The sequence below is a fragment of the Motacilla alba genome, chromosome 20 (assembly GCF_015832195.1).
Source record: "Motacilla alba alba isolate MOTALB_02 chromosome 20, Motacilla_alba_V1.0_pri, whole genome shotgun sequence".
Taxonomy (NCBI): Eukaryota; Metazoa; Chordata; class Aves; order Passeriformes; family Motacillidae; genus Motacilla; species Motacilla alba.
The window spans coordinates 9414013-9696777 of record NC_052035.1 but is presented as its reverse complement, the minus strand read 5'-3'; the positions used below and the strand labels follow the sequence as shown (position 1 = coordinate 9696777).

The 282765-nt window shown below is 46.5% G+C and overlaps 7 protein-coding genes and 2 long non-coding RNA genes across 21 annotated transcripts; 5 read left to right on the top strand and 4 right to left on the bottom strand.

Annotated features, from left to right (window-relative positions):
* Window positions 1-12411: 12411 nt before the first annotated feature.
* LOC119710343 lies at window positions 12412-15478 on the top strand. Its single transcript, XR_005259539.1, has 2 exons — window positions 12412-13258; window positions 14515-15478. It is a non-coding gene; the product is annotated as an uncharacterized LOC119710343 (long non-coding RNA).
* Window positions 15479-30661: 15183 nt separating this feature from the next.
* Window positions 30662-45839, bottom strand: YTHDF1 (YTH N6-methyladenosine RNA binding protein 1). Of its 2 annotated transcripts, XM_038159077.1 has the most exons (5): window positions 45435-45839; window positions 45022-45046; window positions 43469-43548; window positions 38185-39711; window positions 30662-32170 (listed from the first exon to the last, which is right to left on the bottom strand). In XM_038159077.1, the coding sequence occupies exons 1-5, from the start codon at window positions 45459-45461 to the stop codon at window positions 32144-32146; spliced, it is 1686 nt and encodes a 561-aa protein (XP_038015005.1). In that variant the 5' UTR covers window positions 45462-45839; the 3' UTR covers window positions 30662-32143. The 2 variants fall into 2 exon arrangements, with proteins under 2 accessions (XP_038015005.1, XP_038015004.1); XM_038159076.1 differs by lacking the exon at window positions 30662-32170 and having other exon boundaries at window positions 32177-39711.
* A 2774-nt stretch (window positions 45840-48613) lies between these two features.
* BIRC7 (baculoviral IAP repeat containing 7) lies at window positions 48614-61937 on the top strand. Of its 2 annotated transcripts, XM_038158918.1 has the most exons (8): window positions 48614-48660; window positions 55861-56389; window positions 57364-57463; window positions 58099-58180; window positions 58270-58315; window positions 59227-59445; window positions 60309-60374; window positions 60863-61937. In XM_038158918.1, the coding sequence occupies exons 2-8, from the start codon at window positions 55870-55872 to the stop codon at window positions 61063-61065; spliced, it is 1236 nt and encodes a 411-aa protein (XP_038014846.1). In that variant the 5' UTR covers window positions 48614-48660; window positions 55861-55869; the 3' UTR covers window positions 61066-61937. The 2 variants fall into 2 exon arrangements, with proteins under 2 accessions (XP_038014846.1, XP_038014847.1); XM_038158919.1 differs by lacking the exon at window positions 59227-59445.
* Window positions 61938-64509: 2572 nt separating this feature from the next.
* NKAIN4 (sodium/potassium transporting ATPase interacting 4) lies at window positions 64510-114168 on the bottom strand. Of its 3 annotated transcripts, XR_005259529.1 has the most exons (8): window positions 113791-114164; window positions 89670-89807; window positions 89078-89158; window positions 80358-80555; window positions 72666-72726; window positions 69546-69630; window positions 66239-66311; window positions 64510-65794 (listed from the first exon to the last, which is right to left on the bottom strand). XR_005259529.1 is itself a non-coding variant. In XM_038159119.1 (7 exons), the coding sequence occupies exons 1-7, from the start codon at window positions 113842-113844 to the stop codon at window positions 65785-65787; spliced, it is 627 nt and encodes a 208-aa protein (XP_038015047.1). In that variant the 5' UTR covers window positions 113845-114161; the 3' UTR covers window positions 64510-65784. The 3 variants fall into 3 exon arrangements, 2 of the variants coding, with proteins under 2 accessions (XP_038015047.1, XP_038015049.1); XM_038159119.1 differs by lacking the exon at window positions 66239-66311 and having other exon boundaries at window positions 113791-114161; XM_038159121.1 differs by lacking the exons at window positions 66239-66311; window positions 69546-69630 and having other exon boundaries at window positions 113791-114168.
* Window positions 114169-124270: 10102 nt separating this feature from the next.
* Window positions 124271-144676, top strand: ARFGAP1 (ADP ribosylation factor GTPase activating protein 1). 8 transcript variants are annotated; one of them, XM_038158989.1, is made up of 15 exons: window positions 124271-124408; window positions 124627-124747; window positions 128195-128258; window positions 129124-129233; window positions 130214-130385; window positions 131308-131408; window positions 132080-132166; window positions 132668-132764; window positions 134121-134177; window positions 134330-134362; window positions 135542-135571; window positions 137353-137409; window positions 138697-138756; window positions 139842-139918; window positions 140392-144676. In XM_038158989.1, exons 3-15 carry the CDS (start codon window positions 128199-128201, stop codon window positions 140717-140719), a joined length of 1269 nt encoding a protein of 422 aa, XP_038014917.1. In that variant the 5' UTR covers window positions 124271-124408; window positions 124627-124747; window positions 128195-128198; the 3' UTR covers window positions 140720-144676. The 8 variants fall into 8 exon arrangements, with proteins under 8 accessions (XP_038014917.1, XP_038014918.1, XP_038014919.1 ...); XM_038158990.1 differs by lacking the exon at window positions 135542-135571; XM_038158991.1 differs by lacking the exon at window positions 138697-138756 and having other exon boundaries at window positions 139848-139918.
* A 7445-nt stretch (window positions 144677-152121) lies between these two features.
* Window positions 152122-152888, bottom strand: LOC119710325. The gene is made up of 2 exons (XR_005259537.1): window positions 152756-152888; window positions 152122-152657 (listed from the first exon to the last, which is right to left on the bottom strand). It is a non-coding gene; the product is annotated as an uncharacterized LOC119710325 (long non-coding RNA).
* LOC119710324 (DEP domain-containing mTOR-interacting protein-like) lies at window positions 152770-169704 on the top strand. Of its 2 annotated transcripts, none has more exons than XM_038159276.1 (9): window positions 152770-153181; window positions 159614-159792; window positions 163375-163498; window positions 164692-164870; window positions 165478-165663; window positions 166028-166168; window positions 166459-166529; window positions 168166-168270; window positions 169426-169704. In XM_038159276.1, the coding sequence occupies exons 1-9, from the start codon at window positions 153096-153098 to the stop codon at window positions 169549-169551; spliced, it is 1197 nt and encodes a 398-aa protein (XP_038015204.1). In that variant the 5' UTR covers window positions 152770-153095; the 3' UTR covers window positions 169552-169704. The 2 variants fall into 2 exon arrangements, with proteins under 2 accessions (XP_038015204.1, XP_038015203.1); XM_038159275.1 differs by having other exon boundaries at window positions 153019-153155.
* Window positions 169705-171990: 2286 nt separating this feature from the next.
* On the top strand, window positions 171991-224678 carry COL20A1 (collagen type XX alpha 1 chain). Its single transcript, XM_038159363.1, has 40 exons — window positions 171991-172445; window positions 176069-176153; window positions 178907-179017; window positions 180951-181094; window positions 181322-181471; window positions 182365-182565; window positions 183771-183926; window positions 184885-185004; window positions 185167-185331; window positions 186541-186705; window positions 187644-187816; window positions 188383-188512; window positions 189002-189147; window positions 190769-190892; window positions 191821-191960; window positions 192568-192697; window positions 193224-193366; window positions 194411-194543; window positions 199492-199634; window positions 200223-200352; window positions 200857-200913; window positions 203873-203911; window positions 205667-205805; window positions 208285-208427; window positions 208778-208887; window positions 209576-209734; window positions 211685-211762; window positions 212392-212478; window positions 214637-214690; window positions 215495-215590; window positions 216099-216152; window positions 216474-216527; window positions 216852-216905; window positions 218286-218357; window positions 219063-219098; window positions 220374-220440; window positions 221282-221470; window positions 222787-222864; window positions 223678-223833; window positions 224329-224678. Exons 2-40 carry the CDS (start codon window positions 176081-176083, stop codon window positions 224340-224342), a joined length of 4413 nt encoding a protein of 1470 aa, XP_038015291.1. The 5' UTR covers window positions 171991-172445; window positions 176069-176080; the 3' UTR covers window positions 224343-224678.
* Window positions 224679-230561: 5883 nt separating this feature from the next.
* CHRNA4 (cholinergic receptor nicotinic alpha 4 subunit) lies at window positions 230562-251910 on the bottom strand. The gene is made up of 6 exons (XM_038159332.1): window positions 251288-251910; window positions 249963-250114; window positions 246424-246468; window positions 246224-246333; window positions 236279-237659; window positions 230562-231154 (listed from the first exon to the last, which is right to left on the bottom strand). The coding sequence occupies exons 1-6, from the start codon at window positions 251346-251348 to the stop codon at window positions 231029-231031; spliced, it is 1875 nt and encodes a 624-aa protein (XP_038015260.1). The 5' UTR covers window positions 251349-251910; the 3' UTR covers window positions 230562-231028.
* Window positions 251911-282765: the final 30855 nt, after the last annotated feature.

Genomic DNA, 282765 nt, shown 5'->3' with positions numbered 1-282765 from the left:
GCGCAGGAGCAGAGACCAGTGCAAGGGGAAGAGAGAAAGAAAAGAAATAGGCAGGACAAGGTGTCTGCTCATCTTTTTAGGAGGGACAATGGAAATGGTTGAGGGGGACAGGGTGGGAGAAGCCAAGCAGGGTAAGAGGCAGGGCTGGAAGTGATAAAGAAAGGTTTCACTGCCAGGGAGGGTGACATTCAACTAATCTTTCCCTGCTGGCAGTGAGCCGAGCCTGGACCTGACATCTCCACAGGCAGGTCCTGCAAGGGCTCCCTGCCACAGCCACCTCCCCAGCTCTCCCTTCCTCTCATGTCTGTGCAGAGCAAGAGAAGGGACAATATTTACTGTGCTTTTTTTATGTAAAAAACCACTCAATATCACTTAACCTCCCACCCCATCTCCTCTCCTAGAAAAATTCTTGCTTTTTACTTTTTACTTCCTCCATCAAATGAGAAGCAGAATTTCCCTCAGTGCTGGAGAGCCTGGTGTGGATTCCCATTCCTCTGCCCCCTCACCCTGCCCCTTCCAGCTCTGGAGGCTCCAGCCCACATCTCTGGCAGCAAAGCCAAGGAAAGTGCTTTAACCCTGAGGATTTTCCCTGAGTACCTTGGGAGAGGCTGGGAATTTTGACAATGAGGATGTAAAGAAGAGGAGATAATAATAAGAGGAATAAGAATATCCAAGCACAGAACTCCACATGAATGAACTGCTCCAAGGTCACCTGATAAATAGCATGGAGACAGGTGGGACAGATTTCCTCCCTGCTCCCTGTCCTCTAATGATAGATGCACTTTAATGTGCTGATTTCATTTGCACCAACTTCTTTTAAGTGCAAAGCAAATGCAGAAACTCCAGAGATTTGCTGCACTGCTAAAAAAAAATCTTTAGTAAATAATTAGCTAAATCATGCATTTATGTATGTAAGTTTTGTGGAGTTTACAGATTAATAATAGTAACAGACTTTGTGTGGTAAGGTCAGGCCAGCGGGTTTACACCTCATCCCCAATTTCATCAGAATTGTCCAGCAAAATATGTACGTTTTTATTCTAGGGTGTTGGTGATGACACAAGCAGAGAGAAGAAATAAATCTCACTGGGACAGTGTGGACAGGAGCGCCTGTTTGCTCTGGAAAGAATTGGAAGAAGAAGAAAAGAAGTGGATTGCTGCAGTACATTAATTGTACAAGAACAGCAAAATGGCTGAAAACAGAGGGATGATATTTATAAAGCTGTCTAGTTTTGAAGAGATCAAAGGCAGAGGTAGAGAAATAATCCATTGGACATGTGTAATTGCAAAGCGTGCATTGTGAAAAAAAAAAAAATTAAAAAAATTAAAGAAACGTCCCTGGCTGATTGCTTTGGCTCCTGCCTCTGCCCGGGGCTCGGTCCGCACGGCTGGGCAGGCGCTCCCGGCAGCCGAGGCTGCGGCGCTCCCTGCACCGCGCTGCCCTGCCCGCTGCGACAGCGCGGGGACCGCGGCGAGGACAAACCCCGAGCCCTGCGGAGGACAGAGCCTGGAGCAGGTCACTGGCTGTGACACCCAGGGCTGCCGCTCTGGGGCCACACCAGCCACATCCACTCGGGGCTCGATTTGGGGAAAAAGCCAAGCGTCCTTTGATGGCTGCTGGGCAGAGGCCGGGTCCCCTCGAAAGCCACCCCCGAGCGCTCGGTGCCTGCGTGGGCTCCGCGGTTTATCCATCCCGAAGCGCAGCCGATCTCCTTCCAAAGCCAGCCACGGCTGTCCCCGCCGCCCCGGGGGCCCGGACAGTGGCCACTGCCCGGAGGGGAGCCCCGAGGCTCGGGGAGAGGACAGGGCCCGGCAGGGCAGGAGCAGGCTGGGACAGCCAGGGCAGGCACGGGCAGGACAAGGACACAGGCAGGACAGGGCCAGGCAGGGCAAGGGCAGGGCAGGGACAGCAAGGCAGGGAGAGCAGGGACAGGCGCGGGGGAGGCGGAGGGTCTCTGTCCCCGCATTTTGGGTCAAGCACGGTGTCCGGGGCCGGCTGTGCGAGCGGAGGGGCAGGGCAGAGACTCCCCTGTGCCCGCAGGCGGCTGCGGAGGGCAGGGAGGGATGCCCGCAGCCCCCGGGCACCGCGGGGACAGGAGAACGCCCTGTGCCACCCAGCGCCGCTGTTCCCCAGCTGCAAAGGGGTGAAAGCCGCTTCCATGGGCCCTCCCTGAGCCCTCCCCGAGCCGGCAGCGGGGAGGGTCCCCCCGAGGGTCCCCCCGGCCCCGGGGCTCCCGTGGCCGCCGCCCCCTCACCCCGGCGCGGAGCTGAGGCAGGGACTCAAAAGAGCAATTTCACAATCGCCCATTAAAATGAGGCTGGGCGGAATTGCATTTCCCCGTCCCTTTAATCCAATAAGTCAGAACTTCTTAACTGATTAATTACAAAATTAATGAGTAAAATAGCAGCGTTTGGGTGAGGCGGGATGGTGGGGGATTTTATTTTTTTTTTAATGTTGTGCTCTTTAAAAAGACTGATGGAAATAAAGTTACCTCAAAGCATCAGGGTGCTTTGATGCCTATAACAGCAATTTAGTTATTACATTAATAGATTTCCTCTTTATTTTTAACAAGGCATTGTTAAATATGGTCTTGTTTTGTCTGAAGGAGGAACATTGGCGTTTGCATTTCCCATTATACGAATTCTCCCCTTGCAAAGAATTATTTTGCATTATTTCTCTGCCTTAGATCTCGGCATTAATGTGAGATTATCAGCCCATTTCACGGGGGGGGAGTAGGACTGGCAAACCCCCACAGCCGAGCATCCCCCGGCGTCCCAGCACCCCTCCCGCAGCACCAGGGCTTGTGCTCACACGAACCCTTTCCCCTCTGGAAACTACAGCACCCAACTCAGCACAGCCACCCCCCGAGACGAACCCCTCTACCCACAATTCCAGTTAGACTGGGCTGATGGTTGGAGGCAGCACCAAAGCAGCAGTTCAATGCGCACAAAATGTTTTCCCCCCGCTAAAACTCCGCTGGAAAAAAATACCGAGGTGACTCTGCAGCAGCAGAGATGAAGGAGTTCTACTCTGTCGTAATCAACTCCGGGGTGCCTTCCTTTCACTCAGATTGTCACTCCTGTCACAGAGGAACGCAAGGCAGAGATGTCTGCGGGGTGGTACCCGCAGGTACCTGCGCTGCCTTTTCCCCACCGCGGCCCCAGCTCGGGATGCTACGGCTCGGGATGCTGCAGCGGCTCGGAGCAGCGCCGGGAGCCGCTGCCGGGCTGCTCACACCGGCTGAAGGTCTTTGGGAAGCTCTCTTGGATCAAACAGGCTCCTACCTCCATTAGGGGCTCGTATTTTTAGGGTAAATGTATAAGGAGAGGTGAAACTCCCTCCTACCCAGGGAGATCTTTTTTCCCTGCCTAAGCGCTTTTGGTAAATAAAGGAAGGGGGAAAGGGGAAGACAGGGATGCTCAGGAAAGCACTAGTGGGTATTTGTTGCTTGGAGAGTGACATCAGACACAGGAATGTGCCTGGTCCCTTTACTGGGACCTTTGCTAGAGATGGGCTGATTCAGTAAGCGAGGAGGGAAACCCACAACACCAACCCCGTTTTCACCCCATTCCTTAGGATAAAACAGTCTCCCCAAAGCCCTCATGGCCAGGACCACATTCCTTGGGATGGCTCAGGATAAACACATTTCCTGAGAGCAAAACACCAATTAGAAATTTGGTGCTTTTTCTTTTTTTTTTTTTTTCCCTTTCTTCCTTGGAAAAAGCTTTTCCCATAGCCTACCTGGGGGCACTCCCTAATGTCAGGCTGCTCTCCTGCACCCTGAGTATTGAAGATACCTGCAGGAAGGGATGTGGGGTTAGAGGAAGGGGGCACAGGGCTGATCCAGCCCCACTGAGTGGGGGTCTCCAGCTCAGCCTTGGCTCAGACCCTGCTCAGTCACCGCTCCCAAGTGGAGGAATGACCGAGCTGCTCAACTTCTGCAGGGGAAGCTGAGGGAACAACAGCAGAATTCACACATGAAATGGGGAAAGGACACTTCTGAGGGCAAAATGTGTCCTTGTGTCTGGACAGATGGACAGCAGCACAGCCAGCCCAGCTCAGAGCCCACGGGAGCTGCAGGATTTTACAGATCCATTCTGCAAAACACCTCCATGAAGTGGATGTGTCCTACAGGCTCTGAGGGAGCCATGCAGGCTGCACCAACAGAGCTGGGGGATGTGGAGCACGCAGGGTGTTACAGCATGAACTCACACACAGCCTGGCCATGCAGGGAGATGTGCCACCCCACTATCTATGTGTTATATCAATACATAAATAAACTCCAGTTCACTCAGCTCATCCACGAGGAAGGAGCTGTAAAGCTGCCCCAATACCTGGGCAGTGTCACCTGCATGGGAGAGGGGCTGTGGCTGTGCCCAGCAGAGCCATGGGGGAATTTGTTCCCATTTTCCCCCCCAAGGCAGATCCGTGCTCAGCTGTGGGATGCCCTGAGCAGACAGTGGGGACTAGGGCAGGGGCACCAGGCCTGGAAGGTCAAAGGCTGTGCCAAGGGGTGGGGGGAGCCCTGAACATCCCCTCCTGCACATCCCCACCCTGAATGAACATCCACAGCTGGGCTGAGTTTGGGGGGGTGCAGGGGAAAGCAAAAGTCAGAGGGATGGCGATGGGGAGGATGGGGAGAGGGGGTAAGGAGTTGTGAAGGTCTTTGAGTGAGGGGCCAGCATCAGCCAGGGATGTCTCCAGCCCTTGCACCCCCTTTCCAAGCATTCAGGGCCCGTTCACAGCCAGATCCCCCTCCCACAGCCCTCAGTGCAAGCAGAGCCTTCACCCGCTTTCCCAGAGCCATTTCCCAACATTTTGCAGAAACCCTGTTAAATACGGGGCGAGCAGCATTTAAACACAGCACTGTAAGCATCAATTCCCCCCACATCCCCCCCTCAAACGTGAGGGTTTAATTGGCTCCAAGATGAGGGAGCCACAAGCAGTGTTATAAAACGAACTGACCCGGCGAAATGATGCAACATCTGGAGGCAGGGCAGGCGGGGAGGCAGGAGCCTCTCAGCGGAGCATCCCGACGTGCAGCCTTCCCTGCGCCGATGGGAAGGGCCCCGCGGAGCTGCAGCCCAGCTCCAGCCTCGGCAGCCCCGTGCTAAGAAAGAGAAGCCCCTCGGTGCTTACCTGCCCGCAGCCAGGCGCGTCCCCGCGGCACCTGCAGAACAGGAGCCCTCTCCTTTCAAACAGCCCTCAAAAATTTCCCCCAAGTCCACCCGGGTGATTATTTTTTTAGAGCTAATCAAGGAAACAAAGTTAAAGAGGAGGAGAGTTCCTCTTGTTTGGGGTCTGATTTGGGAGAAGGAGGGGGTGGGGGGAGTTAAAGAGACCAGTTGCTGCCCACTGCTTTGACCAGTGAGGGATTCAACCCTTATTACCATTTTGTTTTTGTCCAGATTTGCAAGTAGGGCCCCCTGCATTCAAATCATCTCCCTCCATCCTTATTGTAAAGGACAGGCCTTAGTGGGCCCCCTTTGGATTGTCCTCCATTAACAATCCCTTCTTTTGTGGAGGTGTTTCTTTTTCTATTCACACACATCGCTGATGGTACTTCAGGCCCAGCTCTTAAAGAAACTGTTTGCAAAATTATACCTTTCCACACACTACTCCACAAGGAAGCGGGGAACTGTAGTTAGGAAAACATTATTGAAGCTTGTAATTTAATTAAAAATGTTAAAGCTGGCAAAGGGGAAGGGAGAGAGGGGAAAAGAGCATAAGGGTGCAAAAGCAGGAACCAGGTTTATTTTCTTTTTGAGCCCTGAACAGGCAGGGCTGGGGGTGTGGGGCGGTGCACACCCAGCGTGTGACAGCCTGCACAGGGACACGGGCTGCCCAGGGCTGTCTGTGTGCCACGCTCCCGGGCCAGGCACAGATGAGGCAGCCAGACACCCTTAAGCAAATGATGTTTCTAAAATGTGAATGCCAGCTCGGACATGCGTGGACAGAGCCCCAGGGGCACGGCTGTGCGGCGGGCGCCTGCAGCTGCCGGGTGCTTGGGGCAAAGCCCTGGCCCGTGCTGGCTGGGGGGGTTTGCACATTGCACCCTGCCAGCCTCCTCCTGAAAACCTCTCTCTTTAGGAGTTTAGGCTGAAAGCACGCTGGAGGAGCTGCATCCCGCTCAGCATCCTCGCTCTCAGAAAGGCTCAGAAGCACGTCTGCAGCGAGGACGCCCTTCCTTTGGTTATTGTTGTTATCCCCGTCGCCAACAGATCTGTAAATGTTCAAAGAACAACACGACTTTAAAAAAAAAATCATAATAATTCAGCTGGCGAAGCAGGGCAGAGCCTGACCTCCGGCTCCATGGATGAGTGCTTCGCTGGGACCCCTGCTGAGCCAATGTGGACCTTCAACATCAACTCAGAAATTGGTGTGATTTGCCTGGGAAACCAGCAGTCATAGAGCAACTGGCCTTGACAAGATGAAGAGGAAATGTATAGAAGACGTTTAATGGGTCGCAAAAGGAGGAGGGGGGAGAAACTCAGCCTGGAGTGCTGCATTTTAGATGTCTGGAGGGGCCCTTCTGCAGGAAGGGAAGGAGCAGGGCTGGGGAGGGGAGACTTTTTCAGGTCGGGCTTCATTTCCCAGCCATCAGAAGCCATCCAGGAACGCTCTGCCCTGCAAAAGGTTATTTCCCTGTCCGTGGCTGGGACTCAGGCCCGGGCTGGGCTTGCAATCAACCCGGTGATTTCTTTAATGTCAGTGAATAGCTGAAGGCAGCCCGGCTGGCGAGGCTTTGTACGTAGACGCACTGGGCTCGGATTATGCACGCCTAATCGCCTAATTTTCTTCGAGTGATCTGGATGCCGTACTCTTGGGCTGTGGAACATTTTATAAATAGCTGTGCTTGGAGTTAATATGATTTACTGGAGAAAGACCAGTTAAGCAATTCCCCACCTAAGTAGAGCAGTAATGAACAGGCTCTGGAGAAGATGCCTTCCCCACCGGCTCCAAGAGGGGGTGGGCAGGGAGGCAGGGATGCAGAGAGGTGATGTTTATTTGTGTGCGTGCACAGAGTGCCATTGATTTTTAATTGTATTACAAGAATTGCAGTAGCCACAGGCTGCCTCTAGGACTGGACTTTTCCCTTAAATATGTGCAGTGAAGCTGTGGCCTCCCCCTCCTGCTAATGCTTGTACTACTGCAAAATCCCACTGTGGGAGTGAGCGGGGACAGCAGAGCCCTGCCCCACATCCCTTCCCCTTCCCCTTCCCCTCTCCTTTCCCTTCCCTCATCCCTTTCTCATTCCCTTTCGGAAGCCAAACCAAACCAGGAGGTCTCTCTGCTGCCCTGCTCCCCATTCTGAAACTCCATTATCAGGAGGTGCCAGCAGAGCCAGGGTGAGCCCTGAGGGACAGGAGCACCACCTGGCCTGTCCCCTCCACCAGGGAGGGGACAGTGGCTGCAGCCTTGGCCAGGAGAGTCAGCAGTGCCTGGAAACCCAGTGAGGCCCCTGCTGAGCACAGTGACCCCCTGGCACCACCACTGAAGTGCTGAACCTAAACCGCGAGGATTTCAGTGGGGTCTCATGCAGGGACCTCTCTCCTCCCCATTCCTGGGAAAAATACACCCTGGGACAATGTCCCAGAGCTTGGGAGAGCATTGCTGGGATCAGGGGTGCTCCTTGGGGAAGAAGGGGAGATCAGCAGGTTGAGATGATGAAAACAACACTCTTCTGTCAGAAAATGCAGAGAAGAAATACACAGGCTTCAAACCTTGGTGGTGTTGGTGTGAGGAAACTGCCCAAGGCTGCTCCTGGCTCTGTGCAGCGGCAGCAGTGGCTGGAGATGGGGACAAAGTGGCCAGGCCTGAGCTCCCCAGCCCAGGCTGGCAGCGGCTGGGAAGGGGCAGCACTGGTTAGTGGCTCATTGGTCACATCCCACCTGAGAGGCAGGAGACACCTCCCCGTGGTGGGGCAGGAGAGAGCTCCCCATCCCTGCCAGAACATCCCCCACACCCCAGTTGTGCCGCCTCAGCAGGGAAGGAGCTGTGCACCCCCTGACACCAGCACGGGGGTGACCCCAGGCACGGGGGAGCCCCCCAGGGCAGCCCCTGGTCCCTCCACACCGAGGGATGTCAGAGCCCACTCCCAGCCCCACACAAGCACAGCACACAACCACCAGGACCCCACCACGCCCCCAGCACCTCCCCGCCCTCGGCTGTGCCTTCTCGAGATGACCAGGAAAAATTAGGCTGGAAACTGTCCTGGTGATTGATCCGACCAAATAAACATCTCTGGGGAAAGGGGGGGAAGGAAGAAAAAAGCCTTTCTGCAGCGTGGAGCCCGAGAGGGGAAGCAGGTAATTAGCTATGTGATGGAGCAATCCTCTCCTGCCGAGGAAATTCTTGACACCAGAATTCTGCCCTGAGAAACCAAGTGTGACCCAAGTGAGGACTTTTTTTCCCCCCCTTCCCCTTTTTAAAATTAAGATCATTATATGTTTTTTAAATGTCAAGCTCAGGAAGAAGTGGCGGGGGTGGGGGTTGGGGAGCTGCGGGCATTCTTCACTTCAGAAGCTTGAATGTTTCAAAGTTGCTGCTGTGCTGTTAGCTGACGGCTATTGTGTGTGTTTAAGGCTGGGGGGGGGCCTGGGGAGGGGGCTCGGACCCCCCGTTGGTGTGGATTTGCTGTCCAAAGACCGTTAGAAAGAGGCAAGAATGAATGAGATTGAATGGAATTGTAATGCACAAGGCCCTCCTCCTTTCTCAAGGAGCTGGGAGGCCAGGAAAGCGAGTCGTGGGGAGAGCAGGCAGCTTTCCTCCACATAGCAAGAGGCTTTGCAAATCAGCAAATTGTATATTTCTAGGGGAAGAGGGGAGGGAGGGGGGGGTTATTTTTTTTTTTTTTATTACAGATCTGGAAAAAAAATTTTTAAAAGCCCTGCAGCAGCTAAGAAGACCAAAAGGAGACAGAGAGAGAAAAGAGGGAGAGGAGACTTGATAGAAAAATCTGATTCCCAAACCTCTTGTAAGTGTAATTACTTTCTAAGAAAATGAATTGCTTTCTAAGAAAGATAAAAAAAAATTGTAGAAGAATGTCTGAAATTGTATCAGGGACCAAACTCTGCTGATGCCTTTCCTACACAGAGAGATTTCTGGGGCAAGAACCAGAGGCCTAGAACCCGCGAAACCTTTGTCTGAGACTTGAAAGAGATCTGGGCTTCATTTTAAAGAGATTTTGCTTTCTCCTCCAGGCTGTGGGTCAGCTCCGAGGCGATGCTCGGGCTGGCGACGGGGCAGCGGCCGCTCGGCGCTGCTCCGGTGCCTGGGCCGCGTCCCGGTGGCTCCAGACAGACAAAGGCTGGCTATTATTGACTTATTCAGCAGAAATGAGGAAGGGGATGAGATTTTGGGGTGTTTTTTAGCGCTCTGCAATGTGTGTGTGTGTGTGTGAGAGCACGTGTGTGGTGGCTGTGTGTGCGTGCGTGTCACGTTGGCCAGGACGGGGCCGAGCGCACGTTTTCCTCCGTTTGTTGTGCCGCAGTTGATTCGGGGTTCAGTCTTGTATATTTTTCTAATGTGGTCATCTATGCATGGTGGAGCAGGGGCTTGGAAATGGAAGGAAAGTGGAGGCATGTTGCTTGTCTCTGGGATTTCTTTGTTCGGGGAACAGTAGGTGGTAGGTTTAAAAAGGCAGAGAGCGACAGAGGAGGAGAAGAAGAAAGAAACGAAAAAAGGGGGAAAAAAATGGCCCTTTACGAATCATCTGACTATTTTCTTCTGGGATGGAGAAATGCTGCATTAGAGATTAAGGAAGGGCTGTGCTGAAGACAAAATGTCTCACTGGAAGTGTTGGTAAAATAGCAGCCAAACCCAGCCTGCCTCTATAGCCTGGGATCAGGAAAAGGCTGCAGGGCCGCACGAGCGGGGGACGAGCCGGTGAGGGTATTTAATGGCAAACTTTAGAGGGGCTGAGCCGATGGTGGGTTCGTTTGAAAGGAGAAATAAACCCTGCAGCCAGCCTGCCGAGCAGCAGCGCTCCCCCCCCCCCCCGCCATATGACACCGCTCAGTCACTGCCACGGGGGCTCGCGTTGACAGGAGGCTCAAAATACCCCAACCCCGCTCCACCGGGGGAGGGGAGAGCAAAATCAGCCCCTCGGGTTTTCGGGGAGGATTCGCGGGGGGACGGGGCAGGTGGGGGAGCGAGCGCTCGGGGACAGACAGACCGACAGAGCCAGCTCCGGCAGGGCCCTCCGGCCGGGTGCGAAGCTGCGGGGAAGGGCACGGAGCGGAACGTCGCCTCATTTTGGGCGACAAACAACCCGGGGCTGTCCCGTGTGTCCCCCCGGGGCTGACCCGGGCGCCCCCGCGCCGCTGCTGCGGCTCCGCGCCTTCAACACCATGGACAGCGAAGCGGGGCCGGGCCGGGCCGGGCCGGGGGAGGACGGGGACCCGCGGGCTGGCACCGGGGGCACAGGGCAGGGAGCCGGTGACAGAGGGACCGGGGGTCTCGGGGAGGCCGGGCCAGGGCCGGATTGGAGGCCGGGGGCCGGGGCGGGGCAGGGGGGAGGCTGCCCGGCCGCCCCCGCATCCCGAGCATCCCTAGAGCCCCTCGGCATCCCCCGTCCTCGGCCCGGAGCAGCACTCTCGGGGCTGGGTGTGGATACCGGGTCCGAGCCTCCCCCGGGGACAGGCCCCGTGCAAACGGTAAACCTGAGCGTTTTCCTCCGCGTTAATTTGTTTAGGTTGTTTTCTTTTAAATCGATAAAAGATTGAGAGCCTCGGTCTGGCGGAGTAAATAGGTCAATATGGAACAGGCTCTAAATAAGCAGATTTTTTTTTTTTTTAAAGTTTCAGAAGATGAAAAGCGAAGGTAAAATTCCCTTTGCTGTGTAATGTCAAACGCTGATTGTCCCTGGTTTGTGCTTGTCATGAACCGCAGCATTATAAAAGAGGAAGGGGAAAAGGCACACAAACAGGGACAGGGGCTCCCAATGCTGCTGCTGCCTTGTAAATATGGCTCTTGAGTTTGGGAGCTGATATTTCACCTCCCTGCAGAGTATTTCAGTAGGCAACGAGGCCCACCAGCTTTTTACGAGCTGCTATTTGGAGGCGGCTTCCCCTTCGGAGCCTGGCCTGGCATGGCACGGCCATCAGCGAGGGAGAGACGGCCTCAAAACAATTGTTTTGCTCCAGCGGGGAAGGGAATAAATAGATCCCTCTTCCAGCGGTGGTTGTCCAGCTGTCCTGGAAATGCCCAGAGTGCTGTGGCAGAGAGAGATTTCCAGCACTGGAGCAAGATACCTTCCATCAAAACAATTGTTTCCTGCCTTCCCCCACCTTACACCCTTCCTACCATGAAGGAAAATACCACAGTGTATAGAAACACACCCAGGCAAATAAATCCTCACCTGAAAGCTCTGCCAGCGAACACACACAGCACTGCTGGCCATAAAAGTTACTCTAGGCAGGGAATAAGGGCATGTAGAAAGCCACGGACCTGCACGTCCTGTCACAAAAATGGGTGTGAGTGTGCCTGTGTACAGTTTTTTGGGAGATGTGTGTGTTCGGAGTGGGAGGGATGGATAACTAGCACTGAAGAAGCAGGGTCCTTACCAAAAAATTAAACACATGTAAGGCTTCTGAGCAAGACCTCTGCTAACTGGACATAGTCCACTTGTTATTAAACATGATTTCTTTTCCCAGAGATTGAATTTGGTGGCCTGAGATAAATAAATAAATCTCAGAGCCTACTCCCATTGTAGCAGCTGCCCTGTGATCAGGTCTGTAAGTTTAACCAACAAGAGCTGCAGCAAACCCATCCCTGCTTCCCAGCTTGCAAAATGGATGTGGTGGAAGGATGCAGTGAGGCACCAGCTAAACTGCAAGTGCAGGATGCCTGAGAGGGACAGGGAGAGACGCCTGGATGCCACGGCATAGGTTAGAGCAGGTTGAGGGCAGCAAATCTATACTTGCTTTCAGTGTTTTCCAGGGTGGAAGTTTTAGCTTAAAGGGAAAAAAAAAAATACTCTCTCCGTTTGTCACTTGGAAGTCAAACCCATTTCCTTCCAGGTCCTCGCTCCTGTGAATCTGAGCTCATGCAGCGTTAAGAAAAATCTAGCATTAAACCCCAAAATATAAAATTCGTATTGTATATTTAAAGGGAGCCTCTTACTTTATATAACTCAGGACACATTGTCTCTTCTCGGAGAGAACGGGGGTGAAATCCTACACATTACTTGAAAAAAAAAAAAAAGAAATAAAGAAAACACGTTTTAAAATTACATCCATGTCAGCTCTAAAGAAAATTATTGCTGATGTCTTTTTGAGCTTGGAAATATAACTGTAGGATTCAGCTTTCCCCTCCCCCTCTGCCCCTCCACCCCCTCCCTTCCCAACAAAAAAAAAAAAAAAAAAAAAAAAGAAGGAAAAAAAAAAAAAAAGAAAAAGCAACAGAATATATAAAGCTCCTCTGATTAACAGTTTAGGTGCAGAACCCTATTTATAGGGTACGCATTCTCCTGTGCCGCCTCGATCCTCCAGCCCGGAGTGGAGCATTATTGATGCAGCTGCAAGTGCTCAAAGCTTAAACAATATTTTTTCCGAAAGCCCCAGCAGCCCGCCCGGGAGGAAGGTGGGGACGGGCTGGCGATGGAGTCCTGAATGTTACTCCTCCAGTTTCAAGGACATCTTGCTGATGAGGATTTGGTTAATGGAGGAGAACTTATGTCCTAGCGGTGACGTCATTGGGTCCCAATGTAATCCTCTTGTGCTGAACCCAATCAGCAGATGTGCTGAGAGCCGGGATGCGGAGAAGAAGCTCTAATCCCTTAGACTGGATGAGATCAGCTGAAACAGCCAGGACTAGACCCCAAACCCCTCTGCTAGGAAGATCAAGAGAAAAGGGATAAATTGAGAGAGACGCCTCATAACCCCTTTAAAGAGCTTCGGAGAAGAGAAGAGAAAGATGGGTGGTGCACCAAGTTCATCTTGCTTTTAAAGCCTAGCGGGAGCCTGGTTTTCACTCTGATGAGGTCCTTCTGCATTGTTCCAGGGCAGGAGGAGAAAAGAGAAAAAAAAAAAAAAAAAAAAAAAAAAAGAGAGAGAGAGAAAAGGGGGGAAAAAAAGAGAGAGAGAAAAGAAAAGTCTGAAATTCAAAGATAATGAGAGACTAGGCGCCTTTCTTATTCATCTCCAGCTTGCCTACACAAAAACAAGCGTCCTGAGCCACGGGAGGGCGTTTGCACTGGATCTGAGCGAGGAGCGGAGTTTGTGCCGCCGGAGCCGCCGGGCGCTGCGTCCACGATGGGTAAATCCGCTACAGCGGGGCTCCGGCTGTGAGCGCGGGGTGCGGGCGACAGTGGCGGGGAGCGACGGCTTTATCTATCGCTGACTTGGAACAGCATCAGGATTTTTTTCCTCCCCTTGTGCAAGCGACCTTAATGGGCTTGTGATATTTTTTTTGTTGTTCTTTCTTTCTTTCCTTTTTTTTCCTTTTTTTTTTTTTTTTTTTTTTTTTTTTTTTTTTGCTTTTGGACAAAAAAGAGGGGAGCAAGGGGAGGGGGTGAGAATTTTTCAGACGCGATATCTAGAGAGAGAAATCGTCCTAAATTCATATGGCGACTCTAAGTCTGACGGCGATCAACGAAACCGGTTTAATTGCTTTACCCCTTTTCAATCCCTCTCAATTTTTAATTTTTTTTTTCCTTTTTGCATTGCTATTCATTTTTTAAATGAAGCCATTATTATGCCAACCGCGGCGGAGCGGAGAGATGGGAAACGCATGTTTAACCTCCGCCGGTTTCCCTTCAAGAGGAGAGAAATCGGCTCCTTTGCCTGGCCAGCAAAGACAAACACACGAGCGGGATTTTCATTTCGCTCTGGGGAGGGAGCGGGGGTCCCCCGCATCCCCCGCATCCCCCGCCGGCTGCCCGGGGCTCGGACGGCGGCGGCCCGGCGTGGAGGGGAGAGCCGCTCCCGCAGCCCCGGCACCGGGAGGGCTGTGAAGCATCTCCGGGCGCTTTGCCGCCGCTCCTGCCTCCGTGCCGGGACGCGCCGCACGGCACCGGCAGCCAAAGGCTTGCTGCGAGATGTCCTCGGCGCTACCGGCTCCGTTGTTATTATTATTATTAATATTATTACCATTATTATAACTATTATATTATTATCACTACCGGCCACATTTTTCTCGCTGGTAGGGCCGGAGCTCGGGATGTGTCCGTCTGTCCGCCCCTCCGCCCCCGGGGGCTGCTCCGCGCCCGGCGCTCCGCATCAGCCCGGGCGCGCCGCAGCGGTGCGGCTGGGAGGAGGTCCGGGGGACGCTGCCGACCCCGGCAGGGCGAGGAGCGGGGGAAAAAGGACGCCGGCGGCTCCCGGCCGCAAGGCAGCCCCTCCTCGCCGCCCTCCTCCGCTCCCCGCCGCCCCCGGCCCCGCCGCGCCCCCGCGGCCGCCCCGGCGGAGGGGGGCCCCGGGCGGCGGGGAGGGCGGCCGGCGGTCCCGGCGGGGTGGACCCTGCACTGACAGCCTCTCTCTCTCTTTCTCTCCCCCCCCGCTCTCTCCCGCAAGCCCCGCTCGCCGCCTGCCCTGCTCCGAGCGGGGACAGCCCGAGCCCCTCTCTGCGTGTTCACAGCGGACCTTGATTTAATGTCCATACAATTAAGGCACGCGGTGAATGCCAAGAGAGGAGCCTCACAGCTTCATTTTCATGGAAATTGGGGACATAAACCCTCTAATTACACTTAACAACAGCCACGGAGCGATCTATGGAGCATCCTCGGCCTTTTGACAAATAGGAGTAACAATGCGCCAGCGCCCGGCGGGGCAGCTGTCTCCTCGCATTAACGGGGGCACGGGGGGAGGCGGGGGGAGGCCCCGCTCCGGCCCCGCCGGGGCTTGCGGGGGCTCCCGGCGTACAAAGGGCAGGAGGAGCGGCAGGACAATGCGGGCAGAGCTGGGGGGGCCGCGGGCAGGGAGCGCTCCGAGGAGCGGGGCGTGGGCGGGGGGTGACGAGCGGCCCCTCGTTGCAGAGCGAGGGACCCCCCCTCCCCTGCAAAGAGACACCCCCCTCTTCTCAGCCTCCACAATGCCGTTCAGAAGGTCCCTGAAAAAAACACCCTTCTGGGGGATTTTAGGAAGTGGGGCGCTTTTTGCTTCGTTTTTTTCAGTAGCTCTATTTTTGGTTTTATTTTTGCCGTTGCCCCTGCAATGCTCCTCGGTCGCATGCTCGGCCATGTGGCTCCTGCTGCTCTGCGGTGCCACAAGACAGGTCCAGGGTCCTGTCCTGCCCCTCTGAGCCCCTCTGCAACTCAACTATTCACAGAACTAAATGATGAGCCTGCTTTTTTTCCAAAAGCAGGGCTGGCAAGGTGAGGGGCTGCAGCACTGCAGCCTCCCCAGTGCCACCTCTGGCCCTGTCACCGCAGCCTGCAAGGTGGCACACGTCCCCTTTCGCAGTCTCCAGCGAGACTGCAGCAGCCCACACCAGTTCTCAGGTTAGGCTTTAGACCTCAATAAATCTCTGTTGTAAGACTCGTGTATTCAACTTCCTAAAGATGTAGCAAGCCCTAAGTTGGAGCTCCCTGAGGACTGTGCTCGGGCAAGGGAGGATTTGATTATCTGGCAGCAAAAAGCCACAGAGCCGGAGTGAGCCGCATACACCCAACTCTCTGTGCCCCCTCCCTGCTCCACTTTTGTCAGCATTGTGTCTGTCCAAGGAACCGAGGCCATGGATGGCCCCATCCTCCATCCCTGCAGTGCTGGTGTGGGACACACGACCTTGTCTGCAGTGGAAATGTCAGTGGCACAGCACCCGCCTTGCCTAGGAGGGGGGGAAAGGAAAACCTTCCCGTACTTTGTGGGATTACTTGACTTCAAGCTGGTCTGTGAAAAGCAGGGTCTTTCAGCTTTGTCTCCTGGGGGCAGCGGGAAGAGGGAAGAGGCAGAGGACACGGGAGTGGAGGACAGGAGCGTGGTGTTGAGGCTGCTCTGCTGCAGGGGCATTGCACAACCGAGCAGCTGTCGAGGGGTCATGGCTCCAAACCTGTCAGGAGACAGGAGTGAGGAAGCACCCAGTGCCCACAGGGCTCCATCCCTCTCCTGGACCCGATCCTGAGCGCTGCTCCAGCAAGGCCAGGTACCCTGTACCTGCAGCAGCTCATGGGGAAAGAGGCTGCAAGGTGCAGGATGGCCCAGCTTCATCAGGAAGGCTCTAGGGGCACAGAGATTCTTAAAAGAAGCTGGATTGTTCCCCTCCCTCTTTCCCAAAAGATCAGCACAGGTACTGAGGTGTTGGAGACCTGCTTGCTGTCACATCCATCATGTGCTGCAATGTCACGGGACACATTTTGACCTCATTTGCCCCCAGCATAAGCCGGGCTCTGCGGTGAATGGATTCACTGATGTGGGATGGAAACACCCCATAATCTCTTCCGTGCAGCCCTGTGGGGGCAAGGCTGCAGCCACAGGGCAGTTCTGCTCTTGAACAAGTTCTTTGCAAAGCTGCTAGGGAGGAATAAGAACCCAAATGCAGGGAGACAGATCCTGATAAACCTAAAGTTGACATTGAGAGAAGGGAGAGAGCCTTTCCAAGGTAATCTGCAGTGCAGCAGGAAAGCTGCTGGCTTCCTCCAGGGGCCACCAAGAGGCCAAGGACAGCTCTGAAGGAATGCAGGTAACTGGTGGAGCGATGTGGGGCCTAACGGAGGAGACTGGGCCTGGTCCCCAGATTGGCATTGAAAATCAAGACTGGCTGTGCCAAGCTGGTGCAAGCCAGATGTTTATCCTGGACCAGATCTCTCTCCAGGTTTGCTGGGGAGGGTTTTGCAGAGACTCCTCAGCAAACAGGACTGCCTCAATTCCCAAATGTTCTCCCTCAGGCTTGCTGTGTGCACCCTTCTTAGACAAGAGGGGATTTATTAAATTTGATCGCTTAGATGATCACTTAGATTTGATCACTCTTCCCTCACACAAAGCCCCCTCCTGTGCTACCACACCTACTGCTCCAGAGTGCCTGGCAGCTGCCATCCCCATCCCTGCTCTGTGCAGAGCCAGAGGCTGCAGCACGGCTTGGGGAGGGGCACACAAACCCCACCAAGCTCTGGGGCCAGCACGGCGCACGGAGCCCTGCCCGTGTCACCGATGTGACACCCAGGGAGGCAGCGGGAGCCACATCGGCTGCAGGAGCGGGGAGGGCTGGCGGCGCAGCCAGCCAGTTTTGTGTTGCACATTCCCTGCTCCTACCCTGACCCTCTCTAGGTAAGTCAAGGCTCAGGCAGCGGGGAGCAGAGAGCTCCTGCTCGGAGAGCTCCGTGTGCCATGAGCTGCTCTCCCCAGCCTTCTCCATCGTCCTTGCTGCTCCGTGTGGATTCGCAGGTCCCTCGAGGATATGGTCCCACTCCAGTGCCAGCTCCTCAGCCGTGGTTGGTGGTGATCCTGCAGTGATTCCTGGTTGGCTCAGAGCCTCAGCCCTGCTGTGGTTCAGCTGGAGGCACCTCCTCCAGGAAGTCACACATCCCACAGGCTGCTCAGCTGAAAAAAGCCCCCAGAGCAGCACCATTAGTCACACAGCAAGGACAGCACTGCCACCAAGTCACCTCCAGTCACAGGCACCACCTCCTTGACATTCAGAAGGAGGATTTATCCAAGATCAGACATACTCCTGTGCCAGTCACAGCTTTAGTCCAGTTTCCTGGTGGGAAAGCCTTGGGGAAAATATGAGCTGCAACAACGGGTCTGGATCAGGCCATTCTATGACAGAGTCACCACGGAGGAGAAATCATCATCCTGTTTCCCCTGAACAGTTCCCCACACTCAGGAGTGACACAGTTTGCTCCCCACAGGGAAAAGCACAGCTGGAGCCGAGTTGGGGTGAGAAGGAAGCGTCACCTTCCACCCTCTAAGCACCTCTTGGTCGTAGATGTACACAAAGCACCAGTCCCCACATCCACATGACGACTGCTCAGGGAATGGCTTTGCACATGACAGGCTCATCCTGTACAAGTCCTGACATCAGGATAGGTTAAAAAATAGGTGTCTTTTCTCCCAAATCACCGCAGGGCAGATGGAGCTGCCTCGTCAGCCCCGTGTCTGCCAGGGAGGCCTTGGCTTTGAGCTGCATTAAGAAATACAGGCACCACTTGCAAATAGGATACAGAGAAACAAACCTGGGCAGAGGCCTGACTTTTGATGACATGAGGGTAAACCTAAGAAAGAAGGAGGGTAAGAGCGAAGTGCATAAAAGGCTGCTGCAAGGAGTGGGAACCAGACAATGTCCATGGCTGTACAAGTGGGAACAGGCCCAACTCACAGCAAAAATGAACCAGATAACAAGAAAATTCCTTCTGATGGAAAGGGCAGAGAAGCAATAGAACAGCCTGAGAAGAAGGAGCATTTCCTGCCCAGGGAAGATACTGGGAAAGCACCTAGGAGGGGTCCCAAGGTAGCACTGGTCCCTTCAGCCTTAAAGTGCCACAAGCAGTAGGTGACATCACACATCTGTTCCTCCTGAAAATATGGCATAAAACATCTGTCTTTTCCTAAACCCAGAGGGCTCATCTGTGTCTCCACAGAGACCAGAAAGGTACCACTGCTCAAGTGACAATAAAAGAGTGCAGTGTCTTGTCCTCATACAAACAATGCTGAGGCATTACAACAGAAGTGGTCAAATTCAAGCATCATTTTTTCCTAAAAAGATAGGAATGGGATGTATCTTCATCAGTCCTATGTAAATAATCCTATTTGGGATTACTTCCTCACATGGTTTGTCCGAAGCCAGCTCAAAACCAATTGAGAGCATTACCAAGGTATAATACCCTCAGGTGACATCCCAGAGGGATGGGCATTTTTCTGTCACCTCCTAATAGATCCCTTGCAGTTGACTGCACACCTTCCTGGGTACATTTGCAGAAACAGAGGAAAACATTGATAATCTGATGTGTGTAGGATTATATCTCTATTATACAGGTGCATCTGAAAATAGATATATATATATAATTTTTTTTCATATACATTATATATATATATATATATATATATATATATATACTATGCATCTGTCTCTCTGTCCAGAGGACTTGCAAAGGGATTCAAAGCACTCTCTCAAGGACCCTGACCCATGCCCTACCCTCAAGGGAAGGGAGAGGTGATTTCTTTAGGCTGTCAGGACAATTCACCTGCAGCGCAGCTTTCCCAGCCTGGGCTGCCCGAGTTTTGCCACCAGAAGGTGAGGGACCCTCAGCACAGCATCCTCCCTCCCTGCAGAGCTTGCCTGTATTTTACAGCTTTCCTGTGTTGTTCGTGGAGCCTCTCTGGGCCGGGGAGAGTGCAGGGATCGCTTTCCCAGCCCGCTCTCATAACCCCCTCGGTAACCCCGCAGGCAGCGCCTCTTTTTTATCACCTGTAGCACAAAGGGACAGCCGAGACTGAAGCAGGACAAAGGCGGGACAAAGCCCCCGTGCCTCCTGCAAAGGGCCAGGTGGCCGCAGGATGGCACCACTGTCGCTTCTCCTCCGGGACAGCCGGGACACCGTGCCCGGGCCGGCAGAGCTCCCGCTGGCAGTCCCCGGCCCTCCCGGGTGGCGTTTGTGTCCCCGAACCGCCGAGGAATGATTCAGTGTCCTGCGCCTACACACGCCCTGAGCCGCCAGTTTGGTTTCATGACTGTGGCTTGAGCTAAATTTCATTCTGAGTGGAGGAGGCGACTCTGCCTCCTCCCGCCAGCCCAGCCCCGCGTCCTGCGGGGCCAGAGCCAGCCCTCTGCCCTGGCATTTATGGCAACGACCAAAAGGGATCTTCTGCTATATTAAAGGGATCTTCTGCATTCTGTCACCCTCAACAGTTTAGCCCTTTGCCTCTGGCTTCGCCGCTCTGACCCCTCTGTGCCTGGAAGCCCAGCCCGGTCCCACCCCTCCTGTCCCCGGGGCTGCTGGCCCCTCTGCCCGGGCAGGAGGCGGCTGGGGAGGGACAGGGACCCGTGCTCCGGGTGGGAGCCGTGGCTGCCGCTGGGCACACGGTGGCACTCGCTCTCCATCCCAGCAGAGGCTGCGGGAGGCGGCGGCCGATGCAGGATGCGAGGCAGGCGTTGAGTTGCTCTGGCAGAAGATGCGCGCTCGGCTCCTTCCCCGCATCCCCGGCCCCTCTCTGGACCTTCCAGACACGGCCGGTCTGCTCCTGCCCCGGTCCTTCCTCTCACACGCTGCAGTTCCGGATGCCAGGGCTGCCCTGACACGGGATGTTGGCCAAGAGCTCGTGTCTGAAATGACAAGGCAGGGAGCAAAAGAGCAAAGCCTTTCCTGCTGGTCTGCAAATAAAACAGACCCCATTAAAAAACATTTAAAACAAACAAACAAACAAAAACAACAACAAAAAACACTTTCTGCCCATAAGGATGGGAGAAGGTTACAGTCTTCACCTAAAAACTAGTTCTCCCCTCTTTCCCTTGTTCCCATCCCAGCTGAGATCCACCCAAACACGCTCCTTCTCCATCCCCGGGGCAGCACAAGCCTCCTCTTCCCCAGCCTTGCCCCTCACAAGTGAACACAGCCTCCAGGGAGAATGGATGTGCTGCTCCTCAGCACTTCACTGCGCAGCGGTAGCACCCAGCCTTCCCCCACCTCGTTCCATACAATCTTGTGTGCCTTCCCATATGGAAATGCCAGCTGATTCAGAGAGGTTCATGTTTTGTGCAAAGCAGTGATCAAAGGCTTGCTTGCAGCTGCTGAGCCTGATTTGAGCTATTGCACAACACAAGGAGCTGCCTCCGAGCCCACCTTATCCCCAACAGCATCTCCAAACCAGGAGTGGGATTTAAATGAGCCCTACAAAAATCACCTAATATGATGTGTCAAATCTCTTGCATTCAGATGGGGGGAAAGAAAAGGCAGAAACAAAGGAGAGGAGGAGGTGATATGTGCACATGAGAGAATTTGTCAGGAGCTTGTATGTGAGCTCAAAGAGGGAGGACTTTTATCCCAGGCTTGGAAATGGGCAATTTCCATTTTAGAGGGGTTACTTGTAGGGTGGCACCCTCATAAATGACATGCCACGGGGTCCTGCAGCAGGAGAGGTTGTGCAGTGCTCGTGCCAAGGCACAGGGATGCCAGATCCAGGGACAGCCAAGCTGTGGGCTTGGAGCAAAAGGCACGAGGAGCTGACACCCGAGTGTCTGCAAATAAATGAAAGCAGGGAGGAGGGAGGTGGAGCTGGGATGGAGCAAAGCAGCACTGCAAACTGGCCAGTGAAAGCAGGAGGACGTGGGGGCTGTTTTCCTGGGCTGCCTGGCAGTTTTCTGCTCTAAACTCTGCTGGCAGCACAAACCCTTCCACCCGAGGCTCCCCCTTTACCCAGTGCAAGCAACAGCCAGCAAAGTCAGACATCTACACTGTCAAATCCTGGTGCAAAGCCTCAGCACTGGAAGCCTGTCATTCCACAGCTACACTCAGGTGCAGGCCCCAGAGACAGCAAAGCTTTTGGCACCGTTACAGGAAAAGATCTGGAAGTGCTGTAGGAAGTTACATCCCAATTAGCTTCACGTAAAGGTGGGGTAAGCATTACAAAGCATTTAAAAGATCAAATGCAAAAGCACAGCTTGAGTAATAGGGACCAAGGTGATTTCAGCAAGGAACAGTTGTGGTTAATCAGGTGGAGCTCTTTGAGGCTGGAACTGCTGCAGCAGCCAAAGGGGAGGGAACAGCACAGCACAATTAGGATTGCTGCATGCAGTGGACAGGGCTTTGCAAAAGAAGCTAATGACTGAGATGTGGAGTCCCAGAATAAGTGGATGTGCTGTAGCTTAATGCTCTGGAAATTGCCCAGAAACAAAGATGCAAGCAGAAAGGTATTAATGGAAGCCTTCTGTGTCAGAAGGAAATGATTCCAGGGATGCAGCAGTGGAGGCTTGTCTGGAGCAGAACAAAAGGCAGTGAGGGAGGACAGAGCTTCCTAGGGCCCTCTGGCTGCATTTCAGTCCTGAACATCATATTCTGTGACCCCTCATACTCCAAATAAAAAAATTCCCCTTTTTTTTTTTTTTTTTAACAGAGCTGCTGGGACTTTGCTTGTTTCTATTTTTCCATCTTTTTTCTGCTCTAAGAGTGTTTGGATTTTAGGATTATTTTTGTTTGGCTGTTTTTTTATTTTGTTTTTTTAAACAAAATTAGGAACTTCTTTCAGAACAAAATGTGCCAGCAGCACCCACAGGCCCCATCAATGTGGGGATGGAACAGTTGCATGGCTGTGATCACATCCTATACTTGGAAGGCCAAGCATGAGCTATGCCAGATGGTGCCAACTGGGAGTTACATTCCCCATATCCTTCCCTGCATTCTGCAGAGAAATAGGAATGGCAGGTGAGGAACAGAAAAGCCTCATTTTGTACCCTTAACTTTGCTAAGAGCCTTGCAATGCAATAATCTGACACATGTGAAAACAAATTCCAAGCAAATGGCACCTAAGAACCATCTCATCTCCCAGGACTCAGTAACCCAGAGCAGGACTTAAGAGAATATCCAACATGACTAAGACTGGAGCTGAGTTTTTAGCTCTGGTCCTTAATTCACTGCTTGGTTGTAATTCTCACGAGCCAGGCTGACTCTCAGCTCGAGCTACATCCCTGCAAAGACCCCAGTCTGAGAGGTTCCCACCTTGTGGGAGCCACATCTGGAAGTTAGAATTGAGAATGGCATAAGCTCAGGAAGAGAAAACAAAGGGTAAAATATTCTTGGCTCCTGAAGCACTCAGCCCACAGGGCTGAGACCCAGCCTGCCCTGAGAGCATCAGAGCACACACAGGTTAAGGAATCTGTTTGCCAGAGGAGGATGCAAAGCACTCTGAGGGGTCAGCAACTCACACAACTTACCACAAACCAGTTTATTTCCACTTCTCCACTCCACAGAACTCTGGGAAGAATTTGCCAACTACATCACACGACCTCAGAGTGACCCACATATACCTATACACTTAAACTAACTCAAAGGCATCCTAAATATGCAGCTGGACCTATGGAAAGAGCCAATGCCCTCTTAGGCTCACCTAACAGAGCTCTGCTGAAATGGCAATGCTGTGAACTACAGCAGCAACACCAAATTAGCACCATGGAGATGATCAGGATCTCTGCAGTTGGCTTCTTGGCATGAATTTGCTATTACATTTCCTCCAGCTTTGCTAATTCTGATCCTTTACCCTCCACTAGCTGTGCTAACTGTGCAGCCTGGGGTGAAGAGCCAATCACAGAAATAAGGTATTTTGGGTTTTATAGTCAGAGTTCAATTAAAAAACAAAGTGTGGGCAGGATTTTAATGGGGAAGGGAGCAGCACTCTGTGACAGAGAGCCCGTGCTGTCAGCCAGTGCTGCTTAGAGAAAAGGTAACACTGAATAAAACCCTTTTCTTCCCAGGACTTTTACACTGTAAAAGAACTGTAGAGCTCCCCAAACCCATTGCTTTTTTATTTATTGGCAAGTTCTTGCAGGAAGGAGAACCCACCCTTGCAGAATCCCTTTGTCGGGCTGGAACCACCCAACGTGGGATGCGGGCAACTGGGCAGGCATCACACCAGACCAACTGTCTGCCAAAAGCTGTGAAAAAGGGGTTGCTTTCCCTGGTTTGCATCTCTGAGAACAGTCTCTGATGTACACTGAGCCTTCCAGACCTCCTCCCTCCTCTGCTATTTCATTTCATTGTTAATCATCCCACTTTCCTCTTTGTTAGCATCATTAATACCTTTAATGCATTCTTATAAAAAGCACAATGAGATTGCCAGCTAGTGGAAATCAGCAGCATCTGGGGCTGTGCCAATTCCCTTCAGCTCAGACACACAGTGATAGTTACCACCTTCCCATTTGTGTGAAGAAAAAGCCATCCCTGTTTGTCCACGCACATCTCCTCTTGCAAGCAAATGCAGGTATTTGTGTACATAAATGTAATATACACACTGGTACACATAAAGCAGAAAAATCCCAGTGTTTTTTTTTCCAGAGTGTGATCTATTTGAGAAACTAATGGCTTATTACATTCTGCTGAGGATGAGAAGTGCCTTGGAGAATGAAGTCTGAGAAAGCTGCAAAAGTAACTGCATTGGAAAGGATGGCATTAGATCACAAAGAAAATCCATTTTAACTGTCCAGGACTCTGGGCCTGTGTTTGTACAACATTTCCTGTGGGCAGAGGTGTCAGAGTGGCACTGCCTGTAAACCTCCTTTTGTCTGTGCTGTGACAGCTCCTGTAACTACTCTTTCAAACAGACTGAATGCTTGCTGCAGTCACCAGGCTAGAGATGCTCTGTGCCTCTGGACAAACCTCACCAGGCTGACTAATAGCACAGCTGGGATCCCGGGAATGATTCAAACACCACCTTTACTGCTCCATGAGCCACAACTGAGGGACGCTGCAGCAGCCACAAGCCTCTCAGGAAAGCCCATGTGGGCTTCTCACTGCAGGTGTGCTGGGGAAGCTGATGACAGCACATACCGTGCACCACTTGTTTTCCCTCCCCTCCTCCTGCCTTTGCATTTATCTCTAAGATAACCACACCTTCACACTTCAAAAAACAAACAAGATCAAAAACCACAGGGCTGCTTTCACATTTGCCACCTTCCCCCCTCCTTTCTCTTTTCTTTTCTCCTCTGTCCCTGCAGAACTGAGCAGGGCTCTCTCATGCCCCGCTTGCAGCGCAGGCTTTTGACTGCTGCTGACCTCCATGCTCGGGGTATTTCTGAGGGAAAATCTGCATCTGTTCCCTGACTGAAAAGCACAGCTTCACAAATGCCTGGTATGCTTTTACTCACCCTCAGTGGGCCACTCACTTTGTGGAGCATCAGCCCATCAGGAGGAGGTGAGAGGGAAAGGGGCTGTGGGTTCTCTGGAGTCCCAACACAGGTCACAGTGCCCAGAGAAGATAACAATTTTGAATGTTTCTAAGGATGGCTGTGCCTCACAACCCACTCTCATGTCACCAGGAGGCTTTTGGGATTGAACAAGAGGAACCTCTGTGCAATTTGTGATCTGCAGGTTCACACCCTTGCTTGTATTTATTATTTAAAATAAACTCTGATGGATAAATAATTTTTAAAAATCTGTCTAAAGATCACCCCATCTGCTGGTCTTTTATTAATACCCTCCTTTTCATCTTCCACTATCATGTTCTTTGAAATAACTGAATTAGCAACTTGCAGTGTTTTCCCCTCCTCAGCAAGGTCAGTAAGTTCAGGAAAAATCTGAAATTATACCTGGCTCATAAAATTACTTCTCTTCCTCACCTACCATTTTACTCACTACAGGGAGATTACATTTCCCACGGGGGCTCATTAGTGTTGCTCTTTCCTCAGCATCAGGAAATCTTTTGGAGTTGTCTTTACTCCCAGTTGATAAAAATTGCTTTTTATTTCTTCTCCCAGCTCATTGACCACGACTCCCTGGTTCTGAAGTGGCTTTTTCAGAAAGACAAAGATTTTGGACCAAAAAACCCCACCATGCTTCTAACCTTGATTCTGCTGCTGAGTGAATGAACGAGCTGTCAATTTTTGCAAATCAAGCATTTGGTCAAGGCACACTGAAAGATTGTTCTTTAAGAGACTAACAGATTAAAACTAGGAATTCTTGTTCCTTGTCAGAGCAAACGAGGAATTGCTGCAGTTATAATGTTTTAGTTGCAATTTCTCTTTAACAGAAGTCAAATACATAAAACTGGAGGACACAAAGCAGCATCCTTTGCTTTCATTTCTGAAGTGCTGCACACCAGTGATACAACATGCAGCTACACCTCTGTAATTGCTTCTTTTGTTCCAAATTCCTGGTGGCTGATCTAGCATTAGTGAAAAAAAAAGCATAGATCCCTGAACACTGTGAAATAAGCTAGCTCAGTTAAGCAGGTACTACATATAAAGAACAGAATTTGGTGTGATTAAGTGTCTGACCATCCAACTGCTGCCAACAGCTCAATTTCAGTACACAACTGAGCATTTTGATTCAAAGAGAGATCTCAAAGTGACACAGCATGAGGACTGAAAAGAATAAAATATGAGGAAAATCTCAACGATTTGCCAGTGGCTTAAGAAATAAAACCTGCTTTGATACCTCAGAATCTAATACTGTCCCAGAAATGGGGTCCTTACCAGTAACTGCTCCTTCCTGACACCTCCAGAGCCTCCACGCTCAGCCTTTTTGGCTCCTACCCCTGCTTTCTGCTCTGCCTGTGGGAAAGCACAAAAGAGCTCCTTTAAGGATTAAACCTGCACTCTTTAAACAAATGGTTCAAAATCCTCTGCAATGGCACAGTTTTGTTGTCAGCCCTACCCTGCACCCCCTTCCAGCCTTTGTCCTACCCCAGTCCTGAGCAGCAGAGCTGGGAAGGATCTCAGGTTTTGTGTATCTCAGAGCACCTTTCAGAGGGGCCTAGCACGAGTTAAAGATTGGAACAGAGGCCTAGAAACTTTACAGACAGTTGTACTTAACAAATGTGAATTTTCATGCCAGGTAAGAAATGTCACCGATGCATTTATGGAATACAGGCCAAAACATCAAAGCACTTTGTCATTTCACCAAAGTGCTTTCAAGGGCTCTGGGTAATCAGTGTTTTAAAAGTGGCCAAAAGCCTCTGCTGACAGTTTTTCATGTTACAAGCAGGAGCTTTTTGCAGACCTCTGAGGAGTTCTTCCCCCAGCAAATCAGGCTATTTGTGCTCACATAAATGTATACTGTCAATATTTTACAAATTTGTATGAAACATTTCTATCAGAAAAGGATTTTCATACATACCAACGGACTAAGAAAGCTGAACAGTCTCCATAAATCCCCAGACATTCCAAAATTCATTATTTCCTGAATGGGCTGATTATCCACAAAGGAGGTGAAGAAGAAGACACTCTCCACCTGGAGTTTAACTCCAAACTTGCCAAATCTGGGCCCACTGCAGGGAATGTGCAGTCTTGAATTAAAAAGTAACTCTCCCTCTAGGTGTAGACAATGATCTGATTTGCTGCTTCTGGGAGCCTAATGGCTCCCAGCTCCCCAAAGTTTTATCAGAACTGACTAAATAGTATTTCAGCAAAGTGCCTTCAGCTGCAAGAACCTGAACATTCCATTTCTGTGCCCTCGAGTGCTTTCAGCTGAAATGTGTTGTCACAAGAGAGCAGCAGCAGCAGCAGGAACAGTTCCTATCACATCAGTGGTTTCTAACTCAGGAGGGTTTGCAGAACAAAACTTGCAGGGAGATGTTGAGCTATTCTAGAGACTGAAATGTTATCAGTCATCAAATTGCTCAAGTTACAATTTGCAGGCCCACAGAGCAAAGCAAAGCAATCAAAGCAGATATAAATAATGAAAAAAGCTCCCTAATAATATCTATATAAATCAATGTATCCTCTACTGATAAAAATTATTTTCTTCCTATTCTCACATCCAGATGGTGAGGGGAAAAAAATATTTAAGGATGTTGCTTGCAATATGTATTACTGCCCAAGGCACTGCATTAATAATCTAAAAATACCTGGAGAATGTATATTTGGTAAAACAAGTATTTACACCTCTTTCCCACTGTCTTCATTATTGAAACCACAGCAAAACACCAGAGCCTACTGATTTAGCAGCAGTTGGACATTAGAAATGCATTTGGTGAAGACTTTGCTGTCTGTCTGTTGTCATGGTAACATCCCAGGTAAAAATAATTTCTTGAATAACTTATAAACAGACAGATGGCATAAAACCTCCCACGCTCTCCAAACTGAAGGATATTCAGTAAAAGATAGTGATGATATCAGTTCCATGAAGTCCTGCATGTTGAAGAAGGCATATCTCCAAGGTCCTGCTTGTGCTGGCAGAAACTCATCTCAGACTGTGAACAAAAGGGAGATCAGGGATGCTACAGGAAGCAGAATGAGGAGACACAAGTCAAGTCAGCACTCTTAGCATTTCCCAAGGGATTACAAAGGTGCCCTGAAATGATGGTCCTGCATAAAACAAGGAAATTAATCCCATATTGTACCAGGGAACAAAAGCTGTTCTTGGAATTGCTAAAGCCCTGCCCTGCTCATGCTCTGACAGGGAAATGAGAAACGTCCCACACTGCACATGCAAAGCAGTTCTGCATCTGCAATAGGCAATTTGGAAGCTTTTTTTAATCAACACAAGCTTTCTGAAGACAGGAAAGCTGTGAAATTGATAATGTTCATACCAAGACATTTCCCTTCACCCTCACATGAGGTCAAAGCACCAAGAGATGTGAACTGGGAAGATGCACTGTGGGAATGATGTCAGCTATGGAACAGTCCATCAGCCTGAACCACGTTTCTTGTGAAATCCAAAATCTCCCTTTGCCAAGTCACACCCCAATTAAGTCATTTCAACATTCTGAGTCAACTCTCCTAATTCTAAAAATAGGCTGAACAAGAGCTGTTCCTTCTCAAAGGAGCTGTGGACAGGGCAGGCTACAGCCAAGGCAGAGATCACAGCCCCAGCCCCAGCTACACTTGCTCCGTTCTTGGGCAGGATCACAAATTCCAATTAAAACCTGCACTTTCCCAAAAATAGCCAACAGCTTTCTCCTGAAATGAGCAGATGCTGAGCGCTGCTGTCAGCAAGAGCCAGAGCTTTTTCCAAGGGAAACAGATTGTTCAACATAAAGAATTCAAAGTAGCTGAGAGACCAGGAAAAGGAGCATTACATCAAAACACACTTCCCTCCATCAGATGTTTGTGCTTTGTTTTGCATTTATCTGCTGTTTTAACTAAATTTCCCTTACTCCTCTCAGCCTCTTTTCTCAAGAGGTGCAGAAACCAGAGAAGGGCAGTAACATTACATCAGTTAGTTTTCTTTTGATAGTCTTGCACTATCTCTGCCTACAAGGTTTTTTATGGCCACATTTATTGGAATTTCCATCCTCTGTGGCCAAATAAAATCCCACAGTTTTAAAGAGGAAAAGCAAAACACTTACCCATGCTCTGTAGTGCACTGTGGTCAGTCTAATGCTCAGAAATAAATACTGCTCTCTTCTTCACTGAGATCTCACTAATACCCTTTGAGCAACTTCATAAATACCTTTAAGTTCTTCAAAGAAATATCAAGTATTTCATGAAGAAACACATCTTTGAATATCAACAGCAGTGTAAATGGTGAAAGAAAAAAAAAAAGTAGTATTTTTAATTTTACATCCTCTATTTCCATCTCCCAAAAATGAGAAGTAAAAAAATCAGTCTGACCTCATGAGCACGACATGTTATGGAAAAGAAAGAATCTTGAATTTCTGCCCTCACATCTCAGTGTAGGTTTAACTTCATAGTTCTCTCTACAAGCTCAAGTCACTCCCAGTGACAAACATAATCTCCATAAAGATTTAATTATTCTGTACTATTAGTTTTGGTGTGACTACCTGCAAACAAATAGGTTTTTTCCCCTCATGATGCATATTCACAGCTTCAGAGCAGTGTAACGTGCTGCCATCACCAACCAGTAATTGAACCAGAGACATAATTTAACTTTTTAATCAGCATTTGATGATACCACTTCCATTTGGCTTAAAAGTGAAAGGCTGCAGAGTTACTGTCACACCCAAACTCCAGAAACACCAAGCAAAGCAACTCATTTAAGGAGTGAGTTTAAGCAGCAATTCCAAAAGCACACAGGAACATTCCTTCAGAACTATTACTTGGACTAAATAAAGAATAAGCAAGACTTGTGACATGAAGTTATTCTTCAAGAGACACTGGAAGAATGTTTCTTCCCCCTCACAGTGAAATGTGAACTCTGTGAAACACAAAAAGTGAGTCATCCCTTGGAACTGCAGCGGCAGGGGATTGAAAATGAGGACCAGCAGCCAGCACTGCAGTTATCTGAGCACCCAACGTGCTTGTGATGAACAGGATTCTTTTAGCCACTGTTAAATCTTCTCCCACCTCTCTGATAGGGCTGAACAACACTGCAGTGTCAATAACAAATCTCTTCTTACTGAAGCTGTTTTCTGTTGCCCACAAAGCCAGACAGCTGAAACACATCACCACCATAATATCATCACACCAGTTTCAGCTGAAGGCTCCTAATTTTTTTTTTTTTAGAGAACATTTACCTGAAGTCTATTGGTATATCACAGCAAAGAGTGTTTAGATCTGAAAAAAAAATACTGAAGTCGTGTAATTAACTTTTCTCTTGAGGGTCCAGATGCAGCAGTTCTTTCTGGCTCTAGAATCACCAGTGGAAGTGTTCTGACATAACAACTGAAACTAAGAGCATCACTTTTATTGGATGGCAACACTTTCATTAAATGCACAATCGCTTCAATAAGTCAGTTAAAAAAAGATACCAAAGTAAATTACTGCAGGTAACAGCTGGGAAACACAGCCAAGTGCTGGGAACAAAACTGGTCAGAGCACTACTGGATTTGGGACGTTCTTTTCTCACCCTGGTGACCCAAGGCTGTGCTGCTGCCTCCTCAAGGATACAGCACCACTTCCAGTCCTCTCCTCAGCTTCTCCACCGTAGCAGGGGAAAGGGAAGCACAAGTGACAGCACTGCACATGGATGCAGGTCCTCTGAGGAATGGGAACAGTCAAAACTGCTTAAATGTGCTCTGTAGAGTCCTGTGAAACCATTCAGGTGTGCTGAGAGCAAACATCTGAGTTACTCAATCAAACCACTTCTCAAGTTAGATTTAATTGAGGCATCAGCATAAAGTGTGATTCGAACAGAGGAAGACAACTGAATGTAGGGAAAAAAAGAAAATGACATCAAGCTTGCTAAATATGTATTGTTTATTAAGGCTTGTATTCTCCTAGAGGAAAAAGTTAATCTGATGCTGTCCATTACTCCTTACAGGCAGTAACAGTCCAGAGACAGAGTTATACGTTCTAAATACAAGTCTAAATGATACAGATTAAACTTTATTTAAATTGGAGGTCCTTTTGGAGTAAATAGTATTCAGAAGATACTTGCTTTCTAATATAGTAAAAGATCCTCTACAATAAACACGTGCAGATTCAGTGTGCTAGAGCAGCGGACATGAGCACCATTTCCATGCTTAACTGGAACTCCAGTTGGTGACAGGTTCTCCGACGGTCCCCTCACTCCACAAAAACATGACAGCAAATTCAATTTCTTAAAACAGGTTTTTTTACTCATCCAACAGAAAAAAAAAATTAGACAAACACACTGTCAATTTAAAACATCTGAGGCATAATCCATCATATTATCCGTACTATTAGTTCCTACGTTAAAGCTCAGCATTATTGGTATAAAAACTTTAAATGGCATTAGGATTTGGGGAGGGTTGGGAGAGAGTAATGAAGGGAAGGATTAAAAATGATCTGCAATTAACTAATAACACCTGAAAGCTGAAACAGGTTTAAACACATTGTTTAAAACCCCTGCAATGTCGATAGCATCACATTATTATTTAATTAAGCTACAAAAACCGTAAAGCAGAATTATGGCTGAGAGAAAGCGTCTTGCTCACCCTCGGCAGGATATGGAGTAACAGATGCACACTGAAGCACTGGTTAACAGAATGTGAAAGGGAAATATTTTCCAGAGAAACAATTCCACTGACAATTTGATTTTCTACTAGACAGAAAAAACCAACATGGCGCATCAGCAGTTTTTTAAAAGAGTAATTGTACAGATAAATAAAGAGGCAGAGCAGCTGCACAAAGTGATCAGAAATTTAGGGGTTTTTTTCATTTTAAAATTCTGAAGTGCAGTATCTTAGGAGTTTTTTATTTTTTAATGACAAAAAAAGAATCAATGCATGGTTTCTTACTTCTGCCATGAAGAAAAAGGGATTGGGAGGAGGATAAAGGAAGATTTGTCATGTATTCTCCATAATCTCCATATCTGGCTAGGAACATAATTTGTGCCAAAATAAAGTCTTTGGGAAGCACTGACACTTTAGTATGCTCATGTATAGGTCCACATTAGGTTAATATAACTGTTTACCAACTTAAAAAAATAAAAACAGACACACCTTTATTAATGATTTCTACAGAATTTTACATAGAAAAAAAGATACAAATTAATGCAGATCCACTTGGGCAAAAATAAACTACAATGTACTTAAAGATGCAACAACTTAATTTCCCCTGCACGAGAAGATATATTGGAACTGAAAGCTTTAGTTTGTCCTGATGCCAGGATACAGCACCAGTTATACTTAATTTTGTTTCTCATAGTCGAATCTATTATCAGTTCTAGTATATATATCAAACTGTTTATGTTTATTCTTATTGTTTGTTTCGATTCTGACGTTCCTGCAAAGAGAAAAAAGTTAAGATTTTAGTCAAAGGAACAAACAGAGTTTTTAGTAGTTTAACAGAACTAATGAGATCCCAGATAATTACACACTTAAAACAATGCTGCTACATTTTATAAATATACTGTTCATACCCAACATACCCAAGGACTAGATAATTTAATGTTTTGCAGTCTCAGGTGGAACTCTGGATGAATACCAGCAGACACTCCAAACCAAGGTCACACAGAGACAAAGGTATGAAACATCAACACTCCTAAGGAGAACCAGGATCTGCAATATTCTACTTTCTGGATTATTTTAGCTACTGCAGTAGTAGCACAACCAATACACGAGCAGAAAGCAGATGGCAGATTAGTGAACCCCACAGAACTGGTCTAATTTTGAAGCACTCAAATGACTTTGGAGTTTAGTCACATTCAGTAAAAGCAGGGATTTGAGCTGCTGAGAAACTCTGTCCCTAATTCTTCCTATGGGTTCAACTATTCTGGGAAGCACTGGGAAATACCTGGGGGTAAGAGACAGAAACAATATCAGGTACAAGGAAAGTTTTGTGCTTCTACATGGTCTGAGACAACCCAGCACAGCTGGACTGACCAAGCCAAGGGTGTCCCAAAGTGCTGCTGGGAGAGTCTTTGAGCCTTTTCCCCAAGTTTCTGCTAACCACAAATACTGAAGCCAGTAAAGGTCACCTAAAGGATACAGCTGGGGGCTGCCTGCAGGTGAGCACCACATCAGTGACCCTGTGCTCTCCCACCAGCACAGGGCTCCAGGGACACCTGAGCAGTGCCTGGCAGCACAGGGCTCCAGGGACACCTGAGCAGTGCCTGGCAGCACAGGGCTCCAGGGACACCTGAGCAGTGCCCGGCAGCACAGGGCACTTCACTCAGGGTTCCAGGAGCCCCACAAGGGCAGAACATGCAATGACAGCAGGACAGAACCAGGCTGCTGTGTCTTAGTCCTGTGCATCCTCCAGCCAGGGCAGCACTGCACATTGAACAGAAAAGGCTAAGCCTTCCCATTTTTGCTGCTTCCAGTGCAGAACTAGCATGGAAAGACTCAATTCTGTACTCAAACACATCAACATGGCTCCAAATCCTACACCAAAGGAAATTGTGAACTAGCCTAAGCACCACCACCAGCCAGCTCCTGAACTAACACCTTCATATTTTGTTTTGTGGACTCATTCTGTATAAAATTCATCTCAGAATTGTTTCTGTTGTGATGTAAAGCTTACTTGCTAATATACCAACCATTGTAAATGTAACAGACTGCATTTGCTGCTTCAGCTGGTCACAGCATAAAAATCAGAAGAGATTTTTAAAAACTGAATATATTGATTTTTGCCTCCAGGCAGAATGTTACTATTTTAATTTTCATAATAAAATTAAGTCAACAAAGTCCAGAATGAATTACTAATATATAATTTAAGACAGAATTAAGAGATAGCAAAGTTGTTTTATCAAAGCAACAAAACAAGCTGTGTAAAGTGGTAGAATTTATTATAAAAATCTATTCCTCCTGTCTTTCAACTCTCAACTATGATGAATTATCAGCAAAAGCCATTTCCTAATGGCAGAGTATCAGAACATTACATGTTGTTCTTAATAAAAAGAGCTTATGTCTGCCTGACATTTCAAACAAAAGGTGGTTACAAAGTATCTAGAACTGAATCATATCAACTCTGTTTTCAGGCTTCCAAAAAGAGTAATTGTTTCATCCTGTTTCCAACTTCCATTCCCAAGGTGGCACATCCCCTGTACAGCCCTACCATGTTCATGGGCCCACTCTTTCCCACTGCCACCTCATGTCACTTATTTACCTTATTTTTAGTTTTCTGTGTGGTCATCCACTGACCTCCCTAATTCCGCTTTCTTTAGAAACAGAAGCTTTCCATTCTCATGGACTAGCCCCACATAAAAAAGGCAGGCTAGCACCCGAGACCTCCACCTGAAGTGCTGATGGTATTCAGAAACAGCTCAGACTCTAATTCAGTAAAAAGTGCTCTTTACTGAGCAAGTTCCCAAGCAGTTCCTCCTACCTTGCTTTTTGCTTTCTCTCTTGGGGGCTAATCTGAGTCTTCCTCTTTACAAATGTCTGAAAGCACATAAACTGATGTAACAATTCTTCGTGCTCTCGAGCATGGCTGCTTTTTAGAAGCTCTAACTCTCAAATTCTCTTCCTTACTGCTATTTAGCACTACTGCAAGCAAGCACAAACAGTTTTGTAAGCAGCTAACAAAGCTGTGCTCATTTTGGTTCTGAAGATCCGGAGCCTTCAGCTTCTCTTCTCCAGTGGAACACTCTTGATATCTCACAGGAGAGCTCCAGCTGCACACTTCTCCTTCAGGACACTAATCTGTATGGTCTTCAGACACAGGGAAAATAGATTTCCACAAAACTTGCAGAGATTTCCACCTTGGAGACACTCATCCCTGTCAAACTTCTTTTCTCTTCACCTCAGGCTAAAGTAGCTTCAACTTTCCTACTAAACTTGGTTAAAGTCAGTGGGATCAAAGCATTTATCTTCAGACACAAAAACAGAAATGTTTTCTTTATCTCAGGAACACGCTATTAATCTTAAAATATGTGTTTTAACTAGAGCTTTGGTGGAAGGACAATATTCCATCCTTTTAAGCTCTGTGACTGTGTTCACAGAAAGCTCATCACCAAAAGTGCTAGGAGAAAATGAGTATTTCCAAGTACCAACACACACCAGCCAACACTTTCCAGTATTTAATCACCTAAAGCAGAACTGGTAATCTTGGTGATTCAGGAGCTTGCTGAGACTATGCAGCAATGCCAACACAACACCAAGGTGTAGAGCTGAGTGCCTTGCCTGAATCAGAGGTGCCAGCACAGCAGCCCAGTACAGCAACTGGCACCATCTGCTGTGCTGCAGATCTGGGAGCACAAGCTGCTGACAGCTCAGCTGTCACCTGTGAAGTACCAAGATCTGCAACAAGTTTGTCTTCACAAGCTTTTAAACTTTGGAAGACAACTTTTAAGGCTCTGATGGCATGCTTTTAGGAAATATTAGTAACTAATGCCACATTATACTCTTTTATTTTTTTTTAAAGAAGCTCTCTCACACATCACAACTTTTTTACAGTTTTCAGAGCACAAGCTTGGATGACAGAAGGAGCTCTTTGTGGGCACTGTAGCAGCTCTGAAACTGACAGAAAAAAGCTGTGAGGGTCAGGTGAGAATTCATGCCACTCACTGTTTTGCTATTTCATTCCAGACCCCGATGCCCTCCCAGGTTCTGGGTCACCAGACTGGGTTGAAGTATTTCAGTGTGGCGAATCAAAAGCTGGACTTATATCCCAGCATGACCAAATCCTCTCTCAGTTCTGGAGGGATACCTTCTTTCAGTAATGCTGCAAAACGATCAATCTTTGGCACTTGGAAGAATTTAATCCAGCACTGTACCTGCCAAAGCCTCACTGGATGATTTGGCACTGACACCGAGGCTCCTACATCAGTTAAACTGAGCAGCACGAGCTGGAGCTGGCTCTGCACACAGCAGCCACGGAAATGCTGGTTAGCAACAAACTGGAACCATCTAAAGAGCTAAAATGCCAGTGGCTTGCCCTGCACAGATTACATTATTATTCTCGAATAAATATTTGTGTATAAAGGAAATTGTATCGTTTAAGCTCTCCATGTACAGCTTTTTAAGAATTGTGTCCCTTTGTAATCACAACAGCAGTGAGATGGAAGCACAAAATTTCAATGATTTTACAGCTAAACAAGAGTATAATGAGTTAAACCCGGCAATCTGAAAATCATTGAAGATGGCACATATACAAACAACTACCTGAAAATGTCAATTAGATCATAAGATACTTTAACTGGCAATAAGATTCTTCAAAAATTACTGTCATAGGAAGATTAACTTTGTTACTAGGAAGGTCTGAACTTCAACTGAACAAACTTCTTAACGATAAGAACTTTAGGTGTGTGTATATCCTGTAAAAAAACAACCCTTCTAGTAATCAGCTGGACTTCTAAAATTCGTTTTATCAAAGAAGGGGAAAAAACAGTGACTTTCCAATCAAGTTTTATAGAGTGCAACCTGGCAAGCAGCATCTTATTTTTCATTCCTTCACTGCTGCTCTGCTTTAGCTCTCTAGCATTATTACCTTCCTCAGTGTACTTTGGTGTCCCATTTTCTAAGCTATTCAGAGGAATCTAAGAAATATTAAATTAAACTTCATAGTTTATTTTGTGAATGTGTAATACAAGCCATAGCCTCTGTTTTAAATGAGGAAGGAAAATGCATTATTTTGAAAAACTGATTGTGTTACAAATAAAGCAGTGACCTGGGTAAGAATATTTTTGCAGATAGTGGGGATTAGTTGTGTTTATTAAATCAACCCAAAATGAGATCAGCTCAACAGTCAAACACCCTTCAGCCCTCTGAAATCCTACAAAGCAGAGGGATTCTGCTGTTTGTGTCACCACTGGGATCCTGCTCAGGCCAGGGAGTTATCTGTGCAGGAGCAGATCTGTTATCACTGATCCTGTGCTCTCACTTTTTCAACACCCACAGCTCTCCCCTCCAGCCTTGGCAGCAGAGCACAGGGAGACAGAATTAAAAACCCAAACCAATCACACCCCACTACACCACAAGCACTGGGCAGAGGAACCCAGGCTGCCTCACTTTGTCAGGACTCTCTCTTGCATAAGGGAACGCCTCTCCAAGACACAGGCCACATTAAATATTGAATTGTTAATTATCTACTGGAGGAATGAAGTGTTCAAGTAAAGCCCTTTAGGTTTTACCTCGTGGAACCCCACAGGGAGTACGCAAGAAAAACTTGCAATTTTAAGCTGTCCTTCCCTGCTGTGCTGAGGTCAGCTGTGCACATCTATCATGGCCAGGAAAGATTCAGCCACAAAGTTTTAAAGACACTGAACACTCCTTTTCTCGCATAATTTAAGGGTACAATCTATGAAGATAGTTTAAATAATTTTATCTACACTTTAAAATGGCAATAAAAACTTTAAAATGGCAATTTTAGAATTTAAGTTGCAGGAACATGCATTAAGTCTCTGCTTTAAAAAACATCTTAAAACAAGTGTGAGCTACCCTAAACTAAACCAGCCTGTCAAACAAATGCTGTATTTGCAATGCTATACAAGAAAGGTCACTATCAACACCAAGCAAATTTAAGTGTTACTTCAGTAGCAACTACACATCCTGACACCTATTATTTTGCCAGGTCATTACCTCTAGACTGCCTAGTTAGAGAAAGGCATTCTTGAAACTGAGGTAGTGGGATGGAGAGGGACAGAAATCCCTGTGACAGACTTAGAGCCAAAGTGTACAGGAAGTTTTACTACACTCTCCCAATTACTGCCCAGACTTCTCTCACTACATCTTCACTCAAAACTTCAAGAATTAGTAGACAGATTAAACCTGGGAACTGAAAACCTTTATTTATCCAAATAATACACGTGACTTTGGCAGCATAAATGCACTCTTTCTAGCACTATTCCAGCAATATTATGCAACTCTTTTCCAGAGAGATAAACTGAATAAACAAAATCAGGAGTCTTATTCTTAAAGGTGATGTACAAATTTCAAATACCAGTACAGGTATCAATTTTGATAGCCCAGTTCCAGTCAAACAGCGTTTAAACACCTCATATTTAAGGCAAAAAACTTAAGTGACAATCACTGGCAATCAGAACCCAATTCTGAAACAGAAACTATTTTCTATAAACCATTTTAAGATTAAAAAAAAAAAAAAACAAACTCCAATAAACTGGACATAAAGTCCTTTACCCGCATTACTGCTTAGCTTTCTGCTTTGAAATGCATTGACTTGTGAAACTTTCACAAAGAAATATGCATCAGATTTGTGTTGTTAAACACTCAAGAAACCATCAAGCTGAGATGTATTAAAAACATTTTGAATTCCTACTTACATTTTTCCACCATAGCAGCCTCCACATTTCATTTTCCCCATATCTGTGTATAAAATAAATTTTTTAATAAGTTTACCTTCCGCACCACCTCCTCCTCTTCCTGGCGCTTTTCATAATGAGAAAAGTCATCAAAGATGGAGGTCGTGTGCTTGTAAGTAGCAATAATTTTAAGCACTTGTTTTGCTTTTTCTAAGGGCACCTCCTGTGTATCACGGGAGTTTGTAACGGGTTTGTTGTCATTGTTCTCCAGCCTGATGTGTCTCAGTTGGTTGTTGGGCACATCCTTCACAAAGATCCACTTGACATCAAATTTCCCCTTCCACTTGTCCTGAGACCAGACACCTGCACTGGTGCCGTAGTCCACAGGTGATTTCATCTCTGCTACTCCACAGAAGTGTCCACTGCCATTGACACTGAACAGCAAGTACACGGGGCCCTTGCTGTTCATGGAGCGAAAAGCGCTGTCCAGGCGTTTGTTGCCGTGTTCCGTACTACACCAAATGGAATATTTAATGGAACGATGAATATCATCCTCGGAATAGCTCTTTATTATGAACACACGTCCATTTTTAAGGTTCCATTCGAAATCTTTAGGGTTATAGCTGTGAGCAGCTTTCAGTTTTTCAAGGACGGGATGGGACTCAGCGCTCGGAACGGGGTTGGGCTGGGTGCTGCCAGCTGAGTTGGTGTCGTTCCCAGTTCCTCCACTTTGGCCAAAAGCTGCGTTTCTGTTGCGAGGAGCTACCCAGCGGTTTTGGGGTGGCTGCTGAGGGGTCTGATACTGTGGCTGAGTCAATGGAGGAGGCTGAGTTGGAACAGGCTGAACAATTGGTTGCTGTGGCTGTGGAACAGACTGAGGAGAAGGTATCTGTTGGGGGGCAGGAACTTTTGCCACAGGACCCTTATTGTCCCAAGTACCTATGTCCATATTATGCTTTATAGGGGGAGGAGGCAACGCTCCTCCGATTACAGGTCCAGTTTTTGATTTCATTTTAGGCTGTGGTTTTGCAGGCTTGCTGGCAATAGCAGCCCAAGAGGTTGGTTTAGATACTGGCAAGTTTACATTAGATCCACCATTCCCAGAGAGGGCGCCTGTCATGCCGGCACTGTTAACAACAGAACCTACTGTTTTCACTGCAGAAGTTGTAACATCTCCACCAATCTTAAGTCCAACCATTCCCTGTTCAATACTGTTCATTCCAGGAGCTTTATTTAATGTGTCATTATGAAATCCTGTTTGTCCATCCACAATGGTACCCCCCAGGGAACTGGGTGGGTAGCTGTAACTGCTCCCATATGCTGAGCTTTGTGTCTGCTGTCCTTGGGATCCGCTTGTTCCCCAAGCTGAGAAGGCAGGATTTTCAGGGAAAAAGTTAAAGCGGTGTTGATAGATATTATTTCCCAGACCCCCAGGCTGTCCAAAAACGGCATCATGCATAAAATGATGATCCCCATTACTGAGCTGTCCATAGGTGGTGAGATAAGGGATAGGAGGATCTCCTCCTGTAGACCATGGTGCTTCACTGAGAGAATAGGGGAACCCAATAGATGGTGGATAATAACTGGACAGATAAGGATCAGTCATTGATGGATAGCTACTGTTCTGTTAAAGAGAAAAAACAGTCACCAGATAAATAAACCCTTCATTTTTAAACAGCCACAGCACTAAACAGAAAACAACACTAGAGACAAAGTAATGCAATTTCTAATGACAGATCTTAGTTCACATTCCAAGAAGGATTCAGGGCTGAAATGAAGCATCTGGGCATCCCTAACACCCCAGGACTAGGGGCTCACATTGAGGTTAGTACTTGAGATGTTGAAACCATGTAATCTCACACTACTAAGGTTATTTAGTAGCCAACACCCCAAATTATTGCAAGGAACATTTCTAACTATATTTTGTAGCTCACAGAACTAAGGATGTTTAGCATTTCCAGACTGCTACATGGAAGAAGCTTTAGACTAATCACCTCAATATGACAACACATATAACATACTGTTACAATCCTCATTATGGAGCTGTTTTGAGGGGCCAAAAGTTTCCAATAAAAAACCCACACCTTAAGCAGTTGAACATACACAGGCTACTTCTGACACACATGCCAAGTTTGCCACAGGTTTGAGATACAAGCTGACTTTACAGGGCCCGGTGCACCAGAGACAAATCCATGACCAGATGGCACATGACACAGGCCATCCCAAATCTTGGAGAAAGACCCTTTCCAGCCTGTTGCATAAATCTTTTCCTCCCTCAGTAGCAAAGTTACAACCGTGCAGGAGTGTTCCTGACTGTCCTTCTAAACAGGACATCTCACCCACTCATGAAATAGGAGACCAAACATTTATAAGCCAGCAGACCCTCCTAAGTCTTAGACCAAGCTGAGAAGCTTTTCCTCTCACTAACACTTTGCTGGCACCTGATTTTGAAGCATTCCATATGATTCTTCCATTCAGCCTTGCAAAAGAACAAAGCCAGGATGTTCTAAAGTGGGCTTTATTCCTCTTCAAATCAACTTGAAGCACATATATTGGAGACCTTCCAAAGTGACACTCCAACTGTAATTACCAGAGAGGGGGTGGGAAGGTCAACATCTCCTGTTAATGAGTCAAACAGTAGCTCGCCTTTCCTTACTCATAAAGACTATTTTAAGAAGAGGAACTCTTCTTTCAAACTGCTGGATTTCAAACTTGAAAAATGTATCTGCAAAATTAGGAAAACAGCACCAGAACTTCAGCCAATCCCTCCTTGCTGAAGATAAGCCTAATATCCAATTGATACAGAATCATTTCTACTGTTCATTTTTCAATGACCTCTTTTCCAGGACACCTCAAAGCCAGAGTAATTCAATAACCTTATGTTTCATACACAGAATGATACCACAATATGCCTCCAAGACTTCCATGCAGTACTGCAAACACTTCAGAGACTGAAACAGCCTAAATTCAATGTTATTGATTCAAAAGAAATGATCTCTGCCACTGTTCAAGCTGCCTTTATTTACACACAAATTTTATCACTAACAAGAGGTAAAGAAATCATCTTCCTATGAGATGATCTTCTAAAATACACTGAGTTTTTGAGCCTCCCAAGCTAAATTAATTATATTTAGCATAAAAACCCATTTTTCTGAAAGACTTTGACACTGCTGAGTGTTATAAAGTGTCAATTTAAGAAAAAAATTAAAAACAAAAGCAGATAAAAGGGAGGAGATGTAAGTAGTTCTCTGAGATACTTATGCTCATAAATTCTACAAGTTTAGCATTTAAGACCAAAAAGAGTAAGCCTAGAGAAAAGCAAATGTTTTGTTTCAGAAATATTTAGGCTAAAGGATTTTAGACAATTCCTGCAGCTGTCATCTCGTCACACAGCCTGTGAAGTCTCCACAAGGATTCTAACAAAATTCAAGGAAAGCTTCAGCAGCCATCCTTCCCAAACATTCAATCTATTTTGACTGGCTTTGTGCCAGAGTGTGTAAAAGAAACCCTGACAGAAGTTCTTCCCTTCAACAGCAGAACCTTTCAATAAACTTATCCTTGACCTTTCTGCAACTTTCTGTATCTTTTTTATTAAAACTCCTCAAACAAAACCAACTCAACTGTTGTGTTAATTAGGAAAGAATCTCCTTTCCCCCAAAATATGCTCCTTGCTGGTGATTCCCTGTTCCATGGGAATAATCTCGTGGTTCTCACTGACTTTACAGGAGGATGCTTTTCTTGCTGAGTGTAAATCTGTATATGAAGAGTCTACTTGACTCAGTTCCCTGTGCTCTTAAAAGTACTTTTAAAACAATATTACTCGCCTACATTTGATTTTTGATGTTAAATATATTACCGTGTCAGCTGGGGCTTTAATTTCTTAAGTTTATTTTAAATATCCAGTTAGCTTCAAATCTTTTTTTTAAGTCATCTGTACTTTACAGTACTTTTCCAGGGCTGAATAAATCTGACTGGATAACTGGATAATAAGGCTTTGTTCAGCAACACGGGTGTCTTGAGTACAAAATCTCACAGTCCTAATTAATGCTACTGTCACTTTCCACTTAAAATTGTGAGAGGACCTACACAATTGTTTCTTGTGCCATGCCAATTTTTCACTGCAGCATAAATAAATTGGTCAATGGAGCTACACTTTCATAAAGAAAACTTTTATTATAATTATGGAAATTCTAACAGCCATAGCAATTTTTCTATTTAATCCTAATAATTTGGCTTGTTGACAGCAAAGACAAACTTCCCAGAATAAAACTATAATAGATGGATATATTTTTCTATGTGAACATTCAGTATATTTCAAGTTTAGTTTTAAGTCATTAAAAACCACATACAAATGTGATGAAGCACAATTTTAAAAAATCAGAGGGAGGTGAAAACCTCAATTTCTTTTATAATTAATTCTATATTAAAAATTAAGATTTTGCTTTCTTTTTTTCCACACAAAGGCTTTTCTACCTTCCACAGCACATTAACTCCAAAAGAAGGAATGCCTCCCATTAAATTATTTGAAGTCTGGAGAACATGTCTATCCTGCAAGCAAGTTCAGTGATGTCATCAATATTAACACTGGCATCTGACAGCTTCAGGCTGAATTATAAATTCCATTTTTAAAATGCAACACTTTGCCATCCCATCATTTACCTCTGGTAAATGTTTCGCTCTGAAATGGTGTTTGATACTTGTGAATGAAAACTTTTTGCTTCTCCAGTTTCTAAACATTTTGTTCCCTTTAAAGATTTGAATGCAAAGTCAAAAATTACTTCAGAGAATACTTTCAATTAAAATATTATTTTAGTCATGAATCTTGATTTAATGCACATTATAATGAGAGTTTACATTACAGTTCCTTACTCTTAAGTAACACATCTTTAATTCTTAAAATATATCAGAGGACATGAAAGAACAACATTTGCTGAAGTGTAAAAAAAATGGGACAACTCTACAAAGTGCCTAGAGAGCATCCAACCCAAATCTCAACTACATTAATTTCTATGATTAAATAAATAACAGAAATCAGCAGAGCCCAAAGGCAGAACTTTTAGACTCCTACAAGCAACTGGCCTATCAAAGAACTGTAAGAGCAGGCTGTCCCAGTCCAGCCACACCAACAGCCTGCAAGGGGAGAGGAATCAGCTCCAGCTCCTTGGAGCATCAACTTCATTTTCACTTGTGGCCATCTGGAGATGCAGAGTAATATTAGCTTTGGGAACACAAATGCTGGTTGTATCACCAAGTAACACAATATGCTGTCATTTCTTTTTCCATTTCTATTTAAGGCATTTGCTCCCTCCACACAATTCTATGAATGGAGTGCCAACAGCATGCCTAAGGAAAAAAAAAAACTAAGTTAAAAATACACTAACCTGATTTGACTGCCCAGAAAGGTAAGGTTCAAAATCGTTGTCGTGAACTGTGTCCTTCTGATGTAAGGAACCATTTTGTACTACAAAAAAAGGGTTACAGCACATTATAACAGCAGCAGCAGCATTGCAGGAGTGATGTTCCACCCTAAGCTACTTTAGGAAAAGCCTTATTTCTTCTGCAAACCAGAAACACTCATAAAAAGACCAAGGGATGACATTTCCCACCCCCCCAGACAGTTCCTCTTTATATTACTGCTTATAAAACAAAGCTTGAGTAAATTAAAAAAAATAGTAATGAGAAATTCTACAGCTGAGGGTGAGTAAACAACTCATGTGAATTAACTCCCAATAAAAAAAAATCATTATTGAGAACAATTTTGTGAAAAAAGATTGGGAAACAACATCTATTGTTCTGGCCCATAATTAGAACACACAAACTCACAGTTCTCCCAGCGTGTGTTTTTCACTGCTTAAGCTGGCTAAAATAAGATGAGGTGAGGTTACATTTAATTATGAAATGAAGACTGCTAAGAGCTTTGGTATCCTGATATTTTCAGGAAAACTTAAGTTTCAACATTCTCATCTGTAAAAAAAGAGATATCTGCCATAAAGTCTCCTACTTCAGCATAAAAGAATGTCTGATAAGCATTTGAAACCCATTACTGAATGATATACTAACCCAAAACAGCTATTAGGTCCCTTCAAATAATTTCCTGCTTGCTTTAAATTTGAAAATAAAGGTCAAATACACAGTGTGGCAGTTGCTGTATTTACTATTTCATAGAACAGCTGAACTAAATATAACACTACACCAAATAAAGTGTTTAGCAAACAAGTTTGGGAATTTAGCAGAGTATTTCTGCAAAGTTGATCAAGGTGAGTGGAGGTAAAAGAGTGTTTACAAACACAGGGAAATGTGTTTCTTCAACTAGGAGGAGCTGGATTTTCAAGGCAGGTTAAGATGTATTAAAAAGCATTTATGAATTGGATATTACAACTTTGTAAGTCTTAAGAGATACATGCTTATTAGCAATCAAAGTAAGAATTAAGATTTTTTTAGATTACTTATTACTAAGTTTAATTTCAATTGGAGCAGAACAGTTATAAAAATTATCTATTATCTCATCAGAAGTTAACCATTCTTTAAGTTCCCAAAATTTTTAAGTTTATGGGCTTAAGTAAATATCTCAGCCAACAGCAGAGCAGGAACACAACTGCATTCACAGAGCATGCAAAAGTAGGCAAAAATACATAAATTGTACAGGGATATCCTTGTGACTTAACATAGCAACCTGCTTCATGTTAAATGGGGAGAATTATTTCATACCAACAGAGTCCTTCCCACTGCAAATCCAGCAGCATTAAGTGGGATGCAGGCAAGCTCAGATGAATGGCAGTCGATGTTATTTTTGAAACAAAGCACACATTCCCTCACTCCCAGATGTTTTCCATACAGAGTAACAGCGATACATTTCTGCTCACCTACAGGTACCTGTGTAACTGATCTCTTACAGTAACAATTTAAGCGACCAGATCACAGCACGATTTCTCACCTTTATTATCCTGTCCTTTCGGTCTCTGCGCAGCCACAGCACGTGATTACGGGAAAAAGAGAAAAGGGAAATAAAAAAAGTTAATTTTAGAAAAACGCTTATATTGTCGTAGGCACTGCAAACCCCACAGCTTCTGAGGACGAGGAAGAGACTTCTAAAAATGGCCAGCAGCATCTCAAGGTTTGTTTGGAACGCGGCTGGAGCAGCGTGTTCCACGTATCACTCAGCACCGGCCTTCCTGAGAAATGGCCCCGGCTCCGGGGAGGAGGCGGGAACGCGCTGTGCCCACGGGGGAAGTTAGGGAGAACGATGGAGGTCTAAAGCAGCCGAGGGGGAGAAGAAAAGCCTCGCGGGGCCTGCAGCCGCAGGCCCGGGAATCCCCCCGCCCACGGGCCGCCTCGCCGCTCACTCACCTGAGGGTCAACGCTTGTGGCAGACATAATTCATGCACAGGGCCCCGTGGTTCAGCAGAGAGCGCCGGGGGACGAGGCAGGGCCGCTCGGCGCGGCGCGGAGCTCCGGGGCCTGGCGGAGGGGCGGCGGCGGCGCCTCCTCTCCCCTCAGGCGGCGGCCGGGCGGGGAAGGGGCCGGGGCCGAGGGGGAGGGAAAGGGGCCGCCTGGCGCCTCCTCGGGGCGCCTCCTCAGGGGACGGCGGTGCGGGCGGCGGTGGCGCGGCTCAGGCGCGGCGCTGCCGGTGCCGGTGCCGGTGCGGGCCCGGTCTCTCACATGCCCGCGGGCCGGGCCTGGGGCCGCAGCGAGCGGGGCAGCGGCGGCCGCCGACTCCAATGGCGGCGGGCGCCGGGCTGCGGTGACGTCAGCGGCGAGCGCGCGCGGGGCGCGCCGGGAGCGCACGGGGCGGGGCGCGGGGGAAAGGCGCGCGGGGCGGTGGCGCCTCGTGCGCGTGCGCGGGAGCGCTGAGGGGACTGAGGGGGATGAGGGGACTGAGGGGGACGAGGGGCCGCATGGCGGACACGGCTCCGCACCTCCGGCCGCCACAGCGGGCTCGGGCTGCCCGGCCTGGGGAGCCGGGAGGCTGAGGGCACGGCTCGTCGATGGCCGTGCGCGACTTCCGCGGGAGGAAAGGGTTCTTCGCCCAGAGGGTGGTCGGGCAATAGAACGGGCTCCTCAGGGATTCGCAGCGCCGAGCTTGGTTGCTCGAGATATGTGTGGATAACGGCACATGGAGGGGTTCTTGGGTGTCCTGTGCAGGCCCAGCATTGGACTCGATGACCCTTGTGGGTCTCTCCCAACTCCGAATATTCTCTGATTCTGTTCCTCCCTCAGTCGTTGTGAGGACTCTTTGCCGACATGTTCACAGGGTCACTGAGATAGAATCACTGAGCTTCCCGAGCTGGAAGGGACCCAGGATCCCCGAATGACTTAGGCTGGAAAAGACCTCTGAGACCATCAAGTCTAACCCATCCCCATCACCTCTGGTCAGCTACATCAAGGCACTGAGTGCCATGGCCACTCACCACCTCCCTGGGGCCACCCGTTCCAATGTCTACTCACTCTGTGAAGGAATTCCTCCTGATACCCAGCCTAAACTTCCCCAGGTGCAGCTTAAGACTGTCAAGGATCATCAAAGCCCAACTCCTCTCCTGGCACAGGACTCCCCCTCCAGCCATCCCACCATGTGTCTGAGAGCATTGTCCAGTTCTCCTTGAGCTCCATCAGGCTCAGTGCCATGATCACTTTCCTGGGGAGCCTGTTCTGGCTCACCCAAGAGCTTTGGGAGACCCACTTTCCCTCACACAGCCAGTCTGACCACTGGCAGCAGCCACCCTCAACATATTTGTTTTTTTGTTTTTTATTTAAATAATTATTGTTTTTCTCTTCCAGCTGTTTTGTAGAACCTGGGTGGAATTTGGGCCCCTTAGCCCAGTTTACGTAGATTTCAGCAGGATCAAGGTCTAAGTGCCGCTAGTTACAAAGTCTTGTAACATCTCCATGCTTAATTTTAGGGGTAAAAGTGACAAATTCTGCTCCTTGTGGAATACACTGAACAACACAATCATGCTTTCCTTTAGACGCAGTTAAAACCAGAATCTCCTCTGTGTTCACATGTTCGGAAACTGTGAATTTGAGTTTGTACTTACCATTCTAATAAAATACCTGAAATGAAGGGTCCACTTTTATCCTTTTTCTGATCAGACATCCAGAGATAAGGAGAAAAGAGGGGTGCTTTAATCCTCAGCACCTTGACATGCTTTGGGTTCTCCGTTTGACTTGGGTAGCGAGTAATAATTGGTATTTTCCTGGGATACCAGACTGGTTTGGGTTCGAAGACACCTCAGAAATCATCTTCCAATCCCTGCTGTGGGCAAGGACAGCTCCCACCAGACCAGGTTGCTCCAAGCCCTGTCCAAGCTGGCCTGTTCCAATTCTGTTTGCCTTTGGTGTAATTTTGGAGCAAGTCAGTCAATCCCTGCCGTGGGCACTCCCTGAGAGTGCTGGAAAGTCTGTCCAAAGAACAGAGCTTCAAGAAACAGGACAAAAAGAAGTGATCAGCGTGGCTGGAGAGAGGAACATGTGTGCAGAAGGAGAAGGGAAAGGATGGGTGCCTGGGTGATGGGCACTGCTCTGAAGTCCATGTGATTGTGTATGTTCACATCTCGATATAGAAACGATGTGACTGTGAATCATCCTCGCCAGGAGAGCATGTGGGCAGGATGTTAGAGCTCTCTGCTTCAGCATCCCAACACACAGGGGGCTCTTAGGCTGTACCTGTTAGGTTACACCCAAAGGCACATCTGTACGTGAATGTGCACATCTAGGTCTTTGTGGGAATATTTTTTTCTGATGCATTTGGAAAATCTGACTTTTTTTTTTCTTCCTGGTAATGCTAAGAATGATCTTGTCTATCCACTGAGAAGTGCATAGTCTTTTAGAAATAAAAACAGTAAGATTGAAAGTCTTAGTTGAAGGATATGGATAAGGCAATATTCATATTTTTATATGTATTACATAACTTAGGATACTCTTGGAATTTAACACTGTAACCCGGGGAAAACATGGGGTTTGGTTCTGTCTTACTTGAATGAAATGTCTTCTTCTAGTTTAAGAAAAAGTTGTACCTATCTTTTTCTTCCTTTGCTAACACTTTCTGAAATCTCAGAAGAGTTCATGTGTAAGCTGCAGCATATTTTTGTCAGTGTTTTTATTATTTGTTTTTAATTCAGGTTTTACAGGAATTTTTTGCAGCCCTCTCTGTTATCAGTATGGAAGAAAATCAAATATTGCCATAATGGGATAATCTCCCTTCTGCACCCTACACCCCTGCAGAATGTTCCCAAACCAAGGATCCAGCATTCACTTCCATCATTTTAGGGTGAAAAACGAAAGCAGACACACAGAGAAATTGTATCTGTTCTCCTCTCCTGTTTCTCATGTCACTGACACATTGTTTGTGAAAACATGAGGAGGGAAATCATATGCAGAGAGTGTGGCCTGTGAACAGATCCCATCTGACATCAGCATCGCACATGCTGTTCCCTGCAAGACAAATTCCTTGGAAAGCTGTGGCAAGGAGCTCATCAGAGCAATGACTGAGCACAGGGATTCTCCCCTGTCTCTCTCTTGATCTTCATCATTGGGAACTCCTTCTTGCTGCTGTCTGGGGTTTCCATGAAATTGTAAGGTCGGTCTGTCTTTGGTTATTTTGTTGTGCATTTTTCTCTTCAGCTCTTTGCAGTGACTGCAGGTTGCTCTGTTGTCTTTCTTCCTCGTCTTTCAGTCTTGCTATTGATTATTGATACAGGGACAAAATAAACTCATTCCAAGCCAATTTGCAAGGAGAAAAGCAGATGATTGTAGTGTGAATAGCTCAAGAATAGATCTTTCTGCCTGTTGCCCAAGCAATATTCAGGCAGCCAGGCACATTCTCTGCGATAAAAACAAAGTCCAAACTATAAGAGGATTTAATTGGAAAATCAGATGTTCTGTGATTCTTGATGGCTGATTTTCTGCCAATTATAAAGTAGGATGAGCTCCATTAGAATCACAACAAAGCCTGACAAATCCTTCTTTACAGGTAATTTAATGGCTGAATGGTGGAACTGTGGCCACAAGTGGATAAGAATCTCTTCTGAGGATCTGTTAGTTTTATATGTGAATAATTTGGAGTTTCAATGCCACTCATTTTACTGAGGCTCCAGGTCTTCTGCTCCGCTACCTCCTGCCTTGGAGGAGGTAAAGGGAATAGAGCCCAGATGTGAAGCTCCTCCATGTCAGAACCAGAAGGAATTGGGAAATTATCAAAGTCAGTCAGAGGGAGAGGAAGAGGTGCAATTCATCTTTGGGAAACCTACCAGGTGCTACTTAGGAAGGAAAAAAGCAAGGGGATATAATTTATATTTTCCATACTCACTGTGGGAAGGTACTTAGCCCTACAGTTTTCTCCTACGTATTTAATTTAAAATTAAAAATTTTCATTTTTATTCCCAATCCCTGTGCTGCTGCTCAGGCCTCTAAGCACTCTGCATGCTTTTTGGATCACTGGATTGTTGATCTGCTGAGAACTGAAAATAGTTCATTCAATTTGCAGCAGCAGTGAATTTTTACAGATTTTTTTCAAGTATTCAGAATGTTATGGGAAACAATAAGAGGCAACAAATAATGGATGGGGTTTGGGGTTGCTCCTAATTTCTTTTTTTTTCCCCCTCATGATTATTGGGTTCACCAGCAAAGGCAAGAAGTGCTAGATGACTGAATGAAGAGAAAAAATGACCCTTGAAAAAGAAACTCACATTTTTCAGCTCCCAAAGACATTTAGAAAAATAAAAGAGAAGCTATTTTCTACAAACATTTTCCTTTGAAAAATAAGTGAACAGTGTTCAACCCACTCTTCAATAGCAGAAATATTTTTAATAATAGGCTGGACACTGAAACCATGAAGTTTTTAAGATTTTAAAGCCAGTTCCTCTACTGATTTTTTGAGTATCTGCTGTGCTTTGCAGATTTTCCTTTTCATATGTACTGTGTTCTGTTCTGTGGGCTGGGATATTAATAGGATTTGATTTGAAGCACTTTCATGAATCACGTTGCAAGCTACATTTAGCTATTCCTAGCTATTACAATGCCTAAAGTTTTTAGGTAATCAAATGCCACAGTAGTGGGGGCCAGGGGAAAGAATTAGGGCAGGAGATGAAAAGATTTGAATTCCTAGGAAATCACAAAACAGGTTTTTGTTACTCACCTCTGCATTCATTCCAGCAGTCTCTATATATAGAATGTGTACTTCTTACAAGAGCATGCAGTGATAGGATAAGGGAGAATGGCTTTAAACTAAAAGAGGAGAGGTTTAGGTTTGATATTAGGAAGAAGTTCTTTACTCAGATGGTGCTGAGGCCCTGGCACAGGGTGCTCAGAGAAGCTGTGGCTGCCTCATCCCTGCAGGTGTCCAAGGCCAGGTTGGATGGGGATTGGAGCAGCCTGGGACAGTGGAAGGTGTCCCTGCCCATGGCAGGGGTTGCAATGAGATGAACTTTAAGGTCTCTTCCAACCCAAACCATTCTGGGATTCCATGATTTACTTCATAGCAACATTTTCCAGGCTTCCTGAATGAAAAATTATTAATGTATGGAGAAACAAACCATTTATTAATGTGTTCTTTTTTTTTTTTGTTATTATTAAAATAGTGGGAAGTGAGGGAAGTGCAGCGAGGAAGCTGTTGATAGGCAGAGAAGATCACTATAGATGTACAGCAGAACTTGTTATGGGAAAAGAAAAACTGGAGCTGCATGAAACAGCAAAGTGAGGCTTCTGAGCTTTGCCCTGCCCTGAGGAAATGGCTCTGTGTTTGTCCCAGGGGTGACCAGTCACTTTTCAGTGTGCTTTGTCACTGTTCACTGAGTTGGACCCTGTTTCCTGTCCGCAGTGGATTTGTTGTAGGGATGCTGTGGAGCTGTGTGTCAGCACCAGCACTGTGCTTTGGTCCCTCAGGGCTGCCCTGTGAGGCAGCTGAGCAGATGGGCTCTTCCCGGGTGTTCCTGTGGCAGGAGCTCCCCAGAGAGCAGCAGTGCAGGCGCTGCTCTGCAGGAGCAGACCAGCAGGAGCACAACATGCAGGGAAGAGGCAGCCAGAAGAGGAAAAGAGAGGCCCTAAATGGAGGAACAGCAGCAGTCATCTGTGTCTAGGGCTTCAGGTATAAGGATTTTGTCTACTCTGCTTCAGGCTGCAAAGCAGTTACATCACAGGGTCTGAATGGTTTATTCTGAAAAATGGATCCACATCTTAATAGGGGCTAGCATCTGAGCAAGTGGGAATGGGAATGATGCCATAAATTTGCTCGATACCCAGTCCCTTTACACATCACTGCTGTAGCAAGCTATGGTGTCTCCTTTTGTGTTCCAGCCTCTGCATTTCTTCACCTTTGCCAACTGATACCTTTTTTTCCTCCTGTTATAAAAGCCTCTTTCCTCAGTAAACTCCTTATTTATTGATGAAAGCACTACCGCTATTGATGAAATCGTCTACCTCGAGCTGAGCCACACAGAACAGCTTCAGCCCCTTACAGATGTGCAGCACCTCGAGGGTGGAGGTGCTGAATTGTGCTGGAGTTTTTCCAGGGGTTCCAGTCACTTCAGTGCTTTCAAGCTCTTCATTATGCTGTCTCCAGATATACTCTGGCCCTTGTATTTATTGATTGTTTTCCTTCCGAATCAGGCTGATAATAGCAAGCAGATTTTTGATTAATTATGTTTATATTACTTTCTTCATCAAGTGTTTCCAATCACTGTCTAGTGATGGCAGTGTTGATCATTATCACTGATCTGTCCTGGACTCCTGATTGATGTTTACTGATTCCCACATTTGTTCATCACTAACTCATGACACTCCTCATTTTAAGAAGCATTCAGAAGTTCAGTAGGACATCTTAATGCTCTGACAAGAAACTGAAAATGTATGACTTGCTAAAAAAATTAGTATAAGTTGCGTACAACAGATTACCGAATATGGTATTTGCTTTCCAAATTTTGATGTGCTAAAATAAAACCCTATCATTTATAACATGGTGACTTGTTTTTACTTGCTCCCAGCACCACACTTGGAGTCGTTTCATCCTCTTCTGCTACAGTCTCTCACTGGTCCCTCTCAGCTCTCCTCTGTAGGTGAAATGTTCCCCCCAAAACCACATGAGTGTATCCCCACAGATAATCAATCTTAGACCTGCCCTGAAGTTTTTATGATGGAAGAATGTTATGTGTGCAAGAAAAAAACCTAAACCAAAGAACCACTGCCAGAAACAGACCAATGTCTCCATTAACTTAGAAGCTGTTTTTGAGCTCCTCTGGGATTTATACAGCTTTTTTCTCTTTAACAATCAGGCTGGGGCTTCCCCAAAAACAGGTGGAATTGTGCACGCCTTGGAGAAGCCAGGTGGTTATAAGCAGTAGAAAATGAGGTCATTGCTTGTAAAATGCTTGTAAAATTCAGAATTATCAATCACTCTTATTGATTAGCAGGTGATTTGCTAGAACCCATCAGCAGACCCCAAACAGCCTCTGCAGGAGGGATTTTGTTAACTCTGTCCCTTGGATTTTTAGGATGCATTTTTCAAAAATCAGCGTAGACTTAGAAAGGACAGGACCCATGGAGTGGAAGATAATGTGCAATTATCTTTATGTGTATTTTATTACAGAGAAATCCACTGAGGACAAACCTCCCCAGCACATTCTCTTGTTACAGCATTCTGTAAATGTCATATAAAAGCACTGCCCTCTACTGCTCAGGGGCTTTCATTAACGAGTATTTAATTAGCAAAAAACCCAACACTTCTTTTTAATGAGAATGATTGTATGGGCTTGCCTGTAAAAAAAAAGGCTCTGGATCTTTTTATCAAAAGAAAAATGCTAATTTATGATTTCTGAGAAACAGAAGCCACCCATGTTCTTATGTTTACACTGAGAACTGATATTTTGTCTTGAGTTTAGAAGAAGCTTTATGCATCTTCTCAGGCAGCGTTAAAGGAAAACACATTTTCAAGTAATTGCACCTTTCAAAACTATTATTAAAATCCTCCATTTTGTGGAATTGTGACCACATGAAGGCAATGGAATAGGAGGATTTCAAGTTGTAAAGATGCAATTGTAGAAAAAGACTTGATTCCCAAAGTAAAGGCAATTGAATCTGTCCAAGCTGTCTGGAGAAAATTCCTGTTGCTATTTATCTGCTAATTTTACAGTATATTTTCTTAAGAAACTTAAGGTGCAAAACATGTGAAAACAAGCTGGAAAAGATGCAGAAATACTGTTAATAGAGTCACAGCAAAATAGGGATGTGACAGCCATTAAATCATAGGAGGCAGGATGTCACACCTGGCGCTAGACTAGGTTTTAACAAGATCTGGTATTTTCTGGAGAAAATTTAAGCTTAACATTATACCTTTGCCTTGTGACTCCTTTTTATTAAGATGAAATTTGGACTCATTAGCCAATAGAGAACTTCAGCCCATCCCAACCAATTGGGGGCAACTGAGCATTATAAGTGGCCTCTGAGGCAGGTGGCCTCACTTATTCCTTGGTTGTGTTTCTGCTTTGGGAGAGACATCTGAGGGGAGAAGATTTTTGTGTGAAGCTTGTGATATTGAGAGAGTTGTAAATTATGGAAGCTTTCTGGGGTTTAGTTAACATGTTTCAGGTAAAGTTGGGGTTTTTTTTTAAGGAATATTTTTATTGTGCTGGTTGTTGGTATGAGCTGTAATGTTATTTTGGCTTTGTATTCCTATGTAAGTAGTGGGTTTTGGTAGAATATTGGTTTTTAGTGGTGTTGTAGCTATTTAAAATTTTAATTTGGTTTGGGGAGTCTCATTAGCAGAGTTAATGTATCTTCTGCACAGTATATGAATATGCAGGTAAACCATAATGGGCCTCTTAATAAGCAAAAGGTGTATATATTTGTTCTCCTATGTTGCGCCTCTTATTAAAAAAAAGTCTTTTGTGGAAGAAATAATTTTATTTGTGAAAACACAAAGCAAAATCTGTGAAGCTTGCTCTTAAATGCTTTCTAGGGGGAGGAAGGCTAAAATATCCTGGCTGTCATCTCTGTGCAACCCAAAATTTGTTGTGGCTTAAGAGTTATAGCTTTTGCTTTGTTAAGGCTCAAGATGAGAGCAGCCCTGCTTGTGGAGCTGTGCCTGATGAACAAGCTTCTGTGTTCTGGGAGCAAAATCTGCTGTGAAGGCAAACAATCTGCCTCTCCTCAGTCTGCTTGGCTTGCAGATTCTGCTGGGCATCAGTGACTAATGGCCTCAGAGCTTGCTCTCTCTGTGGACTACTCCTTACACCAGTGACATAGTTCTTGAGTAGCTTCTTTATTGTATTAAATAAAGCACAGTTTCTGAAAGAGACTTTTAGAGCCTTTTCTTCCAGCCCTGGTTTCTGTCCCTGTCATTATAGAGGGGAATTCTGGTTGCTAATGAACTTTCTCTTCCTTGCTGCCTTTTATTATGAGAGGTGTGTGGTTGAGTAAGTTTGATTCTGCTTTTGAAATCTCACTAAAAGTGTAATACCTATGGAGGACAGCTGTGAGTTTCATGACTAAAATGACCTGTAAGCTTTTTTTCCTCCCTAAATGTGCTGCAGCCCTTAATTAAGAGGAACAGTTCTTCAGAGATGCTTCAGGCCTGAGTGTTTTCTAAGCCTCCTCAGAGTCTCTGTGATGGTGTTTGCTGCAGAGTAGCTGCTGTATGGTCTCCACTTGTTTGTATTTTACTGTGCACTGCTGTTATCTATTATTTTAATGTGCTGTACCAGCCTCAAAAAATTGTACCTTTTAAAAGTGTGTATTTATATTTTCTTTTCCTGTGATGTGATGTCTTGGGGTCAGTGCTCTAATAATGCTTAGCCCTGATAACCAGTAAATAAGAAATTGCACTTCCTTGAGTTGAACTCACCTATTGAGTTGGGAAGGGGTTTGGAGGGCCCTTAATTTAAAAAAAGGGGTGGATTGCACCTTTCACTTAGTCACATTGCGTAGGGACTTCTCCCCAAAGGAATTAAATTGTTCCTAGTCCTCAGTTGTGTCACTATAGGGCCTTGTGAAAGTGTTGGAAGCAGTGGCTGAGTTGCAGTTCAGCTCAATCACCCAGGGAAGGGCTGTTACCTTAAAGCAGGGTGAGAGCTTGGAGAATCAAGCACTAGGTAACTTCTTTAATTTCACTCTTCCTCTTGCACAGAAGTAGCACAGGCAGAATATGACAAAAACTAGAAAATCCTTGATTTAAGGACACCACTTCATAGAAACTGTTCCTAATTATTTTAGGCCATGGCTTGGAAAAGTTCTCTTTTATAGAGCTATTTCTAGATAATCACTGCTTAATAATCATGGCAATAACAACATGAGAAATGTGATGTTTTGTGTGATGTTTGGCTGTAAATGGGAGATTGAGACATTATTGGTTTGGGTGTGGCTGTTTTCTGTTTTGTTATGACACGCCTGGTTTAGGGAATAAAAAGCAGAGCCTTTTCCATGCTAGTTTAAAGGCTTAGCAAAATGGCTGGGGATTTATCTTGCAGATCAGATGCCAAATGCTGGCTTGGTTCAGCCTGGGAGGCAGCGCAGGTTTTGCCCTCCCCTCTCTGTTCCATCTTTCCTGTGAATTGGCAGAGGGCCTTGGAAAGCACTGGACTCTTCCTGTCAGACACCAGTGAAGGCTCAGCAAAAGCTCCCCAGCAAAGCACAGAAACACCAGATCTGTGACTGGGCTGCCATTCCCAAACAAGCTGGGCTTTATTGCGAGCAGGAGCTTTCTGGAACGGGGAATAATAACATGGGGTGAGTGCTGCCTGGGGCTGGGAATGCAGCTGACTGCTCCGGGCTCTCCCATCCTCTCTTGCAGAGCGCGGCCATGGGGGATGCAGCACCAGCAGCGCCGCCGGAGCCCAGGGCTGCTCGAGGCCACCTCTTCAATTCCAGCATGAGGAGCGTGGCCAGGAGGCTCAGGACTTTCCAGCAGTGGCCCCGCACTGCCCCTGTGTCTGCCCGGGACCTGGTGGATGCTGGATTTTTCTACGTGGGCCCCGGGGATGAAGTGCAGTGTTTCTGCTGTGGTGGTGTCCTTAAGGACTGGAGACCTGGGGATTGCCCCTTAATAGAGCACGTGCATTTCTTCCCTTCCTGTAAATACATCCGTGGTGAGAATGTTGGGAACCAGGAGATGCTGTCCCTGCAGGAGATCTTTGACACTGTGGATGGGCAGTTCCTGAGTGTCTTGCAGGGGATAGTCAGTGAGGAGACAGCCCTGCCCAACGAGCCGGAGTACCCCGAGATGGTGACAGAGGAGATGCGACTGTCTACATTTGAGAACTGGCCACAAAATTCCAACATGCATCCAGAGCAACTGGCTAGAGCAGGGTTCTTTTACACAGGTAGGTACTCTGGGGAAACATCCTTAACTCTAATTCGAGTTAACTTTTGAAAGTTTCACTGTTGCTTTTACAAATACCTGTGTGCACATGTATTGTAGTTAAAAACCACATCCTTCCTTCTGCCTCTGCTGTTCCTCTTGCTGCTTGTGCAGAATTTGTTTCAACGTTTAACTCCTGTTTGGGTACTGAGGGTACTAGTAAATACCTCCTTGCCAGCAGGAGAGGAAAAGGTGATGTATTTTAAACAGATGTTTTACAGACAGAAAATCTGTGCTTTGAGATCCATGGAGTGTATTTATTCCTTGCATTTTTAAAAGGACTTGAGGAGCTTGCTTGGTGTGTCATGTTTTGGATAGGATGTGTCTTGCGCTGAAGCCTCTTCTCAAAACCCCAAACCTGAGTGACAGCTGTATGGAGTCAGCCCCTCAGGCTGTGGCTTGTTCCTCTAAGGACTCTTAATTTGAAAGACAGAAATCAGATACTTTTTTTTTGTTGCGGAAAATTTGCAATATTTATTGCAAACACATGCATGTGAATATTAATATAATGTTATTCTTTCCTTTTGAGAATGCTTTGCTGGTTAGGTAACAGGTTTGAAGAAATGCTCCTCTCTGAATTGACCAACCAGAGGAAATATTTGCACTGTGGCAGATTGTGGTTAGTGAGCAAAGTGTGTTCACAGGCGTAACTAATCACAGCTCTGCTCCAAAGGCAGGCTGGGGGGTTGTGCATGGGAGCTTAGCTGCTCCCATGGATGCTGCCTGTTAGCTTGTGATCCCCTTCTGGAATCCTCTCAGCCAGCTCTGGGAGCCCAGTCTGAGTTCCTGCCCCTGTACAATGTGCACTGTGTCAGTAAATTGTCATGTGTTCCTCTCTTCTGTCCAAAGCCTGTGTTTTGTGCTGAGTCTCACCCAGGGTTAGTGTAGGGCATGTGGTGTCTCAGGTATCAAATAATCTCTTGCTCTCCCTTTCAGGACGAGGAGATGTAGTGAGGTGTTTTTACTGTGATGGAGGCGTGAGGAGCTGGTCCTTTGGAGATGATCCTTGGAGGGAACATGCCAAATGGTACCCAGAGTAAGTCAGTCTTGGTTAACAAGTGCCAAAAAAATAGGTCATGCATTTCACACTGATACTTTCTTTCATAGGATAGAAATGTTTATATCCTCTCACCTTAAAGCAAAATAAAATGTTCAGGCTCAGGTGGAATGGCACAGTTCAGACCTGAGATTCTCTAATTTGACCTAGAGTTCACCATCTAAGAGTTCAATTAAAATAACTTTCTTTGGCACCAAAGAAGAGCTTTCATTACTCCTATTTTGAGGTATGAGAAGAAATGTACTGTAAGCCTTGGGTTTCTGCAGCAGTTCTTGTTTCTTTCCTGTGAACTGCTCTCTCATCACAGTTCCTGTGGTCTACTCTAAAGCATGTTACAACTGAGCTCATCTTGGGCCAAAATGAAGATTGAATTAAGGGGGAGGGATCATGATCCTCTTACTGTCAGCCTTTGTGCAAGAGGTGGGCAGATGAAACACCTAATACCCTGTCTTTATTGGATATTTAGAGGATGGATATATATAATGGATACCCTGTCTTTAATGGATATATGGAGGTTTGCTCATTGCCCATAACACCCTTTGCTTCTACATTTCAAACTGCTACTTGCACTTGGGGGAGCCTGTACTAATGTATTTTAACTTTTCTGCTCCTAGGTGTGAATTTTTACTGCACTCAAAGGGGAGAGAATTTGTTAACAGCATTCAGACAACCTTTTCTGGCACCCTGCTGGCTCCTGTGAGTCATGAACATTTTGTGTGTAGTGGGTTAGGTTTGGTAGATGGGGCAGTCTTGAACATCTGCTTCTCTTTTTGTGTCATTTTCAGAGACATTCCTGGGATCAGACTGAGCAAGACTCCTCTCCCTCCCAAGGTCAGTGCTGTAATTCTGTGGTGTTTTATCTTCTGGTGAACATGGTGTGGTCTGAGTTCCACCAGCCCACCTCAGCTGCTCTGCCCTCTGTAGACATGGTGCTTGTGAGGTGTTTTTATATGAAACAGAAGCTGTTTCACTTTGGTTTTAGGAAATGGTCTCTAGCACAGGAAACAAAATTATTTGCTCTTGTGAGACCTCTTAGTCAAAGGCCAGAGACACTTAGCTAGTCTGGACAATCATGTGAATTGTGAGTGCTTCCCTAACTTACCTTTGGCTTTTGATGCTCTTGCTGTTGATGTCTGTCTGTAAAGCCCTTCACTACAACACTTTAAACATGCTTGATAAGAAACCAGAGAACAGTAGAGGGTCTAGATGTTCATGACAATGTTGTTCCTGGGACTTATTCCCGTTTATCAGTTGCTCCCAGAAATGTAAGTAGGTGAAGTTTGGCTCCCAGAAGCTTAAGCAAGACTTGAGCCTTTGAAGAGACTGCCAGCTGAATTTCCTACTTCTGTTGTTACTGATGAATGGTTGAGGTAGGAGAGGCTTCAGTTGGGATGTTCCACTTGATGCTCATGAAAGCAGTTCTGAGGCTTTGTTGTGGGATGTGAAAACAGAGATAAGGATTCTGGACTGATGCCAAACACAGGAGACTGTTCACTGATAAAGGGAAATAAACCATCCAAAATAAGAGTCTGGGCTCTTATGAAAATGGCTTTGATTAACTTCCTTATGAATTATGATTTGAAGTAAAAAAATAAATGTGGAAGTTAATCTAGCTAAATGGAGAGCTTGAGGAGCCTTCTAGGGTATATTAATGCCATTTTATGTAGAACACCTTCAAGGAATGGCCCATTTTTTCTCAAAGCTCTGCCTTTTTGGTAAAGTACCTGTTCACTGCTTTACAGATCCTCTGAGGGACTGGAACTTGCTGGCTCATCCTTCTGAGGATCAGAGTCTCATAGTGCAGAATGTCCTGCAGATGGGCTTTGACCCCACCTGGGTGGCAAACCTGGTAGAGAATAAATTTGTGCTGACTGGGACTTTCTACCTGTGTGAGTCTGAGCTGATTTCAGACCTGCTGCAGTCAGGCTGGGGGGCCAGCAGCAGTGCAGGAGGGAGGAGAGGTAGGCCTGACTCACCTCTGGGCTGGGGGGGTGTTTAACCTCTTCCTCACTGCACCTGGAGCACTGCTGGGAGTGTCCTGAGGGTCTGCCTTCACTCTGCCCAGGCTGGAATTGGGGGGTAATGTCCCCAAGCCTGCCTTTCCTTGGGAGCCTGAGCAATGAGGCTCTGATTTAGAGAAACCTGGAGAAGCTGTGGTTGCTGGGATGTCAGTGGCTGTATCTACCTGCACTGGGCTGTGGTGGGGATATCCTTGGTGTTTCCTGCTGCCCTCAGACCTGCAGTAACTGGCAGCTCCATGATGTGGAGGCTCGTGCACAAATTCACAGCTAATCCAGGCAGAGGCAATTGTCTGAAGCAAGCTCCTAGGATGGATAATCACTCCAAGCCTATTTAAAACTGGAATCAATAGCCTGTTTAGAAATGGCCATAGTTCTTGTCTAGATAATATATATTTTCCTTAACTTCTGTTTTGTGAAGTCTCTCTGCCAAGTGAAGTTTACTTGAAGGTGCAGTTCCAAAGCTCCTGCCCCCACATCATGGTCTGCCACTTCTGTAGCTAACATGGAAAAAATTCCACAAAACTGAAATTTTGATTAAATAGTAGCACAGGAGCTGGAATGTCCAGCTGATGTAATAGATAAACCACCTTTGTGGAGAGAATGTCATGTGGACAGACAAGCCTTGGCAAGGAGGTGACCTTAAATAGAAGCACCACGGAGAACATCAGCAATGCCAGGCTGAGATAAGAAATTTTTAACCAAATGCTTCTGAGGTCCAGGGTATTTCTTCTTTTCACACAGCACTGTCAGGAGAGGGATAAAGGAGGTAGCATTGAATACCATCTTCTTTTATGGTTGTACAGGTGCTGTTCAGAGAGAGACTGGAACATCAAGACAAGAAATGCGATCAGTGCAGCAAAAGGAATCAGGTGCTCTGGGATGGCAGTGTGGGGAATTGAGTTTAATCATAATTGGGAGGTGTTATAGAATAACAGTATCAGTAGTCATTATACTGACTCATTTTTTAAATTTTGAAGGGGACTGATTGCTAGTTTGAGTGGTACCTGAGCACAGGAACCCTTTTTCAGAGATTGGAGTGCCCCTGTGAAGCAGCTGTTACAAAAAAAAATCCAGTTTATGGGGATAATTCATGTACCACAGTAAATGCTGTTGATCTGTGTCCCTGCTCAGTCCAGTGAGTGTAGATAAGCTGAATCTTGTGCAGATAAACCAGTCTACAATAGCTGCAGCTGAAATAAAACTTGCCTGAGAGGTACTTTTGCCATCTTCACAGTCTCTGAACGAAACAATGGGCAAGTTGCAGTGTGACTCCCTAAGCTGTCACAACTGGCACTCTGGAGCTATGACAAAACACTAACAGTTGGGGCTTTTGGTTTTTTTTCTTTTTTTGCTCAAGATGGGTCTCAGCTGAGCACAGAAGAACAGCTCCGCCGCCTGCAAGAGGAGAGGATGTGCAAAGTGTGCATGGACAAAGATGTGTCTGTTGTGTTTGTTCCCTGTGGCCACCTGGTAGCTTGTGAAGAATGTGCCCTCAATTTGAGGCTGTGTCCCATCTGCAGAGCTGTCATCCGGGGCAGTGTGAGAGCCTTCATGTCCTGATGCACCCAAGGGGAAAGATAAGTCCATACAACTCACTGGTAACTCAGCAGAGGGACAAAATAAGTAAATAGTTTGCTGGAGCACTCTTATTTGCAGGGTGGCTTGGCAGAAGTGTAAAAACTCACTGAACGTGTCTCCCATGCACAGTGTTTCTAGGAAGAACTGCTGGTTTGATCTGCTCCTGCTTTAGGACTGCTCCAGGAAAACTCTGCTGGGTTCTTTCTTCCTCCAAAATGAGGCTTTTATTGACTGAGATTCTCCTTCTCGACATTTTTGTGTTCTCAAGTGAATCTTTGCTCTGTGTTGAAATCAAAGACTGTTTTCAGCAGACTCTGTTTTTTTTCTCATTTACTTAGCAGTTGTCTAGAGATGATTCTCTTAGGGATTCCTTCAGGAAGTTTGATTGAAAATGGGAGTATTTTTTGTACAAAATGCATTCCATTGGGACTAGAATACTCAGCAACAATGTGTTGTGGGGGAGGGACAATCTACCTTTTTCTCCCCTTTTTTTTTTCCAACAACTGATGAAATGTTTCAGTAATACTCAAATTTGCATAACTAAGTGGAAAAGTCTGGCCTAACTCTCCAAGCTCTCTGCTCTCAGCTGACCTCCCCTGATGGAAGGCTCTGTGCTCAGGATCACTGGATGGTCTCCTGGAAGCTTCTTATGGAGCTCTTCCCTGGCTGTTGGGTATTATCCTGGTAGAAAACAGCTCTGGAAACATACCTTTTTAGAACATCTCTGCTGGCTAAACTGGTGATTCTTATTTAAAATGGAATATTCTGTCATGTAGCCAAAGAGAGTAAGTTTCATCCACACTATCCCTTGTTAAGTGAAGGGAAAGGAAATAAGTTTTTAAAAAGAAACTGTTCTTTTTCATGGAATAAAATTTTTCCTTTATTTAATTTAGTCTGAGTATCTGATTCTAGTACAATTCCCTACTGGGGGAGGGGTGTGGTGGTGTCCTAAGATGTTGGAGTGACATCAGGTTGTAAACAACATCTGTCCTTCAGTGCTACATGGGCATGAGTAAGAAAAACAGCTGTTCTTGCCATCCTTTAGTGTCCTTTGGGATTCACCAAACAGCATGTGGCTCATAGAGCCTTAGAATGGTTTGGTTGGAAAGGACCTTGAAACTCATCTCATTCTGACCCCCTGCCATGGGCAGGGACACCTTCCACTGTCCCAGGTTGCTCCATGCCCTGTCCAACCTGGCCTTGGACACTTCCAGGGATGGGGCAGCCACAGCTTCTCTGGGAACCCTGTGCCAGGCCCTCCCCACCCTCACAGGGGAGAATTTGGCTCCTCAAGATACTCTTCAACTGCAAAAGAAGGGATAAGGATCTGCTACATGAAACTGCAAATGCAGAATAATTCTGATCTGAACTCTGTAGAGTTTTGGTAGGTGGCTCTTTTTAGTGTATTTGTGGTTCTGGAACTGCTTCTCTTTGGTTGCTGCTCTGGTTACTAAACAGCTTAGGGGCTTGCCTGTGAGTCACTTGAAGGTGTCAGTTATCTGTGGATCCCATGGGAGGGCAGCTCTCTTCATCCCTGCCTTCACAAGAAGGGAATATCAGCACACTTCTTGGCAAAGATGAGAGAAATTAAGACTTGAGTGGTTTAAACTCTGCAGCTCTTGGAGGAATTGGTTGGGTCTCTGCCAGACAGCAGCTTTCCTAGGGACCAGAATGTCACCACCATGCCAAATTAGGTCTTGTCTGGGTTCAGAATATCATTGGCTTTGTTTTGCCTCTATAAATACAGCATAAATGTACAGCTTAAATAGATGTGCTAATCTGAGAAAGGAAGACACCAGCTCAGTGCTGGAACAGTGTTATTTCCTCCCAAACTCACCTGAGTGAGGCTGGAACTGCACCAGCTCTTTCTGGGGCTCACCCTATTGAACAGTGTGAAAATGGTGACTGGCTTTTCCACCCCAGGGAAAGGGAGGAGCTGCTTTGTTTTCCTGCAGGGAAATGTCCCTTCAGAACCAGGCCCCACGTTGTTCTTTGAGAAGCATCTCCAGCGATGCCTGTCCCCAACAGAGGGCACTCCGAAACTGGAGATAAGGGAACCCACCGCTGCTCCTGGATCGCACTGGGGATGGGATGGGGTGGGGTGGAACGGACTGGCAGTCCCTGCCCTCGCAGACCCCGAGAGGGGTTCTCAGGAGGAATGGCTCTGCTAATGAAACCCGGAGGAGATAATTAAGTGTGAATATGACCCTTGGTAGCTTTGTCTCTTCTCAGATCCATTTTTTTTCTTATGATTAATGGCAGTCATTGATACTGCATATTATAGGCTTACCTGAACATGGGCTTGGTGTTTATTTTACTTCTGTTAATTGGTGCTTTATGCTACAATGAGTACAGGCCATTGAGTGGTAGTTCTGAAGTGACTCAGTCATCACGCTTTTATTTCATTGATCTTTATCAGTGTGTATTAAAGCCAAGGGGCAATGCTGTTAAGTGCAGAGTTTGATGCTTTATCTCTTTAGAGTGCTTGGCAAGTGGTTTTCATCGGTTTAATTGGTGAAAGTGGCATCAGAGCTTGGGCAGTTGGAGAGGTGTAGTGTTAAAAACACGCAGACCTCAATTCCCAAAGTTCCCTCCTCTTACCATCTAGAGGAATTGCTTCCTGAAACTACCAGTAAAAGGTTTCAGGTCTTCAGAGCTGAAACTGTCCTTTTTCCACCACCTGTGCTGAATTTTTATTGCTCCCAAACAAGGCAGACAAAGACTGCTGGTATCTGATTGATAATACTCTCTCTGAGGAAAAGAAATCATATTAAACCCAAAATGTGTGAAGTCAGTGCTTAATGAGAAAAGGAAAGATTAATTTGAAATGCCCCAAACAAATGGAAACTTTCCTGGGAAAATCTCACTGAATAGAGGATGTGTATTCTTCTTCTCCTTTTTGTTTTTCTCCCTCTCCAGGGAATGTCAGGCGGGCAGACAGGAATGAGTGTGATCCATAAGGAAAGTGAATAAAGGAGAGGTGGAGAAAGTGTTAATGTTGTGCACACACTGCTGTGTGGGATCTCGAAATGGAGAGCAGCTTGTGTTTCACTGGTATTTGTTAATTTGGTAGTGACACAATGTTAATAATAAGGGAGATACTTGTCTTTTGTCGTGCAGAGCTGTCAGGGTTGAGCTTTTTTCTTTGAGGTATTAAACAAGGATGAAACTAGTTGTCTGTTTTGCTCAGTCAGAAGCTGTGGGTTTTGGTGCCTAAAAGAAAGGAAAAAAGCACCATACAGAAAACAACATTTTTACTTGCAGCTGCACCCAAGCAGAATTCAGGATGTTTGGGTATCTGGAATAGAAGTTGCACAGAAGCAAAAAATACTCCCTCAGTGCTTATGCATTTAGGTTTATAAATGAGGATTTTGCTTCCTGGGCCCTGTGGAATGAGACCAAAAAAAAAGCTGCATCATTCTGTCGTTGATTTAGCACTTAATGTTTTTATTTTTGTTTTTAATTCTTCCCTCACACTTCCCCCTAGCATGGCTTCAAGCTTCACCCTTCTGAAAAACATTTCTCAAAAAATGCCAAGTAATCCCAAACAAATTAGGCAAGACAATAATGAATTACAACAGCACTTGAAGTATCAGCCCAAAAATGCCAGGGCTGGCTGACAACTGCTCCTCCTCTGCTTTTGACACTTAACATGCTGGGAGACACAGCTAACAAAACTGACTTGGTTCTGTTCTTTTTAATCAACTGCTGCAGCTCATTAATGCAACTTAATTACACTTGCATTCCCCCTTCAGCCCTTTCCCTACCCTCAAAAAGCCCGTCACAAATGAAACTCTTCCACCAGGCTGTTACCATGGAATAGGTGTGGCTCTAGGTGCAGAAGGCAGGTGCAAGCCCACCTCTGCTCCATGAGGAACCGGACCTTTTCCAGGGCCTGCAGCAGGATTCAGCTACACCAGGGTTAATTGAATGTAGCTGGGCAGACCCAGAGTAAGCTACAGCTGCTCCAAGAATGGCTGGGCTGGCTGGAACGGGGTGAAGCTGCATGCTGAGTGAGGAGCTGATGGCTGCAGGAGTTTTCAGCTGTTCAGCATTACAGGAGTCAGGCCACAGAACGCTGAGCTCCAGGACAAAGCCTACTGCCATGTCTACAGAGAACGAGCAAGGGGATCCTGGCTGGGTGGGGACAAAGGAGGGAAAAGTTCTCACCTATAACTTAGAACCCAACAATGCCTAAGCAACTCAAGTGTAAAGAGCCCCCACCTCATTTTATACAGGCAGGGTGGAGATGAAGTTGTGTTAGGGGATTTAGGCTCCGTTCAGAAAAAGGGGAGGAAACTAACTACAGAAAATATGCAATGTCCCAAGGTGTGTCGCAGTGCTTCCTTCTTTCTGGATCCATGGCACAAGGAAGCAGCTCCAACTTCAACTGTAGCTCTTGAGAGAGGCTCTTGGTGAACTTGTTCTGCCAGAGATCTTTCGGCCTGTGCCATTTCTGGGCCAGGACCAGCAGACTGCAGTAGGAAAGGTTCGTCAGGGCACTTGGAGGATTAAAAACCAACTGTGTGGCCGTTCTTTGATGTACATTCATTGCGTTTGAAAAGAAGACAAGGAATGAAAAAATGGAGTGGAGTTCACCATCCTGCATTTCCTCTGCCAAAGATCCAGGCCCCAGGGGACTGTTTCCTGCAGCACCTTTGGTGGAGTGCAAGGTTCATCCATCCTCTGGCTCCTCTTCACTTACGCAGGCCTATAAAAGGGGAAAAAAGGGGAAGGCAGGCTGTGAGTGTGGAGCAAGTACTCAATGGCTTTCTTTACGTGACAGAAATGGTGTGGCAATAATGAGGACAAATTTTTCTTTACTCTTCTGGACTAAAAGTCCTACAGGTGAGGAATAGGATTGAGAGCTCACAAGTAACGTGGTTAAGTAGTCTTCAAGCCTGGAAAGAATGCAATGGATATGTCAGACCTGAATATGCTGCAGTTAGGCTCAAGTGTTAGATCTATGTATCCTCAGCATTTGGAGCTGCATAAAGTGTGGTTAGAAACTTAAAAAGCTAAGGGTCATCTCTAGGATAAAGGAGCTGCTTGAAATTGCAGTGATGTGCTTTTTTGTGTAGGTGCAGCAGCATAAGCAGATCTACTTTTGGAGCCAGCAGTAAAGGTGAGTGAATGCTTTTGGCTGAAACATCACCTCTTACACATGCAGCTTCAGGATGATCAAAAGAGTTTGCAAATTCATGTTGTTTGTTTGGGAAAATGTCTACCTAGAAAGAGAAGCAGAATTGTTTTGTTTTGTGTTTTTTTTCTCCCCTCAGAACAAAGTGGATTTTTTTCCTGTTTAAGTTCCCCTTGTAAATTATTTTGCTTGTTAAAGTTTGGAGAAGATAAGTGGGAAAACAATTCTGAAGGAGTTTTCCTCCCCCTCCTTCTTATTCCAGTGTTTCAGTCTTGGACTTTGACTATTTGACTCGGTGTTCTTTGTGTGCTTGTACATATTGGTGTATTGAAGAACCCACTTTAGGCCAGTAAGGGATGATGGTTGTATGGGGACAAGCCCTTTAATGCTCACAGCTGCTTCGTGCCTCTGGCCAGCAGACAGTGGCCCACAAAAGATTGATCAGGGACCATTAAGGTGAGCAATTGCCAACTGGAGCCTCAGATCCCTCAATTAACCAATACCTCCTGTTGCTGCCCTGTCAATACTGAGGTTTCCATCTGATAAAAGTCACACCCTGTGTTAACACAGGGCCCTTTCCACTGCTGGATCTGAGGAAAGGAAAGTCAATAAAATCTGGCTCCACAACTCCAAATTAAAGCTCTGAAGCCCCTAAAGTGATGCAGTACTTTTAGGGGCTGGAGCCTCACAAAGGTGCAGTTCACTGCCTGGCCTTGCAAACCCAGTTTTAAAAGGCAGGAAGATCTAGTGCTGGTCCCTGTACCTTTTAAATAAACAGAGAGCACCTCCTGCCATCCAGCAGGTTCTTGATTTAAAACTACCCTGTGTACAAAATCACACTTTGAGGCTATTCTGCTTTATAATTAAGATTGCACAGTGCTGCTTTCCAAAATAAATCGGGAGAGTGATGTCAGGAAACTGAAAGGATTCAGCAGGCAGGAGGGGCTGACAAATGCTCAGGATGCTCTGGGTACTTGGCAGGTAGTGCAGGGGCTTGGAGAGAACAGCTTGAGTGAGAAATGTCAAAGCTGGCTTGGCCAGCACTTCCAGTTATTGGTGCAAAAATGCTTTTTTTTTGCCTCAAGTGATGAGAATTCTGTTACTACAAATGAACAAACAAGAAAAAAAGCAACCCAGAGCTGAGGTCCTGAGCTGTGCAGCACAAGGGGGGGCAGTGGTGCCAGCAGGCACAACCTGAACTTGTGCTTCAGTTCAGGGAGGACAAGGAGTTCAACCCTTCCTAAAAACTCACTGGAAATACTCTCTTTTAGCCTCAGGTGGGCAACTTTGTCTTTCCAGAAGTGATTTACTATTCTTTGGATAAGTACTTTGACAGAGAAACTCAGGCACTGTCTTCTATCAAGAGTGCTAATATATTATTATTAAATAATTAGTGTGGTGCCTTGATTGGCAAAATCAATTGATTGGCACACAGTTTGAATACTGAATTTAGCAGCTCATGTCATTGTTCTGTGGAGTCTCAGATCTCTAAAAACTCATAAAGTCAGAGATATGAAGAGGAGAGACTTGAGAAAAATGCAGGAAAGGGCACAGTGGGAAGAAAGAATGGGATCTCATCAGAAAAGGATAAATAAAACTAGAGTGAATAGGATAATTCTATTAGGAAATGAAGGAAAATGATCCTGTTAGAGAAGTGTGGCACCCCAGAAAATGCATCTGACTGCAGCCAAGGGGATGATGCCATCCTAAAATGAAAGTTCCTGCTTGCAGTCAGCTCTAAGTGATCAGTTGTAGAATAAATTTGGTTTCATTCAGCATTTCTATCAACAAAAAGGAGTTCAAACCAGAAACCCCATGTTCCTTATCCTCAGCCCTTGTTAAATTTTAAGTAAGTTGGATGTATTTGTTGTTTCACATCTTCTTGAAGAGGATATAAAAAAACCCCACCACCTGCCTTCAAGTTATCACTAAATGATTTCCACAGCAGAACAAGAGCATCTGGCAGTCAGTGCCCCAGCCTGCAACATTCCATGGCACCATAACCTGGGAATGAATTACCCCTTCCTCCCCTCACTCCCATTCACACACATGGAAAAGAGGCAACAGGCTGCAATAAATAAACAAAAATTGCTATTTGATGGCTGCTGAAATTTATAGAGGGTCACATTATCTACAGCTCAGCAGCTGTTTTCACCTTCTGTTAGCCTGAAAGAAATATTATTTTGTGCTGGCAGAAAATATCAGCAGAGAAGTGATGGGCTAAAGAAAGGGAGGGAGGAACAACAAAATTATCTGTGGACTTGAGCAGCAGCTTCCCCTCTTACTGAGGCCCTGGAAGAAAGTTTTACATTGCTAACTTCTCTTCATATTACAATCTCCCCATACAGGAATCTTCATTTAGAAGTGATAGCTTCTTTCACAGAATTGGTCATTTTAAGAAAAAAGCAGCCCAAACCCTGTACTGTAAAAATGTGATGCTTCTTCAGCACACTGCTGCACCCAGCTAGTAAATCAGGGAGCTGCTTAGAGCTGCACAGCTTCTGCAGACTACGAAAAATTCCACCCCACTGTGACAAAATGAGAGAGAAATCAATATTTAATCTCCTGTAGCATCCCTTGTAATCACACTAGAAAACCCCCAAAGTTACAGGGGATTCAGTGGCTATGCAGAAATTACTTGTATTCCTGATCTTGTGCTGCAGTGACAAAGTGGGCAGTAAGTCCTTATGAAATCAGAGGGGCACATCTACCACTCTACCTCAGGGAAGTTTTTCTTCCCTCAGCCCCACTCTTTTCCCCATCCTCACATCCCTCTTTTTGGCAGGATTCTGGTAACTTTGTTCCTGAAAAACAGCCTCCCTCAGCAGCTGCTGTAAAAAACTTCCATGTGTTGAACTGCCTCTTGCAGATCAATTTAAAGACTGTAAAATCAGATCTCACTGCTGCTTTAAACAGACAGAACTGGCCTTTGTGTTTGAGAATCTCATTAAGAACCAGCTTTTAAGTGGACAGAGTGAAACTGTGATCTTGTGCCTCAGAGTAGAAATGGGAATTCAACAGTGGCCATTCATTATTGGCATGAGAGAAGCTGCTGTAGACAACTCCCCTTTCTGCTCTCAGCTGAACTCTTGGGCTGCCCCACACGTGGAAGGCTCAGTTCTTGGAGGCAACAGAATTTAAAATTATTTTGGAGCTGAGAAAGGGCAGCTTCACCCCTTGTGGTGTCCATTTGTTCATTCCTTCCATGCCTGAAAAGCCTGTTGGAGAAATCAACCTACAAGGAGGAAAAAACCCAAACCTGTGGTACCCTTGCCATGAAACCAAGAAGCACATGGAGTCTCTTAGCACAGGTGATACTTACAGGTATGTCTGCTTGAACAAAAGGTTGGTGGGTTTTTCATTGACATGGTAGAGAGGAAATGGATCAAATCCACCAATGAAATCAACTGAAAAAAAATCAAAACTCAAATAAACAAACAAACATGGCCAGAAAGTTGAAAGGAAATGAAAGGAAGGCTTGGTGAATGTCATGGCATAAACACAAAAATTAGTGACAGAACAGAAAAGTGATTTTTTTTTTTCAGGTATGGATTTCTGGGATCTCCTGGGATGGACAAGCATGCCAAAGAGGAGATTTCAGCCAACACAAAACTTAAAGCAGAGCTACCAAAGACTCTAGAACAGCCTCCTTGGGTATTGCCACCACGCTGTGACTGCACGTGAGAGGAGCAGACAGAGGCAGAGCCGAGGGGAGGAAGCTGGGGAACGGCTCCTGAGGGAATGCCAGAGAGAGCTTGGCAGCACAGCCCTCCCCGTGAGGGTTACACAGTGAAGTGGGAATTTTCTTGCCCCACTTGTCTTTCCTGCAAGACAACAGCAGCTTTGGAAAACTGCTCATTATCTCCAGCTCTGGCATTTTTTGCATCCCCTGTGCCAAGCGAATTTCTTTCAATTGTGCACAAACGGGAACAATGCCTCCCTTCTCCAGGGCTCACGGAGGGCAGCGTAACCCAGCGGGGAGAGCTCCAAGGGACAATTCCCTCGGTAACCAGGGGAGAATTTGCCAGGGCTGTCTCAGTTCCCTGGACTTCAGACCAAGGCTGCAGCACAGAGCTGGCCAGCACAGGCAGGGCAGGAGGGTGTCAGGTGCTGTGATTTGTCACTGACCTCGCAGGCCGTGCAAAACCCTTTAAAACTGACCCAGTTTGGATCATTTTCTGGTGCCAAGTTAGTACATTTTGTATGGAAGTGTGAAAACCATCCTGTCCAACTGCCATTTAAAAATAACTGGAGAGTTTTATTAACTATTTAAGTGCCTGTTTATTTTTCTTTCCTCAAGGTGGCACTATTATTTTAAATTTAAGCTGAAGAGGTTTGAGGGTTTTTTTGCTGATCAAATAATAGAAAAAGTATTTCCTAATATACTGGATGTGAAAAGACCCAAACTTCTTAAAATATATTTAGAAACCTAAGGACAACAGATTCTGCCAAATTCCATCTTGATGGAGAGCTTCAGGCTGATACTGCAATTTTGGGACAACTGACAGGAAATGGGTGAAATCTACAGAGATTCCAAGTTAATTGTGGGGATAATTCCCAAATAGTTTCAGTGAAACTTTACCTTTTCTCAGCCACTTTTGAAAGTGGTTGAGTATTCTAAAATCAAAACGGGCAGCCATTTTAAACAAAACCAAGATATTAACTTTATTACCTCAGTTGTGGAATGCCTGAATTGGGAAACTTTAAAACCTGCAGTTTTCAGTAACTACTGAGTACCTTGAACAAACACAAGTCTTATCATCTGAACACACAAGCATGAGGGCACTCAAAATCCAAGACACTTAAAAAAATAAATCTTAAGTGTGGTTCCTTGTGATTCAATACATTGCATTAGCACATCTAAAATATTCTTGCCCACAATTCAGCATTAGTAGGCCCCTACTGCTGTGTTTTCTCATGAAAATCACGTTAGCATGAGCTTCCTGATTAATGTGCCTCTGCACTTATAATTACTTCATGCTGCATATCAAAGCAACATTTAAAGGAAACCACAAATGGAAGAGAAAATTAAAACGCAGCTCAAATTTATTCAGGTCACTGGAAGGATCTACCCCTGTGAGTGTGAAATATTGATGGTTTGTCATTGTTAATTATTCAAGCTGGCATTTTAACTCCAAGCTGGGAAACTGGGAGGGAAAGTGAATTTGTTAGTGGGGAAAAAAATACATATCCTGAAATTACCAGCTCTGTGTTTCCTAGATAAAGCTTCCTTCCATGTTGTTGCCTCTCCTAACAGATCCCCACTATAAAAATTAGTTCTGTCAAGTTATTGCTTTACAATATTCAGCAGGGGCTCAGAACTGGAGCTATTTAGCTAATACAAGAGCTATAGCCTAATTTAAAAAATATTACTATAATGTAGCACCTTCTCTAAGTGCACTGCCAAGCTCTAAAGAAATGATCAATAAAGCCAGGAGAATGAGTTCAGCCAGGAAGGAAGGAAGAAAAAAGCATGAGGACAAGGCAGATAAGTAATGCATCTCCTCTCGCTCCTATGAAAACACATTCTTCATGTACTTTCAAATATTCAGTTCAAAGCTGTTGTTTTCCAGCTCTCCTCCATGCCAGCTGCTCTTTAAAATAACAAAGCTACTTGCACAAACCTAATCAATGCCTTAAAAGAATTGATACTTGGATGCAAACCCCTTGGATGAGATCCTTTGCTGGTGTAAACTGGCCTCGACCCAACACGTTGCCAGACAAATCTAACTTCGCATTTACTTTATGCATCCATTTTTTGTTTGTAAAATCATTGCTCTCAAAGTGCTTTTTAGAGGGACAAAGCAATCCAGGAGCAGTGGGATACCTGCACAGGTCCCACAGACCTGTGGGACTTTACCCTGACAGGTGTCACAGTGACTGACTGTCACTGAGGAGATTTGTGTACCCGACACGAGGGAGCTGGCTCCTTCCTCCTCGTAATTCAAACACAGTACTTCCTCTGCTCTTAAATTAAGTGGTCAGATTGCTTCTTGGCAAGAACTCTCATGATCTGCTTCATCCTCAGCTTGTGGCACATGAGACTCTGCAGGTCTCCCACTTGAGCCCTGGGCTGAGAGCTTTGTTGTAGGTGCTTTTAATCGCAGCAGTAATATTTCAGAGCCATTATTCTCAGGCTACATGAGCTCGAGAACAGAAGCAGCTGCCCAGTTTCTCTAAGGCTTAGTGCAGCTGAGAAGCCAAAACCAAGCTCTTTTTGTGCTCTAAGTGTAGCAGAATTACAGCATCTAACACAGAGTGACATGGGGGAAAAACCGTCACAGTAAAAATAGCTGATCCTCGAGGGTTAGTTAGTGCCATAACACACAGAGGCAGAGATGGAAAGAAGTCTGATGGCAGCCCAGTCCTGACAGACAAACATCTGAGAGAGAAATAAAATTTACTAAAACCTTTGCCAAGGGATCTGTTGATAAATACTTACAGCTGTCTTCTTCTTCTGTAAAAACACTAACCACGTAACAGGCGTACACAAAGCCCACCAGCTGGAAAAGAGAGAGAACAAATCATTTTAGCATCAGCCAGTGTGAGCCTGGTCAGAACCCACTGGGCACAACTTCAACAGGCACTATTTACACTCAGCTTGGCAGCATTTCTGTAACTGTGGAGCCAAGCCATATCTGCTGTAGGGAGGGAGGCAGGTGTGGGTGTCAGGGAAGGCACTGATGGAGCACACCCAAAGCTCCAGAAGGAAAACTTGTAAGAGCCATCCTCGCCTTCAGAGTAGCACCTTCAGCTGCTTGAATAATTGGCAAGAACATGGGTTGGCTTTGTTGAAACTGAAACTACTGTGCTAAGTCTCTGTCAGAGGTGATGGGGATACAGGAGAGGGCCTTGGGGGACAGACAACAATGTACAGGAGACAGGGTTTCAATGACAAGGACTCATCAGCTCAGCACTCCTTCATACGGGGTAAATTACCAATTAGAGGTGAGTAGTTTTCATGCCGATGAGATAGAAAATTAGTTAACCATAAGAATGTTGCTGTACTGGCAGAAATGTTCAGACACCAAAATCTTTAGTCACTTGGTAGTTTCTAGAAGCTCTAAAGCACCAGAGCTGCCTCCTTCAGGCTCACTTCAAGGTGTTCCTCAGCCTAAACAGAAAAACAAACTCCTGCTACTATAAGCATTCCAGATGCAGCAGGGTCTTATTTTGCTTTGCCTTCTTCCTGTTAATCGAATATCCTCTCCATCCTTCATTTCACATCTTTACATAACACCCCACTTAGCGAGATCTTGGTTGACAGTAACTGCATTAGTAAAGTTATTGTGAGGCATAATTGTTTTCCACTGTGAACTCAATTCCTGGGAACAAGAGTCAGCCTGTAACACACAGTGACTCACTCCAAGTGGAGACAGAATGATGCATGGGAGGGCTTGAAAAGCAGAGTCCATTCATTTCTAATATGACAGAAAAATACATCACACCCAAAAACAAAAGGCAGGATAATGAGATTTATGCTGGGGAGTTTTACAATGTTTGTGGCTTCTCTAGCTCTCCCTGACAAAACATGCCTTGTTGGGAGGAAATGGAATGTTTCTGTAGCATCACTAAACCCTGTTTTTCCTTTGAAGATTTCTCTATAATCATCTGAAAGAGAAGGCAGCTCACTCATTTCCTCTTGGGTGAGCCTTATGGGAGCACATCCCAGAACCTCAGTGGAGGAAGGGCAGCTCTGGGGACTCCCTCATTCCTCTGCTGGCCATTTCTGAAACCAAGGCTGCTTCAGAATAAGCTCCTGTGAGCTACAGGGTAACAAAAATCCTCTGGCCACATGCAATGGCCAATCTAATTGTACCTGCTGCATTTTAGAATTGTCTCAGAATGGAACTATCACTGTTTAAGGCAGACAAATCAAAAACAAACAGGATATCAGAGATTCTTCCTCTCTCCTATGGCTTGTACTGTAGTACCATAAAACCTGGATTTTTGTTGGTTTGTTGTTTTGGTTTTTTTGTGGTTTTTGTTTTTGTTGTTGTTGTTTTTTCCCTGAAGTTTGTGGCAGTTTTTTGGGCAGGTCAGAGCAGAAAAGCTGGGGAGGGGTCTGGAGCACAAGTTTGATGAGGAATGGCTGAGGGGGCTCAGGAGGAAAGCAGGCTGAGGAAGGACCTTAATGCTCCCTGTGACTCCCTGGAAGGAGGCTGTAGCCAGGTAAGGGCTTTCTTCTCCCAAGAAACAAGCAGAAAAATAGGAAATGGCCTCAAGTTGAGCCAAGGGAGGTTTAGATTGGATATTGGGAAACATTTCATAATTAAAAGGGTTATGCAGCCCTGGCACAGGCTGTCCAGGGCAGTGGTGGAGTCCCCATACCTGGAGGCATTTAAAAGACAAGTGGATTTGGCACTTGGGGACGGGTTTAGTGGCGGGCTCGGCAGTGCTGGGGCAGCTTTCCCGAGCCCAAGGATCGCAGGGCTCCCGGCCGGGCTCTGGCCGTGGTGCTGAAGCCCCGGGGCCGCTCCCCGGAGCCTCCCGCTCCTCCCTGGGCTGCTGGACCTGGCCCAGGTGCTCTTGGAAAAACAAGAGGGCGTCCTGCACGTCCCAGCACTCCAAGAGATGTCCAACCAGCCTTCTGATCTCCAGCATAAAGGCATTTGAACCCAAGAAACAAATTCAGAGTGTGCTCACACACATCCTTTGTTCTGCTCGAGCATTTTTATAGTTGCAAGATCCAGCCTCTTACATCAAGTCAAACAACACAATTTCCACACACACAAATATCCAGGCAGGAAAGATGCACCCTGAATACACACCCTGATTCCAAGGGAGCTCTAGGACCGTTTTCTCCCTCCCCAGATTTCCCATCATCTCTCAGAGGAGGAACTTTGGCTCAACAGCCATGCAAAGCGGCAGCCCTAAATCCACTCACTGCAATTATACTCTATAACACGTAGACACAAATCTTATGTGGTACCTGTGTCAGGAAACCCCGGATAGAATTACCAATGAAAATGATTTACCTGCCCAGTTTATGAGCAGAGTCAGGAGCCATTATCAGCTGTACTGTCACAGCAAACCTGATAAAGCTCTGGGCATTTTTCACGGTTCAGAAGCACCAAGCAATGTGATTGACTTGGGAAGTTTGTTTTGGACAGAAATTAATGCTCCATAACCCTCAACCATCATTCTGCTCAGGCCATACATTTTTCACTTTATGACTAAGGTGACTTTTTTTGCATTCAGAAAAAACCAACCAATCAAAAACCAGTGAATTAAGTGAACTTGCCTAAATCTCTAATTCCAGCTTCGTTGGAGTGGAAGGTTTTCTTTTATGATTCCTTCCATCTCCTGGCTTTGTTTCAAAATCATCTGCTTAGTGTTTAAAATTTACTTTTTATTGACTTTATAATCCATTCCTTCTTTAGATGCATTTCATCAATAAAAAAGCTTGTTAATTTAGTGGAACTTTTTATTCAAAGAAGCTTTGTCTTGTGATTTGGCCAGAACAGGAGAGTCTCAATGGCAAGGGGGATGTACACCATAAATATGAATTCCAGTTTTTTATGTGCTGACCTTGTTAAATACTCTAAAGAATTAATATGCAATTAAATAACCTCAAATTAAATAATCTCAAGGATTAACTGAACTCACAGGAATCCCCGTATCTCACCTTCAGAATAAATCATGAATGAAAAACAGCTAAGGAGGAGAAATGCTGCTCCTATTGTCCAGTCTTTCCCTGGAAGAGTCTGCTGGAGTGTGGAATGAGCAGTCTCCAAGAAACACCTGAAATTCCCTTCTGGCTGCATCTTTGATACTGATGTGTCAAACCCCCAAACATCGCCCAGTTTATCAGCAATTAACACACCACAGGAAGCTTCACAGAAGCCAACAATTTGGAATAATTTCACCCTTGCTCCAAGTGCCATCCCGACTGCTGATTTCAATACCAAGGAGGGGTTTAAGATCTGTATCCCAGGGAAATACCAATAATTCCTGGATCTTTGCAAATTACATCGGGGAGGTGGAAGAGGAGGGAAAACGTCAGCGATGTAAAATGACACTAAGCCACTGCTCTAATTCCCCAAAGAATGTTCTAGTGCTTTAGCCTCTGCTGCTGTTTCTCTGCTTGTTCTGCATGTGCAGTACCAGCTTCTCCAAGCTGCAGAAGGATCTGATTAAGCCTTTTATGAGGAACACATGTTGAGGGCAGGTGTGTTGTGTCAGCCTGGGAACGCACACGCTGCCCCACAGGACAGGAGGGAGCTGGGCTGCCCCAAGCACTCTGCAGGCAAACAGAGTGGGAAAGACAGGAAGAGACAAGCGTGCCCCAAGGGAACAGGGGAAACATACGTCTGAGCATCCCCCTGCCCCTCAGCCCTCTGAAGTGAACTTCTTAATAGAGAGTTGAAAACTGTTCATCAAACAGCAGTGTTGAATGAAGGCAGTGGAGCCAGAAAGAGTAAATTAGAGAAAAACCTGGAGAAAGTTTTTTTTTTTTTGGGGCAGGTTACACCAGCTGGCTGCAAGTGTGCAAAATACACAAAGGATAGGAAGGCAAATTTCAGGAGGTGTTACTGTTACTTGTGTAAGATCTTGGCTTCAGTCTACCTCTGTCCTAGTGAAGATTCCCCAACTCTTCTCTCAATAGACAAACTTGCCACTGCTTTTTCCACCACAGAGAATAGGTGTAAAGACTCTTCTTTCAGGCAGATGCATTCTAGGTTTCACTTCTAATCAGAGCGAATCAAAGATGCACACTGACATCAGTGCAAGAGGGGGAAATGAAGGGAAGTCTGCTATGAGAAAGCAAAAATCCAGCTTGTGAAAGAGCTATTGTGACCAGATAGCCAAAGAGAAGCAATCAAAATCCTTTAATTCCTTGACCTTCTTTACTCTTTGGATGCAATTACAACCACTGAAAATCTACCTTCTGCCAAGAGCAAGGCATCTCTTGCACACTGGTTCTCACATAACATCTGCTGTCAAGGCTTGCCTTGCTGCCTCCCTGGGAACCTTCCAACCTGTCAGTCTGAGTGAAAACAACAGACAGGCAGGCAGCGAGTTCTGGCGCCTGGGAAGACATTTCCAATTTCTACCCCTTTCACTGGAGCCTCAGGAAAAGCCCAAGCCTCCCCACTCCCAGAAGTACCATATGGAGAGCCCAGAGCTATGCCAGGTATTTCAGAACTGGGAATCACTCCTCTCCCTGCTGGCTGGCGAGCTGGGGATGTGCAGGATGAATCCTTGCTAAGGAAAAAGCAAAGCAGATTCTTATCTTGACAAAGAAGTTGCTGCTGCATTTCCTACCTGGGTTGGGAGGATTATCTCTACAGTTCATTTCTACACCAGGACAGACTTTTAGATGTTGCTCCAATGAGCTTTTGTCTCTGATGTGTTTTGTGCTAAAGCATTGAGGAAGATTTTCATATTGGGCCCTACAGCAACCTGTATCACGTCTGGTGACTAATATGCCCAAGTTTGATTGCATTCCAGATTAAAGGAATTGCTTTTGCCTTCAAGGAGTACAGACAAGCTCTGAGCAGAAGCAGACTGAGACCTTATGTATCCTCAAATGTATGCCCAGGAGCAGGATGATATAATCAGCAGGAGTCAAGCTGACAGCCAACACTGTGCTCACCAGATGGGTCCAGGTTTGTTTTCCTGCTCCTTTGGCATGCAAGACTGAGTTCAGGGAGCCTTGCCCCAGGTACACTACACTGCAGTCCCTCAGTAGTCTCAAGGAACTGGAACTTCCAGGAAAAAAAAAAAAAAAAGTGCTCACAGCTGGGCACTGCATATTCAAACAGTGAGGATTTCACAGTGCTGTATCTGGGGTGAAAACCAAACCAAGCAGAACACACCCCCACCCCACAACTCCTAAAAAACATTAGACAAAGCAAAACCAAACCACTGAAAACACAATTTTGCCTGTCCCTTGCCCTTCCTAACAGGGAACCGACTATTCTGGTCTCAGACAAGGGGGGAACGAGGTCATGTCTCTTGCTGCATCCCCTGAGCCTTCAAGTTGCTGGTTGTGTTTTTGTGCTATTGATCTGAGTCCCTGCCTGTCTGCAGCACTGTACCTGCCAGCACTCTGGGGACAGCTGCCCGTAATAAAACCTGCCTCAGAGCGAGATAAAGAGAACAGAAAAAGATACTGGCAGGGATCAAAGAGTTTGACCCTCAGAGAGTAAAAAGGGAGAGAATTGGCTGACTGCTTTCAGGCAAGGTCTGAAGGAGAAAGACTTGCTTTTTGCCTGACCTCAAAGAAGAGGGGAAAACTCCATTCCTTCCACTACATGGCAAAATTACATGAGCATTTCACAACCAGCAGCAGTTACAGACCTGAGGCTTCAATATTCTACTTTTATTACAGGACAAGTAAAAATTTAGTTCACTGCATAGCTCAGCCCATATGGGTTTCTTGCCTACAAGTATTTTAACCCCATTTCCAGGGTTTAGGACTCAAAAATTTATTGCTCCTCAAATCTCAGGGAGAAAGAGAGAGACAGAAAGTATTTCCCTAAATCCTATTTTGTCTTATATTTCCCTCCTGTCTCCCCATCTGGCCCTTGGTGATGTTTTGCAGATGCACAGAGAATATTGTCATGTGCCTTTGGGAAGAAGCAAAGGAAAAGCCACTGCCAGAGACAGAGTTCCATATATCAGAGTGATCACTTAGCCCAGGGCCACGTGCCTAAGTCAGTAAGCTGCCAAAAAAACAAAGATCTACCCCAAACAAACTCAGGACCATTTGTTGGCTCAGCCTCTGGCCCAGGGCACAGGGGCTGTGCCAGCTCAGGAGTTCAGGAAGGATGCTGAGAGTGAGAAACCTCTGTGCTTTAAGAGGAGATGTTATGACTGCAAAGTCTGCCCTTGTTTCACCAAACTCAGGTACGGCTCTGTTCCACCTAAAAGCCCCCTCTACAAGACACCAGGCTGCATTCTGCTGGGCACACAGGACTGCCTTTCTCACACAGGGGCATGGCAGCAGCTCTCAGACAGATTCATGCAGATCGTTTGGCCCGAAGGAGAACTGAGGGAATATTAACAGCCAGCACACGTGCCAGGGAGCTCATCCAAGTCAGGAAACAGGAGCTTCTGCCTCTGCCTCTTCTCTGTGACATGGCAAGAAAGGGGCCTGAGCCTTCCCCCCTCCCTGCAGTTCCCTGGGGCACACAGACCAGCCCAGCTAACAGGAAATGCAGGATCAGGACGGTACCAAAAACGTGCAGAGAAGTACTTGGCACTCCAGAAACTTGAAAAATCTCTGCTATCCCTCAGCATTTAAACAGGGCAAGGTGCCTTTCTTTGTTAAGCCAAAACTGAAAGCCAAACTGTGAATAGTTCCCCAGTTCACTGCATTTTTGCAGAGTACTTTCAAAAGCCTGAGGAAGACTGTGATGAGGAAAGAGTGAATGAAAACATTCAGGGAATATATCTTGGGTATCAGCAAAGGAAAATAAGCTGCTTACTGCCTCCTGAAAGTTGATTTCATTTTCTGGAGATTGTTCACAACAAATGTGCAGCATGTGCTCCACCACCCATCACTGAGCCATGGGGAGTAAGAGCAATCCTTCACAGAAACATGGAATTAAGGTTGGAAGAAGCCTTTTAAGGTCAAGTCAATCATCAACCCAGCATCACCACCACATTCATCACTAAACCGTGTCCTCAAGTGCTATATCCACACATTTTTTGAACACTTCCAGGTGTGGTGGCTCCACCTCTTCCCTGAGCAGTCTGTTCCAGTGCTTTACAACCCTTCATGTGCAGAAATTGTCCCCAGTATCCAAACTAAACCTCCCTGGTGCAATTTGATGCCAGTTCCTCTTGTCCTGTCAAAACTTTTTCTTTGGACCCTCCTCCAGAAAGGTCTCTGCCCTTGTCAAAACGTGAGTTGCCACAGCCCAACAGGGATTCAGAACCCTTTGTTACTGTATGGTTGCACAGATCCCTTACTTCAGGCTGCTGATACCTGTTTCCAGCTGTTTCAAGCAGTATTTTTCATAAGAGAGAACAGGAGAACAATCCAACCACACAAATTTACAGCAGCTTTTGCAATCAGGCAGTACAAAAAGCGGTGGAGAACACAAGCTAACCTCTGTGCCTGGAAAAGAACAAAACCAAAGCAGCACGTCCCGGGGAACTGCTCCCCTCGTGAGGCACTCACCGCGATGAGGATCTGGAAGGAGCTGTGCATGACCTCGATGTAGCGGTACTCCAGGGCACAGCCGATGACAGAGATGTAGGAATGGTTGTCCAGCCCCTTGATGCCAGACATTGAAGCCTCCTTCCTCACGCAGCCAGGGCCATTTTCACTCCACCAGGACTGGTGCCGGGAGATGTTGAATGTCAGGAGCTCGCTGTCCTAAAGGGGAAAGTTGCAAAGAGAGCTCTGTTTGCTCTGAGAGTGTCAACCTCACAGGGCAGCTCCTTTGGGTCAGCTCCCCGTAGAGTCAAAAGAAAAAACAGATTCAGAGCAGCTTATCCAAAAAAAAAAGTTCCTACTTTAAGTTATTAATACAAAGAAAAAACAGAAAAATGTTGGGGCGAATGTATACCTCCTCTCTAAGTCTTGGGTGATGTAATATTCTAATGTCTTTCAATCAATCATATAAAAGTACAATAATCCCATGATTATTAAAAATTATTATTATTAAAAACCACTTCTATGGACTCTGAGACATGCTGGACACCTACTACATATATCCAGCCTGCGCTACATCCTGCTTGGAACCACATGCTGTCAGATGGAGGGTGTATTAAACCAATGGGAAACTTTGTTTCTGAGATCCCCACTCTCCAAAAATGCTAGCACAGATCAAAGCATGTTGGCTTGATATTCATTCACAGAATTACGGAATGGGTTGGTTTGGAAGGGACCTTAAAGAACCTTCCACCACCCCAGGGTGCTCCAAGCCCTGTCCAGCCTGGCCTTGAACACTTCCAGGCACAGAGCAGCCACAGCTTCTCTGGGCACCCTGTGCCAGGGCCTCCCCAGCCCCACAGGGAAGAATTTCCTCCTGTTATCTAATGTAAACATATTTCCCAGCCAGGCTGCTGTGGTGAGAACCATTCCTGAGGCAGCCCTGCCACAAATCCATTTCACCATCCTGTAGCAGCACAGCTTGGATGCAGGCTGCAGACCCAAGAACATTTTGCCTAGTGGTTTCTTCATCCAGAAAGGAACCCTCAGGTTTTGGGTTTGGGAGATCAACCCTGCAATTCTAGAGGAAAAAGGTAAACAAGGCAGCACTCAGTGTCCTGCCAGGCTTTTCCCAGCACAGGAATCAACACAAGCACCTGGAAAACATGAACTCATAACCCCAAAGTGAGTTTCAAAGCCCAACAGATGTCTGTTCCTAGCTTTTAAAACATCTGACACGATCCTGTACCATTTTTACCTGATTTCCTTCCACACTCCTCACATCTGGTGCTTCTACATCTCCTGTCAGCCTACCCAGCCCAGCTGACCTCACAGAAGTGACTGCAGCTTCTTGTGAACTCCTCCAATTTCTTATCAACTTTACCTTGAGAGGCTTTTTGTTTTGCTCCCTTGTCTTTCCTGGGTAAATACTTTAAACCCGTTGAGGGGGTTACAGAGTGAAATGCCACACAAGGAGTGCAGGGCTTTGGTGTGCAGCCAGGTGTTTATTTAAAAATGACCACACTTTCCTCACACTTGAGAAAAGCTCAGTATTTATAGGAACACTCAGAAGAGCTTTGGGATTTTGAGCTTGCAGGGCATGGCAAAGGTAAAAACAAACTCAGGACTGGCTGAACAGCTGCAACCCTTCATGGATGAGTGCCAAGTGCTGGCTGCCCCTGGGGGCCTCTCAGGGCACTTTGATGCAGAATCAACAATTCCTTTTGACCATAAAACGAGGCAAGGGGTTGGAAGTTTTATTCTGAAGAACAGATTAAAAAATTTGAAGGCAGAGAATGTATATCTCTACGGAAAGGGATGAATGCTGGATATGCACACATCACCCACCCATTAGTAAAGGTTTTAGCACCTATCCATAAATTATTTCACGCTGCTCGTGCCAGGGTCCTACACAGTCCCAGGAGGAAAGCTGTGGCTCCCAGAACAGCAGCAGTCAGAGCTTGGGGTATTCACACTCCCCAACATGGAAAACCTCACATGGCAGCTTCTTTGTGTCAGCTCCCTGCAGAGTCAAAAGGAAAAACAGATTCAGAGCAGCTTATCCAAGCCCCTGCTCCAAATTACCCTCCAGAGAGAGGGCCTGTCTCCACAGCCAACACAGGAGCCAAGCCAGGCAGTCCTGCAGATATAAAACAGGCACTGAAAAGCATGTCCAGGGCCAAACTCGAGTCACAGGGGCAGCAACCTGAATGCCAGCCAGAGAACCAGCGAACAGTCCCCAACTGCCCCGCTCTGCACCTTGTGTGGGGACCCTCTGTCCACCACAGGCACCCCAAACCAGCCTGCAGAGCCCTTATTCCAGTCTGCTGCAGGAAGCACTGCTGAGAAATGTGGGCAATTTAGTGAGAAGACAGCTGCCAAGCTCCTGACATAATCACCACAGCAGATGGCATGTGCTGGGCAGGAGATGGAGGAGGGCACAGAGATGGAGAGTGGCACTGGGGCAGCAGAGACAACGGGCAAAACTCCATGAACACTTGGGAGTTTAGCCCTCTCCTGGGCTTCACCCTTCAGTGGTCCAGACACAGCTCAGGAAGACACCAAATCACAGCTTTTCTGCAAAGCTTGCCCTTCTTCCCCCACGTTTGGGTGCTTTGAGGCTGATGGATTTTCCCCAGCCAAAGCCAGGCCTCCAGGCTGGGCTCTTCTCCCTCTCACAGGGCACTCGCTGCTTTGGCTGGGCAAAGAAGCAAACATCTTTCTCAAAAAAACCAAAACAAACTCCCACAACCAAACAAACAAACAGAAAGAAACCTCCAGAACAACCAAGAAACCCCCCAAGTGAATTCCTGTGTCTTTGCCTGGGGCTCCCCCATTAGCACTGAAGCAAAGCTGCTCCCCAGGGCACCACAGGATCTTCTCTCAACCTCAGTCCCCAGGGCTTCCCTCTCCCAGCTCACAGATGGTGCCTTCCCAAACCTTCTGCCTGACTGCTGCAGGGAGCCCTCAGCGTCCTCTCTGCTCCTTGCAGAGGCATCAGTGTGTGTTTGGCAGAGCAAGAAACAGGCTGCTTTCCTTCTAGAGCCTCCCTTTTGTCAGCCTTCAGAGATTTGGCTCTGCCTTAGCTTTGCTGCTGAGCTCTGCTTGTAAATTCAGCCTGAAAAAGCAGAACAGGTGTGGCTGGAGGTGGGCAGGTGGAGGAACAGGAGGTCCTAACCAGCACTCACTGCTTTTTGTCTGCAATCACGCTCCAGCTCTGAGCAAAAAAAAAATAAAAAAGGAGGAAAAAAATTAAAAAGTCCTACATCAGTGAAGAGCAGATTGGCAAAACAGAGCACATCGGGATTCCAAAAGCACCACAATGCCTCGAGCTCATCCATCCCACAGATGTAAAGTGAATACTGATTGCATACTGGGATCAAGGAATGTCTCTGTGCTCAAAGCCACCTTCCTGAGCCAGCACCTGTCTGGAGCAAGGGCAGCATGAGAGGGTCTCAACATGCAAAGCAGAGCTGTTTCTCTGCCCGTGTCCCTGGCTGGATGCCCTCGGGGGATACCTGTGTGATGGGGCACAATAAAAAGAGCACTCAAGAAAATCCCTTAATTGACCTCCCCGTTGCTCAGAGCTTGCTGGGAGACTACATAAACAACTCCAGGATGTCTCCTGTGGTTAGCCAGCTCCGTTTGTGAGAATACAGTTGGAGAGAAGCGAGACCATGAACAGAACAGCACACAAAAATCAGGAGAAAAGAGCCAGTTTTACGAAGGTTTAGGGAACAGCTGTTTCCCAAAAGCTTTCTGCGATGCATCTGAAATCCAAACACGCTGAAATGCTCCCAGAAGTGGAATGTGGGTTGGGAGATGTTAATCGGCCCCAGCAGTGAGCCAGCCCTGCTGCAGGGAGAGGGATCTGTGTGTGCCTGGCCCCTCCTCGTCCCCTGCCAGGGCTACCACTGCCTCCTTAACCTCCAGCCTGGGGGAAACACGAGCCGGGAGCGACCCAAGCACCTTGAAAGCCAGCTAAAAAATCACATCTCACTCTGAACCGCAGCACCTGGCTGCCACCCCTTTGCCACCAGGGTGAGAGGGGAGACAAGAGCACTGAAACTGCAGCACCTACATTTCCCAGAGCCTGTTTTCCCCACGGGAAACTCACACCTACCTCCAACACCCACAGAGCCAGCTGCGTTCCTTTGCTAAAATAGCTGCCTGAAAGCTGTTCTGAAATTGTTTTCTAAGGGACACTATCAGAGATGGTTTTATTTCTTGTTGTTAACAGCCTTCTGAACTGCCTCCCCCAAATTTCCTTAATTATCAGGCAAAACCACACTAGGACAGCTCTGGAATAAACTGAACCTCTTTTGGGAGCCACCAGAGCTTGGCAGCAGAATAATTTTGAATCTTTTTAGATGGAAACATTTCTTATTAAAACAAGAAATATAATGTTCATCTTTCAGTCCTGCATCACCTTTGAGACACAGAGAAACAGTCCCATTGTCTCTCAGTGGGCTTGATGACAATGCCACAGCATTTAAAGCCAAATCCCAGGCTTCCAAGTTCTAAATTTAGAAGGAGTTGAGGGACAGTTTTACATACACACAAATTTATCCATCCTCCTGGTATTTTAACCAGGTACAAAGTCATCCCAAGCTGCCACCCAGATTCTCTGAAATACAAATAACCCCGTTAGACTCACAGGGGCTGCTTCCATTTCAACGGGAGATTTAGACCACCACGACTCTGGATTCAGATCAAAGCAGTGCACAGACAAGAGAGAATATAAAGGAGGGATAAAAAAAAAAATTAGGAATCACCATTCAAGAAGAATAATTCCAGAGGGAAAAGACAAAGGAATACATTGAAATACAGGACTCCAGTTCCTCAAATCTCTCTGAATATTTCTCAAGCACAGGATGAAGAGTCAGTCAGCATGGCAGCTGGACAGACATATGCTCATATGTCTTAACAGCAGGATTTTAATAATTAACTCAGACTGAGGGGTTGCAGGAGGGATGTGTTTCACGCTCGAGTAGACAGGGAGAAGCTTAACATATTATTGCAAACCCAGCCTGGAAACTGCAGAGCTAGCTCCCAGCAATTCACCTGCCCAAACGGCCAGATGGACATGGGAAAAGAGGGAGATGGGACAGGAGGAGGAACAGCAACCTGGAAATTGGGCTGTGAGCCCCACACGGAGCAGTGGCACAGCACTAGGAGCTGCAAGGGTGCTCAGGAGTATGGGCAGAGCGAGGCAAGGCTGCCAGAAGCTGCTCGGAGCGCATCACCACCTCCTGCCAGTGCTGAGAAGCAGCCCTGCAAATCCAAGCTGCTCCAGCACTTGCCTGCTCACTGGCAGAGCACTTCCAGGAAAGCTGGCATGGGCTGTGTGCTTGGGGAGGCCCTTCCAGCAGCAAGGGAAGTGCTTCCTCAGACACTTGTGCTGATCCACCTGTGTCTGGCCACCCAAGGCAGTTCTGCTGGGCCACATTTCACACTCTTACTCCTGCTAAGAAGAGATTCCAAGATAAAAAACCCTGGCAGGATAGAAAGACAGAAATCAAGTCAGTTTAGCTCTTCCAAGAAATAGGGAATAGATTCAGTGATCAGCAGAATTTTCCTTTCCAATAAAAATTCAGTATAACTAGTGATTGGTAGCTGGCTAGTAATTAGTTACAACTCCCCTGAGCAAGGCTGACCAGAACAGCATCCTCAGCAATTCCATGGCCAGGAGACATGGAATGGACATGCTGGAACAACCTGGAGGAGAAAGGAGCACTTCAAGAAATGTGAAAGACAGGAGGAAAGAGAGGGTGAGAACTGGAGGAAAGAGAGGGTGAGAACTGGAGGAAAGAGAGGGTGAGAACTGGAGGAAAGATGCAGCAGAGAACAATTCCTTGGTAAGGGGAAGCCAACACCCAAACTGCACCTACCAGCCCTTATTCTACTGATGACCTGGAATTTATAACTGAGAGATTGTCCCAACCCCTTTGCCAAATCACTCATGGGCTGACAGAGGATCGTGGGGTCCCTGGTTTCTGTTCATTAGATCAGCCAGGCACCCAAAGCAAGGGGGGCACAAGAACAACGTCCCTGTTCTTGTGAACAGCACTTCCCTGCTCCCATCCTGTGTCCCTTCACCACTGTGAAATCAGTCCTAGGCAGCAGAGCACAAGGAATTGTTTGCAACGAGTGCACATAACTGTTTCCTCATCTTTTCAATGCCCTGGGCTTTCCTAAATCTGTTAAATCAGAAACACTTGAATCCTTTCTCTCCTTTCTCACCTCACCTGAGTTATCACCTGTCTCAGCTGCACTGGGCTGTCATTACCAGGCACCAAGTTAACAAACTCCATTCTCTGGAGTTCCCTGCCCTTTCTGCATTCTCTCACTGTCAATAAGCTGCTGACAGAGCCTGCCCTTGTCAGAGCACAGCAGGGTCAGTGCAGGGCTGGCAGGAATGCCACTCTCCCACTCCCCCAGGCTCACCAGCAATCACACAGCACCCCGAGGACCTCCAGAGCTCTCAGCCCCTTAAGGGACTTGCACAGCCCTGTCCAAGCACTCCCCAGTGTGTCCATGCTTGGAATGAGTTTGTGTTTATCAGACCAGCCCCATCAGCCTCCCTCCACCAAAGCTCCTCCTCCAATATTTGCAGTTTCCCTGCCCGCTGCCAGGCTCGGGATGAGCTTTGACTTCTGGTCAGGACTGGAGGGCAGCCTCCTCCTGAGGGCCCTGGGGGCACAGAGAGCTACCTGCAGCCCTGCTGCCATCTACTCCCAGCTGGCACTGCCCTGCCCTTGCCCAACACTTGCACAGCCAAGCCCAGATGTCTTTCTGGGGTTCTGATCCCACCACAGGCATCAATAAAACACCAGCTGCCCTTGGATCAGGTTTCCAGAGATGCAGCAGGAGAGCCCAGCCTGTGAAGTGTCCTACAGAAACCTCAGCTTCTGCTTCAGGTGTATCTTTTGGTCTCTTGTGGAAGCAAAGATTTGTTTTGCCACTACAAAGACCCAAATTACCTCAGTGAAAGTGGAGGAGGATGGAAAGCAGCATCATTAGTTTTCCTTACAAAACAGCTTTTTAAAGTGAGAACAACTCATTAAGAACAGAGGCAATGCTGTCAACTGCTTTACAGCCAAACAAGCACAAATTATCTCTTGGTTTTGCTGGTTGCCATTAAATGAACTAATTTGTCATTGCAGCCTGAGAGGAAAGTCCACTGAGTCAGTAACAGCTTACACTGCAGCCCAACTCTACAAAAAATGTCCCCAGTCACAAGTGTCATCCTGTAGGCTAAATAAAGCCTCTCTGTGTGCTGGCTTGGCTAAAATGAGCCCCAGCACAGAGCAAGGTTACCAGGTGAAGCTCCTCTGTGGCACAAAAAAAGGAGTTTGTGGTGCTGTTTGAACTGCAGAACAGTGCAGGTTGGGATTAGCAAACACGAGTATCCAGCTGGCTGGAAGCAAACACTGGCTCTGAGAAGCTCCCAGAGCAGTTTATCAAGCCAACATTTTCTCTGCAGAAGGGAGTATTTAAACAGTTACAGGAAATTCTTTTTTTTTTTTTAGTTGGTCACAGCCAAAATCGAGATCATCTCAGGCTGAGATTTCAGACTATGAATAATCACTGTTTTGGGCAGAACTCCCTCAAAGTTTATGGAGTTAATTGAGAGGGGGAATGAAGATGAATCGAGACATTAGGAAGTCACATTTTCTTATCTGCAAAGGATTTAGGCTGCCACTCCTGACGGCCTGATAAAACCACAGGGCAATTCCAATTATGACTGCAACTCCGACGCATGACCTGGAATTTAGGCCAGATGTGGAGTGCTCTGAAATGAACCTGCACCCACAACCTGAGTCTGCTGTGCTACAGCAACACTCAGGATTCACTGCTTACAGCCCAGGCTTAATTTAGGGTCTGCCTCCCATTTTTATTATTTCTGACTCACCCCTCATTAGGCAGACAGCAATACTCAGCTAATCTAGTCTTCAAAGAGCTTTGCATATTAACTCACAACAGTCTGGCCAGCAGCCATGAGTAACTACCAGTGTACTTAAAAAGGAAGAAATAAGGCAGGGAAGCCATCCCGAGGAGATGAGCCAGATCCCTCTGGGGAGGGATGTTCTCTGTTCAGCACAGGAGCCTCTCCCCAAAGGTACAACAGGGAATATTTTGCCTGCTGTGGCAACAACCAGGTATTTATCCCTGCTGCTGAAATGCAGCAAGTCTTCAGCAGGACTGGGAGGCACAAAAATATCAAGACAGGGTCAGGTGTAGAGTTCCAGCAAAGTCCTTGGGTCAGGCCAGCCCAGCCAGCCCCTGCTTCAGCCCTTCCTTGGGACACACTCAGGGCTGCACGAGGGCCCTCCCCTCCACCACACACCTTCTCACCAAGGTGGGCTCAGATCCCAAGAGGATCAGCTGCAACTGGTGATCTCCTGGCCCTCCTCAGCCTCACTGCTGGGAACTGGCCCTCAAACCCCCTCTCCCCTCAGCACGGCTCTGCTGCCAGGCCTGCTCCCACCTCTGGAAAGCAAATGCACTCCACCTGCCATGAGGGCAGCGTTTGTTCCAGCCACCCCCTGCACCTACCAACCAAGAGCTCCAGAAATGAACAGCGGCTCCTCAGTTTCCCACACAAACAGCAGCATTGCCCATCCTTGATAAAGCAGCCCCTTCCCCAGGCAGGAGCTGCTCCCATCCCTGCCAGCCCTCCCTCTCCTCCCTTCCCCTCCCCACTCAGCTGCACCCCCCTTGCTGCAGAGCCTGGCACTCACCTTTGAGAGCCCTCCCACTTCTAAGTAAAAGCAGATGATGAAGATGTTCCAGGTGACCCAGACTGCAGTCCAGATGGCATACTGGGGAGGAGTGGGGTTGGGGAGAGAGAAGCAATAAACATTAGGAAGTCACTGGAATTAGTGTGTGTATATATATTTATTTATTTTTATATTTTTATTTATATATTTATATTGATGTATGTGTGCTCTAGCTGAGGGCAGTGGAATGCCCTGAGTCAGCACTGAAATCCTTTTTCTCTCCCTCTGTTTGTTTTCCATATTCACACGCTCTCTTGCCTGAAAAGCCACACAGGGGCAGCAGGCTGGAGGGATGGAAGAGTTTCTGTGCTGCACTTGTCCAGCCCCTCACCCTCCCTCTGTGCTGGGCAGCGTTTGGGCAGGACTCAGCACAGAAAGAACAATCTAAAACCTCCCCAGCTTGGCACAAGCGGATTCCTGAGCACAGCCAGGCACTCCTGCCAGAACAGCGTGCAGGGCCTACTGTCCCAGGGGCTTTGCTCTGCCCCTCATCTCGTGCCACATCCCCCCAGGGCACAGGCTGTGGGTGCTGGGAGCCCGGGGTGCCACTCACCACCACGATGTAGCGAGGTCGGTACTGGATGGTGCCGAAGAGCCCCAGGATGACGATGATGATGTGCAGGAAGTTGGCCAGGATTGGGGCCCACTGGTAGCCCAGGAAGTCGAACACTTGCCTCTCTAGTGCAGCGAGCTGGGAGGGAGAAGGACAAGCAGAGTCACAGTTCTGCACCCACAGCGTTTGTGCTCCAGGTTTTCACACGCTCCCTGAGCAAAGCCCTGCAGCAGCTGAAGGTGGGGCTCCGTTCCCAAAGCAATCTGCTGCCTCTGAACCAGGTCAGTAGGACACAAGGCTTGTGCCCACATCCCCCTTCCCCTCTGCCCCCATGCCAGCCCCTCTGAGGGCTGAGCTCCAGTGCTGTGTGGGACATTCCCCTGTGGGGCTCGGGCAGAGGACAGAGGGGAGCGGAGGGATGGTAACATCTTAAATCCTGAATGTGAAATACGTCCACAAAGATGTCAGTGTAACTTTCTAGTGCTCATTTGTCAGAGCTTTCAGCATCACTCCATCATTCCTGACACCCCCTGTGTCTCTGCTCTCCAGCACACATCCATCAAAGTGAGGGAGAGGAGGAAACTCGCTCCTCCACCTTCGCCCCTCAGAAAATGCTGCCCCAGTAAGGAAATTCTGCCAACACATCAGTTTTCCAGGAGAGACTGTGCTCCTCTCCAGCACTAATAACATGGTTCAAGGCTAGTACTGTGTTCTAGACATTACTCCATTACTGTTGCAGTGCTGGGGCTGATTTTCAAACCATATCTGCATAAAGATGTGGTTTTCACCTGTAGCCATCATCTGTGTATCAGACAACATCTGGTCCCCTGGCCCCGAGCCTCTGTGCAGCTGAAAAAGCACAGGGGACATGCCATTGCCTGCTGGCCTTTGCATGCCCACTGCCTTTAAATGGAGAAATATAGTGCGTGTAGGGGGAAAAACTGCTAATGCAGGGTTTTGTGCTGTGCCCAGCCTTGCATGGAGAGATCTTCTCTTTTTTTGTCTTCATTAACACAGTGCAAGCCCCTCCATGGACCCGTGTCTTCCCTGTCAGTACAAGATTTGAAAGTATGTTTAATTACCACAGTAGGCCACTGGGATTGCATTATGACATTTCATATTTATTACTGGCCAAATAAATAATTACAATTTACTATCGACAGTCAATATTAATTTAACTCCTAATCAGGCATTAACCATGAGTAATCCTGGTCTGCTGTGTGTAATCAGCTATGTGACACCTTTTCCTGGCTGGGATCTAAGCAGCAGCGCTTCTGTGATGGCTTAAAGCCTTTAAGGATGTGAGTGGCTGCAGGTTCCTCTCAAGCCCCAGGATGAGAGAAGCCACATCTATTAAATGGCCATTATTCCTCCTTCTTCCTGGCTCAGTGGGGAAATTGCCTTCACACCTCTCTTGGGCTAGGAAGGTATTGCAGTGCCCAACACTTCTTTGAAAGTTCAATAAAAATCTGTATTTCAAAGACATCTGTGTTAAGGGCAATCAGTCAGGGAGGGGGTAGGCATTTCCCTCTAATATCTTATTCCCAAATAAAGAAGGAGAGAGTGGGGAAGGAATGGAGGCAGTCACCAACTCTCTCTCTTCTGCCTAACAATCTTCCCTTAGAAGCAACACCCTCTGCTCCCTCTGAAGCACTTGAAGATGCTGTGGCCACACAGGGGCTGTGGGGTGAGTGCTGCTCCCCCAGCACAGCAGCTTTGCCACACCAGCCATAGGTTAAACACTTAATCCTTCAGGAGGGATTAACACACATACCTCAACGGCATTGGGACATTTGGGATCCTGACTGGCTGGCAGTGGGCCCCTTGACTGTGCCTGCTTCATCCAATCAGGCATTTAATTGGCTTTGTGTGCTGCAGGAGGAGTGGCAGAGCCTCACCCGGCCCGGGGACACAATGAGGTGTGCACCGAGGTACCTGCCCAGCCTCCCCTCCTGCCTGCAGGCTCTGAAAATCAGGGTGAGCACAGATCCCTCCCAGCCAGCCTCCTGCCATGAGCACTCTGCTCCAGAATCAGGGCAGGAGGAGTGTTGTCTTCTCCATTCTCCTCCATGAGTGTTTGTCATCAGAGCTGTATAAAAGTTTATCCTGCCACAGCCTGGTGATGTTTCCTGGTTTGTCTGCACCAGGAAGAGACTGGGCTGTGAAGTGACAGGTAAATGACCACCCTGGAGATGGACCTGCCAATCTACACAACTTCAGATTTGGGCACATCTCTTTGAGAAGCCCCTGGATTTTTCCCCATAACCCCGAAAATTATCTTCACGCCATACTTCCTTCTCCCTCACCTCCCTTGCCTCCAGTTTTTTTTCATCCTGATTTACTTTCTTCTGCCACCTTCCCAGCATTATTAAACTGGTTTTGTGTACCTGGGAGCTGCAGGCAAGACTCAGCTGCTCCAGAGACGGGCTGTGCCCATCTGCTGGCTCAGGGAAGGAGAGGGGATGTGGGATGTGTGAGCTCACACAAGCTGTTTTCTCATCTATAAAAAAAAAATTCTGATTTTCTGTAAAACATGTTGGTGACAAGCAAATGCTGCTGATGAAACTCCAGTACTTGTGTTAGTGACAGGCAGGGAGTGAGTCTGCTGCTGTCCAGCCATTGGAAATGCAGCCTGGAATGCAGCTTCCCCCTGCTCCCTCAGGAACTTACCATAATGAAGGAAATATTTGCTGAAAGCAAGTGGATGAACAGCCACTTCACTCATTACCCTGCAGGTCTGTGTGCTCAGCTTCCCCCAAAAATGCTGCTGAGATTTGCAGGCACACGGGGCTGATGCTGGGGCTAAGTTGGCCTTGGTTTGGGGTTGGCATGTGAAGAATGTCACAGTGTCCTTCAGTCCTGGTCCCTCCAGTCCTGCTCAGAGATGGCAGGGTCAGGGTTTGCCCTGATCTATCTGTCCCCTCTCTGGGTACCTCTTCTGAGCAGGGAAATGCCATCTTTCTATGTGCTGCCAGGTTTGTGCACAGCAATATCCTCACTGTGGTGCTCCTTACAATGATTCACAGTGTCCTAGTGAGAAAGCCTATTATATTCCAGAGATACTGGTTGTAAAGAGAAATGTCACAGATTGTGGCACAGGTTTCAACCCACTCAAAGCTGACAGGACCTTTCCATCAGGGAGGACAAATTTTTCTTCTTTATGACTGTTCTTATTAAAACCAGGATTCCTTCTGCTCCTTTTGCTTCTCTAACCCATAGTATACTTTTACCTTTCTTTCTTTAAATTAAATGATTTATTGCAGCACTAAAATCAGAAGAGTTGTGGCAGAATTTTCTCTCCTGAAATAAACCCCATTTCTGCTGATCTGAGTGAAACTGGAGTAGCAAATAACCACGTGAAGCAATTGTTAGCCAGGCAAACAACACAAGCCAAAGCTCTCTCTTGGGCCATCATTCATTTATACAGCTGGGGAAGAGCTGAAAGGCACAGGGATGTTCTGCAGCTCATGGAGCCCATCCCATAGCCCACACAGAGGGAACACTGACAGCTCTGGATGTGCTCAGGGGCATCACAACATAAAACTTCTCCAGAGGGGGAAGCTGTACCCGGGCTGGAAGGGTGCCCACAGCAAAATAGGTAAAAAGTCCTAGAAAACGTCACAAAACATGGCACAGTTCCTTATTGGAGGTTCAAACCTTTCCAGTGGCTCTGGCAGGACAGTGTCACTGGCGGGTGTCATTGCCAGCAGGACACTCCAAGCTGGTTCAGCATGGCCTGGGGGTGCTTGTTTAAATTCCAGTCCCTCAAATCTTTTCTATCCCCTCAACTTTGCCTTCTGGTGCTCCTCTCCTGCTGATAAGCTGGAGAGTCCAACCTGCTCCCCTGTGCCCCCATACTGCTGAGGAGGAAGGGATGCTGCTGAACAGCCAGGTACCTGTAATTCCTTAACTCCCTGTCTTTATAGCCTACTATCAAAGTCATGCTATCAGCTAGATTTGCTCTTCTTAATTTATTAAGCTTTTAAAGCCTTTAATCTTATTTGGTTTGTGTCTTCCACTGCATTTCTGAAATCAATTGGGACACAAAAGAAAAAATATCAGTCTCAAGACATGTTGATGTGACTCAGACACAGGAAAGGTGCTCAGAAAACCCCACAACAGGTTCAGTCACACATCCATTTGTATCTGTTTCTGTAAGCAAACCTGCTTTTAACCTTTCCAAGTCAAGCTCCAAAATGAAATGTTAGAAATAAATATCCAAGCAGGCAATAAAGGGAACAAATAGGAAAGGCTGGTCCTACTGCTGCTGCAAAAAAAAAAACCCAAACAAACAAAAAAAACCAACAAAACCCAAAAAAACAACAAAAAAGAGAAGAAAAAATGTTTACCCAGAAACCCAGGCAATTTTCCACTTGACCTATAAGAAAACAACCTGAAAACTCCTTTGCTACTCCTTGTCTCTGAGGAAGGACACAGCAGCTCCAGCTCTTGCTCCTCCTCCATCTTCAACTGGGACTAAATTTGCCACTTAACCCCCTGTCTGTCCTTTCTCTCCAGCCAGAGCCTCAGCTGCAGCCCTGGCTGCCTCCTGCACTGCTGGGCTGCTGTTCTGGCTCCCGGCTGATCCCAATGCCCTGATCCAGGGTTTGATTTCCTGCCAAGTGGCTTCACTTTTTAAGATGCTCTTTCTTTGTCTGCTGTGCAAACACCATCACAGCTTTCACTGGAAAAGGCCTTTCCTTGAGGAAAAACCTGCACTGGTTTCCTGAGGTATTCTGGCCATGGGATGTGATGGCTCGAGCTCAGGGCAAAGTCTCAGTGCTATGACCCCTATGATAGAAATTGGCATCCTGCTACCTGGAACAGCAGGAAGAAATTAAAAAGTCTCAGATTGTATAATTTGAAAAATATATCTATTTAGGTTTTGAACGCAAATATCTTTTTTTTGTTTCCTCCACATGGTTGAAGTCTGGCAATACTAAAGACCCATCTGCTGTTTATTATTATTAATATATTGGTATTATTCTGATATAATGTTTAATTCTACACAGCCTTCTATATTATTCCTTTGACTTGTAAATGCTGGGGCAATGCTAGAACTAAAGAATCCTAAACCCAAGTTGCTGTGTACTGAGATTATCAGAAGTGAGCAAAAAAAATCCCTTCTGTGCCAGTGCTTATTCAAGGTAGAGAAGATTCTGTGAGGAGAAAAACAAATTAAACAATGTCTGCTTTTACCACAGTGGCTGCACTTCTAAATAAATATGAATGGTTGCAATAGCTCTTTAATTAAGTTTATCTGAAAAAGCAGCTCAGTGAGCCATTACTTCCCATCCCCAAACGGAGGGGCTGGTTCTGTGAGGTGCCACGTCCTTGTCTCTCCCAAAGTCAGCCTCTCACGTGCTCACACCCGCTGCATTCATGAAATCTCATTTTTCTCCAGTAAGTGTTGTCAAGGAAACCTTCCTTGGGGCCTTGTGATCCACAGCTCCTTTCCCAGCATCCCTCTCCCCACCACAGAGGTCAAGAGACTAATTGCACAGGAGGTCTCTGTTTGTCACTTGGTCTCTCAGGCAGCTTTGGTCACCCTGGCCACTGTGTACAATGTGCCCCATTCTCTGCTCCTCTGGCCTGTTTTCTCCCCAGAAGCTGCTGAAACCTCTTCTGCTCACACAGACATTAAAGAGGCCTCCAACAGCAGGGCTGATACTTTGAGGTCATTTATATTTCAGAGAAAAACTGGTCACTGTGCTGGCCCTGCCACAGGGCCCCACGGGGCAACAGGGGAAGTCCCCATCATGGTCCCACACCAGGTCACTCCCTGCAGCTCTCCAGCAAGCACAACTTTTAGGCTGCCTTGTGCCACATCCAAGGATCAGGACTTCCCCCAGCCCAGAACCATCCAGTGCAGAGCCAGGGCAGGTGTAAAGCCCTCCCTGTGTCAATCACAATGTCTCTGCTGAAGCCTGGAGCATGCTGCTGCTAACCATGCCAGTGCTGAGCCCTCACCTGCTCATTCCCCCTGGCCTGGCACCTCTGAGCTCTGAGTTCTGCCCTCCCAGCATCACTCTGTGCGTGAGCAGTGACAATCCCAGGAGTGCCACTGCTGTGACCCTGAGCCCCGAGCTTTCTGCTGCCAAAGCCTCCCAGAAACATCTGAGCTGCAAAGATATGTCATTACTCAGTCCCACATGCCCAAATGCTGCTTAGCATTCCAGGGAAGGCACAATCCTGCTGAACAGAAGGGATGAGACTGGCACTGAGCAGTGCACAGGGCTGTTTGTGTCTGGAGCTGAGGCTCTGGCTTAGAGGGACTGAGGTTTCCTGAGTGCATCTTACAACCACCAGCTCTGCTCAGCTGAAGACATGGGCCACGCACAACAATTCACAGAATCATGGGACCCTTTGGGCTGGAAAAGCCCTCTGAGATCACTGAGTCCCACTGTTCCCTCAGCACTGCCAAGCCCACCACTAACCCATGTCCCCAAGTGCCACATTTGAATATCTTTTAAATCCCCCCATGAACAGTGACTCCAACACTGCCCTGGGCAGCCTGTTCCAATGCTTGAGAACCCTCTTGGTGAAGAAATTGTTCCTCATATCCACTCTAAGCCTTCCCTGGAACAATTTGAGGCACACATCCAAGCAAACCTCTTAAGCCTTTTTACTCCAAGTGTTGGATTGTGCCACGGAACTGGCAAAACATCAGGAGCTGGCAGTACTTTTTCTAGCAAGGCACCACAGCCCATGGTCCCTGCCACATGGCACATCCACAGGCGCTCTCTCCTGATCCACAACCTTCTCAGCAGGACAGTGAATTAACTGAGGTTCTGCATGGTGCTCAGAATCCAGCTCCTGGGAAAAAGACTGCTTCCTAGTAGGAATGCTTCAGGAAAATTATTGCTCTGGATTGCCTAAACTTCTCCCAAATCAGGGTCAGTCACATGTCTGATGAGGCTTGTGCTCTGTACCCCTCGCAGCCTCTGGCCTGTTTGGTTTCATGGATCCCATCTCCCCTTGGGGCTCCGAGCCCAGGGGTGCAGGCAGCACTGGATATGGGAGCTGCTGTTCCCTGGGCTCCTGCCTGTGTCTCCTGGGGGCTCCTCAGCTCTGCACACTGCTGTGATTGCTGATTGCTGAGAGCAGCAATCAGGCTAAATTAATAACCAGGTGCCTTTGTGATCCAGGCAGAAAAGCACTCTGACAGGAATGACAAACTTTTTCTATTTGCAACCCACGTCAACACTCCAACCTAAGTTGCCCAAACAAAATTAAATCAAATCTGTTGTGCCCACAATGTTCTCCCCTAAGCCCCCGCAGCGTTCTTCTCCTCCCTCAGTTTCATGGCTCAGCTTTGAGTCTCCAGCTTTGGGGCAGAGAGAGGAGGCACTGGGGTGAAGGGGATGTGACTGCATTTGCAACAGATATAAAACCCAGGGAGTTTCTTCAACAAGTGCCTGATATTTTTGTCACCCAGAGGCTCAGGCTCCACGCTGCCGGCTTTCCCTCACCTGTTGAAAACTTGCTGAGCTATCTTATCCCACCTCATGCTGCTGATCCTGGGCAAACATCCCAGCTCCTCCCCTGAACAGCATCCTGGCATTGCTGACAGCTTCAGCTCTGGGGGAAACCTCTCCCACCAGGAGCACGAATTTCCCTGTTGCATGAAATAATATTTATTAAATGTGTGCCATTAACTCAGCAGCCATTTCCCTCTGGAGATCTGCTAGCAGTTATGAACCCATCTAAACACTCCCAAGTTTAGAGGCAGAGCAGTGCTGGAGATCAGCAGGAATTTAATTTTCTAATAGAGAGATTTATTCCCTACCAACAGGGCTTTATATTGTGTGATCCCTGCCTCAGCTCAGCCATGAAGGCTATCTGAAATTTGGGCTTGTTCCATGAAAGGGATGCAGGGAAAAAAGTGAAAGTGCTTGAAAATTAGCCTAGGGCTTGTTGTGTTTAGGGAACATAACCTACATCCTTTTGACCTGTTATCCTAGGCATCATCTGCTTAGCTAACAGAGAAGGGAAACCACGGACAGGGCTGGCACAGAAGGCACAAGGCTGCCCTGAAGCACTGCTTGGGCCAGCACTGCCCAGCCTGTCTTCTGATTCAGCCCTCCGGAGTGTCCTGCGTGTGGGAGCAGCAGAGTGCAAGAGCTCAGAGATCCCATGAACTCTCAAGTGTACTAGAAAGACTTTAAATTATTCAGGGGTCTGACCAAAACTCTCAGTGTGTATAAAGCCCATAAGACACCAGCTGGACTCACCCAGTTTAGAAAAAAAAAAATCTGTCTCTCTTTGCTATTTTATAGGCACTTACTGCAAACTGCAATTTTATTTCACTGCTGTTTACCCCAAAGCAGAATTGTGGTTGTAAATACACCACTGGCAGTTTCCCCAGGGGAGCAGTAACTCTTGCTTCAGGCTCAAAAAGCTCAAAAAGCCAAGCTCAGTTTTCCCTCTGTCCCGTCCACACACAGCCTAAGACTAAAGACTGACTGTGACCAAGTGACACTGAGACCACCCCCTGCTTTTGGCTTTCTGAACAGAAATGTTCACTGGTGTCCCCTGCCAGTCTAAACCATGGCTGGCACCTGCAGCACCTCCTCTCCAGGAAAAGTCAGCTTGTGGCCTGAGTGACAAAAAGGCAAAACACCTGCAGAAGGCAAAACACCTGCAGAAAGCCACCTGAAGCCCTTTTTTCTCATCCAGCAGAAGATGAGGGTGAGAGTTTTTTGGTGGCCGTGGAGCACAGCCAGCAAAGCCCCACTCTCTGCACAGGTCTGTGTCACAGCAGCCCTCAGGATGCTCCCAGCACACGGGGCGAATGGTTCCTGCGCTGCTGGACTTTTGTAGGAGCCCCTGTGAGCCCGAGGTCCCTGTTCTGTCCCCTCCCTGCACCCACAGCTCTGGCCAGCTCAGCTCCCCCAGCTCCTTCCTGCACATGGCACTGGGAGCTCCAGCAGCTGATCCCCTTAATTAGGTCACAAATGGATCACGTGTAAAACACTTGCACCAGCCAGATCTTCGGGAGGAGAAACACGCAAACCCTGCAACTGGGGTAAAAGCTTGGGAGAGGAAAGATGCCAAAGCTGAAATAACTCTTCAAAACTTGGTCTGGAGGAGCCTCGCTTCAGTTTCTGCTCGACAGCTGGGCCCTGCTCCCTGACACTGGAGCTAAGTGGTAGCTTTGCTTTAATTTCCTCTTGGTTCTGCTGCAGTGCCAGATTGCTTGGATATTCGTAAACAGAAGGAATTTAATGAAAATTATAATTAGAGCCCTGCGGTGCTCTTGCAGGTCGCCTTTACACTGGGCTGCCTATTTACATTACAAATCAGGCTGGTGTCACTGCAGAGTCTACAGCAAGAGAGGAGAATTCATTAAAAGGGAAGCACAGGATGGGTGAGAAATAGGGGAGAGAGAGAGAGAGAAAATGATATTGTTATTATTAATAATCTAGGAAATTGGGATCTGCCACCGTCTTGCTGCAGCTTTGCTCCTCGAAGGAAAGCTCATCCTAATCAGCCTGAAGCAGGAGGGGACACAGCACAGTCACCCAGAGACTTCCATGGCAATTACTGTACAAATGGACCCTCTCTTCACAGAGCAAGGCTTTCTCACCTCACCATGACACACAGAAGTGCTCTTAGCACCTAGCTGTCAATTTGGGGGTGTTAGGAAGAGACAACATGAAGCCAAAGGGATGCAATTCCCATTATTTTGCAGCTTTCCCTTTCCACCTACCAGCAGCTCCTTATGATGCTTTTTGCCCCCTGTAATGCCACGGGCAGCAGCTCCTGCTCTTGCTCCTTCCTCCAAAGCCCTCCAGCACAGCTGGGGACTCTCTGTCTTCCCATCTATGCAGTGAAATTAGGAATAACAACCTCGTTTCACACAGAGGATGGCTGGAGACTTGTAAAAAGCTTCTGTAGCATTCCACACCAATAGCTCTGCCCCAGCACTAACAGCATCTTCACTGCCATTGTGATTTTTTGGACACCTACCTGCAAAAAGAGATGGCTTGGGAACTTCCCGTAGTGACAGCAGTACCAACCCTAGCCCCTCACCTTTCCCTTCGCTGTCACATTCTCAGCACAGAGAGGTGAACTCCCCCTGTTCCCATGCCTGCCTCCCCCAGATGAGAAGCTGGAGGTATTGTAGGAGTTGAGCTGCAAACAGGCCAAGTGGTTTGTTTGCATTTCATCCACACTACCATCATATAAAGTGACCCATACTGTGACAGCTGGGTTTTAATCATCACCAGTAACACTGATGTTTGTGCTTTGCCCCGAAAAAAACCCAACCAAAACACAAAATATCAATTTATATCAGTTTAAAAAAAAAAAAGGACAACATGAAAAATTATAGTTGAAAAAACATGTAGCCATTCTTTCAGATGAAAAATAGATATCAGTGAAGAAATACTGACCGATTCTCCCCAAATGAATGTACCAGCAAATTTCCAGGCCTGTCATCAGAGCATAAAATGAAGAAAGAACTGGGAAGAAAATAGTATTTTGGACAAGAAAAACATGTAGCAGTTCAGTTTCTGGTTCCAGTAAAATGCTACTGACAGGAAGAGTTTTAAATTGGAACAAACAGGAAAACAACGATTTTGTTCAAAACAGGGACTGTCAGAGGCTTTCGGGGTATTGCAGGAATTTTCCAATAACCACAATCCCCACAAAGAACTTCCCTCTAAGAAGTGGATAGAAAATGAATCAATCACTATTGATTTTCATCATCTGATTGCTCCTCTGGAAGAAAATCAGTCCTACTTAAGCAATTGATTCGTTACCTTAGCAATTACAGGTAAAAACCCTGGCTTTCCTTGCCTCCTTCAGGGCATGCCAACTAGGGATATTCCAGTTTTCCAGCCATTTCAGGAGGCAGAGCCAATTTTATGTGATCAAAGATGAGTTCTGAGCTGTCACCAGCACCCCCAGCATGGTCACTCAGAGGTGAGGAAGGCTCAGCACCTCCTGGGCTTCTTCCTCAGCTGCTGCTCCCCACAAGCAGTGCAGGCTGCAGAGCAGAACCCCAGCTCTATTTTCCTCTAATAAAAGCAAGAAAACAGAGACACACAAAGTGCTCAAACAGATTAATCAAGTAAATACCTGAAGAGGGAGCTGGCAAAAAGTTTAGACACGATTTGAGGCTGAAGATGTGCCTCCCTCTTTCATGGGTGATGGAGCAGTTTGGCAGCTGCAATCTGCTCTGGGCAGTCACGGGAGGGTGAGAGCACAGCTCTGCTGCAAAGCACAGACTGAGTGCTGGGAATCAGGGCTCCAGGGTGGATTTTCTGGGATTCACAGCGTGAGAGTGGCTGTGGGGGAAGTGACTGTGGTTTTCTCATGCCCACTGTGCCCTGCACCGTTGTGTTTCCTGCTAGACTTGAGAGGAGCTCAGCAAAACCAAAGATTCTCATCAGGGATTTATCAGCAATACAGAATCATGCTGAAAACCCACTTAGGTTTACCAAATTCTCCCACTGGCACTGACAGCATTGACCACCTCACTTTCTGGTGCTGCATGCCCTTTGTTTTTTCTCCTCAGCCCAAGTGGATGATGAAATGAGAGACATGACATTCACTTTGATGGAGGCGAGCTGCTGGCTCTCCAACAGGGTAAATAGGGATTCAGTGCCTTTTAAAAAGCATTATTTTTAAAGGAAAGCCCTTTTGAGTGAGGGCTAGAATGGGGTTATTTTCCACATGACCAAACACCAAAAAGGAAAGCAGCAGCCCAGTCCATGCTCTTATCACCCTCCCTGAGTCACCCACTGGATAGATTTGTCACAAGGTGAAATAAGAGCAAGTTCTCAATTTATTATCATTTTCTACTCGTCCTCCTTAATGCAGTTCCTGCCAGGATGAGTTTGCTGTGGGAACGTGGAATGAAACCAGGCCTTTCAGTTTGCTGCTAAATGGAACTGGGGGGAGGAGGCTTCAGGGGGGAGGGAAAATCTTCCTCATTAGAAGGGGAAAATGTGCAACGCAGAGTTTTCATCAGATGCTGCCCAGCCTCCCAATTAGGGTGGCTGGGACAAACAGTGGTGTTATTATATGTAACTGTTTATCCAGTGTCACTCAGCCATTGTTTGTTTTATGAGCATAATTTATCTCCTCCGTTGTGCTACCCAATTTGTTTGCATTTTCAGTCCACTCGAGTGTCTCTCTTTCATTGTACACATCTTTTGGCTTCCCACCAACCAACTCTCCAAGTTTCCAGGAGTGTCACACAATAGCCAGGCCCCTCCTGTGCTTCATTTTTCGCATGACATTTTTGTCCCCTTATTTCTGTGCTGCCCCTGCCCCTCCCCTGCTGCAGACTCGCAGCTCCTCAATGGCTCATGATTTATTCAATAGCAAAGCTGAATTTCTCTTTTCCTTCTCTTTTTCCACTTTCCCCTCCTTTTGGAAACAGAGGCTGGTCAATAGATGCCACTCTGGCAGCTCTGGAGAACAAAGTTCACTTGCAGCAAATCTTTGTGATCGTGTCTCCACAGGGCAAGAGTTTGGTGACCCTGGGGGGGCTGAGTCCCAACCAGGAGCTCACCCATGGGGCCCCCACAGACTCTTGTGTCTCCTTCAGCCATGGGAAGGGACAAAGACTTGTCCTCTATTAGTTTGTGACACCAAAGCTTCATCCACACCTCTGCTTGGAGGTGTGAGATGATTCCTCATCCCTGGAGCAATGGCACCTTTGGTTTGCTCCTACTCCACACTTCCTGGCCATTTATTTCCCCCCAAGTCCTCTGATCTTGCTTGTGGGTCTGGCTGCAAGGGTTAGCCAAAATAGAAAAGTGCTAATCCTCCACATAATGGGAATTCAGATCCTTGCTGCTGCTACATTAAGTAATTTCAAAGAGGTTTAATCTGGCAGGACTCAGAGGTGACTCCAGACAGTGACAACAACACCTGTGCATCACCTCTTCCTCCAGCCTGGTGACACTGCAGCAGGAAGATGCAGCATTTTCCTCCTGGGGTTTCCTGCTTCATCCCCACTGAGTGTGCCAGGATTGGGATTCTGGGATTTCTGATGGAAAATCTGGACAGTGTCTCAGCACCAAACCCTGGAGCTCCATCTGAAATACCCTTTGTTTAGAGGTTAGTGGCCAAAACTGGGAGTGAGGAACTTTACATGGCCAAGGGAGGCTTCATGAGGAAAAAAAGTTGGCAGCCATGAAACCTGGGCTACTTCTCATGCAAGGAAAGCATCCTGCAGGAAACTGCCCTGCCACCTCCTGTCACTGTGAGCTGCTCCAGAAATTCATCGTACTCGAAATGATTCACTCAAGTATCCATTCAGTCTCAGTTCATGGATTGCACAGCCTTTATTGCACACCCATATATTTAGCACTGGGATAGTTCTCAGCAGTTCTAACAGCCCTGTCATCTAAGGAATAAAACAAAGAGCCATTATTCATCACAAGGGAGACACAGTCTTTATTGTCTGAAGCCATGGCAGAGTTTTCTATCACCCTATCTATTCTTTCTCACTGTCACACAACTCAGCTTTAAGCTCTCAGTGGCAGCCTGGAGGCCCAAATGTTTTGCAGCTTCTCCCAGTGAAGTGCCCAGCTAATGCTGTGTTGGACTGACCACAGGACTGACCCTGAGCTTGCAGGAGCAGGAGGGGGAACCTTTCCAGAAAAGCCTGAGGTGGACACTCATCTCTGCTAGTTCAAAAGTAAAAGCCAGGCAGGGTTATTTAAAGACATGGGGAAGCACAGCTACAAGGAGAGATGGACGAATGTGAATTTTGGGCATTGATTACACCCAGAAGATCTGAGTTTGGCCCTGGCCTGATGGCAGAGCTGCGTTGGCTGTATGACGCACCAAGATGTGCACATCACCTATCCCAGCTTCCCTGCAGCCCTCCCAAACAGCCTCGGGGTCTCCTTGGTGGATCTGTGTCCAGCATGCAGCTGGAGGAGCCAGCCTGGTTCTCTGGATCTGGATATGTGGGGATTAACACCTCGGGACCTAAGCATGAACCACCCTCCATCCTGCTTAGCATCTGCCTGACTTGCTCTGTGCCTCTGGAAAAAGCAGGCCAGATTTGGGGCCACAAGATACCCTCAGGGCCAGATTTGGGGCCACAAGATACCCTCAGTGATGCAGATGAGCCCATTAAATGCAAACCAAGCAGCACCATTCAGAGAACCAACTACATCATGGTCTCCTCAGGCTTCAGGAGCATTTGAGGCTGTGCCTGTGTCAGCACAAGGCAGGACAAGGAGCAGAACCCTCTGAGAAGAGGCTGTGTGGGGGCTCTCACCAGCTGTTTGCAGTAAAGCAAATTCTTCCTTCCCTTGGATGTCTCTGCTCAAAATAATGAGATGGGAAACTTGGAGACCCACAATCCTAAAAAGTGTCAGACATCTGAAAAAAAAAAAATTGCACTTTCCCAGCTTTTAAATTTGTTTTAAGGTTGGCAATCACATCTCCAAGCATCCGAGCTCACTTTTCTCCACATGCTCAGACAGCAAAGGGCACAAAACAGCCCGTGAACTCCCATCACACTTCTCCCAGCACCCGCTCTGCTCCCCGCTGAACAGCCAGCAATCTCCCAGGCTAATTAGCCAAACGGTACTCTGCACATATTTAGCATTTCTGAGTAATTAGGATAATCAGATTTCTCCCCTAATTCTGTACATCCACAATACAAGCAGGTGTGTTGCCTTTCCCACAATGCTATCACAGAAGAGTGTTGTCTGCCGGAGCCGGGGGTGCCAGCAGCCGGGCAGAGCCATCCCCATCTCCCACACGGAATCTGCTAACGGATTACCAGCAGCCATGGGGAATTGGGAACTGGCTTTGTGTTGGCTGAGCAGCCAGTAGTTCAGATATCCATGCAAGTTATCTAAATGCACAGTCCTCCAATCTGGCCAGAGATCTGGACGTTCCCTGCACCATCCTCAGGGATCGGCTGCGGGAGGTGTTTTGTGCTGCAGCTGAACAGCAGCAGGTGTTTGGCCCGGAACCTCTGAGGTGTTTTGGGTTCTGGGGAGGTTCTGGGAGTCTGCCCAACACTCAGCACTCAGGTCTTGGTCATTCTCCACGAGGTTCATCAGCCCAGGGCCTGGTGCTTATCTCTGTGAGCTGGCAACCACTTATCTGTGGTCTGTGCCGCTTCTAAGGTCTCCTGAAATGAATGACCTTAAATGAAGCTCCAAGACAGTCAGGCCAGGCCAGCTCTTTCTTGTCCTGCTGAGGTGGGTCTTTGATTCAAGAGGAGATTTTCCTCTAGCCAGCTTCACTCAGTAATCCCTTCTCAGAGAAGCAGAAAAATTTTGTTTGTTTTGTAAGTGCCCATGAATATATCCTGGTTCAAGGAGCATTCAGATGTGGTGCTTCCATCAAAGTGGGAGTTCTTAAAGGAGTATCAATGATCCAGCATCTCTCAAAGAAGGAAAGGTTGCTCCCAAGCCCACAGCATTACACTCTCCCAAGTATCTGCACCATAGCAATAATATTAAGCAATGACCCTGCCACATTCCCTCCACAAAAACACCATCCATCTGCTGAGCTTCAGGTAGGGAAGAAGTTTGCTTGGAGACCTTAAAGTAGAACCCAGTGTACCCTCAACTCAAAGAAGTTTCTAACATGCAGGACAATGCTCTTGTTGTAGTACTTTACAATAACATCCAAACTTTCTAAATATGAACAAACCTGAGCAAGGCCAGGACTTAAGATTCCTCCTGATCTCCAAGCAGGTCAACCATGCTGGTATTGAGATTGAGCTTTGGTAACTACAGAGCTAATTTTCTGGTGGAGCTGAAGATAGACAGAGAAAAACTGTTAATTGTGGGGAGCCTGTTTATCCATGATGGATGACCACAGCACTCAGAGCACGCCATGCAAGGCTACACTCAATATTTTATAAGTTGTGTGTGGGTAATAAAATGCTCCATCCCCTTCTTTAGTGTCCTCTATCTCACCTTCCTGTTCAGATGAAATGGTGCTCACAGATGAACTATCCTCACAGAACAGCATTCAGAAAATATAAATCAGCACCAAATGCTTCACTGGGTCCCAGGCTGTTGTCAGGGTCACCACAGACACAAGACAGGTCCCTGGTCCCCTGAGAGGTGTCACAGGAGGCATCTTCCCAGGTTTTTTTATATTTGTTGTAGCTGTGTATTCATCTGAGCACCAGAATCCATTTTTAATAAGGTTTTAAGACTTCAGGAGAAGTGGAACTGAACTATCCCCAGTACTGTTCAATTCTTGTTCTTTCCTCTTAGCCCAGGTGACCAGCTGACCAAGTGCTCACCAAGGAAGGACAGAGTGTGTTTTGAATCATTCTCACTCAGGTCAGTGATGTGCAAGGTCACAGGGGTGGCACAATGACAGAGCACAGCACATCCAGCCCTCCCACCCCACTGCTGGGCACCGGGATGGCTCTGCTGCTGAAACGGGGGGGCAAGCTGTGCTCCCACACCCCTGAACATCAGGGCTGGGCACACATCTGTGTGCTTGCTCCACTGGTTCAAAAGAACACAGTGAGGATCCTGGTTTTCTTGAGTTTTGAGCATTGGACTGAAAAAAATGGAGGGTTTAAAAAAAAAAAAAAAAAGGAAAGAGGGAAAAATGAGATATTTTGCTGGCCAGAAAGAGCCTGGGGAGCAGGTGGGATGCTGCCTGCAGGGCTGGCCAGGAGCTGAGAGGTGGCAAAGGAAGCTGGCACAGCAAGTCCTGACGTCTGCCCGCCTCGAGCAGGTGATGAAGACAAGCTGCTGCCTCAATTCCCACAGTATATTTTCATTAGGCCCAGGCAGATGGCAGCTGAGGTCACTGCTTCCACACCATCATCCTTTCAGCCCAAAGGTGTCAGGGAATCTGACATCTCAATTACTAAACCTGGAATCACCCAAGCAGCACCTGATGGACGATGGGGGAGAGAGGATCAGAAAAGCTGTGCTCCTGATTTCCATGAGTTCTCACCTTTGAGAGAAAATCTGGGACAGGCACTTCCCTGATAAACAACATATTTGTGTCCAACGTTCTGACACAAAAGCAGCTGTGCTAAGAGCAAGCCACAGACACCAGGAAAACGGCAATTAAGCCCTTGTGGAAAATAGACCAAAAAGCACCCCTTGGAAAAGACATTTGAAGTTAATGAGCTACAGCAAAGTCAAGTGGAGGAGATATTGATCTTGCCCCAGCAGAGATCTGCTGCTCGCTCCTCCATAGTCTGTGAAGACTCAGAACACAGAGCAAAACAAAACTTCAGTTCTTCACAAGGACTCTCAGATGTGGGGCCAGGGCTTGGCTAAGGCAGGAGGAGCCAGAGCAACATCACCATTGACTTTTCTGTGCTCAAGGTGAGACACAATTCTGACACGCTGGTGAGAAGCAGCAACTCTGCTGAAGCATCATCTCAGAGATTTCAGCCAGATACTTCAATCATTTCATTTCTTCTCCTCCCTATTATTACCACCTACTCTTCTATCATTACTTTACTACTACTGATTCTTGACTTTTTACTCCTGTTAATCCATACTTTGTAATCCCTACTATTACCCCTGGCAAGAAGAAGGTGAAATAGGAGTCTGACTCTTACCAAAGATCAATAAGCAAACGAAGCAGAAGTTGTTTATTCTTAGTCTGAAATCTCATGAACTTTAAGGTAATATTATGACTCTGGGATGATTACAAAATATCTCAGATTCCAATTTCCACAGGGCGTTTATTCATTGAGTTTCCTTCTGCAACAAAAATACCCCAAACCACTGTGAGCAGATGAGTCACTGCAGCAAAGCACCACCCTGAGCAACACCCAAACCTGTGCTTTCCCTTTGAGGATTTTTCTCCTTAAATCCCACCAGGAGCTGGGTTTGGGGGAGACATGATGTCAGAGATATCTAAAAGGTGAGAACATCCAGGGTGCACAACCCCAATGAAAAAAACAACAAACCAACTTCTTTTGGGGGGAGACTTTTCAACTCTTTTCAGAAGTGTTTTCAAGCTTCTGCAAAACTTCAAAATATTTGGGGTTTGGCATAATGAACACCCCCATCATTTTCAGCAAACATTGCTAAATGCCAGGGTATTTTCTTCCTTTTTTGTCCAGAAATGTCATTTTTTCCCTCCTCGTGTTCTTTACACAGGGAAGGGGCAAAGAATGTGCTGCTTTTGAGACAAAAGTTTCCACTTGGCTAAAAACTCTCTTTCTACCAAACTGAAACACAGAGACACAACCTGTGCAATTGGATGTGCTCATCACATCTACTGCAGGAGGAGCGGGGACAAAGGGAGCATTAAATCACAAATTATCCCTGGTTTTGGGGGTGTTTAAACAAGAAAGAAAGGTTCAGTTCTACTGACCTCAGACCCAACGTTTTGTTAATGGGAAAGGCAATGCTACAGCTGGGGCACTTGCTGCTCACTGGATAATAATGCATTTTCTTAAGTGCTCAAAAAGCAATGGGCTAGTCCAGGGTTTTCCTGGAGGAAAAGAGATCACAATCTGGCCTTTGTTATCCAGTTTGTTCTCCAAGAGTTCATACTTGAGGGCCCCTGGAGCGGATTCTTGGAAGAGCTCCACTTTGCACCCCAGCCAAAATGATCCGAGTTTCCATATATTATTAGCACACAATGGAGCAACGTCAGCTCCCTTAACCCCACACCAGCCAGAGGGAGAGGGTCCCCATCAGGGAAAACCAGCTCCTTCTCTTCTTCCATGAGAGGAAAAGGGGAAGCCAAAGGAGCAGAGAGTGACCGGGAAAAATCAGAGTGGTCAACAAAGTCACTGTGTCAGCCGAAATAAAACCCCAGTTCTCCAAGGAGGCTGACTTCAACATCACCCTACCCTCAGCTGATTTTTGGCTTGGCTTTGGCCAAATTTCATTCCTGGTCTGAGTGGGTTTGGTTAGAGGACACAGTTCCTGTGAGTCATCTGCAATCTCCAGCACCACCATAGGAAAGGCGGATGTGGGGAGCCAGGAGAGCTGGGCACGTCTGAAACACAGACCCCAAACTGCTCCTCCCTTGTTCTTCGCTTGGGCTGCAGTGCACTGACTCCAGCTGCTCAGGAAAAATGGGGGAAGAAAAGAAAAATCTCATGCAAAAATTCAACTTTTTGTAAGAAAAGCTCCACCACTCCGAAATTAAAAATGTTTGCCAGCACAGCAAACATTTGCCAGCACATTTTTGACTTTTCGCCAAAATATTCTGGCCAAAACTTGGGAGAAAAAGTCAGGATTGTCTATGGAAAGCAGATACTTCTCATGAAAATATTCATTTAGTCAAATCCCCAGGTTTCTACTGAAAGTCAGCTTCAGTGGAAAATGCTGACGAGCTCTATTATTGGCACAGCTTTAATTTTCCTTTGTCTGGAACAGACACGGAGAAGACAGCATCTGTCAAACGCAGCCTTTAGTCTTACGTTATTATTTAGCCTGGAATATTGTTCAAGGACTTCAGGATAGATTTGAGCCATCACAGAGCTGTGCACATCCACCAAAGATGGCCCTTTCCCTCGAGGGGTTAGGATTTAAGCACAAGCCATGGAGAAGCTAAACAGCTGGGGAGAGCACAAGGTAATTTTGGAGGGGTCCTGAGCAGCATGATGAGCCAAGGGATGCTGTGCTTCCCCTTGCACCTGCTCTTCCCCCCAAGGCTTTGTGCTCAGCCACATGGCAGCTGTGCAGGCTCACAGCTCCCTCAGGGCAGCCCGACTCTGCCCTGGCTCCAGAGGCAGCTGCAGAGGAGGGGAGAGACAAGTCCTGCTCTCCTCTCCCAACCTCCAGCCCAAATGATCCCTGGGGTGGAGAGGAGAAAGCCAAGCAAGTAATTTCTACAGCCCCCAGACACTGCAATCCTGTCTCCTCCTCACCCTGGAGAGGGACGTGCTGTGCCACCCTCGCCCTTGCAGCCCACGTGTGCTGAGGGATCGAGCCAGACAATCAGGATCACAGAATCCAGGTTTGGGCTGAAAGGGACCTTAGACCATCTCATTCCAACCCTCTGCCATGGCAGGGACACCTTCCACTATCACAGGCTGCTCCAAGCTCCATCCAGCCTGGCCTTGGACACTTCCAGGGATGGGGCAGCCACAGCCTCTCAGGGCCTCACCACCCTCACAGGGGGAGAATTTCTTCCCAAAATGCAATCTAAAACTACTCTCTTTCAATTTAAAGCTATTCCTTCTTGTCCTATCCCCACGTGCCCTTGTAAAAAAATCCCTTTATTCCAACTATTTTAACACACACCTAATTTTTGCCCAGATCCAGCCTTTCCATGGCATCCCACTGCCAATCTGCCACACTCCCCTTCTGCCCTCACTCCTCACGTGCCCTGCATCATTTTATGCCTCAATCAAACCAATACAACCACTTCAAGAGAGTAGTTAGAGAGGGATCTGTGCTGGTTTCAAACAGCTTCCAGAACTGGTCACCCTCTTCTGTAAGAGATTAAAAAGGAATCACTAAGAAAGGAGTGAGGCAGAAAGAGAGCATCAGGAAATAATAAATGAATAAATAAATAAATAAATAAATAAATGTATATAGTTACTTTTGGTTAGACTCAATGTGCAGTCCTGTCCCAGGGCGCCTTGTTCTGTGCTCATTTGAAGTATTAGTCACTTTTTCCATTAGAAGCTGTTATTCTAGGGGGATTTATAATGTATCTGTAAAATTGTCTCCAGGCTTTGCTTGGCATCTGAGCTCTCAATCCATGGACAGAATGTAAAGAAACTACAGTTGTTTGATTTATAGGGACAGGGCACGGGGAGCCAGGGAATTTTTCCATGCTCAGTGGAAATAAATTCACATAGTGCCTCCGGTGCACAGGCACTTACTGCTCCAGAAAATTCACCAGTTGGGTGCAATCTCACACTGGCCAAGAGGAAAGCAGCAAATCAATGATTATTTAATATCTCCCTGCCTGAGACCCAGCCCTGGTCTGTGCTCTCTACCAGGACCCACCCAGCCCACTGGCGGGTGTGACAGCCTCATTCCGCTTGGGTTCGGAAATCCTGCCCTTGGCAAACCCTTTTCATTTCTAATTCCTACACGGGGCATTTCTTAACCCACTAAGAGGCTCCCTGACAGAGAACCTTATGATTTTTTCCTGGGGAAGCCTATGGCTCATTTAAACTTTGCTCTTGTTTCTTAATATGCATCTGCCCAAAGGCTGGGAGGGATGAGGAAGGGCTGGTGGTTTGCTGTAGGTGACAACAGCTCCTGGATGGCAGAGGTGTTTGGGCAACGTGAGAATGGGGAAGGGGCAACCCCTTTGGGAATCACAAACCCTGGAAAAACACCCCAACACTTTTCTGATGGTCCTCCTCCATGCCACCCATTGCTGAGGAGAAGTTGTTTTGCAGGGTAGCCCTGACCTGGGCCAACTTTCACCCAAACTGCTGCTGGAGGTAGGGCTGGACTGGGAAAAAGGGAAGGATTAGGGACAGGGATGCACACCAGGACAGAGGGAGGGAGGATCAGAATCTTCTTGCAGCTTCCCTGCAGCACCGCTCAGCAAAGCACCGAGCCTAACGTGGACGCCTCAAGGAAACAATAATCTAAAATTGGAGCACGGCAAATTATTTATTCAAACTACAGCCTTCCCTCCCCCCTTGATTAGCAAACCGCTGGGGAGTCAGCCCTGATTTTCTTCAGACAGATGCGAACGCTCTCCTCCTCTCCCTCTGCCACCAGGCTCAGCCCGTGGGGGGCTGAGGAGCTCGTTGGTATTCGCATTGTGTAGCAGCTCCTTCAATTCACACGTTGTTCTGCTCTCCGGCTGGAGCACAAACTTTTTCTTTGGGAGCACACACTGCAAATGATGAATTTGTTTGTTTTCTGCCTTTTTATTTTTTTTTTCCCAGGGAAACATTTAGACTGCAGTGTGCCAACACTTCCCCGCACGCTCACTCAACTACTTGCACCTAATAATAAAACAATTCGTATGAAGCATTGCAACTCAGAGTCCCTGAGTCGAGTTTTTTGGGGGGTTGTTCATGTTTCCATTCATCATTTATATAAACAGCTCTGTGAAGCTTTGAGGAACAGACATGAGAACATGTAGCAGATCTCAGGGGTGTGCTGCAGAACTGAAGTGGGAGATCCCAGCACCAAAATGCTCTCCCCACTTAACTCAGAGGCAAAACGTCCGCACAAGAGCCAGAATTTCACCCCTGGGACTTCGGCAGTGGGAGACCCAGAGCTTGGCAACAAACAGGGAAGGCTGTGAAGGGTTCAAAGTATCAAATGAAGCTGAGCAGAGACATGAGATGAACAAAGGAAGTTCACGTCATTATAATTTATTGATGATCTTGGCCTGATTGCTTCAGTGTTTTGTCTTAGCAGAGCCCACCCTGGGCAGCAGCGAATCCTGCACGTCACTTGGCCGTGCGGATGTGGAAGTGGTGTGATGATTTACAGACAAAGTTTGCTCAATTAAATAAGAAAGTAAATAACAAAGCACCACGCTGGATCTCACCCTCGCCCAAGCTCTTGCTGGGAGCTGGCCAGGATCTCCTGACCTCACCCCCACCAGAGCACAGCTCCAGAAATTCCCTCACCATAGTTCACATTTTTCCAGCTCTACCAATTCACCCAGCAAGTGCCATGGGAAATAGCTACAGCTTGAGGCATCCAAACTTGCTTAAGAATGAGCCAAACTGATTCTTTTCTTCAAGGAGGAGGGTCTTAAGGAAAATAAAATGCTGGGGGTTCTTTGTCCCCGTATCTTGGATACAAGAAAACTCCCACGCTTGTCAGAAATCAGAACAGCACCAGCAGTTCATGGCTTTTTCTTTTTCTCATTCCCTCCTTTTTTCTTCTCCCAGTATGTGAGTGTGTGCTTAGAGCAGGATGACACAGTGATGGGTTTAAGAGACAGTGAGCGCTGAGACACCAATTTCTAACGTAATACAGGGTGCAGCTTCTTTCTTGTGTCATCACGGGTGAAAAATCAAAAGAAATAATCCAGGAGAGTAAATACACTCCCCAGCCATTCAACTCACTCATAAATATGCTGAGCAAGACGCTTTGTGCAAGAAAACCCCATCACTTCTGTTCTGTATTTTGTTTAATGATGAGTCAAATCCTCCACACTCGTCTTCTGACTGTGCCAGTCTGGGATCACAGGGGTGCATTCCCACCCTCCTCCCTTGCAATTTTAGGCTGGTGGGTATCATTTCAAAACTAGCAGGTTCCCAGTTTTCCTCTCCCACCTTCAGTCCTGTGTCTGCTCCCTGACTCTTTGCCGGAAAAGCAACGTTGTCACAGCACCCAACTCCAAAACAAAGAGTTTGAACTAAACTCACCCCCTGGCACCAGCAAACTATTCAAAAGAACTTCGCAGGAAGCCTGCCCTTTCCTGCGCGCTGCTAACGCTCCGAAAGAAAGCAAATTTGGGACACGGAGATGAAATTAAAACCCTAGATGCTGTCATTTCCTTTTTAAGGCTGGAGGAGCCCTGGAGCCCATTAGCTATTGACAAGAAGGGGACCCTCCAGACCCAGGCTGGATGCGCAGACACTCAGGGAACAACCAGACCTTTGTTTATCATCTATGCAGATGTCATGAGGACCAGGAACCCGCACCCGCCAAGGACCGCACTCTCCACACACTGGGAAGTTTATTCCTACAGAAATACATTCGTAATAATAGGCACATTCTATCTAAGCACTTCATCCCGAGCAGGTTTGAAATAATTCCTTCCGACCCAGCACAAACCACAGCAGGGTGGGATGCGGGTGACCAGGGTGGGACACGGGAGTCCCTCTCCATGGAAGAGGCTGAAGGTACCGGTGGGCTTGTGACCTACGAAGTTTGGTTGGCTTCCCAACATCGCCACTGAGCCGCCGGGACTCCTCTCAAATAGTCATTTTCTTCTTTTTTTTCAGTTGTATTTTATAAGCACAAACTTATTAATTGAAAACTAATCTTTTTTTCCCTCTCGCTTTTTTCTTTTTTGGTTCTTTTTTTTTTTTTTTTTTTTTGAGTTTTAAGCACCGGTAAATCCCCCCGGAGCGCAGCCCACATCCCTCCACCTTGCTGCACCGAGCCGAAGTTGCGGGGGAGCGCAGCCCTGCCCGGGCAGCGGGCACCGAGGCGCTTTTGTTCGCGGCCCCGTCCCGGCGAGCGAACCCGCAGGTCCCCGCCGGCTCCCCCCGATGCCGAGCGCCTCCACTCACCAGCTGCAAAGTGCAGAGGAAGATGAGGGTGCAGCGGCCGGTGCAGCATCCCATGGTCCCCGAGCAGCGGGGGCAGCGCAGGGGCAGCCCGGTGCCCGCGGCCCCGCCGCCGCCCTGGGGCTCCGCTCCGCTCCGCGGCCGCGGGGAGCGAGGCGGGCGCGGAGGTCGCTCGGTGTCGCTCGCTCGGTGCCGGCTGCCGGAGCCCCTCCGGGAGCCGGGGAGGAGGCGAGCGGGGGCCACAGCTTAAAAGGGCAACGCTCCGGCGGCGCTGCCGTCCCGCAGGCTGGGCGGGCTGGCGGGGCGGGGGCTGCCGCCAACGCCGGGATGCGCCCCCCGGGCCCCCGCAGGCGCGCTGGGATGCTCCGGCCCCGGCCCCGGCCCTCCCCCGAGAGGCGGGGGCAGCTCCGATTCCCCGGACAGGGCAGCTCCTCGTTTTTCTCGTGGCCGGACGCGGGAGTGACCGGCCCGTGCTGGGGCAGAGGGCTGTGCTGGCCAGGTGTGCGTGCAGGACGCACGGTCTGTGCAGCTCCTCTCCTCTTTCCACATATGATCCCCCGTGCAGGTGCTGGCATGTTCACCCTGCAATGGATCCCCAAACTAACCTAAAATGCAATGGTTTTTCTTATAGAATTTGTCAGAGAGGATGCACATGGAAAACAAACTCCTAAAGGGAGATAAGACACGGGATTCTTTAAAATTCATGTTTATGGGTATTTTACAGTGTACCCAGGCTTGAGAAAGACTCCCAGCTGAGTGAGAGCAGAGGGATGTAGGAGAGCATCGTTCTACTTCCAAAAGTGCTTCTATCTGAGCACCTTGTACGCACCACTCGCTGTAGCCTGCAGCTGTAGAAAAGCAAGCCAGTCGACTTTAATTGTGAACAGCAGAGCAAACCCACAAGCACACAGCCACCTCCTTTACGTGCCCGAGTCCTTCCCACTGCCTCCCCTGCCGAAGGGGAAACAGGATCCAGAAGCCAGGGCTCATGCCAGCCTCCCCTGTGCACGCACTTCACTTGTGGCCGGCCTGAGGAGCAGGTCACACACCACACACTGTGACTGGGACAGACTTGCTGCTAAGCTCAGCACAACACGATAAGAAGCTTTGGGAGAGCCTCATCTGGTGACAAGGTCGTCTCTTTGCAATCTCCGGTGGCTCCAGCGTCTGCACAACAGTTTGTTCTGTCGCCTCTGGCTGTCCCTTCTTCCTCTGAAGTAAGTCAGGGTTTCATTTCTGCCTCTGAAGCAGGGTGTGACTCCCCACCAGCAGCGATCAGCTCCACTTTCAGTTTAAATAAGCACAGCCCGCTGCTCCTTGCAGTGGGGTGAGAAGGAGGTGGCAGCTGAAATCATAGCAGCTCAGTCATTTCACTCAAGGAAAGTGCTGCCTGCCTATATCCAAAGGAAGCAGGATTGGTCCTCTAGTGCTAGGAATGTTTAAAATCTTATATTAACATTATTGTTATTCACATCAGCCACAGGGAGAAACAGAACAAACAAACAAACCAAGTCTGAATACCTGAGATTAGAAGGTGGACTCAGAATTGATCACAAATCCTTCTGGCTTTAAGTGGTAAAATATATTGATTATCTGACCTGTGCACTGTGCATAACCAAGGCATCAATTAATGCAGTCAGGTACAATAAAACACATTTTATTATAGGTGAAAGGAAAACACCCAGAGAAGAAACACCCAGAGAAGAAACCAATTTATTTCACCCAGAAAACTGTGGACTGGGGAAGCTTTGGCAGTATTCATATTCCACAGAAGGTGGATTTTGAATAGAAAAGGCAATGGAGCAAAGATCAGTTTATTTTTTCATGAATGCAGATAAAACGTTTCTTACAAAGTGCACAGGAAGGTCTCACTCTGCGTTGTAGGGTCAGAAAACTGACATCAGAATTAGAACAGGAGCTCAAGTTGGCCAAAAGCAGCCTGGGGTTAGGCTGGACTTGTTATGTGCTCTGGAAACTGCTGGGAACAGCGGGGGAAAGCTGGGATACAGCCATGCAGGTTAGAACCTGGCTTTTGTGCCAGTTCTTAAGGTTTTCTGCATCTCTTGTTCCACCTCCTGCTTCTAAAAACCTCCTGTTGGCATTGCTATTTTCCAGCTCAGTTGTACTGCAAAGGAGACACAGTGTGAAACAGCAAAAGGTATTGCTGCTGAAGGGCTAAGCTTGACAGAAATAGGATTTTTTTTCCACCTGCATTTTTATCTTGATAAGCTGTGCAGAAAGGAAGCATGGCTTGGCTGGGACTCCACATGCATGTGAAGAAATACACAGACTTTTCTGAGCTTTTTAATAAGGGTGAGGCCACAGGAATAACACAACCTGTATTTAAAGAGAGAGTTTAAAACTCCCAGAGCCTGGTGTTATAATCTTCATTCATATGATTTCTTACCGGTGTATCTGACCATCTGAATTCCTGCATAAGTGCTGCAGGACCACACATCTACCTTGAAAGTTTAATTCATAAAACCAACTACAACTTTAATTTAGCAAAAAAAAAAAGAAAATCAAAATTTCTCAGTATGCTGAATATTTTATTTCCTTTTATTTCCTGAAGTATACACTCACCCTCAGTGAGAAGTGCACACTTCACCCATCCACCCTTTTGATGGATAAAATGTTGCTTCAGGAGTCCAGTCTGAATGTTAAGAAGGATTTCTCCTGATTAAGAGGTTCTGGATGGGGTGTGAGGGATTCTTAGCAGGGATATTGGTGTACAGGGCAGGGCAATCACAGGCAGCTGCACCCCTCACCATGAGGAAAGGACCAAGGACAAAGAATTGGTCAAGCAGTCATTACTGCAACCCTCTGCAAATGCCAGGCCACAGGGATGTTTAAGAGATCCTGGTTGTTTCTTTTATCCTCCTTTAATTCCTGAGTATGTGCACATATTTTAAGATTCTGATGCCCATCCTGACTTCATGGAGGGAATAGAATCCCTCCATGGGGTGGGAAACATCCTCAGGTTCAAATAATGCTCCAAAAGTTGAATGTCCCTGTTCCTAGACAGTGTCTGAATCAGGAACCTCTTCCCATCCAAGTGTATTATTGCGTGGATCCAGCTGCATTGCCAGGGGTGATTAACCTTAGCCAGGACCTTCTTATCACCTGTCTGATTACATCCAAATTTCTGGGAGAAGTCACAGGTTTACTTTAGAAGAGATGAAGATACGAAGTTAGCACACTTGAAACAAAGCAGCAGTACCTTACCACGGCTTGTTATCTCTAATACCTGCAGCCTCCTCTCTGACAGATCAAGAGGAGCAGTAGAGGCTAAAAGTATTAGCTGGGGACGTGTCTCTTCACAGCTAAACCCTGTAATTGTCACAGCTGCTGAAGGCTGGAGGTGCTCTTACATCCCATGGTACCATGGGGTGTATTATTCCACTCAGTTCATTTCCATCCACGTCCTCTCCATTTTAATGACATCAGCTGGGTCACGGTGCCTTTGCAGATGTCTGATCAAACACAGCGGTGTCAGAGTGTTCCAACCTTTCCATCCACACCCCAAAGGCAAAGCCTGCCTGTCCCAGAGCTAATCAGCCAGCCTGCTCCCCTGCTCCAGGGCACACAGCAGCCTTCCCAAGGTGGCATGTCACATCCTATTTCTGTGTCACATGTAGAAGTAAGCCCTACTGCCAGTGGCCTGAGTGATGGCAGCTCAGCACTGCACACAGCGGGATTTCCTGCAGACACATCCAAAATGACCACTGGCAAGTCTGCACATGCAAGGTGGGTGAGCTGTGAAGCCTCCTGCCACAGAACACTGTGGCAGTTTAAAACGTACAATTGAATTAGGATAAAACATCTTCCTGCATGGGAGAAGGAAAGGGCTCTCTCCCGTCTCAAGACTAACGTTGGATGCAGGGAGAGGATCTAACTGCTGGTGACTCAAGGTTGCCTCCAGTCACCTTGGGCAGCCAGCTCTGGCTGTAAAAACTGGACTCTGTGATGTGTCCCACGTGTCTTATTGAAGACTTTCAGCATAGAGAAAGATTATTGAACCAACTAGAAAGAGAGTGTGAAAAAAGGGGTGAGAACTCTTGACCTTCTAATTTTAAACTTGTAATTTTTCAAGCCTGCCATTACCCTGGCTAATAACTGCTGCTCTGGGACTGAAGCCAGCTGAAAGCAAGACTGTCACAGTGGAAGACCCAAGAGAGGTGGCAATAGCCCAGACATGTCCTTCTTCTCTCCAGAGGGACCAGAGAGGCAGAGAAGCCCAATCTGAGCAGCACCACAGTGGCACACCCTCAGCAGGCCAAGGCACACTGATCTTCCCCTCCTTTTGCAGCCTGGTGAATTAATTGCTGAGGAAAACAGCCTGGTGACAGCAAAGCACAATGTTTCAGAAATTGTTCTCATCACTGCACAAGAAAGGAAAAATTCTCAATGACTTCTATGCTTTGAAATGGTTTCCCTGGAGCCCAGGGCGATCTGTAAAATTCATCAGAACTGGTGTGTGAAATCTGTCATTTTCTCTCTGATCCCTCTGAAGTCTCCAATGTTGGGGGGAGGCAGCTCTTAATCAAGGCTTTTCGGCATTTTTACACCACCATCGTCTGCACTTCACATTTGTAATTCTCTAATATTAACTTGCTGAACTGCACAACAAATTCTCGTCACTCTTTGATGAGCAGGTGGAGAATGGCAGAGGTAGAAGGCAGATTCACCAAGGTCTCTGGTATATCAGAGTAACAGCAAGGGGAACAATTTGTCCATAACAGGCTGATGCAGCTGCCTTGTTTGTGAGATCAAGGACTGTATGAAGGAAACCTGACTGGCATCCTTCTCCCCTGGATCAAACACATCAGCAGCAAGCATTTACCTCTGCACTGGAGTCAAGGTTCAAATTCACACCTTTACAGTTTTGCTAATGGGGTAATTCTGCCATAACATCCCACGAACAGCCTCTCACAGCCTTCTTTGCTCTATTTCTCCATGGCTATAAAGGAAAAACATTGAGACAGACACACCCTGGAAGCTGCCAGCATATTTGTTAGCCTGAGGGAGTGCCTTGTGCCACAGACCACCTCATCCAAGCAGCAGCACTGAAAATCCTCCCTCATCCACTGAAATTCCTCACCTGTCTTATTGGTCTGGAGACCAAAAACACGTAACAGCTACTGAACTTGAGAAAGGCTGCTCAAACCAGTGTTGTAGTAGCTGTGGGGATGGCACGTGCAGGGATAGGACCCAGCATGGAGTTGTGTCAGGAGAGGTTTAGGTTGGATATTTGGAACAGGTTCTGCCCCCAGAGAGTGGCTGGGCATTGGAACAGATCCTCAGGGAAGTGGTCTTGCCTCTCAGACAGGCAGAGCTCATGGAATGTTTGGGCAGTGCTCTCAGGCACATGAAGGAATTGTTCTGTTCAGGGCCAGGAGCTTGATGGATCCTTGTACCTTCCAACCAAGGATATTCTATGGTTCTATGTCAGCATTCCTGACAAAACAGGCAAAGCCTGGAGCAGAGAGAAGGCAGTGCCCAAAGGGTTAAACCCTGCAGGAGAAGCACAGCTGACACCCCAGCACCTCAGCCATGCAATCCGAGTAGCTGGCATGACTGCAGCCACATTTCTAGCCGCAGTTTCACTAGGCACTGTGACCAAGGAGTAATTCAATGCAGCTGCCAAGGTCCCTGGGTATTGATACCAAGTGATTATTCAAGGTTTCCATGCAACAGTTGCATTTCTCAAATGATATGACAAAAAAGAGAGCCTGAAGGGTGAGAGCAGTCTCTGGTTTCAGGCACTGGCTTAGGGCACTCTCATTTAGAAAAACTGCTTCCCCATTTGCTTAGGAATCATTTCTTCCTCTCCAATGATTACAGACTTCCCCCAGCCAATTTAACAAGTCTCAAGTGATGTGATGGAGAAGAAATCAATAACGAGTTTCTTTTAGCATGTCTCTTGAAGGACATCTGCAGCAGTGTGGGTGTGCGGTGTCAGGAGTGGGCGTTTGTGAGTCCTGCCCCGAGGAGGGATGGGACATGCGGCCAAAGATATTCCAACACATACACACACAAACCCAGCTATTTTTCGGCTGTGTTTTTAGTAATATTCTCTCCAATCCCAGCCAGGGAGAGCTAATGCGTATTAAGAAGTCAGCAGTGTCAGGTGCCACCAGGCTGAGGGAGCATTTTTTACACACATTTACTTAAGAAAGACTTAATTGCCTTGGAAATAAGCCACTTGAACCAGCCTCCCAGAGTTCATGCTGAATATCCACAGAGTAGATTCGAGCAGCACTTCCAGGCTTTTTTGTCTCTCCTGGACCAAACTGGCCACTTTGGCAGCTGTGATTGACAGTGCTACAAACTGTGATGTGACACACATGGATGTGACATAAACACGAAGTTAAAGCTGCGTGGAGTAACAGCTGCTTTTAAAGTAAAAGGTTTTGCTTTTCTGTTTGCTGTTCTAATACCAGAGTAAAGCTTCCTGTGGTCTCATGTAAAAGCTTTCCAAATTTTGTTCAAGTTTTGAAATGAAAAAAATGTGCACAGGGAGAAGGACTGATGGGGGTTTATAAATACAAGTATTTGCTTAAGTTCTGTTTCAGCTCTAGCTCTGAGGTGGAAAAATATAATGAAAGGATGTCTGAGTGACCTGATGGGTAGCAGAAATACACGCATTAAAATGCCCTCCCAGCTGTGTGAAGTGGGCACAGGGAGCTCAATCAGAAGTGAATTCCCTATAAATATGCAGAGGAAGGATGGGGGCTGATTACTGTCCTGATCTTGTCTGTGCTTTGAAGAGCTGGACACGAAATTCAGTGCTGGGGCCCGTGGTGTGTGCTCATGGCATAGGCAGGATTGTGATTTGGTTGTAGGACTAAACCCCTGCATAAACTCTGGCTTCTGGTGCCTGACCATGAGCAGGACTGTGCTGGTCATTAGATGGAGTTACTGATTTGTGTCAGTGTCAAGTTAACTGAGGAAATGTATCAGAAAACACAGGTTTCTCAGCTGAAATGGAAGGGGAAAAGTAATGTTCCCTTGTACAAGGAAAGGGAAGAGACTGTTTTATTAAGTGCATGTGACATTTCTGTAGCTTAATGGCAATATTCATTGTAGCTGGCTAGGTTTGCTAGACTGTGACTGCCAAATGCAATGAGTATCAATAGCCCTGAGTGCTATGATTAATAAAAATAAATCTTATTCATTCAGCATAATAAATAATAATATAAAAATAAACATTTAATAACAACTGGTGTTTCATCCCGTGGCAGAAAATATGTCACATACAATTTTTCTAGTATTTTTTTATGTGACATTAGGTTATTAGGAATTTTCTGTCGAGATTTACAAAAAACAAAACCCTCCCCCAAAGTCACTCTGAACTCTCAAGCCCGTGAAGTTGAAAATGAGGTGAAGCCTTTGGTGGCTCAGGTGACAACCTGCAGTTCCCAGGGTGCTACTCAGAGCAGGCAACACACAGAGGTACCAAAAAACCCTGCAGGAAAAGGGTGTTACCACAGTCCCATCAATTAACCAGACCTCTCCTGGCGCTAGAAGGGCTGAGTTTGGGGCGGCATTATTATTCACACAGTTACAGACCCAGCTCTGAGTTACAGACACACTTCTGTGTTACATTCACAGTTGTACTTTATTCACACAGTTCCATAAGTCACACACAGTGACAACGCAGAACTCCAGTGGTGACATTTATCATGCAAACAGGTCCATTCCTCGCTCCTTGCTCCTCAGATTTATTAAGTAGATTTATCTAAGAAGGGATCTGCATTTCTTCTTGTTCCTCCTCAATTTAAGTGTTGTGACATCCTGATATAGTGGCTCATCTCAGGTGTGTTGGGAGGGAAAAAGGCAATAAAAATTCACTGTTTCTCAGTCCATGACAAGTGCTGCTACTAGTGAGGGTTGTAATTCAGCCCACATAGGCATCAGTAAACAAGTCCAAAAAGGCTTTTGCCTTTAATATTTGAAGCTCAGACTGTCAGCTATTCTAGAAGAGAATTTTTCAGATATTTTTGTGCAACTTAAATCAAGTGGTAATGCTGCTTCATTAATGTCAAGGACTGCAATATTTAATAACCAAAATCTCGACTTATTAATAGATTAGAAAGGGTTTAGTAAATCTGTAAAACAGGAGAAAGTGAAAATGCATGCTCTTTGGTTGAAATACTATTCCAGAGATTGTTTTTCCCCATAGAAATTTCCAAGCCATCACACAAAATCATTAATTTACAAGCAAAATTGCACACTAGGTAGCTTATCTTAGTAGGTTTCCACTTGCTGTTAGTCTTCTTCACTGCAGTTATGGTGAACTTATTCATGAAATCTCTGCAGAATTTGGCTGTAGCTGTTTTCTGTGCTCTCAAATCAGACTGACCTTTACATGTTTGCATATTGTCCTTTTGAAGCCAAGCAAAATGATTTCTATCTGGAAAATCTCAACATGGAAAACAGCTCAAGGATACTGTGCCTGCCTTGTATTATTTTATGCTGTAATTTGTTCCTTATCATCATGTTTCATATGTTCTTGACATTGGGCATAACAATTATAACAATGGCAATTGTGCTAAAAATATTTGTCATTTAGTTTCAAGCTAGAAACAGTTCATAAGCAGATAAAAGGAACAAGTAGGGAAGGCAGTGCTGGCTGCCTTTGCAAATGTTTTTTCTTGGCATTATCTATCATCTCAGAAAAGACATTTGCCACACATTGCAGAGACGGGGAGAGAGCTATGCACCCATCCCAAATTCCAGGAACGGTGCAAACCGGACTTGCCAGGGAATGGCACACATTTATTTGCCTGCTGAGAAAGACAAATGTTTGTGGCATCCCTTCATTCCTGCTGCTCACCAGACAGCCCCATCCTGCAGCCCTCAGGTAGGTGAGTCTTTTCTGCTCACTGTGTGTCTGAGGTTGAGGATGACTCCTGGCTCAGGCTGTGAGGACACACATTCACCCAGAACCACTGCAGAGCCAACGCCAACACAAATCCCTGGATTATCTACCAATTATATGGAAAAACAAAGATTAATATGCTCATTAGACCCTGTAACACAGCATTTGTGTAATGGGAACCTCATTGCCTGTTGGTTCACGCTTACCAGAAAATGATGGTGCTTATGAGAAGAGATTACTTTCTTCTTAACTGGAAAAGCAAGTTATTTAAGCCGAGTTTGCTTTATATTTCATACCCCTTCCTCTGTCGGCCTTACACATGCACACTTAAGGGCCCATTATCTTCTCATTGATGTAAGGGCATTATGTGTGTAGCCACCATTAATGGTAATGAAAATGGCTCCTGTTAATCTCCCGTGCGCTGATAGTCAGATAATAGCCTACTTATTAAGTACAGAGGCCAGACTAGGAGGTGCACTGAAATGAGGAGCGTATTGTCTCTGTGGGATTCAGATGTAAACACTAAATCATTGCCCTGTGCCTACAGCTGATGATTAAAAAGAAGTTAGCAATAGCATAAATGTGCTTGCCTGGCCTGTGCTTCCAAGCACCACAAAGCAACTCTGGGTGCTCTTTCCATCTGATCCACCCTCACCTTTGGGAGGATCTCTGGAGACAAAGTCCTGAGTTGGAAGGGACACACAAGGATCATCGAGTCCAACCCAGACTTTTTGGGGTTTCTGTGCACAGGAAACCCCAAAATCCCACTCTGTGCATCCCTGAGAGCATTGTCCAAAAGCTCCTTGAGCTCTGGCAGCCTTGGGGCAATAACCATTCCCTGGGGAGCCTGTTCAGCACCCAATCACCCTTCGGGGGAAGAACCTTTTCCGTAATATCCAACCTAAACCTCCTCTGAGGCAGTTTCAGCCCTTTCCTTGTGTTCTGTCACTGGTCACCAGAGACCAGAGATGCTCCTCCAGTTCCTCTCCTGAGGGAGCACAGATCTCAGTGATGTCTGTGCCTCAGTCTCCTTCAGGCTGAACAACCAGAGGACCCTCAGCCACTCCTCTAATGGCTTTCCCTAGACCCTTCCTCATCCTTGTGGCCTCCTCGGGATGCTCTTTAGTAGCTTTAGCTCCTCCATATATTGATCGGGGTACCCCAAGCCATCCCAGCGCCCCAGCTGTGACCACAGCAGTGCAGGCAGAGCTGGATGTGAAGCTGGGGAGGCCTGGGGGTCCAACCAGCCCCTCCATCTGCTATTCCCAGCTTGGGAGCAACATTGGCCATCACCTGAAAACCCTGCTTCGCTCACATCAACAGCTGAGTGAGGAAAAACCGCGTAATTCCACATAATTAACCCTCACGGGCAGCCTCCCCTCAGCTATAAACCCCGGGGGTCGTTTTTGCAGCCTGGAACCGCACGGAGAGCAGCGCGCCCGCAAGACTCGCTGTAAAGCTTTATTTCAGCCTTGCCCGGTGCAAACAAATCCCTTAAACTTCTCTCTGGAGCCCGCGGAGTTGGATGCAATCGAGCGTTCCGGGCGCTCCTCGCCCGGCCCGGCCCGGCCCGCAGCGGGTTAAGCCGCTCGCCCACAATGCCTCGCTCCCTGCAACGTCGGCGGCGCCGGGCGGGACCGGGCCGCGGCCGGGACCGGGATCCGCGCCGGCTTCAGCACCGGCACCGGCATCGGGACCGGGACCCGGACAGGGGCAGCAGTATTGCTCAGGGTGGTGGTGCGTCGCTGCGGCTCCCCGCGCCGGGGCTCGCTGTGCCGGGGCCGCCCGTGCCCCCCAGCGCGGCGCTGAGGTGGCGGCGCTCGGGCCCGGCCCCCGCGCTGTCACACAGGACGGTCCCGAGGGCGGGCGAGGCGCGGGTGCCAGGCTGGCGTGGCGGGCAGGAGGCATCACCTTGCCCGCTATTTCAGCTATTTCTGCGTTATTTTCTTGCCTAGAAAGCAGAGGCCGGAGGGCTCGGCGGAACCCGGCCATGTTCTGAGGGAGGCTGCAAGGATCCGGGTAGCGCAGGTGTGCCTGAAGGAATCGCCCTTCTCTCGGCCCTGCTGGGTCAGGCGGGTGAGTGTGAAACCGCTCGGCTTTACAAGTATGCACCGGTCTTTGATGTATTTGCGAAGGAGAACCGTGCCAGCTCCGTGGCGATGGGCGCAGTGTGAGATTGCAAAGGTTTCTTCAGCCTCTGTGGCCTTTTTGCACTGGTGGGACTCGCAGGGAGCCTTCAGGACCATGAAGTCACCAGGCCACGTCACCTGCTGACTCTCCGTGTGCTGAATTGCAGAGCCCTTTGCGGGCTGGCTCTGAATTTGCTGCAGTATCAGAGGAGCAAAGTCCTGTTGTGTATTGTTTCCACTTCTAGTCCACTTCTGCCTTTTTGCTTGTTTAGCAAACTAAAGGTTTCATAACCAGAAAACTCATATGGTGTACATCTAGTTTTTGTTCTGGGAGCAGATTGTTTGGGAAATAAGAGTGTGAGATTGGTCTGTGTGAAGCTGCCTCTTTCCACTTTGGAATCCTTGTCAAAAATATTTCTATTCTTCAATGGAAACTTACTCTGAAAGTAAACATTTGCTTCACTGCTTATGTCAATTTCTACTAGATCAAAACAATGTATATTTCTTTAAGATGGCTTCTTTCTTCAGTATTTAGTCATGGAACTTTAACAGTACAGTGGTTATATGTCCAGTCAGTTACCAGGGCTCAGATTTTTGGTGGTAATCAATAATGATTTGAGCCCTTAAAGCTTTGTGGGAAAATCATTAAAAGTAACCTATCCCCCTCTAAAGATATTACCGATTAGAAAGTTTAGGACATGACATTTTTACTTTGTCCTTTATTTCCAAATGCTTTGGTGGAGGAGGACAAGATGAAAAGCCAGTGCCTTTAGTTATCTCCTCCTTTTCTTGGATGGCATGGTGTGGGTGAAGCTCTGCCTTCCCACTAGACAAACGTGGTTTGGGCAGGCAACTTGGTGCATGTGGAGTGGGTGTATGTTCAGACTGCAGTTGGCCAAAGTCCTTCAGTTTTTGTTTTAAAAAAGGTAGTTATGGCAGAACCAAAAGCATTTACTTCCTCTGTCACCTTGGAGCTGCAGATCTGAAACTTGTGTATAAGCCCTGAAGGGGGTGGATATTGGCTGTTGGAGGATGGATGTAACTCTCTGCTTTGTAGACAGTTCCTGGCATGTGCAGAGTTGGAGTGGGAAGAGGTTTTCCTGTTCAGCTCCAGCAGTGCTTGTCTGCCATTGAGACTGGAAAGCTTCTGCATGTAGACTGCCTGTGTTGCTTATTCTGATTGAAAACCTGTAAAAAAGGAGGAAAAATGGTAAAGGAAGGGTAGGGGTAAGAGGATTGACCATCCAGCCAAAGAGAGGAGCTTTGGAAGCTGTCAGTAATGTCCAGGAAGATGCTGGGGAAATTCATTCCTGGGGAAGAGACATTGGCATGCAAAGAGCAAGCAGCAATAATGGCAGAGAGGAGGGCCCAGAGGGTGCACTGTTGTCTGGCTGGCTGTTCCTGCTGAGTTATTTACCTAATTTCTGTACTGCAGAGGAAGAATTCTCTATCATCTCACCAGGGACAGATAGTGGAATTGAAGACAGAGACTGGGAGTCATATAAATGTGTTTATGGTTGTTATTTAGGACATGAGCAAATGCATATAGTGCTGTCTCCCTCCCTGCTCACATGCACATGAGTAAGTCAAGGAAGGCCAAATGTTATTGGAATGTTGTTGGAAAAAGCGTGTTTCATTATATGAGGAGTCACTTGACACACTTTCATTCTCCTGTTCTTAAAGTTACACAATTTTTATTAGATTATTGATAAAAATAACTGTGCTCAGTTTTATTTTAATGCAGGATGGCAGGAAGATTTTGCTCACCACTATTTGCAATATCTTTTATCACAATTACCTGGTTTTGCCCAATAAAAAGTAATTAAGGCTGAAAAGGTGTCACATTCTGAACATCAGTGAAAGCACTTCACCTTAAATTCCACAGAATTAAGCATTTGTCAACAAGATGTTTAGAGAGAAATAAGTGCTTTGGATAAAATGCAGTGACTTCTGCTACAAACACCCTCTGCTTTTAGCAGTGGCAATATGTAGGTTCAACACTGAGCTTTTTCTTTTCTGAGTCATGGTATCTTAGTGGGTGATGCACAGAACTATTTCTTGTACTGCTTTGCTTTAGAGCCTGAGCTTGATGTCAGTCATACAAATGTAATATTTGTTACCTGTAGCATTTTACCTTTTTAAACACCCTTCCTTTATTTATTAAAGACACATCCTTCCTCCATCCCCTAGGGGTGTTGTATGTAACAATCATTTACCTTCTAAAATTATTGTGAGCTTGTTAATTTTATTGATGTTCTAAGGACTTTTCATTATTTGTTCAAATAACACAGTGAACCAGTGGCAGTTGCATAAAGGCATTTTTGCCCCTCTCACACCAGTGTTTGGTGAAAATACCAACCTGCTGTGTTATGCTTTGCATCTTGACTGGCCAATAAGCTTGACATTTAGTGATTGGTGCTGTTCCTAGTCAGCTTGGTGACTTCTGTCTTTTATTACATCTTAGAAGATTGTTTTCAGGAGTAGAAATGATAAGATGGAGAGGAAGTAAAAAGGGAGAATAGATGTTATTTATTTAAAGTTAATTTAAATATGAGGCTATTAGTTGATAATGGGAATTTATTTTTTTATCTGAATTGCAGCCTTATGCTGCAGCCTGCACTATAGTTCTTCAAATCATGAGTGCTTTTGTACTTTGGGTTTTTCCAGGCTGTGTACTGTGCGTGAATCACATTTTTTGTCTTAATGTGAATTTTATCCATGGCTTGACACTACTCCCTGCTGTATTCTGCGTCATAAAAAGGAGAGTGAGATGATGTGATCTGCCAGCAAGACATGCCTGTTGAATTACAATATTATTTTGTGTAAAAGATCCCAATAATAGCCTTAATTTTTTAGAATTCAGTTGACAAACAAACTCAATATTTCTGGAAAATTACGAGTTCTTGTATCATCTATTGAAGGGCTCTTTTAGCAACATGTTCTGCACTCTGAAAAGAGTTTCTGCTATTTTTTGCATAGGTCTGATGAGTTGTGTGCATGTGATCTGGTGAAATCATGGATGTTGGGAAGTGCTTTCAGGAAGGGTAGTGGATGGGCCTGGGAGCAGCATCCAGTAGAATCTGTTTTGATACTTGTGACATAGAAGAACTCCTGTATTTATCACCCCCTGCCCGCTTTCCATCTATGACTGAATTACACCTTTGCACTGGTGCAGTTAAGATGAATAAATCCCCCCAAAAGAGCAAAGTAAATGGAAAAACAAGGTTGTGGGGTTTATGGTGGTTTGGTTTGTCTGTTTGTCCTCTGCAGCTGGTTGTGAGTCAATGGTTTCGATTCCAGGCTCTTTGTCACCAAGCTGTGCTGGTGAGCTACTGAGCATCCTACCAACATCAAATCCCTAATCATGACTTAGCTTCTTTTTCTCCCTTTGCAGAATCATGGCAAGTCCAAGAACAAGGAAAGTCCTCAAGGAAGTCAGAGCACAAGATGAGAACAATGTGAGAAAATGATGATCTTTAGAACATCAGTTTAGTAGAATTGCATTTGCTTTTTACCTGCTCCAGATGTACACTGGGGTCTGCTGCAGCTGCTGTTGTCTTTGTGCTGTGGCTCACTAATGCTAAGATAGAAATTTGGATATCTCATGTATGCATTGCAATACATTGCTGCATATTTGGCACAAATATTTCAGAAGGTCTAGTAATGCTGGAACCCCTGGAGTCTTTTCAACAAGTGGTGTCTGGGGCACAACTTAAATTAAAATAGTCCATTTCAAGTAGCTTGATTATACCTTAAATGTGATAGTCCATGGAAAGATTCAGTTTTATTTATATCAGTACATTAAATCTTGAGTGGTGAATCTGATCATAAAACAAGTTACTGCACATAACTTGTATGAGCATTAAATATTGCTCATTGTATGAGCAATAAAGCTATTTCTAAAGAATAAATTCTGTTTAGATCTGCTGCCATTTACTGCCAAACTGTAGTGTGACTGAAAAAATGTTCCAGACTTTAAATATTGCATTTTTATTTTGCCAAGGAAACCTCAAGAATTCAGTTTGGTTTCTTTCTTTCAAGAAATCAAAATGAATTCTTTTTGCATGGTAATTTCCATTTGCTTGTCTGTATTTCCTCACTGTTTTTTGGTAGTTGGTGCAGTAATTTTTATAATCCAAGCAGCATAAATAAATACCTGAAGGAAGTTTATGATACCAGGGAAGGTGTTTCCAAACATTAAGAACCCTTCCTTCTGAAATTATTTTTGGTGTGTGATGTTCTCATGATTTGCCTTTTTGAGCTGTGAAAGCTTCCCGTGGACAGTGATGACAGATTGCAGAAGTAACTGTTTTTCTGTCACAGGTCTGTTTTGAATGTGGTGCATTTAACCCCCAGTGGGTGAGTGTGACCTATGGAATTTGGATCTGTCTGGAGTGCTCAGGAAAACACCGAGGCTTGGGAGTTCACCTCAGGTCAGCCTTTCCAACAGACCATGGACTGAGTTGCGTTACCTCAGGGCTCATTATGGCTGTGAACAGCATGTGCTGGTTTGGAATGTATAGAATGTCTCAAATCCAACATTTCCCTGGCAGTTTTGCTTCGTGCTCCTCTACAAAGTGGGCTTTGCTCTCTGTGCCTTGTCTGTAACTAGTTGGGTATAAAACTAGTCTAAAAACCAGCTTTATTCTGTTCAGGAGATTTCTTTTTTCTTTGCAATACAGACAGTAGTTTTTGTTGTTTTCCAAGAACTGTGCTCAGCTGAGATGGGGGTCCATGGAATAAGAACTGTTTGGGGTTCTGGAGACTCACAGTGTGATGTAATGGGGTCAGAGCAGGGAACAGCTACTCACATGAGGAAAGGAGAGGAAGTCCAGGAGGGAAATCACCAAAGCAACGAGGCCATTCAGAAGTACATTCTCTGCTTTTCCAGGGGGGATTTGAAGCTCATTAGTGAGTAGAAGTTGCATAGGAAAGGAGCATTTTGAACTGTTCTCTGTGTGGCATGGAAGAAAAGATGAAATTTCTGACATGAGGACATAGAATCATAGAATTGCCAAGGTTGGAAAAGACCTCTGAAGATCATCAAGTCCAACCATCAAAATGCATGATAATAGACAGAAAAAGAAAATCACAGAGTGAAGTATGGGAAAAGTTTCTGTTACATAGTGGGCTGGATTAATTTCTGGACTTTGAAGGAAGCTGCTTTTTCAGTCACTTGCCTTCTGTTGACTGTCTCCTTTAAATGCCAATAAATTACATGGCTTATTTCAGTGAGGATCTGCCCACCTTCTTATGATGATCTTTCTGTACTTGGAGAGTGTTCTCCAACATGTTTATACTCTCAACTTTTGAGATGGGTAGTAATCAGCTTTTTTTTGTCACTCTTGTTACAGCATGAAATTATAACAAGCTGTGATCTAAATTTTATTTTTTTTTTAAACCTGCTCTTCAGTTTTGTGCGTTCTGTAACCATGGACAAGTGGAAGGATATTGAGCTGGAGAAAATGAAAGCGGGAGGTAACAGCAAATTCCGACAGTTCTTGGAGTCTCAAGATGATTATGATCCATGCTGGACAATGCAAGAGAAATACAACAGCAAAGCTGCAGCTCTCTTTAGAGATCAGGTAGGCTCAGTTTTAGGTGTGTTCTCACCCCTGTGATCTAAAAATATCGAAGTGTTTTGTAAGCACTTGGTTTTGAAAGGAGGGAAATTGCAATTTTTTGAACCTCTGTGGTGGTTCCTGGAAAGGTGAATGTGAGAGAGTGAAATCCTGGAAGAGTTAATGTAAACCTGAATGAGTTCATGGCTCAAGTATCGGCAGAAGAGAAAAGGAATGTTGTCCTGCCAGCGAGATAAGGTGGGGTTAGGAAAGAGTGTCTTGGGCCAGCAAGAGCTTTTCTGGACTAACTTCCTTACTTTGGATAAGTCTCTCTAATTTAGCCCAAGGGAATCCCGAGAGTCTGGTACCTCAGACCTGGCAGTCCAGGACTGCCCTCCTGGGACCCTAAAGGTCTTCGAGTGCTTCTTCCCAAGTCTTGTAAGAGTTTTCTATTGAAATTTTCATTTCTGTATTTAGCTGAGGTAGCTCTGATTTTCAGTGCTGCAGTTTGTTGCAGCTGTTTAGTCAGCGGAGCTGTCTCAGTCCTCAGTTCACTGCAGTTCACTACTTCAGCTGTACAGCTCTATCCAAAGTGATTTATCAAATCTTTAGTGTATGTAGTAACATACAACAATAATGTAGTTCTGTTCCTCCATTACTCTGTGATTAGTGCTTACATGTCTTCATTAATCCAATCTTTCCTCTTCAAACCAAACCTGCCTCTTTGAGGAAATTGTTGGATTTTCTGTTTCAGTTGCCTGAAATAAAACCAGCGTTCAATTCAATATCAAACCTGGGAGTCAGAAAAAAAATTGGTTTCTTGTGAAAAAAAGTTACATGATCCAGCTGCAGATTGGAAAAATGACTTGTCCTCATGTTACAGAAGCAGTTTATAATTTGTATGAAATCTCTGACCTGGCATTCTTCACTATTTTGCTTCTTGTAGGTAGCTACAGTAGCTGAAGGCAAGGAGTGGTCCATTGAAACTTCTCCTGCCAGGAACTGGACCCCACCTCAGCCTAAAATGTCTCTGTCTTCTGCTCACCGGTACGTGCCCTGCTTACCTAATGTTACAGACACACAGCATCAGATACAGACACAGCATCAAAACCTGATGGTTTCATGTCTGCTGTTACCCTGTTGGTGCTGGTGTCTGAACAAGCTGAAGTTATGGAGTGTGAGGTAGCAGGACTTTGTTTTTGTAATAATTCTCACCCCCTGCACCTGAGCCTTAAACCATGGCAGAGAGAAGTGAGCAAGAGCAGGGAAGAAGCCATGCTTGTTTTATCCTGACTTGTAAGGCACTGGAAATTAGACATTTTTGTCACTCGCAGGTAGTGTGTGACATCCTCACCTTAACTGTGCTGCTGTGCCAGTTTGGGATTGGATGCCAGGGAAAAAGAAACAGACTTTTACCTTCTGGTGTTAATTACCAGGGGAGCATCAAAGCTCTCTACCTCAGCAATTGTGTTGTTCTGCTTTTGCATGTAGTGTTTGTTACTGTGTGCCCTAAAGATCCTAGTTAACTGCAAAAGCAGTTGTAAATCAAAGGAACAAGAGCTTCATGCCTTTTAGTGGTTGCATTAGAGTTCCCTTCTTGATAGATGAAATAAATAATCAATTTCTAACCTGTATTATGGTGATATACATTAAGCTGCACTGCTGAGCTGGTAAGTTTTGCTTAACATGGCTTTTGATTCTTCAATGTTTTATTTCAGTTCTGCTGGACAATCTCAGACTGCAACTGCCTCTTCTGACAAGGCTTTTGAAGACTGGTTAAATGATGATGTCAGCTCCTACCAAAGGTAATGCAATATTTACTGACTTTCTGAATGCCTCTCTCTTTAGCATAACAAAATGTTTGGAGCATTGAAGAAAAAGTTTGTAACTCCAAATATTATTGTGGTGGGTTCCAAACCAGGGAATTCTGATTGTATGTTGTACCTTACACTGATTTGAGTTAAACAGAGGCATGTATAAAGCTTCTTTCATTCCTTTTCTCATTTTCATGTGTCACTTTATTAGGATTTACTCAGCTTTCTGATGTCAGTGATTTGTTAAACCTGGAGAATCATTAAGACCACATTAGCATGCACAGAGGAAATTATATTGTGCTAGGATTCCTCAGTGGATCCTTGGTGTTTTTATGAAGTGAGTAGTTTTGTATTTTGGGTGCTGGGTGCTACAGGACTTTCTTTTCCAGGTGCAAAAACAATTATCATCCTTCCATGCTTTTCAGTTCTTGTTTAATGTTTTTAATGGCTGCATGCTGATACAAGGACTGTTTATTCCCTTTCCTGTGGCAGTGGCCAAGAGAATCGCTACGTGGGGTTTGGGAACACAGTAAACCCTCCAAAAAAAGAGGATGACTTCCTGAATAATGCCATGTCCTCCTTGTACTCGGTAAGGAATTGCTTGGAGCGTTCTGAATTACTGTTTTCTTCTGGTTTAGCATGAATGGAGAGGAGAAACTAAAGACTGCAGGATATGGAGAGACGCAGAGTACTGGTTGTATTCTCAAAGAGTGGAGAAGATACTGGTGGACTTTAACAGCAAAATGGAGAAACTTGAGCAGAACTTAAGAATTATGTCTGGTATCAGTTCATAGAAATAAGTGAGGATATAGCAATGGATTAAGAAATAATAATCAACAGGGCTGAAGGAAAAAAAATGTAATTACCTGTAAGCTCTAAATCTGTTAACCATATTAGGGATGTTCTGAGGAAAACAACTGAAATGTGTGTGTATGTGGGTGCCAGAAGCCCTGAGCAGTGATGAAAACATTTGAAATCCTTGTGACAGGGTGTGAAGAGATAACAGCATATGGCTGAACAGTTGTCGTGATTCAAGTAGAGATAGTGGAAGATGCATTGTTGAAATAAAATGGGAATAAAGTCAGAGGAAGTCAGGGCCATACTGCTGCTTTGATAGCCTGCAGAGTCACAGTGCTGAGCAATATTTGGGGTTTGGTGTCATTTGGAAATACAGTAAGGTGTTCTACCAAGATTAGTGGCCAACAGCCCTCTGTAGAGCCTTACTACCTAAATACTCACACCAGGTTCCACTGGTTATTTAAAAATAAGTAAATAAATAATTTCACTAGAACTTACTAGAGGAAGGTAATGCCTGAGCCTTGAACAGGTTGATCACCATATTCCAGGTGATCCCACAGGTTGCTTGGTATAGATCAGCTAAATATTTTCCAGGTATCTCACAGTTTTAGGCCAGAGAGTTCAGATTGGTGAGCACATCTGCAGTGTATTGCAGGTGAGCCAAGACAGCCAAGGGGAGGCGACACCGTTCCTGTTCCTGTGAGCCATTCTTTGAGTCCAGGATCTCCCTGAATGTCCTGGCTGGAATGCCCTCGTGTGAGCACAGACACACACTGCAGTGTGTCCTGAAGCCCTGTATTTCTGGGAGGCTGAGTTCCTTGCATGGATGTTCATCCTGGACAGGAAAATAATTTGATCAATTTGCCTTCCACTGCATGGGATGATTTTTTCCCCACACTTGTACATATTTTTAGCAGAGTAACATCTGAAACACTTCGACTTGTTCAAATTCACACAAATACTGGAAGTTCATTACTATATTTCAGTTAAATGAGAGGCTCTAATTTTTTTCTCAGTAGCAGGTAGTTCTCACAACTACAAGAGAAGCTGTATTAGAGCATTTTGACTTAAGCTAAACTGTTTTAATTAACACTTGGTTACTTGCTGTTATTATTCACATGTAGCTCACAATTTTCTCTCTTTAAAGGGATGGAGCAGTTTTACAACTGGAGCAAGCAAAATTGCCTCAGCTGCTAAAGAGGGTGTAAGTAAATAAAATGTGGTTTAGTTAGCAGTGGAATGCCAGAGGTGGTGATATGGGTATTCTCTTTTCACTGCAGCATTTCTAAATGCATGTCTTTAAAAATCAAAGGGTTTATTCCAGGTAAACCTGCAAGTATTTGCTTCTCTTCACAGGCTACCAGATTTGGATCTCAAGCAAGTCAAAAGGTGATTATAGATTTAGCTCTTACTCCATCTAATTGCCTTTAAGTGCCATGTGTTTGCCTGCATCAATTGACTTAGATTTGATCATCAGCAGAGCAGTGTGCTTTTCCTTCTTTGTGCACAGTAGTGTTTAATTCTAGCTTTTAATTCCATGGGAATTGCAATCAGCTGCAGTGATCAAATTAAGCAAGAGATAAACAGGGATACTCTGCTGTTTGTTCCTGTTGGATGTGTTGGAGAGGCTGCAGAGCTTGCAAACTTAACAAACCCCTGATTTACTTCTGTGAATTTTAAATGTGGTCTAGCTGGAAGTAGTTTTCTTAGTGATACAATACAACGCAAGCTAGCTTCCCATGGCTAAAGCCTAATAAGATGTTACAAGTGTGAACTGCTCAATATTATTAATAAATCATCTAGCTTGTGTGTGTTTTAAAAAGTAGCAATGACAAAAGGGTTTCATTTATCAAACTGGGTTTAAAACAGACAGTCGAGCCTGATTACACAGAGCTCTGACATATGCAAGATGTGTCTGCAAGGAAAAGTCTTAAATTCAAATGTAAAAGTGATAAAAGAATGTGATTCTTAATTTGCCCAGTTCTGAGCGAGATGCAGATATTTATAGGTGTTCAGAGAAGTCTATGCACTGGGATATTAATCCTTCAAATGGCCAAACTTGGGCATGTTGGCAACAAAAATGTCTTGTTAAAGCACCCAAACTTCCTACTTCAAAGCTTTGAAATTGCTTGGCTTAAGAAAAGCTAAGTTTTCTACAGGTCTTCCTCTTCACTCCCTCTGGCAGTTTTCCTTTTGTAATAAAAGCTGCTCTTTCTTTAGTATTATTAATAATTATAATATTAGGTTTAAAAGCTCATCACATCTACTGACAAGGACTACAGCAACATGATGCTCTACAGTCTGAGCTGTGTTACTGAAGGTTAAATTTTGTTCCTGAAACTTCTGACCCTTTGCAGAACAGATTTAACACATTTTTGATGCACTGCATTGGTGAAAAGTTTATGTGGGGCCCAGTGACCAAACACATTTCATGTTTCTCTTGTCAGTAGATGTAAAAAGTTGAAAAAGGTTCATGATACTTAACTTGCCTGAAAAAATGCTGCCAATTTTTTGCTAAAAGCTGCTTCTACCTTCCTTGCTCTTTTCTCTTTTGCTCTCTGGGTAAAGTTTTGGGGCTACAAGCAGCAGCCAGAGCCGGTAACACCCTCGCATCTGTTCTTGTGCATGGACTCCTTGTCTGTTCGTGCTGAATATGTGCATTTGCTCCTGAGCTGTCTTTTCTTTCTCTGCCTTACATCAAACCTGTTTAGAATAATGTTGTGTGTTTTGTATGGTAACATTTCTTCAAACCTACTTAAAATTTGTCAAGTTGGATAGAGATACCCAAGCTGTGCGCTGTCTAAAAACTGACTGTGCTGCTGTCCACGCTGTGGTGATTTCAGGATTTCTGTTTGCATGTCTGCCCCAGGAATGTGCCAAGAGCTGGGTGTTGCTGGAAGGCAGACACTTGAATGAGATGTTTGTTATGGTGGTTAGAGTGCTGTCCTAAATTCAGCAATAGGAAAGAAGGATGAAGTGATTTAGGTGAAAATATAGTTGTACCCAAATCTTTCCATTCCACATTTACAAAGTTATGTAAGAGATCAGATAAGAATTCTTCCTAATTCTAGCAGTCGCTCTCCTTGGACACCTGAGCTGTTAGTGTGGGTGTGTTACACTCTTTATTGTCAAACAAACACTTTGTTGGGCTCAGTAGACTCCTGAGGGTTTTTCAAATGTGAGAACACCCCCTTGTTGTTTTTCTTAAACACTTTGTAGCCTCACTTCCAAAGGTAAAAAGCCCTTTGTAATTTTCGTTCATGTTTCTCACTAGGTGGAAGTAGAATTTCCTTTTGCCTTTGCTTCTCAAAGAATTTTTATCCTGTAAGGAGTAGAAGGGGTGGAGCTAATGGCTGGAAAAAGGGGAGATCCTGGGAATGCTGTGGCTTAGGGAAAGGCTTCTTAGACACCTGGGAGTGTGTGGAGGAAAGATGTTGAAGATGCTCCATTCCCAGGAAGAACATGAGTGAAGGCTCACACCCTGGGCAATGATAGTCATCAAATATAAACCCTTAGGAAATCAAACTTAATTCTTGTCATATTGGCCCTTTTGGATTAACCAGGGTAATTCTGGGGGCACTCAGTATGATGTGGCAATTCTGAAGAAAGTTTAAATCTGTCAAAGGCTTATCCCAGTAGTAGGGTAAGGAATGATTTCAGACTCTTCTAAACCTGCTGTCCTTGTCAGCTTTGCCTTAGGAAAGTAATTTTGGGACTTGGACTGTGGACTTACATTTTTGTAAGCTGCCTCTAAAGTACAATATCCTTGTGCATCTTGTTCTGGATTGCAACAGATTTCTGCAGTTCGTTGTTTTTTCTCCCTGCAAACCTGGAGCTTTAAAGAAAATAACAAAAATCTTCTGTCACAGCCTTGGCTTTTGTGTATTGCTCAGAAACACTTGGACTCCTACTGACAGATGATAATTGGAGCACTACAAGACAGAGAAATTGGGAGAGATCAGCCAAAAAGATCTACTTCTATGAGTAATTTAATTATTATAGAAAAAAAAGGGGAGATGAGGACAGTTCTTCCAAATATTCACCTGCAGGCATTAGCAAGGGGCCCATCCTCCAAACTATTGCTGGTTGCACCATTGCTTCTGCTTCCAGTGCAAGGTCAGACTTTGCTTGGGCTCTGGGCATCTATTGCCATGTGTATCTGATTTTAATTTATTGTCTTTTAATGTCTCCTGCAGCACTTTGCTGTGTGTGCTTTTCAGCTCATTCTGCTTGTATGGATCAAAGCTAAAGGCTTCTTGTGCTTTTGGAGATACTGCTGAGAAATGACCCTGCCGAAGTTGTTGGCTGTGGGTTTTTATTGGGTTTTTTTTTTTTAAAGAAATTATAACTGACTTTGTTTTTGTTTTGCTTTTAAATAGGCATCAGAGTTAGGTCAGACATTAAATGAAAATGTTCTCAAACCTGCACAGGAAAAGGTAACTTTGGATCTAGTAAATGGCTTGCAGAAAAATGCTTGTACTCACTCAGGGAGTGGTTGATTCCTGCTGCCACAGCTGCCCAGGTTCTCAGGGAATCTTTCTGTAAATATGAGACATCAAACAACTCCAAGTTAGGCTCTTACCAGAGAAATGTTAATGAGGGTAAACTCCGTCCACCTACCTCTCTCCTGTCCTCCAGAGTCTGTCACATTCTCTCTTGTTAGGTACCATTTTATAGATTTCATGCTTTCAATAATGGAAGATGGAACAGGGGGAAAATGCACCCTAAATGGATATAAAATCAGTTGTTTTTATATATATATATTTGTATCTATTAGTAGTTGTATCTTGGAGTGTTAAGTTCCTAGTGTTTTACCTACCTGCCAGCTTTATTTTAATACAGTCAAACATCTTTGAGTCATTTGAAGAGAATGTTTTAATCATACTGCAAACTAATTCCTCTTCCATTACCTTTATTAATTTGCCATTCTTTACATGGCATTTAAAACCACAGGAGAAGACTCTAATTGGTTTTCTGTTCTCTAGAATTATCCACAGCTTATTTCATTAGGGCTTAGATGCATTATTTTCAGGGTTATATTTTAGGGTGCATTTCTATTTTGTAGGACAATTTAATGAGAAATTATGCATTTTGTGTTTAAAAAAAAAGAGATCCATTTCCCATAGGATGTTGTGCTGTTAGTTCTAAATAAGTGTTACTTTCTGAAAGTAATAGAAATGATTACACAAAGTCACTTGCTTTGGAACAACTGCCATTTATTAAGTGGTGAAAGGTACGTGTTGTATTGTGTTCCACCAAAATTCAAAGCCCTTTTAATATTTAAATAAGCATCTATAAAAGATAGAGAATAAAAGGGATCTGCTACATTTCTATGCACAGTCTTTGTATGCAGTGGAATATATTGATAAAGCTTCATGTCTGCAGATGTTTTTTATACTTGTGTTTTCTTGCTCAGCAGTGTAATGATACCTGAACTGTGTTTAAATGATACCTTTCTCAAACTGGGTGTGATACCTTCCTCAAACTGGGTTTTTAGCCACAGAAAATTCCCATAAACTCGAAGGACTGAGCTTCACTCCACTATAGATGAACAGACTTTATATATAATTTTCTTAACTTAGTTCGTTTTGGCTTAAATCTGTTTTGATTCAGTTTGGAGTTGGGTTTCTTGATGTTTTAGCTGTTAAGCACAAATGAGCTTGTCTGAAGGTTTCAGTAATACTTTGTTTTATGACTAATTACCAATACTTTGGTCCACATAGGTGAAAGAGGGGAAAATATTTGAGGAGGTCACCACGGGGGTATCACAATTGGCCAGCAAGGTATGAGGTGGCCTGCCTGGCTTTAAGGAGGCCGAACAAGTCAAGCCAGTCTCCATATTCTCATAAAAATAATACAAAACCCCAGTGCAGCTTTGGTCTGTGCTTGTGTTGAGTAGAGAAATTTGCAAAGTGGAATTTTCAGTGGGCAGCACTTCTGTTGGGGTGTTTAAAGCTGCACCCCATGTCCTCTTAGCAGAATGAGGACATGGGGTGGTTATAAACAGCAGAGAAAACCTGTGAGGGAATATGGAGACAGCTTGTGTTCCACTGGTACAGTGAAACCTGCTAATGCTCTGCACCTTTCTCCTTTGCCTTCCGCTGCTCTCGGTGACGTGGTAAGTGTGTCTGAGGCTGCCAAGCACAGAAATCCTGCACAAACTAACACCTGCTGGGGTAACTTGCATGGTGTTACCCAGGAGTATGTGTCTGCTAGCACTGGGAAAGTCAGCCCTGGAAACTCTCCCATGGAGCAGCTCAGTGTCTTAGGTTTCGGTACTGTTTGAATAAAATAAAATAAATTATGTTACCTGTTCTGTTTAGAGCCTGGCAACTCTCAGGCTGAATTCTGGGATTCAGCCTCCCTGTCCATCTCAGAATAGTACCTTCCATGGTGTCACTTCAGAAGTTGTATGTCTAATCCAATTCTAGAACTCACTGTTTTACGTGAGTAGTGAAATAATGCTGAAACAGAGTGAAAGTAGCTGTGTAGAGCAGTAGAAATATAAATACAAGTTACATTAATCATAAAACATCAGTGCTTTCATTAAGTTTAATTTTAATTTTATGTAAGGAGTAATTGCAGTACTTTTGTCAAGGAAGTCTAGGAGAGGATTCAAAGGATGTTACAATGGGTGAAAAAGCTAAAGCTGACCTACTTCCCACCTCTTCCAGCAGCACAGTGCTGCCAAGTGCATGTTCTTTACATCCACCATGTGACTGCCCATCACAAACATTAATGAGCTCCGAGTTAAATGTGTTTGATTTATGGGAACAAGTGGAGGAATTTGTTCTGGCTTTTGCTGTTGGACTTGGCAGGGGTGTTGCTTCAGTCCAAATGAATGGAGTGTCTTTTTTTTTTTCTCTAGGTTCAGGGAGTTGGGAGTAAGGGATGGAGAGATGTCACTACTTTCTTTTCAGGCAAAGCAGATGATAATTCTGACAGGTAATATTTTGTTCTTGCTTTCTATCTCTTTGAACATATAATTTTATCTCCTGTACATTTTCTGTAGTATAGTAGTGAAAGGTAATTTTTCAGTATTAAGAACTTAGTCTGTCTTTGCTGATAGTCCTCCTCTATGTAATAGGCAGGAATTCAGTATAACTTTATGTTTATAACTGTTTTTAAACTGAGAACAAAGCAGTGTACATATTTTGGTGTAAAACTTACTCCGAATGCAAACTCCAAAACAAACTCCAAGCCCTTTCCCTGGGCTTGTTAAATCTCTTAACAAAATCTGTGAATTAGACAACAAGCTTATGTCATTTGGAGCAATATTTAGTTCTTCCTTTACCATCAAGGTTTTTTTAAGCAAAGAGCAGTAAAATGATGGTTTTCTTTGGGGTCATTTATTTTTACTGTTATGTCTGGCATAACTAATTTATTTCTACCTTCCTTTCCCCCCCATCCCCCAAAAGACCAGCTGAGGGAGACAGCTACCAGAACAGTGGAGGGGAGGGCTACCAGAACAATGCTGTAGATCAAAGCTTCTGGGAGACCTTTGGCAACTCAGATGCACCAAAAGCTCATAAATCTCCAAGCAGTGAGAGCTGGACCTATGTGGACAATTCCACAGAGAAGAAGAGCTCGGATAGCTGGGACGTGTGGGGCTCAGGCACAGTCTCCAACAAGAACAGTAACAGCGACAGCTGGGAAAACTGGGAGACCAACTGGGAGAACACAGGAGGGGAGAGCAAGACCAGAAAACCTCCTAAGGCAACAAAAAATGCATGGGATGACTTTTAGAACTGTGTTAACCCTGCTCTGCACAGCTGGGAAAGGGAGGCTGTGCTGGTTGATGGAGGGGAGGAAGTTTTACACACACCTGGAGTATCATGGCTGACCTTTCTGATCTGTTTGTGCTTCCCATTCATTCTCCTTCCTTCTACCCCAGTATAGGGAAAAAAAAAGTAGCATCTGAATCTTTTCTTACATAAAGGTGGCTCTCCCTTTTTTAAGGATAGTGATAAGTATATTCTCCTTGCACTATTGGAGCTGGCTACAGCAATTTTCTTAACACAAATGTTAAAGGAAAGAAATCAGTGCAAGGACACTTCCATGGCACAACCTTGCATGTGTAGGTTAATAGGTGTTCATCCAGTCCTCATCTAATTTGAGATTTGGGATGTTTAATGCAAACAAAGGACAGGGTGTGACTTGGAAAGACAGCCATTAACTGGGCAAGCTGCAGTTGGATACATCGAGTTCCAATGCCTTATGGATTGCTCTGACTCCAGGAGGTCTGGCAATTCAAGATGGTCTTTAACATATTTTTTATTGGAGTTTTGTTTTTAAACATTGTGACATTTTTTTTTTAGTAGTTGAAAACTTATTTTTCTCCTTTAGAATTCAGAAGGTATCTAGAGCTAGATAATAATTTGTGTAAACTTACAGGTTTGACCTGAGCTCTCAAGGGATATCCAGAATGGCTTTATTTGCCCACCTCACTCAATGGATTGAGTTTGCACTCAACTGTAGTTTCTGCTACACAGAAAAGCAAAGCTGTGGTGTTTTCCTTCCTCACCTATACCCTTGCCCCAGTTTGAGTATTTTATGTACTCTCTTTTTTCTCTTTCTTCCTTCTACCTGTGTAGTATTTTATCAATGCTGTTAAAAAATGAAGTCTTTCTGCTGCTTATGTCCTTCTGGACATCTGTTTGGCAACCTGGCAGCGAAAAAAATAATTACAAAGAAGACTCCAGCAAGAAAAAAATGGGTGGAAAATACAAGAACATCGAGGAAAAAGCTTGGCAGCAATCCCCTTTCATGATGAGTAGATGTCTGGATTTAATAGTAAAATTTAATTTGAGCAGTTGTTTTCCACACGGTTCTTTAGTGTGTCAAGCTGTATCTCTGTTTCTGTCATATATTTCTCCACATTTTTTTCCTGGATCTTGTTAAAGAAACACTATTTTGGAAACATGAGAAACTCTTTGTCAGCATTAAGGACTGGAACAGGAGATTCAGTTATGTGTCAGTTTTGACCCAACAAATCTCTTTGCATGACACAAACCATAACTTCTAGAGAAGAATTGTAACTTTTAACATCAGTGGTATCGTAGGTATCCCATTTTATTTTGGGGGATGGTTGTGAATGTACCCTCAACACGAAAACAATCAGCTCACTTGAAAACTCAAATCATTATGTTCTCTGTGGTCTGCTTTTCCAGCATGGAGTTCTTTCTGTGAATCCCGTAGATCCTATTACATGCCTAAAACGCCTTTTCTTTTAAAAACTGGTTAATTTGTTCAACAACTAACCAAAAGTGTCAAAATTACCTTCAGTAACACTCCACTTTTACTCCTCACAGAATTTTTGAGCAGATAGTAATATCAACAGTTTAAAAAGGAAATAAAATTAATTTCCTCATAAGTAGCAGATTTTAAAGGCTTAAGTCTGAGTAGAAGTAGCTCAGTTTACAGCCTGAGTCTGTGTTTCTATTCCTAGGATCTTTCAGATGGTGAACAGAATGTTTTTTCAGTCTTCTCTCACCCTGTTTTGTGATAGTTGGGATTTCTTTTTTCCCCCTTGCCTCTCCTGAGAGCGTGGTCTGAAGCTCATGGTCTCCCAGCCTCTGCAGCAGGACCCAGAGCTGCTCAGACCCAAGTGCTGCTCCATGCTGAGCCATTCTCAAGGTGTCCCTGCTGTCACAGACCCTGTGACCAAAAGGCACGAGAGCTCTCTGTTTGCAATGCTGCTCATGGTACCATTGGCAGCAGTTCACAGCCTGACTAAAACAAGGATTTTTTTCTACTTTTCCTCCAGTTCCAAGTATAACTTTGTCATAGCTTAGCTGCATGTCAAACACAACTTTGTTTTTTTATGCTTACACCTCTGTTGCCTCCTTGTCAACGGGTCTGCTCGCCAGTTTGAAGCTGATTCAGCTTCTTCTGTACAAGTTTATTACAGTTGCTCTTTCATAAACCTCCTGAAATGGCTTGTGACAGGAGAACCTTCATTTCAGTCCACTCAGTCAGTGGTATTGTGATGTGTGTGTGCATGTTCTCCTCAGCTCTGAGCTTTGCCTGGGACAAAAGTGGTTTATTTATGTATCACTTGCAGCCACGATTGGCATGAGCCATTTGTTTGTTCTTCTGATTTGATTTTTGTAGCTTTTGAAACTTTTATGTTCTAAATCAAACAGCTAGAGCCCTGCTCAAGCAGAAGCTTTGGGTTAGGATTTTTCCTCCAGCTGAGGAGACAGGGACAGAACAGTTGCCATCTCTCTTTCTGCAGTGTTGTAGGGAAGCAACAAAATGCTACAACTGGCAGAAAGATGTTACTGAAGATCCAAATAAACCAATATAATGGCACAAGGTGTAACTGCAGACACAAAACCAGTGTGCCAACTGGTCAGTTTGATGGGCAAATGGGCATTTTTCAATGACTTGTCTGAGCCTGAATGTGTGATCATGCCTTCTAGAGGAGCAGACAAAACAAAGGCATTTTCTTTTTTTTTGCACATCAACTGTTTTATTCAGTTTTATTTTTTTCAGAGTAGGTGGCTGGGAGGTTTCTGCACTGTGAAGAAAACCCCATCAAGTTGCATGTGCAGAACAAGTGTTTATGTATGAATCAGACTTTTTTTGTTTTTTAATTCCTCCTCTCCCCAAATCCTCCCCTTTTGGCCTGATGAGGAGCAGAGGCGTTGGGTGCAGGCTGCTGGAGCTGAGGCTGCCTGGCTGAGGGAGGATCCAGCCAGGAATCTGAGCGTGTGGTGTGGCAGCTGTGGGGGCACCGTGGGCTCTGCCTGTGCCAGGGTGACCAGGGCTCTGCTCCCTTTCATCCCACTTCCTGAGTCACGGGTTTAAGTCGTACAAGCAAACTGCCAGGAGATGTGCAGGAGGCGAAATTGCTGCACCAACTGGACATTGCAATGGCTGGTTCAAATCCCCTGGTGACTCAAGATTTATTTCTTTGTATGGCTTCAGCTTTGGAAAATACAGAGCAGCTGGATTCCTGCAGGTAGTCTGATACAAGAACAATGTCAAGAAATTGAACTAAGTGCCACTTGCAAAGCAGTGAAAGTCTTGGAGAGTGCTCCCAAACACAATCCTGGGAGTTGAGGATTATTTTAAAATGTTCTGTTTGTGTCTTGAAATCTATTAATAATTAGTTCAATTCAAGAAGTGCTTGGCCAGCTCTCCCTCATGGTTGAGACCTCAAGGATAATGCTGCTGCTTTTATTTTCCAGGCCAGACTGTAACATTCCATGGGTTCATAATGTACTTGTCAGTGTAATGGTCTGTGCAATAATTTAACAAGTGTAGATAAAACCTTTGTTTAATCCAGGATACATTTAAAGATACAGTGGTCCTCTTGGAGAATAGCAGTCTACACAAGTATTTCAGTTCTTAGCTTATTCTGGCTGAAATACTAAATTTCAGTGACCCAGGTAATGGTTTGAGCAATCAGTGATTTAAACAGAAATCAAGAAACATTTCCATGGCCATTATTAGAGTTTGATCCTAATGGCTGAGTGGCCTCTAGCTGCAGAACCCTCTTTCATTTCCATGCCAGCAGAAACTTGGTCAGTCTGGAGTACTGTATCTTTAATTTTCCTGCTGTGTTTTTTTGTGAAGTTCACAGGAATGGCGATTTCAGTGAACACTATTCATTGTTCTGTAGAGTGGTTCTGGACTTGAACTGCAGTGTCATCTTTTAAAGAGTATTATAATAAAGCAAAGAGATCTGGAGCAGAACGGTGGTCAGCCCTTTTTCAGGAGACTTCAGGTAATTTTCAACCCAGAGCTGTTCTTCCCTGCCAGTAACAAAGGAGAAAGGAAGCTGCCAACATTAATAGTGCTAAAAACATCTTTGTATTTCATTGGAGTTTCACAGTCTAACTTCAAACTCTTACTTAGGAGCAGTTTGTAAACATTGTTTGCCTCCTTATTTAAGGAGAACTATAAATAGAAATTAAAGTGCAGATAAATGTATGTACTCTGAAATTTTTATTAGCTTGTCTACAGAGGCAATTATTACAGCAGAAGAAGGTAACTTGTAAAGCAGTTTTCCTGAAAGAAGAGAGGCCTCTGCCAAATCCTTCAGCTGTGGTGGGGTTCCACATTCAGATTGCAGTCTCCTCCATGAGTCAAACGGCCACGTGAATACTCCAGATGACTGCACTTTGTGCAAATTTAAAAATCTATTATGTTCTTGGTCAGCAGGACTGAATCCTGCTTGCTGTGTGGAGGTAATTTTACTGATTTTTACCCAAAGAAATGGCCATTTGTGTTTTATAACATCGCTGGTAATATTCCACGGACAGGCTGTGTCCATTCTTCCTCTAAGGGCTGCTGTGTGGGGTGCAAAGTTTTCACATGGGAAGTAAACAGGACATGCTGGTTCTGGAGAGAGGATTCGGGCCCTTTATTCTGACAACATCCAGAGTTAATGACCTAAAAACAAAACACCAAGGAAGCAGTGATGTGTATTCTGGGTTTCAGACTGAGCACAGTCAGTGAAAGCTGATAGAAAAAGGGAAATCTAGACCAGAAAACACTGAGACCAGAAGACGAAAGGCTTGGACTTGAGGGAGGACAGGTCACTGCTGCATTGCCACGTCCCACTCTGTGCTCTGACCCCAGAACCAGCAGCAGGTCCAGCTGGAGCTTCCTGCCGTTGTTGATCTGTGTAGGGGTTCTCCAAGGCAGATGCAGGCTCAGGAGGTGACTCTGGGGCTCACAGCTCACTCACTCCACACAAGCAAACACTCGTGCCCTCTGAGGTGTGCAGGCAGGCACTGGGGATGTGTCCTGGTTTCCCTCCTCGTGCTCTCCTCCTGTTCCAGAAGATTTGTCCACAGGAGCCATCTGCAGCAGGCTTTGGGCTCAGGAGCTTCACCATCACCCCCCAAACTCCACAGGCACCCCCCTGAGGCTCTGCACCTGCCCGCTGCTTTGGCAGAGGTTTGCAGGATGCAGTCATGGGGTGAAAACTGAAAATCCTGTGAGGAAAACGAGATGGAGCTGTGTTGTCCTGTGGGAAGCTGTAAACCCTGCAGCTCTGGCAGACCTGCAGTGTGATCATTCCTGGCTGTTCAGTCACTGATTTGCAGGAGGCCAAGAGAGGCTGCCTGGCTGTGTCAGCTCCAGCCATTTGTGCTCTGTCAGCAAGAAGCTGCCTCTCCTCAGGAAGGCAGGAAAAGAAAGGTCAGCTCCTCCTCTGAGCAAGGTGCTGACGTTTGCTTTAGGTGAGATGAAACCACCCTGGTTTTTTATCCTCAAATGCTGCTTTGCCTCCAATCTGAATTTCACCAATACTGCCCTGATGGCAACGTTTAAACTGGCTAAAAACAAAAGAGATGAAAGAAATACAGAAAAAAATCTCCTAGGAGAAGCCTCCTTGTACTTACAGTTGCTGAGAACAAGTGGGAGAAACCTAGTCTCTGGCAGGGCTGGCTGCAAGGACTGCCAAGAACAGTCATGTTGTACCTCACCAGGATCGTGACTGCTGCTCAAGCAGGAAAATCCAGTGCTATCAGCTCTGCACACTTTGGAAACCAGTTCTTGTCTGTCCCTCTAAGCCCTGCCAAAGTGTGCTCCCTTGGCGAGGCTGCTCAGCGTCGCTGATGCTGGTGAATTTTACAATAGACACATCAGCTTCTGCCAGGAAAGGCAGAAAGGCTGGAGTGTGTCTTTTATGAAAAAAAATCACCAATTCTGATTGAGAAGTGCTTGCTATCAGCAGTTCTGCACTGGATTGCTCATCTTGCTTTCAATGGAATGGTGTTTTACTACCTAGGGCAAAAACCACTTGTATATACATTTTTTTCCCTACTCTGCTGACATGGATGGTTAATATATGTAAATTGATGTGCCAGCCTATATAAAGGCTGTTGAGATCAAGGTCAAACTAGGAGTTTTCCTCCTTACAGAACCTCTTCTGTGTGTTGTTGTATTGAAGCTTGATACCCTTTAAGAGGGAATTGCGATTTCAATTCTGTGTTCACAAATTGCCTATTGACTCCAGCCATCAGCTGTCACCTTTGGGGAGCAGCTCAATGCACTGGACTTGAATTACAAACCTAGTCTGCCCAGACAGGGCTTCACCAGTCAGGTCAAGCTGCCCAGTGTTACTGCAGGACTGGCAGGAAGAGATAGAATCTGAAGCTGAGGCTGCTGCAACTCTCTTAAGCTTCTTGCCCACACAAAGGTGTGTCTCTAAGCTTGTCCCAGACCTTGGGAGGGAGCAAAAAGCATATCAGAGAAGTGGAATAAATACTCCTTGTGTAATCTAGGCTGCTGGTGAGATCCCAGCTTGTCAAATAAACCTCTGCAGAATAGACTCCCCCATTCCCATGCCTGTTAAATGCCTGTCCTCTCTCTGATGGTGGCTGTGAAGGACTTTTACCATCTGCTAAAGGCCACCCAAACCCTCTCTTGCACTGGGCTTGAGGAAGAATTGGGGCAACACCAGCTCACACAGATAATCATGATCCAGTGAGGGCGTCCCTGCCCACAGAGCAGAGGTTGGAACTAGATGACCTTGAAGGTCCTTTCCACCCAGAAGTAATTTTATGATTCTGTGAAGATGCTCCTTTCAGAGCTGATGGCAGATCTTCACTAGTTACTTCACCTTCCTTCCTCACAGGAGATTGTGTCACTGGCCATGGGTGGCTCTGAGGGGACCTTTGGATAGCTGGAAGCAGGGTTGGAAATGTGTTCCTGCTCATGGATCTGTTATCCACAGCCCCATCCTCTCCTCTGCCTGGGACTTTCATGCTCCATTAAGCAACCGTGGGGCAAATTCCTGTCCTGCAACCCCACACACAGGTACTCCTTTGATTTTAGTTACTGCCTTGGGATTCCAGCTCTCCCATCTCACTGGAGAGTGCACCAGGCTGGATGGAGGCAGTTTAAAGCTTGGGCTGTAACAAATACCAAATATCTAGGCTTTTTGTGACCCTGGTGTCCTGGCCCTTGCTGTTAAACCGCTGTAAGCCCTTTCTTTATGAAGAGGAAGAGCAGACTGGTGGTGCAGAGCTGGGACAGGGCGGTCTCTCACTGCTCCCCCCAAGAGCCAACAGCTCTTTTTAATGGACCATGATAGGATTCCACTTCCCCTGCCAGGAGTGGCTCCTTTGGCTGTGTTCAGTCCAGGCTAATTGTAATGTGTAATTAGCACACTCCCATCACAGCAGGAGACTGCAGACTTTCCCACCTCTGAAGCCTGAGAGAAATGTGGGTCTAGATTTGGCCACGGCATGGCCCTGACCCAGGTCAGGGTGCTCAGACCATGCTGGGGAGCTCTGAGTGCTGCTCTGCAGTCTGCAGCTCCCTGAATCATAGAATCATTTGGGCTGGAAAAGACCTCCGTGATCCTTGAGTCCTGAGAGGTTTCTGTGGAGCTGGAGCAGCAAAGGTGCCTCCCAGAGATGTCCCAGAGCAGGGACAAGGAAGTCTCTGTGTCCCCGTCCCAGTGGTCTGCAACACCTGACCTGTGAAAACACACTGAAGAGCCTCACCCTGGGGGTGAACAGGGGGAATTAAACTCCTCTGCCCTGCTTTGAAGTCTCACACCCACACTCTGGTATGGGAGCTAAAAGGTGAGGACTATGCACTGTTTGAGATCTTTCTTCTCATGTTGAGGAATGGGGAAGTGGAGGTGACAAAGTTCCGTGTCTTGTGTCTTGTTGTGTAAGAGCATTTCTTTTGTTGTCATTCTTTCTTTGTTGGTTTTCTTTTTTTCCCAATGAAAACTTTTATTAGTTCATACAGAAGGTGAGTACTTGGTGGTGATTTCATTGAAGCTGCAGGTCCCAAAGCAATGCAATCATGGGAGAATTTAATTTTTCAGTGCTGTTTGTTTGTTTGTTTGTTTGTTTTCCAAGCTGAAGTTCTATTTCTTGTAGTTCTGGAAAACCAGGACTGAGCTGTATTTGTTTACAATTTTAAGGGCAACAAAGATGCCCCTATTTGTTACTTTGAAGCCAACTAAATTATTTTGGCTTGCATTCGATTGCTTCGGGTTAGCAGCCTCTGTTTTCTGTGGAAATATGCAACATATTGCTCAAACATCCAAATTTTTTTTTCAGGAACAAAATGAAGGACACTCAATGGCAGGAGAGTTCCAGCTCAGATTTATAACTGAGTAATGAGAAATTGCTGAATACCATGTTCATTTTCTGCCACTAGATGGAAATAAATCTTCCACTTTTCTCTGAGAGCATTGCTGTCCACTCGAAGCCTCCAGCCCAGGAGTGCAGGATTCTCCAGGGTGCAATGTGCTTCCCTGGTGCACAGCAACCTCCAGGCTGGCTTTAGTGGCTGCAGGACCATTCCCTGGCGGTTGTGGATGAAGGATCTCCGTGCAAGATGCCCCCAGAACTGCTGATGTGCTGCTCCAAGTGGAGGGGGTTGTTGCCAGGTGGCCTCCGGTGTTGCTGTGGCCCGGACACCAATGAGTTAAGCACAAATAGCCCCGGGGGTGGCCTGTGACATTTACTGGAATAGAAACAACTTTTCCCGAAGCAGCAGGGAGGGCCTGGCTCCCAAACAATGCCGGGCACTCTGCTGCCAGCCCAGCTCTGGGCTGCAGCCCAGGTGAGCACACCTTGCTGGGGACAAGGACTTACCGCCAGGGAAATGCTCTGCGTGGCAGCTGGCCTGGGGAAGGGATTTTATCAAATCAAATCAGGGATTTTATTGTGTTGATGTTGGCAGTGAAATCCTTTTAAAGTTTTTTTTAGGGTTTTCTTTTGTTGAAGCGAAATCAAATTTGGTGTGTGGGGCGAGCAGCGCTGGCTGGCTGCCAGCTGCAGCCTGCTGGCATCGGATGTGCCAGCTCAGAGCAGGAAAAATCTGCACCTGATCTTGCCAGACCGCTCCCCTGCACGGTAGATTTCTCCAGCTCTCTGCTTGGAATGCAGACCTGAATTGCCATAGAGAGGACAAAATTTAGGCAAAGGACTAAGGCAAGCTTTGCAGCCAGTGACAAGGACGGCTGTGACAGCTCCCGGTGTCCTCCGTGCTCACTCCTGGCAAGATTAACAAACAGGTTTTTTCTCTTTTTACAGCTTTTCAAAACAAACTCATCTGATTTCTTCCTGTCTTTTCCTCAGCCCTGCTAGGGAAAAAAGAAGGAAACAAAAAAATCAGAGTGCTGAACCTTCTATTTGATGTAACAAAGTTGGGAGCTGAAAACAAAGATATTTGGCTGTACCCAGAGGTGCCTCTATCTTTACTGAACACTTAATGAGTCAAACTACTTCCTAAGCTATTGAAACAAAATTCAGACACTGCAGCTCCTCTGGAGGGGAGACCTAGGTGAAGGAACTCTGCACATTCATTGGAGATTGACTCCAAAGCCATGCTGGGGAAAGCACTTTTCATCTGTAGATCGAGCTGATAACTGATTCAATCTAATGAATCCCTCCATGGATGGGGGGTGAGGGAGACATATTTAGGGATTGTTTTTCCCAGCCCTGAAATTCTGTCACCTCCAGGGTGGAGTTAGCAGCAGCTTGCTGGGTGTATTCCCTACATTCCCTTCAAAAAAGGGAACAAAACACTTTGGGGGAAAGCTCAGATCTGCGAAGGACACTGCTGAGGTTAAATAAGAGCTCGGTGCTGTGAGCACAGGGATTTGGTTTAACATCCCTTTTCTCCTGAATTGGTGAGGTGCTCTTCCCATTAAATGTCAGTGTAAAAAGCCCTGAGGTTGTGACATTCAGAGTGCTGAGCTGATGAAGAGCAGAAGTTCCTCCAGGCCTGGATCCTTGCTCTGGTGTGGACCAGTAGCAGAAATCAGGGAAAGAGAAGAAATTGTGAGTGAACTCTCCACTAATATATTCTTGCAGCTTCCACCACTGAAAACAGAAGTAATCACCTGGATTTCCATGTTCAATACCAAGACCTGTCCTTAGTGAATTTACCAAATCCTTTTTAAAAACTAATGTAGATGTTGAGGCTTAACATCTAGTATTGATCATTTGCACAGTTTATGCAGCTGAAGGGGAAAAACCCTCCTGTGAAGGAGTTTGTCTCAAGGCTGCTGACTCATTTCATGAGCTTGGCCCTGGTCCTTGTTGGGAAAACAGCCACTCCAGTCACCTCCTCTATGACAGCTGCAGCTTTACAGTGGTGCTCTGTCCTCTCAGGAGATGTTTTAGTCCATGCCCCTGCCCTTCATCCTCACAGGCAGCTCTCCAAGCACAGCTCCCTCCATCCTCAGCAGCCCCAGATATCCCTGGCTGCTGTGCCCTCACTCTGTTCCCTTGACTGTTCCCCAAGTTTGAGATGGGGAGATAATATATTTTTAGTAGCTTTTCTTCCTTTTTTGTGTGTCTTAAGTGGAAACATTAATGTTAATTTAAAGGACACACTTTACAAGGTTATTCATTGCAGAAATAAGCTTTTCCCTTCTGTGTGTTTCATGGAAGGAGCTGGCAGGAGCTGAAATCCTTTACCTTGTTACTGTAAAACACTCTCAGGATTGGAGGTGCGTATTTTTTTTTTAATTTTTTTTAAGGAAGATAGTTATTATCCAGTGATTGAAGATAGTTATGATGATTAAAACAGCAGCACTTTCTCCATAGCCGAAGCAGCACAGTGAGCAAAGGGATGGGCAGATCTGGGGAGCTCTCCCCACTGTGTTCACGTTGGGAATGAAGGATGCTGCAGCAGGGCAGGACCAGCCCAGCCTGCCCCGGGAGCCCCTCAAAGGCCCTTGAGCTGAGCCTGGCTCGGCCACCCCGGAGGGGCTCCAGGAGCCGTCCCGAGCGTGGCACACAAGGGGAGCCTGTTCTGCCTTTCTGGCCCGGCCCTGACACGGGACACGGGCAGAGCTGCTCCGGGAGAGGCCGGACAGAGGATCCTTGTTGGCACAGCCCATCCCGCTGCTCCGCTGTTTGCCTTGGACGGGAGGGAGCGCCGGCAGTGAGGCTTGTCCAGCCCCGCTTGTACCTCTGCTGCTCCTCCACCAGCAGGGAGCCAGAGGAAAACCGAAGTGCCTCCAGCTACGGTGGTGCCTTTACCCCCTGTCCCTGCTCCTTGTGCTGCTCTTCCCGAGCCCCCAGCGCAGGTGGTGGGATTTAGGAGCATTTATGGGACAGGGGAATGTAAGCCTGGAAGCGATGGAGACAACGGCAAACTCACTGCCTACTGATGAATTGCTGCTACAGAACAGCTAATTAAAGACAGTGTTTAGTTTATTGATGCTTTATTAGACTTAAATTGAAGCAGAATCTCCTTAGCTGATAAAATATCCTTCTCTGCCCTCACACTCATCTCCACACTCTCCTTCAGTAGGTTCTTTTGTGTTTCTGAGGTTTGGTCCCCTGTGCCAGACAGTATTTTTCACTCTTGATTGTACTGATGGAAGCCTGACTTTACAGGAACCTGACAGTAGTGATGGATGTAATTAACCCTCTCCACATCCCAGTTCCTCTGCCTTTTCCTTTGCTGGTCACCATCACTTTCAGGCCAGCTCTGGCCTTGCAGAAAGTTCCTCAGATAATGGGAATGATGAGTGGTGGCTGAGGCAGGTGCCGGTGCCTGGAGGCACATTTTAGAGGTGCTATCAGTGTCATCGTGGCACCAGCAGAGCTCCAGACTCACCAGTGCCAGATCTGGATATTCACAGCCTGTGCTTCTCCATCCAGCCTGCTCAGAGGGAGGGCTCGAGCTGCTCCGATCCCCCTTCAGCAAGTGCTGGCCACGGTGTTGGATGCATCCCAACCTGCGGAAAGGCAGAGAGCCCCTCAGGGAGGAGGATGGGAACAAGGCACACGGCTTGCCTTGGGGCACGGCACATCTTGAACCCCCGAAGAAGCTTACAGCGTAAGGAAGGAACCGCTTTGTCCATCTTTGGCTCATCCTCCAGCCCGTGAGCGCCCGGAGCCCGCCAGAGCCATCCCCCGGCAGAGGGGACGCTGTCCCGGCTGCAGGGAGCACCGCGGCCACCTCGCCGGCTCCCAGCGGGGGAGCAGCGGGCAGAGCCGGGCTCGGAGCGCAGCCGGCTCCGATCGCAGCAGGCTCCTCCTCCGGAGCCTGCCCGGAGGGAGGGAGAGGCGTGGAGCCGGAGTCAGCAGCTCCGGGCTGCCCCACCTGCCCGGTGCCCCGGTGCGGGGAGCAGCATCTTCCACCCAGAGCCCATGGGGAGCATCGCCAGCCCGGCATGGAGAGCCTGGGCAGCAGCCTGAAGAAGAAAGCCACGGAGCACCACTACAGGGCTGAGGTGATGATTGCTGGAGAGCAGCTGAGGTAGGAGGTCCTGGGGTCCTCCTGTACCCGGGGCTCTGGGCTGTGTCCCCTTAGCAGCAGGCTCAGGGCTTTATCCTTGAGCGAGCTCTTTCCCCCTCTCCAGTGCCTGCTGATCCTTCCTTCACCCACCAGAGTGCTGAGCCAGCTCCTCTTCTGGGATACCTTGTCCTGCTGCTCCTCTCTGGCATCTCCCACCCTTCCCCCCAGGTACCAGGGGACTGCCGGGTGAGTTTAGATGGCCACAGGTTCTTTTGTCCCTGTCCACCTTCCCGAAGCACGGAGAGTGAAGCGGTGGCACTGAGCAGCCCCCACAAGGTCCCTGACCCTGGCTGGATGAGGACAGCAGCACTTCTGGGGATGCTTTCGGGGTGACTTGGAAGGGCATTCCACGGGTGCCACGTGCCTGAACTGGATCTTCCCTTTCCTGAAAATCTCTGTTGGGAACTTCTGCTGGTTTGTAGTCCCAGTGCTTCAGCAGCTTCTGAGGGTTTTCTTCTCATGAAGACAGAAGTCCATTCTCGTGTTCCTTGTGTATGTGGGGTCAGAACCCCCTCCTTGCTTCCAAGCATCTGGCTGTGGGCTTTCCTAGCTCTAGAGCACTTTGCTTATTTGTATCTGGAGCTATTCTGGTTTGTTATGAGATGTGGGTGGAAAATAGGAAATATATCCTTGATAATGTAAATAGTCCGGAGCCTGAGTGTGCTATCATCAGAGCCCTAAAATTAGCTTGGTGTAGGTTTGTTGTCCATTCTCAGTGAGCACTGTTAGCTTTAGCTTTATTATTGGTACTGGATCAAGGATTGATAATTTCCAGCTAAGGATTGGGGCCCCATCTTGAACATACAGCCAAGGGACAGAGCAGGTTTACTCATATTTATATTTCCAGTAACTTATCTGGAGTGACTGAGGTTTAAGTTGAGCCCCACAGCCTGGGCCAAAGGAAGGTGTCAGGTATTGAGAGTGAAAATAAAACACTCAAGCTGTGTGTTCAAACTGTGTTCCATGTGTGGGGGGTGATGTGACTTCCCCATGCCTGTGGCAGGACAGGAGCAGATCAGACCCTGGGCCATTTGGTGATTGTGACTGTAAGCACAAGAAGGGGATACAGTAAATTTGTTTGTGAACAGAACTCTTCCAGTACACTGCACACTGGGCTAAACTTGAACAGAAACCCCAGAGTTTATGTAGGTTTGGCGACATCCATCTTTTTCTTTTCTTTATTTTTTTTCCCCATAGCTGCAGTGTCTTGAAGTTTCCTGGTTTGGGGAGCTCCCAAAATCTGAGAGTTCATGGTAAGGGAGAGGAGGGTCCTTTTGCTGGGGCTGGGCACACAGCAGTTGCATCCTTCTGCTCTGGTCTGGGCAGCAGCCTGTTCCTGGTGCACCAGGGTGGGAAGGAGCTGTTGGTGTAAAACTTGGGGAGGAGGCTGAGGAGATGGACACCAGCCTGGAGCTGGGCTGCTCCTTCCACTGAACCTCTGGATGGAAGGGGAATTGAGTGAGGCAGAACACACAGAGTTTGAATTTCTCTCTTGTGTTTTGGGGATCTCACAGCCTGGCAGGTCAGGAGTTAGTGGTATGGATCTTCCTGGATAGCTGTGGAGAGCAACGGGGAAACTGAGGCAGAGAGGCTGGGCGATGTGTCAGACAACAGCAGATGGACAGGGATAAATGTCCACCTTGTCCTCCCCTGCTTTTCCCCAGATGTGGAATACAGAGGCATGGAAAGGAGCCTTGCAGCTGCCCTGACGCAGTAAACCTCCATCAGCAAATAACGCTGCTGTATCCACACGAAACATCAAACATTTGTTTTTCCCTGCTCCCCGCTTCCTGCCCTGCCTCCCCACCATTACATTAAATCAAACAAACCTTTGCTCCATCTTTACAGTTCTTTGGCTTCCCAGCAAGTTTGCAAATGCCTCAGAGTTTGGTTTGGCCAGAGGGGTGAGTCTGTTCAGTGTCAGGATGTGTTTCCCAGCCAGGAATAGCTGCACAAGTGAGGGCTGGAGGAATGCTCCGTGTGGATGGCTGGGAATGAAGTGGATCCTGAAGGAATCAGTGGGAGATTGGCCAGTGGGGTTTGGGTTTGCCTATTTGCCAGGATCCCTCTGCTTCAATGGCTGCCTGGTCCAGGGAGGGGGAAAAATTTGTATTTTAAGTCTTTCTTCACCAGAAAGACAAAAATAAAATTTTCACTGATATTTTGGCCTTAAGTCTGACTGAGCTGCTGGCTCAGGCTCGTTCCTCACGTCTGCTGTCATTCCTCTTGTGTCAGGCATAAAAACTTGCATGAAAATCACATGCATTTTATTGGGCGTTGTGTATTCCTGGGTGGCATTCTGTAAGAGAGGCCCAATTAGTCACTTCTAATTGCAACAAATGGCTTATCTACACAGAGAGGTTCTGGAGCAGCTTCCTTGCTTTGCATTCACACCCTGCTGTAATCAGAGTTCCTCAAGTATGGACAAGCCCTGGTGCACTCTCATCTGGGTATTCCCATGGTCAAGAGAAGCAGCTGTGCTCTAATAGCTCTGTTCAGCTGCATTAATCACTCCTGAACATAAAATATACTCAGTAAATTTATATCTTGCACAGGAAAATGTGAGAGGAGAAGGGAGCCTTTTTCCTACGAAGAATAAAATTGCAATTTCTGCCACTGTCCATAACTTTCAGAGCTGAATAGTGTTTTATTTGGATACTCAGACTGAAATGCTGTTAAATAAAGTGCTCATACTTTGATGCTCTGGAAATTGGGCTCACTAAAGGTGTGTGGCTGAACGTGCCAAAATTTGTATTCTTGCCCAAAAGTCATTTGTCTGCAGGAGGTTTGGTGGCTCTCTGTTGGACTTGGATCTCTTGTGGAGAGCATGATTTCCTTGAGGAATCATGGCGCACTGCTTGATGTAACAGTAAACATTATCCAAAGATGAGACTTCATGGTCAGAATGACCTTAAAAAAGCTAATTATTAAATTTCTAGCACTGGTGAAAGGGAGGACAGGGAAGTAGACTTGTGCTTGCTGGGATTTCTTTCTGAGATTTAAGTCTTCCTATGCTTATATTTAAATCCAAGGAGAATGAAACATCCCAGTACATATCAGTACTCTGAGCTGTCACGGGTGTGCAAAGCCATTCCTTGTCCCCAGATGTACTGGTGCTTTTTCAGACTGGAGGTGATGCAAACTGGGCTTTGCTGAGCCTATTTTCAGCAAGATGTGCAGTGTTTGCAGCAGCTCTTCTACCTGAGTGTGCCTCTCCAGCAGCAGCTGCTTTGCAGAAATGCTCCTGTGGCTGTTGCTGCCTTTTAGTGAGCAATTAGTTTGTTGTTTTGGTGGGAGGTTTTTTATTTGTTTGGTTTATTTTGTTTGTTTGTTTGTTCCTGTGAAGATAGGAGCAGAAAAGATCTTTTGGTTGATGCATCTTTCCAAGGCCACTCATTTGTGCTTAGCTGCTGTGGCACTGTGTACTGGAATTGATATCCTTGAAAGATCCACCTTGTCATTTGAGATGCTCAAGGTTTGTTTACATGGGAGGTGAGGGAGAGTTTATTCCTCTTCTGTTTGGATGTCCCTTTCCACAAGGTTACCCAGGATGAATAATGATGGCTTTGTAGTGACCTTGACAAAGAAACAATTTGCTTACCCAACACAACCTTCCCAAAGCAAACGCACGTGGAGGCTCTGCCTGCCAAGCCAGGAGTGTTTCATAAGAGCCCATTCTCATGTTCCAGCAAGTGTTTTATCCTGACCTTATTCTGCTTTTTTTTTTTTCTTTTGAAGAAGTAAAATGTCCGCAGGGTGGATTTTGCCGCCTAGAAAACTCATAATATTGCATATTATTATATATTTCCTTAATCCCATTTATCTGGAAGCATGATTCGAACCTGCTCATGGTTTCACCAGCTTTGTTTTTGTAACATCACACAAGAGCTGTTACATCCTGTGGCTGAAGGACAAAGTTTGTCTCTTCAGGGTTGACAGGAAACAGTAAACAAGAGGAAAGTGAAAAGTCTGCAAGGACATTCCAGTCGAGCCTCTTCCGCTGCCCTGAGTCCAGGACAGAGGGAAAACTCGTCACAAGTTTAAAACAGCCCTCTAAGGTCCAAAATGCTGCTCCAGAGGTGCTGAAATACTACTTAATTCCTATCCTGCAGTTGCTCCAAATCAAATATTTTCAGAATAAATGTGTCTTTTAAATTTTTAGATCTTATGCCTTAGCAGCATTGCTTCCTAAAAATATTTTCTTTTTAAATTTTATCTCCTTCATAATCTGTGCATTTTTTTTGTATATTTTGAAACATGATCAAATAAAGGGAATAAAATAGGGGAAGAAGTGTTCCCCTAACCAGTTTCTATTCAGGTCTTGTGTGATTATGATCTATGTATTATTATATGCATAGGGTGTGTGTGTGAGTGTAAATATATATATATTCTTATATGTAGACTCCTATATATGTAGAAAATATGTATTCTTTATATAGACTCCTGCAGACTCTTGGTGGCAATAGAGCACTCTTGGAACATTTCTTACCTTTACCAAATACTCCTCTAAAGTGCCTTCCCACTTTTTGATTGTGAAGGAGAAAAAACATAAAATTGGCTGTATCTTCCTCCATGGGCGGGGATCCTCTGTTTGCAGTCACTGCTGACTGTGTCTGGTTGCATTTTGACAGTGGACCATGAAATAAAGGAAGAAAAAAGACAAAAACTCTAAAAATAGCCAGGCAGCTGTCTGTGGAGTGTTCTTTCTGGGTGAAATCCATCTGCAGAACGGGTGCTGGTCGCATGTGGGAATCAGCCTTCCAGGAAAAGAGTGAAATGATGCATGTGGACCTCAGGAGTTGAGGGAGGTCTGTGCAAGGCAAGGCCAGGAGCTGGTTCTGCATGAATCTTTAGTTTAGCATTTTAATTAGCAGGAAGGTCTGAAAACTTCTGTCGACTTCTCAGCATTAATTGCAACAATCAGTTACTAATTATTCTTCTAACAAAATATTTGATGGAAAAACTTTTAGGAGCTTAGTATTTATAAATCCTGCAATATAGGATAATCCATTATTAGCTGAGAGATTTTTAGGATATTCAAACTTCTTGTGAGGTACCTAAAAGTGTTGTCCAACAGGCATAACTTTTCCAAAAAGAACAAAAAACTTGAGGTATGAAATAACAAAAGGCTGCAGTGTTTAAAGCCCTAGTAAAATTCACTGGCCTGGGGCAAACCTGGGAATTGCGATGAATAATTTGAAACAAAAACCATCCTGGAGTTACAGAGAAGTTTAATTAATATCTCCCCTCGGAGCCTGCTGCACACTCTGGGCGTTTTCCAGCCCTGGTGTTTTGAGAACAGTCATGGCTACAGGGCAAAAGTTTGGCCCCTGGACAGATCTGCTGCCAAAGTGGGCTGGCTTTGGCTGCAGCACAGAGGAACTCTGTGCCTTGTGGCTCACTCAGTTGTTAAGGTCCTTTTGAAAGTCAAAGCTGTGCTCACCTGAGTAACCTTCTCCCATCTACCTTTCCATCGGAGCTGCAGACCAGCCACACCATCAGGGTTGTTGGGAGAGGAGGGTTGTTTTTGGGTAAACTCTGTCCCAGTCAATCCCAGCTGGAATCAGAAAATACCAGGACTGTTCTCCGCTGCTGCTGTGGATTAGTGGGTACAGGGATCAGGTAGCGCTGGGATCCACCTGGCACTCTTTGCTTGGACAGGAGAAAGGAGGGCTCCTCTTACTTCTCCCACCTGGAGTTATGAGTACGGCTCTGTCCTGGGGGCAGCTTTATCCTGCTTTTGTGGCCATGGGGAAGGAAAGCTAGACACAGAATCATGCCAAGATACATGTACTGCTATTTTTTTCCTGAGTTTTATCCCCTCTTCACCCTCTTTGGTTGGCTCTTGTGTATTTTAGAGGCTTGTTTAGAATGAAAAGACACATATGGGTCAGACTACATCTTCTTGGGCAACCTGAGTGGTGGCAGGAGGGGAGAAGGGGATGGCGGAGAGGCTCCCTGGGACTGGCTGATGCAGTCTGGCAGTGCCAAGGGGTTTGGTTGAATTGATCAGTCCCTGTCTGCTTGGCACCAGCCCCAGCACATTCAGGGTGGTCTCTCCAGGCTGGACAGATCTGGGCATCAAATCCAAACTCCCCAGAGAGGCCAGCTATGCTCAGTGGCTGCCTTTGCAGTGTGGTCTCTCCAGGCTGGACAGATCTGGGCATCAGACCCAAACTCCCAGAGAGCCCAGCTGTGCTCAGTGGCTGCCTTTGCAGTGTGGTCTCTCCAGGCTGGACAGATTTGGGCCATCAGACCCAAACTCCCCTGAGAGCCCAGCTGTGCTCAGTGGCTGCCTTTGCAGGGTGGTCTCTCCAGGCTGGACAGATCTGGGCATCAAACCCAAACTCCCCTGAGAGCCCAGCTGTGCTCAGTGGCTGCCTTTGCCCCCAGGCTCCGTCTCCACGATGGGAAGCTGATCAAGGACCGGCGGTTCCACCTGCGCACGTACCCAAACTGCTTCGTGGCCAAGGAGCTCACGGACTGGCTCATCGAGCACAAGGAAGCGCCCGACCGCGAGACCGCCATCCGCCTCATGCAGAAGCTGATGGACAACTACATCATCCACCACGGTGTGTGGGGCTCCTGCCACCCCCAGGGCGGGCTGTGGGTCCTCTCACCCCTGTGTGTCACTCAGCCCAGCACGCAGGAGCGTGGCCATGTCCCTGTGTGCCACCCTGCCATGGGTGAGGGCTCCTGGGGAGGATGAGAGAGGCTGGATGGGGCTGGGTCGGTGTGAAGCTGTGTTGCTTTGGGGAATGTGCCAGATACTCGGCACTGGTGGGGTCACACCTCGAGTGCTGTGTCCAGTTCTGGGCCCGCAGTTTGGGAAGAACGTTGAGATGCTGGAGTGAGTCCAGAGGAGGCAACGAGGCTGGTGAGGGGCTTGGAACACAAACCCTGTGAGGAACCACTGAGGGAGCTGGGGGCGTTTAGCCTGGAGAAAAGGAGACTCAGGAATGACCTTATCACCCTCTACAATTCCTGAAAGGTGGCTCTGGTGTGGTAGGGTTGGTCTCTTTCGCCAAGCAGCACTGACAGAACAAGAAGACACGGTCTCAAGCTGCACCAAGGGAAATACAGGTTGGATATTAGGAAAAAAAAAATTACAGAAAGAATGGTAAATTTCTGGAATGGCTGCCCAGGGAGGTGGTGGAGCCACCATCCCTGGATCTGTTTAAAAAAAGCCTGGATGTGGCACTGGGTGCCAGGGTTGAGTTGAGGTGTTGGGGCTGGGTTGGACTTGATGATCTTGAAGGTCTCTTCCAACCTGGTCATTCTGTGCATTCTGTGAGTTCCCTTCCCACAAGAGAAGGGGCTTGGGCTGTGCACTGGTAAAATGACATCTAAAGTGTCTCCCCTTTGGAAGCAAGCTTGGTAACAGCTGACCTGTATGCCTGTACCCAGCCAGGTGGGTGTTTGCACAGCAGCTGGTCTGGCTCCTGTCTGTGTCATGCAGAAGTGGAAGCTGAATTATGGCACATTTCACCTCTACCATAAGACCCCAATACTCCTCAGTTTCCTCCTGCTGGGACAAAGAGGGCTGTGGAGTCCACATCACTCCACGGAAAATTTAATCTGACACCTGTGAGCCTGAAGCTGGAGCAATCCTGTAGGAAAGCCTCCCTGGGGATTTAAGTGTGTGCTGCCGTTACAAAGGGTTGTCTGTGGAACCTAATTAAAAAGAAATTTTAAAAGGAAGGGAAAAAAAAAAAAAAAAGGAAGTGTGGAGAAAAAGCAGCTTGATGCTCAAGCCCAGCTCTTGGCAGTACTCAGGTTTTTTTCTTTTTAAAATTTCTTAGGAACGTTCAGGAGTTTTGAATTAACTCAGGTCACATACTGAGCTCTGTGCTGCAGAGCAAGGTCCAGCCCTTGGTCCCGATATAACAACAGAAAACAAGTTGTGCTTCAGATGGGCAAAAAGCAATTCCTGTCCATGTGGTTTTCAGACCCAGCAAGGAACAAAACCCCCAGACTGTCAAACAGCCCTGGAACACCTCTGCCATGGGTGGGAAGGGCTGTGGCTGAGCTCTCCTGCTCCCAGGGCTTTGGGGCAGGAGCTGGGGCGGCCTGGAGCTGGCTGCTGGTTTGTCACACGAGGATGTAGCTGAGGAGACAGGAGCAGATGATGACCACACCAAACCAAACCCTCTCCTCCCCCCTCTTCTCTGGGGTCCAAAAATAGCTGCCTTTGACCACTGCAATGCAAACACTCCCTGTTGCCATCTGCTCCTTGCTGAGGGTAATGCCCTTTACATTAAACTGCCTAGAATAAAAATAAACTGCTGCTGGGCTTTATCACAGAAAGCTGAAGCAGGGAGTTCTCAGTTAACCATTAACACTCACACCTGATTATTTTTCCATCTCTCCAGCTGACAGTTTCAAATAAATCCATTAGTTAATTAAACCCGTGCAGCGCTGGGTACCAGCACTGTTTTGATTGCATATTAAGACACGTCCCTCCTGCTCCTGTGACAATTCCTGGCAGGACACAGAAGTTGACTTTCTACTTGCCTTGTGTCCATTGATTTTGTTAGTCCTGTGGAAAGAGGGCTGCCAGCACAGTGCTGGGTGCTTGGCAATGTCTGGCTGAACTGTTTGCCCTCTTGTCCCCTGGCATCCAGATAATTATCTCATGAAGATCATCATGCTGCCTCTTAATTGTCTGGTGTGCTTTGAGCTTTGGTTCTGTTACACACTGGAAACACATTGAAATTGGTCTTTAAATAGGAAAAAACTGCTTTGGTTTTCTATGGGCACAGTCCTGTAGATTTTTTGTTCTATTCCTGGTTGCAATGGCTTTGGAATAGTTGCTCCTTGGAATTATGAGGCTGCAAACTTTCACTTAAAATAAAGGTTGTTAAAACAATAAAGGTTGTTAAAACAACTTTCTCATCCTGCCCTCGTGCTTGGTGAGTCACAGACTTTAGAGTCCTGATTACATCTGAGACAGCTGCTCTGCAGGAATGATGAAACCCAGATAATCTGACAAGTTTTGGCATTGTGCTGCTCACCTGAAGGGGAATGTGGTTTTGCCAGTCTGCTCGGAAGGATGAAAAAGAGTTAAAATTTTCACAAGAGGTATCTTGAATCTTTTGAATTTCACTCTAGTGGATGATGTTACTTTAGTGGGGAAACATTTGTGGTTTTACTTTTTCCCTTTGACTAATTTTCTTTGCTTTCCAGGCATAGTCTTTATTCTGGTTTTTGTTGTTTTTTGTTGTTTTGGTTTTGGTTTTTTTACCACTTAAATTTCTTCTTGCTTCAGATGGGTGCAGCTGAAGGCAGGCTGACTTTTAAGAGGTGAACTATGATTTTTGCATTGGTTTTTTTTTTGTCTTTGTTTTAGTTTTGTTGTTGTTGTTGGTTTGGTTTTTTTTTTTTTTTTACTTGTAGTCTAGGAGTCTGTTTCAGGCAGGTTTATCTCACATATTTATTTAAATATTTGTTATCCCAAATATTTACCTGCTAAAGGTAACATGAACTATAAAGCCATGCATTTACAGACTGTGTGCCCATCCCCAAGATGAATCCAAGGCTTTTCATACAGATTTAATTATACCAGTTATATTGCACCTGGCTTTGAAGGAAATTTTCTCTTGAGGTCAGTTTGCCATGCAAATTAATTGGGCAGGGTTGGCACAAAATGATGTAGAAAAGTTTATGCCTTTTTTTTTATAGCTTATGAGTATTTTTGATAGAGGTAATTTTATGGGGGTTTGAGTGCAGTGTGGTTTTGTTTCCTCTGTCCTCTAAGTCTGCTTACATGTGGCTGTAGCTTTTTTTAAAAAGTTGATTGAGGCAATTCTGTTCATCCTCTTTTAGTCTGAATTGAAACAGTAATACTTAAATTAAAAAAAAAAAAGTGCTGCTTTTTCTAATGAATATTTTAGTGTCTGGACAAAATGCAGCCCCCAACTCCAGCTTTGCCAAGGTCTGTACTTTGGGATTGACCTCTCCCAGCAGCATGGGAGCTGCAGGTGTTCAGGGGCAGGTAATTTTGGGGACTGAGGGCTCGGATGCTGATTGTTCCATGGCACGAGGGGCACAGGGAGGGACGTGGCATGAAGCCCTCACAGCTTTTAGCCTGGAGCCAGCACCCTGCCGAGGTGAGCCCTGTGTGTCCCTGACATCCGTGCCCTGTGTTCCTGCAGTCTGTGACGAGCACTCGGATTACAAGGATGCCAAGCTGCTCTACCGCTTCCGCAAGGACGACGGCACCTTCCCCCTCAGCAAGGACGTGAAGGTGTTCCTGCGGGGGCAGAGCCTTTATGAGAAGTACGTGAGTCCTCCCTGGCACTGGGGCACTGGGACTGTGCCCTGCTGGCTGTGCTGCCTGCTGGTGCCCTGCAGCTGGGAGCCCCAGCTCTGCTTTTCCTTCTCTGCACTCCCTGCTGTCCCGCTGGGAAATGCTGCTCCCTGAGCCCTGCCACGGCTGCAGGACAGCCAGGCCGTGGGACTGGAGTTTGCCTATGAACTCATGGATGCTTCCAAGGGCTCCAGCCCACGTGCAGGATCTGGGATCTACTGCAGGGAAGTGCAGGCTGAGTGCTGCTGGGATGAGCACATCCAGTGGCCATTCCCAGCACTCTTCCAGCCTCCTCGTGTGAGCTGCTTCCACCAGCTGTATAAGGAATTATGTCCCACCAAAATCAGCAAGGTATGGGACTTTCAGGACCCTTGTGGGCCTGGATTCCTGCCCCTTTCTTAGCCTAATTTGCAAAATTTGTGATGGAAAAGGTCATTCCTAGAGAGTAGAGAAAATTCCTTCCACCTCCAAATGTTTCATTTTCTTTGTATCAAGTTTTTCTGGTTCTAAATCCAAGCCATCTTTCCAGAGTTTAACCCCCACCCACTCTCTGGACCTGTTTCCTTTAACAGCCTCTCACAGCTTCACATCCTCCCCACTCTGGCAGTGAGAGTCACGAACTGGCCCTGCAGGAGAGTCCTCCATCCGGCCGGGGGGTGATTTTGGGCGCGTCCCTGCCCCTGTGCCAGAAGCGCATCCCTTCTGCTTTGCTCTTGATCCGCAGCAGTGCCGAGGGATGCGAGAGCATCCCGGCGCTCTGATGGCTGAGCCGGCTGCACCCTCTCGTGGAGACCCTGGATTCAGCTCTCACACGCTGCAGTGGAGCACCTGCTGACTGAAACCCACCTTGTCCTTGCATTTGGACTGTCTGCCGTGTGTGCTGCCCACACTCAGTCGCTTGCTTGGCTTTCCCCGCGGTCTTTAGCTGAGCTCACAGCCCACCTGGTTTTGCTGGAGCTGCTGCCTCACTGTGCTGAAGATTTCCAAAGGTGCCCGACTGCAGCTCCGTGTTCCTCCCTCCCTTCCCGCTGCTCCCCGCCAGGAATGTTCTGGCTGCGACGCTTTGCCCACTTCCCTTGGCCTTGCTTCACCTGGCTGCAGTTCCCCTGGGCACTGAAGGGGTGTTTGGCATCACGGGAGCCTTGTCCCACCTCTGTGCCAGGCTGGTGAGCGTGGAAGAGTCAATCCTGAAGGTGAGGGAGGAGAACTCGGTGAAGTACCAGAGGACTTTCCTGGGCTCAGAGATGATCGACTGGCTCATTCAGGAGGGAGAGGTGGAGAACAGGCAGGAGGCAGTGGAGCTGGGCCGGGCACTGCTGGAGCACGGGATCATTCAGCATGGTGAGCCAGGGCCCGCCTGGAGCCGGGCTGGGGAGCGAGGGATGTTCCTGTGGAGGAACAAACCCCCATTCATGCCATGCAACAAGTGCTGGTCAAGTGCCCACTTGGAGATGGCAATGGAGCCTTTGAGTTCTATGTTTGGAGCTGGTGACCTTTGAAACTGGAGCAATCTTTACCATCCACAAAGGCTTTGAGATGAAATCTGAGCTCTTGCTCTTCAGTTCTTCAAAGCCACCGGCCACAGGGCTGGGCTGCACCCCTGGGTTTGGAGGGCTGGGGCGTGAGGATGTCATGTTTAGCTCCTCTTGGCTGGAGATCATATCCATCTGCTATAATTAAACTTCCAATTCGGAAGGCAGGGAGTCCTCTGAGTGTCTTGGGAGAGGGGCAGGTGGAGGGCTGTGCCACTGAGTGCACCCATGGGAGATGGCACCTCTGGGGGATGGCCCTGCTGTTCCTCCCTCCCTGCAGGCAGCATTCCCAAACAGGCAGAAAAGCTGCAGCAGAGCACAGGGGCATTGAAAGCAATTCATGAGGGTCATTCAGGATATTTGTTATTTCTTTTTCCACCCCCTCAGCCTCTCCCTCCTCCCCTGTTCTCTCCTAGTCTCCAACCGGCATCACTTCTTTGACAGTGACATCCTCTACCACTTCTGGATCAATTTCCGCCGCCGCCGGCGTCTCACGGAGCTGCTCAATGAGAACTCCTCCCGTGCCCTCTCCGAGAGCCCCGACAGCCCCTTCTGCCTCCGCAAGCTCAACCCAGAGCCCGGCAACACCAGCTTCCTCTCTGGTAACCGTGCATGTGAAAGCCAGGACTAATTACCAGAGTAGCCTGGGGAGGAGGATGCCACTCCAGCAGAGTTTGGGAGGTTCCTCTGGGCACCCCATGAAGTGAACACCCATCCCACTGGTTTGTGGTGGATGTCACAATGCACTGACAGTGTCTAGCACAGCCCCCTGTCCCAGGAAAATAACTCAGCTCAGCATCAGATCAGCTCTTGGTCTTTCTTTGGAGCTGATTTTACTCTTTCTAAGCTCAAATACCTTCTTCTGTGCACACATACCTTCCAAGTGCAGGTCAGGCCTGGGGAGAAGTTTGGTTTTTTTAAACGACTCTGTTTTTACATAGAACATTTTTTATGTGCCTCTTTCAGTCCAGACCAACAAGGAGATCAAAGTTGTCTCAGCAGTTCGAAGGAGCAGCATCACTTCCCTCTCTGGAAACTCCAACACCTACTTCAGTGCTCCTCCTACCTTGGTATTCCCTCCTGTGGCTGAGTGCAACCCCAAATCAGGTCTGGGCTTCTGCATTGCCTGTTGTTATATGGGAGATATCTACTCCTTCAGGGCACGGGCTCAAGCCCAGGCCCAAACCCATCAATCCCCTCAGCTCACCTCTGCAGCTTGATTGAAAAGTTGTGCTTGTGTTTGGAAAACCACTGAGATGAGCACAAAGGTTTCTGTGTGCAGGACCTGTGGCTCTAACATCAGTTTTCCAGCCCAGGATGATCCCCAGGCTGCCTAGTTATGCACTTTACTGTACAAACCCCCTGATTCTGACGGAATCTGTCACCTTCTGCTCTAGTGTTAAAGAGACCCGTCACCACTGAGGAGCTGCTGTCCCCCGGGGCCCCCTATGTCAAGAAAACACTGACTGTGAGTGACCACTGGGAGTGGCACTGCTAATCCAGCAGTAGCCAGCTCCCTGCCTGCTCTTTGGTGCTTTTCTGTTGGCTGCTCTGGCCTCTCTATGCTGAAGCTTTGTCTGCTTGTCACATCATCGTGGCTTTTTGCTGCTGACTCTCTAGGGGTCAATGTCTTCACACATTCTTGTGGGTGGAAATGTGCTCAGCTCCTCTGACAGCTTGGTGTATATCCATGAGGTAGATCAGGAAAAAAAAAAAAGGTTTTTGGCCAGAAAAAAAGTCTCCCATTTTGGAGTTTTTTGCCGTTGGTCAGGCCCTGGCACAGGGTGCCCAGAGAAGCTGTGGCTGCCCCATCCCTGGAAGTGTCCAAGGCCATGTTGGACAGGGTTTGGAGCAATGTGGGATGGTGGAAGGTGTCCCTGCTCATGGCAGGGTGGTGGAACAAAGTGATCTTTAAGGTCCTTTCCAATCCAACCCACTCTAATATTCTGTGATTTCTGTTCCATCCAGCTCCATGCAAGCTGTAGGATCAGTAAGTCTTGTGATGTTTGGGACTGTGACACCCACCCTCTGTCACACCCTTTATACACAGCTTTATGCATCTTTCAGGTCCCTCTGCAGGATCAGGGGTGTTGATTTGATCCATCAGCATCTGATGGAGCTGCACTGGATGGGGGGAGCATCCAAGGGCCACTCTTGCCTTCCTTATGTTGGGCTTTTTACATGGACAAGTCTCCAGGGTCCTGCAGGCATCTTGAGTTTGGGGCTTTTGCTTTTTAAAATATTTCTGAAGCTGTAGAACTGGTCAAGTCAGGGCTGGTGGGTGGAAACTCCTGGATCCTATTTCACCTGGCTATTTTTGTGTCTCACCCCTTCACTGCCCACCTCAGAAAGGGGCAGTCTCACAGAGAGCAGTGTAGGAAGGGTGAGGGCTGCCTTGCCGTGCTGGTCTGGCTCCAGGAAATGTGGATCAGGTTCCCAAATTAAGTGTGCTGTACAAAGTGATGGGAAGGATCAAGAAAAATCAAGCTGGTGATTGGCATGGCATGTCTGAGGACGTGCTGCTCATTCTCCTCCTGAACGCTCTTGCCCTGCCCTTCAACCCTGCCAGCCTGGGCCTTTCATGGCTCATTTCCTCCTGCTTAGCTCTGCAGTTGCTGTTATTTATTTATATGGGCCCTGTGCAAAGTCCCTTGGGAATTCCTTTTCTCTTTTGGGCACTTCAGAGGGCTGCAGTACCACAGCAAACTGTTCTGGCCGGCTGACACCAGAGTGTCAAGGCAAGAGCAGCCCCTTCCACCCAGGAAATGCTCTGCTGTGCCAAGGAAAAGGCACAGCAGGTGTGTGTGCCCTGGGAATGTTCTGAAGCGTGCTCGAGGTGCATGCCTTGCACTTCAGCTTGATGCTGCCTGTGATTCTCCTTCCTGCACAGGCTGACGGGGAATTAATCAGAAAGCAGCTTTGCAGGGAGCAATTAATCAGTTCTGCATCTCACTTGGTGCACGGCCTTTTCTCTCCTGCAGGTTAGGATCATGAGCTCTCTGTCTCTCTAGGAACTGTTGCATCTCCTCTCTGCAGGAGAGATTTAAAATTGAAATCAAGATTTAAATTCCTTGGTTTTTAAACCCCTTTTGTTTTCCTTGCAGATTGTGGGGGATGCAGTGGGCTGGGGGTTTGTGGTTCGAGGAGGAAGACCTTGCCACATCCAGGCAGTGGACCCAGGAGGACCTGCTGCTGCTGCAGGGATGAAGGTACTTCTTACTCATGGAGAATAAGGAGGAGACAGGATTTGTGTCCTGTTTGAGCTTTTTGGGCTGAACACATCCTCCATGATAGTCCCACCTGCTGCCCTGGGGATCAGACTGATGGAAGGGCACATGGAGCTCTGGGAGGGATGGAGGGAGGGGTGTTGTCTGCAGGCAGAGTGCCCTGTGTGCGCTGGCAGAGTGGATTTGCCTTTTCCAAGGCAGCACAGGGGCTGTGGGCAGCTGAAACTCAAAAAACTCTGTCAAAAGCAAACCATCCCTGTGCCAGACCTTGGAACTGTCAAAATGGTTTGAGCTACTAAAAACAAAGCACAGAATTCCCAGTTCAGTTCCAGTGACTTTCTATAACCCCAGGGAGGCAGGGAAGGAGCAGAGCTTTGTCCTGAATCACAGTCCCTGAGATGCTCAGCTCCTGAGCATTTTGTTCCCCTGCTATTAGCAACGGACGTCTCCATTGAGCTGTTTTCCATGCACACAAAACTTTAATAATATTAAATTGATGCCTTGATTTGATTCATCAAGTAATTTCCAGTATTTACAGCTCAGGAGAAATGAACGTGGAGCTTGAAACTCACCTTAGGCCCAGGCGTGTGAGTTTGGTGTGCAGTCTTAGGCATGAATGAAAGAAGTGTTGAGTTTCCCAGTTCCCTACAGAAACCCCAGCAGCGAGGGAGTAATTTCTAAAGGCTGCTATAAGTCTAAAGTCAAATGAATATTTGAAACAATGGGATTTTTCAGAGGCAGAGCGTGACTCCCTGTTTGCTTCAGGCAGGACTGAAAGGGGATGGATGAATTTGTTTCATTTACTCAAGAGCCCAGTTAATTTCTACTTACCTAATCTCATTTGCTACCAAATTGCTGCATGTTAATATTGTGTTTCATTTCCATCTGTGAAATGATCCCCTGCTCATAAATGAGTCTTTTTTTCCCTCTGTTAGCTCACTGCCTAAGTCCCCTTGGTCCCATCTTTATGACACAGTGGTTGCAGCACTGTGATTATTGGTGTGGCTACAGGGTGGTGATGCTTGAGGCTTTCCAGGATTTTGACACGAGTTATTTGCATCTCAGCCCCTGGTTCCAGTTACTCCTGGGCAGGAGGTGCTGTGGGGCTGGGCCTGAGCTGTCCCTCCTCTCTTGCAGGTGTGCCAGTTTGTGTTCTCAGTGAACGGGGTGTATGTTCTGCACCTGGACTATCAGACCATCAGCAGCCTCATCATGACAGGACCACGGACTCTGGTGATGGAAGTCATGGAAGCCATTGAATGAGCCAAGGAGTCTCTTGCCACTGCTGCTTGGAAAGGCAGGGCTCTCCACTCGGCAGGGATGGACTGTGGGGAGGGACCAAGCTCGACCGCTCACTGTGATGTGTTACCCAGGCATTTTGATGTATTTTCAAATAAATACATTTGAATGGACAAATCTTGGAAGTTTATGCTCTTGAAATATTTGTCTCTACCTGCTCTCAGAGTGTCTGAGCTCCTGCAGCTCCTTTTTAGTGCCAGTGTGAGAATTCAGCACTTAATGAAGCCCACCTTGGAGCAAGCCCTTCTCCAGCCAAGCTGTGAGGCAGGTGGCAAAGCTGGTAAGCAGCAGCAAGAAGTTCATACCAAGTGAGTCTGTCTGAGCTGCCCTGAGCTGTCTGTGCACTCTTCCAAGAACACAATGTGCTCTCCAGATGGCCCCATAAGCTGTGCCACCGGCTCTGTCAAGAAAATGAGGAAATGGATACAGGAATGTGTGTTCCTTGTAAAATCTAAGAATCTAAGGCTCCTGCTACTTCTCTTGGCTTAGCCATGCTCACAGCCAGGGCTGGTTGCTGTTCCCAGCTGTTTCTTGAAAAGGTGACACTTCCATGATTCTGCTTTTTGTGCCCCCACCCCTTAATAATGCCTAATTTCATTAATCAGCTTCACCTCAGCAAGGAGAGATCCCCAACATCATAGGCTGCTACCAACCTAGTGAGGAGCAGTGGGTAAAGGAGGGACCAAAACCAGAGTGTGGCCAAAAGGAAATGTGTCCTGGTCTGAATCTGGCTCTGGGAAACAACAAAAATGAGTAAAAAAACCCCAAAATCCAGCCCCCTGTCCCCTGCTGCTTGCAGGATGTCTGTATTTGCAGCCAGTGCAAAATATTCCTTGCAAACTACCCTGAAAGTGAACTAAATATAGAAAAACAGGTAACAACAAGAAATTAGGGAGGTTTCCTTCTTTCCACTTCACAGAGAATCCTGTTTGTGATTAGCCTGCTGTGCTGTGCATAGGCAGGATGATTGCCAGCACTGCTGCTTAGGGCAGGGTCCTCACTGCAGCTCCTTTGGCCACAAACCAAGACTTAAAAACACCCCAGAAAGGCAAAAAAAAATTAATTTTGATTTGTTTCAAAATGGGGTTGACTTCCTTGGAGAGTCTGGTGTCAGCTGTGTATCAGGTATTGCCCTACTGCTGGCTGCCTTTTTTTTCCCTTGGTATAAAGGGATTTCTGCTCCCCCAGAGCTGGTGCTGAGGTAATGGGACAACTTGGAGCACAGAATTCCTGGAACAGGGTCCAGGCAAGATGTTTGCTTTGATAACTTGGGTCCTTCCAGCCCCTAAGTGGAACCAGACCATCTCCTCAACAAACTCACAGTTGTTATTTGTAGCATTCAGTGCACGTGTTCAGCAACCTCTGCCTTTTTGCTTTTTAAATTCTCCTTAGGGAGAGTTTGGGGGTCTGTGATGTCCCAAAGGTTTAACCCAGGGTGCTTGGCTTGCACTAAGGTCAAATCCAGAAGATTTAGGCATGGTGTGGGCACTTTGGGAAAGGCAGGTCAGGAAACAGCACCCTGAACACAAGCACTGAAAACAGCTCCAGAATTTTCTGCGTCAAAGCAGGAATTTTAAAATCTGGATCTGAATTCCTTGAAAGCACAGGAGATAAGTGCTCATTTCTTTCCTTTTAAAGAAAACTGTAGCAGCTCTGAGCAACATCATAAACCTGGCAGGAATTACAGAGGCGGTAATTTGTGGTATTTACACAAAGGGCAGTGACAACCCTCTCTCCATGGGGTATCCAAAATGCTCTGTTCTTTGTTTTGTGGAGACTTGTTGCCCACTTTTTGCCCAGGGAAGCTGTGGCTGCTCCATCCCTGGAAGTCTTTAAGGCTGGTTTGGATGGGGCTTGGAGCAACCTGGGATAGTGGAAGGAGTTCCTGTCCATGCAGGGGTTGGAATAACATGCTCTGTCCCTTCCAACCCAAATCCTTCTGTGATTCTATTATTTAAGTGCTTCCTTTTGGTGTTATCCTTTGGTCTGTATATTGTGATGCCTTAAGTACTTACAAAATTATAAAACAAAACTGCAAAGAGCTAACAAAGGTGTATTTAATGTGCAAAATATTTTGAAAACTCTGATTTTTTCCCCATTTAACTTGACACTTCCAAAGGTATCCGTGTTTCCCGCTGAATGGCAATGGAAGTGTCTTAAACCTCGTGATGGGAGATTGATGCTGACAGTCCCTGCAGCTGCAGCTGAAAATCTGGCCCCTGTAATGAGAATTGTCACTGTCAGTCATTCCCTCCTGGAAACGAGGACAAAATACGTCCAGAAGAAGTTTTGGCAGGGAGCTGGGGGTCTCTCCCCAGAGCTGCTGGTGCTGAGGATCCCTCTCGCAGGGCTGGATCTCACAGCTGAGGAGCTCCAGCTCACGATTCAGCCTCTGGCCCTGCAGAACTCACAGATGTGCTTAATTTCCCTGAGCAAAGGGAACACAACCCCTCCGTGCTGTTAATGGGATGTGAGCGATGGACTGACTTCATCCCGGCCACACAGGGTGGGTGGGAACCAGGACTTGCTGCTGCCTTCTAGGAAATCATCCTGCAGCCTCCCGGACAGAGATTTTATTTTATTTCATTAGCAAATCCCCTAGAAGCCCTTTGCTCCTGCCCACAGCAGCAGCCTCCTGCTTTTCACGCTTTTTTTGGCGGTGCGAAGGGGCCAAGCCGAGCGTGTGGAGAGGGAGGAGGGGGAATCCCATCCCTCTCCCTCTGTCCTCCCTCCCCTTCCTTGCCCCTCCTGACGGCTGGAATCGCAATCTTTAATCCCTCCGAGGAGCGGATCAGGCGCCAGGGCAGCTCCTGCCCCAATCCCAGGATGTAGCCGGACCCATCCCCCGGCTCCGACAGGTCTGTGCCCCCTTCCCCCTCGGGACTGGGTTTGCGGGGATGCCCAGGAGGGGTTTGCTCCCCTGGGGCGTGTGTGGGGATGCCCAGGAGGGGTTTGCTCTCCTGGGGCATGTGTGGGGATGCCAAAGAGGGGTTTGCTCTCCTGGGGCATGTGTGGGGATGCCCAGAAGGGAATTTCTGCAGGGTTTTGCTCTCTGGAAACTTGGAGCTGGTGCAGTGGTTGGTGCCGGGCCGGGGGGGACAGGTCCTGTCCTTTAGGGTGAAGTGGCTTCAAGGCACATTCCCTGACATCAGCCTAAACACCAGCAGGATCTGGCAACTCCTCAGGGACTGTGGCTGTGAGAAATGCACGTTGTTTGTTGGTTTGATTTATTTTCCTTCCGTTTTGTGGTTGATAGTACAAACCTGCAGGACACAGCTGCCAGAGAGTGCTTGGAAGGGCTTGTCACCTGTGTGGGTTTTTCCCACCTGGAGGTGTGGGTGGGTTCAGCCTGATGGGCTGGGGGAGCTGCAAAAGCTCAGCTTACAAGTGGAACTTTTTTCCTGACTTTTTTAGTCTGGTGCTGTGATGTTTGAGACCTTTTGTTCAATAGTGGAACTGAAATAGAGAAACTTCCTGAGAGAAACTAGAAATGGGTTGATTAATTCGTGTTTTTTAGTCTGTTTTAGGTCCTTTAACCAGCAAAGCACTCATGGAATGTGGGACAGATTTATTCCCTGCAGTTGCCTGCCTGGGGCAGTCCCTGTCTCTTCTGCAGGGCTGTCCCTGGCACTGCTCGTGTGCCCAGCAGTGAGTGGGACATGAGGTGACATTGCTTCTGCCAGCACTTCTGTGCAGAGACAGTGATGACCTCTGACATGAGGAAATGTCCCCAAACTGTAACTGTGGAGGTTGGAAATAATTCACAGTGCCTGCAAATCCTCACCTTTAGTCCTGATGATTTAAATATGTGGCAGGCTTTTTTTTTTTTTTTTTTTTTTTTTTTCTTTTTTTTTTTTTTTTTTTCTTAACTAAAGTGACTACTTCTAAATTTTCCTGTAGAGAAAAAGGCTTCTTTGACTGCCTTAACCTCCAAATCTCCTCTGAGCACACAAGTGGAGCAAGTGGAAACTGGTGTGCTCCCCACACACCACTATTTTCCAGGCTCTGGAAATACCACTTGCTCCATGTGCTGCTGTCTCCACATTCCTTCCCTGGGGGTGAGTAACAGGAGAGAGGCATCAGCGTGCTGGGGCTCCCTGCCTGCCAGCAGGCTGCTGTCACTGTGGTCCCCTCAGCCCCAGGGTCCACACTCAGCCTGGCTGGCTGGTGGCACCACTGGTGGCAGAAAGGGATGGGGAGGAGTCCTGGAGTTGGGGCTTGGGATGTGGCAGGTGAGCTGTGGAGAGGGAACTCCTCCAGATGTGTGACTCCCACCACTTCAGACAGGAGCATTTCTTATTTCTGATTTACAGGTAGGAAAATGAATGTTGGAGAAGAGGCAGAATGGTGATGGGTTTGCCTCTGAGACAGCAGAAGAGATGAAGTCCCTTTTTCTTGCTTTAAAGTCACAGAAAAGATCCACAGCCTGGGGTCTAACTGTGCCCCATCTGGGTTAAAACCAGGATTTCTGTGAGGGTGCTGAGGCCCTGGCACAGGGTGTCCAGAGAAGCTGAGGCTGCCCCAGCCCTGGAAGTGTCCAAGGCCAGGCTGGACAGGGCTGGGAGCACCTGGGACAGGGGAAGGTGTCCCTGCCATGGCTGGGGTGGAATGACATGAGCTTTAAGGTCCCTTCCAGCCCAAACCAGTCTGTAATTCTGTGATAATATTGAATTTATCCTTACTGACACCACAGGCTGGAAGCTCCTGCCTGAATCAGAGCCTGCAGTCAGCCCAGATCAGTGCAGGCTGGAGGAGTTTATTTTTCTGGACTTTGGATCCCATATAACCCTGGTTAACATGAAAAGATCCCACACAATCCAGTGCTTTTGCCAGAGCTTGGCATCCTGTTTGTCAGCAGGTGCATAGAAGTTTCAAGGAAATCAAGAGCAGTTTGGTGGCACTGCAAAATGGCAAAAATGAAATTTCAGTTCAAGGACTTTGAAAAATGCTGACTTTTGCTGCTGTTTGGCACACACACCTCTGCAGCCAGGGCAGGCTCTGCTTTCCTGGGGGTGACAATCAGGGTTCTGAAACCCACCTATCAAATGTTTGCTGTTTTTTATAAACAATGACCTCATTTTATTAGCTGGAAAAATAAAGCAAGTGTTTCCCATGGCTAAAGGCTTCGGTTACACTGCAGTTGTTCCATTCATCTTCAATTAAAAAAAAAAAAATCACAGACAGGGAAGGGTGGTTAACAACTCCCTGTTACAACTTGCACCTTTTTCAATTCATTCTTCCAGCAATTTAGATCTGATTTAAACAGATCATGCCTGGGTCACTCACTCACTCACGTGCATATTTCCTTTTCCTTGAAATTGCTACAAAGCTGCTGTGTTTGAGGGGAGTCAGGCATTTGCCAGGAGCCTCTGCATACCTGTCCATCAAGGTGAGAAGTGAAATGTCACTGCAGGGGCTGGTGCAGGGCTGGTTCTGCCAGAAGCAGTGAGGCTGAAATGTGGAGCACAGAGATGACAAAAGGCCAAGAACAGGTGCTTAAAACCTGGTTTGCTGAGAGCCAGATGAGGAGGTGGCACTGCTTCCATCGGGGTGGTTTTCTGCTGACCCAAAATTCCTGACCCAAACTGAACAGCACTGAAATCCAGGCTGGGAAAGCCAACTGTGGGTGCTCGAGGTCCGTGGGCTGAGGCTGGCAGTCAGCTTTGGCCACTCTGCAGAGGTTATTTCTGAGTCAAACTGATTCAGAATTCTGATCCTCTGCCGTGGGTAAATCTGTCCTGTCTGCTTTCAGTCTGTTCAGGTGAACAAATTAGAGCAAAACTATCCCAACAAATCCTGCATATAACTTCTTGGGAATGAAATAAGAAATAAACCCCTTCTTTGTAAGCTGTTCACATACAAACTCCACTGGGTCCGTGGATCCCTCCTGCTGCAAAATGGCTTTATCACAGCAACTGATGTCATTAAACCTGTGGTTTGAGGAGCCTGGCTGCTACAGAGTGCTCCTCTCCGTGCTTTTCCCCTTGTGATTGGTGTGTGCATCCCAGGGACGTGAGAAACGTGCTGTCTGTATACCTGGAATGATTGTGGCCATGATAACCAGAATTAATTATTTCTGCACGGTTTAAACCAGAAGTTATTCTGGAATCTCTCTGTCCAGTCATGTGCCAGTGTTGTTGATTTCCATGATCAGAGCAGAGCCCATCACTGGGAACTCCACTGCTGGGATTGTCCTGCCCAGAGAGCAGCGCCCAGCCCAGCAGGAGGAGAGGAGTGATCCCCGCCAGGTTTATAAACACAGTTTACTCCAAGGCACTGAGCAGCTATACTGGAGAGACCAAAAAGATAAAATAATGTGTAGGGATTGCAGGAAAATCTGTGCTCTTCTCCACCCACCCTTTCAGCACCATCAATGATGCCCAGAGCTTGTGATGCCTTCAATGAGTATGGACAAAACCTGGATTTTGATGTGGTGAAACACAACTTTTACTTCTCCTTCCTGACATTTGCCCTTTTGTAGGTCCTGCTCACAATGCTGGTTCGCACTTGGTTCTTTCTTGCCTGCCTGCCTGTGGTGAGCCATGTCTGGGGACGAGTGGGCCAAGGTAAGGAGCCTGCCTGCCCTGGTGGGGCTGTTCCCTAAGGTCTGTCTGCCCTGGGATAGCCCAGCCCTTCCTTATGGCAGTGACAGCACTGTCAGGGGCACTCCCAAAGCCAGGCAGCGTTCCAGGGGGCTGCTGTGTCTGCTGGTGAAGCTCCAAACAGCCTTTCCCAAGCGTGAAGAGCAATGAGGGGTCAGGGGGCCCACCGGGGAGAGCCCCTCGATCCCTCCCCACCCTGCCTGGCCTGTCCTCATCCCTGGCAGCAGTTCAGCCACTCCCCTGCATCAGGGATGCATTTCAGCCTGTGCAAGCAAAGAGGGGCTTGTGTGATCTGTGGGAGCCTGAGGAATAGGAAGAAAAAGGGTGTTGCTTCTTTAGACACTGCACCTTCCTGCTTTGGGTGTTTGTGGTGAGGTGTGGTGCAACATCTGGGTGAGAAAGCACAAGGTGATTCCTCCTGTATCATCCTGCTGCCCAGAGTGACCAGAAAATGCCTACAACATCTCAGCACAGCCTTTCTGATGCGGAAGAGCCACCTTTAGGTTACATGTGTGAAGAGCACAAAGGTTTCTAGAGAGGTGGTGGCACTGCAGGGCTGGGACAGATGTGTCTCCCTGCTGTGTATCTTCCAGACTTCTGAGTTAAGCCTGAGCTTAACTCCCTGTGAGCTGGAGAGCAAGGTTACAGCATCAAGCAGTGCACATCTAACACAGGGCAAGGAAACAGTGGAGCTTTCATGGCACTGGGGATCATTTGCATCCAGCACATAATGGTGCTTTAGAGGATGATGTCCTTTCTGGTCTGTCTGGGGACATTCTTGTCTTTTTAGCTTCTGGGCTCCTAGAGTGATGCCCAAGGAGCTGGACCACACTTGGCCAAAAGAAGACAGCTCCATGTTTAATCTAACTATGAATTCCCCTCATTGTTCCATGATCTTTTACCATTGCTCTTAGGCATGATTTTAGGATTTGCTTTTTGCCCTTCACCCCTCTTCCCCCTGTTTTCTTTCTTCCTCTTCAGATTTGCCTGGGGTGAGATGTGAATCTGAGCTTTGTTTCCCCAAAATAGTTATCTGCTTGTTGGGCAGCCTGCAGGAAGTCTCTGCAAGGAAAGGTTAAGGCACAGATGTTGGGCTGAGACAAGCAGGAACCTCTCTGCCAGCTCTCACTGCTTTCCTGGGTGCTGACATCATGGCAGGGATGTCAGGAGGTGTCAGGGCATCGAGCAAGACCAGATTAGGGAGCTGAGGAGCCCTGGGTGACAGTTTGGCAGCTCTGAGCAGAAACTCCAGGTCACTCTGAGATTTGTTTTTTTGTGAGTAATTGTAAAGGGAAGAAGATTGGTAAGAGCTGCAGATGAGGGGGAGCACTTGGGTGCAGATGTTTATGGCGTGCTCACTCACTGCAAATTAGGGCATCCTGCTGGAAAGGCAGCTCTGGGCACAGTGTCAGAAGGAGGGGAGAGAAATCTGCTGAGTTGCCATCCTGCATCCAGCAGAGGGAAAAAGTTTCATATGGTGACATTTGTGTGACAGGAATCATGGATTCAAGGAGTGACACATGGGCTCAGACATCTAGCTGGAGTTAACAGATAGCTGTGAAATCTGGAGATGATAAAGGAATGTGCTCTTTCTTCTCTTTACCTCCTTGTCTGATACTATTTTTTCCCCTCAGGATTTGTCATTTAGCTTGCAGCTCCCTGCAGCAAACTGATACAAGCTGTTGTCCATGAGTTATGGTCCTGCCAGGAGCTGTTATTTACACTTTATCAGGTTTTCTTTTTTTGGTTTTTTTTTGGGTTTTTGGGTTTTTTTTCCTTCTTTCTAAGCCCAGCTGGTCTTTGGAGCTGCCTCTGAAACGATCATTCTGCAGAAGTGTGGGATCCATCACCTGAGGGATTTCTGTGTTTCTCAGCAGCCCGAGCCTGTTGAAGAGCCTTGCTTGAGCCCATTTGTCTGTTTGCTGCCCTCCCATTCCACGTGCTTGCACTGAACACACTTGCTGTAAAAAACCATTCAGCACGAAAGCTCCTGGGAGAGCCCTTCCAGACATGAAGGGTTCAGAGAAAGCCCCACCTGTGGGGAGGCTGCTTTACCTTTCTGCAAGGGTATAAAATGAGCACCTGAGAAACTCCTCCTTGTACGGGAGGCTCCAGGCCTGCAGAGGTGCAAGGGGACTGCAGGAGCTGCCACACAGCCCCAGGGGATGCTGAGGACTTGCCTGGGGTCGGAAAGGCTCCCTTTGTACCACAACTACTGCCATGTCCTTAGGGGAGACAGCACAGGTGGGTTTGTGGCAGGAATTACACCCATAACAGCCCAGACAGGTGGGTTTTGTGGCAGGAATTGCACCATAACAGCCCAGACAGGTGGGTTTGTGGCAGGAATTGCACCCATAACAGCCCAGACAGGTGGGTTTGTGGCAGGAATTGCACCCATAACAGCCCAGACAGGTGGGTTTGTGGCAGGAATTGCACCATAACAGCACAGACAGGTGGGTTTTGTGGCAGGAATTGCACCATAACAGCACAGACAGGTGGGTTTGTGGCAGGAATTGCACCATAACAGCACAGACAGGTGGGTTTGTGGCAGGAATTGCACCATAACAGCACGGACAGGTGGGTTTTGAGGTAGAAATTGCACCATAACAGCACAGACAGGTGGGTTTTTGGCAGGAATTGCACCATAACAGCACAGACAGGTGGGTTTGTGGCAGGAATTGCACCATAACAGCATGGACACGTCTCCTCCTCCCCAGGGTCAGGCCGGCTGAAACTCACTGTCCTGTCAGAAGACAGGCTCCAGATGAAGTGGAAGGAGACTGAGGGGAACATCAGTGGCTACAAAGTTCGGGTAAAGCCCATGGCAGGTACGTGCTGACAGCCTGGGCACGAGCCCCAGCAGAGATTCCTGTGTGAGAGCGGGACTGAGCTCCACCTTTTGTCTGGAGCACAACAGCACCTAAAAATGAGCATTATTGAGACCTTAAGGGAATAGAGACAAGGCAGAGGGAGTTACCCACAGCCTGCTCTGGTTCACTGGGGTTGGTTTCACTGGGCTGTACGTGCAGCAGTGACAAGGAGCCTTTCTGGCCACCGTGGGAGCAGTCTGTAGTGCCACCCAACACAGGCACAGTCCCTTTTTCACTCCTTCACAGGAAAGAGGAAATTCAGCCCTCTTAATCCTAGGGGAAATGTTTAGGCAGAAACGCTGTTCTTTGAGACTCTGTGAGACAGAAATGAAACAGGTTCCTTGCCTGGCTCTACTGTGGAGCTCCCAGCTCTGCCACCACTGCAGGGACATGGCATGGGAAGCCTCTGACCCTATTTGTGTGGGCAGGCTCATCCCTCTGGCTCCCCACCCCTACTCCCTGATTTCAGATGTTGAACCTGGCGGTGTTGGAAGGACACGATGTCCCTCAGGGGGAAGGAGAGGCTGAGCCATCCTCAGTCGTGGCTGGCATTCTGTTCCCGGTCCCTTTCCCAGTGAGCCGGAAAAGGGAGCTGCGGGGCAGGAGCGCGGGCGGCAGCTCCTGTGATCATCCACCCGATTTTAGCTCAGCCCCCACCTGTTTCCCCGGCTGGAGCAGCAGGCTTCTCATTCCTTGCCTGCCCTGCTCCTCCCCAGAGCCTCAGCTCAGCAGAGATTGATGAGCATCCCGGGAATGCAGGGAATCCCCACCGGCGCTCCCAGCACATGCCTGAGGCTTTCCCTCTCAGGCTGGGGAGTTTCCAGCCCCAGGCAGGAGCGCAGGGATGGCTGGGTCAGGAACACATCCATCTCCATCATTTGAAGCTTCAGACCTTTCCTATCAGAAGGGTTTAGGGAGCTCCTGTGCCTCTCTGTCCTGTGTCGCACTAGGACCGAAATGAACGACACATACAAGCTTGAACGCCCAAGGTAAAAAGAAGGAAGTTTATTTCCAAACTCCAATATCTATAGACTTTCAAAAGTGACCATGGATTAGAAGATGGAATTGCCACCTCTCCAGCTACACTGGTGAAATTAACAGTCCATCAAATTTCTCCTCCTCCAGAAAGGAATGCAAAACAATCATTATTTACATGAAAAGTGCATGAGAAACTCCATTACAAAAGTGTAAACATCAAAAAGCTTAGAAGAACTTAGAAGAACAAAGCATCAGTCCTGTGCAGCACGGAGCCCATGGGGCAGCAGTCACTGCCTTGCTCCCTCTGCTCACTGCCCTGCCAGCACAGAAATGCCCCAGCTCTTGGCTGCTCAAGGCATCCCAGGACAGGGCCCAACAGCTCAGGATATGGCTCTGCAGGGCTCTGGAGGCAGTGCCAGCCCCAGAAATGAGCTGTGCCCTGCAGGCAGCAGCTGCCCTTGGAGACAGATGGGGCAGAGCCAGCACAGCTGGGGTAAGATGAGGCCAAGTGCCAGTGGTGACCTCCAGAGACACCGAGTCACTTCCTCATTCTGTCACACATGACCTCAACCAGCTGGGTGTCTTCATGAGCAGTTGCCAGTCTTTACACTCTGAACACCAGCTTTTCACTCAACAACTCCTTGGGAAGCTGGTGAAAGTTGCACTAACACTTGGTGGGAAGTAATTTTCTAATTTGGGCATGTACCAGGGATTTAAAAAACCCACCTCAATCTTCCCAACTCTACATTGAAGAAAAAGAGTAAAAATCAGAGCTCCTCAAAATTTAAAGCATGAATAGGAGCTGACTGCAGTCCCTAGGCAGACATTCCCTGCATTTCAGTGCTGCTTTTGCTACTGTCAGCTTAAATTTAAGCTCTGACAGGCTCTGAACTGTGGCTTCATCCCACCTCAGGGGACTCGGAGCAAGAAGTCATGCTGAAAACCAAGACTCCCAAAGCCACAGTGGGAGGGCTGAGCCCCACCAAGGAATACACCCTGCAGGTCTACGTGCTCAATGGCTCCCAGGAAGCCCTGTTTGCCAAGAGGAAATTTGTGAGTAAGTGGAGAGGGCTACATTTTGCCACTCAGAGCTCCTGAGGCTCTTGGGGATGTGGCTGCTCTGGCACACGCCCTGCAGACTGCTGGGCAATCCCAGAGCCTGGTACTATTTTGGTTGGAAGGTTAGAAAGGGAGATGGGGAAGACCCAGGGGATGAGGGAGGGAACTGTGGCTCACAGGCCTCTCTAGATGGGCAACTTCTCTATTTTTGGTCTTCCTACACAGTAGAGGAGCTCAGAAATGCATCCCTGACTAGAAACAACCGAAGGAACGCAGGAGCTGCATCAGGAAAGAATCTCACTTCCTCGGCAGCTGAGCACAGCGGGGTGGCTGAGGCCCCCCCACCACCCCTGAACACTGCCCTGTCACACTCAGGTGGGTGCTCTCACCACCCTGGAGTCACACAGGGTGGATTTTGGGCCATGGCCTGTGCCATGCTACCACGGCATTCAGCTGTCCCTAAAACCATTCCCGTTTCCCCACCACAATGTCCCTTCATCAGAGATATTCTTACAGTGAGCCTTGCTAGCCTGGTCTCATCCTTTGCATACAATTTTTATCTACAGAAACACAGTAAACCACCTAAAAATATTTGCCCCTCCTTCCAGCCAAGCTGAAAATGCACATCCAGGTATCCAAATTCAGCAGATGCAAACTCATCCTTTAAGTGAATGTGGATGCTTTGAGAAGAAGCTGCTCCCTGAGCACTAGGGCTGATGGTGCTTTTTTTCCCTAAGCTCTGTGTCCCAGGGCTGGCTGCAGGTGCTCTACAAGAAGGATTTCCTCAACCTCCTTGGCTGAGGACTGTCTGTAACTACAGAATCTCATGTTTCCATGGGCTCAAAAGGGAATTCCACCCGTTGGGGGAAGAAAGATCCATCAGGGCCATTATCCAGAAGGCCTTGCACTAGCTCAGGGTGTTTGCAAGTCACAGATTGCTGAACTCTGGAGAGCAAGTGGGTATGAGGTGCCATGGGATGTTTTCCCTGATTTATATTTTATAAACATTCATTGTTTTTCATCATTAAAGAGAATGGGAAGGACACACTTTTTGATGTGATTTTTAACATTAGCTCCTGAGCACACATGCAGCCCTCTCAGAAAGGTATGAATGAAGGTCTATCCACCTATTTCCATAAACCTGTTGGAATTTTACCCTTTCTGAACCCCCTACACCTCTGCCAAATGTGGCTTAAATCAGCTGAGGAGTGAGGTTTGATGGGGATAATACAGTTTGGGACAAGGGGATTTTTCTCTTTGGAGCACAGCAAAGGACAGAGCTGAAAAGAAAAGGCAGAAGGGGATTCAGCCAAAGACCTCAGGAGAAACAACAAGAAACCAGCCCAGTGTGGAGGCCAGTGTGACAGAATCAGCATCAACAACCCCAAAATCATCCCAGCACACTCGTGCACACGCAGAGCGAGAGTCTCCAGGAAAAGAAAAAACCCCAAAGGATTCTCTGAGACGAGGTGAGAGGAGGTTCAAACATATCTAGCTCCTTCTCCCCTGCTGTTTTCCCTAACACTCATTGAGCTCAAGCTTTCCAGCCCAGCCCCTGCCCCCCAGAGCACAGTGCTGCTGGTTGTGTTCCCAGTCCCTAGCTTTAGGAGCTGTCAGAACTCACTGGAGAAATTTGGAGGCCTGTAGAACAACATGAATTCTCAGGAAAGCTGGAGTTAGGCCAAAAATTCCTTCCAGATGATTTAATTTATTGATTTTAATTGATTTGGCACCACTCTCTCTTCATGTTGTCATCTCCCCTTGCTTCTGGCAGATTCATGTAAGCATTTGTGTTCTTCAGCAGAGCACCCCCAGCCATGGACCTTTCCAGGGTGTTTCCTTTCCAAACACCAGGGGTGTTTGTTACCCAGCCTGCTCCTCCTTCTGGGCTTGTTCTTCGTGTTTCACAGATAACTGATCCACGAGGAGCCTTCAGATCCAGTTGAGATTGTGATGGCTCCCAGCTCTGCTGAAATGGTGGAATGGGATGGGTCAGAGCATCCCCTTTGGCCCAGCAGAAATCCACATCTGTGAGAGGACACACACCTCCTTGGAGCCTGATAAATCTTAGTGGGATCATCTGTTTCCCCTCCACCAAAGATGGAAAATTTCCCATCTGAGAAATACTCAAGGAAGATGAATCCAATTAGCAAAATGCCTTATCTTATCCTCTGCTGAACTGAAGGCTGGGGTGGGGAGGAAGGCAGAGCTGGAGAATCCATGGTGCCAGCAGGTTTTTACTGAGAGATTGGATTTAATATAAAGCCATGAAATAATTGTAGCCCACAGGGGATCTCGTGATTGAATGGAATTAAGCAATCACCTGCAATTCTTGGAGACTTGAGCTAGATAAAAGGAAGCACTGGGCTGAGGCAGAGATGGAATGGAGCTGACAGCTTGCAGCGAGCAGTGCTTGGGTTACCACATGCTTCCTGACAGCTTTAACCCCTTCTTTGCAGAGGTGCAGCTGTACACCACTCCATTCTGAGGCGCTAAGATGGGTTATCCTTGGCTCCATGGTTGTCACAGGATGCTGACATGTGCCAGACTGGCAGATGGTCCATTCCACCATACAAACAAGGCCTTGCACAGCAGATTTGATTTTTATCTTCAAGATGAAGCAGGTTTTCCTCCTTACAATTGCTTCTCTCAGTACCAAACCTTTCCCCTGCAGGCTCCCAGTTTCAGTGTGACACACCTGCCATGATTGACATCGTCCTGCTCGTGGATGGCTCCTGGAGCATCGGGCGCAACAATTTCAAGCTCATTAAGGAGTTCCTGAGCAATCTGATTTCCCCATTCAGTATTGCAGAAGACAAGATCAGAGTAGGTAGGACGTGCTCCTGTTTCCTGACCTTGGGATGTTGATGTTTGAAGAAGCCTTGGTCTCTTGTCCCCGTGGTTATTTGCTCCTCTTGGGAGCTGCTGTTTCCTTAGGATGGGGTCCTTGAGCTGCTCTTGGAATCTTTTCCCATCTGGCAGCAAGCTCTGGCCTCTAGTGGCCATAAAAAATATCTGCACAGTGAACAGCAGTGCTGTCTTTGGGCAGCCCTAGGCCCGGTAGTGAGGCTGAGATACTTTTGGGATTTGCTGCCATCTCTGATGAGGTGCAGTGGCAATGCCCCACTAGGACTGCTGTGAGTTCAGCAGGGAATGGGGCTGCTTCCAGCCCTGAGTGATGCTGACAGCCAGGCTGTACATGAAATAGGATGGTGTAAATCCCTCTCAGCCCTTGCAGCTGATTGTTTGACCTGGATTCACCTTGACACCTTATCAAATACCTGTGATCATCATGACAGGGGTGGGTACCCCTGTACCCTGTGGGGTCTGAGGCATCGCTTTGCTGCCAGCATGGCAGGACCAGAAAATCACAGAATTGTGGGATGTTCTGATTTGGGAGGGACCCACAAGGATCATCGAGTCCAAGTCCTGGCCCTGCACAGAACACCCCAAAGATCCCACCCTGTGCCTGAGAGCATTATCCAAACATTCCTTGAGCTCTGTGAGGCCTGGGACTGTGACCACTGTCCTAGGAACCCGTTCAGAGCCCCACCACCCTCTGGGGGAAGAAATTTTCCCAATATCCAGCCTAAACCTCCCCTGACTCAACTTCATGCTATTTTCTCAGAACCCTGCAGAAAGTGGAGTTAGAAGCCCCATCTGCTCACCCCCAGTGCCTGTCATTATTTGGTGTCATCTTCCCTGCCAATCCTGACACCGGCTCCCAGAGTGGGCCTCCTGCAGCTCACCTGGGCTGGCTCGATGCCCATGGCTCCTGTCTTCCCCAGGGCTGTCCCAGTACAGCAGTGACCCTCACACAGAGTGGGATCTGAGTGCTTACTCCACCAGGGAACAGCTGCTGGAGGCCGTGAGGAATCTGCGGTACAAGGGCGGCAACACCTTTACAGGTAACTCTGCCTGGCAGGGCTCTCAACAGCCACGGCGGGGGAAGCTGTTCCCATGGGCAATGTGATCTGTGGGACTGTGGCCACTGGGGAGCAGAGAAAACAGTAAAGGCATGGGGTTTTTTAGAAGGCTGTGGCACAACTTCCATCTCTGCCCCTCCCCAGGTCTAGCCCTGACCCACGTCCTGGAGCAGAATCTGAAACCAGATGCTGGTGCCCGGCTGGAGGCTGAGAAGTTGGTGATCCTCCTGACTGATGGGAAATCCCAGGATGATGCCAACCTGGCTGCTCAGACCTTGAAAAACCTGGGCATAGAGATATTTGCCATTGGTAAGATCACAGCCATTGGTAAGCTGTAGGACAAAGCCAACCTATTTTTGGTCATCTTCAAACTGAATGTTCCCTCAACTTTGACAGAAGCATCCTGAGGCTGTAGAACTGAGGTGGTGGGTGAGACCTCATTACACTGTGGCTCAGATGAAAATTAACTCATTTATTCAGCCCAGGCAGTGTCTTGAAAGGGTATATTTTTTTTTGAGAAAGTATTCACTTGAGAGATTTCACACCTCCCATCTAAAGACCTTTGGGAGCCTCAGGGACCAGTGCCATGAAAACAATATTCTCAGCTGTGGAATTTGGCAAGAGAACATTGTATTGTGGATGGCAGGGGACCTCCTGTATAATTACTGCCTCTCACAACTTCCCACTTCTCTGAATAACAACATTATCTGCTTTTCTGCTGCATTATCCAGCAACACCAAGACACAGAATGGCCTTGAGCAGCTCTGGCCTTGAGGAGCACATGAGGTCTGCTGGAGACAAATACATAAGCAATGAAGTTCCATAAAAACTCCCCTAAAATTGCAATCTCCAAAAGTTTAAGTGCTAATTTATGTTGGGAACATGCAAGTGAGGGTTTACTGCATAGGGTTATGCAGGTAAGTGGCATTTATGGAGGGAGGAGAGCTGCTGAGCCTCCTTGGACAGTGTTAGGGGACCTTGAACCAAGCTCTGGGAAGCCAAATGAGTTGTACTGTGGAGCTTGGTCAGCAGAGAGTTAATGAGGAGGGGGAGCTGAGGATGGGGATGGAGGATGCTGTGAGATGGAGTTCTGTTATATAAAAGGGATGCTTTTTGCTCATCCCTGACTCTGTTGAAATGCAATGTGATGAACAACAGGCTCTCTGTGGGGAGCGCTGGCACCTCATAAATATAAAACGGTTATTTGTTCATTCAGTCCCTCATCTGTTTATGCCAACTGCCTCTCAGGTTGAAAAACATCCACCTTTCTGATAGCCAAGCCTGCAAGTGGTGAGGAGGCAGGAAAACAGCAGGAAGATTCACCAGGCTGTCTCCAGGCCACTAAAACCCTTCTGAGCTGAACGCTCTTCCCAGGCTGGGCCGAGGTGGCTGCTGCAGGAAAGCTGCTGCAGGAAAAGACACCACTCTGCCAGTGGGGTGACTGGGAGGCTGTGCTGGGAGAGCAGGGTGCTGGTGAGCCCTGTCTGGGGCGTTTCTCAGGCTGGCTCTCTGGGGCAGGCGTGAAGAACGCGGACGAGGCGGAGCTGCGGCAGGTGGCCTCGGAGCCGCTGGAGCTCACCGTCTACAACGTGCTGGACTTCCCCCTGCTCGGCTCCCTGGTGGGCAAACTCACACGGGTCCTGTGCACCAGGATCAAGGAGAGGAGCCACAAGGAAACCACAGGTGAAGTGGGGCCTCCCTTCCTGCCGCTCACCATCCCCTTTCCTCTTGGAGGATAAAATCACCTGATGACAGCAGTTACCGTTATAGGGAAATTCCTTCCCTCTTCCTTTAGCATATGGTGTGATAAACGTGTTGTATCCATCTCCTTTTCTGAGTTTCTTCCAACCAAAAAGAGTCAGAAAAAGCAGAAGAACTAATGTGAAAATATACTAGGGGAAAAGATTATGGGGTAAATGTGGAGGTAGGATGAAGAGATGATAAAACACCTATACACTTTTTTTTATCCACTAAACTTTGAATGTTGGATCTCCAAGGTATTTTCAACATCAAATAAAGCAGCCATTTCTTTCCTTTTCTGGGGAAGAGTTTGCATGATGAAGAGCATGAAGAACCACTCCAGATGTTAGCATAGATCCCCAGGAGAAATATCATGTACATAATTCTATCTCTTTTTTTCTCTAAGATTGATTTAAGCAGAATGGGTACATCTAAATTTCAAACATAATTTTATTTTAATGCTCTGGACATTCATGTAAATAAATTCATTTATTCTTATTGATTTGTATTTGATATAATTAGACATTTTACAAAGGTGAAGGTTAGGCTGAAGAAAAAGGAACTTCTCCAAAAAGAAACCAAAGTAATTTTTGCTTGTTAATTTTGGCAAATTTTTGTGATTGAGGAACACAGACTTGTGTTGAAGAATTATTTGCAGCACCCAGCAAAATACACAGCCTGCTCTTTATGGAGTATTTATGTTCTCTGTACACCCAGTTTTAAAATATTTATTTCAGAGCAGTCTGGAACAGTTTCTCTACTCTATAGGGAAGGAGACTGCAACATGATTTGAAAAATGTCACTCAAATTTATGAGCTGGAAAGTATGTTTGGCATGAGAAGTGTGAATGTAAGAAAATAACTGTGTTTTTAAATTCCTAGGCAGCGCTGTGAAAGACACCCCTGTGAACACGGGTCCCCAGCTCAGCCCAACTGACCTGAAAATATCTGCTGTGACCTCCAAGAGCATGCATTTGGCCTGGAGCCCTCCTCTGAGACCACCAAAGAAATACAGGGTTGTGTATTATCCATCCAAGGGTGGGACCCCCAAAGAGGTGAGAGACCTTTCCCTGGACACCTCAGACTGCCACAGCTTCCAGATGGTGGCTGGGAATTTAAGTAGGCTTGGGTGGACAAAAAGAGGGTGGAAGTGGGACATCAGTTAAGCCAGATATTAAATTAAATGTACAATGAGTGTAAATGTGATGAGGTAATGGGGTGACAAGGTTGATTTTTCTCTTAGCCAGTGTTGTCCCCTCCCTAAATCACATGCTTTGACTCAGAGAGGACTCTTGTGTACAGAGATCTGTCCAAGGATGCTCATCTGTGATGGATATGATTTAAAAAAGCAAATCCAAGTTGTGGATGATTTCCCATCGATTTCAGTGAGAGCATGACTAGAGTTTTATGCTCAGTGTTTGCACAAATCCCAGGCTTAGAGGACAGCAATCCTTTCTGCCTCTCACCTCTTCATTTTGGAGAGATTTAGCTAGCACAAAGCACAGAGGACAACTGGACTTCATGTTTCGGGGCACAGATCTGCCAGGGATGGCCACTTCAGCCATTCCAGTGCAGAGCAGCAGCACCTCCCTGCCCTGACAGCCCTGCCTTGTGCTTGCAGGTGGTTTTAGAGGGAGCAGAGTCCTCCCTGCAGCTGTCCAACCTGACCTCGCACACGGAGTACCTGGTGGCGGTGATCCCCGTGTACGACAGCGCCGCGGGGGACGGGCTGAGGGGCGTCACCTCCACACGTAGGTCGTGAGTAGAGAGAGCTGTGCTGATGGCTGGGCTGGCCATCTCAGACTGGAGCCTGCCTTGTGTATTTCCCAGCTCAAGTTCAGCCTGCCCACAGCTCTCTTTGGAGAGAGCTCATCTCATCTCTCATCTGTGGAGATGTTCAAAACTCCACCAGACAAGACCCCTGAGCAACCTTTTCTTTGAGCAGCTGGTTGGGCCAGGGACCTCCAGGGATCCTTTCCACCTGTGTCATTCTGCAAAGCAGAATGTGGCAGTAGCACACCCTGCTAGAAATATATTGCGACTCTTTGCTGGTTTTTAAAAAATTTAAATCCACGGTCTCCAAGTGAATTAAACTCTCTGTAGCACAGAGACTGTGTTAGACATGGGGTAAGTGCCCACCAGCTTGCAGCAGCTGTTGTCAAGCCAGGTGTCCCCTGGGTTTTGAGTTGTTTCAGAACTCATACACTGAAGGTACCTTTGTGCCTTGTTTTTCTCTTTAGTGCCTTTGTCTTCCCCTCGCTCCCTGCGTGTCTCTGAGCTGAGCCACAACAGTCTGAGGCTGAGCTGGGAAGCAGCCCAGGGAGCCACACACTACCTGGTGCTCTGCTCTGCAGCCCCTGATGGAGCAGAGGACTATACAACAGAGGTAGAGTTTGTGACAATAGTGATAACATTGTTTTTTCTCTGTCTGGGCTGAGTTCAGTGCTAGCTCTAAGCATTGGCAATTGGTTTCATGTGGTCAAAGAAAAAAATATATCAGAATTATTGCCAGAAACAGCTTTCATAGAAGATTATATATATTTTTTTTTATGGTTTGTCTCAAAACAGTTTCTAACTTCGAGGGTTTCATGTGGGAAATTAAGTCAAGGGAGAGATCTGGCTGCCTCCTGGGGCCCTGGAAACCAAGGCACTGAGCTCACGTCCTTGCAGCCCCAAGTGTAATCACTGCATCCTCGAGGCTGTGCATAAACATCTTGACTGTGTGTATCTTTAAATGTTAATTGAAAATGTGTTAGGGTGGATTTTGCTGGCATCTGAAAACAGACCTATGACACTGCAGATGAATAAAACAATGCTTGATGAATGGAAAATCCTTAGAAACATCTAAGAACCCTTTGTTGTGCATGTTTATGCCTTATCTGGAGTACCTGTAGGCTGAGGATATGAATTTTTAAAAAACAAAGTGAGTGGGGAGGAACATTTATTGCCTCTTTGACTAAGATTCCCCCTTTGAATGCAATAGGCACAATTGCAGGATGGTTTTCAAAACAGAACAATTAATACTCTGCTTTCAGGGCATAATCATGGGATTTTTATAAGATCCAGAACCCTTGAAGCAACACCAACATTCAAATTTGCATTTCAGCATACTAAAACATTTCCACAGTTACCCGACCCGCTCCCTGCAGGAGTGCAATGCTCCAGACCTATGGGATGTCTGGAAAACCAGCATTAAAATGTTCCCATCTTCTTATAAACTGTGCTCCAATGGGTGCAGCCTCCTGAATGTCCCCGTGGTGGCTTTCTGCGGCTCGCAGGCTGCGGGACCGGGGCTGTGCCCGTGCTGTGCTGGCAGCAGATGGCAGCAGCCCGGCAGCGCTCCTGCCAGAGCTTCCCATGGCTCTGAGAAGAGCGGGATCACAGCTCCTGAATGCCCCCCCGATCCAACCCAGAGCAGCAGCGCTTTGGGCTCTGCAGAGCAGGGTTAGGAGGAGGTGCTGTGCATCCCCAAGGGTTGGGTGTCAGAGAGGCAGAGAGCACCTGCCCGGGTGGGGAAGGGACTGGAGAGGAGGAGAATGAGGGGAGACATCATCGGGGTCTGCAGTGTCCTCATGAGGGGAAGGGGGGGCAGCTCCCATCTCTGCTCTGTGGGACAGGAGCTGGGGGAACAGCTGGAGCTGTGCCAGGGCAGGCTTAGGTGGAGATCAGGAAAGAGTTCCATACCTGGGGGTGGGTGGCATGGGATGGTCACAGCAGCAGGGTGACAGAGGCCAAAGAGAATTTGTACAACACTTTCAGGCACACGGTGGGGTTCTTGGGGTTTTCCTGTTCAGGAACAGGATTTGGACCCTGCTGATCCTTGTGAGTCCCTTCCAGCTTGGGATATTCTGTGATACTATGATTCTCAGACCATTCTAGAGGGGAGATGTCCCCTTACTGTAACCAAAGGGTCCTTGGCCTGTGTCTCTTTTGGGTACTGCTGTTTTGAATGCATTGGGAGGTACCCTGGAGCTGAAGGGTGCCCTAAACCCCCTCTCTGTTGGCAGGTGAAGGTGACCCAGCCCGAGGTGCTGCTGGAGGGGCTGTCCCCCAGCACGGGGTACTCCGTGGCAGTGTATGCCATGTATGGGGAAGATGCCAGTGATCCAGCCAGCATCCAGGAAACCACCTGTAAGTGCTGCTGCTGCTTACTGAGCTGTTATTAAACACTCAGGGCAGGAGAGATGTGTTCAGTGAGGTGCTTCCCATATTGTGCATGTGGCTTGTACACATGCTGCCTCTTTTCTGCTGGATCTGAAGCAAATATTGGTCCCCAAGGGGATCTCTAACTGCAGGGTAAGCTGTGAAAAAGGAGTGGTGTTCCCCTGGTAACAAAGGACCCCTGAAAGAGGTGTTCCTTGAAGTCTTTGTTGTCTGGGGGGGAAAGGGGATCATCTGGCTGTTTCCTCACCTAAATCTGTGGCAGCTCTTCGTAACCTCCCAGATGTGTATGTGGTATTTGATGCCTCAGGTTTTAGCTTTTATATTTTTCAGGTTCTGTACTGCTTTAGTGTGTAGTTCTGAGCTTCATATTAGGGACAGTAAGCTCTCTTCACAGAGCAGGGAGACAAAACAATTCCTTGACTAGCTGGGGACCGAGGACAAATGATCCGAATCTCAGGCCCAAGAGCATAAACAATGGACTGAAGAGAGAAAAACAAGAAGGATGGGACTTCATAAACTAAAGATATAACTGGACAATTAACTCCAATATGCAAATGGAGCAGAACTGATAAAAGTGAGAGACCCTGTGACCGGTTGTGCATTTTTGTGACCTTTTGGGCTCATCTTGGGTGCAGCCCTGGCTGAGCTCTTGTACTGCCCAAGCATTATCCATGGAGGCCTACTAATAAATCCCTACTTTATTCTTTAACTCTGCCTAGCCTCTGTTCTAGCTCAGCCTTCACATGGCATCACAGTGAATAAAGGGAATATTTTCCTGCATAATGAACAAGCCTCTTAGTTCAAGGTGGGATCATCTAAGAGCAGCAGGAGGCAGTGGGTGGCATTTTTTGCAGCCTGTGAAGGCTCAGAGTGCTGTCACTAACTGTTGTTGCAGTGGCCTTGAGTCCCCCCAGGTACCTGAGCTTCTCGGAGCTGAGCCACGCGTCCGTGCGGGTCAGCTGGGAGCCCGCGGCCCCGGCCGTGCGCGCTCACCACCTCACCTATGTCTCTAGCAGAGGGGGCAACGCTGCACAGGTGAGTCCTCAAGGGCTGGGGGGAGGAGAAGAAACTTGGGAAGTTGGATAACGCCCTGTTCTCCTTCAGCTGTGTGGTGCAGGGAGAGCCTGTGTGCTGGCAGAGTTGTAACTCTGGAATGGGCGCTTTTGCTGCAGTTGTCACCACGTGCTGACCTCTCTGCAGCTGTACCCTCTAGAGTCACAGGATGGTTTGGGTTGGAAGGGACATCCATCCATCCATCTAGTCCAACTCCTCTGCAGTGAGCAGGGACATCTTCAACTAGATCAGGTTGCTCAGATCCCCATCCAATCTAGCCTTGAATTCTTCCAGGGATGGGGCATCCACCACCTCTCTGGGTAACCTGTGCCAGTGTTTTACCACCTTTGTTTTGAAAAGTCTTCCTTATATTTAATTTGAATCTACATCTTTTAGTAGATGGGTCCTTTTAGCCAGGACCCCTTGTCCTATAGCTACAGGCCTAGCTGTAAAGTCTGTTCCCATCTTTCCAATAAGATCCCTTTCAATACTGAAAGGCTGCAATAAAGTGTCTCCTTTCCTTCAGGCTGAACAAGCCCAGGTGTCTCAGCCTGTCTCTTACAATACTCACACAACTCCCCCCCTGCAGGTGGAAGTTCCTGGCACTACAACATCCACTGTCCTGAGACCTCTGTCCTCGCTCACACAATACTTCATCAGTGTCAGATCTAGATACGATGAAGGGGACTCCTTTCCAATTACTGGCAATGTCACCACCTGTAAGTAAGGAACAGAAATGCTTCTGCTCTCAGTAAGAGGTGACAAAGTTGGTTTGTGTGTTTCTGAACTCGGATGTTCTGCAGACTGGCCCCAGCAGCTCGTGGCCAAAACTCTTGCACAGAGCACAGATGGCTGCTGTTCTTTGTGTGTGGAATATGTCCAACTGTGTATGCTCAAAATGAGGTGGAAGGGATAAAGAAAAGAAGCAAATGAAGAAAAGCATGATGTATCACTAACCTCTGCATCCTTGAGAGCCCTCCTAGCCTGCTTCCCTTTACAAAACCGATGTGATATCTGTGCTCCCCATAAACGAGATAACCTGTCTTTAATTAGGGCTTTAAAAATAACTTCCCCCTGTCTGCCCTGATGACTGTTGTCATATGGATCTGAAGAAGCGACAGCCAGGCTGGTCTCAGACATCTGCTTGGTTGATGTTTTGCTCCCCAGCCATCTGCTCCCCACCTTGGCTCTGACAAGGTGCTGTCAGAGGCTGCACTTCAGCTCCTGTTCCTTGTGCCCCCTCAGTGAAGGTCCCCCCTCCTCGTGCTCTGAAGGTCACTGAGCTCTCTGGGAACAGCCTCCGCCTGCAGTGGGAAGCTGTGGCCGCCTCGGACGTGGTTGTCTATCAGATCAAGTGGAGCACAGCCAGTGGAGAGAAGCCTCAGGAGGTATGAGCCCACACACAGCTCTGGGGAGGCCAGAGCTCACCTGCTGGAGTGGCAGAGAGCTGTGTAAAACGATTCAGGGAAATGCACCCCAGCAACTGAACAGTTCAGCAGGATCCCTCCTGGGTCTGGCTTTCAGTGGAGCAGTCACCTTGAGGGCTGGAAGCAGGAGGGACAGCAGGACAGAGTCCTGCAGGCTCTGGGAAGATTGCAGAAGTGTTCTGGGAAACCTCAAGGATGAAATTTAATAGGGACAAGCAGAAAGTATTAAGCTTAGGCAGGAATAATTAACCATAGGTATACAGGATGTAGAACAAATAGCTAAGAAGCAATTCAGTAGAAAAAGATCTGGGGCTGTAGAGGATCACCAGTCCCCAATGTCAAGATGTTGTGGATAAAAAAAAGACAGCACTCAAGTATTTATAGCTGGAGGTATTGCTTCTAAGAAGGTGAAGCATTTTCTCTTCTCCTCAGTGCTAGGAAGCACTGATTCTTTTGGGATACTGCTCTTTGGGAAGGATGAGATCCAAGTAAGGAGCACATAGAGGAGAACGACCAGAGACAGAGCTGCTGCAGTGTGGCAGGGATGGACCAGGTGCCCTCCTCCATCTGAAGCCCCCATTTTCCGTATGAGGTCAAACAGCAGTTTAAATCTAGGCTTAATACCCAAGTCTCTCCCACAACGAGTGAGATCAAATAAGTTCTATTTGGGCTGGAACAGAGGGGCTCTGGAGTTTCTGTCCCCAGCTCCCCTAGAAGCTGGAAACTCAGCTGAGGGACTCTGTGCTCCAGGCAGGCACTGCCTCGTGTCAGAGCTGCTGGAGCTGATGGTCACAACTGGGCTGCCATGCACAGGCAGCTGCTCTGCATTATTCACAGCTGGAATCTTGCCTTTGCTTACACGTGTACAACCCCAAACTTTGGCCCCAAAGCTGGGTGCTAACTCATTTGTGCCTAGGGACAACCTGTGAGCCAGGCACCTGGGTGGCATGAAGCAGCCTGGGGATGCCTGGCAGTGGGGCTGACTCCTGTCCTCTCCTCCTGCAGCTCTCCCTGGCTGGAAATGTGGCCACAGCTGTCCTGCCCGGCCTGCAGAAGAACACTGACTACAAAATCTCCATCTGGGCCTACTACAAGGATGGTGCTCGAAGTGACACTGTTTCTGTTCACCACAGGACCAGTAAGTGACCTGGGATCACAGCCCAGGGATTGCAGGCAGGGCAGGGGATCCCTCACAGCTCAGCACATTCCTGCAGCTCAGACTGGTCACCTCCAGCTCTGAACAAACCCAAATGTCTGAAAAAGCTAGAGATATTTAGGCTTCTGTCTGAAAACGTTCTCAGTCTGTCCTGAGAGCAAGAGGCTGGACAATCCCATCAGGCTGTGCACAGCTGATAATCCCTGCACGTGTTCCATGTGGAACGCATTTCATCCCTCCCCTGCTTCAGTGATGTGCAGGGATGGAAATGAATCCTGAGGGTGTCCAGCTGAACGTGTCCCTGTGCTGCCTAAGGAATGGTTCTTGTTAATAAAATATTGCCTGCAGGGAGGGTGAGGCTTCCTGAGCTCTGTCATTGCTGAGCTGGGCCTCACTGAGGGCATTTACAAATATGGGAGGCAATCCTGCAGGCACACTCTGCCTTGGAAGCATTGTCTAAATCTGGCTCGCTACAGGCAGGATATGAGGTTAAAAGTGGCACTCCCAGAGGTCCTGGTAATTAATATTGCCTGTAAAATGGCTTTGTTGGAAGTGAATGGAACACTTCAACACCAGCAGTCCTCCCTCCCCTCTCAGATCTCATCCTCCTCTGCAGAATAAACTCATTTAGGCTGATGTTGAGCTGATGAAGCTTGAAGCAAATGGTAATCTTGGAATAAGAAGCTCAGGTTTTATTAATAATAAATAATAAAACCATTTTTATAGGAAACGACCTCAGACAAGTACCTTGGAGCTGCACACTGGCAAAGAAAAAAGAAAAGCAAGCGTCCTACTGAAATATGATGACAAGAGGACAATTAGAGCTGTTTGGAGGCTGTAGGAAAATTAATTACTATGCTTTAAGCTATGAATTATGAAGTGTCAGAGGAGCTCTCTCAGCCCAACACAGTGACACGTGACAGTGCCCTTCTAGGCACATTGCACAAGCCAGTCCTTGCTGCTGCTGGCACCCCAGCAGGGCTGGGAAAGCAATTTGATTTCTGCTTGTCAGCTGCTGCCCTTGTGCAGGAGCCTTGGGAATTGTCAGGCTCTGCCTTCTGCATATAGAAAAAAGAATTCTCCAGAAAGCCAGGTGTGCAGCTGGGCAGCCAGCACAGGGTGCAGTGCCTGAGAGCTGCTGCTCCCTTTGCAGGAGCACTGCCACACTCCTCCCAGCCAGTATTTGCAGGTGAAATCAGTGTTTTGATGCTAATTCTTTTCTAGTGTTTAAAGTAAGAAGTGCCCACGGAGGAGAAGTGGCACAGAAGGGGTGGCTGGTGATTTCCAGAGCTGCTCTGGGGCAGGTCAGGGGGAACTTGGGGATGCCAGAAAATTGCTGAAGGCTTGAGCAATGAATGTATGGGATGATGTGGCACTAGGCAGGACTCTGGGAACTCATGGGATATGGTTATATTTCAAATATTCAGTGTTTCAAGCAGAAGCTGCCACCCTGTACTGTGCATGTCAGGATGTCCAGTGGTGTTAATCTACCATCAGAGCTGCTGGATAACAACTCATTCAGACACAGCATGGAAATCTCTGGGGTTATGTGAAAACCCAGACCTCTTGGTCTGATTTTTGAGACGTTTCCCTCTTAATTTTCATTATAAAATGGAATTCTGAGGGCTGAATCAGTGATGAAAGCTCTCTGGTTCCCCTCAGGATGGCAGACTTTGGGTTGCTAGGTGGTGAGCAGCATTGATCAGGCTGTGCTGAACAATACCAAAAGTGTGTGCTAGAGGAGGTTGTGGGAGGGAGGGAGGAAGTGCTTTCTTTTGCTTTCATCATTGCTTTTCTCTTCTTCTCTCTTGGCAACATCCCTTTATGTAAGGATAGGTCAAGTCATGAAGTTTTTCTTAAAAATGTCTGGTAGAATTTCCAAGAAATGCTGAAGTTTAAGGGCAATGACTGAAGTGAAACTCAGCAGGAACTGGTAACACAAGATTCTCTCCCTGTCCTTCAGCCTTTCTGGAATACTTTCTTCTTTGAAGGTCAAGGGAAAAAATTGCCAGGTCAGAGCAATGCTCTTTGCCTATGGTTTTGTGAAATAGAACCGAGTTCTGCCTCTGGGGTGAGGGAAAAACTCCAAGTTCATTTTATTCAGGGCCAGTAATGCCTCTCGTCTCACCTCAAACACCCATTTTGAGACCAAATATGTTATGGCCATGGGACCCTGCAGACACCACTCCCTCACAAAACACAGGTCACCAGAAATGTCATCCTCCTATAAAAACCAACAGCCAACCATCACTGTGATGTGTCATTTGGAAGGACTGGGATGAGGTCACTCATCTTTCTGGTAGGAGAAAAAGTTGTTTCAAAGTTATGGTTTGAGATTTGTCATTTTATGAACTCAAAATGAGTGAGTAGCTTTATCTAGAAAAGAAAATTTGGAGACATTGATATGATACAAACCCCTTCTTGTCTTGGAGATATTGGATTTTTTAAAATTCTTTGTTTTGAGTTGAGGAAAGAAAAAAAGTTTGGGATTATTTTTCAGTAACCCAGTTAGCAAACTTTTCCCTGGAGACTTTCTAAGAGGCAGAGCAGAGACAAAAGCATGCTGATGTATTTCCCACAGACAACAAAATTGTCAAAATGTGCTGCTTACCCACAGTTTTGATGTTTCTTTTCTTCTCTGTTATATTTAGACTGAATTCTCATTTGAGTTGAGCTCTCCTTTCAGTCTGCTTTATAAATTGGCAAGTGTAGCAAAGTCCTTATCCTTGACCAAAGGCTTTCACAGTGATCACTTGTCACTCCAATAAACATCTTTAGTGTTACTTCAAACACAAACCTTCCAAGCAAGCCCAGGGAGTGCAGATGATGCTTTCTGAGGGAATCTGCTGGGACACGGAGGTGCTGCTGATCCTTGGATACTGCTGGAAGGGGTGGCTTTGGTCCTGCTGAGAATTAGACAAGGACCACCTTTTGTACTGAGGGAGAGTTCTTTCATCCAGGCTGGGGAAAAAGAACCTGAGCAAAAGAAAAGAGCCCCTTGATGGTCCTGAAGGACAAGGAGAGGGCAGTTTGGATGGGACTGCTGCTGAAACTGGGCTGAGCCACCCTAGCTGGCTTTGCACTGAAATGTTTTACAAAGTGCTTGTGTGCCCTGCTCCTTCAGCTGAGCTGTGGGGAAATCTCTTTATCCAGCTCCTCGCTGAGGATACACTGCTCCTGACAGAGTAGGCATGGCAAATAGAAGAGATTGACATGTGGGAATGAAGCTTCAACCCATGGCAGGAAAACACATGGCTTGTAGTTAATGCATAATAATCATTGCAGGTGAGCATTTGGATGGAGTGGAGCCCAGGGTTTTATTCTTATTTGAGTATTTGTGTGCTGTGATGCTGGTTAGACCTGAGAGCACACAGGGATTGGCCCTGTGGAGGAGCAGAGGGTGAAGAGGCAAACAAAGACACAGATGCTGCAGGGATGCTTCTATCCTCCAGGGCAGCTTCAGGAGATGGCCTGTCCCCTGTCTGTCAGATCCATGCCATCAAATTCTGCCAGGCCTGAGGGCTTTCCAGAATAAACCTGCCTCTAAAGACTTCCCCTAACTCTCCCTTTAAAGTTCACTTCAGCAGTCTGCCCTTAGCTCAGGTGAAGGAAATAGCCAGTGCAGGCAGCAAAGATACATCACTGACTGATCAAAGTGCTGCTGAAGTGACTTTATTCTTGTTTTCTTCTCTGCTTTACCTCGTGGGGGTGCACAGCAACACCTCCAGCCTGATTCAGCTGCTGCAATCTCAGTTCAGCCTCAGTAAAATTAAGCTCATTTTCTGAACAAAAGAGAAGGAGGATCAATGAAGATGGAAATGATCTTCACTCAACCTTTAGTTGAGCGAAGGTCAGCCCAGGCTTTGCTAGGTGGGCAGAACATCCTTACAGGAAAAGTGCAGAATAAAAACCTCATCACCTTAGTGTGTTTCTTTGACTGTCTTTAGGGCTCACCCATCATTTTTAGAGTCTTCTGAATAAATTCTTCTTTTTTTTCTGCCCAGAACTTCTGTGTCTTCACACCAGCATGAGTTCAAGGACAGACACATGATTTTATGCTTGGAAACGCCCCAGGAGCAGATGACCCCATGTTCTGGAGCCTCTTTTTGACCTGATTTAGCCCCCTCTGCCTTTCCCTTCCTCCCTCTCAACCTTTGCTTAGAGGAATCCCTCCAGCAGAAGAGCCTCTGTCGTCAGATCCAGTTTGCTGCACAGCAGGACCCCAGGGAAAGAAATGCATTTATGTAATTAAAAATTGCTCAGCTATGGTCTCTGGCAAACTCCTTTCTGGTTGTCTGGCTCAGCCCATCACCTGTTTGGAATCCATCCAGCCATCCTAGGACAGGGCCAGAGCAGAGGGGGTAGCTCAGGCACTGTGTGTGACCCATTGCAGGGCTGTGGGTGTTGATGTCAGAAGCTCTAGGCAGAACTCTGGTGTGCTAGATGTCTGGGATTCTTTTTTTTTTTTTTTTAGGATAATTTTAAGACAGAAAAAGCAGAAAAAATGTTAGAAAAATGATGGATTAACTCTGATGTGTGATCCAGGTTTAATTGCCAGTAAAGCTGTTTGTCCAGCTTGATGAAATTCAGTTCCAGTTCAAGCAGCCTTGGTGTTTGTTCATGATGGGTACAATGGGTCTCTTTGCCTTGTGCTTCCAGGACTCTTTCACCTTTGCAAGAATTTTTCCCATGCCCTAGGCTTGGAATTGCTGAGTGTTTGAGTTGTGGTGTGTTGTACCCGGGCAATCCTCATTCCCCCAGAATCAATTTTCCCTCTTGCCTGGGTGCTTGTGGCTGCCCTGAGTGTTGGTTACCTGCACAGCAGAGCACTGAGGCGTTCAGAAATGGGCCTGGAAGCAAACACTGCTGGCTCCATTTACAGAGATTTCTCCCTGCTTTTTGTGCTGCTCACCCTCCATCCCTGTCACAGATTCCCGGAGCCCACCCACCAACCTCTTCATCGACTCTGAGACCCCCAGCAGCCTCCAGGTGCACTGGACCCCTCCTGATGGCCGAGTTCAGCACTACAAAATCACCTACAGCCCTGTTTCTGATGCTGCTGCCCAGCAAACTGTGAGTGTCCAGCTCCTTTGTGGGGGACAGACACTGGGCCAGAGGCCCACGGGGACAATATGACCAGAGGAACTCTGCTCACTCCAGTCAGGTTTAGGATATCAGGGCTCACAACCAAATCTCTTCTTGCTGATGTGTTGCTTTGTAAACAGAACTCCAAAACTCTTTTGTAATTAAGATATTTTTCTCCATCAAAGTCACTAATAACACAGCTTTCTCTGCTCCCTGAACTGGGAAGGGAATTCTTGGAGGCAGAGGGGTGGAGAATGAACCTACTGCCCCTCTGGCTTAGGGAGGTTAAATATAATTCTTTTGAAAGATTCCCTACTTAAACAGTCTGATAATCCTTTTATAAGGCACTCCTGCTGCATTTCCATGGGGAATATTGGGCCCTTTATATGGGAAAATGCTTTTCCTCTGGCCATTGCTAGTCCAACAGCAGCACACAGCCAGGCTTTCTGGGCTGAGCTGAGCAGGAGTGCTGCTGTGAGCCCCACACCCAGGAGCCAGCCCCACCTAGCTCTGGGCTGTGAGTGAGAGCTGGAATGAGCGCCACAACCACTGGGATCTTTTCTTCCCCCACTGCAGATCATGGCTCCAGGCAAAAGCAGCAGTGTGACCCTGCAGTCCCTGCTGCCTGATCGAGCCTACAAGGTGACCATTTCTGCCATCCACTACACGGGAGAGAGCGAGAGCAGCTCCACGACGGGCCGGACAGGTACAGGGCTCAGCTGGAGGGGGCACCTCCTGCATCGCCTCCATCTGCCACCTCCAGGCCACCTCTGCTGGGACACCTGCAGAGGGCTCTGCCTGAGGCCAGGGTTTTGCTCAGCAATAGAATATTAGCCTTGCAAAGTGAAAATCCTGCCCCAGCTTCTGTACTCCTGCGAGTTACTGACAATTCTGGGATGAGTGGCCCTTTGGGTTTCGAGCCTGGCATCACAATCTGGGATAACAGAGCTCAGGCATGGCCTCAAGCTGGGCCAGGAGAGGTGCAGGTCAGATATTAGGAAACATTTCTTCACTGAAAGAGTGGTTAAGCATTGGAGAATGCTCCCCAAGCAGCATTTGCAGTCACCCTCCCTGGAAGTGTTAAAAACCGAGCAGAGGTGGCCCCTCCCAAAGTGGCTGAGTGGGCGTGGTGGTTTTGGTCAAAGGTTGGACTTGATGGTCTTTAAGTTCTTTTCCAACTTTCTGATTCTATGATTGCTTTCTCTTTCAGCTCCAGTGCTGTCTAAATTCCCTTCCATCCGAGGATTCATCCCACCTAAAGCAGAGGGTAAATCATCTCCTCTAAAGCCCTGCTTTGCTTTTGCTTGGTGTTGGTTTTAATTCAGAGCCAACAGCACAGTGGGGGCTCTGCAGAGCAGCAGGAGGGGTCCATCAGCTCTTGACAGATGCCCTTGGGGACAACCCAAGGACAGCCAGAAACCACAGAACTTAACACCATGCTCAGTAAAGAGACCAACAGTATTTTAGAGGATTTCTGCACAACTTGACCAAAATGTAGTGCAGGGAAGTGTGACATGTTTTAAATTAAAATTCCCTGTAAAGTCCCTTATTAAATTTAATGAGCATATGCTCTCATAGCTGATAGAAAGCAAACTATGAAATGGATTAGTGAGAAATGTTGAATTAATGGGGTTATAAAAAGTTTTCAATAAGTAAATATCACAATGCAGATATTGTGGCACTGCTGGCTTTTCCTGACTACTTGAAACTATTCCAAGCAAAATTTCAGTTTTAAAATTTATTGAGTGAAGTCAAGATTGAAGAATGAGGCAGCTTAGATGTAAAAAAAAAAGTTTATAGCCAACAAAGGACATAGCAGATTAAGTTTTCAAGTGTTATTGAGGTGTTCAGATGACAGTGGAAAAGTCCTGTGAACTTTCAAGCAGAAAACAACCTCTCAAAAGGCTGATGAGTCACCTTGTAGAATTTAATATAGCTGTTTGGCTATGAGAACTGAAAAGACAATGGAAGAAATACTAAATTTTTTATGTTTTATAAAGTACCTTTTTTTTGAAGAAGGAGAGACAACATGTAACAATGCTGGGAAAACAGATGGATGTGCAATAAAGGCTCCAATATTGATATATAACCAAATGATTGAGAGAAATGATCTGCAGGAGTGAATGTTCATTGAACAGTGAATAACTGCATTGGGCTGGGATTTGGGGAGAAAAAGAAATACCAAAGGAACTAACAAGACAGCAGGAATCTTAGGCTGGAAAGTCTAGGGGAAAATCTTCAAAGCAGAAGTGAAACTGCCGGTGTCAGGGATCCTTGCCCTGACTCTGAGAGGCTTCACACAAGCTGAGCATTGCCTGATCAAAGAGCTGCGAGCAATCCCAGTGCTGCCAGCTGGGAAGGAGGGGAGAATTGCCAGGAATGTAAGCAAGAGAGACTCTGGGGCCTGGGCAAGGGTCAGAATGAGCTCACTGACTCCCAAACAAGAATGTCAGATACCTGGAAAATGGGCAAGTTTACGGCTTGCTTTGGGATCTTTTTGTTTTGTTTTGTTTTTCATTCACCATGCTTCAGTCCTGACAGAGCTGGAGGGGGACCTTTCACAGGAGTGTGGGATGATAGAAGAAGGGGGGATGGCTTCAAACTGACAAAGAGTGAGTTTGGATTAGATGTCAGGAAGAAATTCTTCCCTGTGAAGGTGGTGAGGCCCTGGCACAGGGTGCCCAGAGCAGCTGTGGCTGCCCCATCCCTGGAAGTGTCCAAGGCCAGGCTGGACAGGGCTTGGAGCAGCCTGGGATAGTGGAAAGTGTTCCTGCCCATGGAAGGGGTGGAACAGGATGAGCTTTAAGGTCCCTTCCAGCCCAAACCATTCTCTAAGATTTAGAAAAGTTGGTTTCTGGAAGGAGAAGGGAAAGAGCAGTGCATAGGTTGAAGATCCTGCATGCAAGGGCTGGTCAGGCTCAGCATTGCAAGGCTCAAGTTTCAGAAACTGATTTTTTAATGGATTTCCTTAGATCCCTTCCACAGTTTCACACACAGGTCTATAGGAATTATGGTATATAAAAAATTGAGCATCAGTTGGAACAACAGAGGTCACAGCACCTTGTAAGTCTTTGTGGTTTAAATCCTGGCTTTAGTGGTCCTGTGGCCATCAGAGTCATAGGTTTGGGAGTCCTTCCTTCACTGTGAGGAATGGCATTGAAACTCTTACAGGCTTAGGAATCTCAGATCTTTTGGAGGAAGCAAGTCACCTCCTTTAAATGTTCTACACATTGTACAAAAGTTAGGCTGCTGCTGAGGTAGGAAATGGCATTGATGGAAGAAATACAAGGCTATGCTGAAGGCTCAGTACAATGATCTCTTAGATTCTATTATCCTGATGACTGAGAAAACCCCTTGTGAGACAGCCCCTCCTGTCAAGTGTCCTTGGTTTTCAGGGACATTTCTCATTTTGCATCAAGCATTCCCTTTGTCCCAGCTCCATCTGGCATCCATGGCCTGGGATTTACGTGGCAGCAGATGATTGAAGATAGCATTCATGAGCTGTTTTCTAACACACTCCTTTACCTGAGCCTTTAAACAGAGTGCTCATAGCCCTGGTGCCTCATGTTCCAGCTTCACATCCCCATCTCTTCTCTGGTCTTGCTTTTCATCTCAGAGGATTCATCAAGAGGATTTCTGAAAGAGAAACTGCAAAAATTTTCAAAACTCTCTGTGTTTTCTGAAAGAAATCAAAAGCCAGACTCTCAAGTTGAGATACACACAGCAAAAAAATGTATTTTTACTTGCAGGTACAAAATTTGAAACTGTGTATATCTTTATTTTACCACACCACTAAGGCACAGTTAAAAGAAAAATAAATGTTTTGATGTCTGTTTTTAAAAAAAAAAACTTGCCAAAATGATGCTGTCTTGTATTGCATATCATCAGGTGCCAGTTGAGTTAGTCAAAAGAAAGTGATCATGGAGATGTTTGATGATGAAAGATGCTATTTTTATTTTGGTGATAGGCAAGCCAGGAAACAACTATTATGTCTGCATAAAAATCAATTCTCTCCTTCTCCATATATATATAAACAAGGTTAAAGTCCAAGCTCTGAATGAAGCTGCAGAATATTCTAAGTTTTGTTTTTCTTGTGCTCTATCTAAAGGAACTCTGTTCATTTTGCTTCCATAATCCCCTGCTGTCTTTTTTTTTTTTCCCTTTTTGATTTTGATAGAAAATCATTGATTTTCTAATGATTTTCTCCTTTTGTTTTGTTCTCACAGCCTGCCCCACCATCACCTCCACAGAAGGTTCCATAAGAGGTACAGTAGCAGATCCAAGCCCTGGTGCTGCTGGGCTGTGACTGAAAACACTGCCTGGGCTTGATGTGGAGCCATATGCGAGAGCTGAATGTGGGGAAAATGTCCCAAGAAAAAGGGGAGAAGTGTGAGAACCAAAACTGGAATTTGTCTTTTATCAGGTAGAAGAATATTTTGCAGTACCTGAGTTGTTATGCTCTGCTGCTCCACCAGCTCATACTCTTGGCTGTTAGTGCTAACACCAGGATGTTCACCAGCCTTAAGGAAGTGAAGCTTCAAACAGCCCTTGAATTCCAGGAGGATTTGAATTCCTAACTCACAAAGGCTCCTCAGACTATCAAACTCCAGACCTGCCAGTCCCCGGGATGCCCTGTGCATCTTCCAGAGGAGATCTCCCTGCCCGAGGAGCTCTCTGCACTCAGGCTGCACAGATTTTGGGGGCAGGAATTTCCCCTTTCTGTCTGTGCCATGAGAGCTGTTCCTGCTGTTGGGTTTGTTGCAAGTGTTGTTGCTGAGAAAGCAGTGAGCTCTGCTTAGAGAGGGGAATCACCTCCTTCCCAGAGCTCTGAGTTACAGGTGAGCTGAGGGACTGGCTGCAGCTCTCAGGTCTGGTTACTCCATGGTTGAGTCACTTCACCTTGCCCAAAGCCAGGCTGGGTGTAGCCCTGAGCAAACTGATCTTGCAGGTAACATCCCTGCCCATGGAGCTAGATGATCTTTAAGGTCCCTTCCAACTCAAGCTGTTCTATGATTCCATGACTCGGTGATAAAATTGGGATTATATTTCAATAAGTTTTTAATTGTGACTCAAACCTTCTCTTCCTGTGCATTTTAAAGGGAGTCTCAGTGTCAGAAGCTCCATACCAGAGATAAATGGCCCTCAAGTAGGTCATTTATTTTGGCAAACTGCCTTGTACTGCTGGGATATGAAAAAATGATGAAATAAAACACCCTGGGCCAACCCCCAGGCAAAATAAAAACTCAAGCCAAGAAACTGCAGAAGATTGTCAATGGTGTAGGGGTGAGGGAATCCAGACTGAAAGCACCACACTGAAATGAAGCCCTTCCATTTGCTCAAGAAGGAACCATCTCCTTCATCCCAGTCTGCTGCAAACTCTGATGAGCTCAAACAGAATCCAAACAGTGAGGTCTTGTCTTACTGAACAGAAAACTGAAATGAAAATGACTTGGAGCTTTAATGATGAGCTGGGAGAGAGAAATGAAGCTGCATGAGCCAGAGAAGATGTCAGAGGTGTCAGAGGAAAATCTCTGTAGCCCACACAAGGCCGGTCAACCATGGGTGTCTCCTGAAAACTGAGAGAAATGGAAAAGTTTGCATTTTAAAGTTTTTTCACATTTTTTTCTGTCTAGAAAGTAGAAATCATTTTCTCTCCCAGCTAGCAATTACTGGACTGATTCCATGCCTTTTGAAGATAATACTTTGTGTGTAGTTGAAAGGAAGAAATCACTGGAGTAACATCTTTCTCGTTGGGGTTTTTTCATCCTGAAGATTTGAAAACATAGTTGTGAAAGCCTCCGTCTTTTGCCCCCTCTCCTTCAAGAGGAAGAGATTACAAGAAATGTGCACACAATCTTCTTTTCCTTGGCTGCCATTTGAGGGGTACACTCGAGCTGATGTTGTGCCATGCAGGGCATTTTCTCCTGCCGCCTTTTCTGTGCTAATTCAACCTGCTCTTCAAACACACTCCATTTGCACTGCTGCCTAACCACTGATTTCTCTGTTTCCCTTTGTTCCAGGATTTGATATGATGGAAGTTTTTGGCTTGGTAGAGAAGGAATATTCCTCCATTAAGGGCGTGGCCATGGAGCCCTTTGTATTCAGCGGCTCCCGCACCTTCACCCTGTTCAGGGACATTCAGCTCACCCAGAGGACCAGGTGGGAGCAGAGCTCTGCCTCTTGCCATCCTCATTCTCAGCCTCATGCCACGTGCACAGCAAAGGAAGGGCATTTTGGGGAGGAATGGTGCAGCAATTTCCAAACGAAATGATAAACATGATGAGCTAAATCAAACCATTGGTAGATTGAAAAAATAGCCAGAGGGTTTTTACTTAATGTATTAATAAATAAACCCCTGACTTTGCTCAAGATGAGTTGTCATGTAAAAATTAAGGGGACACAGTAGTATTTATTATACATTTGTACAGCCAAACATTTTCACAGTGCTGTTTTTGGTTTCTACAAAATCACTTTTTTCCAGCTTTTTATTTGCTGTGATGGACATGAGGATCATGTCACGTATTGACACTGCACCAGTCTTTAGGCATTCTGTCCACAGCCACCTACATTTCAGGGATGGCAGTTTGAGGTCACATTTTCATCTTCAATCCCTTCTCCCAAATATCTCTGGTTTGGAGAGAGATCCTCGCTTTAGAAAATATCACTCTCGTAGCTGCTCTCTGCAGCCTGGGCTGCACCAATGAGAGGGAATAACCATTAGCTCTGGCTTGTGGCTTGACCTCATTCCGTTGCATATGAAGCTTCTCCACAGGGTCCCAAGCAAGCCAGGCAGCTCCTGTGACCTCATTCCTTTTTTTATGATTATGAATCAGGAGTGATCTGACTCCTGACATTCATTGCTACTTTGTTTAAAGCCTAATTACCGAGCCACTGACTCCACTTAATCTTAGTTAAAGAGGCAAAGCTTCTTAGAGTAAATAGAGTGGGGGAGATTCAGAGAACCCTTTGGTCTAAATACTCAGGAAATGATGGGCAAATCCTTTTGTTCAGCTCTTATAGATGCCTTTCCAAGGACACTACCCCTTCAGAAACTGAGAGAGAAAGAAAAAACTTGTATTATTTGTGAATTAGTCCTGAAAAGATGCCTGATGGGCTGTGTTTATGCCGTGCCAATGTGTCCTGTTTCAGATTACAGGCGTGTTTCAGGCAAAACCAATTTGACCTTCCCTTATTGCCTTGTATCCTCTCACTGCTGCTGAGCCTAAATCCTGCAGCTGGGATGTGGGGACACAGAGGGGGCTTTTCTGTGTGCTCAGTGCTTATCCCTGAAGGGCATTTACACTGATTTAGAATAATAGAATCATTTAGGCTGGGAGAATCACTGAGTCCAACCATCACCCTAGTGCTGCCAGGTTTGCCACTAAACCACGTCCCTAAGCCAAGAGTTTTGTGCCAAGGTTTAAAGATTGACCCCATGATATATGGCAACCATTTCTTCTCCTTGAAGAGGAGACCTGGGGGAGTGCTTTGGAACCTGGCAGGGATGTTTTGTAAGCCTCCACTGAGCTCTCATCTCAAAAGCTTTGAGGCTGCACTCGCTGTGTCTTGGCATTCCCTGAGGCAGCTCTGGCAGTGACGGATTGACACCAGCTGCTCCAGCTGAGCATCCCCCAGGCACAAGGAGAAGCCCCATGAGTGCTCATCACTCACCACAGAGCTGTCCAGGCACAGCAGGTCCAGGCTCTTTCTGTTCATATCACCATCATCTCCTGGGAGCAAAGCCAGTCCAGTTCTGGCCCCTCAGTTTGGGAAGGATGTTGAGACTCTTGAGTGTGTCCAGAGAAGGCAACGAGGCTGGTGAGGGGCTTGGAACACAAACCCTGTGAGGAACCACTGAGGGAGCTGGGGGTGTTCAGCCTGGAGAAAAGGAGACTCTGAGGTGACCTCATCACCCTCTACAATTTCCTGAAAGGTGGCTGTGCTCAGGTGGGGTTGGTCTCTTTCTCCAGGCAGCAACTGACAGAACCAGAGGCCACAGCCTCAAGCTGCACCAAGGGAAATACAGGTTGGGTATTAGGAAAAAGTTTTTTACAGAAAGAGTGATAAATTTCTGGAATAGTCTGCCTGGGAGGTGGTGGAGTCACCATCCCTGGATGTGTTTAAAAAAAGCCTGGATGTGGCACTGGGTGCCGGGTTTAGTTGAGGTGTCAGGGAACGGGTTGGACTTGATGATCTTGGAGGTCTCTTCCAACCTGGTCATTCTGTGAATTCTGTGATGCTGTGATTCTTTGCCAGCCCCCCCTGCCCAGCAAATGTCACTATAGGAAATGAAATAAAATGATGCAGACACTGGAATCTCCAAGGTAAAAAGAGGGAAGTTTAATTTCTGACTTCAACATTTATAGATTTTCAAAAGTGGCAGTGGATTGGAGGGTGACAGTGCCACCTCTCCAATGACACTGGACAAACCAACAGCCCATCAAATTTCTCTTCCTCCATGAAAGAATGCAAAACAATGAGTATTTACAGAAAAGAGAAAGTTCGTCACAAGAATGTAAACATCAGAAGGCTTAGAAGAACTTAAAAAAACAGGGCGACAAGCAAACACTGGGATGAAGCTGCAGGATGTTTCTGGGGGTTGAAATCACCGATGTTCCCTTGCTTTGTGTCATTGCAGTGACGTCCACCTGTTTGCCATCCCACCCGAGCACACCATCGTCATCCTGCTGCGCCTGCTGCCCGACACGCCCAAGGAGCCCTTTGCCGTGTGGCAGGTCACAGATGAGGACTTCCAGCCCCTCCTGGGTGTTAACCTGGACCGTAAGATTTCTTGCTAAATACGTGAAATTTGGGTGCTTCCATACATCTTGCAAGCAGCAGGACTCACTTGGAATCTTTTAATGGTTTCTTCACTCAGCAGCAGTTTCTTGGGAAGCTTTGTTGAGGCTGCCAACCTCACTGTTGTTTAAATCACCGCCCAGTGCAAGTGAAAGACATGTTTTTATTTTTCTTCTACTTGGAGCATATTCTTTATTTTTACATATTTTTCCATTGTTTAGAAGTACTTCTTGATAGCGCAGGAAATCTTCCACCATGTTTAAGGCTAATTATTTACTACTGTATACATGTGTGAAATTTCTAAGCTGTTACTGTTCCTATCTTCCCTGCAGCCAGTAAGAAATCCTTGACCTATTTCAATCATGACTACAAGGCTGATTTACAGGAAGTCTCCTTTGATGAGCAGGAAGTGAAGAAGATATTCTATGGGAGCTTTCATAAGGTCCTTATCAAGAGAGGGAGAAATGTGGCTCATGATCTCACTCTGGTCAGGGAGTATCATTCAAACTGAGGGGTGATCATCCAAATGCTTTGCCTCATGGTTGTCAGGGAAGGGGCCAACCTCTTAGATATGCTGAAATTCATAATTGTAAAGTTTTCAGGTGGATCTCATGATCAAAAAATGATTTCCACATATTGATTTTTCCCTTTGCCCCCAGACTCCAAAAACTGAGGTGTTTTTTAGCTCATTATAATCAGGAAAAAATTGAAAAATAGTATTTTTTTTTTTAGAATTTAGAATTTCGGTAAACATTTTGTTCTGGATGAAAGGAAAAGGGAACCCAACCTTGTGAGAAAGCCACTTTATCACTCATGATAGGGTGGGGATTTGGCTATATATGTCCTCATAGCAAAGGGATTACACCCAAATGAGCAACGAGCTCTTTCCGTATCTGTAGGCAGGTTCATTACTCACCTCCAGAAAGGCTTCTCCCAAGAGGAGGTGAGGAGATCAACAAGGGAAAGCCATACTAAAACTTACTCCTGAGCCCCCTCCATCCACTCACTCATTAAAAAACCCCACCTGTGCCAGCAGCAGGCTGGGGATGGGGCAGGAGGTGTTGCTGTCAGTAGGAGACCCCTCATCCCACCACGGAGCTCCAACACGGCTTTGTCCTCCCGCTGCCCAGGTGCACGTGGCCGTGAGCCACTCCAAGGTCAAGCTCTATGTGGACTGTAAGAAAACAGCAGAGAAGCCTCTCAACACCCTGGGCAGCATCTCCACTGCTGGCTTCATCATGCTGGGAAAAGTGACCCGCACCAGAGGGCCCCGGAGCGGCTCCGTGCCCGTGAGTCCTGGGACGTGCTGCTGCAGCTGGCTGGGGTGGCACAGGGGCAGGAATGTCACATCACCCTCATCTGAACACCTCCCCACACTGAGGGGATGCACAGCTGTGATCCTGCGGGCCCCTGTGGGTTTAATGAGCTTTCCCAGCACTGGGAGAGTGTTTTTGTCCCTCCTGCCTTGGTGGTAGGGGGTGGCAGCAGGAGTGTGTCCTAGAGGAGCTTTCTGCTGGCTGCATCCCCCGGGGTTGGGGCAGCACAGCTCCTGCACTGGGATGCTGAAGCAGACAGGAGGGTTTGGGAATTGCTTCTGCAAGGAAACTTGGGCACATCAGCCCACACAGAGCGATGTTGGGAAGTGCTGGTGGCTGGAGGCAGCAGAGCTGGGTGTGCCTCAGTCTCCAGTGTGCTTGGATTTGTCTATCTGAATACAAATGAGGGGAAAATAATCTCCAGTAGAGAGGCTCTTTATCAGCTGCTGCTTGGGAAAAAAAACCCTAACCCAGCAGTAAGTGCTGGCCTGTGGGTGTGCCCTCCCTGCTCCACAGAGCTCTGCGGGGAGCTGCTCCCTGCAAGGGGACAGGAAAAGGGAATGTGTGGACTCAGTGTCCTGGCCTGTGCACAGTCCTCAGGGCAAAACCACCCTTCTTCTGTCTGTCTGTTCCATTCTTCCTCCCCAAAGCAGGAGTGTTCATTATGTGCAGAATCAGTGGCAAGTTCATCACTCACAAAGTTCTAGTGGGGCTGCAGGAAATCATTCACCACTGACGTCAAGAGCTTGCTCCTTGGCCCTGCTTTTAAATCTAGAAGTCCAGGGGAAAATGGCTCATCAGGTGATTTGTAACTCCCCTTGCCTCAAAGCAGCACCGTAAAAACACTTTGTCTCATGTGCATGCCCAGTTGCCAAGTGAGAGGCAGAGGTCTGGGATACACCTGGATAAAAAGCAGAATTGCCTGTAAGAAATGGGGTCTGCTGCATAACGAGCCAGTGGACAGTGTGTTCAATCAGTATTTACTTGTTTCCTAAATAAATTCTCTGGTAATTTGATCAAAACCTGTGGCCATCAAAGCAGGAATCTGTGCTTTCCTTGTCCCTCCCAAATTCTCTCTGCTGGCAGCTCAGCTGGACAGGTCTGGCCAAATAATAAACAGCCTTGTGCCATCCCTACTCCCGTTGCCTTTCAAGCACAGCAACATTTCACATCTTCCACAGCTCTGCTGTCCTTGAGAAGACAGAGTGCCTCATTATTGGTTATCATGGAACCTTATTTAATTTAAGAAATCTTTAAATGCCACTTGATCTGCACGGCTCATCTGTATCTGTAACCCTCCCTGGGCTGTTCAGCTCTCTCCTTGTTAAATGCATAGAGTGAAAGAAAAAAAAAAAAGGAAAAAAAAAGAAGAGAAATGGTGTCAAGGCAAGAAAAATTAATCTCTGCCTCATTATTTTGTTTGGCTTTGTGCAGTGTGTGCTTTTTTGTTAATCAGAATGGGAAGATGCGGCTGTTGTGAGGGAGGCAGTGAGAGACTGGTTGGGGTTTCTCGGGAGGGGATCACATCCCAGCCCTGGGAAATGCTGCTGCCACATTTCCCCTTCTCCCCATGCCCCCAAGGGGAGCGAATCAAAGTTTGCTTTCACATTCTGGTGGTGCTGAAGCCCAATTAGTTGAGAACCTGCTGCTATTGCAGGGCTGTGAGTAAATTTGAGACGTGATGTGAAGCTGCTTTGCTGACTTGCTCAGCAAGACAGAGACCTGAGGACTTGTGGAACACTCAGTCTGGGGAAGTTCTCATGTTGTGGCTTTTTTGGGGTACAGTTATAATTGGGATCACACAGAAGAGTTCTGTCACATCATCCCTGAAGATTATTTTTATCACTTGAACTTAATAAGATTTGGTGATGGGTGGTGGGAGCCAATGTTACTTTCTTATCAAACTCTTTTTTTTCCCCCCAGTTCCAGCTGCAGTCTCTGCAGCTCTTGTGCAGCAGTGTGGGGGCAGAGCAGGACAGATGCTGTGATCTCCCTGCACTGGTAAGGCAAGGGGCACTGCTCTGCTCATTGACAGGAAGCTGGGGAGGATGGGACAAGTCCATGGCACTGAAGTGACACTGAAAATGATTTTGACAGACTTAAGAGGGAAAGCGATTTTTTCCTCTTGGGAATAACATCACTGTGTTTCTTGGTGAAGCAAACAAAACCATGTTTGCTTCAAAAAGAGTGAAAACTTCCAATCCTGGTGCAGTGCATATTTTTCCTGTCACGACCTCATCCAGGAGCTCTGGCAGTCCTATGGCTTTGCTGCCACCTCAGCCCTGAGGCACAACATCCCCCCACTCTTCCTTTCTCTTCTCCACACAGAGAACTGCTATGTGGGGTGTATAAATATGTAGAAAGGAGAAAATTCTCTTCCAATATGTGTTTTGCACATTGCAGGCAGGGCTGGTTCATAGGGTTCTTTTTTTTTTTGTCTACATTTGTTATTCAACTAAAAAAATAAAGCACTTGATTGCTCACAAAAATCTCTCAGTGGAGTAGAAAAAAATTCTGCTTTACTTCAAGTAAAAGACTGAGTTTTTGAAACATTGAGTGTTGTACTTGTGATCCATCCTGCTCTTGCTGTGCAGCTGCTCATGGCTGGTTTTGGCTTGATTTCATTTCAGAGGGATGAGGACACCTGCCCTACCTTGGCTCCTGTCTGTTCTTGCACTTCTGGGCGCCCAGGCTTGCCAGGACCCCCAGGGCCCCCTGTAAGTCCACCCTCCCACCCAGTGTATTGCAGGTGCTGCTCTTGCTTCATTTTTGTGGCATGTTGGGCACGTGGGGAACACTCCTGGGGCTCTGTGGGGTTTTAGAATCACAGAATTGTTCAGGTTGGAAAAGATCCTGAAGATCATTGAGTCCACTCATTAATCAGGGCTGCCAAGCCCAGCTTTAAACCATGTCCCCAAGAGCCACATCTACGCCTTTTAAATCCCTGCAGAAATGGTGACTCCACCCCTGCCCTGAGCAGCCTGGGCCAGGGCTTGACAGCCCCTTTGGTGAAGTTTTATCCTCCTGTCTAGTCTAAACCTCCCCTGGTGCAACTTGAGGCCATTTCCTCTCATCCTAACTCAAGGAGTTTTTCCAGAGCAAGGATGAGAGTTCCCCTTTGGATTTTGGATGGTGATGAAGTGGGAGATGGAGAGTTGGCAGTGCAACAGCTGCAGCTGGGAACAGGCTGAGCAGTGCCTGGTTCCACATTAATCCTCTTAGGAGAGGAGGACAGGTCACCCTCAGTGTCTGCAGAGATTTCATGGATTGGAGGCTCTGAAATTCTCTGTAAATTTAAGGAAAAAACAACTCACCAAAAAAATCTTCCTGTCTGAATCCTGTGTTAAATTGGAGCCTTGTACGTGTCTGTGTGGGTGGACAGTGTAAAGAGAAAGGGGAGACTTTGCTGTCCTGCCTGTCCCCAAAGCTCTCTTTCTGTTCAGTGAATGTCACTTGCAACAAAACCCTGAAGAAATGGGGGGGAAGAGAAAACAGCCATTATGTATGCAGTGTGCTCAGGAAAAAGGGCATCAATTCTGCCCTATCCCTTATAGATGCAGGAAAGCTGTCATGGGCTTAAATCCCAGGAGAAAATATTCCTGTTAAACACTGGTAAGCAGTTATAAAAAAATTTGCTTTTTGAAAATCTGGGGAAGGTTATTTTATTTGCACAAGCCAGCTGAAAGCTGACAGACAGCCTGTCCAGAGCACCTCAGTTCAAGCACTCCAGGTGTTTTTCTCTTGGAAAATAACCATAAATGGAAACATTTGTCTCCTTTTTCAAGTGAAAAGGTCTCAGATCACCTCCTGCACTGACCCGTGCTTATGCTGTGAGTTCAGTTCCGTGCAAGGAGAGTGCCTCATTGCAGAGTAATTACTTGCTCATTCCGGTGGAAGCTTAATTAACAGCACACTCCACTGTCACAGTTTGCTCCAATATCCTAAGTGCATAATTAGCAGCTTGCATTGCCCTGTGGTTTAAGCATCTCCACTGACAACTCCTTAAAGAGCAGGACTCTTTAAAGCATTAGAGGAAATCGGGTTTTGACACATAACCTTCTGCTCATACCACTGAACCCTCGGTAATTTGCTGCAGTTACAACAGCACTCACTGCTATTTTTAAAATTCCAGTTAGCAAGACGTGTCCCACCTTGTATTTATCACTGTCCTTAATGAGTGTGTCTGCCTAGATCCAGCTGGCTTCTGAAATGAGTTCCTGGGCACTTCTGAAAGCACCTTTCCCAAAGTTCCCTGCCTGTGCTTCTCAATTCAAATCCACGAGTTTTATTTTGGATTCAAGAATAGCAATGTTCAGATTAAGATGTCAAAAATTCACACAAAATGAGGTCATGCCAGGAGGTTGGTTTCTTCTCCCCACCCAGAGTCAGGCAGAGGCAGAGCTGAGCCAGGTCTCCCAGAGCCAGGTCTCTCCCTGATCTCAGCACATGTCACTTCTCAGGGGTTCAGAGTGTAAAACCCAACTGAGTTCCAAAGGAGTGAAGGTGTGGGCACCCCTTTTCTTCCTTTTCAAGTGTGTTCCCATGTCCATATGAGACGTTGTCTCAGCATGGATCCACTGAGAGGGAGTTGGAGGGAGGTTAAACAGATTGAAACTTCATCTCTCTCTGCTGGGAATAAGTGCTGTGTTCCCAATGCTGGTCATGGAGGGACTGGGCTGTTACTTCCTTCTTCCCCCTTTCCCACATTTCCTGGACAACTCAATTAATTTTCTGTTTGTCTCTGTTTGTTTTGAGCTCTGTGGGGCAGGAAACATTTTTTTCAGTGTGGGGCAGTGAAGTGCACAGAGTTCTGTCCCCCAGGCTCGTGGTTACAGTGCAGTAAATGTGATGGTGTTCTTTGTGTCCCACTGGCAGGGCAGCCCTGGGAGGAGAGGACCTCAGGGGGAGCAGGGGCAGCCGGGACCCAAGGTGAGTCCTTAGGCTGGAGATTATCTCACTGCACCAAGCTGAGCCCAAACAACACATAGAGGAGGATGGGATCACTTTTTATTAATTAAATGGTCAGTTGGGCTTTGGAGATTGAGATGATGAGCCTGATTGGGCTGAATTAATGCACTGTACGTGGTCAGCAGTGTCCTCTGAGAGAAGCTGTGCTGTGACAGGGTCAGGCTTTGTGCTGCCAGATCTCCTGCCCAGACACACTGGTACTGCCCTGGGGCAGAGCAGCGTGAGGAGGGAGGCAGGGAGGGAACAGAGCCCTGAGGAGGGCATGAGGAATGGCTGGGTCTGAATCCCCCAGCCCTGGGGACTGTAGCAAGCCCTGGTGCAAGTGTTCACAGCTCCATGGATCAGCACAGGGCAGAGCCAGAGCAGACCACTGGTCCCACTTTTTTGGGATGACATCTGGGAAAGCAGCATGGCTGCAGGGGAAGGATTTGGGGAAAGGACACAGATCTCAGAAATGGGCTGAGGAATGTTTCCCTTTGCTCTCTGACCACCTTGAATGACAGGAATAACTGAGTGGGGAGGTGAATTGTGCTCTGCAAACCACCCTCTGCAGCCTTGCTGTCTGCTCTCATGAAAGATGGACCAAAATCTTGGACCTAAAACACAAAGGCAGCTGAGGTTACTGGAGATCCCCTCAGTGCCCCAATTTAATCTTGAATCCTGTAGATAGTTCATGCTGACCCAAGCCATGCAGTGCAGCCCATGAGGAGAGCAGGCACCAACCACTTCCTTGCCTTATGATTGTTTCCTTCTCTTTGGTTTCAGGGTGAGCCAGGCCCCCCTGGACAAGTGGGACCAGCAGGTCCCAGTGGCCAGCAAGGCTCTCCAGGCTCTCAAGGAATCACAGTTCAGGGCCCTGTGGTATGTGACCTCTTTCATTGCGTTTTTTTTGTCACCCACTCTTCACAGCTAGACCCTGTCAGAAATGGGTGTCAGTGCTGTGATTTATGCGTTGACATCACCCTCACCACCAGCTGAACAGCTGCAGAGGGAGAGATGACAATCAGTGGGTTTATGCTGACAAGGCCCTGCATTTAATCATTCTGGCCAAAGCCTGCTTTTGTCCAGACTCTCCCTAATGGGCTTTTATTTCCAGCAGCCCAGTGGGGTCCCTTCCAACTCAGGATATCCTATGAATATTCAGGCATTTCTCTTTCCAGTGATCATCTTTGCTTGGCAGGGAGTAGTGGCAAGGGCTGCCACATGTCTGGGATGGCAGAATCCCTGTGCACATGCTGTGGCTGTAAATTACCCTGGAACGCTGCAGGGAGCAGGAACAACCTGGCACATGCATGTGGAGCAGCAGGATGCTCTTTGCCTTAAAGGGTTCTGCCACACACCCAACTGTGTGCTTCTGTTTTAATCCAAGGGGCCACCAGGAATTAAAGGAGAGAAAGGAGACACTGGAATCCCTGGCATGCAGGTAATGGTGAACACCACTCCTTCTACTTGTCCCAAAGATTTGCTCTTTTTAAGCAAGTCTGAAAAGTTGTTGCTCTTGTCTGCTTGTCTGTCATTTTGGAATGCCATCACTTTCCCAAGGGAAACTGAGTCACCTGGTGTAAGGGAGATAGACCTCTCTGGAAGCTGGATATGATGGAATTAAAGCTGGGATAACAGTCTTTGCTCTATGTAATGAATAACTCTCTCTCTCCTTTGACCTTTCTCTTCTGTCCTCTGTTCCAAGATGGATTAGGGCAATGATAATCAGATGCTGACTTTACCCAGCATTTCTGACTTACAGGGCATTCCTGGTGTGCAGGGAGCTCCGGGCAGGGATGGACTTCAAGGTGCAAAGGTAAAACACCTCACCCCTGTACTTTTATGCATGGGTGCCTAAAAATCTTCTAGGAGCATCCCAGCAGAGAACCCAAAACATCCCAGTGCACTCAGTGCAGAAGTGAATGGTCTTTTCTCAAAGCTGGAGGGATTGGGGGAGAAATGTGATCATTTCAGGTTTGGCTGAATTTGAGCAGATACTGCCCTTCTTGCTGCTCGACAGATGCTTTTCTTACTCATTTTAGCAAGTTCCTGCTCAAAGCAGCACATGGAAAAGCATCTCACTGCTGATGAGGTCTCTCAGAATCCTCTTGTTAGTGAATGACTGGATTTGGCTTTGCAGGGGGTGAGGGGACTAGAAGGCACAGCTGGGCCTCCAGGACCTCCTGGACCAAGGGTGAGTACTCCCTGTGAGTGATGCACTCTGAAATCTGTTCCTCAGCAGAGTTTTATGCTTTCACCTGGAAGTGTCAGGGCAAAGCCCCTTCCCAGGGTACCACAGGGAACGCCTGGCACATGGTGCAGGTGCCCCCTTTCCCTGCCACCCTTTAGTGTAAGAAGAAAATCCTTGGCTTCTTCTGGCAAGTCCTGAGGAAGCTTCATCCCAGCCAGGAGATTCTTACTGTGCTGTGTTCACTGTCCTGACACACTGTTTTCCAACTGTTGGTTGAGTTGGAGGTGATTTGGCTTGTTGGACTGAACTCAGCAGGAGCTGGAGGATGCAGGCAGTGTGAAAGGTTTCCCCCCACATCACTGCCAGTCTCTGCTGCCAGGGCTGGATATAGATGGGTGTGCTTGCACTCAGCGATGCCCAGGGTAGCAGAACTATGGATCTGTTGATTCACAGCTCCTAATTGGAAGACACCACAGGAACACTTCATTTTACTTGGGAAATTGAACCAAATTTGGGGTTAGTTGGTGGCTGGTGGACCTAAAAAGTTATGATTCTCACAGCTGAATCTCCCAGCTGAGTCTCACTGCTGAATTATAAGGAATTTGGCAGTGGTTGTGCTAAGTTATTTATAGGAGCCAAGGTTGAATTAGGCTCATAACTTTGACTTGTTCATCCTGGGAATATGTGGAGCTGGCAGCATTGAACCTCAGCTTTTTAAACATGAGGAAAGCACTGTCACCTCCAGAGCAGGCTCTGAAAGCTGTTCTGGCGCTGCCTTGAAAACTTTTCTCATTTTCACTGCTCAGAAAAGTTGCTAATATCTACTGAATTCAAATGTAATAGCTGGAAAGTTTTAAAACAAAGTATTTCTGCTAGTTGTTTTCGGCTGATTTTTTTTCTTCCCTTTATGGCTCCAAAAGGCACAGAAAGCTCACAAAGAGGAGGTGACCACAGAAGGCACTGTCCCCTCTCTAAGCTGCTGTTGATGTTGTTAAGGATTTGAGGCCAGCACTGGTTTTAAAGGAAAAAGAAACCAACCACATGGTTTTGGGAGGCTGAAGAAGAGGGCTGTGCTCTAGGCTACGTCTAAATCTGAATATATAATAAAAGATCAAAAGCCTGTAGGGTATAAACTACACTGCAGTTTGTTGGCAAAACTCAGCTTTGCTGGCTTGGCCATAATTGAGATGGTGATGGGAAATGATGTGAGCATGACTCACACATGATGTGCTTTGAACAGTGGGCTCGTGGCTGGACAGGAAACTTAAGGCTACTGTGCCCTTGCTTGAGTCCTCTGAACTCCCACCACGGGTGCCCCTGGAGCCCTTGAACAGAAAAGGAAAGTTAGGAAATAACTGGATTGTTAATCTGTAATGTCTGCAGGGTTTCCAAGGAGCCACAGGCACCCGAGGCAGCAGTGGTGAGAAGGGACCTCCAGGTGATGTTGGGCCAACAGTAAGTTTCTGCTTTTGGGTCTCAAAGAAGGCCAAGACATGGAGTAACTGACTGGGAATGAGCTGTTCCCACAGCAGCTCTGCCTCAGAGTCTGAAGAATGGTTTAAATTCACACTCATCCTTCTTAAGGAGGTGTCTGGGCATTCAAAGCCCAGGCTACTGATCTGCTGATAAAGCATTCAACAAATCCCACCTCCCTTCACCCTCTGCAGATTCACCCGCTACACAAAATCTAAACAGATTTCTGGTGTAAGATTCTAAAATAAAGCAAGAAAGTCACTCCTGAGCTGGTACAGCCAGCCTTGGGCTTGTAGGTGAAACCTCAGGTCTAAATGTCACAGGTATTTCTTCTCCTCAGATGTTGAAAACCACCTGTCCTGTTGAGAAATCTGTTCCTAGAGTGCAGCTGAGAAATTTCTGCATCCCTGTTGATGGTGCTTATCCCACTGCTCCAGTTACTGATTTATTACTCTTTTTCTTTAAAAACAAAGCGTTTGAGTATGAGTTCATACTTTCAAGTATGGCCTTAAAGCTCTTACAATCACTGCCATGAGGTCAAGGAAACAACAAGAGTGTGAGAAACAATCATTGTGCTCCCACTAAAGTAACCCACACCCCCAGTGAATTTATATGTTTGTTTGTTTTCTTCCTTCCTTAGACTTCTTTATTTTTAATTATGGTTTGTTTGTTTTTTTTTTTCTATAGGGGCTGCCAGGTCCCAAAGGAGAAAGAGGAGAGAAAGTGAGTTTTTCTGGTGCTGGGTGACACTGTCAGTGCATCATATCCTCAAAGGAGTGGGTGTGATAACCTGAATTGCAACCTTTACTTAAGCCAAACCTCTCCAGTGTTGGTTGTACCTATTGCTTGTTGTCTTTCCTTTACCAGCACAGGCTGGGCTGCTGGGGTATAAATAATCCCATAGCAGTCAGGAGCTCCTTAATATCACTTGTAGTAATGAAGCAGAAATGTCAAATGCAAATCCATTCTTTGCTGAGAAGGGAAAAAACCAAACCCACTTGGCTCCACTTTGTTCTGGTTTAATGTGTTGCAAAAGGGGACTCATTTGTCATGATCATTGTCCGTGCCCTGGCACAGACCGTGGCAGTCAGGACATCCACACTACCTTGGAAGGTTCTTCTGTTGGAAAAAGAAGTTTTTCAAGTTTTTCTCATCCTGACTTCTGGTTAAATCAAAATGCCATGACTTTCTAGGAGTCATTGCCAAGACTGACTTATGCAAATTTGTCTTCAGACAGGGATGAGGTGCTTTTCTCTCAAGTTAATGCTTCAGAATTATAATTTTTAAGAGCATTCACCTTCCAATTCCACTAGTTTTTCCTTTTCTAGACTTTTTTTTTTTTTTACACTGGAACTTTCTATTTCCCCCTCCTTTGGGTGTTGAACAGAGCAGTTTTTTAAGCCTGGATTATCTGCACTGTGACCCAGCCAGAGATGTATGTTTTATCAACAGTTCTGCAAGCAGGGGCAATAGGTATGAAGTTTCACAGTCAGTGTTTATTTTTAAGCAGGTTTTTGCATTTTAATCGCTTTTCCCTGACTTTACTAAAACTTTCTGAAGGGCCCATAATATATGATTTATTCAAAATACAGTAAGAATCAATATTCATGGAAGATGGAGTCAAAGATAGGAAGTTGTAATATCTGATCATACAGAATGTTTTACATATCACAGAACACTGAGTTATAGACTTAGCATCTTTTCTGATAAAATTTGAGGGTGAAATTTGCTCTCCCTTTTTTGGTCATTATTTAGATTCGGTCTGGGCCTTTTGATGTGCAGGAGAAAAGCAATTATTGATGTTTCCAATTTCAATTTTCTGGTTTCAGAGCTTCATGATAAATAAATAGAGCTGCATTTCACAGTAATTAATATCTCTGGAACTCAAGCTGAGAAAATGAATGGGGTAAAAGCTTTCATGCATTATGAGATTGATCTTTTCTAAAAGACATTAATACTTCATTTTTTTCTTAATTTTTTTTAAATGCTTCATTGTAGGGGGAACCACAGTCTTTGGCCACAATTTACCAGCTCGTTAGCCAGGCCTGTGAGCGGATGATTCAGAGTGAGTAAAACCAACCCAGCTCCTGGGTCTGCTCATGTGGTGATGGGACAAGGGGGAATGGCTTTAAGCTGAAGGGTTTGATTTATATTAGATATGAGATTGTTCTCTGTGAGGGTGCTGAGGCCCTGGCACAGGGTGCTCAGAGAAGCTGTGGCTGTCCCATCCCTGGAAGGGTTCAAGGCCAGGTTGGACAGGGCTTGGAGCAGCCTGGGATAGTGGAAGGTGTCCCTGCCATGGCAGGGGGTGGAACAAGATGAGGCTCAAGGTCCCTTCCAACCCAAACCAGCCTGTGATTCTGTGATCCTATGACTCTCCAGAAGTGGAAAACCAGAGGAGAGCCAGCCTGAAGCTGTAGTGATCCCAGCAGCTCCACCACCCTGTGCCCTGCTGAGCCCCATGAACAGCAAATGTCCCATCTCAGACTCTAAGCTACTTTGGCTTTATCGGGTGGCAGTAGCACAGAAAAGACCTGCAAAACATTTATTTACAAAACCCTTGGTGTTTTGCAAAGCCTCCTTTATTTCTTAAATGGAAAGCTTGAAACTAATTTGAGAGAAGTTATTCTTTCAGCGATACGTGCTGATTCCTCCCGAGACGAGGCGGTTTTGCAAAGCTGCTGTGCTGTGATGTGCAGAGAGAAGCAGTGCCTTGTCCAAGGTCAGGCAGCAAAGTCATCACTCAGCTGCCCATCTTCATCTTCTGCCTTTCTCAGTTTGGACTGACAGCTTTTTAGCACTAGCTGATCATTCTAAGTACCTTTTGAGACAAAATCCTTTGATTTTTATCTCTCTTCTGAATTTCCCAGCCAAGGAAATGTTTCTTTTCTCTCTTGCCTTCTCAGCTCATGTGTTGAAATTTGATTCATTCATACATGAACATGCAAGGAAGCCAGTTCCCATTTGGGAGGAAAGGTTAAAACCAGGAGAACCAGGACCACCAGGTCCTCCAGGCCCACCTGGTAACAGTGGAGAAAGAGGAGAAAATGGCCCCCCTGGACAACCAGGCAAAGATGGGTATCCAGGAGAGAGAGGTATGGACAGAAGTGTTCATATGCATTTTTCACTGCACCTTTAATACTTTAACTAAACATCTCAGTGCCTCAAGCAGTACTGTAGAGATAATCCATGGTATTGTCTCACTTCATTGCTGTTTTCCTTTTGGACTTCTCCATTCTAGGAAGAGACACCCAAACTATAAATCTTAACAAGTAGGAGAAGCCAGATGCAGCCCACTCTATTTTCAAGCTCTGCATGGAAGGAAAGGCCAGTTTAGCACCATATAAAGGTTTGGGGGGGGGGGGGGGGGTGGAGAGTTTAATTTTAGAGGGCAGGAGGCTTTTTCTACAGGAAAGCAGTCATTTGGGTGAAGACGTGGTGGAACAGATCAGCTTTGGGCAGAAATGAGGAGCATTGGAAAACACTGATGGAAGGCATGAGGCAGCTAAAGCAATCTTCAAAGGGGAAGTGAGTTTCTGGAGCAGTAGTTTCACAAGGAAAGACTCAGACATAATGAAAGAAATAGATTAATATAATCTCAGAAGTGGCCTCAGTTATTGCACATGAATGAGTGAAAGGTGGGAAGATGTTTTGCTTGGCTTCCCAGACAATGTTTGTCAGTGGTTCAAGTAATTGTCTGTCAAAATAAAAAGAAAAACATTGGTTTCAGCAGTATCCTAACACCTCGGAGTAACTGGAAATGTTCTGTTTAACTCCTTCCTCCTGCAGTAGTCAGTCTTAGCTGGTATCTGCAGAGCTTATGAAAATGTCACTTCAGAGAGAAGGGAGTAACAACCAGCAAATTTTTCCAGCCTGTCAAGCAGGAGAGGGCAGAAGATGGATCTCAGTGAAAAACCACCTGAAGGACATGGCTGATCAAAATATTTTCATCTTAAAACAATTAAAAATCACATTTTGTCAAAATGTACCTGTTTTCTCTGAGAGGTACTAGTTTCACAAGTAATTTAACAGGAAAATATCTATCCTTGCTAACCAGCACCTGGTTAAAGAGGCAGCTCAGCTTTGTGATTTGTTTGATCCACACGGAGAGCACAGAGGTGGACCTGACCCTCAGGCTGGTGCAGTAACACTATTGCTATGAATTTCTCAGTGAAAATGTTCATTCCCACCCCTTCTGGGCTGCAAATCAATGCTGCTTGGATCAAAGAAATCAGTGCCCTGCTGGTCAGAGCAAGAGTAGGTGCCCAGACTGAATGAAAGCAAATGGATGTCTCTCAGTGTTGCCAAGGGCTGTGACTCCTCTTTGACACATGGAGAGACTGCAGGAGCCTCAGTTCAGGGTGAAATTCGACATACAGTGAAGCAACACTTATCTCTTATCTGTGAATAGGTGCCCCGGGGCCCAAAGGAGAGAAAGGGATGTCTGGAGCCAGTGAAGAAGGGAGCCAAGGACCCAGAGGCAGAACAGGTAGAGTGACCCCAACTTCTGTCTATTGATCCAGCAAGGCCATGTGATGGCCACCAGCTCTCAGATTTAAAGCATCATGCAGCTGAAGGACCTCTGTGGTGGGGTTGGACTCACCTTCCCACCACAGCCCCGTCGGCAGCATCCTCAATGGTTCCTCTCTGCTAAAATGCAAGAGATTACTCCAGGCAGCTTCCTGCCTCTGGTGCCCATTCCCAGGGGATGATGTGTTTTGAGGAGGTGAGACACATCCAGGGAGTTTAAGTTTTGCTGCCTTTTTGCATGCAAGAGCAGATGCTTGGGGGATAGAAGCTCTGAAAATTCAGTTCGTGGAACATAAGGGTTTGTGAGTAATCTGTGAGGATTTGGTGTACTCCTCCACCCTGATCCCTGCTACCTGGGACCTGTGGGAAGTTTGCCACTGGCATAACAAACCAGACACTGTCAAAAGAGTGTGGTCAAACACATTCTTCTCCATTTAATTTTCTACAGTTGAGATGCAAAGACACAAAGACTCTAGGATGGATCCTGGGGTTAAGGTGATTCTGCATTAACATGTAGGTGGATTTGGGGTTCTCATAACCATTTTTAGCCAAGCTGAGAACGCTTAAGGTCAAGAATACTGGGATTCAGGTTTTGGGATTCAGAACAGGTATTGGGATTCAGGTATTCCAACAGGCAGGTCCTGTTTATCCACCAAAACGAGGAAACTATGCTCAGAAAATTACCTGCCACGTAAGATGGAGGAAAATACAGAAGAGGTATTACACTGCTAAAGCAGATGTGCTACAGCTTACAGTGCTTCTTCTTCTGCAGGCCCACCAGGAGAAGTTGTGCAAGGGAAACCAGGTGCCAAGGGTTTCCCTGGGAATGCTGGTCCTCCAGGTTTCCCTGGGGTCAGAGGGCAGCCAGGGCAGCCTGGGCAGCCGGGGGGCTGTGATATCTCTGGCTGTTATGAGGCTGATAGAAGAGGTAAGTCCTGACTATGTCAGTACAAAGTGATGGTTTTATGGCTGGTTCTCTGGTTACTTCTCTTGAGCCAGGCAGAGACCACTGTTCATCCCTCAGGCTCCATCAGTCCTGCAAAGCCTCCTCTGCAGAGCAGTCAGGGTGATTCCCGTGCAACCCACATGGAAAAAAGGCAGCTCCATGGGCTGCTCCTCAGCTATCCTTCATGGATTAACACATCACTGCAGCATTAGTCAAGCAGGTGGGGAGGGATCATGGGAGATCAGTTTTCATGTCCCCAGCAATGTTTCCATGGGGGATGGAGAGAGGGACGATTCCTCAGTTGCTACATTTGCATTTCATGGAGGCTCAGTGGGACAAAGACCTGGGTGATGAAGAAATTCACTGGCACGGAACAAAAGGTTTACAAGGGAAAGGGATTAATTTTGTGCCATTCCTTCTCAGACTCTGACACTGATTTATTAATTTGCTCAGTGGCCTCATCCTTTCCACACACAGATTTTGTCCCCTGATGGCTGGGGCGGAGGCAGCTGAAGACATTGCTTTTCCCTGGAAATCTCTGGAAGAAAACTCCACAGCTCCAAAAGAAGCAGCAACCCAAATAGCAGATGTGTTATGTTTTTTTCATTCCCCATCATTTCTGTAAGGACAAGTCAATCAAACTCCACAGCCACAGCCTGTGTCTGGCTGAGCCGTCTGTCTGCACAACTGCAGTGCTCAAACTCACACCCCACAGCAAGACAAAGGCACAGCTGGGCACTCAGGGTGACAGACTTGTAAGAAAAAGAAATACTGTATTGAAATGCTCAGAAATAACAGATAATTTCTGCCTGTTTGTCTGCTTGTGGTTTCTTTTTGTCGTTTGTTGTTCTGTGTCCCTGGCACAGAGAAAAGCAGCACCTCATAACCAAAGAAGCAAATCCACTGGAGCACAGCTGCATTTTCTGTTGGCTGCCAAGGTAACAAAGTCTAGCACCATCTTGGCTGTTTCTGCTTTTGGCAGAATGCTGATGGTTTCCTTGCTGGGGTGTTTTGTACACAAGCATTGCAGCCAGAGATCACCTCGCTGTGATGTGACAAACCACCGTTCAACTCCCCCGGGGCTTGGTAACTCAGGCAAAGCCTTACATGAGTCACAACCCTGTGCTGAGAGGAGCTGGAGATTAACCTGCTGCTTTTGCCATGTCTCCCTCCTGCAGGCTGAGTAGCCACTTTGCATTTTATCAGGTGGAATATTGAACAGCTCTGAGTCTGGCTTTTACCCATATAACATGGAGGTAAATGTGTTACATCCCTTTCTTTGCCATCAGCTGAGATGCGTCTGCAACAAACCACGCAGATACTGATAAAAATGTTCCTCCTTCTTTGCAATCACTGCTTCAGGCTGTGCTGGATCATTGCCTGTAACCTGTCCCTGCTTCAGAAACAAACCTTCCTGAACTCTGATTTAAACCCTAAGCCCAAAGTATCAGTACAGATTTTTTTAAAGCTGTTAAAAGGTAAAAAATGGAGCATCATGCACATTCCTCTGCATTTATTCTGGAAGTGTAATTTCTGCAGTTACATACAGGCTGGCAGCCTGGGTGTTCATACAGACAACCTTTGAAATCTTAGCAGCAAATACTTCACACTTAGAGAGTAGATTGTCACATCAATACCAAGGATAAAGAGGTTTACCTTAAGAGAACTGACTTTTTTAGACAAGGAGTCCAAATATTATTTCTTCTTGTCATTAAGGAAAAATCCTATGGAGTTAAGAAGTTCTGCTAAAGGAGTATTGGAACATGTCAGACTTGTGTGGGAGCCAACCTACAACAAAAGTCAGATAAAACATGGTTAGTGCATCCTGTAAGTATTTAAAGTTGTCCTTGGCTTTATGTGCGTTCATTCTCTAGAAACACCCAAGAATTAATATTTTCAGTATGACATACATTCCCTTTGGAAAATGTAGGAAAATGCATAGAAATACCACTCTGATAGACATAACATTTCTGCTCACTGTGGAGCTCTCCGGAGTTGCCTTGACATATAAAACAGAAACCTTTCAGCTCAGATGAAGTCTTGTTGTAGACAAAGCTCCAGTCAGAAGAAAAAGGAGAGGTCAGAGGAGCTGAAGGTTGCAGCACAGCAGGAACACTGTGTTTGGAAGAGACACCTGCACAGGAACACCCTGCACAGGCACTGGGAGTTGCAGTGTTTCTGTTTCTACAGGTCAAAGAGCTTTGGAACTGTGCTTTCCAGATTCTTTGGAGAAAAAAACCCAAAAAACCCCAAAAAAAACCAAAAAACAAAGCCAAACCTGCTTTAAGCTGGTTCAGAATGGTTCTGAATTTAGCACTGAGCATAAACACCAAAGCTGTGATAACTGGCCACTGAAAGCAGTGGGCAAAAAAATTACTGCCATGAAATGCTCACAAAGTGGGGAAGGTGAGCAGGGCAGTGAGGAACATCTGCAGTTGCAGGTTATTCTGCTTCCTTTCTGACTTAAGCCAGTGCAGCCAAATTCCCAGTCCTGAACTTGCTGTTCTGCCTGTTAAAATCAGTAACCACAGGTGATTTGAGACAGAGCTCCTTTACGTTTCTTTATCAACTGTTTTTGGAAATTGCTCACATCCCCTCTGCCTGTCTTGGGATTTGATCTATTTTGGTGTAATTTCTAGTGACATTTGCTTTTATCTGGTTATTTCAGATGCAGCAGCAATGGTCAGACTTTAACAAAATTGGGTCTCAGCAGGGCTATTGATTAGAAGACAGACTACCTGCACAAACAACTTGTCCATTTATCTTCCTAAACTTTGTCCCATGAGTGGTTTTATTTACTTGAAGTCAAGGATATTTAGTCCGTGCAGTGTCACAGAGCCTGTGCCAGTGCTTTGTAACCCAATTCCTCAAGCCAAGGAGCTTTTCTGCTGTGAAATTTTAGGCACTGAGAGTTTGACCCACCTGGTGTAGGTGGATTCTGGCAGGTGCTGAGGACCTTTCAGTGATAGATATTTTTGCAACAAGCATTTTTTGAGGCGTTATCTCTGTCTCAGGAGTAAGATATAACCACAGGGGTAACCAGCAATGCTGTTAACAAGCAGCAGAGCTTGTTATGCCCTTTCTCCATGACTCAACAGCTTGGCTGAATCAGAATTAAAGGGCTGGAAACAAAAAGATATCCTGAGAGTGAATAAAGTGTCATTAATGGACATCACTGCAGATGGGGCTTTTATGGGGGTGTTTTTCTTAGGACTGTACATGAATCTTGCATCTCTCATCTGCATCTCTGCCTGTCTCCCTCTACACCAGTGAATTTCCTTGAGCCAAATTTTTTGATAAATGTCTAAGAGAAACTTCTCCAAAAGGGACGTGTTACAAGCTATGTGGATTAGCTCATTGGGGAATGAGATGGAAATCAGCCCTGGAAATGCTGGGGAAATGGGGATTACATAGATCATCCTACCAGCCAGCTGCAGATAAAACACCCTGCATCCTCTGTGGCTGGGAAGATGATCTGGACAAAGTGAGCATTAGGGAAGCAGGAGAAAGAAGATGTAGGGAAAAAAACCAGAACAATGGAGGTAACTGAGGTTGTTGCAGTCAGTTTTGTTCCGTTCATGCCCAAAGGAGCTGTACTGGAGGGAAAGCATCAAACACCATGGTAAGGATTCAATCTCTCCTGCACAAGTAAAACAGAAAAGATCAACATCCATATCTGCTGTCTTTGATGCTTTTGGGGTCTCTGAGCTTAGTTTTGCACTCCTGGAAGCTGAAAACCATTTACTTAGCTCTGAATCTCTTCCAAGACATTTTAGGGCTCTTGTTGTGTCCCACTCTTGCTTCCTCACTCTTTTTCTGATGTCAGTTTGTTCACTCAAGTCCTGGGAATCAATTCTGAGCTGGGAGCATTACAAATGCCAACAGTCTGGCTGCATGCATTTTCCTGGAGTCTTTCATATGCTAAAACCTCTCTTTGTGTTCCATGGGTTTGAAATAGCACAATTATTCATTATTCTACAGTTATAGTCTGGTTCATGTCCCAGTTTTATTCCAGTTTCTGATCACTGAATCCTATGGAGGGATAGCATCCTCCTAAACAACCTCTAAGATGGAATAACCTGCCTGAGAAAGAGCAGTAGATGTTGTTTCCTAATTTCTCCCCTTAGATTTTAAAAGGAGGCATGCCAGAAGCAAAACCAAGAATTTATTTGAACTTTAACCTGGGAAACTACTTATGCAACATGTGAAGAAATGTAGTTATCAGTGTATGAAAAGTGCTGTGACATTAGCAAAGCAGAGGATGCCAGGGACCTGCCCTACTCCAGCTTCTCCCCAGACACCAGCAACACCTCTGTAAATGGTTTCAGCTGTCACTCCTCATCTTGTCCCTCCAAACCCTGTGACCCTGCAGCAGCACTGACCCTTCAAGGACACAACCACACCCTTAGCACTCCTGATCACACCTGGTACCTCTGATGTGCTGATGCAGCTCTTTCCTCCTCCCCCTCCTGCATGGCAGGGCCATTCTTCCCTGGGTTTCCTGTCCTGCTCTGTTGCAGTCCAAGTGCCACGCTCTCTTTGAGACACTGCCCTTCACACAGTGTGCACTGGCCATGACTTTGAGCAGAAAAGGTGAAAATTGGAGATGAGCCCTTTGCTGTGAGCGAAGGACAGCCTGTGCCTGTCCCTACTGAATTTCCCAACATGTCCAATATTCCCAATATATCCCCATAATATTCCCAATACCTTGAACATTTGGCTCTTATTCTGTCCTTAAATCTTTATCAATTCTCCTGGTGCCTCCAAGCCATTCCCTCCTGCCCCTGGGAGCCCTGCAGCAGCTCTGGCAGCCCAGCCACCCTGGCTTGGCTTTGGCTCCTGTGTTTGCCGGGAGATGTGAGCAGAGACTCGAGCTGCTGCCGACTCCATCCCAGCTGGAAACTGCTGCTTTTACTGCTAAAAATGTGCATGCACAGCCAAGCCTCCCACCTGCTCTGCTGCTAGTGATTCCCATGTGCTCAGGAGGAGGAGGAGGAGGAGGGGGAGGCAGAGCGAGCTCTGAGCAGCTGCTCTGGGCATTGCTGCGATACCATGCCCCTAACCCAGCAGTGCCCAGGGTCAGAAATCTTCCACCTTCATAATCCTTTTGTCAGTGCACTAAAAATGTGCAAATGTGCTGGGGAGGGCTCACCCTGTGCCCCCGTGGGGCTGTGACAGCGAGAGGCAGCCCCCTGTGTCACAGCCCTGCGCACACACCGCAGCTGTGCTGCTGCATCCAGGCACCAGACCTTGAGGATGTTCGACTGTTTGTTTTCCTTTCATTGCCATAAGCAAACTCACTGACTGTGAAAAGGGATAAATTAGCATCTCCAAAGGCTGGGTCTCTCTTCATTCTGAAAACAAGCCACGAGGAGCAGCAGCTCGGCTCCCTCATCCTCCCTGCCCGCCTCCCACCCCGCGCTGTGCCAGCTCTCTGTGGAACTGGCCCAAACCACGGCTTCTCTGCTGTCTTTGTGAGCCAAACAAATTTCAAGCACTTGGCTGAATCTGTGAACACGGAGGTCACTTGTAGATCTTAGATGAAGCCTCAAAGGCTGATCACTGCATTGATTTTTAACCTGTGCCGTTCTGGCTGAGTGCAGTAACTTGTATTTCAAAGAAGTCTCTAAGCCCCATTCTGTTGGCTCCAGCACTGCTGTCACGATTCTGAGCAGCTCTGTGCTGCTCACTGAGCCGTGTGGCAGCAACGGGCCTCATGTGCCAGGCCACCACACAGGGGTGACACACGTCCCACCTGAGCTCTCACCTGGCTCTGGCTTCTGCCAGGACCCTCTGTGCTGCTCCCCAGGCAGCTGCCTGCCTCTCCTGGTGTGTATTCCCCGAAATTCAGAGCAGGATAGAGTTCCCAGTGCCCAGAGAGTCCCGTGAGTGCTGATCCCAGCTGTGGGTGTGGAGGAGGTGCTGGGCAAAGCCCAGGCCCCAGAGCTGCAGCCTGGTCTTTGAGTTGCGCTCTCACAGCAGGTCCTGAGGCAGCTTTTAGAGGGTTTTTGGACCACGTCTGCCTCTGCCTGCACACACTGGTAAAATGTTTATGAGCCCTTCTGCCTCTGAGAGCTCTGAAGGAAGCAGGGAGACACTGGGCTGTGGGCTGCTCCCAGCTGGCAGCCAGCACTGAGGGTGGGAACGGTGAGCCAGGCCAAACTGAGCTGGACAGACTGAAACACAAGAAGTTTCACCTCAACATGAGGAAAAACTGCTTTACATTGAGGGTGGCAGAGCACTGAGGCTGCCCTGGGAGGTCATGGAGTCTCTCTCTCTCTCTCTGGGACCTAAATAACCTGCTCTAGGTGACCCTGGCACATCTCTTTATTATCCTGACATCATCCTGGATTTCTGTTCTGGCTTCCCCATGTCTTAGGTACCTTCCCCACCTACACCAAGGGTTTTACAGCTCAGGGTGACCCTCTGCTGTTTTGCAGAAGCCACAGCCTGGATCCAGGAGATTTCCTCTGAAAGTACCCTAAAGTGTTACCAGTGTGGCCCCAATCTTAACCTCAAATCCTCCCTCCATTTGCCTGATCCTCATTCAGCCCCAGACTCCACAGCTCCTGGAGGGCACTGGCCAAAGTAAAATCTGTATAAAATCTTCATCTGCTGTGCTAATGATCACTGTTGGTCCCAAGCAGCCATTTCAACCTTTCCAGACTCTCTGCCTTTACCAGCTGAACACACATCACATCCTGCACAGGTATCCCAAATTTGGAACTTTATTTATAAAATGACTCATACAGGGACACAGTCCTGAAAGACTTCAGCCTGACAGGGCAAAATCACTGGGCAGGGCACAGTGAGACTGCTGAGGGTGACTGGAGCTATTGCCAGGGGCTGGTTTGTGGATGCAGAGCCCCTTTCTGTGCTGCTTTAGGGACAAGCTCATGTTCTTACACTGCTGAGTATATGCCAATGAATGCCACCATGCTATGTATAGACTTTGATAAGAACTTTTCCCCTAAATTAGATGGAGGAGATGAAAATGGCTTGGCAAAACAATGTGACCTCGGGAAGGATTCCCCAAGAGCTCGGGAGCAGCTCAAGTGTGGACACGCAGTGAATTATTCAAAGGGCTGCCTCCGTTTCTCTGTTCTCTCCTTCCAGGTGAACTAAAATCCATAGAGTGGAACAGTGGGACAATAATTTCTTCCCTTTGGTGCTATATTTAGATCATTCCTGCCAGCCAGGGTGGGAGAAAGAGCCCAACAGTTCCCAGCAAACACACAATGATGAACATCCAGAGGAAGATCCTGTCGATGACCATTGCAACGTACTTCCAGTCTTCCTTCACCTGCAACACGGAGGAGAGAGGCCAATTATTAACATTTACTGGAGATTAAAATTTATGAAAACTCTTAGAGCTTTACTCCAAACTGGGATATTTTCATATCATTCCAGAGATAGGAGGGGCGGGTGGGGGGTCTTGCTCTCACTTAGTGGAACTATAAAATGGCAAAGGTTTATTCATCAGTCACCTGAGGCATCCCCAGGCTGCAGGGGTGTGCATGTCACAAATCCCTGTGGATAACACACCCCTGTGGATAATTAAGGCCATCTGAACACTCACTGTCCCAGTTTCCATCAGCAACAGCTGTAACTGGGTGTGTAAATGAGGCTGTGATTCAGGCTGGGGCAGTGGGGGGTAAGAAATGACTCGTTTCCCTGTACTCATAAAAAGATTTGCTTACAGATTAACAAAGCCAAACTCTTCCTGTGAAGGGATTTACAGTTTCGGGTGAATAAGCAGTGAAAATGAACCAGCAAATAAAAGTAACCTCACCCTCCTTTTTCCCCATTTCTGCCTTGCTGTGGGAGGATTTCCCAGCAATTCCTCTCTGGGGAGTTCTAGTACCATGAGGCAGAAATGGTAAATGACTGCTTCATAAAGAAACCATATTTATATGAAAACCTCTTTTATTACATTGCTGTTAGTAATTTCTTTCCCAGGAAGAGGCCTGATCAGGTGGTAAAGCTCTGTTTGATATGACTGTACCCATTATGATTTCCTACAATTTCCCACTTGGTGAATCACAGACCCCAGGGCAGAAATTTGGCACGCTGCATTGTTCTTTGGAGAAAACATCTCAGCAGGAGCCTACTAAAACCTGCCCAGTGGCTGTGAGTGGTGAAAGGAGAAGGGGACAGCAAAGCTGCCAAAAATGCATTTTGGTAAAGGAAGCAATCCAGCTCTCAGTGCAATGCCATTTGCAGCAGAGGATGTTTCCACAGGTACAGTGGTGCTGCTGAGCTCCTTGGCTCAGTGAGCAGCTTTGTGAGCTGGGAAATGAGGCATGCACTGGAGACCATATTATATTTTCTCTGAACATAGCATTTTCAATTTCAGGAATAGCTGAATGTTGTCAAAAGCATGAGAATGGGTTCAATGTTTTCATTCAATGGATAGATTTATCCCTTTTAAAAGCAGCATTGAGTTAAGGCAGCCTTTACTACTGAATAGGCAGAGAAAACAACCAGGTTCATCCTGCATCTTGTCACCTTGGGAAAAATCATGGTATCTTATGGTTGTGCAGCCTTCTGCATAACCATCTGTAATTAGGGCAAGTAAAACAAATATTGACCCTTGAAACCAAAAGGAATTCTCTCATCTCAAGATTCTATAATTTCCTTGGGTTGTGAACTATAATTTATTCAAATTTATAAGATCATGTAGTGACAGGACAAGGGGAATGACTTTAAACTGAAATGTAGTATTGTGGATTGTAAATTAGGAAGAAATCCTTTACTGTGGGGGTGCTGAGGCCCTGGCACAGCTGCTCAGAGAAGCTGTGGCTGCCCCATCCCTGCAAAGTTCAAGGGCAGGTTGGATGGGTCTCTGTTCATGGCCGGTAGAATGAGATGAGCTTTAAGATCCCTTCCAACCCAAACCATTCTGAGATTTTTCAGTTCTGTGATAACAGCTCAGTGGATAACTCCCTTTTGCTGCACTTATTTTCTGACCTATTCATCACTTGCTGAGAGTTGGAGCCTCTGATGCTTAAAATTCCCCATGAGAAAGGCATCTAAGCCCTGGATGATTGTTTTTATGGGATTAATGTCTTATGATGTAACCAATGTGTAAAGCAAATCTGAAATTTCCCATCTGATGTTCAGCTGGAAAGCTGGATTGAGTAAATAATGTCTCATTCTGGTGTAATAAGTTTCTTTGAATATTTATGCTAGTAAAAGTAAGTGCTAGATCACATAAAGAAAAGAAACTTGATGAGCTTCTCTCTGAGCAAAGAAGAGGAAAGTGGGGGAAGAACAACTTGGACAGCAATTTGCTTTCTAATGTAATGGTGTATCCAGAAATACTGAGCCCATTTTGAAAATGATGTCTGCGACTGCATCAGATGTTTGTAAAATCAATATCCAGCCTCAGACTGAGAGCACAGAGGGTGAAATTGGAAATTATGGGGAGATAATAATAAAAAAAAAAAGAGGTTGAGGGAGAGAAAAATATTGGATTTTTTATTTTGTATTCTGCCACCATTGTAGCATTTCCTCATGGTCCAGCAGCACACGTGGAGTCTGATCCACAGACATCCCTCTGACATCCATGCAGCTGCCAACATCTGCCACCACAACTCCTGACCTCTATTCCGATTAGTTTTTAAGAAGCTCACTCAAAATCATTTTTGGGAAACGATCAGGGGAAGAACCAGGTGACTCCCCCACTCTCAAACTCCCAAAAAGTGGGAATCTGCAGCTCTGCCCTGGTCCAGCTCCATGTGGGTCTGAGCCAAGGACTGAGTGGAGGATTGAGGGGCCTTGGTGACATCTGATCCCCAGGAGCCAGAGTCTGCAACACAGATTAGAGCAGTCCCAGGCAGTTTTATTGTACTTTGTTAAAAATAACCCAGTGAGATTATCCTGTTTCCCCCCCCTCAGCTTTATTCCTTCCCATTTTATTTTTAAATATCTTCATATCAGAGCATTCTGGAGATGCACACAGCCATGGACAGAACGACTTCCCAGATGGTGCTGGTGCTGTCTGGTTATTTTGGCTGATGTGTGACATGGAACTTGTTTTGCCTTTCAGTCTGTAATTAATTTCTAATGGCATTTCCATCTTCTGCTGGGACAATTGTGCCGTGTGTTTTCCCCAGTGCCCCATTGTGCCTGTATTGTTTGCAGATATCTTTCTGTAACAAACAACTGCCTCTTGCATTTCCCATTTTCTCTTCGCTGGAGCACTTAATTAAATGAGCTATTTACTTTTAATTTAGAAGCACTGCCCCTGTGGCAGTGGAGCTTTAGAGAAAAAAAAAAGAAAAAAAGACAGGAACTTAAAAGAAGCTCTGTTCTCCTTCTGGGAAGGTGAATGTCTGTGGAAATACTGCCCACAAGACAGCGAGATGTGTCTCAGCAGCTGCATCAGAGGTGCCTGCTGATAGATTTATTGAAGACTTCCATGAAGAAATGCCACAATTTGATTTTAAGATGAAAGCAAATTTCTGAGTACTGATTTTTCCCCCCAATAAATTCTCATTTTATTAGATCAGTTCTGCTCCTCGCAGTATATTTCAGTTCCAGAAGATCGTTTTCCTTCTTCTTTTTTATTTCCACTGGGAGAAAAAATTGTGCTTTCCTACTTTATGTTACTTTGGTCCAGAGAGAGAAAATAGTGCAGCCCCACAATGGAGTCAGCATTATCCCCTCTATCTGAAAACTCAACTTCTGCCTTCTGTGCCAAGCATAGCTGGTGTGGATCAGTGGAGAAAGGTCACCCCCAGTCCCCAGGGGAGCCCACAAAGCTGCCACAGCTCACTGCTGGATATTTTCCTGGTGCCTTTCCTCACAGCCTGGGCTGGCAGGAGCTTGGGTCAGTGACCAAAGGCTCAAAGCTGCTCCTTTTCTTCTGCTTTTGATGTTTAGCACTGTAAATAGCTTTCTCCTCAGGATGATCACTTAATTTCAAGAGGGAAGAGCAGCAGAAGATATCAGAAGACAATCTGTGGCTTTTGAGGACTGTTTCATTAAAAAAAAAAATTAAGAGGAAGGAACCCAAAATATTAATTGAGTCCATTCTTGTTAACACCAACCAGCTCAGCAGGGAGAATAATTTGAAATGGGAAGTATTATTGGTGTAATATTTTTTCATTTGCACCATGGGGAAAAAATTGAGCTAAACTCAACTGACATCCAAGGGTTTACTTGTGATTATTGCCAGAGGGAGAGAGCAGACTTTAATTCCTGCACTCCTAATGTGCTTCTGAAGTGCTTTACCCTGGCAAGGAGTTTTGGACTGGCAACTAATGAAGATGGGGATTCACAGCCCATCTCTGCCACAGATTTGTTCTGTGACCTTGAGTAGTAAGTTTGTGTCTTGGCTGTAACTCCTCAACATAAGGAATTAACAGTCCCTTCCTCAAAGGAATGCTGTGAAGAACAGAGGCCCTTAACTATGATACCAAAGAGTATAGAAATGGACAGAAGTATTTAAGCTTTTCTTGCTGCTGCTCACTGCTGTGAAAAATGCGAATTAAAGACACTCTCCATGCTGAGGATGTCTTGTATAAACACACTATGACTTGCACTGATGCTAAATTTTAAGAAATTTAAACTGTAGACAAAGCTAAAAAGCACCTTTTGCATATGGATCTGCCTAGGAAAAGATAGATAAGACTTTTCTTTAATAAGATGACTAACTTCAGGTTATCTTGTGCCTCCTTTCATAATGGCCGTAATTACTAGTATACAATATCCATTGTCCTGCAGGAAAGAGCTACAAGAGCTGTGAAAGCATGTGGCATATGTTACATGAATCATTGTCTGCATGAAAATAAATCCTTTCAGCCTCTACTCCCTTTATTTGTAGCCATATTTACCCCCTTAGAATAAACAGGAAATTTGTTCCCCCACATCCCTGCACAGAGCCAAGTGCTCCAGTGGAAGTCCACGAATAAAGCATCACATCATGATACGTGAGCAGAGCTGAACAGACCCTGCAGTATCCCCACACTACTACAGCTTCCCACAGCCTGCTCGGGCAATTTGCTTTCCTGGGCTCCACAGTCACAGTCAGTGATTAATAAAAAGCAGAGAGTGAGAATTCCACATTTGTCAGAGGCTTAAATAAGGAATAAGTCTCTGTTCCTGTGAGATGGATGCACTTTGGGTCTCTCACAAACCCAACTGCTTCTTTGCTGCTTAACAACAACTTTATTCCTATTTTCTGTTGGAGAATCCATTGTTCTAGAGCAGCCCTGACCATGACCTGGCTGTGCTGCTCCCTTGGCCCTCATTCCAAGACCCCAAGGACACCTCCAGCTGTGCCTCCAGTGGCCAAAACCCACACTAGAGGTATGGTTGCCTCAACACGTGCACACGCAGCACAGCTCAAGGCTTGCTGCAGCTCCCTTAGCAGCTCATTTCTGACTCTCTGAAGGAGAGCAGGCTCTGTTGGAATACTCACCGAGAAATCCGCGTCCTCCGCCCGCAGGTGGTCTGCGATGTAGTGAACCCCTTCCACTGCCAGCTTCAGGGCTGGGGACATCAGCACCAGGTGCTGCTCTTTGGCACCGTGGCTCTTGCTCCCCTGGGCTGCCGTGCCGGCCACCTCGCCCTTTTTGCACTTACACTTGCACTGACGGGGCTTGTGCTGGGGCTGCTCCCCGTTGAGGTGGCACCGCTGGGATGCTGGAGAGCCACTGGAGTGGCCGTTGGTCTGGGAAGAGTCCTCTTGCAGGTAGCAGTACTGGATGCTCCGGGACCTGCAGCGGATTGTCCCCTCCTCTGCCTTGCTGGGGCTGTACATCTGCTGGACACTCAGTGACCTGCCTTTCAAGACGGAGGTGGCCTGGGTGTCGCTCAGGGGGTGGCAGGAGGGCTGTGGAGACGAGCAGGTCACCTGTACGGGCTCTGGGTACAGCACAGAGTACTGCCCAGAGGGGGACTTGCAGATGGGCTGAGGCTTGGCTGGCTCCTCGAGGTGGGCACAGAAGGAGGAGGTGGGCGATGGCTCATTGCTCTGGGGGCTGGGGGAGGATGAGGTAGTGAAGTTGGGTTCCACGTCCATCTCGGACCAAAGCCTCGGTGCGTTGGTTATTTTGTGCATGGACTCAATGAGCTTTTTGCAATTGTCCTTCACTGTGGAGGGACGTTTCATGAAAAGGATCCGTGGCACTACGTCAAGGAAGACCCTCCTCACCCAGTCTGGCATGGTGTGGGTGCGGGGGGAGCGGTGGTGCACGTTGAGCACGAAGACAGTGATGATGATAGACAAGGTAACGAATATCATGGTGAAGAGGAGGTACTCCCCAATCAGAGGGATGACCAGGGAGGTGGAGGGGATGATCTCCGTGATGAGCAGCAGGAACACAGTGAGGGACAGCAGCACGGAGATGCACAGGGTTATCTTCTCTCCACACTCAGAGGGCAGGTAGAAGACCAGGACGGTCAGGCAGGAGATCAGCAGGCAGGGGATGATCAGGTTGATGGTGTAGAACAGCGGCAGCCTCCGGATAATGAAGGAATAAGTTATATCAGGGTAGATCTCGGTGCAGCACTCGTATTTCTTGCTGTTGTAATTGCCCACAGCGTTGATGATGACCCACTCCCCACTCTCCCAGTAGTCCAGCTGGTCCACATGGCTGTGCATGCTCACCAAGTCTATCTTGGCTTTGTCGTAGGTCCAGGAGCCAAACTTCATCGTGCAGTTTTGCTGGTCAAAGGGGAAGAAGGTGACATCGATGCTGCAGGAGCTTTTATAGATAGCAGGGGGCATCCATTTAATTCTGCCGTCGTAGAAGAGGTGAGCCTTGGTCAGGTGGGTGACTGCAAAGTCACCATCAGCACTGGGGACAGATGAAAGACAAAAAAAGACTCAGACTTCTCTAGGACATGCCAACTCTCTTAAGGAAATAGGATATTTAGTGCCTGGCTTCCAAATGACCTGAGAGATGCAAGAGGCACATCATGTCCAAACATTGTCTCCATCTACTCTGTCCAGGGATTTTGAGCTCTTGGCTCACACAAGCCCTGGAAATCATGCACGTGTCAGCCTTCCCCTGGCATAAGTCACTTCCTTGATGTGACTGTACACAGTTTTTCCCCAAAGGTGTCCCAGATGTGCTCTGGAATGGGTTGAGTTTGTTTTAGAGGTGGGAGGAAGTACTATCAGATAGTACAGCTGTGGGCTGGGCAGAATTATTTGTGACAGCTGCTAAAAATGAAAGAGTGTTGAGTAATCACCCAGTCTTTTATGTGAAAAACAGCAAGAACATCTTATTAGCAGTAATAATGAACATTAATCTTTTGATTTCCCAGTTAGGAAGAGAATTGGCTTTTGTGGTGTCTTCTCACAGGAACCCTCAACTGGGGGTTATCAGATAAATAGATTAACAGCTCAGGAGTTTGTATTGGAATTGTATGAATAAATTGTATTTTCCAGACTTTTGGAGGCAGAACTCGAGTTAAAACAGCAGTGCTGCCAGACAAAGGACAGGCTGTGCAGGGGAAGAGAGCTTCTGCTAAAAACTTGAGATGAATTATTCAGGCTGATACAGATAGAAAGCTCTCTGCTCCTGCCCAGTGCTTCTGGCTGGAGCTAGCCCAGCCTGCAGTTGCCAAAATCCCCAAAATCCCAGGGCCCTGCTCTGCTGCTTCAGTGCCCAGATGTGCCCTGACAGCAGCCACAGTGACAGGGGGCACACCTCTCCTCCTCCCTACCAGCAGCAAGATCATCAACACATGGGTGATCCAGCAGGGCTCCACAAGCTGCAGAAGGCACAGGAACTTTCTGAATTAATTTCTTTAGGAGACCATTTATAAGCAAAACTGAAAAAAAAAAAAAAAGACTTTTTGATAGTTTCATAGAATCATGGAATGGTTTGGGTTGGAAAGGACCTTAAAGACAATCCAATCTGATTTCAACTCCCTGCTATGGAAATTTCTTTTTTTTCTCCTTCCATTAGACCAGGTTGCACCAATCCCCACCCAATCTGGCCAGGAACAATTGCAGGGATGAGGCAGCCACAGCTTCTCTGGGCAGCCTGTGCCAGAGCCTCACAACTCGCATCACCTATTTCCACTTGCCCTGTGAAACATCCTAAAAATGAGACTGGTGTAGTATGGGGAAATAGTGCAGGATCTGGCACTTGCTGAGCTGTCTTGGCTAAAAGAGTTTCTGGGCAGAGATGGAAACATCTCCAGGGCTCAGGATCACAGCCCAGATGTCCTTGAGACAATTTTCTAGATTGCTTGAATTAATGGAAAAATAAACTCAGAATTCTTGTGTGGTAGAGAACCAGGTTTTACTGAACTCTTCTTTTTTCTTTGGGGCAGATTTTGGGAAAACCAAAAGAACACAAAAGGACATAGTGTCTTCTGACCTCTAAACTGTATTTCTTTCTTAAGATTTAAAACACTTTAAAAAAGAAAAAAGGGGAAACTACATACAAAACTCCCACAAAGGGATAAAGACAAAATCAGCACGGTGATCTACTCTGAAGCAATTAAACCTGGGCCATTGTATAATCCATCCAGCTCCTGTCTTACATCTTCTTTCTTAAATTTAATTTACACTCCAGAACATGTGATTTGGATGAAAACCACCTTTTTTCCCTCTGGGTTTTGCCAGGAGCACAGTAAAGCCAGATTGAGACATGAAACATGCACAGCAAGTGACAGTCCAGTGCTTTCTGTTCTTGGTGGTTTTCTTTTTAAATCTCAATAGGAATACGGAATCCAATTCTGCATTTAATGATATCTCTGAGGCATGATTAAATAGCTCATTAATGGAGCAATATTTTTAATTGGATCTTATTAAAGAAAAGAGATTATGAGCATCCACTATGAGTCTTTCCCTTCTTAGGCAGAGCAGTGTGTAAGTGGTGTGCATCTTTCTTTTGACATCTCTTGGAAAAAAAACACACTAAACTCTTGCTAAAATGGCATCCAGGAATGATAGTAATTCATGTAACTGTCTTTCATTCCCAGAAATGCCTTCCCAGGCAGTTTTGCAGTTTCTGTGTGATGACCACACTCCTCTTCTGCAAGCGTAGATGGAACCATTGCGCTGCTGCAGATCTTTGTGTAACTTGTTTCTGAAAATTATCAGCTTTTTAATGAGGAAAATATTTTTTGTTTTTTAATTGCTCACCTAACAAACCCAGCTTCATCCTGGGTCCTCTCTGGCTCACATTTTTACAAGTAACACTGGCACTGCCTTCCAGGCTGGATTTTGCCTGCAATGCCATGGCAGGAGTGAAACCAGCTGCAGAACATCTCCTTGGATTTAGACAGTTATTGACTCTGAGGAGCCACAAAACACCCTGGGATGCTCCTGCCTCACCAGCCTACCAGGACTAAGAAGGAATTCCTGACTTTACTGAGTGTGTTTGGATTTCTCACTGCATTTCAATGCAGAGGAATTTGTAAGCAGGGCAAATCAGCCATGCTGTGTACATAGAATATATCCCAGCCAGCCCCATCATGCTAAGGCAGTATTCCCACTTATCTCACCCTTCATGCATCCATGTATTTTTGCCTCCTTCCCCAAGATTTCCACCCACACTGGACCTTCAAGCATGTGTTTAGTGGATTGGAAGCTGTGCCTGCTGGCACCCTGCCCCTGCAGGGGAGCCTGGGGAGATCCTCTCTCCCCTCCTGTGTGAGACTGATTCTGCTCCTCTCCACATGAGAGAGGGAGCAAACAAGGTCACCTGGCTGTTGAGTGCTTTCCAAAGCCTTTCCCCAATCTCCAAGGGATGAAGGTGAGATAACCAATTGCAAATACAGCCTGCAGTTGGGAGACTGGGGAAACCCTGTGTTCTTTTGGACAGCTTTGCTGTGGGAAAACCCATTCCTGTTCCTACAGCCCTGACTGCACCACGTGAATATTGCCTTAGACAGGAAGGTGGGAGACCCGATGAAGTGGGACAGAGAAAATGTGCAGACATTCCTTTGGAGCAGTAGCACTCTCAGTGGAGATCACTCTGTTGTGACAGTTGTCATGAAAATCCATTTGGAAGAAGGCGTGAGTGCGAGGTAAACATCACAAGAACTGCAGACTTCAGGCAGTCAGGCTCTCCTGGTTACTCTAACCTGACAGCTTTAGAAATACATCAGTAATAAAGAACTGGAGCTCTTATATTTTTGTGTCAAACACAGCAGTGCACACCAAGAAAGAGAGAAGAGAATTACTTATTTTTTTCCAAAAAAAACCCCAAACAAACCCGCTGTGTGCTGCAGCCTTTGATTTCTCATTTTGAGAAGAAAGGCTGCTCTACTAAATCTCCTAAGTTTATAAGGGTTTAAGGATGGCATTGCTTTACTGACATCTACCAGCCATGTTCTACTTAAAAGTTCTGCTGACGGAGAATTTCTATTTTCTTTTGCCACTTTCTATTTTCCTGCAGTTGAGAGATACACCATCTCACAAAATTAAGTGTTTTCAGAGCGCATGTAAATGAGGCACACATTTATTTTAATTTATGATGATGCAATTTAAATCCAAACAGACCTTTAAAAGCCTGAAAATTATCTATATACACATATGGATATAGTAGAATGTCCTCACTTAAAGCATTTTTCATCAAAGAGCAGTAATAAAGAAAAATTGGGGTATTAGGAGCCTACACCCTTTTGGTACACATTACAGAGATGCTTCTGGAATGTTCAGATTAAAATTCTCTTCAAGGGAAACCAGAAAATATTTACTGGAAAATACATACTGCTTTGTGCTACCAAAAAACTCAAATGCACTGCTTGGGAGGCACCTCTGGAACTGTCTCCTGCCCAGAACTCCCTGCTCAAAGCAGGTCAGCTACAAGAGGATCAGGACCTTACCTAGTTGGGTTTTAAATAGCTCCAGCATCTTGGCAAATTGGATACAAAACCTCCTGGGTGCCCAGGGGAGGTGTGTGTGCACTGATGGGATTTCCTTCAGTCACATCCCACCTTTTGCTTGGTTTAGTGTTCAGGAACCAGCAGTAACTAATGGTGTTTTGATTGCTGCTCAGCAAACCAGGAAAGCACCATTCTCAGCAAAGGCTGTGCCATACCAATGGGATGAGCACAGGGGGCTCAGGAGGCTCTGACTCTGCTGGATTGGGGTATTTTGCTCCAACTCTCCCCTTTGCCAAGGATCCTTGCCAGCACTTTGAAGGCAGAGCTCCTGCTCTGTCCTTAGAACGGCAGGAGCAGCCCTTGGGTGTGAACAGAGCAGCAGCCCAGGAGAGGGATCCCTCCTGAATATTTCCTTCTATCAGCTCCTGCATTGCTGGGTAGAGCTTGGCAGCAAACCTCAAAGCATCTGAAGAAAGATGTCCCTCTCCAGAAATACAACCACGGAACCAGCCAGAAGAATCAGGAGAACTGAAGGGTGAATTAGTGATTTTTTTGGCCTATTATAAATATAGCTGGTGCAGAATGATGAGATCTGTGCCAATGCACATAAAGAAAAATGTCAAGTATGTTTCCAATTTTAAAGGTTACACTGGGGCATCTTTTGGTATTTCTCCTCCAAAGAGCTTTGGGATGAGTCATGAAACCAGTGTTACTCCATAAATCTAACTGGTTGCAAACATCACAGTATAGCTCACGAGAACAAGCTGCCACAGTACTTTTCAAAAAAACTCTTTGCTTTTCCATGATTCAAAAGCTGCCTGACAGATGATCTTCTTACCCAGTCCAGTAATCCCTTTGTGTCCACTTTATCACTGGATGAATTCCTCAAGATATTTCCTACCCCTAATTACAGAAATTTGTATTTGATTTTCCTTCACATCTGATCTTGTCTTTTTTTTTTTTTTTTTTTTTTTTTTTTTTTGGTAACTGTGGAGTCTAAAGCAGGGGTTACTTTCTGGAACAGTTAATCCCAGAAAATACCAAGAAAAGAGAAACTTCTGAATTCTCAATATTCCCAGTAGCTCCTTCCCAGGTTTTACAACCACCAGGCTGGAGAAGACGAATGCTGTGATAATACCACGACTATCCAGCTGAAAACCAGCATTAGGCTCAAGGACATGGGCTTGGATTGCCCTGGGCAGCCTTTAGCAGCTGGAGCACCTGGATGCAAACCTGTGCTTCCAGGGGTTTATCCTCTGGAGCTCCTATGTTGAACAAGGGACTCAACACAGAGATGGAAAAGCAAAAAAAAAAAAAAAAACAAACCAAAACCAAAAAATCCCCCCACAAACAAAAACTGCAACCCCCAAGAGCTTATTCCTTCATTAGAGAAAAAAGTACAATTCATGTTTTGTACTTCAAATAGACAAAGAAAAACTAAAATGTGCTTCAAAGCCATTCATGAATGGAAAAACAAATCAATGCAGAGGATTAGATAATTCATTTAGAAATGATTTGGTGGTGCCTGAAGAGCCTTTACAACCTCAGATAAGGAACAACCTGGTTTCTTGGCAAAGAGGAGGCTTTGTCACTTCACTATGAGGAACTCATATTCCTCTGTTGTACATATGTTATGTCACATCCAGCAGAAACTATTTGCAGAGTCTTGGAACTTATCTCATCATGCCTGAAAATTCAACAGCATATTAATTTCCCTGTAGGATATTAATTTCTTTTCAGATTCCTTATGAATGTTGACAACTACATTTAGTCTCTAGGCCAAACCAGCTGAATTTACTGATTTAATTTGGGCCTCTAGAGTGGGTAAATGGAATGTTTTTTACAATAATGAGCCAAGATATGAGAGTAACCTCACAACTGAGGGTTAGGTTTCCTTAAAGATGTAAATCTGAAATCAGTTGAAATTTTACCATTTCTGTAATATATAGCCCAAGATGAAAACAGAAGGGGTGTTTGTATAATCTTTCCTAAAGGAGTCCATCCCAAACAGAAATGCCATATTTCAATAATATTATAAGCAATAATCAGCTCACACTAAGCAGCCTGAAGACAGCAAAAGGTCAGTGTGGCCTCTCGCTCTCTTCCACCAAGGTTTCTTTCCACATTCTCTTGCTCTCAGAGACCAAGAATCATGTGCAGCCATGTTAAACTCCCTCTAAACTATACATATATATGTGCAAATGTGAGATGGACTCCTTGTTAGTGTCACCATGGCTAACCACTATCATTTCCAGCTGAGATGGCCAGCAGGAGAAGCCCTGGCTGGGAATGCAGTTGGTGAAATGCTGGGCAAAAGAGCCTCACCTTGGTGTCCCTCACTCTGGAGGCTTTGCCTTGCATTTGCCCTGCAATCCTTAAAATATGTGAAACCTGATGAAGATATTGACTGCAGCTCCAGATGTGTTTGGCAGGAAGTTAGGTGGAAGAGAGAAGTACATCTCAGGGCAGAAAACATTTTGCATAAGAACAGAGGGAAATACAGCAGTGAAGACACGTGGAATTCACGGAAACCCACTAATGTCTGGTGCCTAACCTACATCCATGCTTAATTCATGGATAAAGTAGCCAATTAAAATTGCATGATAGACTCATGATAACGAACAGACAAATGCACGATTATTAATGCTAAGTGTGGATCAAGGGAGGGAAGTAGCCTGGATTTGGGGAGCTGGGGCATGAGATCTCTCTGTGTCAGCAGGACCCAGAACAGCCAGATATGCTACTGCAAGTCAGAGCAGTAAGGTGGGCAGGACTAAGAGACTCTCCCTGCCCAGAAGAGGAAGAGAAGGACATTCTGGAGTAGCTGCTGTGGCCAGGAGATCACACCCCTGGAGTCCCTGTAGAGACTCAAGTGACAGCAGCAGTGAACACAACAGGGCAGAGGGGCAGAGCGTGTGAGGGGCAGGAGCCAAAGGCTGCCCAGCTCAAGGTCTGGGTGTCCTGGACATCTGGAGGGTGTCTTCAGCTTGAAAGCCCAAAATGTCCAGAGACCTAAAGGATACCAAGGTCTCCTGCAGTGCTCCTCATCCCTGGAAGTGTTCAAGGCAAGGCTGAGCAGGGCTTTGAGCATCGTGGTCTAGTGGAAAGTGTCCCTGCCACTAGAATGAGACAATGCTTAAGATCTTTTTCATTCCAAACCGTTCTGTCATTCTGTGGTTCCTTATTTCCTGGCCCCTCCTTGCATGGACCATCCTCATCAACCCTGTTGTGCCAAGGGATAGGAAGCAGATGTGACATATCAGGTTCTTCTGTGCCAGTAGCTCCAGCAAAAGGAAGGTTTGACACACAAAGGTGGCACGGGGATTTGTGCCACGTCATTTCTTTTGGCACCATGGTCCACCACAACAACCACCAGAAGCTCCAAAAAGAATAATCTGTGCCTTTGTCATTAATTAAACAACGAGAAAGACAAGGACATTATTTTTTCTTTCCAGTGGAAGCTGTGAACACCTTTCTTGGCTGCCAAGTGAGGCACTTTTGATGCAATATTCATGTTCAGAGTATGTCCCTGGAGGGCAGGAAGGTCCAAGTGCCTCTGAATGAATCATTTCATTGGGCTAATCTCTGAAAGGTGCTCAGTGAGGATGCAGTGATTTCCGAGAGGTTTGCAATCACTCCACACCACTGAGGATCCAGAATGAGCTAATGGGAAAGATAACAGCCCCTGTAGTCTCCAAAGCTCCCAGTCCCCTGGGCAGATTCCAGCTTCAGCCATTTATTTTGGTTTTTAAACAGAAGCAAAATCATATCAAGCTAGAACCAGGCAACTGTTTATTAAAGCCGAGCCTGGCTGCTGCTGTGAGGGTTTTCTCTGAGCGTCAGCCTCATGCAAAGATGCTTTTCTTTGATGCCTGCAGCAAGTGTTTCCTCTGGGGCCTGTGCTGGGCTGGGGGACTGGGATATCTGACATCCTGGGAGACTGGAGAGCTGTGGTGGGGGCTCCAGGGACAAAACAGCCTTGGCACTTGGGCAGTATTTCTAAGAATATCAACAGGCTCCAAAGGAAAGAAAGAAAACCACAACCTGCTCCCTAGGAAGTGTTCTTACACAGAACAGATTCCAAGTATCTGCAATGAGGAACAAATGCCTATTTAGAAATCATTCCAGAATGGTATTTAGCTGACCTGAAACCCCTGTTTGTAGATGCACAAGCCTGACATCTTTCAGCATATTTTCCTTATTTAAGCCCATCATCAGTAATTGGCTTTTCCAGTTGATGGTGATGAATTAGGGGAGAGCTCCTGGGTGAAATGAAATTGAAGAGGACTGAAAGCTCAAATCCAGCTTAATTGTGCCTCTGACATGAGAAGAGAAAACAATACCTGGCATCCCCCAACTAAACTGGCTGCCCAGAGGAAGGATCATCAGGAGAGCAAAGCCCCTGTGATGAATGTCAGTCGTGTCATTTAAGGCATGTTTTAGATTCTACATGAACTCCGGACACAGAGAACAAAATAAAGTGGAATTATTGCAGGAAACATTTTAACCTCATGAGCAGAGAAAATTTGCAAGGATGGGTTTGCCCTCTGGTCACAGTGCTCACACTCACTTGTTGTAAAGGACAATGTCTGGCCTCCAGATGAGCTCCGAGGGGATGCGGATGGAGGTGACATTTTCATACTCCTGGGGGTCCCAGCGCAGCTTGTAGTCGTGCCACTCCTGCCAAAAATGAGGTGGTTACAAAGCTGGGAGAGTTCAGCAGAAAAACTGAAAAGAAACATGGAAAAACATATATGTGGGGGCACCCACCTGCTTCACCCACACATTCGTGGTCATCATTTGATTTTTCTCATCCTGAAATGCAAGATCAGATATTGGTTACAGGAGCAGATTAAGAGGCCCAAAGAACCCTCTTAATTTCCCTTAGTTGTGTTTCATTTATGTAATTACAAATCACCTCTGCAATAAATGTAAGTTCTGTCTTGGAAATAAAAAGCAGATGTTTCTGTCATTTGACATGGGACAGGGCACAGCTGTCTGATACCACTGAACAGCTGAGCCTGCACCTAAGCAATCCTGTGAGCAGATGGACTGGAATTTATTGGGATTTTACTCAGTGCTGATGGATTCAGCCTGGGATGATGATACCAGGTAGAGGAAACAGCTCCCCAGCCTGCCTTTGACCTGAGCACTGAAGGAGGGGAGTGATGGATATATAAACCCTGACTCACACACGTGTGGTGGATTCCAGTGCTCAGCTTCATCTGCAAGGGTGTTCTCCTGTGAAACATTACCCATGGACACAGCTCTGGAAACAAGAAGCTCAGCAGCAATTCTTCTACCAAATACATGAGCTTGTAGCACAGTGGGTTAGGTTTTCTGAACAAACCCCAGCTGCTCTGCTGACATGGAATTCTTGGGCAGCCTGGTGTATTTCCATCAATGGGTAGACTTTCTATGCACAAATAGCATGGAAAAGTAGGACTGTATATACATATTTAAATAATGTCAGGCATTTATAATGCTGGCAGCACTGCAGTGGAGTTAATTACTGTTTGCTGCTTGCCTTCTGTGCCCTCTGTAAGTAACTCAGATGAATTACGTGGGGCAGAGCCTAGTGCTGGTCTGACTGAAGTGTCCCTCAGAGCTCAGGGTTTATTTGTGTGGGGTTTTTTGTCTCTTGCCTTGGTTGGCATCAAACCCAGCTGAGTTGGCAGGGCTCAGCTGACAGCAAACTGCTCATCATTAACCTTGCTCTTGTGGCAGCTCAGGATTGATTGTGAACATTAAACCCCAGGAAGTTTCGGGGGAGCTCTGCCTTTTCCTCCCTGAGCCTTCTCATTGCTGTTGTGGCACCAGATGTGACACCTGAGCAGAGATTCTCTGCCCTGGGGTTAGGGACCAGAAGCACATGGAGGGAGGAGGAATACAAAAACACCCCTGTGAGAAACACAGGGAGAGAAAATATCCATCTGCTTCTTTGGGTGCTGATGGGAGATGAAGAATGCCATGACCTGGACCCATCCATGAGAACCTGCTTCTCCTACCACTTTGCAATTCAAGCACATGAGGATCTCCACCACAGCCCCAGCATGGAGCATCCTGGTACAGCAGTTGCTGCCTTTTCCTGGAATTCTCCTCCCTGGAACCACCCTGGGTGGAATTTCCTGCCCATCACCACACCATCCTCGTGACCCAGTGAAGCACAGCTCCAGTCCCACAGGGGGATTATCTGAGAGGGGTTTGCAATGTCATGATGGCCAAGTTCCTGCCCAGCTGGATGCTCCTCAGGGAGCCAGCCCAGAGGGCAGCAGTGACCCCACAGCCATGGGGGTGTTGCCCTGCCTGGCCCCTTCTCTCCAGGTGAGCACAGCACGTGAGCTCCTGCAGATACACAGACACAGGAATCCAAGTGTGTCTCTTGGTGGCTGCTCCTGGACACGTATTTGACCTCTCCCCCCATATTTCTGGTCTCAGAAAACCCTCAGCAATCCAGGGTGAGGTAAGGACATGCAGGAATGTAGAGTTCCCCATTGATTTCTGTTCCCCTGCCCCCAGCTTTTGTCAGCAGGAGCTGGGGTTTGAATACAGCTCTGATTTCTCTTTCAGACTCTTTGTCGTTGGGAGCTGAGCGTTGTGTCTAACAATTGCAGCAGGGTCTGCACCAAAACTGTCACTGTTGGGAAGGGGGAGAGGAGCTGAAGAGCCACAGCGGTGGCAGGAGTGTCCCCAGCCACAGACTGGGGCAGCAGGGGTGAGAGCTCTCCTCCAGCCATGCCCACAGGTCCCAGCACAGCTCTGCCTGCGAGCTGCACTTCTAACCACTGACATGGTTATAAGAAGATTAATTTTTCTTAAAGCTCTGTGGAGCAGGTGTATCGATCCCCCCTCTCCCACAGTTCAGCAGCTGCATAATGGAAAAGTCTCTCTCATGCCTCCACAGTCACTAATGTCTTATCTTTAGTCTTATCAATTATTCAGATGAGAACCATGCAACTTCAACATTAGCAACTGCAAACAGCCCTGGATCCCTCAGCTGATGTAAGAGCAGGAAGGGGAATGGGAGACCATGGCTGTGCTGCAAAGCTGGAAGTGGATGGCTCCTGCACCAGGAGATGAGACTCTCCAGCAACTGGTGTCTTTGATTCTCCACTCCCTGAACCATCTCAGCTGTTTCCTTTTCATCCCAAAAATCTGATTTCAAAATGTAAAACTGTGTGGAGAGTCATCTGTTAGGACTGTCCCACACCAGTAATGTCTTCAGGTTGCATTATTCTCTCCATTGTCACAGGAATCACAGAATGGTTTGTGTTGGAAGAGGCTTCAAAGCTCATCCAGTTCCAACCCTCTCCAACACCTTCTGCTAGACCAGGCTGATCAAAGCCTCATCCAGGCTGGCCTTGAACACTTCCAGGGCTGGGGCATTATCAGTCCTTTCATTCTGCCACATGACTACAGTAAAAAATGACAGGGAGTCCCCTCTTCTGAAAAATTAGGGGTTTGGACAAGATGGCCTTTAAAGGTCCCTTCCAACCCCAACCATTCTATGAAAGACAGCCCAGCACCTGCTCAAAGAGTGTGCAGCTGCACAGACACCGTCCTGGGAAGTGCCACATGCAAACAAGGACAGGAAGGAGAAAAATGCAGGAGCAAGATCTGCACAAGCTCTAAAGCCTGTGAGTGCGTCTGGCATCTGCAGCCCTGCAGGGACCTCTCTTGTCCAGCACTTGACCCCAACACACTGTGCCAGAATAATCCCATAAATACTATTTCAGTGCACATCAGTCTGCGTGCAGACTCTGTTTTGTACCGGGCATATACAGTTTGCACGTGTGACTTCTATCTGAGCAAACACTCAGAATTCTCTTCTTAATATCTGCAAGATTAGCTAAAAACCCTCAAAACTTTCATTTTCAGAAACCTCTTCAGGCAATCTCTTTTCCCAGGGTGTGCAAAGCACTGTCCCTATTAGCTTGTGTAAATTAGTGTTAATGATCATGGCTCAAATTCCCAACTAAGTATTTGATTTATTATTTTGCCAGAATTCTCTGGCATTTATGCCAGCAGCTCCACTGCCCTGCTGTGATCAGTCCCATGGGTTTTGATAGGGAATTTGGGATTTTGCCTGTAGTAAATGAAGAGCAAAGGATCCACCTTGATGACCAGCGACTCACATGAGTCCCCCTGTGTTCCACCAGCTCTGTCTGCATGATCACTGTTCTCTGCTGAGGGCAAAGCCTTCCCAACCCAACCCTGGGTCAGCCAGTAAAGCCCACACGACCAGGAGCCCCCCCCTGGCTCCAGCCTGGCTAGTTTTGTTGTGTGTTGCACAAAGAGGCTGCACTTACCACATCGATGAGCTGGGCGATGGACAGGCCGAAGCGGACGAGCACCACGTCCGAGATGTTGGCCACGGGACGGGACCACTTGTTATAGCCAGAGAAGAGCTTCTTCAGGAGCCTCTCCTCTGCGTGGGCTCGGGTCTCCACGTGGCCAAAGGCTGTGGGGAAGGAATGGAACACCTGCAGCTCCACGGGCTGGCATAGCTGGAGCCTTCTCCAGAGGGAAACTCCAGCAAACCACAGCTTGGAGATACACGGGAGGGTGATGCTGCTCAGGTGATTTGTCTCCCCTGACATTGCCACGTATTCCTCCCTCTATTCACCCACTATTACAGAGCAGGGTTGGTCTGAATAAAGTGGGGGCACCAGTAACACCATATAGAATACACTTCATGAGCCATTCTTCCCTGAATCCGGTCTAATTTTTATGGCCACTTTGTGGCAAGTTTCTAGCACTGGAGTCTGCAAGCAGGGAAGAGGGATGCTAGAAAGGCAAGCCAAAAAGGAAAAAGCAGCCTCCTGCTGGGAAATAGGGATTTTGGATCAGATTTACACATAAAAAACTGGCATTACATCTATTAGAAAAAAAGGCAGACTGACATTCAGCTCTTTAACCTACTTAGTGGATATTTCACAAAAACAATGGGAGAAGGAAGAGGATGGTGGAGAGCACAAGTTGGACAACAAGATCCCAGTTTTGCTCAGGCGTAACTTTTAAAGTTGGAGGCTGCAAGGAGCAGCCCTGACCCTGCACGTAGGCTCCAGGAGCTGTCAGAAGTGCCTGGTGTTTGTTAAAAATTAAAGCCACGTTTCATCCGGGGGCTGCCGGAGGAGCTGCGCTCCTGTGCCGGCTGTACCAGACAGAGGGAGAGGGAGCCGGGGGCTGTCCCCACGTCCCTCGTGGAATATGGCTTCTACTTAGTCTTTATCTGCCCTGGATTATACAAAGGGAAGCATTAGCTGAGCGCTGGCTGTGCTCTCCCCAGCCGGAGCTGTAGCCCCGAGACACATTAACACACTTTACCCAGGGAAGAAAAGCCCAAGCAAGAAGCAGGATGCTGAGCCCCCGTCTGGATTCTCCCTCCTGCCCCCTTCCCACCGTGCCTTTAACCCTTTCTCCATCAAATCAGACAAGGAGCAGAAAAAAAAGGCAAAGCGCTGCCCGGCACAGGCTGGTGCTCAGGGGACCAGAAATGGTGGGGCAGAAAGGTGGAGGAGTCGGGGAGATTCCCTGTGGACAGGGGCTGCTCTCTGCCGTGTGCCTTTGAGAGGGATAAGGGAGGGAAGAGCTAAAGAGCAGAGCAAGGGGAGAAGAGCTGTCTCAAACTTACCGGGGAAAATGCTGGCACACAGCAGCAGGAGGAGGTTTCGCTTAGGCACGAGAAATCCCATCGTGGAGCAGAGCTTCAGTGTGCAGAGTCTCCCGTCAGGGCAACTTCTGCGCTCTGAGTCCCTGGATCCTCCAGGTTCATTCCCCTAAACTCCTGTCGCTCTCTCTCCCTCTGGGAAGGGACAGCAGCTGGTGCTTTGTTTTTGTTGTGCTCTTTTTTCCTTCTCTCTTCTGAGTGATCTCCAGCTCTTCCTCCTCGCAGGATGCTCCTCGCTGGGATGCTGCTGTCGTTTACTCACAGCGATGTGCCAGGGCTGCGGAGAGCTCCTGCGAGAGCCCGGGGTGCCCGGCCTCGCTGGGCTCTCCTGCTGCTCCTCTCCCCTTCCCTTCGGGGCTCTTGGCTGCTGGTTTATTTGCTGCTGCTGCTTTCAGCCTTCCCCCAGCCCTTGGGGCAGCCTTTGCTCGGGTTTTGCTGCTGACGGGCCACCGATGATGCCTGTGGAGCAGAGAGTGAGCACAGCGTGTTTGTATACTTAATGTAGTCAGACCTGCCCACCTCCTGCTTAGGAGGAGGAGGAGGAGGAGGAGGAGAGAATCCCTGCGCTCCAGCAAACAGGCTGCGGGGAGGAAAACTTTTGCAGGAGAAATAGAGGGGGAGATGCAGAGCCCAGCTGCAGCCAGAGGTGCATATGGGGCCAGCTGGGATCTCTACAGCACCGGAAGCCCAAACAGTTCTTAATTAACGAAAGCTGTCTCTTTAATCTCGTCCAACTGCTTTTCAAAATCACTCCAGTGTAATTAGACTGAGATATTTCTGGCTTGGGCACGTATCTTTGCCGTCAATAATTACTGGGGTGATGAACCTGCCCAGGAGAACAGGGCTCTGCTTGGTGCTGTACAAACATGGAGTACAAATACAAATATTAGTGTCTGCCCACAGGCATTATTGCAAACCAGGGGTGAGACTGAGACAAGGTCACTTGGATTTATCTAGATGCTTGAATGTACTTTAAATACATCACAAAAAAACTCTATTGAAGTCTTGCAAATTTGGTGGAGGAAAGGATAGCTCCTTGTGTTAGCAAGGAATTATTACTCCAGCCCTTCATCTCACATCCCTGATTCCTTGCATGGGAGACATGGAGTGGAACTCTCCCCGTTTCATTTTGAAACTAGCTTTGATATTAACACAATTACTTCCACACGGATAGCAAATGGATTTAATTTTCAGGCAGGGGTAATGTTGCCAGCTGCAAAATTAATCAGAGTCTGTTCTAATAATATTAGCTACATATTTTATGTATAACACTTTCCCTACTCCCAAAGCATCTCAAATATCTTCCAATATAATAGATTTCTCACTGCAAATGGGGAGGATTAAAGTCACAAGAGAAAATAGGTCTGTAGTGAGATTATAAATAACATCACTGTAGTACCAAACTCAACATGTCTTGTTTTTCTTATCTCATCTCTTCCCCAACAATTGTCAGCCTTTCCAGTGACAAATCACACCCTATTTTCCCACTTTATGGATTCCTGTACAGTTTCCTGCTTTGCTTTCAGAGTCCTGACCCTCACTGCAGCACCTGAGCACCTGTGATATGCTATAAAAATCTATAGTGCTCATTCCAGGGAACCATGCAGCACTAATTTAATAAGCAGCAGATGTGAGATCCAATTAACTCAGAGCTGAAGCGTGGGATACATCCTGAGAGCCAGGTCCTGTGCAGCTCTGAGCACCTCCAGCAAGAGGGGAGCAGAGGGACAATCACTCCTCACCAGGGCTAAAACAGCATCACTCTGTCTCCTACTGCAGCCACACATTCCCAAAAACAATACTAAAAAACCTCCTGGAATTTCTTTAAACACCTTTTCTCTGTGGAATCTGAAGTCTGCAGGTTCTTGTACCCCTTGTTACGTCCAGCCCTGCCCAGTTCTGACCCAGCAGCATTCAGTGAGGGAGTCCTGGGTTTCTGTCCACCTACATCCAGCCACGAGCCCCAAACACAAGAAACAGTGGGGAATAGGATTTCTAAAGGCCATTTTTCAGCGAGGGTGGTGCTCTGCACAGGTCACACACTGAGCAGCTAAACCCAAGGGATGCAAGATCAACTATTCCCTTCTGAAAACCTTGGCCATAAATAATACAGGTATCCTTGACTACAGGCCCTCCTGTGCAGAGCTGATTCAAATCCCATGGACAAACCCCATCCATCTTCACCTTGCCTGGCTTTCCATGCTGGCGAGCAAACACTGCCTGGAGATTAACCCTATAAATTATTTTGATTAAAAAAGGATTTCCTTCTTTTGGAAATTAATCGTAAATCACTATTTCCAATGAGTGAAACGTTTATCCCTCACCTCACTGGCCATGTGTGGAATGAGCATATTTTACAGTGGTTCCTGTGCCTTGAAGTGACCTTGTTAAATCTCACTGCCAGTTTCTTTCTGCATCATTGGGCCATAACAAAATTTCCATCAGCTCCTGTGTGAATTTGGAAGGCGATGACTTACACTGGTACATGTGCAAGGGACTCTGACTGGAACAAAAGATGCCATTTAAAGGTTTTAATTTTTTTTTTTTTTATTGTGCAGAAAGCTGCAACTTCAGCCTGATTTCCAGGGACCCAGCTCTGAGTCTCCTCATTATTATTATCTTCCTTTGTCCGAAAAAGACGTGGATAATTTGGGTGATCCAGATGTTCACAGAAGCTGATTCAAACATCCCAGCTATTGAAGATTCTAGACTGAACAAAACGGAAACAAGGCAGTGTTTCCCCAAGGTTCCCAGTGAAATCTCAGACTTGTCCTTGGAAAAAGGGCAAGCCAGTAACAAGCTCAATTTTGAGCCATTTAGTAGAATTCCATGATTTTGCAAGGCTCTGGTAAGTCTTGACTGTGCCTTCCTGCATTCTGCACTCCTGTAAATCTCTTGTCTACTTTAAACCTTTCTGAAATAATTTTTACTCTGTAAAAGACACTGGCAGAAGCAGAGTGAAGGTCCCTGAGAGGTGAGTGCCTGCACATTAACTGTGCCTAAGCCCCCTCTCCTGCCTCATTCAATATTGAAAATACTCAGCAGCTCAAGGAGGCAGAAGCTGCTGCACTGCCAGGGAATCCTAGGACTGCACATTTCCTTTGAATTTGCTCTCTCCATGATCTTGTCTTGGATGTCACAGCCAGCTCTCCAGGGCAAGCCCTTGACCTCTGTTTATTTTGTAAAATGTCATTGGGGTGTTGAAATCTACAAGAGTGAGACATTATCATGATAATATCTCCTTACCCGTTGTCCGTTTGGGCTTGGCCCAGGGAACAGCTCAGGTTAATGCAATGCTTGAGAAACACCCGCTTTGCATTCAAAGGGGATTTTTTTCCTTGTCTTTCTGTTCCTGTGAAAAAGATTTCCCTCTCCTGTTCCTAACTGCTTTGTCATCAACAGAGGCTTCAGGTGGAGCAAAGGCAGAAGGAAGAAAACCAACAGTGAAAGGGGACAGATCTCCTTTCAGTGAAAAGTGCACTGAAATGAGCAGAGCAGAGGGATGTGCAGGGCTGTTTCTAAACAGAGCAGGCTCCATCTGCCTCTGGGGAAACCTGCGAGGTACTGCTGGCCTCTCAAGAGTGACTCTGATTTATTCATATTCATTTCAGTTTGTTTCTGTAGTGAAAGAATGCTTTGAAAGACATTTTTAACTAAATCAAAGATTTTTTTTTACTGTGTAAGAGACTTCTGGCCTTGCAGGGGAGCTGAGACACCTGCATGGGAGTGAGAACAACAGAAAAACAACACTGTAGGAATGTGAAAGGATTCAAATCCTAATGAGCACACAGAGAGGAGGGAGAGATGCTGCCTGTAAATGTAGGAATGATTATTTCCAAAGCAGTAGATATAATTATGGAGCCCAGGCTTTTCCAAAGCTTCTCCTCTTCTTGGAAGTTGGCTATGGAGTGGATTTCTTTCAGCCACAGAATTCTACCATATCCTCTTACTGTTTCCTGGAGCACCCTGGTGGCACTGACCAGCCCCTTCAGACCAAGGCAGTGCCATGGCTTTGCTAAACCTCACCCCCAGAGAGAAGCCAGCTGTGCCAACACGTCTGAGATGCTCCAAAGCTGCACCCCCCCGTGATTCCCCTCCAGAGCAGTGTCCCTCTCTGGGTGCACACAGTGAGCACACACCTGGCAGCCCAGCCCTGGCTACTTGGGACACCACAGACACACAGAGTTGCCCAGTCAGGGTGATGCCTTAGGATTTTAGATTTTATATTTTTCAGATCCTGTACTTCTTTAGTGTACAACTCTAAAGCTCCAGAGCCTGTTAGTTACTGCCTTCCCATTTTATTCAGACAAAACAATTCCTCTCTGGGCCTGAAACTCAAGGACACCCTACCATTTCAGGCCCTGAAAAGTTTAAACAAAAAGTAAGTTGGGAGAGGAGGAACCGGGGGGTATATGACTTCATTACCTGAAGCTGTAATTAGAGGATTAACCCCTGATATGAAAAAGGACCAAACTTATAATTGTGTGAAAAACTCATGACCATTGTCCATCTTGGCTGTAGCCCCTCTCGGAGGCTTTTGACTGCCCAAGGTGTACCTATTGAAGGCCTTTAATAAATACCTGCTTTTACTCTCTCAATCTTGTCTAGCTCTGTTCTTGGTAGCCAATCCAAGGCATCCAGGCCCCCCAGTGCTGAGCCAGGGCAGCCCATCCCATAGGAGATGCTCAGTGGGGCTGGAGCACGGACATGCACACTCCAGAGCAGGGCAGAGTGGCTAATGCAGCATCTCCCGCTCCCCTCTGTGTGCTCATTAGGATTTGAAGCCCAGCACAAGAGCCCTCATGCATTAACCTTTTGGGTTGCCTTGGAATTCTCACACATTGCCAGGCTGGAAGCAAAGGGAGCTCAGAACCTTGCAGGATTAACTCCACAATGAAGATCTGGGGAGAATCCAGTTGTATTTAGCTTGGAACGGCCTGTGCTGATGGAGAGCAGGGGGAATTCTCTCATTCCTTCTGTCTCCAGACTTGGTCCCACCTCTGTCCTCCACAGCAACACACTGATTCTCTTTTTGTCTGACCAATGACTCATCATGCCAACAAAACACAATAATCCACACATTTCTTCCTCTCTGGATTTCTCTTCTTCCTGTTGCTCACTCAGGCATATCCTGGGAATTTCTGCATAAGGCTCTTTATTAATGAAGCAACAGGAGGATTTGTGGTTCTGGCTGCACTTAAATAAAGCAACAAACAAAGTGAGCCAAGCATTGACAGAGGAAATGAAGCAAAGCAGAAAGTCATGGCCTCATTAAGACTTCCAGCTCTACAACTATTAAAGGACTCATGTTACAGATCAGATGGACCTCTACATCTTATTTGTAAATGCCAGACTCCATTGTGAAGAGCCCATAAAGAGCAGGGAGGCAGCTTTCACTTCTCTTAAGATCCACAAAGATGGATTTTTAAATTAGAGAACTGAAGCATGTTTCTCCAGACAAGTTTGTTCTCCAAGGATAGCTTTGGTTTCACTGCTCAGCTTTGTGGATCTAAATTAGGCTCTTGTCCTTCCTCACCAGAGGGCAAACACTGCCCAATTTACTCACTGTAGAAATCTGGAGCTGAGTGACTGACAAATCATTTCCTCCCCCCAGTCAGCTCCAGCAACAGATCGCAACTTCCCAGCCAGTGCAACCCTGTCTGAGGGTGCTGCAGGCTACAGGCAAAGCCAGGGCACCTGAGAACAGGCTGTAATTAGCTAGATGAGGTGACTGAGCAAGTCACAATCTCCCCTGAGCTGCTGGCCTGATGATGGGAAGTGTCATAAACCTGCTGAGCAGCCCGGGCTGTGAGGGTCAGGTGCAGGACCTGCCCATCCATCTGGAGAGCAGGAGCTGGGAGCTTCTCCAGCCACCCCTGTTTGCATCAGTGGGGCTCAGGAGGCCCCTGATTTGAAGCTCTTGATGCCACAGCACAGACACGACCTAAAACAACTCCCATGCCAGGCCTCAGCTCCCTGAACAGAGGCTATTTTAGCCAGGCATGGAGAGGAAAGTGATCTGAGCCTGAAATACCTCAAGTGCCCTAACCAAGGCTGCTGTGAAGACAGAGATGAGCTTTGTCAGAGATAGACTCTACTCCAGGCTCTGTCTTGATGACTTCAGCCTTCATTTTCATGCCTGCACCAGTGTGGGTGTGATCTGTGTCTCTGTGCAAAAATCAGCATTAAAAAATGAAGCCAGTGGTAAAAACTTGGTCATAAATATTGTGCTTGGCACAAAGCTTTGGCCATAAATATTTCCTTGGTTAACCAATAGGAAATGATAGCTCTTAAATCTCAATTATAGTTGAGTAGTAACTGGCTCACACTCATTGGCACCAGGGTCCTGCCTTGCTTGTGTGGCAAATAAGGGCAGCTTTCCCACAGCTTTGGAAGCAGCCCTGAAACTCTGATTTCTGATTTCCAGAGTTCAACAGCATTTGTTTTCTTTCTTAATTTAGAAAGAGCTGGGATTAAAAAAACCCTCATGTTCAGACTTCCTTAAGCACTGTCCAAAAGCTTCCTGCAGAGTAGATGTTGTAGTGGCAGTTCTTCTCCAGCTTTTTCATTTTTCCATCAATTTCTTTATTTATTTGATTAATTCATATAGACTCACAGTCAGTCTTAGGATGTGAATCTTCAGAAGTGCTGCACAAACAGGAAAGGAAAGGTGGTGTTTCTTAGACAATTTTTGGAATTGGAAGTTGCTGAGATGCTACCATCCATCCTGTCTAGTAGTTTAGCTATGATCAAGCCAGTTGAGATACATTTCATACCTACTATAAAGTCTATGGTCAAAGTTTAAAAAAAAAATAATAAAGAGGATTCAGAGCATCATCTTTTACGGCTGCAGACAAGCTGTGGCCACACTCACCATACTGGTACGTGCTGGGGGTGCTGCCTCTCCCTAGTGTGCACCTGGGAAGGTGGAGAGGAGACAATCCAAGAGCTCCAGAAAAAGGTGTCCTAAGTCTGGATTAGGGCCAAAGATCCTTTTCCTCTTCACACCTCTTTTTGTGCAACAGATGAGAAAGCTTTTGGATAACCAGGAAGGCAGAGCCTGATTTGTCTGCATCCTCCTCCCACGTTTCTGGTACCTTCAGGCTCCCATCTTCTCTCTGCTCATTAAGACACGGGCTTTATTATTTTCCTGCTGACTGGCCCACACAAAAAGAAACATCAGCCATCTGTTACTCCCACAGTTTTCTGGATCACAACAGTGTTGTTGATTAAGGAGGATGTTTTTCCAAAAGGCACCCATTTCCCATTGATTTCCCCAAAAATATAGTGTCTTCATCTAAAATTACAGCTTCTTGTCCTGCATGCTAACAGCACACTGGCCTTTCCTTCAGCTCCATGTACAACTCTTGTATTTGCACAGCAGTTATTTACAGCACTACTCACTGCTCAGTCAGGGTAGAGGAACACAAGCACTTGATTTCAAGTGCCTGGATATCTTTGGAAATCTGGACCATGCCCACCAAAGTATTGTCAGAAAACCACAGCAGTCTCATGCTATTCAGGAACTCAGTTATTTTTTGCACTTTTCTATAAAAACGATCTATCATGATGTCTTTAGGCCTCATCCTGCCACTCTAAACATCCAAAAGTTCAGGGATATTTATACCTGGACTGCTTCTAATTTTGCCAAGCAAGATGATTGGGCTGGCATGGCTACAGCAACTCCCATCATGATGACTGTAGAGCTTAGAATTAGCATGAAGATACTTTGACATATTTTATTCCTGATTCTATTCTTCTTCTTTTGGCACAGACTGGTGTCCCATATGGCCCATTGTTGGACCCTGCACCAGCTGAAGGAAAAGCATCTTTGATTGACACTTGAAAATACCAAGTTGTGCCTTTGGGCTGGCTCAGGCTGAAAATGCTCTTGGCAAATGGAAACAGTCATGTCGTTTTTATTTCACTGTTCAACAGGAAGAAGACATTTTATACACTGAGCAATATACATAAAAGTTTATTCTCTAAGGGGATGAAATATTCCTCTTGTGATCTCCTGTAGCATGTTTCCAACTGGAAATGGCTTTCAGATCACACATTCAGCTCTGAGCGGAACTTGGAGGAATAAAAACCCATTCCCAGCTCTGACTTCTGGGTTTAGAAATCAAATGGCTCCTTACCTCAGAGAGCACAACTCTTGGCCTGAGCAACCTCCTGCTCCACAGGTTCGAAACTCTCACATGGGATTGCCCACACCCGAGGTACACCCAAAGAACAAGATCAACCACCTCCTTTCATCTGTGAGGAAGGAAATGCAACCAAACCATAGAGAATGACCTGGGGATAGTAGTTTGGAGACATGGACATTGGGATATTTCATTGTGTAACCCATCTCCCAAACCGCAGTGTGTCTTGACTGACTTTCCTTGAAGTCCTCTGAACTATCCACACCACCAGGAGTAAAAGTTATTTGTTCTTTCAAATTTTTTCATTACAGAATAGGAGAGAAATTAAAAACTTAATAGTTTTAAATTAAGTTTGTTAATTCATTAAAATTTTAGAAATTAATTTTAGTTTTGAAATAGTCTGGCCTCCCCAGATTATTTTACACAAAAACAGGAGTGGATAAATGAGCAGGAAATAACAAAACCCCCTGTTAGTAGCAAGGCTGGTGGTAACATTATTTTCTATCAAACCCAATGAAAGCATTTTACTGCAGTCAGAGAGGAGCTGACTAATTTGTGGGTTGCAGCAAGCAGTTAAATTAGTGTAAAGAAAGAGAGGATGGGCATGAAAAATTATTCCCTCTGCCTATCCAGAAAGTGCTTATAATAGAATATTTGCAACCCTCAAATATTCTTAGTCATGATCCTGTTACTGGCAGGGGAATCAATCCAGGTTCTTGGAACAGGACAACACTGAAATCACCGATTATTTCCATTGTGTGGGATGAAATTTTGGTGGATAAAGAGCTGTTCCTATGTGGCAGCAGTTGAGTTTGATCCTATGGCTTTGGATATATATCATATAATATACAGCATGTGTCCTGTAACCCATAAATTCCTTGAGCAATGGAGATTGTAAATGGAAACCAGACAGACAGCTCCACACAGCACTGAGTGAAAAATCAATCAACTATAATAGCAAATACAAAGGCTGTGCTGCAGGGCTGAAGAGCCATTTTGCTCCATGTATTCAAACACCTGCAGCAGAAGAGGCTCCTGTGAGGCATCTCTTTTCTGATGGAGAGAGATTTCTCATCTCAGTCCTTCATGAGCACTCAAATCACTGAGCTGAGCCTTGCTTTGTTCAAAGAAGAAAGTGCTGACCACTTAACATAAAAAAGCGCCCACAAACATGAGTCATAGTCCAAAGAGAAGGAGCTTTTCTTTAAAATCATAGCATTAAATGTGTGTATGAGGTTCTTTGCAATCCTTACTACCCCAATACTACAGAGACCATACACTTCACTTCCTGACTAAGATTTTTTATATCTATAAGGGAAAAAACAGAGGTTGTTAGACATTTATTTCCCTTCAGTGTCTGAGGCTGTTGGTGAGACATCACAAGCCCTGTGGTGTAACCCCAAGACCTGGCAGCCCTGAACATCAGCCCTTCCCCCAGCATCAGCGTTCAGCCTCTGCCAGTGACTCTGCTGCAGAACTCCAGGGGGGAATCAAGCTGGGAAAGCCAAACCTCTGGCCCCATCTCATCATGGCCTGTTCTCCTCTGGAATATGCTGGTTTTTGGAAGAGTGCAAAAGTTTCTAGATTTGGCAACCCACACAACAGTAGTATTTTTTTTTTTTTATCTCCTGTGTTTGTCATTTTTTCCTCCTGCAACTGAAGGTGCTTTGGAAGTCAGGAAAGTGTTTCATTGAGGGATATTTGCTTCAATGCACGGCCATTGTTTGGTCCTCTATTCACAGAAGGAAAACACAAATGTATAAATTATGCAGGCAGAAATCAATGAGGCTTTTATGGGGAATTCACTGGCAGTGGTTTGGAAGGCAGGTTTGTGGCCGGTAAGCTCCAATCACACCGTGGTTTATTAAAAATCCAGTCAGGTCCCACACAGAAGTGATGTTATTCTACTACCCCAATCATTTCAGCAAGGTGTAAATTGCTGTGTTGCAAGGAATGACGTGTCCTGAGGCAAGTTGGCAGCTTTGTGGAGCAGGGCAGGAGGTCAGACATGAAAGAGATGGCACAAATGAAGGCAGGGAGCTGAGATTCGGAATATTTCCATCAGCATCCCAAACGTAGCAGTCAAAGCTTCAGTCAGAGACAATCATTGCTAGGATACAGGGAAATGTGTCCAGAGTCATAGCAACAACTGATTACAAGCAATTCCCCAAACGTTTGAGGAGATGGTTCACTCTAGTCAGCACTTCAATTTCTTGGTGATTATCCAAGATGTAAACATCTTTACCCAAATAATCCAGCTGTCAGCCGTGAAAATCGATTAAATGGGAAAGTGGATGTCTGCAAAATGGTCCCTGCAAGGATTTCTGTGTCAGTGGAATTCAAGGGGGTCAGCAGTGCTGGTCCCAAAGTAGGAGCTCAGAGCCATGCACATCCTTTTCCTTTATCCACATCTCCTTATCCAGCCCTGCCAAGGCTCACCTTGCCCCTCACGTGCCACATTTAGGAAAACACAGCACCAAAAATTTAAATTTAAATTTATGCCCCCATCTCCCATCAAGATGCAGAGTGTTTAAGGCAGCTAAGGCTAGAGATGGCCCTTGACTGGCTACAGGCATCCCGTGCAGGGTGGATGAGGGTAGGTCCCTCGGGAAAGTTGGGCTGGCAGCTCCTCCTGAGAGCTGGGCTGCTGCTGCCACCAAATCACCAATAAATCAAATAGTGGCCACCATCACTCCTGGAACATTTAATTCCTGGAAAAACATGATGTTGTCCCAAGCAGGGCAATGATTTCCACAAGGATCCATGTTTTCAGGCTGTGTCTGCACCCAAAAGGTGCCAGCCACACTCTCCCCACCACTGGGACAAAGCTGGATTTCCCTGCATTTCCCAGGTTTGGAAGAAGCTGGATTTCCCTGCATTTCCCAGGTTTGGAAGAAGCTGGATTTCCCTGCATTTCCCAGGTTTGGAAGGAGCTGGATTTCCCTGCATTTCCCAGGTCTGGAAGAAGCTGGATTTTCCTGCATTTCCCAGGTTTAGCACCTCCGGCAGGACAGACCCTTTCTCGAAGTTTCCCGTTTTAATTTCCCACCTCCTTTCCCTGGATCCCTCCTCCTGGCTGTGTGTGACGATGCCAGGTGTGAGCAGAGCCCAGAGCTGCCCTTCAGGGGAGGAAAGAACGGATAACCAGAAAAGTCTGAACTAAAGTGTGCACAAGGGAGGCTTTGAAAGCCTAATTAGAGGTAATTAGAAGTTCTCCAAAGCCATCCACCAAAGCCCTGATGAATATTTATTGCACTATTATGGACTGCTCCCAGGTATTCTCCAAGAGCATTGGAATTTTTCAGGGAAGGCAGTGATATAAGTACTTTTAAAGCAATTCTCTTCCAGAATTGCAGTGGTCTGTGCAACTTACATGACTTTTACATGCTTTAAAAAATATTACAGGGGAGCACAATGACTTTTCTCAGGATATGTATGAAAGGTGACCTGACCTTAATGGACATGCAACAGCAATTCAAGCACTGGGAATGATTCACACATCTCATGGTGCAACTCAGTTTAAAATTATGGCTCTTGTGTCTGAAAACACTCAGGGACCTTGAATATTCAGGCTCCAGGTAAAAAAAAAAATTATTAACCATTGATCCTATCCCACCCCACACCCAGCATTGCAGGGAGATGAACTGAAGAGTTTATGCACACTCGTGGTTACACAACCCACAAATCAACCCCCCTCTCAACAAACATCTCTGCAAGACACGCAAGATAAATATAGAGAAGGCAGTATCTCAGCTAATTAAGCTCTCACAAAGGTGAACTGCTGCAAGTTTAATTAGCTCGCCAATGTTCCTCCTGCAAGGGTGTTTAAATCAAAGTCAGCTTCATCTGGATCTCATTTGCAGTGCACAGGGATGCAGAGGGGTGAGCAGACTTTCACCTTTTGCTGGAAGCAGCACATCATCTCAGGCGCAGGGGAAATGAGGTAAATGACATCACCAGGCTCCTCTGGGCAATGTGTTACATTTTTCTGTTGAAATTATTCATCTGTTATTTAGCTTCGCATTGCCCCTGTTTCTACTGAAGACGCTCGGCTCAAAAATCCAATTGCACAATTCACCACAGTACTCCTGGTTTAATGGGAAAATGCTCGTGGAAGGGCTGTGAGGGGCACAGGGCCTTGGGTGACCCTTTCCCAGTGAATCCCACCATGGGGATCCATCTGGAGCTTACCAGAGCTTCCCCAGGGGCTGAGCCTCTCTTTATGGCATTTAAACAGAAGATAAATCTGTGTTTTTCAAGAAAGGCAGAAATGTGAGGTAGGGGAGAGGGGCTGTAAATAATCACTCTGTGTGTCCATTTCACCCTGTAACAACCAGAGCTGCTGATCCAAGCCAGAGCTCTTCCCAAAGCTGGAGCTGCACCATTTCCCCTGCAGCAGTGGCTTGGTGTGGGTACCTCCCTGTGCAACGGGGGCCACTTCTTAAATCATTACAAGTGAGACTTTTAATTAAATCTTGAAACCATCAGCCTTTCTAAGCAAAAGTGAAAATCCTACCCATTTGCTGAAGACTCTCCAGGGCTGAAGAGAAGTGATCAAAAGCAGATGGAGAAGAAATAAACACATGGCAACTATTACAAGTTTCAAATTGGGTTCTTTACCAGCTTTATTCTCTCAGAAGCGTAAATCTTCCGTTGAGTGTAGTATAAACAGGGACCAAAATTTCTGGCAGCTTCCAAACCCTGCCCTACACCCCTGAAAGGGAAAAGTCCACCAGAGGCCACCACCAGCCTGGCTTTCCTTCTCCATGGTCTCTGCCGTGGGGTAGCCTTGCTGGAAAAGCATTTTCTGCATCTGAGATTCCTCCAGTTCTCACACAATTCCAGGGCAGTAAAAGATGCACGGAGAGTTTCAGAGAGGTTTCCAACCCTTCCCCTGAATCTGGCCTCTCTCTGCCTCTCCTGTAGAACCCCCTGTGGGGCTTCCCTCTGGCACCAGGTGCCTTTTCCTTTGTCACTGCTTGTCCCACAGGGCTCCGAGCCAGATAAGGGGGAGCTCATCAGGAGCATCCAAGGAGAAGGGAAGGTCAAACACCATCACCACACTTTTTGAGCCAAAAACTGATGAACAGGTCCTCTGGTTCAAAATTAACAATGGTTTTCCATGTGTAGAAAATCAACATTTTCCTACTTACACTTACATGAAGAGACTGAGCAGACAGTGGATTTAAATGGATGTAAATGGATCAATTTAAATATACAGCAGTAAAACCATCTCTTTCCTCCCTTCTTTCTTAGATTTAAAATCAAAAGGGAATCTTAATTCTGTCTCTGTCTGAGCACATCAGCTGTTCTGGTCTGCCCATGTGCCATCCCTTATCCCAGAGTGTGTGAGAGCTGATTGGAAATGGTTTGCCACTGGTGATTTAAAATATTTTTTCCAAAAGCAAATCTTGTGAGTCTGAGGCTGTCCTAGACATGAGAAATTATAATAATGTTTGTCTCCTCTAATTTGGAATAATCCACAGATCTTTGATTCCACATCTTCCCTGCAGTTCCAACAAACAGTACTTTTGCTGAAGTTTGTTTATGCTTTCCTTACTTTCAAGTGAACAGAAGGTATTGCTTCCTAAAATAAAATTATAAAAAAGGGAGAAAACCAGAATATGTCAGTAGGAAGGAATTACATAGTGCCTGGAAGAGAACAATTAATGGCCCCTGAGAAGTTGAGTAAGAGCTACAAAATTTATTTGTATCCTTACAGGATTTTCTTTTGTAAAGGAAAACATGAAATATAAATCAGCGATTGACATTTCTCCTTGGGGAAAAAGAGAGAAAAAGTGATGGATGACAGATGGCAGAGAAGTGACAGTACACTCTGCAGAGATGCTCAAATCATTTGTTGACAAGGAGAGTTTAAAAGCTTGAACAAAATGATATTTCTGCTCACGCATTTAGTCAGATAGTGCTTAACTGGTTTTGTGATGAAGGCAGAAAATGCTATTTAAAGTTTCTGAAGCTATGAAAAAAAAATAGCTCAGGGATGATCATTTTCTTTAAAGTCCAACTTGTGAAAATATGATAAAGCACTAGCAAAACATTTTCTTCAGGATAAGACTTGAAAGCCAGAAGAGGAAATAGGTTAAATAAACATAACTTTACTGTCACAAGAAATTATAATTTTGCATTTTCCCTAAACACCTTTTGATTTTCAAGCAGGCAGTAGGAACTCTTTAAAGCCTCACTTAAAATACCCATACATTTATATACAAATCCATATTTTATTTACAAATATATAGATAAATACGTAGATAAGCTAATAAAAACCCACCATGTATAATTTTATATTTTTACATATTGCTTTTCTATTGTCAGTCACTGATCAATGAGGAGCAATGAGAGGAAACTTCACAAGTTACCAAATGGGATTGGGGACAAACAAAGTGGAGCCAAACTTCAAAGCCATGTCTGATTCTTCCAGAGGTTTCTCAGGAGCTCAGGAAGCCAATGCAATCCCTTGTTTTGTTTGTGTGGATCAGCTTTGCAAAGCCCAGCCTGTCAATAACAGATTTGGACCATCCCAGACCAGAAGAAATCAATGCCATGAGGTCTTCCAGGGCTGTGTAAAATTTGGTTCTTGTACATCAGATAAATTATTCCTATTTGGTGCTGGTTACACATTCCTGGCAAATGATGGAGGGAAACTGGTTGATCTGCTCCCTTCCTCATGGCATTTAAAGCTGCAAATGACCAGGAAAAGACTCCAAAAAGAGCATTTTTCAGCTTTCAACAGAGACCATCAGCTCTCTCCACACAGTAGAGGAAAAGAATCTTTTACCTAGGTACTTTTCCATACAGTGTGCTGGGAGCCAGAAGTGCTCAGACAGGGCAGGGATGGTGGGATGTGCACAAGGACCCAGCCATGGGTGGTTTCTCACTTCACAGCCCTGCGACCAACCCACCTGAATTTTGCAGCATGATACAAATACAAAACCTAACACTAAAGAAATAATGGAAACAATTAGCAGGGCTACTTGACAGCCTCTGCCTGGATAAACCCACATCCACACTTATTCTGGAGTGGATTTAAATTATTGAGAACTGTGGGACCTTCCTCCCAAGAGGATCACCTCTGCACAGGATCTGCTGCAGAACTGAGTCTGCGGGTAACTCTCCACCTCGTAAAAGAGGAAACAGGAGACAAGAAAGGCTTTAACAAGAAGGAATTCACTGAGTCTATGCAAGTTGTGATGAATAGGATTAACAAAGCTTTGTTAGCACAGAGAGATGCACTTGGAGAGGAGTTTTTTAGGGTTATTAACTCTCATACCTTGTTGGTTCATGCTCTGCATGAAGCAGAGCAATGTGATTTCTCTACGTTGCATTTGTTTGCAAAGCCTGGGGCGTTTCAGAGAGAGGACCACCCTCGGATTTGAGCTGTTTGCTCAGGCTGAGCAGAAGAGGATTCCTAATTCCTCCTCTTGCTCAGTGGAGCAGTTGGTTGTCTTCAGCAGAGGAATTCGCTGAGGGTCGAGCAGCAGGGAGATAACCTTGCCCTGCAGGGATGGGCCATTTTATGTATTCATCAGCCATTCCTTGGCATGCAACAACAGCATAGCAATGAGCTGCTCCCACCCTTCCCTCCCCTCTCAGCGTGTTAGGAGTCAGGCAGAAGATCAAGCTAAGCTTCCTGATAAACCTAGCTCTATTCTCTTTCTCTTCACTTCTCAGTTGAAAGACAAAACAAACAAAACAAACAAAAAAAAAAAAAAGGAGAGAAATTAAAAGACTGGAGAATGGAAATTTCATGGGGAACAACAGCTTTAAGGTCATGAAGTGAAGACAGGAAAAAAGCTGGAAATACAAAGTCTAACACTGTGGATCTTCCATAGTCCACGTTCCTCATTGATAGTACCTAGTCAGAGGCTTCTCTCTTTTATTTTCGGCAAGCTTTTATCCCCCCTTAGAACCTGTCTTTCCAATTATTTGGTTTTTGCTACGAATGGAACAAGAGGAAGCTGATTCACAGAGATGCAGGTGCCTCTGTTCTGGTGGGTCAGGACAACCTGAAGCCTCAGAGGGGAGACAGAAGAAAGCACTGAGGTTTCCAGGAACACATGAAAAAAAGACAGGTGAACCAAGGTGATAAATAATTATCCTTTTGGTGTGTACTTCAAAGAAATGGGTGAATGTCATCCTTTCTGTGGCAGGAAAGAGCAGTCTGGACCTCTGTCCTTGTGGCTCAGCAGGAAGGGAGTACTGGGGGGTTGTTAACACATATGGAAAATTTCATGGAGGTGCCAAACATCAGCTTCAGCAGCACCAGCAGAGGAATGAAGCTGGGAGCAGCCTGCTGCACTCCCTGCCTGTGTTTACTGCAGGGAGAATGACTCCTTGTCAGGACTAATTCCGTAATGGGAGTGACAACCATTTAGGGGCTGAGTGGTGTCATTAGATGTGGCTCCCTGCTCTGCAGCTACTTTTGCTGGCAATTTGTGCCATGTTGTCTTTCAAGATGTGCAGGAGGGGACGAGGGGAGGAGGGAGTGCAAAGGGTTATCTATTTCCAAACCTTTCTAACAGGAAATAGCAAGATCCTGCAAGCTGAAGGGGTCACTTGGGCGAGGCATGGAGAAGAGGAGGGAATGTATGGGGAGTGGGGAAGCAACCCCAAATCTGCTCTTCATCACAATGTGTGGATCTCTGATGTTCCCCCCTGTTCCCCTGAGCATTTGCAGGTGTCAGTGAACAGGCACCAGCTCCCAGCGGGAGGGGAACCTTTTTCCTGCACAGCAACAATTAGGATTTCTCACACCAGAGGACTGCTGGACCCTTATTTTCATATGACTCATGTCACTTTTTTAGATGTACCAGTGCACAGTTATCCAGGGTTTCCCCCCTGGAATTGCAGAGGACTGAAGTGTTAAGCCCAGTACAAATATGCTTTTTGACTGACAGCTTTAAAAACTTCAGATTGTGAAGCAAGTTGTCCCATGGTCAAATATTAATTACTTACCATTATTCATTGTGGAAAATACAAGTTGTGGTAGCTCTCAGACACTCATGTCAGCTCTTAACAAAGGCTTGACTTTGATCAAGGGCAAAAAAAATAGGGAAGGAGAGCAAGGGGCTGGAAATGCAGTTGAGGTTTTAATTTTTTGGGATCTCACCCTGAAGCCACAAACCAGCATGGGCTTTGCTGGAACAGCACTCTTCCCATGGCACCTGCACAACAAATTTTGCTCTTCCTCTGGACAGAAAGAAACCAATATAATGAGAGATGTGGAGAGGGTAAAACTCAACCAAAACCTGAAAGAGCCTGAACAGGACCCCCTTGGCTTTGTTCCACCTGCTCACCACAGGCTGGCATTGCCTCCTCTAACTCTCCATGAGCAGAAGAACCCGCTTGGTCCCAGCAGCTGGAGAGATGGCTGTGTCCCTCTGCAGGTGCCCAGGTGAGCCTTGGCCGTGTGCTGGGCAGCAAATCTGTTCTGGCAGCAAATGAAGATGTTTCCCCTCTTCCCCTGGACAGCCATTCCTTACAACAACTTGTTTTTCTTCAACGCTCACACTGAAGAGCGGCGGAGACGCGTTGAAATGATTGAATTGACTCAGGGAGGATGGTTAATCACATTTAGCTGTGTGGCACTGTGGAGCTCACTGCAGTGATACAGTTTTATGAATTGTGTTCTGTGGCATTCACGTTCTCTGAAAAAAATCCCTTCGCCCAGGATTTTTCTCCTAGAAAGCTGAGAAGCCTGAAAGAAAAGGAAAACAATTCTTACCTCACTTGCTTCTCCTGTGTTGTGCTCATGTGTGGAATGTGTTTGGAGATTGTTTAGCCACAGATGATTGTTCCATTGGGTTCTGCTGTGAGTGTTTTGACATATTGGCCAATTATGGCCAAGCTGTGTTGGGACTCTGGAAAGAGTCACGAGTTTTCTTTATTTTCTTTTTAGCATTGAGTAAGTATCCTTTCTGTGTTCTTTCGTTTAGTATAGTATTCTTTAATACAGTAAAGTATCTTAAAATAATAAATTACCCTTCTGAGAACATGGAGTCAGATGCATCATTCCTCCCTGCCACGGGGTCCCTCGGAATACAATAGTGTTCCCATGGGGCATGAAGGAGCTGCACAGTTTTATATAACAAAATACACTTGGGTGATAAATCCCCCGTGTGCTTTACCTGGATGGCTCCACAGATCCCCACAAACATTGTACCTGCTGATTTTTATATATTTGGGGTCGGGAGGGGTTTTTGGGTCCATTTCCACATACAATTAGCAGGGTTGACAGTAGCTACTCTTAGGAGAGGGCAGGCAGGCTGGGATTTAAAACAAATACAGATGTTAGATAGAATTCATGTTGATAAAATATTTCAACTCTAATCTTGGTATAAACCAAAAGGCAGTGGTGGGTTATTATTTTTCCAGTTGTCAGGTGAAAGTTAGATTTACACAGTGAAGGAAGAGGGTGGAAGAGAGAGCTGCTGGGCTCTCTCATCAGCCCCAAGCTCTCAGTTGGAAATAATAATTTATGGAGCTGACATTCTCTGGACAGAAACCTGAGGGCAAGTCAGCCCTGCGAGGGGAAGGACACATCTGAGGGATGTGAAGTGTGAGGTCCACATTGCCCTGAGTGCTGGCATGTGTGATGGATGGGCAAGAAGTTCAAGCAAGTGCAATAATAGATTGTGAAAGCTGTCCTCACTCTGGGAGGAAGAATTGCCCAGGTGCTGAAAGCAGCAGCAGCAATGGTGCCACAGGGGATGAAACCCTTTATTTCTGTCACTGGAGCCATGCCAGAAGGCTGTGCTTAGGATCTGCATGTCAGAGAGATTCTGCATTGTCCAATTTCTTTTCTGTCCCCTGGATGGTGATTGATTTACTGACCTTGAGTCCGACACCTTGCCCTGTGAGCAGCACACAGCCTCTCCCTGCTCTTCATCCAGGCTCTTACCTTAAAGTTATCTCCCCATGCATAATCCAGGAATCTCATTTGAATTCAGTACAAAATAACAGTTTTATGCTTCTGCATAATATGACATGGGCTGAGCCTATTGCAGGGACTGGAGAACATGCAGGTGAGGGAGATTGGTTATTTAGCCATGCCTAGGAAGCTGAAAGACAGGGCTCTGCTGTCCTGGGGAACGTGGAAACTTGGTGGGGAAAGATGTCCTCTGTAAAATGAGCCTCCCGACACTTCTGAGGGCAGAGGAGGCTCAACCATCCCAAGGGTTTCCTTCTATCCTCCATCCCCCTGTGTGCCTGGAGAGGGAGGGTGTCCTCCTCTATCCCTGCTTTGGAAGGAGGTGGGATCTGAATTCTGGCCCCTACATCCCAAAGCAGTGCCCTAAACAGCACCTCATTAAACCCAGCACATCACTAAACCCTGGTTTTACCTGTGGACCAGCTGGGCTGAGCCTCCAGGGAGCTGGGACCTGTCCAGCTGGACTTGTTGGGCTCTCCCTGCTGAGCTCGGTGTCCGGCTGCTGCCTCCCAGCACAGCCCTTTGCCTGCTCCTCATAACCACTCTGCAATCTCTTTTTCTCTCGCCTGGCTGCCCTCCCCCTTCCCTCCCCTTTCTTTTATTTCCACCTTTCCCGACATTGGCCCTCCTCCTTCCCTCTCCCCACCTCGCATTGTCCTTCCTTTCATTCCCCATCACTCCAGATCCTTTCTGGCGTCTGAGCTTTTGTTCCGCTCCCTCTTCGCCCCTGCTGGGACCCGCTCTGCCTTTCTGTTTACACGCATGTCTGTACGAGTGCTGTGTGTGATAAAGCATGGAGGAGTGCCCCTCTGAGACCCGTTTTCCTTCTGCAGAGCAGACCGTCCTTTGTGCCAAAATAATGACTCAGCACCGCCGCGGGAGCAGGGCCGGGTGTGCTGCTCCAGAACCAGGCATGCAGATGAGCTGCCCAGGCTTTGGGCTGAATCTCTGCCTCGAAGGTGATGCCTCCAAGTGAAAACAGCAGTGAAGCAGCTAGATGAGAAGGAGGAGGGATTATCCAACAACTTAAAATTAACTTTTAGCTTTGTTTCCCTCTGCCTGGATGGAGCAGAGGCCAGACAAAAAGCAGCTCCTCTCTTGCTCCTGCCTAGCATGTGCATGCAAAGATTTCCCAGGGGAAATCTCTTACTTTACTCTTTCCCTTTGTTTAACTTGAAACATAATCATATTATAAAGAGAGATTGCAACATTTTGAGCTTTCAGCTAAGTGTTCTTGAATGGTCACTTGTCAGTTCAACTCCAGCATCCTTTATCAGTCACTTTATGCCATGGCATTTCAGCTTGAAGACAACCAGCTGCATCTTTCAACATTGCCCACTTGATCTGGCTGCCAGCTTCTCTCTGACTCACAGCATTTTATTTTAAGCAAAAGGAGTAATGAAATATTTATTCTTTTTCTTGGGAAACTTGAAACTGGAGGCAAAATTTAACATTTTTGCTTTTTCTCTTCCACCTCCATGTCTCTGAACTGCTCCATTCACTCTGGGATGAGAGAACTCAGGGGTGACCACCAGCCTCACTTTTCAGATGTCGGGATCTCTTTGTGGGACAAGGGCGTGAGAGTCTCAGTAACACAAAACCCCTTTCACCTGCTGCCTCTCCCCACAAATTTACCCTGAGCAGCTCTGTGTCCAAACCTGCCTTCCTGGTTCTGCTGGGGATTTCCAGCACCACTTCTGGGGACAGGTAATTGCACACTTTCTCCATGGGTTTCTTACTTTATCCTAAAGGAAGCAGCAGAACCCACTGTTATCATAAATTTGAAAATCACAAACCAATCTACTGATTATCTTTGTGTACTTTCTGTGCTCTTGGCATCCTTTAGAGATGGATTGCCCTCATCTATCACCAGTGGGAAAAGGGGAAAGGCTGGGATATAGTGGGACCAAGCTGACTTTACCCCACAAGATAATAATAAGCCCGTGGGAGGAGGTGATTAGTGGAACAGATTCCACAGGCGCCCTGCTGGCTCTAATCTGTCTGTTGTCATTCTGCTGCTGCTGTTAGGTCCAAACAGCCAGGCCGGGTGAAAGCCATGCATTTCCGTGGGGTTTATGTCAATCTTCTGACTTTTCATTTGACTGGGGTGGTGTTTTTATTTATGGGAGGTACGGCGCTGGGCCTGCCTTGGGTTGTGGATAATCTCCGCTTAGAGCTTTTTGATCCATTTTCCAAAAAGATTATTTTAATCTCTTCCTCCCTTCCCCCAGTGCATCTCGCTGCACCAAGGGATAATTATTTATCCTCTTGGCTCACCTCACTCCCACTGGCCACTGTTTGATGCTGGCCAGATGCCTGGAGCAGAGGAGACAGGGTGAGTTTTTGTGCAGGGGATGTGATGTGACACGGTGTCAGTGATTTGAGACAGCAGCACAAAAGGACTAAATCCATACTTAGGTAAACTATGACAAACAATAGTTTTGTTGCTTGTCTGTGCCCTGGGCCAGGCAGAGGCCAGGCTGACCCTGGTTTGAGCAGTTCCTGGGATGCTCTGCTTTGCTGGGGCAAGTTCTTCTGCTAAGCAAGAAGAGAGCAAACACAAAAACCCTTCAGGGTTTCAGACCAACCCAGGCAGGTCCCCAGCACCCAGCACTGTCTCTATTTTGCCAGCAAAAAAAAAGGCAGCAGCTAAGACCTTCTGTCTGTTCAGCTGCTCAGTGTTAACAGCACTGAATTTGCTCTGGAAGAAATGATCATATTCATATTCAGAACCCCTAAACTCTCCCAAAATGAGTCTGTTATTTCCTTCAAAGGCTGCTCGAAAGCCACGCTCTAGGAATGGCTGGGTTTGGTCTTCGGGATGATAATTAGGGAGAATGTCACCAATCTCAGGCTGCATAGAGATGGACAGCATGTACAGGCTGATAAAGGGAATTGGAAATTCACTCAAAAATATGATTCAGAACGTGTATTTTCCCCTTTCTCTTCCTCCTGCTTTTGTCTTTAGCAAACCCCTCTTCCTACTCACCCAGTCCTGGAGGGTAATTTGTCTCTTCATGGCTTGTGGAGCCTACTTGAAAAGGTTCAATTAGGGAAGAAAGGTTCTGGCTCTGTATTTGCAGCACTTCCATTCCCTGGTTTTGCTGAACCTCTGTCTTCGTGGAGATTACACACTCATCTTAATTAGGAAGTGGAAGAGGAAAAGAGAAGCTTTTTAGCCTGCATTATTCAACTTTGATCTGACTTATTCCCTTTCATTCTGGAAGAAAAACATTTCAAAGACTTCCAGGAGCCTCAGTCTAATGGCATTGACCAGAGGCACTGTCAGTCTTGCTGGAGAAGAGAAGAATGCACTGATATCACAGTTTCTCACAGAGTGTAATAAAGCCTTCCTTAGAAACCAGCTTTCATTAGACAAATTTCTAAATTTAAGGTCATATTCTTTTCCTTGGGTGATTCTCATTCAAGAGTCTATAATGCAGATACATTTTATATCTTGGTTAGTTTTACCCAGGGAGAGAAAATTATTCTTTGTCTCTTACTTCAGGTTTCACAGGCAGTTATTAAACACACTTAAATAAACTGAATATTTTAAAGAAAATTCATGAGCTTTAATCTGAGAAAGGAGTAGGGACTCTAAATTCAACTTTCCTCCCTCCTGGTGTAGAAGTGAGACATCGAGAGAAATGATTTACAAACTGACCTAGATTGTGACATCCTGCCCACTATATCACAAACACAACTGGCTTCTGAGACTTTTTTGGAGAGGGTTGGGGGGTTTTGCCATATTTTCAGGTGATGTTTGCTTTAAACACTTAAATGTAGTCATGGGGTTGGCAGTGTATTGCTTGGTACCCCCAGAGATGTCACATTCTGTAAGGGAAGTGCACATAACAGAAGAGGTAATGGCACCTCCACTAAACTGTACCACAGATCTTCACAGCCTCTGTCCTTATTGTGGACTGAAGAGCAAATGGCACGATGGAAATGCCCTGGGAGATGTCTCTGGTTCTGGAGCTCACACTTGGGCCTCACTGCTTAAGTTATCACCCTGCTGTCCTCCTGCCCAGGCTGTGCAGAACCTTCAGCAATAATGCATTATTAACATCCTCTTTCTGGGCATCAGAAATCAAACATGAATAGACTCATACAAAGTGCTCCAGTTCAGATTACTCCTTTCTTCCTCCCTTCTTTTGCTAACAGGAGATGTCAATACAAAGCACACTGTGAGCTGGGGGTTGGCTCAGGGTGGAATTTCACCACAAAGTTACTGTCACAAAAAGGGGAGGCTTGGTAAAGCTTTGGTTCACTTAGTGACAACTAAATGCCTGCTGCAAGATGGAAAATCCAGCTTTTGCCAATGTGGGAAACATGGAGCTTCACTGAGGTTTAATAATTAAAGGAAACAAGCAACCCCTCCCCACAGAGCACACCCACCCGTCTCATGTCCTTTTTGTTCAGCCGCCCAGACAGTTTCTCACTGGGATCTCCCACCACCCTTATTTAAAATAATAATAATAAACAAGTTTTTTAAAGTGTATGTGATTTTAAAAATCAGGCAATCCTTTCCCCCATTCAGTGCTAACAATTCCTCTTTATTTCAACAGAGGAAGACCCAGGGAGACTCTAAACCTCTGTGTGAGCCTTCATTCTGTCTCCAGCAAGGAAAAGCAGTGAGACAAATTTCTCAGTCTCTCAGCTGCCTCCCACTTTTCACAGGACACAGACTTCTCCTTTCAAATGCCAAAAGGCTGTTTTAGGGGTAAATAAGCCATGCCATGGTGACAAGATTTGTCAGATTGTTCTTTGAAAGGTCCATGGGAAACTGGGCAGTGGAAGTTGCTTTGCAACCTTGATGCCCTATTTAAAATACAAATAATAGAGCATTACAAATATAATCACATCTGAAAAATAGATCAGAGTGAGGAGATCTGCTTCCCAGGCTGTTCAACATGTGGGAGATCTTATAACTCCAACCCTAAATTTTTTATCCTGGCAAAACTGACCCAACAACATCCTCCAGGGACAGGGCATTACCAATTCCTGACCTCGAGATGTTCTGTCAGATACAGAGGCTGGGAAAGAGTCCAGGATCTGCCATCTGAGGGTTAGCCAAGGATCCTGTTTATGGACTGTTCTGGTGACGACTGAAACGTGACCCTGCCTGGCCAGGGCTGAGGGCAGAGCCTGCCCAGGAGAGGCTGAGCAGACCCTGAGAGGCCCAAGCTGAGCTGAGCCACCTCCCACCCTCTGAGCTCGCTGTGTTATCAGTTCTGCCTCAGCACAGCCAGGTATGAATAAAATACCACATGAATACATTCATGCCACCTGGAGAGCTTGTCTGACACGCTGAGAAACCAGCCAGCTCTGTTTAATAAAGAGCTTCCTTTGGTGCTTCAAAGGACTTGATTACACCAATCAATTGTATCTTTCAAAAGCAGCTTCAACTGGACTTACGTTCCTTTTTTAAATTATTATTTATTTATTTTAACAAGACCTAATAAGTGGACAGATAGGGAGAATCCTCAGATGGTGTCAAATTTTAGATTAGTTCCTGTAATATGGGAAAATCAAATGAATTTCAAGCTATAGCAGGAATGATTTTGTATTTAGGAAAAGGCAGCAAGGAGTGATTCCAAATGCAGCCTGACTGAAGATGGACAATTGGGCAATAAATAGATTTCCAAGTTGAAATGAGGAGGAAGGAATTGGTAAGGGGAAGTGTTTACCCTTGCAGTGTAGCCCCCAGAAAGAGCTTGCCTGGTCCCTCACACAGCACTGTCATCCTGGAACAAGGAGTGGAGCAGTAGAGTCTGGAATAAGTCCACAGGACCTGAGGACACATTTGGTGACCTCTGGAACATGAACAAATCCAAAATAACAGTGGGGTGGAGAAGAAAAGTCAATGAGGAAAAAAAGAGGATTCTTTTTTCCATTTCCCTTCCCAAGATGAATACAGCACAAAGCCATTACTTGAGAGCTCACTCTGAATTTCATTTCAATGGCACATTTGGGGGAAGAACTGCTCATCACAAAGGTGTCCAGTGGCACTCCAAGCATTAAGCAAGCTTCTATATTTTATTTTAATGCAATGAGTTTTCCCCTGTTGGATGAATCACATCCAAACCAGGTTTATATCTGGCTCTGTAATTCAGCTCCTTCCTTCGTGACCTTTCAGGATGGAATGCTCTCCCTCTTCTCTGCCTCCCTAAATGTGTCATTAGCTTCTCATTTTATTTTGGTGTCTTACCTGCTTTCCAACTTTCTTAAGGTATTATTTTGATCACCTCAACTGTTCCAGCCCATTCTGTGTCATGCCTGGCATTACCTATGGTAGGGCCAGATCGTCAGAGGGGATACAAATATCCATAATTCCAGTGAAAATCTTGGAATTCAGCTGCTTTTTTGCAACCTCTGGCTGTGACTGACAGGTCTTGCAGTAGCCAAATGAGGTTTTGCTACACCCTTGATTGTGCGTGTCAGAGTGACTCAGAGCCTGTGGAGGTGGGAATAATGTCTGGGCACAAATAAAATTTTACCTTTTTTGTTGTTTTTGTTGTTTTCTCTGCTTAAGGTAAAAGAATGAGCTCAGTTAATTTTCAATGTATTTTCCCCTCAAATGCTAACTCTCCTTCCCATAACAGTTTTTCCTCCAAGGTGTCAAAAGGAGCATCCTTCTCTACAAAATACCAATCAAGAGGATTCAAGTTAATTGCTTCCTGCAAACCCTAATAAGCTAAACGAGCCAATCCACTGTTCTTTAATTCCCTTTTGCTTTCTGTTATTATGGGTTGGCCAGTGCTTGGGGATGCTGCTGATAAGCTAATAGGCGATTAGGACTCTAATCACGTGCCATCTGGAATGAAAAGACGACTCCAGGGAGAAGCAGAACCCAGATTTAGTGTTTCTGAAGGAGAGAGCTGCTTGTAGTGTGCCTGCTGTGGAGCAGCCAAGGGAGAGATGGCAGGGATGAGGACAGGGAAGGGGACAGTCCCTTTGCTGTTTTTGGTAGGGGTAAATCTCCTGTCCCCTCCCCTGGCTGGATGCACAGGAAAGGCAGAGCTGGGTTTGCTGCATGGAGCTGTTGCCACTTCTCTTTGAAGTGCTCAGGGAATATAATCTTGTTTTTCCAGACTCTTATCTACCTCATATAAACTAAGGGCTGGCAAACACTTCAGTCCTGCTTGGGAAGGTGTGAGAAGAACATTAATATGTCTGTCCTTCACCCCAAAGATGGGTTCTGCCTCAATTTCCCAGACAGGGTCTGGGTCTTTGTGCTACAAAACACTTCTCACCTCATTGAGTGCCTATAACTTGTGAATATCTGAAAGTCTGACTCCACCAGCTCAGGAGATGCTTCCTTTGGGTCAGCTTGACTGGTCAGGACCTGAGTGCCATGACTTGAATGCAAGGAGCACGCCCCATCTTCCCTCCCTGTGCCTGAGATGGTAACAGGCATCTGGGATGTACAGCCCACATCCACAAAGGAACATCTGCACAGCCAGGCTCTGCTGCCCAGAGCCTGGGGTTCAACAGAAAACTTCTGTTTTGGTGTGTAACCTCAGTTAGATAGAGAGCAGGCAAAGAAAACAAAAGGCATGGTCTGGACAGGGTCCTGTGAGCTCCTTTCTGAGGGCACAGGCTAAATCACAGCTCAGTTATCTGGGGGAAAAGCTGTGTCCAACTAAAACACTGGAGGCAGGCAGTTCCTGCCCCTAAGAGGAATGGAGCTGCTCTGGGTCAGGCCAGAGTGCAGCCAGGCTTTCACCTCGCCCTTGGACTTGTTTACAAGGTGAAGGTGATCGTCACCTTTTCATGGTCTATGGCACTGTAAAAATGGCTGTGAATTAAAGAAAATCTTACTTAGTTTGGGGTTTTTTTCAGTGTGTGTTTAAAGAGAATGTTCAAGGTGCTGCCAGCACCCAGGCGGGGCACTGTGGGATGGAGAGGCAGCAGCTCCAGCTGGAGCCAGAGATGGAGGAGCCCCACTTGGGAGCTGCTGTTGATGGCAGCTGTCAGTGACCAGAGGCTTGATGAGGGAGATCACATCACTGCTCCAAAGAGAGAGAGGGAAGGCACAAAGACCTGGGGCCGTGCAGAGCTGCCTGCCTGCACCAGATAAATGTTCTGCTGGGCTGGGCTGTGTGAGCAGACAGAGCTCACAGCACAGAGGCTTTGTGTTCAGGCAACTCAGTGCACAGTCAGGAACAGGGCAGGGTCACCTCAGCCAGGGACTGTCCCCAAGCCCTCAGTGCAGGCAGGTTTTCTCTTCCATAAGTGTGCATTTTAATGGGTGAAAGAGAGTGTCTGTGCTTTTTAATTTTTTTTTGGTGGGATTTTTTTCCCACTCAAATAAACACTTGGTATTTGAACAGTTTATTCAAGCAACTCTGCTGACTATTTCCTCCACCCCCTCCTGCCCAGGTCTCAGTATCTCACAGCCTGAAGGATGGGTGGTGGAAACTGCCATTTCCATTTTACAGGAAACTCAGGGATGCAGAAGCAAAGTGATTGATCAAGATTAGTCTGTGGTAAAGCAGAGCCCCCCCATCCCAAATCCTACCTCGCGTGTAATCCTTGCTCTGTATGCCTTTAATAAGAACACCTTTGGTCCTAGAAATCAGGCTCCATTCACGCTCACTGCACTGTGAAATCCTCCAGTCTTTACTACATCTCTGGAGGCTTGGGTTGCTTGTATGTGAGCTCTGGCTTTCAGCTCGGGCTCCTGATTTTAATTTCTATCATCTACAGGTGCTTGGCTCGAGAGCCTGCCCTGCTGCTGGTCCTGAATGCTAATTCCAGCCACGCTGCATGGGAGAGCTGTTGTAAATGTGATAAGGAAGCACTGGGAGCTAGTGCCAGAGTCTCAGCTGATTGCGAACTGATACCACTGCCTTGTTTAAGTGGAAAATTAGATGGAAAAAAAAAATCATTAAAATATGGTAGACATTTTCTTCGGGCTCTTTTGAGGGCTGCTGTTTCTCGATGCATTCCAATAAGATCTCTATTCCCTGTGCCCTTGTAATACAGAGCAACTGCAACTGCCTGTCAGAAAGTACATGACTAACTGCTGTCTTTTCTCTGTTCTGTTGTAATTAAGGCACCAGGAATGTTTATGGGATTTGGACCCTTGCTTTTAATGAGAGTTGGACTTGTGCCCCCATTTTAATCAAGTATAGGGCCAGATATTATTAATGTAGGACTTTGGATGCACATGACTGCTTCCAGAGTTAATGAAGATGGATTCCTTTCCCAGAATAGATTACAGACCCAGGTCCTGCAACCTCTGATTGTGAGGTGTTCTTGGGGAGTAAATCATGAGCTGCTGCAGGGTGACAGAGCTCTGAAGATCAGCAAGAACTGCCCCTCCTGAGGATGCTCTTGTGGTGGGAAATTATTAGGAGGTAAATGGGATTTTCTTGCATTGGATAAAATTTGGGCCAGAGTCTAGAAAATTAAAAACAGCAAGAAATGAGTCTTGGAATGCTCCATCTTTGGAAGTGTTTGAGTCCTTGTTGGATGGGGCTTGGAGCAGTCTGGGGTAGTGGAAGGTGTTCCTGCCCATGGAAGGGAGGCGGAATGACATGAGCTTTAAGATCCCTTCAAACCCAAGCCATTCTGTGATTCTGAATTCTGAAAAGCCAGTTTGTTCCAGGCATCAGGTTACTGAGTTCTGGACACTTTGCTGTTCTCCCTCCCCATCCATCAGACCCACCAGCCTGTCTGTGTCTGCACCCTGAGACACAACCTCAGGCCTCCCTTGTCACAGTATTCCTTCTTCTCATGTCCCTCCTGCCCTTTACGTGCCCTAAGGCAGATCTGCACCTCTGTGTGTCTCCGACTGCAAAATAAAGGCACTGCTGTTTCTTGCTTAGTTTGGCAGTTTTCAGACAAATCACATCCACTTTGTATCTGTGCATCTTTGTGCACAGTGGTGCACGATGGCAGTTGGGTGTTCTTGGGGACAGAAGAATAGAAATACTAACTGAGTGAGAAAAATAGGGGGAAATAGGACAGTGGGAAGGGCAGGGATAAAATCCACAAGGTCAGGAATTTCTGGGCGTGTCTGGCCTGATCAAGAGCTGGCATTATTCCTGCTCCAAGCTGGAGGTTGGATTAGAGGCTTCCAGGAGCACTGTCCAGCCAACACTGCTGTGATCTGGAGGTTACTCATGAAGTCAGCACGTCAGCACATGATGAATTGCACCAATTTTAAAGCAGGGAAGTTGGGTAAATAAACTTATGTCCCCTGAAATCCATGTCTGAATCACAATGGAAGAAACATCCTTGGTGTTTAATCTCCTGTAAGGCAACTCAGTTGTGCAGTGAGGAAAAGGGAAGGACAGAGGGGAGCTCCCCAGTTTGTTTCCATAATCCACATCAGCATGGACTGGCCCAGGGTGCCAGCTAACGTGGCCAAGTTAGACTGATTTAATGAGGAATCTGAAGCAAATACATTTCACCATCCAAAGGGATGAAAGCATGGGCAAGGTTTTCTTCTCTCTTCTGCTGAGCTGAAACTTGTCGTGCCATGACTTGATTTCATTTGATTATGTGATTACATGATTTGGCAGAGAAGCTGCACAAGTGTAGCACTTGTCTGTGGGTCTGTTGAGTTTAGATAACTGAGTGCTGTCTCTGTTTTGATAAGGACTCTATTTTGATAAGAGCAGCCCACCACTGGGTCATCAGCAGAGTCAAAATTGTGTCAATCCTTCTGCTGTTCAGCCTCAGGCTGCCCCTGCAGGTTTCCTATAGAGGCTGTGAAGTATCCAACCCTGGAGACATTCAGAAATGGATTGCAAAATGGCCTGAGCAGACTAGTCTGGCTTCAAAGCTGAGTCTGGCTTCAAAGCTGGGTCTAACACCAATGTCCTCCCTGCTTGGGGAGAGAATGGAGCAGGAGGCACCCAGGAGTTCCTCCAGTTTACAGCCCTTCATGGTGTCACAGGGGGAAAATGAGCTGAAGTTTCCTCAGGAAAAACACTCAGATCAGCACTTACACAGGCAGGGCCCATATGAATTACACTGTCAGGAAAAGTTACCAAAGCATGAAATTCCTTCCCCCTGAGTGTATTGGAATTGATTCATTCTCCTGAGAAATGTGCTCGCTCTTGGCACTCAATCACTTCACTTCTCTTTCAGTCTGCACTGAACACCCACATTGAAAACTTGGTGTTGATCCCAGCATTTTTTTATGTCAGGTTCTGTGCAGGTTTGTAGATCTGATGGCTGGAATGAGTGATTGCAGTGAACACCCCTTAAAAAGAGAGTGATGAAATACTCCTTTAACTTCCAGTCTTTCTAATCTGTCATCATATTAGAGCAAGCATGGTAGGCTCTGTGCAATCACATCCTTCCACATTGAAGCAGAATTCTGCTTTCAAGCAATTGGTACGCAAAATTCCAGAGATATTGGAATATCCCCTGTCCCTTTTGAAAATTTCACAACCCAGGATATTCCCACACTGAAGTCTGTGTGACTCCATATTTTTCTAGCTATTTAACTAATCTTAACCTCAACTGCCGAAAGCTATGAGAGTTTTCAGCACAAAGATATTTTTACCTGGCAGTAGCACCCACCCTACCTTACCTGTCAGTAATTTGAATTTCAAATTTTAAAAAATTCCAGGAAAACTTTGATATGAAGAAGACCCAATGTATCATCTTTCATTTCTGCTTTATATTCAGGGTGTTCTGCTTCCAGGAAAAGGAGATTTTAAGTGTTTAATCATCCACACTACGTCTTATTCTTCCTGTAGGATATAATGCTCCATAGAAGCTGATCCATGCTGAATGACTAGCTGTTCTAAAATGCCTTTGAGAAAACAAAATGGTTTGATTACAGCTTCTAAGTCATGAAATCATGAAGAAAAAAAAAAAAAAAAAGAGAGAGAGATTGGAATATAGAATGTGCCAGAACTTCTCCCACTGGCTTGTGAGGATTGGGATTTTCCTGTTGGGGTGAGTTTTGGCAGTGCCAAGGCCAAGAGCATCCTGTTATTATTTTAGTGTTATGTTAGTGGGGTGTTTCGAGGACTGCACATCTTGGGGATGTGAGCGAAGGTCTCAGGGACAAGCTGGTGCCTCAGATGCTCCTGTAGAACCACAGAGTCTCTCCTGCTGCCGAGGGGGGGGCACCAGCGTTGAGGAAATGCAAACCCATTTCAAATGCAAATACCAAGGCAACAGTTTGCATTAAAAAATAGCAGCTCTGAATGTCAGGGAAAGAGTTCCAGAGGCTTCGTCTGCCTCATATCAGGCAAGTTGTCCAAATGTGGGCAGGCTGCTATTTCCAGAAATCCGGGCTGGAAAGGGAGAAGTTGTCTGGACAGGTTCTGTAATGATTTCCATGGGAGCAGTGACCTGGGAGAGCTCTGAGCTCC

Bases quoted from the DNA above. Each gene is read 5' to 3' on its own strand.
- YTHDF1 (XM_038159076.1), bottom strand. From the start codon at position 45,461: ATGTCTGCCACAAGCGTTGACCCTCAG. The intron at 45,047-45,434 runs GTGAGTGAGCGG...GTGGCTGCGCAG, and splicing joins CCACAAGCGTTGACCCTCAG to AGACCGAAAGGACAGGATAA. The intron at 39,712-43,468 runs GTTAGTGTATTT...TCTCTTTAACAG, and splicing joins TTTCTGGGCAGTCAAATCAG to AACAGTAGCTATCCATCAAT.
- BIRC7 (XM_038158918.1), top strand. From the start codon at position 55,870: ATGGGGGATGCAGCACCAGCAGCGCCGCCGGAGCCCAGGGCTGCTCGA. The intron at 57,464-58,098 runs GTAAGTCAGTCT...TTCTGCTCCTAG, and splicing joins CATGCCAAATGGTACCCAGA to GTGTGAATTTTTACTGCACT. The intron at 58,316-59,226 runs GTCAGTGCTGTA...ACTGCTTTACAG, and splicing joins AGACTCCTCTCCCTCCCAAG to ATCCTCTGAGGGACTGGAAC.
- NKAIN4 (XM_038159119.1), bottom strand. From the start codon at position 113,844: ATGGGATGCTGCACCGGCCGCTGCACCCTCATCTTCCTCTGCACTTTG. The intron at 89,808-113,790 runs GTGAGTGGAGGC...TCTCCCTCCCAG, and splicing joins TCCTCTGCACTTTGCAGCTG to CTCGCTGCACTAGAGAGGCA. The intron at 80,556-89,077 runs GTGAGTGCCAGG...TTTCCCCTTTAG, and splicing joins AAGTGGGAGGGCTCTCAAAG to GACAGCGAGCTCCTGACATT.
- ARFGAP1 (XM_038158989.1), top strand. From the start codon at position 128,199: ATGGCAAGTCCAAGAACAAGGAAAGTCCTCAAGGAAGTCAGAGCACAA. The intron at 128,259-129,123 runs GTGAGAAAATGA...TTTCTGTCACAG, and splicing joins GAGCACAAGATGAGAACAAT to GTCTGTTTTGAATGTGGTGC. The intron at 135,572-137,352 runs GTAACACCCTCG...GCTTTTAAATAG, and splicing joins ACAAGCAGCAGCCAGAGCCG to GCATCAGAGTTAGGTCAGAC.
- LOC119710324 (XM_038159276.1), top strand. From the start codon at position 153,096: ATGGAGAGCCTGGGCAGCAGCCTGAAGAAGAAAGCCACGGAGCACCAC. The intron at 159,793-163,374 runs GTGTGTGGGGCT...GTGTTCCTGCAG, and splicing joins CAACTACATCATCCACCACG to TCTGTGACGAGCACTCGGAT. The intron at 164,871-165,477 runs GTGAGCCAGGGC...GTTCTCTCCTAG, and splicing joins GCACGGGATCATTCAGCATG to TCTCCAACCGGCATCACTTC.
- COL20A1 (XM_038159363.1), top strand. From the start codon at position 176,081: ATGCTGGTTCGCACTTGGTTCTTTCTTGCCTGCCTGCCTGTGGTGAGC. The intron at 183,927-184,884 runs GTAGGACGTGCT...TGTCTTCCCCAG, and splicing joins AGAAGACAAGATCAGAGTAG to GGCTGTCCCAGTACAGCAGT. The intron at 205,806-208,284 runs GTGGGAGCAGAG...GTGTCATTGCAG, and splicing joins CAGCTCACCCAGAGGACCAG to TGACGTCCACCTGTTTGCCA.
- CHRNA4 (XM_038159332.1), bottom strand. From the start codon at position 251,348: ATGGGATTTCTCGTGCCTAAGCGAAACCTCCTCCTGCTGCTGTGTGCC. The intron at 246,469-249,962 runs GTAAGTGCAGCC...CTTGCATTTCAG, and splicing joins TCGCCCAGCTCATCGATGTG to GATGAGAAAAATCAAATGAT. The intron at 231,155-236,278 runs GTGAGTATTCCA...TCCGTGTTGCAG, and splicing joins CGGAGGACGCGGATTTCTCG to GTGAAGGAAGACTGGAAGTA.